This window comes from Oncorhynchus masou, chromosome 14 (genome assembly GCF_036934945.1).
Source record: "Oncorhynchus masou masou isolate Uvic2021 chromosome 14, UVic_Omas_1.1, whole genome shotgun sequence".
Lineage (NCBI taxonomy): Eukaryota > Metazoa > Chordata > Actinopteri > Salmoniformes > Salmonidae > Oncorhynchus > Oncorhynchus masou.
The window spans coordinates 7,935,803-8,224,160 of record NC_088225.1 but is presented as its reverse complement, the minus strand read 5'-3'; the positions used below and the strand labels follow the sequence as shown (position 1 = coordinate 8,224,160).

The 288,358-nt window shown below is 40.9% G+C and overlaps 11 protein-coding genes, 5 long non-coding RNA genes, 1 other non-coding gene and 1 pseudogene across 30 annotated transcripts in view; 9 read left to right on the top strand and 9 right to left on the bottom strand.

Annotated features, from left to right (window-relative positions):
• Window positions 1–85,136: 85,136 nt before the first annotated feature.
• On the top strand, window positions 85,137–88,825 carry LOC135554099 (lysine-specific demethylase 8-like). Of its 2 annotated transcripts, none has more exons than XM_064986156.1 (8): window positions 85,137–85,216; window positions 85,691–86,152; window positions 86,351–86,523; window positions 86,626–86,758; window positions 86,852–86,899; window positions 87,595–87,744; window positions 87,866–87,958; window positions 88,116–88,825. In XM_064986156.1, exons 1-8 carry the CDS (start codon window positions 85,175–85,177, stop codon window positions 88,278–88,280), a joined length of 1,266 nt encoding a protein of 421 aa, XP_064842228.1. In that variant the 5' UTR covers window positions 85,137–85,174; the 3' UTR covers window positions 88,281–88,825. The 2 variants fall into 2 exon arrangements, with proteins under 2 accessions (XP_064842228.1, XP_064842229.1); XM_064986157.1 differs by having other exon boundaries at window positions 85,206–85,589.
• Window positions 88,826–88,912: 87 nt separating this feature from the next.
• Window positions 88,913–94,436, bottom strand: LOC135554100 (non-structural maintenance of chromosomes element 1 homolog). 3 transcript variants are annotated; one of them, XM_064986161.1, is made up of 8 exons: window positions 94,238–94,436; window positions 91,009–91,229; window positions 90,686–90,807; window positions 90,512–90,589; window positions 90,266–90,412; window positions 90,041–90,157; window positions 89,582–89,708; window positions 88,913–89,395 (listed from the first exon to the last, which is right to left on the bottom strand). In XM_064986161.1, exons 2-8 carry the CDS (start codon window positions 91,124–91,126, stop codon window positions 89,286–89,288), a joined length of 819 nt encoding a protein of 272 aa, XP_064842233.1. In that variant the 5' UTR covers window positions 91,127–91,229; window positions 94,238–94,436; the 3' UTR covers window positions 88,913–89,285. The 3 variants fall into 3 exon arrangements, with proteins under 3 accessions (XP_064842233.1, XP_064842232.1, XP_064842230.1); XM_064986160.1 differs by having other exon boundaries at window positions 91,009–91,156; window positions 94,238–94,435; XM_064986158.1 differs by having other exon boundaries at window positions 91,009–91,141; window positions 94,238–94,430.
• Window positions 94,437–94,474: 38 nt separating this feature from the next.
• LOC135554101 (uncharacterized) lies at window positions 94,475–99,539 on the top strand (annotated as a pseudogene).
• A 4,805-nt stretch (window positions 99,540–104,344) lies between these two features.
• LOC135553698 (uncharacterized) lies at window positions 104,345–109,678 on the bottom strand. The gene is made up of 3 exons (XR_010457620.1): window positions 109,592–109,678; window positions 108,891–109,169; window positions 104,345–104,436 (listed from the first exon to the last, which is right to left on the bottom strand). It is a non-coding gene; the product is annotated as an uncharacterized LOC135553698 (long non-coding RNA).
• A 334-nt stretch (window positions 109,679–110,012) lies between these two features.
• LOC135554097 (uncharacterized) lies at window positions 110,013–117,963 on the top strand. 3 transcript variants are annotated; one of them, XM_064986155.1, is made up of 11 exons: window positions 110,013–110,037; window positions 110,201–110,241; window positions 110,481–110,578; window positions 110,677–110,803; window positions 110,905–111,071; window positions 111,200–111,351; window positions 111,457–111,601; window positions 111,697–111,790; window positions 114,418–114,496; window positions 114,846–114,922; window positions 115,062–117,963. In XM_064986155.1, the coding sequence occupies exons 3-11, from the start codon at window positions 110,524–110,526 to the stop codon at window positions 116,113–116,115; spliced, it is 1,950 nt and encodes a 649-aa protein (XP_064842227.1). In that variant the 5' UTR covers window positions 110,013–110,037; window positions 110,201–110,241; window positions 110,481–110,523; the 3' UTR covers window positions 116,116–117,963. The 3 variants fall into 3 exon arrangements, with proteins under 3 accessions (XP_064842227.1, XP_064842226.1, XP_064842225.1); XM_064986154.1 differs by having other exon boundaries at window positions 110,034–110,065; XM_064986153.1 differs by lacking the exon at window positions 110,013–110,037 and having other exon boundaries at window positions 110,082–110,241.
• Window positions 117,964–125,269: 7,306 nt separating this feature from the next.
• LOC135554096 (uncharacterized) lies at window positions 125,270–127,801 on the bottom strand. The gene is made up of 4 exons (XR_010457653.1): window positions 127,703–127,801; window positions 127,479–127,558; window positions 125,443–125,539; window positions 125,270–125,331 (listed from the first exon to the last, which is right to left on the bottom strand). It is a non-coding gene; the product is annotated as an uncharacterized LOC135554096 (long non-coding RNA).
• A 2,195-nt stretch (window positions 127,802–129,996) lies between these two features.
• On the top strand, window positions 129,997–135,497 carry LOC135554095 (ubiquitin domain-containing protein UBFD1-like). 2 transcript variants are annotated; one of them, XM_064986151.1, is made up of 7 exons: window positions 129,997–130,099; window positions 130,863–131,150; window positions 133,562–133,770; window positions 133,900–133,965; window positions 134,702–134,807; window positions 134,896–134,978; window positions 135,132–135,497. In XM_064986151.1, the coding sequence occupies exons 1-7, from the start codon at window positions 130,084–130,086 to the stop codon at window positions 135,240–135,242; spliced, it is 879 nt and encodes a 292-aa protein (XP_064842223.1). In that variant the 5' UTR covers window positions 129,997–130,083; the 3' UTR covers window positions 135,243–135,497. The 2 variants fall into 2 exon arrangements, with proteins under 2 accessions (XP_064842223.1, XP_064842224.1); XM_064986152.1 differs by having other exon boundaries at window positions 130,068–130,103.
• Window positions 135,498–141,996: 6,499 nt separating this feature from the next.
• mslna (mesothelin a) lies at window positions 141,997–161,374 on the top strand. The gene is made up of 55 exons (XM_064986145.1): window positions 141,997–142,019; window positions 142,912–142,996; window positions 143,179–143,204; window positions 143,469–143,497; window positions 143,612–143,669; window positions 143,784–143,915; window positions 144,049–144,248; window positions 144,351–144,454; window positions 144,576–144,688; window positions 144,825–145,040; window positions 145,490–145,564; window positions 145,661–145,923; window positions 147,764–147,860; window positions 148,682–148,816; window positions 148,918–149,111; window positions 149,260–149,363; window positions 149,484–149,599; window positions 149,746–149,913; window positions 150,009–150,040; window positions 150,143–150,240; window positions 150,342–150,370; window positions 150,517–150,541; window positions 150,635–150,662; window positions 150,744–150,831; window positions 150,982–151,128; window positions 151,428–151,639; window positions 151,730–151,854; window positions 151,999–152,117; window positions 152,216–152,371; window positions 152,466–152,674; window positions 152,820–152,905; window positions 153,453–153,580; window positions 153,678–153,803; window positions 153,942–154,132; window positions 154,253–154,347; window positions 154,585–154,718; window positions 154,813–154,937; window positions 155,146–155,263; window positions 155,438–155,650; window positions 155,795–155,965; window positions 156,146–156,301; window positions 156,434–156,483; window positions 156,663–156,795; window positions 157,075–157,157; window positions 157,321–157,450; window positions 157,537–157,727; window positions 157,860–157,950; window positions 158,798–158,921; window positions 159,029–159,222; window positions 159,335–159,490; window positions 159,616–159,749; window positions 159,973–160,142; window positions 160,304–160,398; window positions 160,507–160,720; window positions 160,973–161,374. The coding sequence occupies exons 2-55, from the start codon at window positions 142,927–142,929 to the stop codon at window positions 161,044–161,046; spliced, it is 6,750 nt and encodes a 2,249-aa protein (XP_064842217.1). The 5' UTR covers window positions 141,997–142,019; window positions 142,912–142,926; the 3' UTR covers window positions 161,047–161,374.
• A 2,480-nt stretch (window positions 161,375–163,854) lies between these two features.
• Window positions 163,855–167,119, bottom strand: litaf (lipopolysaccharide-induced TNF factor). 2 transcript variants are annotated; one of them, XM_064986146.1, is made up of 4 exons: window positions 167,018–167,119; window positions 165,438–165,642; window positions 164,957–165,113; window positions 163,855–164,834 (listed from the first exon to the last, which is right to left on the bottom strand). In XM_064986146.1, the coding sequence occupies exons 2-4, from the start codon at window positions 165,634–165,636 to the stop codon at window positions 164,726–164,728; spliced, it is 465 nt and encodes a 154-aa protein (XP_064842218.1). In that variant the 5' UTR covers window positions 165,637–165,642; window positions 167,018–167,119; the 3' UTR covers window positions 163,855–164,725. The 2 variants fall into 2 exon arrangements, with proteins under 2 accessions (XP_064842218.1, XP_064842220.1); XM_064986148.1 differs by having other exon boundaries at window positions 165,438–165,638.
• On the top strand, window positions 167,088–169,593 carry snn (stannin). 2 transcript variants are annotated; one of them, XM_064986150.1, is made up of 2 exons: window positions 167,088–167,183; window positions 168,058–169,593. In XM_064986150.1, exon 2 carries the CDS (start codon window positions 168,169–168,171, stop codon window positions 168,430–168,432), a length of 264 nt encoding a protein of 87 aa, XP_064842222.1. In that variant the 5' UTR covers window positions 167,088–167,183; window positions 168,058–168,168; the 3' UTR covers window positions 168,433–169,593. The 2 variants fall into 2 exon arrangements, with proteins under 2 accessions (XP_064842222.1, XP_064842221.1); XM_064986149.1 differs by lacking the exon at window positions 167,088–167,183 and adding an exon at window positions 167,202–167,591.
• A 4,718-nt stretch (window positions 169,594–174,311) lies between these two features.
• On the bottom strand, window positions 174,312–184,398 carry LOC135554089 (zinc finger CCCH domain-containing protein 7A-like). The gene is given in 24 exon segments (XM_064986143.1): window positions 174,312–175,084; window positions 175,197–175,360; window positions 175,472–175,605; window positions 175,732–175,840; window positions 175,990–176,095; window positions 176,187–176,323; window positions 176,452–176,525; window positions 176,871–177,052; window positions 177,432–177,532; window positions 178,286–178,491; window positions 178,613–178,771; window positions 179,093–179,237; window positions 179,346–179,371; window positions 179,781–180,027; window positions 180,200–180,425; window positions 180,427–180,538; window positions 182,496–182,532; window positions 182,650–182,703; window positions 182,796–182,876; window positions 182,989–183,147; window positions 183,250–183,453; window positions 183,558–183,597; window positions 183,961–184,056; window positions 184,293–184,398. Coding segments are annotated over 24 exon segments (3,048 nt in total). The 5' UTR covers window positions 184,352–184,398; the 3' UTR covers window positions 174,312–174,894.
• A 98-nt stretch (window positions 184,399–184,496) lies between these two features.
• On the top strand, window positions 184,497–188,825 carry LOC135554091 (phospholipase A2-like). The gene is made up of 5 exons (XM_064986144.1): window positions 184,497–184,658; window positions 185,714–185,806; window positions 187,143–187,311; window positions 188,028–188,134; window positions 188,648–188,825. The coding sequence occupies exons 2-5, from the start codon at window positions 185,770–185,772 to the stop codon at window positions 188,794–188,796; spliced, it is 462 nt and encodes a 153-aa protein (XP_064842216.1). The 5' UTR covers window positions 184,497–184,658; window positions 185,714–185,769; the 3' UTR covers window positions 188,797–188,825.
• Window positions 188,826–194,361: 5,536 nt separating this feature from the next.
• On the bottom strand, window positions 194,362–198,783 carry LOC135553697 (uncharacterized). Its single transcript, XR_010457619.1, has 3 exons — window positions 198,586–198,783; window positions 195,763–195,891; window positions 194,362–195,487 (listed from the first exon to the last, which is right to left on the bottom strand). It is a non-coding gene; the product is annotated as an uncharacterized LOC135553697 (long non-coding RNA).
• A 22,250-nt stretch (window positions 198,784–221,033) lies between these two features.
• Window positions 221,034–221,105, bottom strand: trnat-cgu (transfer RNA threonine (anticodon CGU)). Its single transcript has one exon. It is a non-coding gene; the product is annotated as a tRNA-Thr (tRNA).
• A 4,285-nt stretch (window positions 221,106–225,390) lies between these two features.
• Window positions 225,391–235,814, top strand: LOC135553696 (uncharacterized). Its single transcript, XR_010457618.1, has 3 exons — window positions 225,391–225,450; window positions 225,627–225,855; window positions 235,622–235,814. It is a non-coding gene; the product is annotated as an uncharacterized LOC135553696 (long non-coding RNA).
• Window positions 228,776–232,462, bottom strand: LOC135553695 (uncharacterized). Its single transcript, XR_010457617.1, has 2 exons — window positions 232,121–232,462; window positions 228,776–229,253 (listed from the first exon to the last, which is right to left on the bottom strand). It is a non-coding gene; the product is annotated as an uncharacterized LOC135553695 (long non-coding RNA).
• Window positions 235,815–243,039: 7,225 nt separating the features above from the next.
• LOC135554088 (axin-1-like) lies at window positions 243,040–268,753 on the top strand. 5 transcript variants are annotated; one of them, XM_064986142.1, is made up of 11 exons: window positions 243,040–243,223; window positions 246,368–247,342; window positions 254,638–254,784; window positions 256,049–256,145; window positions 259,735–259,872; window positions 262,422–262,978; window positions 263,121–263,279; window positions 263,424–263,675; window positions 264,110–264,235; window positions 265,594–265,743; window positions 266,002–268,753. In XM_064986142.1, the coding sequence occupies exons 2-11, from the start codon at window positions 246,447–246,449 to the stop codon at window positions 266,120–266,122; spliced, it is 2,643 nt and encodes an 880-aa protein (XP_064842214.1). In that variant the 5' UTR covers window positions 243,040–243,223; window positions 246,368–246,446; the 3' UTR covers window positions 266,123–268,753. The 5 variants fall into 5 exon arrangements, with proteins under 5 accessions (XP_064842214.1, XP_064842212.1, XP_064842211.1 ...); XM_064986140.1 differs by lacking the exon at window positions 264,110–264,235 and having other exon boundaries at window positions 243,040–243,205; XM_064986139.1 differs by lacking the exon at window positions 264,110–264,235 and having other exon boundaries at window positions 243,040–243,209.
• Window positions 268,754–286,588: 17,835 nt separating this feature from the next.
• The window catches only part of LOC135553693 (galanin receptor 2b-like), a 7,290-nt gene continuing 5,520 nt past the window's right edge, over window positions 286,589–288,358 (bottom strand). For both annotated transcript variants that reach the window (XM_064985649.1, XM_064985650.1), the window contains exon 3: window positions 286,589–287,502. In XM_064985649.1, the coding sequence (XP_064841721.1) occupies window positions 286,749–287,502 (754 nt within the window). In that variant the 3' untranslated portion in view covers window positions 286,589–286,748. The remainder of the gene's footprint in view (window positions 287,503–288,358) is intronic.

The following is a 288,358-nucleotide window of genomic DNA, read 5'->3' as shown; positions in this document are numbered from 1 at the left end:
GTATGAGTCCAACTACAATTAATCATCAGCCTGATAAATGTTTTAGAAAAACCTTTTGTCCAAAGAAAATGTCAGACTTTGTGCGCTCTGAGTCTCTATGTATTACACTTAACACTGGCTTGTCTCCACACCTTGTAGATGCCTCAAGAAGAAGACTGCATTGGATATACAGGGAGGAGAGGCTGAAGTTGTGACTATTTATGACATCTTTCTTGGCGCATTATCTTCACACTAAATCTCCTTGGGGTAGATGGAGTGTGTAGGGCAAGTACTTCCACCCACTAACTCCTAACATGTAACCAGACATTGCTTTTTGGGGCCGGCTGTTAACAGGGTTGACAATACTCTTTTATGGCCTTCAAATTGAATATTCCCAGAGTCCGCCTCAGCGCAGGCCACGTCTTTACAGCTGATGGCTCCAGTATCCACTGAGAGAGAGAGGCACAAGTACTTTTTTATGTGTTATTTTTCCCTGTATTTTATGGCTCTGGCTGTCATGTTCTGACCTTTATTACTTTGTTTTGTCTTTATTTACTAAAAAAGGAAATAATTTGAAAGACATTTACAATAAGGGGAAAAAAACTGTAGCTCTTGACAAATACTAAATAAAGAGCATATGAGAAAACACTTTTCCATGAGTTGGGGTGGGCAGTCTATGTTAGTTTTTCTATATTTTCTATTTCTGTGTTTGGCCTGCTATGGTTCTCAATTAGAGGCAGCTGTCTATCGTTGTCCCTGATTAAGAACCATATTTAGGTTGACTATTTTCCTTTGTGTTTTGTAGGTGGTTATTTTCAGTCTTTGTGTGTCTGCACCAGACAGAACTGTTTCGTTGTTATTTTGTTATTCAGTGTTCAGTTTTGATTATTATTAAAAATCATGAACACTTACCACGCTGCACCTTGGTCCTCACCTTCTTACACCTCTGAATGCCGTTACACTGGCTTTCGCTGTTTAACGAATGCTTTTCATATGAAGGCAGTACTGTACTTAACCTCTTCAGCATAATACAATTTTTTTTCAATGTTTTTGCCTAAAATGACACCCTCATCTAACTGCCTGTGGCTCAGGAGCTGAAGCAAGGATATGCATTTTAAAGGAAACACTTTGAACTTTGTGGAAATGTGAAATGAATGTAGGAGAATATAACAGGTTAGATCTGGTAAAAGATGCGTTTAAAAAAAATGTTATCATATTTGAAATGCAAGAGTAAGGCCATATAATCAGATAGGAGTTTGGGCGCAATTTAGATCTTGACCACCAAATGGCAGCAGTGTGTGTGCAAGGTTTTAGACTTATTCAGTGTAGCATTCTATTACTGCACTATATTTTGTATCTAGTCTGCCAGGAGTTTTTCCAAATGAGCCAAATTGGTCAATTGATACATTTTCAAGTACATAACTATAGAGAACATTTCAAATAAAAAAAATTACATTTACACACTCCCAAGATAGTCATACATGATGGATAATTAGCTTCCCTACAGAAAAGACACTAACTTTCACACATCTAGATGGCCAGGCGGGGTCGGTGTAGGGCCAGAGACAGCAGGGGTTCAAACTGTAAAACCCAGTTCATACATTTGAATATAAAAATTGATTTGATCAAATAAAACTATGCTGCCTTTTATCACTGGGACACTCAGGATGACAAATCAGAGCAAGATTACTGAATGTAAGTACATTATTTACCTTCAGAGGTGAATATATCAAACCAGCTGCTGTGATAAAAGTGTTTTGTTGTTGTGCACTCTCCCCAAATAAAGGCATGGTATTTTTCAACTGTAATAGCTGCTGTAAATTGGATGGTGCAGTTAGATTAACAGCTGTACTAAAGTTGTTGTCCAGGTTCTGAGAAACGTAGTCACGTTTCAACAGAAAGTACGTAAACAAAATCATTTCCTATGGAAATGTAGTTAAACGGTGCTTAAGCATGTGAACAGTTTCAGTTTTATACGCCTGAGGGAAAAATACTTTTTGAATGTCTTTGATGAAAATGAAAACATACATTTACAGTTCCAATTACAATAGTATTACTATAGATTCTAATTGTAACATAATCACGATGTATATAGCATATTTAGTCAATTTAAACCCACTTACCAGTAATTGTACATACAGTATTTTACTGCACTTATTATTCATCACCAACAATCTTGCAATCAATGTTGAGTTCATGACATAGTCCTACTACTTATACATTCCTACTACTTTTCCCATTTTAAAAGATCTGAAAAGACATGTTAATTAAAGCAGGGGCTAATATAGGTGTTTCTTTCTATCTTAACGTAGAAAAGGTAAGAATTGCAATTGAGTGGCTGATGGCTGAGGCCATACAATTTGCAATGTTATGCCAATTCCATGAGTACACAGAAAGTTCATGTGAACAATTGCAACATATTATGATATATTGAAATAGGTTATTGAACCCCCTAGAGTTGATTGATGCACTTGTGAGTAAAAAAACAAGCAAATCCCCTTGGAAATCTGTCACGCCCTGACCATAGAGAGCCCTCGGGTTTCTCTATGGTGTTTTAGGTCAGGGTGTGACGAGGGGGTGCTCTAGTATTGTTATTTCTATGTTGGTGTATTTTGTATGGTTCCCAATTAGAGGCAGCTGATTATCGTTGTCTCTAATTGGGGATCATACTTAAGTTGTCCTTTGTTCCCACCTGCGTTGTGGAATATTGTTGGTTAGTCAACCCACGCTGCGCCTTGGCACGTTCCGATCGACGATCATGACAGAATATCCCACCACACAAGGACCAAGCAACGTGCTATGGAGGCAAAAGTGAGCTGGACATGGGAGGAAATAATGGGTGGATGCGAGACCCTTCCTTGGCGGGAGTCACGAAGGAGTATAGGAGTACAGCAAAGACACCGGGGTCCGTGGCCACAGAAACTCCAGGACATGGGGCTGTCGGTCGAGCTGAAGAGAGAGCCGGAGACTGTCGGGGAGTTGATGGAGTTGTTGGAGGAGAGAACTGAGAGATGTGTTGGTGTATTCTGCATGGCATTCGCCCTGAAGAGCGTGTCACCAGTCTGGTGAAACCTGTGCCGGCTCCACGCACCAGGTCTCCAGTGCGCCTCCCCAGACTGGTAACGTCCTGTGCCGGCTCCCCGCACTCGCCCTGAAGAGCATGTCACCAGTCCAGTGCCACCTGTGCCGGCTCCACACACCAGGCTTCCAGTGCTCCTTCCCAGCCCGGTACGTCCTGTGCCGGCTCCCCGCACTCATCCACCAGTGCGTGTGTACAGTCTGGAGTCTCCAGCGACGGTCTACAGCCCTGAAGCTCCAGCGACGGTTCACAGTCCAGAGCTTCCATCGACGGTTCAGTCCAGAGCTTCCGGCGGCGGTCCACGGTCCGGAGCTTCCGGCGACGGTCCACGGCCCGGAGCTTCCGGCGACGGTCCACGGCCCGGAGCTTCCGGCGACGGTCCACGGCCCGGAGCTTCCGGCGACGGTCCACGGCCCGGAGCTTCCTGCGACGGTCCACGGCCCGGAGCTTCCGGCGACGGTCCACGGCCCGGAGCCTCTGGCGACGGTCCACGGCCCGGAGCCTCCGGCGACGGTCCACGGCCCGGAGCCTCCGGCGACGGTCCACGGCCCGGAGCCACCGGCGACGGTCCACGGCCCGGAGCCACCGGCGACGGTCCACGGCCCGGAGACCCCGGCGACGGTCAACGGCCCGGAGACCCCGGCGACGGTCAACGGCCCGGAGACTCCGGCGACGGTGCCCAGTCCAGGCACGGCGTCCAGGCTCGGTGTCCAGTCCTGCTCCATGGCCGGAGCCTTCCTCTGCGCCGGTGCTCAGTCCAGGCACGGCGTCCGGTCCCGCTCCATGGCCGGAGCCTTCGTCTGCTCCATTGCCCAGTCCGGGCACAGCGTTCAGCTCAGCTCCATGGCCGGATCCACAGGTTGAGTGGGTGCTACGTCCCGCACCGGAGCCGCCACCGACACTAAGTGCCCACCCTAACCGTCCCCATCCAGGTTCAGGTTTTTGCGGTCGGAGTCCGCACCTTTTGGGGTAGGGGGGGTACTGTCTCTCATAGAGAGCCCTCAGGGTTAGGGTGGGTCAGTTTTAGGTCAGGGTGTGACTAGGGTGTTCTAGTATTGTTATTTCTATGTTGGTGTATTTGGTATGGTTCCCAATTAGAGGCAGCTGATTATTGTTGTCCCTAATTGGGGATCATACTTAAGTTGTCCTTTGTTTCCATCTGCATTGTGGGATATTGTTTGTGTTAGTTATTTGTGCACTACGGCGTTCACGTTCACGTTATTTTTATTGTTTTTGTAGTTTCACGTTGTAAAGTACGTGGAACTCTACCCACGCTGCGCCTTGGTCCATTCCTATCGACGATCGTGACAGAAATCAGTCTTTTTAAGCTGAAGATGTCTGTTTGTTTTTGTATGGGCTTCACTCAATCCACCACATCTGCCTGTCGGCTTTCCACATCTGCAGACTGCGGTGGAAAGTGGCAGAGCTACAGCGCTGTTTGTCAGACCAGGAAACTAATATGACCCCTCTATGGAAAGATGAGACTCTCATGAACATGGTGGTGTTTTCCTTGTCACGGAACTCATCTGAAGGTGTACCGGTTTTAAAAAATGAATGGATGTACAGTATGTATGGCCAGTCTTAGTCTTGTCCTTCATTGCTATAAAGGTTTTACAAAAGGTCCGATATGTGTATTTTCATGAAGTGGGCAAAACAAATTAATTTGAAATCTGACAGTTTGAAGAATAGCAGTAGGCAGTGACCTTAAAATAGCTAATGTTCAGCTCTTGTATTGATTCCAGGTTATCTGCACGGAATGTTTAATTGGCTTAACACATTCTATACACAGTCTTTGTTGTATCAAGTACTGAGAAATACTTTTTTTAAATAATTTTGTAGTGTCTGTCCTATATCTAGGGGATATAAGAAAGCTTAAGGTTTTTCTTTATTTTTTAAAATATTTTATACATTGTAGAATAATAGTGAAGACATGTGAAGACATCAAAACTCTGAAATAACACATATGAATAATGTAGTAATCAAAGTGTTAAAAAATATCCCTGTTGGTAAAAGTCAAATTTATGGCAAGAACAGCTATAATAAGCAAAGAGAAATGACAGTTCATCATTACTTAAAACATGAAGGTCAGTCAATCGGGAACATTTCAAGAACCTGAACGTTTCTTACCTCTAGCGTCGAGCAATCCCGTATCCGGGAGCGTAATCATAGCCTCAAGCTCATTACCATAACGCAAAGTTTCCTATTCATGAAAATCGCAAATGAAATGAAATAAATATATTCAAACACAAGCTTAGCCTTTTGTTAACAACACTGTCATCTCAGATTTTCAAAATATGCCAGACAAAAGTCCTGACGAAAAGTCCAAAAAGTAATATTACAGTTCGTAGAAACATGTCAAACGATGTATAGAATCAATCTTTAGGATGTTTTTAACATAAATATTCAATAATGTATCAACCGGACAATTCCTTTGTCTTTAGAAATGCAATGGAACACAGGTCACTCTCACAGCCACGTGCGTGACCAGCTTATGGCCTTCTGCCAGACACCTGATTGAAACAGCTCTTATTCTCTCCCCTTTCACAGTAGAAGCCTGAAACGAAGCCTGAAGGTTCTAAAGACTGTTGACATCTAGTGGGAGCCTTAGGAAGTGCAATATGACCCCATTTACACTGTATATCAGAAAGGCAATGAGTTGAAAAACTACAAACCTCAGATTTCCCACTTCCTGGTTGGAATTTTCTCAGGTTTTCGCCTGCCATATGAGTTCTGTTGTACTCACAGACATCATTCAAACAGTTTTAAAAACTTGTTTTCTATCCAAATCTACTAATAATATGCATATATTAGCTTCTGGGCCTGAGTAGCAGGAAGTTTACTCTGGGCACGCTTTTCATCCGAATGTGAAAATGCTGCCCTCTATCCCAAACAGGTTAAAATATTTGGCATGGGTCCCCAGATCCTCAAAAAGTTATGCAGCTGCACCATCGAGAGCATCCTGACCATTTGCATCACCACCTGATATGGCAACTGCTCGGCATCTGACTGTAAGGCGCGACAGATGGTAGTGCGTATGGCCTAGTACATCACTGGGGCCAAGCTCCCTGCAATCCATGACCTACAGTATATAATAAATGGTGTCAGAGGAAAGCCCATAAAATTGTCAGAGTCTCCAGTCACCCAAGTCATGTTTTCTCTGCTACCGCATGGCAAGCGGTACCGGAGCGCCAAGTCTAGGACCAAAAAGCTCCTTAACAGCTTCTACCCCCAAGCCATAAGACTGTCGAACAATTAATCAAACATCCAACGGACTATTACATTGACCCCCCCCCATTTGTTACGTACATTGCTGCTACTGGCTGTTCACCCCTACCTAATGACCGCTAACCTGTACCCCCACACTAGTACCCCCTGTATGTAGCCTTGTTACTGTAATTTTATTGTGTTACTTTTTATACTTTATTTTATTTATTTATTTTATTTGGTAAATAATTCCTTAACTCTTCTTGAACTGCACTGTTGGTTAAGGGCTTGTAAGTAAGCATTTCAATGTAAGGTCTACATTTGTTCTATTCGGCGCGTGAGACAAATAAAGTTTGATTTGATTTGACTGCCACAGGAAAGGAAGATCTAGAGTTACCTCTGCTGCAGAGGATAAGTTCATTAGAGTTACCAGCCTCAGAAATTGCAGCCCAAATAAATTGCAGCCCAAATAAATGCTCATCAGAGTTCAAGTAACAGATACATCTCAACATCAACTGTTCAGAGGAGACTGCGTGAATCAGGCCTTCACGGTTGAATTGCTGCAAAGAAACCACTACTAAAGGACACCAATAATAATAAGAGACTTGCTTGGGCCAAGCAACACGACCAATGGACATTAGACCGGTAGAAACCTGTCCAAATCAGAGATTTTTGGTTCCAACCACTGTGTCTTTGTGAGTGAACATATGATCTCTGCGTGAGTGGTTCCCACTGTGAAACATGGAAGAGGAGGTGTGATGGTGCTCTGTCAGTGATTTATTTCAAATTCAAGGCACACTTAACCAGCAAGGCTACCACAGCATTCTGCAGCGATACGCCATCCCATCTGGTTTGCGCTTAGTGGGACTATATTTCTTTTTTAAACAGGACAATGACCCAACACAACTCCAGGCTGTGTAAGGGCTATTTGACCAAGAAGGAGAGTAATGGAGTACTGCATCAGATGCCCTGGCCTCGAACGATCACCCGACCTCAACCAAATTGTGGTTGGTTTGGGATTAGTTGGACCGCAGAATGAAGGAAAAGCAGCCAACAAGTGCTCAGCATATGTGGGATCTCCTTCACTGTTGGAAAAGCATTCCAGGTGAAGCTGGTTGAGAGAATGTCAAGGCAAAGGGTGGCTAATTTGACCAATCAAATGTCAAATATATTTTGATTGTTTAACACTTTTTTGGTTACTACATAATTCCATATGTTTTATTTCATAGTTTTGATGTCTTCACTATTTTTCTACAAAGTATAAAATAATAATTAAAAAAATAAAAACCTGGAATGAGTAGGTGTGTCCAACCTTTTGACTGATACTGTATACATACACTCCCATTCAAAAGTTTGGGGTCACTTAGAAATGTCCTTGTTTTTTTAAGAAAAGCTCATTTTCTTGTCCATTAAAATAACATCAAATTGATCAGAAATACAGTGTAAACATTGTTATTGTTGTAAATTACTATTGTACCTGGAAACTGCTTATTTTTTATGGAATATCTACATAGGCATACAGGGGCCCATTATCAGCAACCATCACTCCTGTGTTCCAATGGCTCGTTGTGTTAGCTAATTCAAGTTTAGAATTTTAAAAGGCTAATTGATTATTAGAAAACCATTTTGTAATTATGTTAGCACAGCTGACAACTGTTGATCTGATTAAAGAAGCAATAAAATTGGCCTTCTTTACACTAGTTGAGTATCTGGAGCATCAGCATTTGTGGGTTCGATTACAGGCTCAAAATCGCCAGAAACAAAGAACTTTGTTCTGAAACTCGTCAGTCTATTCTTGTTCTGAGAAATGAAGGCTATTCCATGCAAGAAATTGCCAAAGCCTGAAATCTTGTACAACTCTGCATACTACTTCCTTCACAGAACAGCGCAAACTGTCTCTAACTAGAATAGAATGAGGAGTGGGAGGCCCCGGTGCACAACTGAGCAAGAAGACAAGTACATTAGAGTGTCTAGTTTGAGAAACAGGAACAGGTTATTGGGAACATTGCTCTAGTACTGTTGTATTGCGGTGACTGTCTTCACAAGGTTCTAGTAATGGCTATTAAAATCCATAAAGTTTGTCAAGCCCTTTCTCTTCAAGGTTATTGAAAATATATTGATTAGTCATAGATATTTTATTTATTTAACTAGGCAAGTCTGGTAAGAACACATTCTTATTTTCAATGACGGCCTATGAGTTAACTGCCTGTTCAGGGGCAGAATGACAGATTTGTACCTTGTCAGCTCAGGCGTTTGAACTTGCAACCTTCCGGTTATTAGTCCAACCACTAGGCTACCCTGCCGCAAGGTTGTAGAACAATATACGGTTAAAGATGCACGTATGAAAGATTTCAGACGTCATCTACTGCATGTTTAAGTCTGTCTTGTTTTTCCTGTGAATTTCACTAGGAGGGAATTAGGATTCATAGCAATATTCCATGGGATCACAGAGAAGGGGTGCCATACGTGAGGAAATGAGGAGGCTATAATTGTAGCTGATGTCAAGTGCTCTCCTGTGTACTCTTCAGGAGTATACTGTGAAAGCATTTTAATAGGATGCTTTACAAGAATCATTACATGTATTAATTGGTTAGTTAAAAGAACCAATTAGAAAGATAAGATAATTAAAACTAGCTGTGTTAATTTCCCCATAGATAATATAACTTTACATTTACACAATCTTGTTCAATTTCTATTTCTAATTACTTGAAAATAAGATCAGTATGCTTTTACTGCTATCATTTGTCAAACCATTCAGTCAAACCTGTTCAGTATGACTAGTCACTTGAAAAAGCCAAACTGAAGAATTTAGCAGAGATACAGGTACAATATATATTCCAGTATATATATATATATATCAAACCAACATACACTATTTTTTATGCATCCATGAGTGCATTTTAACCCAAGGAGAATATAAGATAGCAGGGCCCGGTTTCCCAAAAGCATTTTAAGGCTAAGTTCATAGGATACTATTGTGAACGATGAACTTAGCCTTAAGATGTTTTGGGAAACCGGGCCCAGGATTCCATTTCTCAGCTTAGCTATATTCTTTACAGGTACATCTGTTTGGGTTTCAACAAGTAGAAAAGCCCTAACGAACACAACAGAGATCCAATGCATAACCTCTTGTTTGTCTCCTCTCATTGATGGTGGAGCGGACCGCTTGGGATAACGTAGCATTGAATTATTGACCACATATTTCAGGAAACAACTTCATATGAAATAATCTTCAGCATTATTCCCATAGACATCCATAAATAATAAACAGTATTGATTTGATACGTGCCAGAACCAAGAGGGGGACAAAGAGACTGTAGGCTACAATGCACATTTTCTAATCAAATTATGATACCGGGAATGTTATGAAATGCACAAGAATGAGGGGTTGTGGGATAAGCACAAGAGAAAAGCTGAAACAAGTTGAGTACTTCAACCCCTCTGCTGCCCCTAGGTTGTCGTAGCCTTAGCAGACGTCTTTGGAAAGGGCCGGTTAAAAGTTATGCAGACGTGATCTGCACCCGGACTAGACAAAGCTGTGCTCACCATACCACAATCTTGATGATTTGCATTTGTGGCCCAGCAACAAATGTCACACTTAGCATCGCTAATGTGTTTATGGTTACATACTGATGTTCTTTCTTACCTGCTCCTTGGTCATTTCTTTACAAGATTGAGGGCCACTGTTTCTGCCACAACTCTGAAGTTCAAACAAGCACATGTATAACTAATGCAATATGCCAAACTAAAGCCCATGAGAGACCCCTACAATGTGATTCCTGAAAACAAAAATGTCATTAATGACCCTTTCTTTATGTATATTTGGCCAATAAATGCTGCATTGCTGTCACTCACAACATGTTATTTTAATTGCCATTTCTTTCTCCCACCAGTGTTTTTCCCCATATCTTGCATTCTCACAACATAGCATTTGGTGATTCATTTTAAGTGGCAGCTCACTCTGGTCAATACCCCAATGGCCAGATGTACAGTGTAAGTGTTTACAAAAAAATGTTTTACAGTTGGGGATAAATATAGCTTTAACTATTGTCATTGACCCTTTAAAAAAATATATATATAACATCTTACATTATTCAAGATGTGTTAGTGGATATCATGACAGACTGTAAAATTATAAATGTGATAAATAATTACTGCAAAATGGTGCTGTTATCAAATTTATTTTTTTAGACCTATCATACCTAACGTGCAGTGGACCTCGTTTTACACTACACATCCATAATACCACATTTAACGTTCATGAACCTCGCTCTGTGAATTTGTCTTCTTAATGCTATAGTAGTATAATTATCCTCTACGGGATCGGTGTGCCCCCCAGGGGAAGGTTGAGCTAATGTGCGCTAATGTGATTAGCATGAAATTGTAAGTAAACAAGAACATTTCCCAGGACATAGACATGTATAACCTCTCTCAAGAACCATGAAACCAACATGGGTAACAATATGACAAACAGCACCCATTGTTTTCTCTACACTGTTGTACAATGGAATTCAATAAAGAGGTTCCCACACATACATGTTACCTTGACAGTAGGTGGTAAAAAGATTGCCAGGTTGGTTTCCAAGGGAAAGGAAATGTGATAGGGTAAGGGAAAATGAGGAGGTGTGTCTTCTGATTGATGACTGCATGTTGACTGATTGGGGAAGGATGATTGCCACCTGTGAGGAGGGGAGAAGGAGAGAAAAGAAACACACACACAGGATACACACACAGAATACCTGTATCCGTAACAGTCACACTTGTATACATACTGTACATATGGAACAATGTGGTGGAGAGGCTTCAGACAGTATAATAAAGGCCTACAATGACATTTCAGTAGATACAATACCAGTGGAGACAATGTTAAACCCTGAGTCAAGTCGGTGTTTGTCATTGTGAAACCTTTGTTTTCAGCACATACCATGTCAATCATACGATATTAACGACAGGAATCTGTTTTAGAATGTCACTGTTTAATCATAGAACAAAAAAGTATTATGCTTCCCACACCCACACCTTTGGTATTAAAACCGTATTTTCAAATGCCATTCTCAGACACTTTACCGCTGGGGGTAACGGAGGTATGAGAACATTTGGAAGCGGATGCTGTTTTTGGTTGCCACTGGTGGAATCTGAACACTGAATTCTTTACAAGCAGCACAGGAATTCAGTGCTTGGAGCAAAGTGAATGCCATCCAAGCAATGAGAGCACAATTTTCAACATACACTAGATTACAGGACATGTATTAATCTTGAGTGCCTCTATTTCGACAAACCACACCTGTCAAACTCAACACAAAACAGCAGTGGAAGCATGTTACTGTATTGGCGAGTTCAGAATCTAATTTCATGTGAATATTGCAATACATGACTGTGGGAGTATTGTAAAATAAATAAACAAAGAAATATTGTATTGTACATTGTGGAAGGATACATTACCAGCCAGCCAGCACATTTGGTTCCTTGGAAGTTGTGGGAATGTAAGGTTTCCCTTTGGTTCTGGGAATGAAGCCATATCTTGCCTGACTGGTAAAACAGAACGTTTATTTCACTTTCTGAGAACGGACGTGAAAATGTAGCCTGCTCTGAGAACGTATCATTTTATTGATGTTCTGAGAACGTTTTACTGTGGTTACTTTAAAGTTTTCCTGGGAGGTTTTATTCATTTATGCAGCAGGCTATTTGGAGGTTTTTGAATGACTTCCTCAATAAAAGTTGTAACACTGCTTGCGTATTTTACGTATATTATCCTTTTGTGAACTCCAAGCACATATAGGACACTTAGGCATTAATCATGCAAACACATTTCATTTTTTATTGTAACACAGAGATTTGAACCTGTAATCTTCAGTTCTCTATCCATAGAATTAGTCCACTGCATCACCTGGATGGAGCTACAGAAACATGACATGTTTTTTACTCATACAATGCAGACGATTTTAGTCTATTCAAACAGACCCAATTTCAAAGGAAATAAGCACTGATTAACATCAGCTGAGGCCAATTAATGGGCGCAGCCAACACACCTAAACACACTTACAAAGATAGAGTTTGTATATGTTGTATATGTACAGTTGAAGTCAGAAGTTTACATACACCATAGCCAAATACATTTAAACTCAGTTCTTCACAATTCCTGACATTTAATCCTAGTAAAAATTCCCTGTCTTAGGTCAATTAGGATCACCACTTTATTTGAAGAATGTGAAATGTCAGAATAATAGTAGAGATAGATTTATTTCAGCTTTTATTTCTTTCATCACATTACCAATGGGTCAGAAGTTTACATACACTCAATTAGTATATGGTAGCATTGCCTAAAAATTGTTTAACATGGGTCAAATATTTTGGGAAGCCTTCCACACGCTTCCCACAATAAGTTGGGTGAATTTTGGCCCATTCCTCCTGACACAGCTGGTGTAACTGAGTCAGGTTTGTAGGCCTCCTTGCTCGCACACGCTTTTTCAGTTCTGCCCACAAATGTTCTATAGGATTGAGGTCAGGGCTTTGTGATGGCCACTCCAATACCTTGACTTTTTTGTCCTTAAGTCCTTTTGCCACAACTTTGGAAGTATGCTTGGGGTCATTGTCCATTTGGAAGACCCTGTGACCAAGCTTTAACTTCCTAACTGATGTCTTGAGAAGTTGCTTCAATATATCCCCCAAAAAATCCTACCTCATGATGCCATCTATTTTGTGAAGTGCACCAGTCCCTCCTGCAGCAAAGCACCCCCGCAACATGATGCTGCCACCCCGTGCTTCACGGTTGGGATGGTGTTCTTCAGCTTGCAAGCCTTCCCCTTTCTCCTCCAAACATAACGTTGGTCATTATGGCCAAACAGTTCTATTTTTGTTTCATCAGACCAGAGGACATTTCTCCAAAAGGTTTGATCTTTGTCCCCATGTGCAGTATCCCCAAACCATAGTCTGGCTTTTTCATGGCGGGTTTGGAGCAGTGGCTTATTCCTTGCTGTGCGGCCTTTCAGGTTATGTCGATATAGGACTCGTTTTACTGTTAATTGAGATACTTTTGTACCCGTTTCCTCCAGCATCTTCACAAGGTCATTTGCTGTTGTTCTGGGATTGATTTGCACCTTTCACACCAAAGTACGTTCATCTCTAGGAGACAGAACGCGTCTCCTTCCTGAGCGGTATGACAGCTGCGTGGTCCCATGGTGTTTATACTTACGTACTATTGTTTGTAAAGATGAACATGGTACCTTCATGCGTTTGGGAATTGCACCCAAGGATGAACCAGACTTGTGGAGGTCTACAATTTTTTTCTGAGGTCTTGGCTGATTTCCTTTGATTTTCTCATGATGTCAAGCAAAGAGGCACTGAGTTTGAAGGTAGGCATTGAAATACATCCACAGGTACACCTACAATTGACTCCAATTATGTCAATTAGCCTATCAGAAGATTCTAAAACCATGACATAATTTTCTGGAATTTTCCAAGCTGTTTAAAGGCACAGTCATCTTAGTGTATGCAAACTTCTGACCCACTGGAATTGTGATACGGTGAATTATAAGTGAAATAATCTGTCTGTAAACAATTGTTGGAAAAATTATTTGTGTCATGCACAAAGTAGATGTTCTAACCGACTTGCCAAAACTGTAGTTTGTTAACAATACATTTGTGGAGTGGTTGAAAAACAAGTTTTAATGACTCCAACCTAAGTGTATGTAAACTTCTGACTTCAACTGTATATTTTAAGAATGTTTTTAAATAACATTCTTAAAACGTTCTATGAACGCTACTGAAGTTTTCTTGTGTTTTTTATATAAAGTTTTCTTAACGTTACCGGAAACATTTGAGAACCTGACTTTAAATAGAACTATGAGGAAGCCTGTGTGAAAGTTATGCTGAAATACTAAAATTCTTACAGAAGAACATTGTTTCTTAACGTTCTTGGAACAATTTGAGATCATGGCTTTAAAAAGAACCATGAGGAAACATGTAGGAAACTTTATGCTAAAGTACTAAAATATAAAAAAAGAAATTGGGGGGGGTCAAGTTCCTTAATTTTGCTGTGAATGTTCCCAGAACGCTGTGGGAAAGTTGTATACAAAATAACCATAGGACAACCATGCTCTCGCCAAGCTCTAAGAAGCATATGGTTCTCAGAACATTATGTGCTAGCTGGGGAGCCAATATTCCTTTGTGTCAATGTGCATCATGGCCTCTATAGAAGAGAATACAATAAAATGACAAGTGCTGGTAGATTTAATCAATGGCTTGGGACACAAATGCGGTTTAGCTTCCATTCATTAGAGGTAGAAGAAGGAGGCGATTAATTTGTTTCCCCACAGTAAATGTTTCACCAGTGGAATTAGGTGGAGGGTGCCAAACCAATAGCCAGAGCTGTTTGTCAGCGTTGGTGTGTACTCCGTGTGATATGGAGGCATTGCAGGAAAACAGCAGTCCATCAAAAATGTATCTTGTCAATCCCCTGTGCATTTTCATATCATGCCGAAACGGAGGCCTTCTTTGTATGCAGGTGTTGAATGGGATTAGGCCTGCGCAGGTATTCGTCTCCTCTCCAGCAGGGCTTGGGGAATGGAGAAGTGAAGCACTGAGTTGCCATGGTTTCCAGCTCATCTCTGCCTCTCTAACCAGCACTGCTCTATGGGACTTGTGCATCAGCACATCCTGAGCAAGAGACCTGAGGATATCAGAAAATATTTGTTGATACCATGAGGTGAAATGCTGTCGCAAAACATATTTTTAAGCATCGATCATGGCAGATGCGGTCTTTAACGACAACATAACACTGATCATTCCTTCGTATAGGCCTTTCTTTTGAACTCTGAATTAGCAAACAGACACCCATCGGGACATCACCTGTTATCTGATGTGTTAAGAAGACAGGGTGAGGAGGTAAAAATAACAACATTCTCTCCTCTCTAGAGAGAGAGAGAGTCAATATATTTCAAATGCAACCTTTTGGCTGTAAGTCAGCAAAGATTTGTGCATAATAATAGCATCAAATCAAATGAGAAGCTCTGGGAAATTACTACTCTCATGATGCATAGTTTTATCCCTGTGCCAGTTCTTGGATTCACAAGAGCATTTTAATGTGAACATTAACATTTGAACCCTCTGGGTCATAAACCGATTCTGTGCAGTATGAAGTCATCAAGACATTCAACACTAGGGAGAGCCCTGGCTAGGCTTACATTATTGCAGTTATCTCCAGAATGTTGTCTGAAAGGAGGTCAGAATGTAGGAGGTCAGAATACTGATAGATGGGCAGTTTGTACCAAAATGAGAGGATGGTACCATAAAAAAAAGATGGATTTAGGGACCCATTTAACAATGCAATAACTCCAAGCTTTGCTAAGTCTCACAATTTGCCTGTCATTTCCCCTTGTGGTTTTTCACAAATACACACAAGATGAGCCTTACCGTCTATCAACTCAATGAAGGGAGGAACATAAATGCACAACAATAAAATGCTTTATCTTGTCATCCTTTTGAAAAGCAAGATCGTTAAGTTTGATCATACACACATGGACAGCATGCATGTCAGAAGGTGAGTGTAGCTGGTGCATGAAGTCAGACGCAGGAAAGCAGAATGAGTGAGCAACGTACTTTCCTCAACAAGGCACAAGGTAACAATTACACTTGACCAAAACAAGACGGTAAAGATAACGCACGGGTGAACACAGCACCCGTCAAAAAAAAAAAAAAAAAAAAAAAAAAAAAAAAAAAACATCTATCAAAATAAAACTAACTGAACATGAAATAATCCCGCACATCACCATGGGTGAAACAGAGTGTTTAAATACAAATGATTGTGAAATGGAAAACAGGTGTGTGGAAACAAAGACAAAAGCAAAGGAAAAAGAGAAGTGGATCGGCGATGGCTCGAAGACCGGCGACGCCGACCGCCAAGTGCCGCCGGAACAAGGAGGCGCCGACTTCGGAGGAAGTCGTAACAATGCATCAACTCTTCAGTTTTGAGCAAGAAACAGATTATCACATTCAGAATTGCTGTAGTTTTATAAAAAAAACGGCCTAGTTTTTGGCTAACATTATCAGAACTCTAATAGAGGCAGCATTGACTTAACAATGTTCCTCTCATTTCCACTCATAGTTGATTTCTAATTTGCTGAATGTAAATTGATTCAGAGAAAATGACTTACCATTCTACTATGATTTCCTGTGAGAAAATATGGCATTTTAATTTTTTTGACCAAATGTAATAATAAATACAATTTAACAGGAAAAGAAAACAAAATAGAAGTGGGCCTCCACCCCACTCCCACCCTCACTTCCCTTTTCCCAACCACACCCAGACATAAATAAAGAGGATCTTGACAGTCTCCAGAGGAGCTACAGGAAACATGTCTTAAACTGTGAGTAGAATTGCTTTCCCGTGTCCTCAGTGGCCCTTGTGGAGTTCTGTCTGTTCTCCACTCGCAGGAGAAAAAGAACATGTAAAATGTTCACTGTTGAGTACACAACGACAGGCCAGATTTTGCTCCTAAACAATAGCAAACAATCTTCAAAAGAAAGTATATTGCCTTTATATTTTTCCTTAACATTGGCTGATTTGTCTTGTCATATCTCAGATATGAAGACACTTGGTTTTCCCATGACTCACTTCTGACTTGAGATTTGACAAGGATTGTGCAAATTTCTCCCAAAGATTTTCTCCATATCTAACAATCTTCTGGCAACATTCCCAGAATTAATGCACTTTTATTTTGTTGATGCGTTTATCAATGTCATCCCAACCCTGCATTTGCAATAAGATGAGTAACCCATCAGTAAAGATATATTTGAGATTGTCATCTATTCATTGCAGAGTTCATTCATTTCCACCATCATTCCAAGTTTTTGGACTCATTGAACAGTGCGTGACACCATACAGACCAAAAATAGTGCCACATAAAGTAATAAGACACACAGGAGACATGCCTCCGTCCACTTCTGAGCCTCTGTATCACATGGAGGGGAAGGACATGAAACCTCTAGCTGATGGAGAGACCACGGTTGGGTTGAGGAGCCAGGCTAAGTGTTTGTGTCCCTGCCATAGTCGAGACGGCAGGGGGAGGCACAAAAGCTTTCTATTTGTTAGTATGGTCTCAAGATGGTTTACAGGGAAGCACATCCCACCAGTAATGGAATGAATAAAATGATTTATTTAGTACATGCTTCCAGGATATTTGATATGCTTGGCTACGTTTAGCCCATAGCCTCATCATAATGAAACAGCAAGCAGTCAGACTTGCAGCAGAGGCATTTCAGTGGAAGAGGAGAGAAACTCTGCGCCCCAGGCTCTGTTAAATGATGCTCTTCGTCCACAGTCACTCCCTCATTTCTCTTCTTGTCAATACCCTTCTGAACGCTTGGTCGGATCTTTGTCTGTTCTCGTTCCTCTGTACAGACAAGACAATGGCAATGATAAATTAGATTTAGGTATATATTGGATATTTGGGTATAAATGCATTTGTGTGTCTCCCCTCCACAGCGGTATTCATAGTTTTGGGAAATGCGCAGCGTCTGACTGTCATAAGAATATATTGTATTGTTATTGTTGCCCTGGTGACTTGTTGTGGATACACCTGTAAACCATAGAATGGAATTGTCAAAGCTTGACCTTCTGTCGCCTAACATTTTTTTGTATTCACTGATGCAGTGCAGATTATTGTTGAGATGTGTAGATGCTGCAACAGGATAAAAGAAGGTCTAGGGCTGTTTTTCAGAAATGCCTTGGCTTTTCTCCAGGCTTATTCTTCCCTTGTAAAACATGAATAAATTGGGTCTGTTAGCTGAAACTAATCTATAAGGCATAATTATGGCAATGTTTTAATTAACTGTAATTACTAGCACTGTGTCTAGTTATTTCTCCTAGTACTAACAGAACTGGACACGGTCGCTGTTCAATTAAGGAAGGAAATGCTCACCTAAACAATTAAGGATGAAAATAAGGACACATTCCCCTTGAGCAACAGTGAACTTTCTCTGGGTTCATACTGTGTTTCTTTCTAACAAGAGTCCCCAAATGCATGTGAAGAGGGGGTTTTGTAACATCTAGTAGGAACACATCAATTGCAACGTTTCTACCATTATCATGCTTTCCTTTATTGGCCTTGATCTCAAGACAGTGGGAGGGGCCATATTTGAAGTGGCTCTTTGTTAGTTGTGTTTTTTTTTCCACTGTAATGTAGGAACAAATAACCATTTTTGTGCCATTTTAATCTTTCAAGTTTAGTTAAATATTTCTCTGCCACTATAAAAAGTTGTAGTGAATATGAAATGTGCTTTCCCTTGGTTTCGGTTATATATTATACATGAAGAAAAATATCTGTATCTGAGAGCAAACTAAGGAATAATACATGCTTTGATCAAATATTTGTTTTCTGCCCTGATGTTTTTGCAATAATATGTTGTGTTCTCTTTAAATTTAATGTTGTGTTCTCTTTGCACATTACCCACTGGGCACAGACATCAATTCAACGTCTATTTGGTACAACCTAATTTCATTGAAATTACGTGGAAACAACATTAATTCAACCAGTGTGTGTGCCCAGTGGGTAGGTGCAGTGATTAGGTTGATACATACTGTACTTTAGTTTAGATTTTTTTAGCTTTAAAACGGCAACATTTTCTCTCCAACCCATAGCAAAATATAGAATTTCAGGAAATAAGCTTTAAACCTGCCAAATGTTCTCTCAGACAACAAGAGGAGTCTGAACTGTTTGTGTGTGTGTGTGTGTGTGTGTGTGTGTTTGTGTGTGTGGGGGTCACATGGGTCACGCGGTGGGGGTTTGTTACTACGCCAATAAATGAGAATATCCATCCGGACCTTTGCCTCCTAGGAAATTTCTGTGACTGAACATTCTCAAATTGTATTTGAGTACCACCTGCTGTAAACAGTAGGCCCACTTGAGTGAATGGACTTACGAACAGCCACTGTTAATTTGTCAATATCAGATTTTCTCCAGTGACAGCTTGGTAGCTGGGTGGTGGAACATAATAGAGCTGTGTGTACCTCACAGACTGCCACTTCACAGGGTTCACAGAATACATTTTCAAAGTCGTTGCTTTTATTTACTCAATACAGTGGTTGTAAAGGTATTGGGGTCAGTTGCCCTGTATATTATTTAGTCAGTTAAGAACAAATTCTTATTTTCAATGACGGCCTAGGAACAGTGGGTTAACTGCCTTGTTCAGGGGCAGAACGACAGATTTTTACCTTGTCAGCCAGGGGATTGCGATCTTGCAACCGTCCGAATACTAGTAAAATGCTCTATCCACTAGGCTACCTGCTGTATACATGTATGCCTTCGTAAATCAAGACCTTTCTTGAGTTGGGCTCTGGGATGGTGCTACTGTTGAGAATGTGAGCCTATGGTTGTGTGGGGGGAAAGGGTTGAGTGTGTATGAGTGTGTGGGTGTATGTGCATATCCCACAACTGCTGCGAAGGAGTAAAAGATGTTAGGGACAATAGAGGATGATTCACAACAACTGTTTGCTAATATAATAATTGCTTGTTATAATGTAATTTTGGTAATGGCGTGACTGGTGAGAGGTAAAATCCTATGCATAAATTGCCTACATTACTACAAATATGAATAGTAATTATAGAAAATAAGAAACAGGATTTTTAAAATATATATTTTTTTTTGATGGCTATATATAACACAAATCGAGGTGAGGCAATGGAAATGCATTTGGCAGTTGATCTATTTCTGTTCTGTAAATGGCACTGTGCTCTTTTCGAAGGATGGATCCCAGTCTTTTCAGTGCTATGGGATACAGGGGTCGGGGGTGGTCTGCCGGGCATTGGGATGACAGCCCAACTCGGGATGAGGAGGGCGGAATAGTGGGGACCAATTGGAAGTTTACTTAGTAGCAACGCAAATATCATGGTACAGCTATATAGACACTCGATCATCATGTTACTTTTTAATGGTACATTTACAAACATATATTTTGATAAATAGAATTGAATGTTGTGTCTCATTATAGTAAGTGGTGAAATAAGTATAGCCAGTTAGAATTGTAATGGCCTAGCAGATAATAAGAAAAGACGATCAGTATTTACCTGGCTAAAAGAGAATGAATATAATATCTTTTGTTTACAGGAAACTCATTCAACAATTTTAGATGAAGTTTTGTGGAAAAAAACGACTAGGGGGTCGAAATATATTTCTCCCATGGGCAAAGAAATTCAAAAGGGGTGATGGTTTTAATTAACAGTAATTTTGATCCAAATGTGCAAATTATCCAAACAGATCATAAAGGTAGATGGATTATTTTAAAAATGTAATGGACAATAAACAGATATGGCTAATTAACCTATATGGTCCAAATAAGGATGATCCAAGCTTCTTTGAAAATATATATAATAATTTATCTACTCTACAAGCAACACTAGATTATGTTTTTATGGTGGAAGACTTTAATACGGTCTTAAATACCTATGGACCGGAAAGGAAATCACACTACAAACTATCACCCTCAGGCACTTAAGGAAATCATGAATGTCATGCATATTGGAATTAGTGGATATATGGAGACTTAGATACCCTGACCTAGTGAGATATACAGTTGGGAGAACAAGTATTTGATAACCTGCAAAATTGGCAGTGTTTCCTACTTACAAAGCATATAGAGGTCTGTAATTTTTATCATAGGTACACTTCAACTGTGAGAGATGGAATCTAAAACAAAATCCAGAAAATCACATTGTATGATTTTTAAGTAATTAATTTGCCTTTTATTTCATGACATAAGTATTTGATACATCAGAAAAGCATAACTTAATATTTGGTACAGAAACCTTTGTTTGCAATTACAGAGATCATACGTTTCCTGTAGTTCTTGACCAGGTTTGCACACACTGCAGCAGGGATTTTGGCCCACTCCTCCATACAGACCTTCTCCAGATCCTTCAGGTTTCGGGCTGTCGCTGGGCAATATGGGCTTTCAGCTCCCTCCAAAGATGTTCTATTGGGTTCAGGTCTGGAGACTGGCTAGGCCAACCCAGGACCTTGAGATGCTTCTTACGGAACCACTTCTTAGTTGCCCTGGCTGTGTGTTTCGGGTCGTTGTCATGCTGGAAGACCATAGCCACGACCCATCTTCAATGCTCTTCCTGAGGGATCTCGCAATACATGGCCCCATCCATCCTCCCCTCAATACGGTGCAGTCGTCCTGTTCCTTTTGCAGAAAAGCATCCCCAGCGAAGGATGTTTCGACCTCCATGCTTCATGGTTGGGATGGTGTTCTTGGGGTTGTACTCATCCTTCTTCTTCCTCCAAACACGGCGAGTGGAGTTTAGACCAAAAATCTCTATTTGTCTCATCAGACCACATGATATTCTCCCATTCCTCCTCTGGATCATCCAGATGATCATTGGCAAACTTCAGACGGGCCTGGACATGCGCTGGCTTGAGCAAATCAAATCAAATTTTATTTGTCACATACACATGGTTAGCAGATGTTAATGCGAGTGCAGCGAAATGCTTGTGCTTCTAGTTCCGACAATGCAGTAATAACCAACAAGTAATCTAACTAACAATTCCAAAATGAATTTCTTATACACAGTGTAAGGGGATAAAGAATATGTACATAAAGATATGAATGAGTGATGGTGCAGAGCGGCATAGGCAAGATACAGTAGATGGTATCGAGTACAGTATATACATATGAGATGAGTATGTAAACAAAGTGGCATAGTTAAAGTGGCTAGTGATACATGTATTACATAAGGATGCAGTAGATGATATAGAGTACAGTATATACGTATACATATGAAATGAATAATGTAGGGTATGTAAACATTATATTAGGTAGCATTGTTTAAAGTGGCTAGTGATATATTTTACATCATTTCCCATCAATTCCCATTATTGAAGTGGCTGGAGTTGAGTCAGTGTGTTGGCAGCAGCCACTCAATGTTAGTGGTTGCTGTTTAACAGTCTGATGGCCTGGAGATAGAAGCTGTTTTTCAGTCTCTCGGTCCCAGCTTTGATGCACCTGTACTGACCTCGCCTTCTGGATGATAGCGAGGTGAACAGGCAGTGGCTCGGGTGGGTGTTGTCCTTGATGATCTTTATGGCCTTCCTGTAACGTCGGGTGGTGTAGGTGTCCTGGAGGGCAGGTAGTTTGCCCCCGGTGATGCGTTGTGCAGACCTCACTACCCTCTGGAGAGCCTTACTGTTGTGGGCGGAGCAGTTGCCGTACCAGGCGGTGATACAGCCCGCCAGGATGCTCTCGATTGTGCATCTGTAGAAGTTTGTGAGTGCTTTTGGTGACAAGCCGAATTTCTTCAGCCTCCTGAGGTTGAAGAGGCGCTGCTGCGCCTTCTTCACGATGCTGTCTGTGTGAGTGGACCAATTCAGTTTGTCTGTGATGTGTATGCCGAGGAACTTAAAACTTACTACCCTCTCCACTACTGTTCCATCGATGTGGATAGGGGAGTGTTCCCTCTGCTGTTTCCTGAAGTCCACAATCATCTCCTTAGTTTTGTTGACGTTGAGTGTGAGGTTATTGTCCTGACACCACACTCCGAGGGCCCTCACCTCCTCCCTGTAGGCCGTCTCGTCGTCGAGCTGGGACCTTGCGTGTGCTGCAGGATTTTAATCCATGACGGTGTAGTGTGTTACTAATGGTTTTCTTTGAGACTGTGGTCCCAGCTCTCTTCAGGTCATTGACCAGATCCTGCTGTGTAGTTCTAGGCTGATCCCTCACCTTTCTCATGATCATTGATCGCCCACAAGGTGAGATCTTGCATGGAGCCCCATACTGAGGGTGATTGACCGTATTGTCCTGTAGCCCATCCCAGCCTTGTGCAGGTCTACACCTTTATCCCTGATGTCCTTACACAGCTCTCTGGTCTTGGCCATTGTGGAGAGGTTGGAGTCTGTTTGATTGAGTGTGTGGACAGGTGTCTTTTATACAGGTAACGAGTTCAAACAGATGCAGTTAATACAGGTAATGAGTGGAGAACAGGAGGGCTTCTTAAAGAAAAACTAACAGGTCTGTGAGAGCCGGACTCCAATTGGGGGAAGGGTGGTAGTATTTTCAGGAAATAAAGGTATATTCTTTAACAAGTATGTATATCTATGTAGATATGTGTATGTATATACGTTGTGGCAAAGAAGGGGGTCGAGTGATAAATGGCAGATATGTGAGAGCAGAACTAATAAACGGGCTCTTCCCAATCACTAAAATGGCCATGCCGATCAGAACTACAGATCACAAAATGGCCGACCGCCAAAACTACAAGTCCCAGAAGCAAGGGGAACCCTCAGAAGGTGGAGCTGACCCAAAGATAAATGGTCAAGAAAAACCAGGAAGAGAGAGAGGGGGCTGGAAGGATCTATGAACAATAGAGAAAGAGACAATAGAGATTGGCTGGATTTACCGTATATGAGCTGGACTGTTTTGGACTTACCTGTTGGCGTTTGGACCTGGACCTACCGAGAACCCGATTCGTGTGCCGAACCCTGCTATCGTTGACCTTGCCTACGGCCTGGGTGGACCAGGACGGAGAAACAAACACACAGGTACTGTCCTGTTCGAAATAACTCTCATTCTTGGGTGATTTGGTGAGTTTCTCACTTAATTTGTGACAAACACTCCTAACCTTGAAGAGGTTTGCCACAATGTGTATATGTATGCATACGTGTATGTATATGGATGTAACGTTCATCGTTAAGGGCATGTTACGGAGTCGAGTTGATAGGTATTCGACTACCCGGACTGTTCCCTGGACTCCACGTGTAGGGATTTGTACAATGCATAACAAGGCTATTGAACTTGACATTGGTGTCTGTCTTTATTCCTTTATCCAACATATCATACTGAAACATGGTATCAGAAGTGGCTCGGAAAACACGTTTGTTATTTTTGTAGCTAAGTACAGTATAGGTGCAGTTACGTTCCATATGCGAACACACGCCGTTTCCTACTCACAACTCTCATCAACTCGTTGTTAGCTGGCTAGCTAAGGCAAAGAAATCTCCTATTCCATGGCAGCGAACATTCCGCCACCAAATCCCATGGTTCTCACATGGGACTGGGGCGACAACTTCAGGGATGAATTCGAGGACTATGCGCTGGCGCCCGGGCTACATGAGAAACCCAACGAGGTACAAGCAGCAACTCTGAGGAGTTTAATGGACAGCGAATGCAGGCATATCTACCGGCACAATCTCACCCTCGCAGCACGACAACAGTGTGATGCAAAGGCTATATTGGATGCATTGGAGAATTAATTCAAACACTCCAGAAACGTAATTTACAAGCGGTTCATTTCAGAAGCTGCAAACAGGAAGAGGGTGAGTCAGTACACAACTTTGTAACCAGTTTGAGAGAGAAATCCGCCGCTTGTGAATACGGGGGATTGAAAAATGAATTGATTCGTGACAAAAATAGTACTCGGAATTGCAGATGAGGATACGCGCCGGTGTCTACTGAGAGAGAGAGGCTTAACATTAGTAACTGCCATGGAAATATGCCGCACTGTTGAAGTCACTGATATGAGAATGAGAGCAATGGAAATCGAAACCCCACGCTCCGACGACGTTGATACTGTTCACGCTGTTACTAGGCAGACATTCAGACAAAACCAATCAAGGCCGAGTAATTCACCACGAACGGTGAACACAGAGAGCCCCGTAGCGTGGGAATACACACACACGTGGCAAAGAGCACTGCCCTGCCTACGGAAAACCACGCAGAGCTTGTAGAACTAATAATCACTTTGAAAAAGTGTGTCTCAAAAGCAAAAGAAGGGTGAGTGCAAGATTCACTGTGTTGATCATGTCACCCAATGTTCAGAGCTGAGTGAAAGTCAAATTTACATGCATGAATCCATTGGGCCTGTACACTCAAGAGGGAAGAAATGGTTTGTGACACTACGATTACACAACAAGCAACAACAATGTCAACTGGATTGCGGTGCTACACGCAACGTAATGAGCTACAAAGACAACAAAAAAAACCTGGCACCTGACACACATCTATTGCCCAGCGATACTAGAATAAAGCTGTACTCAGGACAAATAATGAGCTCCATGGGCACATAGAATGTGTTATTCGGGGATGCAAACACAAACTGGAGTTTGAGATTGTGAAAACCAGTCAACATCCTCTCCTCTCAGGCTCTACATGCGAACGCCTGGGACTGATGCATTTCACTGTACCAAATGACCTGCACATTGTGGATCATGTCCAGCATGAACCCCTGTTCAAAGAACAACTACTCAGCAGATATGACAATGTATTCAACATGCCCGTTGAATCAGTGCCTGGGGAGGTACACTTTGAAGTCGATGAGAGCATCACTCCAGTCCAGTGTGCTCCTCGCAATGTGCCCATTGCAATGAAAGTGGCTGTGAAGGCCCAGCTGGACAAGTATGAGGCTGATGGCCAAATTACATCTGTGACTGAACCAACTGACTGGATCAGCAATATGGTCACAGTGAAAAAACCAGAGAAGCTGAGGGTCTGCATCGACCCAAAGCATCTAAACCAAGCACTGAAACGATCCCACTACATCATGCCGACACTAGAGTATGTCCTCTCTAAGCTTCCCAAGGCCAGGATTTTTTCCCCTTGGTGGATGCCCGAGATGCATTCCTTCAATGTATGCTGGACGAAGAAAGCAGCTTCATGACTACCTTCTGGACCCCCTGGGGTCGGAAACGCTGGCTCAAGCTCCCGTTTGGTGTCTGAGTGGCGCCTGAGGTATACCAACGCAAGCAGCACGAGTTACTGGCTGGGCTCAAGGGCATTGAACCCATCGCCGATGATGTCCTGATCGTAGGCTGTGGTGACACAGACGAAGAAGCAGAACGTGATCAGTTAAGCCTCGTCTTGGCCTGAAGAAGCTGCAGTTCAAGGTGAAAGACGTCCACTTCCATGGCCACATTCTCTCGGCAAAAGGCCTGAAGCCGGACCCAGTCCGAGCGATCCTCGACATGCCAAACCCGTCTGATGCAAAAGGAGTACAGCGTCTCATCGGTTTTGCAAACTATCTTGCAAAGTTCATGCCACACCTATGAGTAGTCTGTGAGCCTCTGCACCGGTTGCTGGACAAAGACACACCATGGCACTGGCTACCCAAGCACGAGGCCGCAGTGCAGGAGATGAAATCTCTGGCTTCATCCATGCCAGTGTTGCGCTACTACGTGGTCATGAAGCCTGTCACAATCCAGAGCGACTCTAGCCAAAGTAGACGTGGATGCTGCCTTATGCAGGAAGGCCAGTCCGTTGCGTTTGCCTCAAGCGCTCACCCCCACTGAACAAAACTATGCACAAATTGAGAAAGAGTGCCTCAGCATCGTCTTCTCTTGCCAGCGATTCCATCACTACTTGTGGTCCAGAGCTGGTCACCGCTGAAACTGACCAAATCAAATGTATTTATATAGCCCTTCGTACATCAGCTGATATCTCAAAGTGCTGTACAGAAACCCAGCCTGAAACCCCAAACAGCAAGCAATGCAGGTGTTGAAGCACATTGGAAAAACTCCCTTGAAAGGTCATTGTTAGGACGTTGGCTAGGACCACAAACCACTCATTGCCATATTGAGTAAACCTCTCCTCAATGCGCCCAAGAGGACTCTGCAAAACTACAGCCCGAAGGTCATTTACAAGCCAGAACCAGAGATGTACATCAGCGACACACTGAGCAGGGCAACAGCACAATGTACAGGCAGAGGCACTGTCTATCAGTGGCAGGCCATCTGTTCACTACAACAGGAACAACAAGATGTTCAACAAATCAATCAGGCAGACTCCTTAAATGTCACAGATCACCGCCGAGCCCAGATCAGGCAACACACTGACAAGGACGAACACCTACAGTCACTGAAGTCCATGGTTCTCCCAGGTTGGCCATACCTGAAAGAGGAGACACCTTTCACAGTGAGAGAATACTGGACCTTTTTAGATGAAATTGGCGTAAAAATGGCGTCTTGTTCAGAGGTCAGAAGGTCATTATTCCCAAATCACTACGTCCAGAGATGCTTACCCGCATACACTCCAGTCACGTTGGAGGTGACACATGCTACCGCCAGGCTCGTGAAACATTATACTGGCCAAACGTGCAAGCAGAAATGAAAGACTTTGTCAGCAACTGTACCACATAAAACGAGTACGCTCATGAACAGCAAAAGGAAACCATGATGTCACACGAACTACCCACAAGGGCCTGGCAAATCGTCAGCATGGACTTATTCAGCCACAGACAAAAGGACTATCTTCTCATCGTTGATCACTACTCTGACTTTTGGGAAATTGAACTGATCCCTAACTTGTCTGCACAGTGGTTCATAAAGCGCTGCAAGGCGCAGTTTGGTAATCACAGACAATGGCCCACAATTCACTGCACAGTTCAAGCGTTTTGCCTCAGAATGGGAGTTTGACCACGTGACCTCCTCTCCAAGACACCCAAAAGCAAATGGCAAGGTAGAATCAGCAGTCAAGATTGCAAAAAACCTGTTAAGCCGGGCCTTGCGTGACAGCAACGACTCATGGAAAGCGATCTTACAGTGGAGGAACACACCCACCGAAAACATGGACAGCAGCCCAGCACAACGCCTTCTGTCCAGACATCTGAAGACTACCATCCCCGTAGCTAACAAGCTACTTTAGCCCTGCGTCATGGTTGGCATCACGGACAAACTGCGTCACAGAAAGCAGCTCGCTAAGTGCTTCTACGACCGGACTGCTCGAGACCTACCAGAGCTGGAGGTGGGTGAAACAATAAGGATGAAATCGCTGCTGGGAGACCGCACAGGACAGAGAGTTGCACCACGTTCTTACCTGGTGGATGTTGGTGGCTCCCTCTATCGTCGCAATTGGGTAGATCTGCGCGTAGCAGAGCAGACAAACCAGAACACGCCATACACTCACTGAGCTGGATCACAGTCCAGGCCTAAAGATAATGGGCGCAGAATTGAGACATGAGCCAACTGAAGGTGAGGCTTCTACCCCACCAAGCTCTACAGCTCGTGGCCCTAATCCTACCCCTGTCAGAGCCAATACTTACTCATGGGTGGGTCGGCTGTGCATGCCACCGGACAGGCTTACTCTGTAAGCAAGAGACTGTTAACTTGTCGTCTGTTAATTAAAAAAAAAGGAAGATGACAACTGAAGAAAAAAAGGAAAATGTCATGCTTTTACAATTGCTATGACTTGACTGTTAAGAACTTAATGTTATGCCATTATGTTTGCACTTTCTATTGAAAAGGATGATGTTACAGAGTCTAGCTGATAGGTATTCGACTACCCGGACTGTTCCCCGGACTCCACGTGTAGAGATTTGTACAATGCATAACAAGGCTATTGAACTTGACATTGGTGTCTGTCTTTATTCCTTTAGCCAACATATCATACTGAAACAGAGTAGACCAAGGCACAGCGTGATTTGGGTTCATCATATTTTATTAAAATGTGAACCAGCAAAAAAAACAATAAACAATACAACGAACGAAAAGCTTTGTCGTGCAAAATACATGCAACCAAGACAAGATCCCACAACAGAAGGTGGGGAAAAGGGCTGCCTAAGTATGATCCCCAATCAGAGACAACAAGAGACAGCTGCCTCTGATTGGGAACCATATTAGGCCAACAAAGAAAAAGAAAACATAGATATACAAAAACTAGAGTACCCACCTGTTACGATAACTAGGAGTGGTGGGTGGAATCAGGCGCAGAGAGCAGGGTTCAGTCGTTTTGTCAAGTTTATTCCCCAGCGCAACAAAAACGGTTACGCCAACACACAGGGCGTATATAAGTTGCCAGTCCAAACAATAGGACAGAAATAGTCCGGCGAATAAAGATATGAACAAAAAAATAACACCATTCAACACAGAGTAACAAAGAACAAGCCCGCACAAATACCCAGCGGATGCCCTAGTGCCCTTAAATACCCTACAAACAAACCCTAATACAAAACAGGTGTACCCAATTAACCAATAACCAAAAACAAAAGGAAAGGGAATCGATGGCAGCTAATAGGCCGGAGACGACGACCGCCGAGCCCCGCCCGAACAGGAAGAGGCACCATCCTCGGCGAGATTCGTGACACCACCCTAATCACACCCTGACCTAACCAAAATAAAGAATAAACAGGGGTCTCTAAGGTCAGGGCAGACAATTACATTGGAAACAACAATCTTTCTGCAATATTAAGCTGATCCACCCCTTAAAAAAAATAAAAAGCATTAAAAAATGCTCTTTATTAAAGCGACAAAATACCAATTTTACATATTTTAAAAAAAAAACATATGCAGTGGTTTTCAATACAGATATGCTAATCAGGGGTGTGAGTTACAGTACACTAGTATTATTGGCTCAACATGTTAGTATGATCAGTACCTAGATAACATACTGGAGTAGGTAATAGCTGTTCTTGGTGGGAGTGCAAAGCTTGTGATTCCTCTGTTCATTAGGAAAGAAAAACAGAATATACATCAACTTGACACCAAACAGAAGTCTTGCGTTCTGGCATAATGAATCACACTCTGGCATAGTTTCACATTTAATGAGAAATCTAAAATTGGTAACAGCTGATCATGAACATGTGTCTTAAATATACATTCTGCATAAGGGTATCATGAATGTCACATTTGTATAAACATTTTCAACAACTGATAAATAAAATCTTTACCTTACAGTTATACAGACAATGTGAATAAACCTCCGGGAAAAGCTACTAAAACAATTGTAAGTATTGTAAATAATGTGGGAAATATTAGCGTTACAGTACAAGTGGAGGTGGGGGCACAGGATTGTGAATGAATGGTAGGATTGTCAAGGCCGTCTTCCTGGAAGGAATTAGTGGACCAAAGTGTAGCGTGGTAAGCGTACATTTCTCTTTTTATTTGAAATGTCGCCAACAAAACAAGAAACAAAAAAACAACCTTGAAGCTTACAGGGCTAAGTGCCACTAACAAAGTTAACTACCCACACTGAAAGGAGGGAAAAAGGGCTACCTAAGAATGATTCCCAATCAGAGACAACGATAGACAGCTGTCCCTGATTGAGAACCATACCCGGCCAAAACATAGAAATAAAGAAACATAGAATGCCCACCCTACCTCACACCCTGACCTAACCAAATAGAGAAACAAAACGGCTCTCTAAGGTCAGGGCGTGACAAGGATATGAATAGTACAATTGGTCAGATAAAGAATGCTACCTCCGGAAGAGGTAGCAGTAGTTACAAGGTGGAACAACTTATGAAAAAACTTAAATACTACTATAGAAAACTATAACTTCAGCAATGACAGACAGTGATTGTCCAGGTTATGAGAAAGGCTATTAACCCCCCTGCTGTGTTCCGGTTGAATTGGACCGATTTACAAGTTTTCTCTCTAAAATGTAGTTCATTTAATCTGATTGTTATAAGGTTCCGTGACTTTGTCCACACAGGGCATCTGAACACACAAAATACATTTAGATGATTTTCATGAAATTTTGGGTGTTTTATTTAACTTTTGTGCAGCTGTGGTGTTCCCGGGCAAAAATGACTGGTCATTAGAAATTAATGGGTGAGACTACAATTAATGTAATAAATTGAGTTCAGGCACATGCCCATTCATCAGATGGACACACTTCCTCTCCCAGACCTCCACATGCATGTGTGTTTGAGCACACACACACATACATACATACACACACACACACCTCACTTCCCTTCTTGGCTTCCATGGTAACCCCCACGGGAACCTTTCCCCAATAGAATTTTTACCCCAAGAGAACCACACCTGTTGGCATTCTCACAAACAATCGCAACATTGTTTCAATAATATCTATAACTTTTTCTCGTAGCTCTGGTATATAAAGTTGTTTTAAGGCCTTGCTCACAATTCATTCTGTGGCAGCACAATGACCAAACTATATACTGTATGTGAGGCTCTTGATCATATATTTGATCATGACACTGGTGAGGAGGAGAGTCCTTCTTAAACTTTGACACAAAGTAGTCTGTGATAAATAGTACAATATGTTTCATCTGAGTATTTTTTTATTACCAAAATAATCCTTACATTATGCTTGTTTTACTCAAAAATGAGTTGTATGAGCTCAGGTCAATGATGCCTACGTCAATGATGCCTACAGGCCATAAATAGCAAATAGAAGTTCAAAACTTGTAATGTTCACAAGAACAAGATTGATAAAAAGATCTGACACATCATTAGGAGATAATATATGTATTATTATGGATTTATAATCAGCTATAATGGGGCGGACATTTTGGACCGGGACCACAGAATTAATTACCATGAAACGAACACAACAGGATGGTTAAGAGTGGCTGTACTCAGAGGCCGAAATTATTCACAAATTAAGAAATGTAAATATTTATACTGGTTACAATATCAAGTTTCAGTTGACAACTCTATATTAACCTTTCCAACAGGAGACCAGATATACTGTAACTGATACTATATGTCACGTTCAGACCTTATTTCCTTTGTTATGTCTTTGTTTTAGTTTGGTCAGGGCGTGAGTTGGGGTGGGTAGTCTATGTTGTGGTTTTGTGTTTGGCCTGGTATGGTTCTCAATCAGAGGCAGGTGTCGTCCGTTGTCTCTAATTGAGAATCATACTTAGGTAGCCTTTTCCCACCTGTGTTTTGTGGGTGATTATTTCCTGTTTAGTGTTTTTTCCATTCACCTTACAGGACTGTTCGTTTGTCGCTTATTGTTTTGTTCAGTGTTCAGTTATTTGATAAAAAATATGAACACTTACCACGCTGCGCTTTGGTCCTCACCTTCTTCCACCACAGACGATCGTTACACTATAATTGTATTTTGTTCAACATATATATAAGTGTGTGTGTGTGTGTGTGTATATATATATATATATATATATCATAGCAGGTCTTTGACATAATACGTGTAGGGAAAATGTATCTAAATTACTTACAATTAAGAGTCCTAACAAGACAATATCCTGGTGATTAGCTATTGATTTGTTGCAAAACGTAATTAGTACACACTTGTCAGGCATTTCAGAGATTAGAAAATACAGTATGACAGATCCCACTGAATGTCAGTGAGTTCTCTGTCTAATTCTTTTGGGCTACTCAAATACCAATACATTTTTTTTGAACTAAAGAATAACAATGACAAGTTGGTGAAACGAGGGACTCAAACGATGATCTCAAAGTCATGATGCTTCAGGCGTAAATGGCAAACTCACTCAGACAGTACTATGTATCTCAAGAGGATGTTACATTCGGAAAAGGGGGCAGTAGTCATTGCAGTTAAAGGCCTAAGATTGACTGCTGAGTCATATGGCCAAATAAGAATCCTGTTTTGGCAAGCAGAATACAGTCACACAATCTTATGGTCTTTGTCTAGCAGCTCTAGGTGTAGTTAGTGTAGGGGCAGGGCACCTCCAAAGATTCAACATACACCCCCTTTCAACAAATTGTATAGATGTCTCTCTCTTAGGTCAAATAAACCATAATATTGTAGTTACAGGACAGGTGTCTTATAAGAAAGGATCCCTATCAAATGAGATGTTAAAGAAAATGTCCTGGTGCATTGTGATCATTAATAATCCCATTCCACATAGGAGGTATCTGAGCCCATGAAGAAAGTCCACTCTTTGTATTATTAGCTGTATAAATCATTGCTGCTGCCAAGCGTGCAAAGCAACCAGCCGTGTAAGAGTTTTCTAATGCAAAAGTAGTGGACCTGTGTCTGAATTTACTATGCGTACTATCCAGGCTCTAGGATTTCACTATGCTAAAATGGGTCGAGAGTTAGAATACAAATATTGTAATATGAAATAATCCATCTGAACACCAAAACAACGGCTGTCAAACTTCCGTGTGTCTGTCAAATATTTTACTACACGGTTGAGAGACACGGTGTTTATGCTTGGCCACATGGATGGAGCATTTTAGCCAGGGAAATTCAAGTTGCTTGTGTGCCAATGGGGGAGCCTCTGGTGCAAATACTGTATATCCCAATATCACTGTACAGAGCTAGGAGACACTGCTTTAGCTTTCAAAATGTACCGAAATGCGGTCATGATTGTGTTTCAGCGGAGGAAAGAGGATTTTGTGTTGCATTAAAAAAATCGAAACAGTTCTTTGTGCAAAGCAGGGAAAAAATTAAATAAAGACATTTATTAGGCCCCGACATGACAAATCCAACCACTCAAATTTAGCAACAATAAATGACAAGCAAAAAATAGGCACAAACCAAAATGAACAGAGACAAGACACAGCAGCATTGAGAACAGAGCTCAGAGAAGCAAAGCCATGGACTGCCCCTCCCTCCAGATATGCCAATGACAGCCTCAACGTCTCCAAGACTCAGTGAGAGGGAACAAAAACATCTTGGATGGCGACCACAATAAGGGGACGGAGGGGGCGAGATACTGGGCACAAAAAGAGGTTGAGCCACCCTGGAGCTTTCAGCACTGCATGGAGAGCAACAGACCGTGTGCATGAAACTTGGAGAAAACAGAGCATTTGGCAGGAAACGTTACCCTGGGAGCATTGCTGGACTCAAAATACCTTGGAGGAAAATGGAGGAAGAATCTGGTGGGAAGAAAACGGTGGAGAATTTTCAGGCATGCTGACGTAAGAGAATCTGAAATCAGCATTAAACCAACAGGTTGAACCCAACATCTATTCACAATCTGTTCACAGCTCTCGAAATGAGAGAATCTCCTCCCCCAACAGTGGGTATCAGTGACCGAGTGGGACAAGCAAATTACGGTATATCACTTATGTCATGTAGGAATTATTATATTGCTGTATTAGAATTGTTATTTATTAGGAATGAAGTCAGCTAGCTTGCCATATAACTGTCCATTTAGAACTAGTGGTGGAAAAAGTATCCAATTATCGTACTGAAGTACCTTAATAGCAAATGACACATATAAAAGTGAAAGTCACCCAGTAAAATACTACTTGAGTAAAAGTCTAAAAGTATTTGGTTTTACATATACTTAAGTATCAAAAGTAAATGTAATTGCCTCCCGGGTGGCTCAGTGGTTAAGGGCGCTGTACCGCGCCCAGGCTCTGTTGTAACCGGCCGCAACCGGGAGGTCCGTGGGGCAATGCACAATTGCCCTAGCGTCGTCCGGGTTAGGGAGGGTTTGGCGGTAGGGATATACTTGTCTCATCGCGCACCAGCGACTCCTGTGGCGGGCCGGGCGCAGTGCATGCTAACCAAGGTTGCCAGGTGCACGGTGTTTCCTCCGACACATTGGTGTGGCTGGCTTCTGGGTAGGATGCGCACTGTGTTAATAAGCAGTGTGGCTTGGTTGGGTTGTGTATCGGAGGACACATGACATGTCAACTGTCGTCTCTCCCGAGCCTGTACGGGAGTTGTAGCGATGAGACAAGATAGTAGCTACTAAAAAAACAATTGGAAACCACGAAATTGGGGAGAAAAAGGGGTAAATTTCAACAACAACAAAAAAGTACATGTTATTGCTCAAATATACTTATCTATCAAAAGTAAAAGTATATATCATTTAAAATTCCTCATCATAAGCAAACCAGACGGTACCATTTTCTTGTTTTTTATTTATGGATAGCCAGAGGCATGCTCAAACACTCAGAAATAATTTACAAATGAAGCATGTGTTTAGTGAGTACGCCAGATTAGAGGCAGTAGGGATGACCAGGGATGTTCTCTTGATAAGTGTGTGAATGAGACCATTTTCTCGTGCTAGGCATTCGAAATGTAACAAGCACTTTTGGGTGTCAGGAAAATGTATGGAGTAAAATGTACATAATTTTCTTTAGGATTCCAGTGAAGTAAAAGTTGTCAAAAATAGTAAAGCAAAGTACAGATACTCCAAAAAGTAGTACCTTCAAGTATTTTTACACCACTGTTTAGAACAATATGCCTCCCATAGATTTTTTACTTCTGGTGCTATGCCTGCCCTCAGTCCTCAAAACAGTTTTGGGATGGCACTGTGGCCGGGACGGCAGGTAGCCTAGCGGTTAAGAGCATTGGGCCAGTAACCGAAAAAATCTTCTGATCTGCCCTTGAGCAACGCAGTTAAACAACAACTGATCCCCGGGCTCCGATGATGTTGATTAAGGCAGCCCCCCCCACACCCCTCTGATTCAGAGGGGTTGGGTTAAATGTGGAAAGACACATTTCGGTTGAATGCATTCAGTTGTGCAACTGACTAGGTATCTACTTTTGGACTTGAATTTTACCATAAATGGATAGTTTGGGATTTTGTCAATGAAGCCCTTTACAGTATTTACTTCCCCAGAGTCAGATGAACTTGTAGATACCATTTGTATGTCTATGTGTCTAATATGAAGAAAGGTATGCACATATCCATCTGCCTCTGGGGAAGTGGATTTAATAGCCAAAACAGAAAACACAGGGAAATATTAATTAGAATGTACCAGATATTATGTGTATTAATGAATATGCCTGACTGAAGTAGTTTTTAATGAGTCACCTTCCTAACCTGGTGGAGGAATGCATTCAGAAAGAAAACATTTCTAATGCACAAACACAAACCAAGACGAACAGAGCAAGAGAGAAATTGTAATTGTTCATTCATGACACTTGACTTCTGCTGCTCTACCAAAGCCATCATCTGCTATATGCGTTTAGTTTTGAAACTGTGGTTGCCTTACTTTCATATTTGGTGTTTTGTCAATTGATGTCAGAGAAGGCCGCTTGTCTGAAAATAAGTTATGCAAATGAGAGAAGACCACACATTGATACAGGGGCACTACAGTTGAAGCAATAAAGCCTCAGTGACAAATAGATGGATCAATTTCTACCGGCTTGTTGTGCTCGGCTGACATTCAGTAGCACAAGGCCTTGATGGAAGGGAGAATTAGAGTAAATTATCACGCACTGACTCTTGTTTCTCCCCTAAAGATGGTAATCTACTGTAAATCAATAGGCCCCATACCATCTGCATGCCTGCCCGCTGACACGGCTTAATTACCAGCTAGTCTGTGCCTTAAATCACACCAATGAGATCAAATAAATAACCACCAGTTAAAGTGCTGCTGTCCAAGTGCTTCCGTCAAAATCGGCAAGCGCAAATAAACTGCACATTTATGGAAATGCAACAGTCTCAGGAGGAACGTCCTGCATTTTGGGTGACAAATTGAAAGAGGGGGAATACCCAGGAACCTTCTGCCTCACTGCTAAGTGAGACAGTTAATATCTACAGAGTCCTGGGTCGCTTAACTCTAACTGAAATGCCGGCCACTTTTCTTCTCCCACCTACCTCTCTTTTTTAGTTTCATTTGGAGTACATTGATGGTAGCAATTATGACAGAACTTTATTTGCTATTCCTCTGCAGGCTGGTAGCTTAAAGTCCTCAGGCAAGGAAAGGAATCAGTATGAAAGGGGGGATATATGCTCTGTTACATAGATGCCTGAATATCATAGAGTCCTGGCTGTGAACAAGTCTAAATAGAGAGATAACCACCTGATGAGTAGATTTCTGCTTCTTCTTCCTCCTCCTCCTACATAGTCTGGTGTGTATTTGTGGTGATTAGACTGCATTTACTGCAAAACTCCAAGATCACATTTGCTGCTCTTGAGAACCAGTTGACAGCATGATTTAGCTTAGTTGGTGCAATGGATCCTGAGCTTGAAGTTTTTCAACTGGGCTGCAAACTCAATTTGCAGAACTACATTGATTTTTTTCCCCCCTCCTTTCACACATTGCAAAATGATTCGTGAGGACTTGCATCCCTTTTTAAAAGTGGGTCAGATATTGTTCTTCAAGTTGCTGCAGGATGTTTCTGCAGCTGACAGGTTTATTGTGTCACTGTGGTATTTTACGCTAAACTCTCCTGTGCTGGTTTGCGCAATACATGTTCTGCCGAGGTAGGTACTGCTCCTGTAATAAAACATTGTTTCTGCCTTGTCTTTCGGACAGCCAGTTGCAAACATGACACACTGCAGCTGGCTCTGAATTAGCCTCAGCAATCCACATGATTTACTAAACACTACTGAACCAGTAGGGTCAAGAAATACATACAATGGTGTAAAGTCAAATACTTTAAAGTTCTCCTTAAGTAGTTTTGGGGGTTATCTGTACTTGACTTTATATTTTTGACAATGTTTACTTTTACTCCACTACATTTTCCCTGACACCAAAAAGCACACATTTACATTTCGAATGCTCAGGCATGACAGAATTATTGTCCAATTCACGCACCTATTAATATAACACGTTGTCATCCCTACTGCCTCTGATCTGGCAGACTCACAAACACAAATACTGCATTTGTAAATGATGTCTGAGTGTTGGAGTGTGCCCGTCAGTCAAAAAAAGAAGGAAAAAGAAAAAGAAAGGAGTGCCCTCTGGTTTGCTTAATATAAGGAATTTGATGTATAACATTTACTTTTTACTCAAGTATGACAATCAAGTACTTTTACCAGCACTGTACTTAAGTACATTTAAAACTAGAGACTTTTAGACTTTTACTCAAGTAGTATTTTATTCTGTGACTTTTACTTTTACTTGAGTAATTTTCTGTTAAGGTATCTTCACTTTTATTCAAGTATGACAATGTAATACTGTTTGCACCACTGTACTTAAGTACATTTAAAACTAAATACTTTTAGACTTCTACTCAAGTAGTATTTTATTGGGTGACCTCTGCTTTTACATTAGTAATTTTCTATTAATATCTTTCCTCAAGTATGACAATTGAGTACTTTTTCCACCACTGCAGACATATACCACTGGGCACACACTGGTTGAGTCATTGTTTCAACGTCATTTATCAACCTATTGTGAAATGAAATCTACATGGAAAACCCATAGTCATTTACCAGTACTGTTTTCATCTCATTTCAACCAATGTTGTAAACATTGAAATGACTTAATTACACTTAAATTAAATGACAACCTGACTAACAGGTTCTTACATGCATTTAATTTCAACATACCCTTCAAAATTATTGCGTTGAAAACTAACTGCATTCAAAATTCCACAAAGAAATATTCATATTTTTCACCCCAATTTAAATATACAGGTAACTGCCAAAATAAAGGAAACACTTGAGTAGATGAGGGATACAAAGTATATTGAAAGCAGATGCTTCCACACAGGTGTGTTTTTTTGAGTTAAATGAACAATTAACATCCCATGATGCTTAGGGCCATGCATCAAAATGCCCAGTTGCCGATTTCATTTGGTTACCAGGCCTAAGGAAGAGATTGCAGGGATATTGAAAGAGGGGCCTCATGGCAGCATATGGTGGGTGGGTGGTTGTGTGTGTGTATGTGAACTATCATGTCAACACATTTAGTCATTGATCAGCTTCCATCAGTGTTGGGGATTAGTGAACTACATGTAGGCCAACTTGATTCGAGCTTCTACTTCTAAAAATTCACCTTTCCAGAAACAAGTCTCTCACTGTTGCCGCTTGCTATAGACCTCCTTCTGCCCCCAGCTGTGCTCTCGATACCATATGTGAATTGATTGTCCCCCATCTATCTTCTGAGCTCGTGCTACTAGGTGACCTAAACGGGGACATGCTTAGCACCCCAGCCATCCTACAATTCAAGCTTGATGCCCTCAATCTCACACAAATTATCAATGAACCTACCAGGTACAACTCCAAATCCGTAAACACGGGCACCCTCATAGTTGTCATCCTAATTAACTCACCCTCCAAATACACCTCTGCTGTTTTCAATCAAGATCTCAGCGATCACAGCCTCATTGCCTGCATCCGTAATGGGTCTGCGACCAAACGACCTCCACTCATCACTGTCAAACGCTCCCTAAAACAATTCTGCGAGCAGGCTTTTCTAATTGACCTGGCTGGGGTATCCTGGAATGACATTAACCTTATCCCGTCAGTAGATGATGCCTGGCTATTCTTTAAAAGTGCCTTCCTCACCATCTTAAATAAGAATGCCCCATTCAAAAATGTTAGAACTAGGAATAGATATAGTCCTTGGTTCACTTCAAACCTGTCTGCCCTTGACCAGCACAATAAGCATTTCTCTACGGCTGGCCATGCTTTCCACCTGGCTACCCCTACCCCGGTCAACTGCCCAGCACCCTCCACAGCAACCCGCCAAAGCCCCCACCATTTCTCCTTTATCCAAATCCAGATAGCTGATGTTCTGAAAGAGCTGCAAAATCTGGACCCCTACAAATCAGCCTGGCTAGACAATCTGGATGTCACACCCTGGTCAAAGTATTTTGTGTTTATCTTCATTTATTTGGTCAGGCCAGGGTGTGGCATGGGTTTTTGTATGTGGTGTGTTTGTATTGGGATTGTAGCTTAGTGGGGTGTTCTAGTTAAGTCTAAGGCTGTCTGAAGTGGTTCTCAATCAGAGGCAGGTGTTTATCGTTGTCTCTGATTGGGAACCATATTTAGGCAGCCATATTCTTTGAGTGTTTCGTGGGTGATTGTCCTTAGTGTTCTAATGTCCTTGTTCTGTGTTTATTTGCACCAGTATTAGGCTGTTTCGGTTTTCGTTACGTTTATTGTTTTGTAGTGTTGTATTTAGATCCGTGTTGCTTCAGTTTAATAAACATGGATCGCAATCTACACGCCGCATTTTGGTCCGACTCTCCTTCACACCTTGAAAGCCGTAACACTGGACCCTTTCTTTCTAAAATTATCTGCCGAAATTGTTGCAACCCCTATTACTAGCCTGTTCAACCTCTCTTTCGTATCGTCTGAAATTCCCAAAGATTGGAAAGCTGTCATCCCCCTCTTCAAAAGTGGTGACAGTCTAGACGCAAACTGCTACAGACCTATATCTATCATACTCTGTCTTTCTAAGGTCTTCGAAAGCCAAGTTAACAAACAGATTACCGACCATTTCGAATCCTACCGTACCTTCTCCGCTATGCAATCTGGTTTCAGAGCTGGTCATGGGTGCACCTCAGCCACGCTCAAGGTCCTAAACGACATCATAACCGCCATCGATGAGAGACATTACTGTGCAGCCATATTCATCGACCTGGCTAAGGCTTTCGACTCTGTCAATCACCACATTCTTATTGGCAGACTCGACAGCCTTGGTTTCTTAAATTATTGCCTCACCTAGTTTACCAACTACTTCTCTGATAGAGTTCAGTGTGTCAAATCGGAGGGCCTGTTGTCCAGACCTATTGCAGTCTCTATGGGGGTTCAATCCTCGGGCCGACTCTCTCCTCTGTATACATCAAGGATGTTGCTTTTGCTGCTGGTGATTCTCTGGTACACCTCTACGCAGACGACACCTTTCTGTATACTTCTGTCCCCTCTTTGGACACTGTTAACTTACCTCCAGACGAGCTTCAATGCCATACAACTCTCCTTCCCTGGCCTCCAACTGCTCTTAAATGCAAGTTTTAAAAATGCATGCTATTCAACCTATCACTGCCCGCACGTGCTCGCCCAACCAGCATCACTACTCTGGACGGCTCTGACTTAGAATACGTGGACAACTACAAATACCTAGGTGTCTGGTTAGACTGTAAACTCCTTCCAGACTCACATTAAGCGTCTCCAATCCAAAATTAAATCTAGTATTGGCTTCCTATATCACTCATGCTGCCAACCATACCCTCGTAAAACTGACCCTCCTTCCGATACTCGACTTTGGTGATGTCATCTATAAAATAGCCTCCAACACTCTACTCAAACAACTGGATGCACAGTGCCATCCATTTTGTCACCAAAGCCCCATACACTACCCACCATTGCGACCTGTACGCTCTCGTTGGTTGGCCCTCGCTTCATACTCGTCGCCAAACCCACTGGCTACAGGTTATCTACAAGTCTCTACTAGGTAAAGCCCCGCCTTATCTCAGCTCACTGGTCACCATAGCAGCACCCTCTCGTAGCACGCGCTCCAGCAGGTATATCTCACTGGTCACCCCAAAAGCCAATTCCTCATTTGGTCATCTTTCCTTCCAGTTCTCTGCTGCCCATGACTGGAACGAACTGCAAAAATCTCTGAAGCTGGAGACTCATATCTCCCTCACTAGCTTTAAGCACCAGCTGTCAGAGCAGCTCACAGATCACTGCACCTGTACATAGTCCATCTGTAAACAGCCCATCTATCTATCTACCTACCTCATCCCCATACAGTATTTATTTATTTATCTTGCTCCTTTGCACCCCTGTATCTCTATTTACACATTCATCTTCTGCACATCCTACCATTCCAGTGTTTAATTGCAATATTGTAATTACTTCGCCACCATGGCCTATTTATTGCCTTATTACCTCTCTTATCTTACCTCATTTGCACTCACTGTATATAGACTTTTTGTTTTCTTTTGTTCTGCTGTATTATTGACTATGTTTTGTTTATTCCATGTGTAACTCTGTGTTGTTGTATGTGTCGAATTGCTACACTTTATCTTGGCCAGGTTGCAAATGAGAACTTGCTCTCAACTAGCCTGACTGGTTAAATAAAGGTGATATAAATTCTAAAAATGTACTACTTAAACAACAGTGCATTACCCCTCATACCAGTAGGAGTCACTGTTCAGCCAGGAATCGTTGGACTGTGGCTTCACATTTTATTTCAATATACCTCTTTATTTAAGTTGTTGGCATGACATTGAAACTATGACATTGATTCAAACATTCCATTTTACTGTCAGCATTGAAACAAGGTCAAATAAAATATGTCTATTCAAACATATGAAATTTGTCATTATTCAACCACCAATATACTGTATATTGAATTTAGGATGAAAAGCTTTTAACGTTTGTTAGTATAATTTTTTTTACACAATTTCAATGTATACATAGTTCTGGTGATTATGTTGAAATTAAACTGATGTAACAATCTTTGAGTCAGGTTAAGTCAATGTATTTTTATTTTTGTTAAGTTTTACCCTAATTTCAATGTTTACAACGCTGGTTGAAATTAGATGAAAACAGTATTGGTCGATTACTTTTTGAATATCCAAATGGGTTTTCAACATCGATTCCACGTCACAATAGCTTGACAAACGACGTTGAAACAACATTGATTCAACCATTGTGTGCCCAGTGGGATTTTACTCTAAGTATCATTAAGAATAAATTCTCAAAACATCTGGGCTGGGAAAATTATTTCTGGAACCCAAAGTGACAGAATAAACATGTTGAGGTGCTCATCCATCTTCCTCATGAAGACAGAAGACGCGAACAGCTGTTTCCTCTCAGGAAGCCTGAGTAACAAGCCACAGACCTCAGTGTGTTGGGTAGAAAAGAGACACAAAGGTTTTCTGTAGACTCTAAGTCTCTAATCACGTTGCCACAGGACCCAGCAATCAACTAGTCCGGGACAAATGGCCATGACCGTGGAGAGGTGCAATTACACACGACGCCGCGTAATTTTTACATCGTTGACCGTAATTGAATGTTTCTGCGGTGCTTCTGTGACTCCCTATGCTTCCCTATGACTGCTCTCATGAGCCAAGCCACACAATGCACATTAGAGGGCCACACAGTGAGACAGTGCTATGTTGGCTGTTATCCAGTGGTAACAAAATAAAGTGGAGAGCAGAAGCACCCTTTCATCTACCCTGTGGGTCATTAAAAGCGCCCTAGGAAATGCCTCTGCCGTGCCCTCATTTATCCATTAATCCCCTGTAATTAATGATCTTTCATTTACCTTGGTTAGAAGAAATCAATACCACAGGTTTCACTTAATTTGACAAATGTTCTTTCTCTTAACCCCTTGGTGACTTATAGGATTTGTGAGAGTTTGAGTGTGTGCTTTTTTAAAGTGTTCCATGCTTAATGACTTAGGCCATCAATGTAACAGGCCACAAATTCCCTAAATCTACCTTTTTTGTTGCCGTGGATCATTTTTTGCGCAAGACCTAAACTGCTGACCCCTCCTATTGTGTACTCCCTCAAAAGAGAGGACAGTATGGGTAGCATCAGCATACCGCACTATGCCACTGTGTGAGGCACTCTGCCATTTGCTAACGCCTGCCGTTTGCCAAGTCCTGGCTGCTGCCTCAAAGTTCCTTATTGCATTGGATGAACACATTTTACCTTCAGAACTTTGAGAGAACTGTCACTGTGAGAGTAACTGAAGTGGAGGCAGTCTTCCTAAAGCTAATTGGTCATCCATATCATGTTTTCCAAATTATGACATTCATGGAAGAGAATATTTAACACATGAACCATTGAATAATTAGTCATGTTGTATTATGCAATGTTAAACATACATAACACATAATAAATAAATAAATAAACAGTACTAAAGATACTCTTACGTATACCTCTCATTGGTGAATTAAAGACAGAATCCAGCCATATCCAATAAGAAGTGAAAAGTATTGTTTCTGATAGTTGGTATATTCCTGACAGGGGAAGGGGAGAGGTTGTAAAGTATTGTTTCTGATAGTTGGTATATTCCTGACAGGGGAAGGGGAGAGGTTGTAAAGTATTGTTTCTGATAGTTGGTATATTCCTGACAAGGGAAGGGGAGAGGTTGTCTCTTGGCCTCCTCTGCTACATTGTTTTCAACCAAGAAGATGGACTCTTTCCTAACATTTACATGCTTTTTCTCAAAGCTCAAAAAGTCAGTCCCAAAGGTTTCAATTAGAAACATCTGAAGCATTGTAGTGTATTCACTTTAATAGTAGAGACTGATCTCCTGAGTGTTGTGGAAGGGTATTGCTAGAAGTGTTGTTCTGCCTCTAACTAATTGGTGTCCTTTCAGCTTTAGCCAAAAAGAGCACAGAGGAAAAGGAAGAATCCTCTCATTGTGGGTTGGAATTGTTAGCCAAGTGTGGAATTTAAATGTATATTTTGTCAGTTCAGGATACAAGCCTCTAATATTCCACAAACGATGGAAATAGTGTCACATACTTAACTCTGGGAAGAGAGCAGGGCTTTTGAAGAGCTCTCTGACCTCTTCTGACTTCATTATTTCTCTGTGTATGTAGACAGGAGAGACTGCTAAGCCATGCATAGATCCCTTGGGAGTTTGTTGAAGTTTTGTAACCAAGGAAAGGAAAGCATTTCTAAAAGTTGCCACAATGAGATGAAAAGGGCCATTTTCCTATGTTTCAAGGAAATGGTGAATAACATAACCTCAGAGGGCCTGGACACATCAATATTTATTTTACCTTTATTTTACCAGGCAAGTCAAGTTAAGAACAAATTCTTATTTTCAATGACAACCTAGGAACAGTGGGTTAACTGCCTTGTTCAGGGGCAGAACGACATATTTTTACCTTGTCAGCTCAGGGATTCAATCTTGCAACATTTCAGTTACTAGTCCAATGCTCTAACCACTAGGCTACCTGCCGCCCAATCATCTATCCCACTCCAGAGAACATCTACTGTCAACAAGACAATACTACAGAGATGTGCTGCAAGTGTATCCCCAACTGATCTACAACTACAGTGACGTTTCTCAGACCTCACAGTACAGGCAGTCCAGGTGAATAGCAATTTGGGGAAAACTTTTCCTATTTCACCTCTCACATTCAAGTTCAGTCAAGCATGTGACAACTTTAATTTATCATCATCATAGCTCCAGTGCCAAAAAATGGAATGCTTTCACAATGGGCCCGACAATCAGGAAATGTTTGGCAAAAATATAAAATGACAGACTATTTCATACAGATTAATACAATATTATATAACAGTATGTCTTCATGTTCAATTTTGTTTAAAGAGTGTCTTCCGAAAGTATTCACACCCCTTGACTTTTTCCACATTTTGTTGTGTTACAAAGTGAGATTAAATTGGATTTAACTGACATTGTTTGTCAACGATCTACACAAAATACTCTGTAATGTCAAAGTGGAAGAAAAATTATAACATTTGTAAAATAAAGTCATGAATAATAAAACACTAATATATCTTGATTAGATAAATATTCAACCTCCTGAGTCAACACATACAGTATTAGAATCCCCTTTAGCAGCGATTACAGCTGTGAGCCATTCCGGGTGAGACTCCAAGAACTTTGCACACCTGGATTGTGCAATATTTGCCCATTATTATTTTCTAAATTCTTCAAGTTCTGTCAAATTGGTTGTTGATCATTGTTAGACAACCATTTGCAGGTCTTGCCATAGATTTTCAAGCAGATTTAAGCCAAAACTGTAACTCGGCCACTCAAGAACTTTCACTGTCTTGGTATGCAACTCCAATGTAGATTTGGCCTTGTGTGTTAGGTTATTATCCTGCTGAAAGGTGGATTCATCTCCCAGTGTCTGGTGGAAAGCAGACAGAACCAGGTTTTCCTCTAGGATTTTGCCTTTGCTTAGCTCTTTTTTTCCCTTAAACTCCCCAGTCCTTAATGATTACAAGCATACCCATAACATGATGCTTCTACCACTATGCTTGACAATATGGAGAGTGGTACTCAGTAATGTGTTGTACTTGATTTGCTCCAAAAATAACACTTTGAATTCAGGACAAACTGTTAATTGCTTTGCCACATTTTTTGCAGAATTACTTTAGTGCATTGTTGCAAACAGGATGCATGTTTTGGAATATTTTTAATTCTGTACAGGCTTCCTTCTTTTCACTCTGTCAATTAAATCAAATCAAATGTTATTTGTCACATACACATGGTTAGCAGTGTAGCGAGTGTAGCGAAATGCTTGTGCTTCTAGTTACAACAATGCAGTAATATCCAACGAGTAATCTAACCTAACAATTTCACAACACTTACCTTATACACGAGTGTAAAGGAATGAATAAGAATATGTACATAAAAAAATATATGAATGAATGATGGTATAGAACAGCATAGGCAAGATGCAGTGGATGGTATAGAGTACAGTATATACAGTGGGGCAAAAAAATATTTAGTCAGCCACCAATTGTGCAAGTTCTCCCAATACAAAAGATGAGAGAGGCCTGTAATTTTCATCATAGGTACACTTCAACTATGACAGACAAAATGAGAAAAAAAATCCAGAAAATCACATTGTAGGATTTTTAATGAATTTATTTGCAAGTGTACATATGAGATGAGTAATGTAGGGTATGTAAGCATTATATGAAGTGGCATTGTTTAAAGTGGCTAGTGCTACATTTATTACATACATTTTTCCAGTGACTGGAGTTGAGTCAGTATGTTGGCAGCAGCCATTCAATGTTAGTGATGGCTGTTTAACAGTCTGATGGCCTCGAGATAGAAGCTGTTTTTCAGTCTCTCTGTCCCTGCTTTGATTAGGTTAGTATTGTGGAGTAACTACAATGTTGTTAATCCATCCTCAGTTTTCTCCTATCACAGTCATTAAACTCTGTAAATGTCACAATTGGCCTCATGGTGAAATCCCTGAGAGGTTTCCTTCCTCTCCAGCAACTGAGTTAGGAAGGACGCCTGAATCTTTGTAGTGACTGGGTGTATTGATGCACCATCCAAAGTGTAATTAATAACTTCACCATGCTCAAAGGGAAAGTCAATGTCTGCTTTATTATCCCTGGTCTTTGTAGCTGAATCTGTTTTCGAAATTCACTGCTTGACTGAGGGACCTTACAGATAATTGTATGTGTGGGGTACAGGGATGAGGTAGTCATTAAAAAATCATGTTAAACACTATTATTGAACACAGAGTCCATGCAACTTATTATGTGACTTGTTAAGCAAAATATTTACTCCTGAACTTATTTAGGCTATCCATAACAAAGGAGTTGAATACCTATTGACTCAAGACATTTCAGCTTTTCATTTTTAATTAATTTGTAAAAATTTCGTAACACATAATTCCGCTTTGACATTGTGTGTAGGCCAGTAAAAAAAAAATCTAAACGTTGATTACATTTTAAATTCAGGCTGTAAAACAACAAAATGTTGAAAAAGTTAAGGGGAGTGAATACTTTCTGAAGGCACAACCGAAAGACAAGTAATTGCTTTTCCTGTCCTGACAGTATTCATTTATCTTAGTAATTAAGCGGATGATCATTTAAGTGGATCATACTCAAATTATTTTAGTTATACAGTTGCTTTAATCATTTCATGCGTTGCAATGTAATGACTTCCAAGGCCAAAATGTAAATGGAAATATTGAACTGACTACACTATTGAACTTGAAGTTACCCACCAAAATGAGCAGGATGTTTTGTGGGTCTGGTTCAACCATAAAGGATAGGGTCATGTCGAGGAGCATCCACAGCTGCATGATGTAAGGTATTAATACCCAGTATGGTGGAATAGGAATATGTTTATTTAAAAGAAGTACTTCACAATGGGGAAATCAGTAAACCTCTCACAAGAGATCCTCTGTTAAATAGGGGGATCAGCTTGCTGTGGACTTCAGTTGATGGGGACTGCATTGGTTTGAAATTGCTATATGCAGCACATGATAGAAGCTATTAGACTGGTAAATAGGGCTCACACTAACGTTCAATCAGAAATCCCCCCATGGAAGTCTATTCAACCTCCATCCCCCTCTCAGCATCTGCCTTCAATCAATATATGTGGAGTAATACATATAATGGAACTGGAACTGATATAGGCGCATCTACACAGCAGGAATGAAGGATTCCATTCAAAGGCTTGCTAATTACAGGAATGTACAGCATTCCTCATGAAACATCAGTGGCAAAATAGAGACTGGAGCGACACTGCCAGAGACTTCCCATGGAGCAATAAAACCACATGGGCAGAACTGAAGACTGATGATAAAAAATGAATCGGTGGGAGGGACTTCACATGTTTTCTGCTATCCTATTGACATATTATTTCATGGATCGCAGCATACAAAATGTGGCTCGCTTACCCAGAGCCTGGAATTACTTGAACTTCCCATTCTTTAATATGTTCTTTTGATTAGTATGAGGCTGAGGCTGTTAAAGGTTTTCGTCAGGAAGTGGGGGTATGGGAATGCTCCAGTCTGACTTACTGCAGTTGCCAAAAGTAGGCAGGCAGAGAGGGAGAGGCACATAATCTAAGTCATTATCAGACATAAATGGACAGAATGTGCAACCATCTCAAACGAACAAAGTGATTTCACAGATCGCTGATGCCCTTTTTTGAAGATGGCAAATGAATGGCTACACTATATATGTTTTCCTCCTCGGCTGTGTAAGTTCTCCTGAGTGCAGTTGTAAAGGAGTGCAATTACCCCCAATCATGGTGTTGGAATTGTTGTGTGCCCTGAAAAAAGAGTGATAGTAAGCTGTATGGAGAAATTAATTTCTGTCAGCTGACGTTGAGGGATATTGGTCAGGAAATGAATTAAATCAATAGTAATGTGTCATTAGTTAAACTAGTCAATGCAAATATGGTTATTGGTCTTGAATTGGATGAATGTTCATACTATCTGTGTATTCCAATGAAGAGAGAAATCCTTCACAACAAAATACTGCTCAAACAAATTGGAATATGTTAATTTTGTATTCTCTTCAATTTGACAGTACTTTGTAAGAGAGAAATCTTGCACAACAAAATGCCAGACCCATCATCGCCTGGTCGCTGACCTGCTTGTCTAATTCAGGCCTGGTTTATTCAGCCAACTAAATGAGAATCAACACCAGTCTGCATTATATTGATACATTATATATATGCGACATAGTTTCTCAATCTCCTCTCTCACACTTCCCAATACAATGGCAAGTTCTTATCCATATGATTATGTAATTACATATATGCATGCCAATAACTACAAATCTAATTTACCTCTATATCACACTGAATCTGATTAACGAGATTCGAATATGAAATTAGCAGAGAGCGGCACCCCAGGGAAATGAAATCGTAACTGAATTTGGTAAAAGTACTGATGTGTCAACTTATTTTTGAAGTAACAAAAGGTTTTCCTGATCATCACTAAACAGGGTCAGTGGATGGCATCTTGACCTTGCATCTTTTAATATGCATACTTCAAAGGATGTTTGCTATGGCAACTGATGTTTGACAGTCAGTTACCATAGCTTCATTCAATTGATAAATGTTTATACTTTGTAAAAAAATATATATTTTTGCAGTTGCTCTGCTTCTTCTAAGATCTGAACCGATACTTAGAGGCTAATTTGTCTTAGATCTTGAATGCGTCTCACTGCCTTTCTGTTAAATTGTCAGATACTTTGAACTCTTCGCTGGATCAAGTGGACTTCAGCTTCATCTGTTGGCGTGATGATGGATGAAAAGTTGAAACGTCACAATGATGTCATTTTGGGTTTCCCGAATAAGAAAATCTAACTATATATGGCTATTCTATTGTAATTCAACTCAATGAAAATACATAATAACCCATGCCGAGTTCATATCCATGTGGTTAAAAGGTAATGAAGACTTAACAAAGGCAATGGAAAACATTTCAGATTTGAATGAAATAGACAAGGTGATAAGAGTTGGTATTATTAAGGGGGAAATGGTTTCTCCCTTTACAAAGAATCTTCTGTGTATTTTGGCAGAATGCTGATTCATTCTGTAAAATACCTTGTTGTGAAGAGATCAGACTCCAAGGTTGAAAAACAACTCTTTAATCATCTTTCTTCACTTCCTTTGAGAAACAAAACAAAGATGTGATCTTCTTAATCGGCAGAGACCCCAGAGTCCAGTGAATATGGTAACCTTTGTATGACAACTAGATACACTTCTACTCACTAGACAGCGATAAATAGACTACTTCCTGAATCACAATAAAGACAAAGAATTGTCACACTGCCTCAAATAACTTCTTAGAAGTAAGAAAATGGTCTCTTTGTCTTATGACAGGTGGTGTCACTCCTATGCTGCACTAGTCCTTAGACTGGTGGGATCATACTATCTGAGTAACACAACGCATACAACACCTTTGATTGCCTAGTCAACCTCGTGAGAAGACTTTAGAGACTATGCTGTACATGAGACATGAGCATATTCATCCTCATTTATCAAATGAATGTTGTCACATCGACTGAGAGTGCAAATTTGATATGCATTTCCAACGGAAGAAGTTAGAAATGTATGCAAATGTTTTTGAGCAAATTATGACAAACTTTTAACTCTTTCATACAAGGGTGACACATTATTAAATTAAAGACATCAAACACTTTCCTTTAGCTATTTTTCCACAACATGTGAAGTCCTCCTTCTTGGGTTTAGTGTATTTCTCAGATCCCCAATTTCTACACCCTTTACTGGAAATGATTGGATTAGCCTTACACATTTCATGATCAGCATGCTCAAATTCCACCACAATTATTCATGTTGAACAGACAGGGGGGAAACTTAAGCCACCATGCCACAGTCATCGAAGACGCCCATATCACCCCATTCACACCAGTTACAGCTACAGAGCTAGGGGTCCTTCTAAGCTCCACACGAACGGAAGACAAAAAAAGTTTTAGCTGTCATGACAATTAGAAGGAGACTGAGCTGAGTTGGGCTTTAGTTAATAGCTAACGGTAATTACGTTTGCATTATTCTCTCCCGACACCAATATGGCTTCCTCTGTCCTCTGTCATTGCAGATAGGGTGTATAGTACTCTGGCTGCCAGAGATGCACGGAAGCTGACCCTTTTCTTCCTAGGATATGTTGAGGAACAATGTGTCAGAGAGGAGGGTCTGAATGAAATTATGATTTAGAAGCAGGCAATGAAGGACGATGATGAGGAAAAAACTTCTACTTCAAATTCTAAGAAAAGTCCAAGTTTAAGGTGGTGAAGAATATGTTCACATCCTCCACTTGTGACATGCCAAACTATGTTGCAACGCAGGGCAGGTTAGAGTGATGCGTGGTGAACAAATGAGTTTCCTATTGTCATGTACCTTCAATCAAATTACGTATGATGTGTGTATATCATTTTGTGCATGTGTGTGTGTGTTCTGTTTAAACCATTGTGTACGTAATTCACACGTTTTTAGTTATATTGACGGCCTACCAAAATTCCTTGTGATGTGTGTTTTGTCATATAATATATATATATATATATATATATTATGACAAAACACACATCACAACAAGAGAGACAACACAACACTACATAAAGAGAGACCTAAGACATCAACATAGTAAGGCAGCAACACATGACAACAACATGGTAGCAGCACAATATGGTAGCAACACAAAACATGGTACAAACATTATTGGGCACAGACAACCGTGCAAAGGGCAAGAATGTAGAGACAACAATACATCACGCAAAGCAGCCACAACTGCCAGTGAGAGTGTCCATGATTGAGTCTTTGAATGAAGAGATTGAGATAAAACTGTCCAGTTTGAGTGTTTGTTGCAGTGAACTGAAAAGACAAGCGACCCAGGGACGCGTGTGCTTTGTGGACCTTTAACAGAATGTGACTGGCAGTATGGTACAATGGGGGAAATAAAAGCTTTGATGTGCACCTATCACGCCCTGGCCTTAGTTATCTTTGTTTTCTTTATTATTTTGGTTAGGTCAGGATGTGACATGGGGGATTTATGTGTTTTGACTTGTCTAGGGGTTTGTATGTTTATGGGGCTGTTTCCTGTCTAGGTAAATTGTATGTCTATGGTTGCCTAGATTGGTTCTCAATTAGAGGCAGCTGTCTATCATTGTCTGATTGGGAACCATATTTAGGCAGCCATATTCTTTGGGTATTTTGTGGGTGATTGTTTCCTGTGTCAGTGTTTGTGCCACACGGGACTGTTTTGGTTAGTTCACGTTTATTGTTTTTTGTATTTGTGTTCATGTTGAGTTTTTCGTATTAAAAACCATGGAGACCTACCACGCTGCGTATTGGTCCGATCCTTGTTTCACCTCTTCAGAGGAAGAGGAGGAAATCTGCCGTGACAGAATCACCCACCAAAACAGGACCAGGCAGCGTGGTGACAGGCAGCGACAGGAGGAGCAGCGCAATCAGGACTTTTGGACGTGGGAGGAACCCTGGACGGTAAAGGACCCTGAGCAGAGCTGGAGGCAGAGAAGGCGGAGAGGCGGCATTAGGAGGAGCAGGAAGGCGGCGATGTCAGGATTTTTGGACTTGGGAGCAGAATCTGGACTATACGACTTGGGAAGAGAGAGACAGGTGGGTGGTCGACCCAGGGAGAGTGCCAGAGCCCGCCTGGGATTCGCTGGAGCAGTGCGAGGAGGGTTATAGGAGAATGGAGTTGGAGAAACGAGCAAGGCGGCGCGGTAGGAAGCCCGAGAGTCAGCCCCTAAAATTTCTTGGGGGAGACACACAGGAAGTATGGCGAAGCCAGGTAGGAGACCTGCGCCAACTTCCTGTGCTTACCGGAGAGTGAGAGAGACCGGGTAGGCACCGTGTTATGCTGTGGAGCGCAGTGTCTCCAGTGCGGGTGCATATCCCTGTGCGGTACATTCCAGCTCCTCGGATCGGCCGGGCTAGAGTGGGCATCGAGCCAGGTAAGGTTGGGCAGGCTCGGTGCTCAAGAGCTCCAGTGCGCCTGCACGGTCCGGTCTATCCAGTGCCACCTACATGCACCAGACCTCCGGTGGCAGCCCCCCGCACCAGGCTTCCTGTGCGTGTCCAGAGCCCAGTACTCCCTGTTCCTGTCCTGTTCGTGTCCTGGCCCAGTACCACCAGCGCCGGCATCACGTACCAAGCCTACAGTGCACCCTGCCTCTCCAGAGCTGCTAGAGTCTCTAGCCTGTCCAGAGCTGCTAGAGTCTCCAGCCTGTCCAGAGCCGCTAGAGTCTCCCGCCTGTCCGGAGCCGCTAGAGTCTCCCGCCTGTCCGAAGCCGCCAGAGTCTCCCGCCAGTCCGCAAGGAGCCGCCAGAGTCTCCCGCCAGTCCGCAAGGAGCCGCCAGAGTCTCCCGCCAGTCCGCAAGGAGCCGCCAGAGTCTCCCGCCAGTCCGCAAGGAGCCGCCAGAGTCTCCCGCCAGTCCGCAAGGAGCCGCCAGAGTCTCCCGCCAGTCCGCAAGGAGCCGCCAGAGTCAGCCGCCAACCAGCCTGAGCTGTCTCTCGGTCCCGAGCTACCCCTCGGTCTCGAGTTACCCCTCGGTCTCGAGTTACCCCTCAGTCTCGAGTTACCCCTCGGTCCTGAGCTACCCCTCGGTCCCGAGCTGCCCCTCAGTCCGGAGCTGCCCCTCAGTCCAGTGGGGCCATTTAGTAGTGTTGCCAATCCTAGGTTGGCGGAGAGGGTCGCCGTTCCTAGGATGCCACAAAAGCGGACTAAGACTATGCTGGAGTGGGGTCCACATCCCGCGCCAGAGCCGCCACCGTGGACAGACGCCCACCCAGACCCTCCCCTATGGGTGTAGATGTGCGGCCGGGAGTCCGCACCTTTGAGGGGGGGTACTGTCACGCCCTGGCCTTAGTTATCTTTGTTTTCTTTATTATTTTGGTTAGGTCAGGGTGTGACATGGGGGATTTATGTGTTTTGTTTTGTCTAGGGGTTTGCATGTTTATGGGGCTGTACCCTGTCTAGGTAAATTGTATGTTTATGGTTGCCTAGATTGGTTCTCAATTAGAGGCAGCTGTCTATCGTTCTCTCTGATTGGGAACCATATTTAGGCAGCAATATTCTTTGGGTATTTTGTGGGTGATTGTTTCCTGTGTCAGTGTTTGTGCCACACGGGACTGTTTCGGTTAGTTCACGTTTATTGTTTTTTGTATTTGTGTTCATGTTGAGTTTTTCGTATTAAAAACCATGGACACCTACCACGCTGCGTATTGGTCCGATCCTTGTTTCACCTCTTCAGATGAAGAGGAGGAAATCTGCCGTGCCAGCACCGTTAATGTTCCAACCTACAAATAACATACTCCAATGTATTCTATGTGAAACTACAGCAGTTTTGTATTCTGCTTCATATGTTTTCCAAATAAGTATATAAAATAGCAACGAAAACTTGGGGAGAACATGGCAGAACATGGCATTATCAAATGTAATTAGCTTATTTTCATCATGTTCCGCTCTCTTTGTTTTTCCTGGTAATGTTGCTCTGACTGTTCTCTCCCATCCCGAATCACTTAAAACAAAAGCACTGCATCATGTTCTCAAGGACAATGGGTTTCTGAGAAGCAGCACTTGTCTGCGGGCTTCATTACATCAGGCATCTCCAAGGTCTCTCCTCCTCCCCCCCAAGCAGCTGCTTACAGAGGTTGGAAAGAGTACTCCGTGCTCTTACATTCTGAAGACGCACAGGGACTCAGGCTGGAGAGGCTTACCAATCACTGAGAGACGACAGCCTCAGGTAGAGTCGAGCAGAGCTGTGCAGCTGAAGAGCAGTGAGACGCAGTGCCCAGAACATACTAATGCAATGCTCTGCTATGTCTGCCTCTCCATTAGACACAAAGGTGGAATGCCAATATCATTTGACAGCAGTATGTGAGATTTATGATGCATTCATTATGTTTGTAAAAATGACTTTTTACACTCATGAACATTAATGCGATGGGATTATTGGTAATACCTGTAACATTCACATATGGTATATCTTTCTGGTAATTTATGTACATTCTAGGTGTAGTCATGGAGTATATGCCGTTGTGTTAAAATGATTTACATACGGCTGAGTGAGTGACAGCTTTTTATATTGCACATTTTGAATACATGTGTATCTAATGAATGCACGTACAGTTGTGTACTGTAATTTGGATTTGCTTAGTGACCCTCGTCATAACTCCGGTGTTAATCACAGACTAATGTGAAGCTTTGAAGTCCCCCAGATGGTGTTCTGTGTCATTATTCATGTTGACTGTTAGGGCTCCGTGACCTGTAGCTAATGCGCCAACCTGGGCTGGCCTGAATGTCAATAATAATAAACATGTGGGCATCATTGCTTTTGAAACTTCAAAGGGTGTCACAGTTTCAGAACCAAAAGCTGACTGATATCCCCTCCCAAAATAATGAACTTTAATTTATCTGCCTCTCACTTTAATATAATCATGACACCAAAGGTACAGGCATGGTATATGTTTTGCTTTACAACAACATCGATAATATCTGCCTGGAATAAATTCATATTAAAACGTGAGGCATCAATGTTATTGTAGGGTAGCATAAACAACAGACTGTTCCGGGGAGGTTTAAGTCACGGTGGTTCTGTTACGGGTTTTATACTGCAGTAATTAGAAAGTGCTCTGATGCACTTTGGGGACTCTCCTGAGTCCAACCCTCCTAATGCACTCTGGGTAGGCCCTGCAGCTGTAAAGAGAAGACACCATTGGGTCAAGGACCATACTTGAAGACATAAATCCAGCTGCAGCCTCCCTAGGAAAATTCTTCCAATTTAAAGGGCCATTTTTCATTGCTTCTGACTGTGGTTTATCTGCCATTCACATGCTGTTCCTATTGTTTTGAATAGTTTCTCAGCTCCAGTCCGAGGCATAATAGCTTTCCCCTAGCAATTGTGACACTGGCAAGCCCTGCTTATAGAGGTCTGACACATAATAAATTCCACTTTCACTGACACACATTGACTAGGGAAAATCAACCCCTCATTGGTGGAAACTCTAAACAGCACACAAATACACACTCATACACGCACACATACCCACACACACACACACAGTAAAGTGAAGGTGACAGTGAACCCCAGTCCCTTAATCTCTGCCCAGCTAATGCATAACGTTCTGAGAACCATTTGTTTCTTAGAGCTTGCTGAGAGTCTGGTTGTCCTATGGTTATTTGCATACAACCATCCCACAACTTTCTGGGAATGGTACAGGATAGTTGCTTGGCTTTGGAACATTCTCAGCACATTTTAGGAAATGGTTTTTCTTCATATTTCATTACTTTAATAAAACGTTTCCTAAAAGTTCAAACATGGTTAAATTTCATTTGCATTTTGGTGATGTTCTAGGAAGGTTCTATAACTGGTTTGATATTGGGAATGTTCTCAAATAGTTAATTGAGCATTTAAAAAAAAACATTCTTCTGTGGGAATTTCGGGACTTTAGCGTAACATTTCCAAAAGGTTCCCTCACGGTTCTATATAAAGTTAAGTTCAACAGTGAAGAGGCGACTCCCTGATGTTGGCCTTTTAGGCAGAGCTGCAAAGACAAATAAAATAATAAAAATGTAGTTATTCTTTGGGCATTTAGTGTAAATAGTTTTTTTACTTGTTGTGTATGCAATGTTGCTGCTCCGTCATATGACCAAAAAGAACTTCTGGACATCAGAAAAGCGATTACTCACCGCGGATTGGAAGAAACTTTTCCCTTTGACGAGTCCGACGAGAAGGATATCATGCTTTCACTGGAACAGGCCCAGATCCACGCTTTGCCTTTTGTGAGTAAACTCCCTCTGCCTTTCATTCTTCTCGTTATCGTGCAATCATTGGACAATAAAATGGATGACCTACGATTAAGATTATCCTACCAACGGGACATTAAAAACTGTAACATCTTATGTTTCACCGAGACGTGGCTGAACGAAGATAAGGACAATATAGAGCTAGCGGGATTTTCCATGCACCGGCAGAACATAGACGCTGCCTCAGGTAAGACGAGGGGTGGGGGTATGTGTCTTTTTTGTCAATTATAGCTGGTGCGCGATGTCTAATATTACAGAAGTCTCAAGGTATTGCTCACCTGAAGTAGAGTACCTTATAATAAGCTGTAGACCGCATCTACCAAGAGAATTCTCATCTGTACTATTCATAGCCGTCTATTTACCACCACAAAACGAAGCTGGCACTAATGCCGCTATCAACCAACTCTATAAGGCCATAAGCAAAGAAGAAAATGCTCAGCCAAGGGTGTAGCTCCTAGTGGCCGGGGACATTAATGTATGCATCTCTGTGTGATGTATGCATCTCTGTGTATGGAGTAAAGGTGGTCTTGTCTTTCTTTTCCCCTGGCCGGGATTTAAATCAGTTTTACCAAATCTTTACCAGCATGTCACATGTGCAACCAGGGGGAAAGAAATACAAGACCACCTTTACTCCACACACAGAGATGTCCTTACCTCCATTTGGCAAACCTGACCATTATTCCATCCTCCTGATTCCTGCTTACAAGCAAAAACTAAAGCAGGAAGTACCAGTGACTCGCTCAATACGGAAGTGGTCAGATGACGTGGATGCTACACTACAGTACTGTTTTGCTAGCACAGAATGGAATATGTTCCAGAATTCATCCAATGGCATTGATGAATACACCACCTCAGTCATCGACTTCATCAATAAGTGCATTGATGACGTCATCCCCACAGTGACTGTACGTACAGTTGAAGTCGGAAGTTTACATACACCTTAGGCAAATACAATTTAACGACATTTTTCACAATTCCTGACTTTAAGCCTCGTAAAAATTCCCTGTCTTAGGGCGGTTAGGATCACCACTTTATTTTAAGAATGTGAAATGTCAGAACAATATTAGAGAGAATGATTTATTTCAGATTTCATTTCTTTCATCACATCCCCAGTGGGTCAGAAGTTTACATGCACTCAATTCGTTTTTGGTAGCATTGCCTTTAAATTATTTAACTTGGGTCAAACATTTCGGGTAGCCTTCCACAAGCTTCCCACAATAAGTTTGGGTGAATTTTGGCCCATTCCTCCTGACAGAGCTGGTGTAACTGAGTTAGGTTTGTGGGCCTCCTTGCTCGCACACACTTTTTCAGTTCTGCCCACAAATGTTCTATGGGATTGAGGTTGGGGCTTTGTGATGGCCACTCCAATTCCTTGACTTTGTTGTCCTTAAGCCATTTTTCCACAATTTTGGAAGTATGCTTGGGGTCAATGTCCATTTCGAATTTTCCTTCTCGTGATGCCATCTATTTTGTGAAGAGCACCAGACCCTCCTGGTCTACATTCCTTTTTTTGAGGTCTTGGCTGATTTCTTTTGATTTTCCCATGATGTCAAGCAAAGAGGCACTGAGTTTGAAGGTAGGCCTTGAAATACATCCACAGGTACACCTCCAATTGACTCAAATTATGTCAATTAGCCTATCAGAAGATTCTAAAGCCATGACATACTTTTCTGGAATGTTCCAAGCTGTTTAAAGGCACAGTCAACTTAGTGTATGCAAACTTCTGATCCACTGGAATTGTGATGCATTGAATTATAAGTGAAATAATCTGTCTGTAAAACAATTGTTGGAAAAATTACTTGTGTCATGCACAAAGTAAATGTCCTAACCGACTTGCCAAAACTATAGTTGTTAACAAGAAATTTGTGAGGTGGTTGAAAAACAAGTTTTAATGACTCCAACCTAAGTGTATGTAAACTTCCGACTTTAACTGTATATAATAGGTGGTGTCAGAGGAAAGCCCATAAAATTGTCAGAGACTCCAGTCACCCAAGTTATAGACTGTTTTCTCTGCTACCGCACGGCAAGCAGTACCGGAGCACCAAGTCTAGGACCAAAAGGCTCCTCAACAACTTCTACCCCCTGCACACTGACTCGGTACTGGTGCCCCCTGAATATAGCCTCGTTATTCTTATTGTATTACTTTTATTATTACTTTTTATTTTAGTCTACTTGGTAAATATTTTCTTCTTCTTGAACTGCATTGTTGGTTAAGGGCTTGTAAGTAAGCATTTCACAGTAAAGTCTACACTTGTTGTATTCGGCGCATTGATTTGCTTTGATTTGATAGAAGGAGAGCATCCTGGAGTCGCCTCTTCACTGTTGACTTTGAGACTGGTGTTTTGCGAAGCTACCAGTTGAGGACTTGTGAGATATCTGTTTCTCAAACTAGACACTCTAATGTTCCTCTTGCTCAGTTATGCACCAGGGCCTCCCAATCCTCTTTCTATTCTGATTAGGGCCAGTTTGCTCTGTTCTGTGAAGGGAGTAATACACAGCGTTGTACAAGATCTTCAGTTTCTTGGCAATTTCTCATATGGAATAGCCTTCATTTCCCAGAACAAGAATAGACTGACGAGTTCCATTTTGAGCCTCAACTAGTCTAAACAATGCCAGTTTTATTGCTTATTTAATCAGAACAACAGTTTTCAGCTGTGCTAACATAATTGCAAAAGGGTTTTCTAATGATCAATTAGCCTTTTAAAATGATAAACCTGGATTAGCTAACACAACGTGCCATTGGAACACAGGAGTGATGGTTGCTGATAACGGGCCTCTGTACTCCTATGTAGATATTGCATTAAAATCTGCCGTTTCCAGGTACAATAGTCATTTACGACAATAACAAAGTATACACTGTATTTCTGATCAATTTGATGTTATTTTAATGGGCAAAAAATGTGCTTTTCTTTCAAAAACAAGGACATTTCTAAGTGATCCCAAACTTTTGAACGGTAGTGTATGTGGTCTACAGTATCTGTGTCTGGAGTTTAAAAAAAAAGAGAACCCCAAATAATCTAGCAGTGTTATTAAAGGCCTTTATGAAACATTCAGTGAAAGTGTTATGGAAGTTATTCAGAAACGTCCAAATAAGCTTTCATTTTTGCTCTCAAAGCATTAATAAAACCTCCCGAGTAAAATGTTTTCAGACCTCCCTAGAACCTAAAAATAAACGTTTCCAGAACTGTCTAAATTTGTGCATCTGTTTTACCGGGCAGGAAACATATGGCTTCGTTCCCACAAGCAACGTGAAACCAAAAACATGCGTTCCCACAACTTCCAAGTAACCAAATGTGCTCGCTGGGTGCTTACCCTTGACGATGGGGAACATTTTGTTAACACTAATGAAACGGTGATCTGGAGGGTCACGTTGGGTGAACCAATCACCTCCACTCCGTTGCAATGTGTCACCTTTTATAAGGGAATGTCATAACTTATTGTGCTGCGTCAGCCATTGTCTTATGATAACTGGAAATGGTTATATCTTGGCCAAAGCCGATGAGTAGTACCTTTTCCCTTTTCAGAAGTTATCTGGGGGAAAGGTTAAATATCCAATTTCATTTAGTTGGTTATTCTGGCAGAAGGTGATTTTGCTGAGTGAAATTCATCTGGACATAAAACTGTGTGTGTTGCAGAAAATATGGTTGTTTCAGTTGGACAAAGAATTTAGGGCAGCGATATTCATGTTCTCTAAAATATTGAATGAACTCCGGGACATTTTTGATGATGGGCTAGCTACTGTTAGCCTTTCTCTGCTATCAGATAAAGAATGATGCATGCACTAGTAAATTGTTTTGTAACATTTACATTATGACACAGTATTCATGACCCTTTTGTTGAATTTTAGAGACAAGACTATGTTTGCACAGCTGGGTGAAACAGGCTCTATGATTTGAAAAGTGATTGATAACAGTGAATGTACACTACAGACATACTGATTAATCTGGGCACTGACAGGGTAGCCTAGTGGTTGGGCGTTGGGCTATTAACCGAAAGGTTGCAAGTTCGAATCCCTGAGCTGACAAGGTACAAATGTGTTATTCTGCCCCTGAAAAAGGCAGTTAACCCACTGTTCATAGGCTGTCATTGAAAATAAGAATTTGCTCTTAACTGACTTGGGTAAAATAAAACTGATGAGATGAGCTAGATTATGAAACACAAACACTCATCTCTTCACGACTGCTACTTCCTTTGTGTATCATAATTGACAGCTCAGCCCACTATGGATCAGGGAATTTCATTAATATCACAAAGGAGTCAATCTGCCAACTCCACTTCTCCACTGTTGTCTCCAGATATCTCTGCCAATAGTCATGGCTTAAGACTACAATGGTCTGCTCCCACTCTCCTCCCCCTCTACAGCTAAGATTCAAATCTGTCTATGTGTCCTTTCTTTTTACAGCCATTGTCATTCATGATACATGTGAGGGATGAATATTTCAGCACATTACATTAACGTGATTGCTCTTTGACTGATCTGAGGATAAATTATAATATTGAACCACACAAAATAAGGAATCGTCGACTCCTGTCAAGGAAGACTAACTTCCAATTCCCACATTACTTTGAAAAGTTTTGCAAAAAAGTAGACAAAGAATTAGAGGCCATCTCACATCCTTACTATGTACTGCTCTAATAAAAATGTTATATTTCCTCTATTACTCTCCCAAATTGGTCTAAGAAACAGGCATTACTGCATAATGAATTTCAACAAGATTACAACAATATAGCACTCATAACAATCTAGCCAATAGCTTGGCCTAAAACCCAAACTCTCACAGCCCTCTAAGGAGACTAAGGTGTTTATCCTAGTCTCAGGCTTGGTAATTCTCCAGGACATTGGGGGAGGGTTTTTCTCTACGGGGTGCACTAGATAAGTAGCCTTGCCATAGCTTCTTGTCATGGGGGTAAGTGTGAGTGATGACCAGTGAAGCACACCTCTTTGGTACATCTCCTTCACCCCTGCCACTGTCCTTAATGCTGCTTAGCGCTGCCTGGCACAGAGAGCTGGTGCCCTACTTGTTTTTTTTTGCACACAGTGTCACATTGTCTTGGTGGCACATAGCCATCCATAGCAGTCTCTACATTTGCTCAGTAGTTGCATGTCTGTAATCTATATTGTCACGCTGTACCACTGCATCACAGCTCCTCAGTAGCTCTGGAGGTCCTATTACGAGATATGGGAAATATCTAAATAATTACTGGCTATGTCATTTGATCCAATTAAATGGATTTGATGAGGCGCTGTCCTCCCGCTGTCATTGATGGCGGGATATAGGGCATAGATTTCTGTTCATTCATTGCTCATGGTAATTCTGGGTGAATATTATGATGGCCTTGTCTTTGAGGTAGTAAAGTCTGGGTGAATAGCATTTACCACAAATTGCAGTGAAGTCCCTTCAGAGAGACAAATAACAATCAAAGACCTTAAATACAGATGGATTATTTTCACAACATGAGCACACCTCTTTTCAGCTGTGCACTTCAAACGAGACCCACGACACTAATCCCTCCCTCTGAGGACGTGACTCCTCCAACAAAGCATGTCTAATTTGGAGAAGAAAAAGAAAGAAAAGGGGTTTAAATGAGCCAGAAAATGTCATGCATCTGCCCCAGCCAGCTTTGATGGGAAACCATCCACTTTGATTTTAATGTGAGGATGTATGTGGCTGTTTATGTATGCTGCTTTCCAGTCGAGAGAGCATGGCCCTGCTCTATTACATGGGTTAAGACTCCTGTAGAGATCACCTGAGACCTGTTTCAGACTCCCCCCCTCTCCTCCTTCTCTCTCACACGTCGCCGCTCTACTGCTGGACTGAGTGCCTGTCAAGCATGTGACAGTAAAATCAAATATATAAGACTAAGCAAATCACACAGGCTTAGAAATGGCTGATGTAGGTTATGACTCATTATGCTCTTAGGACATCTCCTGCTTTAAGACTTTACTCTAGATTATAAAGACCAGACCAACAGTTTGGACTATATTTCTCTTAGCTATTAGATTAAAAGTGCAATAGAATTCGGGAGAAATCTTTCAACATAGCGTAATAATGTGACAGCTATTCAAAAGTGAGTTCAGTGAGTTCTATGGTCAGTAAAACCAGGATATTAAATATTATAACATGTCAGCACAATATGGTCGTAATTTAACCTTACTGGGCTTTTCATAAAAAAAGACTGATGTAATTGTAGCAAAGCAAAAATGCAATTCTACAGTTTACTTGAAATCGTGTCAAGTTCGATGTTTCACACACACTGTCCTCCTGAGTCTAGATGATAGATGGTATTGCCATATACTGTAAATCCTATTTGCGGAATAATTAACACCTTTTACCCTGCACTTGTTGTCTACGAGAAAAGGCTATCAACACCATCACAAACCATTGACCAATAAGTCCACATTACAAAAGCATATCTGAAAGTCATGTGAGGCAATCAGTACCACTAATATACAGGTACATTTAAATGCTAGGTGCTCACTGTAAATCACATTAAAACTAGGAGGTGAGAGAGCACAGAGATGGTGTCAGCGCAAATATATCTGAATAAGAGAAGCAGACAATCTTCTGGAAGTGTTGGCAAGTGAAGATGTCAACGTGCGACCAACCAGGTACAGCAGGGAGCATGTGGTGCCGGAGCAGAGGTTGGAGCCTCCTCAGACAACAGGTCTGACGCCACACTGTTCACTAATGGATCTGGGGGAAAAGGAGAACATCTTGCATGGGGTTATGACTCCAAACACATAAACAGCCCTAAGCCTCAGCAGTTCCAGGTTGAGGGAACAGATTGCTCCAATTACAGTAAGCCTCACGCACTACAGTCCCCCCTGACGCATGCATCGGTGTGCTTGGAGTGGGCTCCGGGAAGCTGCACGCTGCTGCGGAGCACTGGGGCCAAACACAAGCATCCTTATACCAATCAGTATTCAGCTTGAACGAAGGAAAGACATCTCCATTTCGCCCCCTCCGCTTCGGTTTCAAATTCTGTTCAGAAACCTGGTATCTATAGTCGCCAATTCAGGTGAATGGCACCCACTCTCTGAATTTATAAAAAAAAATGTATTCTCCAACAGCATTCCTGAGCACATAAATCTGAGAGAGATGCTTTCCCAACCACCACCTTCACAGGTGCTGCAGGTTTCAGATGAATCCGATGACAAAGCAACCCCATATCGGATCTGAGTCCTAGTGTCTGCCTGATCCTTTAATTGGCAGCATCAAGTAATGCACAACATGTTAGGAACTAGCAGCATTGGGAATCGCATGCATTAATTGTGGGCCGCAGTTGAACAATTGACTAATTGATCAAGGCCTTTACAAAGGTAGATAATTCATGGCGGCAACACCAGGAGGGAGGAGCCTTGTCAACGATGATTCATGTGTCTCTTGGAGGAGAGCCGGTCTACGTCGGCTCTTTTGTTCGGTGAGCCTGGTGTGAAGGGTTGTATCATCAGCACCTCCACACAACTCCTCACTTCTCCCTCTAAATCAGAACTAAAAAGGTGAGCCCAGTGTTAACAGGTTGCCACAAATGATACCGTGTGTATGTCTGTATGCTCTCCTGGATGGAGGCTGGCTGCACTCCCTGTACACCACCACGACACAGGGAAGATGCATGGCTGTGCTTTAATGAAAGGAACCTACACCACAGAGGAAATGTCTCTATCGCACAGGTACTGCAGTAATCATGCCCTCGTGTACGTGGTAGCGAATGAAAAGTTTGACAACATTGTGAGGCCTGAGGAGGTTGCGGAGGATAGGGAGGAGAGGCTGAGGGAGACTGCTATTGCTGCTGCCTGGTGCTGTGAGCTACAGCAACCAACTCCACCGGTAGCACTGTCGCAATGGGACTACTGAACGGGAACATTTGGCTCCAGGGATCTCTTTATTAGTCGTATTAGAATAAGGTGAGGAAGACTGTGAGTTATGGTTAAAGCTGTGTTACGTAAAGGTTGAGCAGTTGAACAGTCCTATTACGTGTCATAAATTGTGTAAGTAACAGCAGTAATGGTAATGATTAGTAGTAGTTTTTACTGGTAGGCTTGGAGATGGAGTCTTTTATCTTTCAATTTTGTCCAACATTAATTATTTTAATCCTAGTAGTCTCAGTGCCTGCTCCGTCCCTTTCACAGCCATTCGAAGAGTGACTTTGCCTTTGATAAGATGATCTGACATGTTGGAGACAGAATAGAGACTTGTTTCTTGTTGAGGTGTGCTGTCACAGTGGTTTAAAGACAGTGGTCTGTGGCACATACTGAGATGAGCCCTGCAGATTGTTCAGATACGGGAACTGTTCAAGTCATGCATTGTATATCAAAGTTGTTTTTTTCCCCCTCTTGCCTGTGTCCGGAAGAAAATACAATGACTGCATTGAAAAATAGCTTGACGGGTACGACTTTAATTATTTGTGTAATTTCACACAGGCTCCTTTCTGCCAGCGGTGACCCGCCCATTCGGGCATTGGGGGAGGCGCCTGACTTGTGATTGTTTAAAAAAATCCAAATCCAAATATTATATAATTCATATATTATGTTTTAAATGCTCATAAAAGTGCAGGACATGTGTACATTTTCCTGTTTCAAAAATATATTGTTCCAAACATGCTGATCAGTGACTGCCATGGAAGCATAGGCCATGGGAACAATGCTTGGATTGTTTAACCAGCTATTTTCTATGAGTGGTAAATGCAGCATAAAATATAACAGCACAAAGTAAATGGACAGTCCTGGGGCACTCAAATGTGCGTAATGGTCCAAATTCCTGGGTCTGTTTTAGTTTCCCTCCCCCAATGAGTCTCTCGATCACATCAGAAGTCTAAATTCCACGTGAGACTAGATCTGCTCTATCAGGTACAAATGGCGCTAAAGCAAATAGCTAATTGTAATGAACTTGTAAATACACAATCATAACAGTCATGGAAGCCTGGCACCTGATAAACTGGATGGCTATATCCAACAAGAGTCTAAGGACTGAAGGATACAGTAGCTAGAACATTCTCGTCACGGATCTGGTAGGACAAAAAGCACGGCCATATTCTTCACACCCATGTTGTTCATCAGGTTCTACTGGTGGCAGGGTGACATCAAATCAAATCAAACGTTATTTGTCACATACACGTGTTTAGCAGCTATTATTGCTGGTGTACCTAAATGCTTGTGTTTCTAGCTACGACAGTGCAGTATTATCTAACGCGTAATGTCTAACAATTTCACAACAATACACACAATACACACAAATCTAGTAAAGTAAAGTTTATTTGGGTGAGCAGTGTCAGAGCAGCATAGACTAAGATACAGCAGAATATGATAGAATACAGTATATACATATGAGATGAGTAATGCAAAATATGTAAACGTTATTAAAGTGACACGCGTTCCATTATTAAAGTGGCCAGTGATTTCATGTCTATGTATATAGGGCAGTAGCCCCTAATGTGCTAGTGATGGCTGTTTAACAGTCTGATGGCCTTGAGATAGAAGCTGTTTTTCAGTCTCTCGATCCCAGCTTTGATGCACCTGTACTGACCTCTCCTTCTGGATGATAGCGGGGTGAACAGGCAGTGGCTCGGGTGGTTGTTGTCCTTGATGATCTTTTTTGCCTTCCTGTGACATCGGATGCTGTAGGGGTCCTGGAGGGCAGGTTGTTTGCCCCGGTGATGCGTTGGGCAGACCGCACCACCCTCTGGAGTGCCCTGCGGTTGCGGGCTCTCCAGATGTTTTTATTCGTCTGTGCTGGTGAAGTTGCAGTACCAGGCAATGATACAGCCCGACAGGATGCCCTCAATTGTGCATCTGTAAAAGTTTGTGAGGGTTTTAGGTGGCAAGTCAAATTTATTCAGCCTCCTGAGGTTGAAGAGGCGTTGTAGCTCATTCTTCACCACACTTTTTTTGTGAGTGGACCATTTCGGTTTGGCAGTGATGTGTACACCGAGGAACTTGAAGCTTTCCACCTTCTCCACTGCTGTCCCTTCTATGTGGATAGGGGGTGTTTCCTTTGCTGTTTCCTAAAGTCCATGATCAGCTCAGTTGTTTTGTTGGGTGAGAGGTTATTTTACTGGCACCACAATCCCATGGCCCTCACCTCCTCCCTGTAGGCTGTCCTCTCATTGTTGGTAATCAGGCCTACTACTGTTGTATCGTCTGCTTAATGATAAGATTGGAGGGTACTATGGTGTTGAATGCTGAGCTATAGTCAATGAACAACATTCTTACATAGGTGTTCCTCTTGTCCAGATGGGATAGGGCAGTGTGCAGTGTGATGGCGATTGCATCGTCTGTGGATCTATTGGGGCGGTAAGCAAATTGAAGTGGGTCTAGGGTGTCAGGTAAGGTAGAGGTGATATGATCCTTGACTAGTATTTGATTGTGAGGTATTCTAGGTCAGGTGAACAAAAGGACTTGAGGACCTGTATGTTATCACAATCCCACCATGAGTAGTTAATCATAAAACATATACCCCCACCTTTCTTCTTCCCAGAGAGATATTTATTCCTGTCTGTGCGATGAACTGAGAACCCAACTGACTGTACGGACTCATATATGTATGACTCATATATATATATATATATATCCTATGTACGTATATCCTGAGAGAGCCATGTTTCCGTGAAACAGAGTATGTTACAATCCATGATGTCTCTCTGGAAGCAAATCCTCGCCCTGAGCTCATCAACTTTATTATCCAGAGACTGAACATTAGTGAGTAATGTACTCGGAAGCGGTGGGTGGTGTGCGCGCCTCCTGAGTCGGACTGGAAGTCCATTCCGAGTACCTCTCCTCCTCCAGTTGTGTTTTGGGTCAGGCTCTGGAATCAGTTCACTTGCCCTGGGGGATACGAACAAAGGTCCAAAAAAAATAGATGCACTTAGGATACAAGTAAGGTTTAATGAATGACAACTGTTCTGTAATCAGTACAGTGTTACATAACAACTCCTAATGCTTTATAGAACCCTTTGTGTGAGAATGAAGCTGTTTCCATTGGTGAACCAGTTACATCACCAATGTCAAAATACAATCTCAACTAAATGTTTCAATGGACAGACAGCCTTGCCGTGTGACTGCCCGAGGCTACTCTCCACTAAAGTAGACAGAAGAAAATAATGAAATGGTTTGGGCTTTGATTTCAGAGGAAGTGTAAGAAGCTTTTGGGCAACTGCAGTTCTTCAGCCAGTTCAATTATGTGTCTTCACCATCATTTACCTCTTTTTCCAGAGATGGTCTAAAATGTGCACAATATTTGTTGCATAATTAGCCATGTAGGCTAATATGACAAAGCATGTTCTTTCGTCTCCACTTTTTAAAATAATGGACTGGTTGTTTATATGGACTGGTGAAACATATGGTCTTGCAGATAGATCTAGGAGGGAACATCCAATGTTTTGTCGTTTTTGGTAAAAGGTAGGGGGAAGGAAAGCAAAAGCAGGAAGTTGTTAGTCTGACTGATTCATTATTACTTTCCAAATGCCATTTTTTCATAACAGGAAATGATCATAATCTACAATATGGAAGACTCGATTTAAAACCATTTTCATAACACCTTCAGTTTCCAAGGATACGACAGAGGCAGCTCTATTATTTAAAGTCCTGTGGGGACACCATTTGTGTGACAGAGGAAAATCCACACGTGATGTAAGAGAATTTGTGCGTTTTTACATTTTGGTCTTTACTTTAAAAACATGATTTGCTTTGTCATTTGTTTGTATCGTGTTAAGATGGAGTCATCCAGAACGCAATATTCAGAGAACAAGTGAAATCAGGGGATAATAAAAGGATCCTTATGCAAACATCTGACTGTAATGTGAAGATCAAAGGCCTCATGAAGTCAGAGGGCCTGAGCAAAATATTTTATGTTCAATGCCATCTCATGGGCACTCACTGATCAAGGAAGTATGGGGGAGAGAGATTAAAGAAATTTGAAATAAATGACTACTCTGTTTTGTCCAATGCACGTTAAAGCACCTCTCTCTGCCAAAGAAGAATAACGAAAGTGGCTTTTTATGAAAATTAGTTAAATAATGATCTAGTGGCATGACAGGTGGATGGAAATTATTTATTGTAATAAAATGGATGCAAATTATGTTCTTAAAGTCAGGAAGCGTCACTGTCCAACAGGCTTAAGTGAGCAGAGTGGCAATGAGGGGGAGGCTCATTGCTAAGCGAGGATAGAGTAGAAATCATCAAGCTACTCCTTAGATCTCCTAAATCAATAGCAAGCGATGGCATACACTTGTCGGGGTTCTGCACAGCCTTGAACGGTGGAAGTGCAGCACCTACAGTACCGCACACGGTTCCAACTGAAAGCTAGACACTCTTCTGCCACTATGTATCCTCCACTTTCCCCTCTGAAATGACCTGGCAGTTGGTGGTGGCAGAAACAGAGGCAGGTCACAGGTGCCAGAGAAATTATCAATCTCCTACTCCCATAGAAAACAAGTGTGAACGTTTACCCTCCCACGAGTGCAGAGAGGACTGTGTGTATGCATCCACCCAGGGCATTAGATTGTACTGGTACTGGAGCGAAGAATAGACTCCTCTAGACAAGCAAAGGTGACTGCTGACCTAGTTTGAGACTAAGTCTCAAGGTCACACTTCCTCCCACACATCCTGAAGGTTTTGTTTGTTCACAAGCTGCCCAAAGCCATTCTTATACTCAGGTGAACACAAGGAAGTGTGTTTTTCTATACACTCTAGGATCATTCTATATAGATAACAGCAACACCTACAGACTACTTTCGGTTTCTGTTGTGGTAGTCATCTTGAGAAGAATGTACTGCAGTCAAAGAAGCTCTCAGAATTGAAAAGGGAGCTTCTATTTGTCTGTGCGGACATCTTATCACCTCAAATAATCAGTTAAATTCTGAATGGACCCCAGGACAATTATCTTTCCGACCTCGTATTCAAAATTGAATAAATCCGCTTATCAATGTGAACATTCACTTTGTGTTGCTTTCAAAATAGCTGCTCAGAATCCTGAAAGGATATCCTTTTGATGCCAAATACAGTCACAACAATGTGCTGGGAACTTATATAAAGAGCATGTTTTCTCCATATAGCATGTGACATAGTTAATCAACACAAAGAGCGATCTAAACATGATTTAAAAAACTTTCTTTGTTTTTTTCTTACTAGTGCGCTTAGCAGTAATAATACAGTAGACAGACACACATGGGTTGACAAGCAGTTTGCTGCCACACTACTGCCCTCTACTGGAAAATAAGCTTTTTACAGTGTGAAATACCATTTGGAAATGGTGGGAAATTACTTGAAAGTATTTGTTTAAAAAAAATGCTGGTACTGAGAAATTTGAGATAAAACCTTGAGGTTTCTTTGAAACAAACTGACAGAATAACACTCCAGATTTAATGCAGAGTGTGCCTTATTCCATCTGGTGTATGGGGTATTCTACATCCACATGATCAACCATATAAATGCTTTATCATCCCAACACACCAACGCAACGGTAGGGAGGGAATCTGAACATGTGTCACCATAATCCTCACACAGGAGGTCTCTACCATTCTGAGGTCTATAAAACAAGAGGATCCTCATTTTAATGAAAGCGTCTCCACGAACGGGAGTCAATTTGTATCCCTGGTTGAGTGCACATTCCATAATCGAATCATTACCTCATTAATTAAGATGTAATAAAGGATATCTAATTGTAACTGCTACCCACAGTCCATTATTCTGATATATGATGAGAGAGAGACACCATCTCATCAATGTCATCGACTTTATTCAAATTTTACTGTTGGCTGGATCTAGGTCTCGATTTCATTGTCCTTTGGTTTCGGTTTTAGGGTTTTGGTTGTCTCTTTCCAGAGGAACGATGGCTTAAGAGTGCACTGGTGACCCACTTTGCATTTACAAAAACAGAACTAAATCTGTGGATTCCACATTACAAAATGTTTTCGTTTGCATACTTATGTCACATTCTCTTTTTTTCTCTCTGTCTAAAAACCAAAGAAAATCAGAATGCTGGATGGTGCCCACTCTTCATATATACTATGACTATTATATGAGTAACATCAAAGCCAGCTTAAACTTTCCCTACCACTCACCACTAACTGTCCCTTGTGGATATGTCCTGCTGTTAGAATGAGTAGGTGAATCCTGCCACTACTTCCATTTCCGTCCCTTCAGGCCTCACTTGCCAATTGCCAGGAGGGCCATGCCCACTTTTCCCCCACACAGACAGCTGTCTAAAAACATTCATCATATCCAGTAAGACAAGTGGCCACAAAAACATCATGTTCTATCTCTCAATACAACCCTGTTAGAAAGAGAAATACATTTCTCTTTGGCAGAAATATTGAATACACTAAATAATCCTATTGACAAGAACTAACCTGCAATACCGCCCCATTGGCTTTCGTGTCATTAGCTCATTGGCTTTTTGCATCTCTAACACCATCAGCGACATACAGATGCCACCTATACTTGATCATTCAAACCACTGATTCAGGCTGTAGAGAGACATGGGACAATTGCCCCCTCTGTCTACCCTGAAACAGCTGTTTTAGCTCTAATTAAAGGAAAGTAGCAGGTGTCACCTGAGCCCCTACTGTGGGGCCACACCTGGTTACATTAATTTGATCCAAAGTGGTTTAGACGGACTGCCTGCACTGTGGCGTCTCACATTAGGCCACGGGAACTGAGCACCTGCCTGGATTGAGCTGAGCAACAGCTCTACAGCTCTGCTCTACAGTGTAGAGGCATGCCAAACTGGCGGAAGTGTGTCTCTTCAATGACCTCAGGGACGGTTCCGTCATTTCTGCCACCGCAGCTGAGAAGTGGCAGCATCTGTAAATTAACAAGCTTTTGATGCGGACCTGTGGTCACTTTGAGATAAGGGCTGGCTGTACCCAAGATAATTGCTTTGTGTTCGGAAAGCGCCTGAGGCTGAACTACCTGCTTGTTGTAGGCCTTCTTATGATTTCACAGGACATTTAACTTTATACCTCTCATTTGTTACATCTTCAAGGCATTTACAAATGTCCATTAAGAGTATCCGTGAAGCGTAGAAGGAACCCTTAACCTCAAACGGCTTGATGGATGCATAAATTGTCTTTGTGATGCTCAGAGATACTGCAGTGGTCAGTAGTTATATTGACATGGCAGCTAGGGAGTAGAACACAGCCCCCTGGGAAGTTGCTTCACTGAGCCAATACATGTTTGTACTGCATGTGCATTACACGAGCCGTAAAGAAATATAAACTACAAACTAGCCCACAGTTTTCAATTTTGCCAGGATCAGACTTATCAATGCTATATTGTATTGTCTCTTTGACAACCCAATCTGCGACGTACAATTTGACATTTACATCATCCAGGTATGCTCCCATGTCAGTTTGATTGGCTGCTGCCTCAGGTAACACTGTGCTTTCTGTTGTACCCGTTTATTTTTAGCAAAACAATACATTCATTTCATGAGTCAACAGGCTAAGACTGGCAGCTTGTTTAGAGCTAAACAGTGTTTAATTGGATTCTGATCCACGGCAACACCACCGCAGGGTTATTTCATTCCATTATTTTTTTTCAGAGAACCAGGAGTGTAATGGGGGGGGGGGGGTGATTTCATCCCTGCAATGGGGCCTTGGTGGTTTAGTGTTGCAGGCCCCTGGGAATGTTCTGTTGACAGTCACGCTCCACGCTGCCCTGATGCCCTGGCTGGCTGGGGTCCTGGCATCCCTCATAATGTCACCAGCAGCGCTTATGCTGCTAATGCTGCTGCTGCAATGGAGAGACAAGCCTAGTGTTGCAGGGATTAACCCACAGTGAGTCCAGCAATTGTCCGTAATACTTTCCGGCTCTATGGTGACATCTAACACGCTAAAGGGACTGTTGATTACAAAGTCAATGTATGGGATTTGAAATGGAGTGCTATAGTGCTAGTAGCAAGATCACTTGGTTGACTGTAATCTTGAGGATTATGATGATAATAATCTATGACAAGATTATGTAAATGTAATTACAGTTTAGCTTTTCTGGAGGGTCTTTTTCTATCCCAAGTTGTTTTCCACAGCTGGTAGAGAGACACTAGAGGTAACTATAAATGATGGTTTTACTCTACTACGGAGTGTCCTAACTGCCACTAAAAGTTGGAGCAATATTCTGTACCAACCCAAGTTAGTCCAAGAGAGCCAATTGTCAATCCCACCAATAGATTCAAAGGAAAATCACCACAACAAAAGGACACCCTGAAACACATTGCCACTTTCATTTACCATCAGAGTTAGTGCTATTGGTCAGGGTTCAAACTAATATTGCATTAGAGATCGGAGGTTGTTTATCAAAATGTGTTGATCCAGAATAGATAAGCAGTGTATGTTGTTGTGTGACACCAGCTAGTGAGTCCCTGGGCATAACAGACACGCTGTGATCTCTCAGCCTCTCTCTACTGCATGAACCAGGAGAAGGTCAGAGACCCCTGCCGATTAGGGCCTGGGAAAACGGCCAGCAGGTGATGTCAGAGTTGACAGACCAGGGAGAAATAGCATTGCTGGGCCTCTGGCACCCCCCCCCCGCACACACACACACACACACACACACACACACACACACACACACACACACATGCAGTACACACCCCTCACCCCCACAGAGTGATACACATCTGAATAATACATTGTTCTCTCCTGCAGCGACACCCACTCCTCGGACAGACTCCGAGATAAACAAACATGGCATCTACATCACAGTGTGAGCAATGTCTCTCCCACAGCACCTCATGCAAGAATACACACACACACTCTCACTGCATGCCCAGCTGAGGCCAAGTGTATGTTTCCTCATCATGTTCTAATGATGTAGGGACTCACACAGGGACTTTGACCGTGCTACCCCAGCACATTATCAGCCTGAAAACGTCATGGCACATTTTTGCAAAAAAAGTCAAATGTCACCGTAGCTTATGTTTTTCTCAATAAATTGCAGTCAATTGGAAAAAATGAGACTCAGAGGGTTGGCGTTTATCTCAATACATTGGGTTCAATGGGAAAAGATGAGTGTCACCAATTGAATCGTATGTCAATAAATTGCAGTCAATGGGAAAAGATGAGTGTCACAGTGTTGACACTTATGTCAATAAGAAAAGATGAGTGTCACAAGATTGATGTTTATGTCAATACATTGCAGTCAATGGGAAAAGATGATTGTCACAGTGTTGATGACTAATTTAATACATTGCATTCAATGGGGCAAGATTAGTATCACAATATGGAGAAATGTATCACAGAGATGACATCCTTCTCTCTCATTTTCTCCCTCCCTCCCTCCTTCCCTCCCTCCCTCCCTCCCTCCCTCCCTCCCTCCCTCCCTCCCTCCCTCACCTCCATCCCTCCCTCCCTCACCTCCATCCCTTCTTCACAGAAACTAAGAGCCTTGTTATGAATTCTTCAATGAATTCTGAAGAGGATATTGGTCCCCCAAAAATGTATTGACTTGAAACTGTCTGTCTGCCTATATGCCTGCCTAACTGTCTGCCTGTCTGTGTCTGCCTGTATGTCTGTCTGTTTACAGGAAGTGACTTAATTGGGGGTCATAAGGGTGGTTTCGGAGAGTAAAAAAGGTTTAATCTTCCAACATTTTACATATTTACATACATATATTTGTGACCGGGGGACTGTCATGCTCCGGCATATAAAATTTTAAGTCAATCGACCCAAATGCATAAAAAAAGCAGTTATAGAAACTAAGAGCCTGTCTGTCTGTGTCTGTTTGTCTGTCTGTGTCTGCCTGTCCATCTGTCGCCTTGTCTGTGGGAGAGAGGAGGGAGAGGGAGGGAGTGAGAGAGAGAGAGAGAGAGAGAGAGATGAGAAGAGAAGAGAAGAGAAGAGAAGGGGGGGCAGGGAAAGAAGGAGGGACAGAAAATGGAGGGGTAGGAGAGAAATAAAAGGGGGAGAGTGAGAGAAGGGAGGGGAAGGAGAGAGAGAGGTTGTAGGGGGAGGGAGGGAAAGAAAGAAAGAGGGAGAGAGAATGAGGGGGAGGAGAGAGCGAGAGAAAGGGGATTGTAAGGGAGGGGGAGAGAGGGGACAGACAGAGAGAGAGGGTGAAGGGGGGAGAGAGAGAGGAGGGAGGGAAGAGAGTCAACAGACAGACAGAGGTGGGAGAGAGGAGGAAGATGAGAAGAGCAGTAGGGAGGGAAATAAGGAGGGAGAGAGAATGAAGGGGGAGAGGATGAGAGAAAAGGGGGAGAATGAGGGAGGGAGAGACAGAGAGACAGAGAGGGTGTGAGAGGGTGGATGGGGATAAAGAGGTGGTAGAGAGAGAGAGAGAGATGAGATAAACAAGAAAAGCATCAATCCTGTGACACTCATCTTTTCCCATTGACTGCAATGTACTGAGAAAAACGTCCCCTACTGTGACAGACAAATTACCTTTTGAAAAAAACTTGCCAGTACGACATTTTCATATGATATCATGTTGGCTACCCAGCAGCTGATAGCAGCTGATATCTGAGATCAGACTTTCACATCTTTGGAAATAAAAGGTGGGAAATGTGGAAGGGTATGGGAAATATATTGATTTGTTGAGAATAGAATGTAGTCTATAACTCAGAAGAAGTCATTATTTTATGGAATAATTTTCAAACAAACCTGTGGTGCATTGGAATGCCCCCACAAAATTCTGGAGAGCGGGGAAACGCAGAGAGCAAAAAGCATTTATGGGGTACTAAAATCTTGCTTCCACTCCAGTAGGTGAACAATGGAGTGAGCTCCCAGAATTCAGACTGTTTACATAGCGAGCTAGTGAATAGAAATGCGTGAAACATTTTACAATCCCTTGTGATTTCTTAGAAGAACTCGCTGCCTTGTTTTCCATCTGCTTTACATACGGGAACAGCTCCACGGTTTGCTCTGAGATTATTTGAATTTCATGGGGTGTCTGACAGGTAACAATAGTGCTGTGTCTATAGATTATTTTGAGGTCTGTGACAGGAGATTTCCACTTGTGTTTGTTCAGGTTTCCCCAAAACCATATTATAATGGGATCTGAGAACTCAAATATCCTTGGATCAGATCAAAGAGACATGCCTATAATTATTTTGTAGCTTTTTTTCATTAGCCGAAAGAACACATACAAAGATACCAATCAAATATCAATCTGACTCATCTACTGTACACTTCATGACCAAATGTATGTGGACCTCTGCTTGTCGAACATCTCATTCCAAAATCAGGCATTAATAGGGAGTTGGTCACCCCTTTGCTGCTATAACAGCCTCCACTCATCATGGAAGGATTTCCACTAGAATTAGTGAGGTCGGACACTGATGTTGGGTGATTAGGCCTGGCTCGCATTTGGCATTCCAATTCATCCCGAAGGTGTTTTATGGGGTTGAGGTCAAGGCGCTGTACAGGCCAGTCAAGTTCTTGCACACCAATCTCTGTATGGATCTGATTTTGTGCACGGGGTCATTGTCATGCTGAAACAGGAAAGCGCCTTCCCCAAACTGCACAGAATTGCCTAGAATGTCATTGTTTGCTATAGCGTTAAGATTTATCTTCACTGGAACTAAGGGGCCAAGCCCGAACCATGAAAAACAGCCCCAGACCATTATTCCTCCTCCACCAAACTTTATAGTTGGCACTATGCATTCGGGCAGGTAGTGTTCTCCTGGCATCTCCGCCAAACCCAGATTCGTCCGTCAGACTGCCAGATGGTGAGGCTTGATTCATCACTCCAGAGAATGCATTTCCACTGCTCCAGAGTCGAGCTTTACACCACTGCAGCCGAAGCTTGGCATTGTGCATGGTGATCTTAGGCTTGTGTGCGGCTGCTCGGCCATGGAAACCCATTTCATGAAGGTCCTGACAAACAGTTACTGTGTTGATGTTGCTTCCAGAGGCAGTTTGGAACTCGGTAGTGAGTGTTGCAACCGAGGACAGACGATTTCTACTCGCTACGCGCCTCAGCACTCGGTGGTCCTGTTCTGTGAACTTGTGTGGTCTACCACCTCGCGCCCGAGCCATTGTCGCTCTTAGATGTTTCCACTTCACAATAACAGCCCTTACAGTTAACCCGGGGTAGCTCTAGCAGAGCAGAAATTTGACGGACTGACTTGTTGGAAAGGTGGCATCCTATGACGGCACCACATTGAAGGTCACTGAGCTCTTCAGTAAGGCCATTCTACTGCCAATGTTTGTCTATGGTGATTGCATGGCTGTGTGCTCGATTTTATAAACCTGTCAGCAACGGGTGTGGCTGAAATAGCCAAATTCACTCATTTGAAGGGGTGTCCACATACTTTTGTATATATAGTGTATATTTATGTTTATGTTTATGTTGGAGCACCTGCTGGGATGATTCCCCCCATTTGGTATAATACCTTGTGTTGTTCTCTACCATGAATTATTTTATACATATTATAATAATCAGAGCATGAAAGAAATCAGGTCTGAGGAAAATTGATGCAAAAATATGCATTGCCATTGCATCCAAATAGGTATTGTTGTATTTATCTTCAGCCTATGTTTAGCAAGCAATTGTAATGAAAGAGTGATAGAGGGAAGCGAAAACAAATTGTTCAACGTTTCACGTACTAATGACTTCACCGTCAATTTCCATGGGTGAGACTTTCCTCCAGCATGTCAAACCAACGAGATGATTCTGTGGATGAAATCACGCTGTGCAACACACACCCTGAAGCACAAGCTTCCCTTTCAAAGACACACAGCGCCATGGAGAAGGACTTTTAACACACAGGTTGAAGGTGTTCTGTATCTCTACAATTCTGCCTACAGCTACAGGCCCCATAGAGTTGCCAGGATAGAGCTTACAGCTACAGGCCCCATAGAGTTGCCAGGATAGAGCTTACAGCTACAGGCCCCATTGAGTTGCCAGGATAGAGCTTACAGCTACAGGCCCCATAGAGTTGCCAGGATAGAGCTTACAGCTACAGGCCCCATAGAGTTGCCAGGATAGAGCTTACAGCTACAGGCCCCATAGAGTTGCCAGGATAGAGCTTACAGCTACAGGCCCCATTGAGTTGCCAGGATAGAGCTTACAGCTACAGGCCCCATTGAGTTGCCAGGATAGAGCTTACAGCTACAGGCCCCATAGAGTTGCCAGGATAGAGCTTACAGCTACAGGCCCCATAGAGTTGCCAGGATAGAGCTTACAGCTACAGGCCCCATTGAGTTGCCAGGATAGAGCTTACAGCTACAGGCCCCATAGAGTTGCCAGGATAGAGCTTACAGCTACAGGCCCCATAGAGTTGCCAGGATAGAGCTTACAGCTACAGGCCCCATTGAGTTGCCAGGATAGAGCTTACAGCTACAGGCCCCATAGAGTTGCCAGGATAGAGCTTACAGCTACAGGCCCCATAGAGTTGCCAGGATAGAGCTTACAGCTACAGGCACCATAGAGTTGCCAGGATAGAGCTTACAGCTACAGGCCCCATAGAGTTGCCAGGATAGAGCTTACAGCTACAGGCCCCATAGAGTTGCCAGGATAGAGCTTACAGCTACAGGCCCCATAGAGTTGCCAGGATAGAGCTTACAGCTACAGGCCCCATTGAGTTTCCAGGATAGAGCTTACAGCTACAGGCCCCATATAGTTGCCAGGATAGAGCTTACAGCTACAGGCCCCATTGAGTTGCCAGGATAGAGCTTACAGCTACAGGCCCCATAGAGTTGCCAGGATAGAGCTTACAGCTACAGGCCCCATAGAGTTGCCAGGATAGAGCTTACAGCTACAGGCCCCATAGAGTTGCCAGGATAGAGCTTACAGCTACAGGCCCCATTGAGTTGCCAGGATAGAGCTTACAGCTACAGGCCCCATAGAGTTGCCAGGATAGAGCTTACAGCTACAGGCCCCATAGAGTTGCCAGGATAGAGCTTACAGCTACAGGCCCCATTGAGTTGCCAGGATAGAGCTTACAGCTACAGGCCCCATAGAGTTGCCAGGATAGAGCTTACAGCTACAGGCCCCATAGAGTTGCCAGGATAGAGCTTACAGCTACAGACCCCATAGAGTTGTCAGGATAGAGCTTACAGCTACAGGCCCCATAGAGTTGTCAGGATAGAGCTTACAGCTACAGGCCCCATAGAGTTGCCAGGATAGAGCTTACAGCTACAGGCCCCATAGAGTTGCCAGGATAGAGCTTACAGCTACAGGCCCCATAGAGTTGCCAGGATAGAGCTTACAGCTACAGGCCCCATAGAGTTGCCAGGATAGAGCTTACAGCTACAGGCCCCATATAGTTGCCAGGATAGAGCTTACAGCTACAGGCCCCATAGAGTTGCCAGGATAGAGCTTACAGCTACAGGCCCCATATAGTTGCCAGGATAGCTGTATGTTCTGTTTGTCAGTGTGTCCAAAATCCTTGATGGAGTGTCTTGTCCTTTCAATATTGATAAACACGTTTATCATTATGATTGACTCAATCGCTGTGCTTTTGAAACGACAGGACTTTGGCACATATATAGATCAAGGTCATCTCAGCAGGTGTGTTGAAGTTCAGCTTGAGGATAAAGGGGGGGTGGGGGGGTCTCTCTGACACACATTTTTTCTGCAATGTGCGTCACAACATTAGAGCTTTTACTCTATTAATTATCTATTATCTCTTAATATTCGATTCTTTGATTTTCTTGTCATCTGGTGCCCTTTCCACCATAATGAGACCCCACTCTCATTTAGCATGTTTATTCAATAGAGCTACGAAACTATCCTCCTGGCCTCCTCACACACACACAATCCTTCACAGATCATCTAACTGCATTCCCATCGCCAGTCTCAGGCAGCTGGCCCATTTCCATCTAATAGTCAGACTAATCGCCAAGGGAGGAATTACCACTAAATTAAGGACTAAACAAATGTTCTAATTTATAGAAGGCTGTAAATGGGATGAGCCAAGCTGAGGCTATCTTCCATATTGTGTTGTCAATGTTTGTTGAATTTTGCGCTGCTCCATACCACTTAAATGAGACTTTATGGGCATTGATCGAGGGAGTCTGATGAAATAGCATATTCTGAGGAAATACACTGTGCTTAAAGTCATCCTCCATTTTAATTTTCACCTCATTTAATACCTGATTTACTTAACAAAAGGTTGTCCAAGTATGACATAACACAGCTGGGGGGGGGGTCACATTTTTTCTCTATTGCTCCTGTATTGTTCCTTAAGGAAGGGGTGAGGCCGATGACATCACATCAGACTTTTAAACCAATTCTTTGAATGCCCTACTCCCAGGCATTTGCAGTTCTGTCTAAAAAGCATTGTTTTTCTCATTGTTTTTACCCTCTATGTGTGTACTTTAGTGTATACTTGGGATATCGCTTTTCAACAGAAAATCGCTGGGGGACATCTTTAAGCATGGGTCTGTTGACTTAGTCTCTGATGTTAATTGGAAAATAGTAGCAGTGGGTTAGAGGGGAATTGATCTAATCTGCATCATATTTTTCTGTGTTGTCTTATCGTGTACTTTGTACTTGAAGCATTTATGCACATCATTAGATCAAAACAATATTGTGTATTTGTCTCAAACTTCCCTTGTGAATAGAGTATGACGTCAACATTTATCTAATCTGCAGATCATTAGCCATCACAAACAATGAAGACATGAACCACACAAAGTTCTATTCATTTTATTTTTGGAAATTGTATAGCAATTTCCGGGTGCAGTAAAGTAGAGCATGTATTAAATAAACACTGACAATGGTTCTATTTTGGTAGCAGGTCATATAACCTGGGCACAGGAGGTTGGTGGCACCTTAATTGGAGAGGACAGGGTTGTGGTAATGGCTGGAGCGGAAGAGATGGAATGGTATCAAATACATGGTTTTCATGTGTTTGATGCCATTTCATTTGCCCCATTCCAGCCATTATTAAAAACCGTCCTCCCTTCAGCAGCCTCCTGTGGACTTGGGCAATGCCATGACTGGCGTTTCCCCTAAACCAGTCACCCATGCAATCTTGGGCTCTTCATTTCCTAAACAGTCTGGTAAAGCCAGACAATGTATAATCAATTATCTAACAAAAGTGTTTACGGTGTTAAACTATTTTCAATTTGCTTCAGTCCACTGAGCGTGCTACAGTTTGTGCAGGCTATCCAGTCAAATCAAGCCTGGCTGCAACAGTCCAAATAAAATTGATGCGACATTGATAGATTGATCTTGTGAGGCTACAGCTCTGGGAGGTCGTGAGCAGATGTGACTGGGTAAGAGAGCCATGGGTTGGCTGGGTTTACACAGTGTGGGTGTACTGTGACAAGATGTCACCAACAGGACATTTCTTTCATGAAGTTCAGTTTTTGTAAAGGGCAAACCTTCAATTTTTCACTGTCATCCTCACTTTTATTTGCAAACTATGACACTTGAAATGAAGGATTATTAATATACAATTATATTACTATTGCATGGAATTAAATGGCATGTAAAATGGATTCAATTTAAGATCCCAAATGAAATCCCATTCGCGGATGCTCCTCGTCTTTAGGAAACACTTGGTCAAAAAAGCAACCAAATAACTAGGGCTTTACAATGATGGCAAAATTGAGAGAAAGTTTGGGATTAAATGTGTTAAAATCTTCCTAGAAGTAATGGGTTGAAGGAGGGACGTGTCAGAATGCTTCATTTCGGCACTTTAGCAAGCCTTTATTCATAGAAATAATGTAATATAACACATGCATTGAAAATTATATGTTGGTGCACAATTTCTACCTAAAATATCAAAGGGACACAAAAGGCACTCTTTCTGTGAAATGACCCTGCTTGCTTTTTAAAAACGTCATAATTTTTTTTCCTATGTAGAACATAAGGCTTCCCACAAGAGCCTTGTCTGCCTTTTTTTGGGGATGGTTTTCCATGACATGCCACAGTCCTTCATCTCCTTCTCCACAGTTCATTGTCAGGTATCCTTTGCTTCAGAAGAAAAATATGATTTCAACCTGTGTCAAATCAAATCAAATGTATTTATAAAGCCCTTCTTACATCAGCTGATATATCAAAGTGCTGTACAGACACCCAGCCTAAAACCCCAAACAGCAAGCAATGCAGGTGTAGAAGCACGGTGGCAAGGAAAAACTCTCTAGAAAGGCCAAAACCTAGGAAGAAACCTAGAGAGGAACCAGGGCTATGATGGGTGGGCAGTCCTCTTCTGGCTGTGCCGGGTGGAGATTATAACAGAACATGTCCAAAATGTTCAAATGTTCATAAATGACCAGCATGGTCAAATAATATTAATCACAGTGAACAGGTCAGGGTTCCATAGCCGCAGGCAGAACAGTTGGAACTGGAGCAGCAGCACGGTCAGTTGGACTGGGGACAACAAGGAGTCATCATGCCAGGTAGTCCTGAGGCTTGGTCCTAGGGCTCAGGTCCTCCGAGGGAGAGAAAGAAAGAAAGAGAGAAAGAAAGAAAGAATTAGAGAGAGCACTTAAATTCACACAGGACACCGGATAAGACAGGAGAAATACTCCAGATATAACAGACTGACCCTAGCCCCCCGACACATAAACTACTGCCGCATAAATACTGGAGGCTGAGACAGGAGGGGTCAGGAGACATGTGTCATAAATTGCATATTGTCATCAATGAAATTGCCTAAATATTCAGAGTTTTAATACTCATTAAATACTCAGAGATGCTGATGTTGTTGGATGGGGTGACAAGATAAAAATCAAGATGCCTTCTGACCTGTCACTAGTCCTGCTGCTGCCAGACAGTGCTATTATTCCTTACGTCTTTTGGCATTTGCCTATGGCCACTCTCCACTGGGTTTAAAAAACTAATGTTTCTGGGTTTAAGCGATTAGTCATGCACAGGTCAGCTGTTTGTTCACCCACAATTGCTAATAACCCCCCTGCAACTGCCTGACTATGTATGATAGTGAAAATCTGAAGCCCGCACCAGACCCAAACCCGCAAATATAAAAAATGCTCTGTAGCTTTCAGCCAGAGATTTTAGAAAGATTTTTTGACAAGAGGGTGTGTGGGGTAAACAGGGGTGTAAAGTACTTTAAAGTACTACTTACTTCGTTTTTTGCAGTATCTGTACTTTACTTCGCTATTTACTACTTTTACTTTACTACATTCCTAAAGAAAATAATATACTTTTTACTCCATACATTTTTCCTGACACCCAAAAGTTCTTGTTACATTTTGAAAGGAAAATGGCACTTATCAATAGAACATCCCTGGTCATCCCTACTGCGGACTACCGAAAAACAAATGCTCCATTTGTAAATTAATGTACGAGTGTTGGAGTGTGCCCCTGGCTATTCGTAAATAAAATAAAAATATATACAAATTGTGCCGTCTGGTTTGCATAATATAAGGAATTTTAAATTATTAATACTTTTACTTTTGATACTTAAGTATATTATTGCAATTCCATTTACTTTTGATATGTAAGTATATTTAAAACCAAACACTTTTAGACTTTTACTCTAGTATTTTACTGGGTGACTTTAACTTTTACTTGAGTAATTTTCTGTTAAGGTATCTTTACTTTTAATCAAGTATGACATTTGACTACTTTTTCCACAAAATGTTGGACACACCTACTTATTCAAGGGGTTTTCTTTATGTTTACTATTTTCTACATTGTAGAATAATAGTGAAGACATCAAACTTATGAAATATCACATATGTAATCATGTAGTAACCAAAAAACCTTGTCACAACACAACTGATTGGCTCAAATGCATTAAAAAGGAAAGACATTACACAAATTAATGTTTAACAAGGTACACCTGTTAATTTAAATGCATTCCAGGTGACTACCTCATGAGGCTGGTTGAGAAAATGCCAAGAGTGTGCAAAGCTGTCATTAAGGCAAAGGGTGGCTACTTTGAAGAATCTCAAATAAAATATATATTTTGATTTAACACCTTTTCAGTTACTACATATGTGTTATTTCATAGTTTTGATGTCTTCACTATTATTCTTCAATGTAGAAAATAGTACAAAATTAAGAAAAACCCTTGAAGGAGAATCCTTTGAATGTGTCCAAACTTTTGACTGCTACTGTATTTTTATTAACTAATTTATACTGAATATAAATGTAACACATGTTGGTGGCATGTTTCATGAGCTGAAATAAAATATCTGAGAAATTTTCCATATGTACAAAAAGCTTTTGTGCCCAAATGTGTTTACTTCCATGTAGTGAGCAATTCTCCTTTGCCAATATAATCCATCCACCTGACAGGTGTGACATATCAAGAAGCTGATGAAACATTACACAGGTGCACTTTGTGCTGGGGACAGTAAAATGCTACTCTAAAATGTGTAGTTTTGTCACACAACACAGTGCCACAGATGTCTCAAGTTTTGAGGGAGCATGCAATTGGCATGCTGACCACAGGAATGTCCACCAGAGCTGTTGCCAGAGAATGTAATGTTAATTTCTCTACCATAAAACACTTCCAATGTCGTATTGGATACGTTGTTTTAGAACATTTGGCAGTACGTCCTAATTGGCCTCACAACCGCAGACCACAACATATTGGTAGGCTATTTGTTAATAAACTTGTCTATAATTAGATGCAGCTTCTCTTCTGTCATTACTTGTTGCCCGCCCTAGAAGACTAAATAAACCCTTGCTCATCAGGTACTACGTTAGATACCATGCCACATCGATAGAATGAATCAGTGGGCATATAATACGAACATCTAGCAACCCAAAGGTTTCGAGTTCAAATGTCATCAACGCAAACGTCTAGCAACCCAATGGTTTCAAATTCCAATCTCATCACAGACAACTTTAGCTAATTAGCAACTTTGCAAGTACTTACTACTTTTTAGCTACTTTGCAAATGTGTAACATATAATACGATTTGTAATTCTTAAGAGGATAACATATCATACGAAATGGATGATGGACATCCACAAATTAATACATACAATTCGAAACATAACATGTCATACTAATTGGAATGTGTCAGATTTACGTACAGAATGATACAAAATAATCTGAGACAAGGTTGCTTCTGTCTGCTGAATTTGTATATGGCCTCACAATCATCACACATATCATTGTTCTGGCACGCCCGTCTCTTTATTTTAAATTCTCCATTTTGTAGTTTTCCTCTTATTGAATTAAACTCCGTAAGGGGAGAAAAAATGAAAGCCCTAGATATGAATTGCACAAGAAGGGTACATTTCTGGATTTTTTTTTTTTTTTTGCATTGCTTTCTCTTTGTACAACCCGCACGTGCATCACCACCAGGGATACAGTCAAATATATTTAAGCAATAAGGTTGTATATGGCAAATATACCACGACTAAGGGTTGTTTTTAGGCACGTTCTTAGCCGTGGTATATTGGCCGTATACCACAAAACCCAGAGGTGCCTTATTGCTATTATAAACTGGTTACCAATGTAATTAGAGCAGTAAAAATAAATGTTCTGTCATACCCATTGTCATACCCATGGTATACTGTCTGATATACCACAGTTGTCAGCCAATCAGCATTCAGGGCTCGAACCACCCAGTTTATAATTATAACTAACCATTGTTTTATCGTGATGGGAGAATCTGGGGTAAGTTACAGTACAGTATTTTCAACCTAAATTTCGTTTCTCCGTAAAAACGAATGTGGGGACATGCGTCTTTTTAGGTATTTTTTAAACCTGCTAAATTAGGTTAGCCAATGGCAAATGACAAATACATAAAGAATAATAGCGCCATTTCCCGGCTGCAGAGCTAATATGTCACTCGTCAGCACAGCTGGAGAATACAAATTGTCCACTCTTCAGACCGGAGCTGGCAGGAAAGATGTATTTTGCTTAATAACGTTGTTGTTTTTTTTACGAAAAAATGTGCTTCATGTGCAAAATAATGTGATATTACTGTTTGCATGATCGAACCCTAACATCACGTCGACAAGGAACATAAATAATGTATTCGTTTTCTACACGGAGCTCTTTTATTGCAACACCGGTAACTAAAAGTGTTTTGTGCAATATCCAAATTACTAGACCGTTTACTATTTCTTTGTCCACATTTTACAATCTCATTCTCGGGGTATTAAAGAGGACATATCCCCAGTGATTATACGTTTGCTTGGGGAAGAGCCAAACAGTATTTCATTAGATATCTGATCCATTGTAACAATATTTGGGGATAGGGCTTTTTTTCTTGCTCTTACCGGACCGGTGCAGGGGTCTCGCTCCCTGAAAATCTCTGTCTCTTCATCTTCAAATTTAATTCAGTGACATCATGTCACGCTTGAGGAAGGATATGGAAAATTGTGGTTTTAATAGAAGTCTTGTGTATTCTTGATTATAGTTAACAGGTAGCAAAGGTTTTGCAGGTAGGCAGCCCCAAGCTAGCTAAGTTATTAGTGGTTTTCAGACCAGATTGATTGTGCACTGTACCTTTTGATTGGGTCTAACAGTTCTCTCTATTACACAGCACGAGTCTATGGCAGAACTGTGGTCAGCTATCTCTGCTGCTTTGCCTGTGACGGAGGCAGAATTTCCACTTGACTTCAGTGAAAAAGTTGAGCCTTCTGTGGTGGATGTGCTGAAACGTTGCAGGCAGCAGCTGTACACCAGGAGCGGTCGATGGAGGCAAAACGCTCAGATAATCTTGGACCTTTCCTGGGAGAAGCTCAACACAGGAACGTGGCGTGATGTGGACAAGGAGTGGAGGTGTTTGTATTCATATGGCTGCCTGTTCAAAGTAGCTGCCCTATGCTGTGATGATGCCTCACCAGCTACAGTGCAGGAGGCCATACGGACATGTGACTTGGGCCTGCTCATGGGGGCAGCCATCATGGACAATATTTTACAAACCATTGTAAGAATCCTGCAAAATGAAATTGGGAAGAGGCACTCCAATGAGGAGGATCCTAGTGATGGAGTTAGTGCCAAGGTTGATTTCATATCTTATACTGTGTATGTTGTGGCCTTTTGCTTTCTAACCAGTCTGTGAGCCTGTGTCATATCCCTTTTGTTTTTTCTCATAATTTTCTTAAAGGCTGGTAGGCTATTTTAGTTTGCTTTGCATATTGCTTATTCTCCAAGTCAAACTATGTGTTAGTTTATGCTATGTTTAAATTCTTCTCAACAGAAAATGAAGGTTGACTGTGTGTCAGTGCCTGTGGTCAAGCAGGCTCTGGCAGTACCAAGGATACACTGTCCATCATTGGAGAGCTTCAAGAAAGACTACTTGGATCCCCAAAAGTCAGTCATATTAGAGGGTATCATAGATCACTGGCCAGCCTTCAAAAACCACCCTTGGAGGTACCTTTTGTCTATATTTTGTGTCCTTCTCTAGTCCCTTTCCCTTACCTTCTCATAGTCCCCTAGACACCTCTGTTGATTTTGTTTTCTCCCTTTGCAAAGCATAGAATACCTGCAAACTGTTGCTGGTTGTCGGACTGTACCTGTTGAAGTAGGCTCAAGATATACCGATGAGGAATGGTCACAGACACTCCTTACGGTCAATGAATTCATCGATCGCTATATTGTTGTGAAAGTAAGTACTTCCTCGTGAAAAATATTGCCCCAAGAATAAGCCAAGGATAGACTCTTTTCACTCAATGCCTAATCCTGCTCTCTCTCACATTAGGACGCATCAAGTTTGGGATATCTTGCTCAGCACCAGCTATTTGATCAGGTTGGTTATTGCCCTGTCCTGTTTTTTACATAACACATTTGGGTGAGGATGTCAGTGTTGATTATATACTTAACTAAAATATAAACACATGTAAATTAATGGTTTCATGACCTGAAATAAAATAACCCAGAAATGTTTCCTCTCAAATGTTGTGCAGCAATTTATTTACATCCCTTAGTGAGCATTCCTCCTTTGCCAAGATAATCTATCGACCTGACAGGTGTGGCATATCAAGAAACTGATTAAACAGCATGATCAATACAGGTGTACCTTGTGCTGGGGACAAAGAATCACTGTAAAATGTGCCGTTTTGTCACACAACACAATGCCACAGATGTCTCAAGTTCTGGGGGAACGTGCAATTGGCATTGCTCTCCAGTGGGTGGGCCTATGCCCTCCCAGGCCCACCCATGGCTGCACCCCTGCCCAGTCATGTGAAATCCATATTAGGGCCTAATGAATTTATTTAAATTGACTTATTTCCTATATGATCTGTAACTTAGTGAAATTGTTGCATGTCGCAGTTATATTTTTGTTCACTATAAAACTAAAATACTACAAATGTACATTTTACTGGAAATGTAGGATACAGGCTTCTGTAATCCTTGCCTCCATTTTTGTTTTGTACAAAATACATTTAAAGCATACAAGTTTCAGTTACAAAAACAGTTTTATTCAATGTACTCTTCTCCAAGGTCCCTGAGCTGAAAGATGACATCTGTATCCCTGACTACTGTTGTCTTGGTGAGGGAGATGAAGATGACATCACAATCAATGCTTGGTTTGGGCCAGGAGGTACAGTGTCCCCTCTTCATCAGGATCCTCAACAGAACTTCCTGGCTCAGGTGAGTCCAACACATCCAGCGAGTAGGATCAGACTCACAGCAATTTGGACCCTGCCAGAGATGTGATCCTGTATTTTTGCCAATCATAATTTGGTGACATGGTTTCCTTATTGTGTAACAGGTGGTTGGGAGAAAGTACATTCGTCTGTATTCCCCTGAGGACACTGAGAAACTCTACCCTCACCAATTGCAGCTCCTACACAACACTAGTCAGGTTAAAATTACATTTAATCTCTTCATGCACCAGATCTATGATCTTAAAATCAATCTAGCATATAAGTGCTCTACCTAAACTGTTAGTGCTGCATACTTTGAATGGGAGAAATTAGTAAAGTGTTTGCCATTTAAACACAAAGCTTTCTTTAATGCAGGTGGAGGTGGAGAGCCCAGACGTGGTGCGATTCCCAGAGTTTGTGAAGGCTCCCTACCTAGAGTGTGTGTTGCAACCTGGGGAGGTCTTGTTCATCCCAGTCAAGCACTGGCATTACGTGCGTTCTTTGGAACTCAGCTTTTCTGTGAGCTTCTGGTGGTCATGACCCATGAGGGATCCAGATTCAGATTGTTTTTAGTCAGAATTTTAGTTATTGCTGTGGTCTTGTAAAATGCAAGTCCTGTGCTCACGCATGTTGTGACTTAAGTCTGAATGTTATTTTCGTAAACAATCATTAACATGTCTGTCCTTTCATTGCTTCAGCACTGAGCCTCGTCCACCAAATGGCTTTAAAAACACCTGATTCTAGAAACAAATTCATGGTTGTCAAATGGTAATTCAAAAAGGAATAAGGTTGGAAACAAGTCTCAATTTCCATAGTTCGCAACTTAAAGGCAATTCATATTGAAGAATTATGGGAAATCTGCTCAACTCAATTAACTTAAGTAGAGGAAAATAGCCTATCACTTAATTAAAAGTATCCCACCTCATATCCATGACAAAGGAAAGCCAGTTGTATTCAATCTGTCAACACTTGAATGTGATTATGGCACACATTGAATGCCAAGCCACCTGCATGATCGGCGCTTGCTTCCACTCATTACCACATTAAATGAAGGAGCAGTTGATGTATGCTCATTTCCTACTGCATATAAAATATGGAGTTGTTACCCATTTAATTTGATAGGGTATGCTTTTTCAAATTGGCATATTTAATTGTTCCCGCAGATACTCAGATTAGGTCATTTCCATAATTTATTCAAATAAGGCAGTACTATTCTAATTTAACAACCTAATGAACCACAGGCACAAATGATGTAAACACAGCTTTCCATTTAAACTGCCTGAAAGAATGATTGTAGTTGCCACACTTCCCAGAATTGCTCCCCTAGAAAGTAACTTAATAAAAATTAAGATAATCAAGTTAAGAGGAGCTCACGGGAGACCATTGACAATTCAATGAAAGATGTTCTCCTGAAAGTATCTAACATTTGATATACAATTATAAAAACGTTTTCAACTTTCAAACTTAACTAGATTGATTTGTACATTTGAATGAAGGCAAAACATTGTACTGAAAGTTCTGACAGCTATACATGCATCCGTGAGGTTATGACCTCCTGGTCCTCCGGATCTGAGCTGTAGACCGAGGAGTGGGGACCGTATTCTCTTTGGCTGCTGACTGAGTCTCGCTCTGAGAGGACGGAGATCTATACACATCTATAGGGAAGAGAAGGGGAAATTAAATCATATGAATGACTAGATAAGGTAGGTAAATATGTTTATTCTTTGTCTTGAGTCGAAACAGATGAAAGTGATATGTATACACAGACCTTTATACAAACTATTATAGACTATCATGGTACAACTTGTGTTGCAATTCTTTGATCAGTGTAACATTATTACCTGGAATCTCATGTGGCCAGAAGTCCTCACAGGCAGGGCATCGTGGATCAGTCCTTCCTTTGAAGTATCTGGCGACACAAGGGGTGTGGATTTTGATGCCACATGTAGGATTTTCACACATCTGGCACTGAGAGGTAAAAGAGACCAGATTATTACAAAAATGATGAATGAAACCAAATGCTTTGCCTAGAAAGCCAGGCTATATCAGTGGTGTCAATCATTTTAAATTCAGTCAACATATTTTGAGTAGCAACTACACCATTCATGAGAAGCATATCCAACGCAACATTAAACATTCATATCTACCTTTGAGCAGAGGATTGAGAAAAGTGAGTTTGGGAATCTGACAAATCAGATGTTCCACCAATTTGGATTTGACACGGGGTCCAATTTAGCTAGCAGGAGGAATATATTAGATGCAACTTATTTACTGTCATTTAAATTGAAGTATCACTTTACCTGCAAGGCCACATTGTGACAGATGTGGCAGACCTTGACCTGGTCTTGATACAACATCCGAATATATTGCTCCATCTCCATTATACATCGAGTGGAGAGAGAGTAGTCACCATTTTTCTGAAGAAAAGATAAAACACAGATTGCAAGTCAATCAGTGGCACAAGAACGTGAGTGCCCACAAGAAGCAATAACTGCATGCATAGAATGGGTCTTCAGAGACGGCACCTCATTCAGCCACTTATCCTGAACAAGCCTGTTCAGTACATGTTCCGTTTCTCTTTTCTTTAGCTTCTTTGTCTGGAGGCTGTCGGCACAGTTAAGAATGTCTGTGGAAGAGGCGGTTCCATTGTCAGAGTCCACAATCAGGTCCATCTAAGAAAAATAATAAGAACATGCCAGTTATTACAGAGATATTCAAATGTTATTTAAGTCTTGTCAGTCATTAGCATTTACGAAAAACAGCCTACTCACTGTTTTTCGGAATAATTCCAACTCGTTGTCTGCATAATCAGTTGACATCCTGGTCACATCAGTTTCAGCCATGTTCACCTGGACGGGAGAAGATGTCAACAGGAAAAATAAGAGCAGTTCTTGATGGTTGTAGTAGTAAAAGAACTTTGAATTAATTGTTTTAGTGTCACTGACCAAAGCATGGTACTGAAGACCATCCTCCTCAGACATCCCTTTCCTGATCTGCATGAACATGGGCTGTAGCTGGGCATTGATAACCTCAATGAATTCATCAAGTTTATCATGAGCATAGTGTGCTGTATAAAAAGGGGTACATGTGAGTGAGTGGCCCTCAACAAAAACAGACCAGGATTAAGCCTATTCCTGGCACTTTCAATAGAGAATCTCTTATTGTGTCTAGAAAACTGGACCTTTGAGTTTAAGGGTTTACCATGCTGACACAAAGTAAACAAACAGAGGACCCGGGGCAAAATAGTATGCAGCCATGCTGTTCTTACCACCGTGTGTCTCACAGCAATGCCGGTGAAGAGCCCTTGCCTTGGCACCATCAATGATCCCATTGACCATCATAGTTTGCAGGAACCTTTTATGGCTTTCTCCCAGTGGTCGAGCCATGGTGCAAGGAAAGCCCTAGAAAACATTCAACTATTTGCAGCATTTGAGGGTGTGAGATTCCATTAAACCTCACACAATGTGGTTGACCAAGAATTGCTAGTGCCTGGGCACACACAAGGACAAGGTTAGAAGAATTAGCGTAGCAGGTTAGGAGACGGAGGTTGATGTTAGGAAAAGATCTGCTATGAAAATAACTATCAACGTGGGCTGAAAAGATATGTATATAAAGACAAATTACTGGTCCGTTTCTTTACCGTTTTTCACACTGTGTATTCATATACTGTATTCTTCACATTGCTCATTCTACTATTTTTATTTAACTAGGCAAGTCGGTTAAGAACAAATTACTAAATTCCAAAACCCTAACGACGCTTGGCCAATTGCGTGCCACCCTATAGGACTCCCAATCACGGCCGGTTGTGATACAGCCTGAAATCGAACCAGGGTCTGTAGTGACGCCACTAGCACTGAGATGCAGTGCCTTAGACTGCTGTGCCACTCGGGAGCCCCATAATATACTGTATCTACCACTGTACATTGCATTTTGTTAGCAACACTTTATTTAGACACTGGATTCTTGAAATAGGTCACTGTAATATGTCTAATGCTGTATATGACACATTATTTGGAAATATATTTTTGGTGTGCCCTCAAAGTATTCAGACCCCTTGACTTTCAAATGTTATTTGTCACGTGCCAAATACAACAGATGTAGACCTTACAGTTAAATGCTTACTTACAAGCCATTAACCAACAATGCAGTTTTAAGAAAATAAGTGTTAAGAGTCTTCTTGGGTATGACACTACAAGCTTGGCACACCTGTATTTCTGAAGTTATTCCCATTCTTCTCTGCAGATCCTTTCAAGCTCCGTCAGGTTGGATGGGGAGTGTTGCTGCACAGCTATTTTCAGGTCTTTCCAGAGATGTTTGATCGGGTTCAAGTCCGGGCTCTGGCTGGGCCACTTAAGGACATTCAGAAACTTGTCCCGAAGCCACTTCTGCATTGTCTTGGCTGTGTGCTTAGGGTTGTTGTCCTGTTGGAAGGTGAACCTTTGCCCCAGGCTGAGGTCCTGAGCGCTCTGGAGCAGGTTTTCATTAAGGATCTCTCTGTACTTTGCTCCTTTCATCTTTGCCTCGATCCTGACTAGTCTCCTAGTCCCTGCCGCTGAAAAACATCCCAACAGCATGATGCTGCCACCACGCTTCCTCCAGGTTTCCTCCAGACTTGAAGCCTGGAATTCAGGCCAAAGAGTTCTCTTGGTTTCATCAGCCCAGAGAATCTTGTTTCTCATGGTCTGAGTGCCTTTTTGCAAACTCCAAGCAGGCTGTCATGTGCCTTTTACTGAGGAGTGGCTTCTGTCTGGCCAATCTACCATAATGGCCGGATCGGTGGAGTGCTGCAGCGATGGTTGTCCTTCTGGAAGGTTCTCCCATCTCCACAGAGAAACTCTAGAGCTCGGGTTCTTGGTCACCTCCCTGAAGTTGTGGAAACATGTCAAGGGTGCTTCACCCACCACCTGCCAACCCCTCTTTTACACTACTGCTACTCTGTTCATCATATATGCATAGTCACTTTAACCATATCTACATGTACATACTACCTCAATCAGCCTGACTAACCGGTGTCTGTATGTAGCCTCGCTACTGTATATAGTCTGTCTTTTTACTGTTGTTTTATTTATTTACTTACCTATTGTTCACCTAACACCCTTTTTGCACTATTGGTTAGAGCCTGTAAGTAAGCATTTCTGTAAGGTCTACACTTGTTGTATTTGGCGCACTTGACAAATAAACGTTGATTTGATGATCAATGGAAACAGGATGCACAAACTCTAATTTAGAGTCTCACAGCAAAGGGTCTAAATACTTGTGTAAATAAGGTATCTGTTTAATTTTAATACATTTGCAAAAATTTCTAAAAAACTTGTTACTTTGCCATTTTGAAGTATTGTGTGTAGATTACTGAGGATATGTATTTATTTAACCCATTGTATAATAAGCCTTCAATGTAACAAAATGTGGAAAAAGTCAAGGGGTCTGAATACTTTCCCTTGGCACTGTATGCAGATTGCATATTGATTACGATGACCATGTTACATGCACTCCTAATCTCCCATTATTACACAGGATACTCAAGTACTCTGTTTTTGAGTTGACGCATATAAACATCATATCCTGTTTACAATAAACCCAAAAAACGTATATTGCAATTATGGCAAACCGATAACATGCCTGTGATATGCTTATGTTAGACTGGATACTGTGGCATGTAAACATCTTATCCCGTTTACTGTAGATTTTTGAGCAGGCTCAGTTTTACATATCATGGGTGCTGTTATGTGTTGTATTTTTATCTGATTGTTAAATAAATCAGTTCAAAAAGTACGCTACCTGTGCAGTTCGATCCGCCATAATAATTCATTTTAAGCTGATACATTGAAATACTGTCTACCTGCATAAGTGTCGAAGATATCACATTACACATGCATTGCTATTTTCTCAAGAGATTAAATAAATTATTTGTCCACTCCTGTTCGAGACTAAATTAACATTTGTTGTACCATTAAGAAGTGCATAATTCTGCCTGAGTTATAATATATTAATATATAATACATGTTAGAGGTTAAAGGCCTACAGTCAGTGTCCATATCAGTTACTATTCCATTTCATCCTTAAGAATTTAAAGGAGCAATATATTGAGCGGGATATCAGGTGTAACGTTATGTAAACAACTTATCCTGAATAATACTAGGATATGAGCTACTATCCCGAATAATGATAAACGTGGTTATATAGGGGTTGTTAGCAAACTGTCTGGAGATGTTCTGACAGTATTTCTTGTTTTTTATTATGTGTAGTTGTTTGACATTTTTGCTTCACTGTTAGGAGCTAGTAGCACAAGCATATCGCTGCATCCGCCATAACTGCTACTGTGTACGGCAACGCGACCAATAAACTTTGATTTGGCTAGTCAGTTAACATTATTAACCAACGAAAGCTAACCAACAGTAACAACAGGTCAGCAAATGTTCCGGACAAAATAGACCAGCACCAGCATATATCAAAAAACAAATAGATGAAAACTTTAACACAACAGCATCTCCACTCACCAGGCAAGTCAGTCCTTGCTCTATTTTGGTTCTTCTCCTTCTGTCAAAAGTTAGCTAGCTAGCTTTGTTTACGCGGGATGAACATGAGACTTGAAAGGGCCTACCTCTTCCCTTGCAGATACGTTAACGGTGTTTCTGGAAAACCACCTTGAAGCCAAAGTGCTACCGCCCCCAAGCGGACTGGTAGACCAAACTTAGTACATTAGCTGTGGTTTAGATTGGAAACTCAGTGGCTCAGTGTTCCATGTCTTTATCTGCAACCGGACTTCCCGGCAATAGATCAAGTTGCAAAAATATTTCTAAATTATTAAGATGTCATTGTTGGAATTTGAAGTTGGTAATCAACCATAAAACTAAAACAAAGCGTGCGTGCGATATGATCATAGGAGGGGGGACGACCAAAAGACCTTCCCATGAAAGGTGTGTCCTGTTGGAACTGTAATTTCCAGTAAGCAATTCGTAGTTGTCAAAACCGCAGCTATTTCTATTTGTGTAAAGCGACAAATGATTGTTATTACTGTAGATCGTATTGAAGACTATATACTGTATTATAGATTCATTGTTTTTTGTTGGTTCTTTTAAAGGAATGAGTACGTCCTCAAAACTATAATATATCATTGTGTGGGTGAGTGACGTTCTATATCTCTAAGTAATCAAGGAAATCCAGTGAGAAAGTTAAGTCTATTAACAAAAGCAACAACTGTAGACCCACAAAAACCGTATTACTGTATTAATAATCACTTCTTCACATGTAGCCTATTTTAATGTGCAGGAATTTAAACACTAACAGGAAACATTTTCTCTTTCTGATTTCAGATTGAATCATACTGTGTGGTTTACTCTCAAGTATTCAGCAACAATGTTTCTATTGCTTATTATAGTCACAAACCTTGGGACTTTGATAGCTGATGATGGTATGCAATCTTTTTTATATAGCCTATAAACATGTAAGTAGATTTAACCACAGTATTTTTGCCTGATCATGATGAACATTTGACACGCTTTTTGTTTGTTAATTACTTGTAGCAATGAGTGACGGAAATCTTCAATGCTTCAACGACTATGACAAAAGTATGGTTTGTCATTTTACAGTGTGCTGAATACAGCATGACATTGAAACAATTGGACGCACAAAATGGGTAAGTTTATTATTGTTTAAGGTTTTCTATTGTCGATGTTAATCTCACCAAGAAGTCATATTTCATTTCAAAACTGCATAATTATTCAACTTATTTCCCAGAGGCAAGAATGATTGTACTTTCAAGGAAAAGGAGAGGTCCAATGATGTTTCCAAATGTGGATGCTCTATTGATCCAATGCACCTTATTATTGGGGAGTAGTTTAATGCAACACTTTGGAATTCTGGGAAGCGCTTAAATTCCAAAGTCCTCATTATCAAATCCACCAGTGAGTTGCATCTACATATGCAAATTGCTATTTGAAAATGAATTACTGTTATAATGAATATTGCATGAAACTAAACCATGTTTTAATTGATTGATATGTCAAACCATCCCTATCGTTGCCCTGTACAGAAAAACCCCAAAAAAAACACCGTCCAAGAGGTGAAACCAACAGAAAATGGGAATTTCCTGGTCAAATGGAAGACAAACTATCCTGATAATGAAGAGTTTTCTAAGAACTTGATTGCCGAATTGAGCTACAGAAAGGAGAAACAGATGAGGTAAAGGAGGGGGATATAATAAATCCCTCATATTACATCATTCCCCTGTTTGCTATCACATTACCAAGACAACTTTCCCTCTGGCCCTTTCCTTTGTTCCTACAGGGTCCAAAAATGAATCAAAAACTTCCTATGAATTACTTGGCAGAGACATGGAGCCAAACACCATTTATGCTCTGAAGGTCAGAACCTATGCTGACTGGAGCGGCCGTTTCAGTGACTGGAGTGAAGAGTTGGAATTCACTAACCGTAAGTGATTAAATGAGATTTATCATCCATGGGTTTTCAAACCTTAATTCCACTTTCACCTTGTAGCTCATTGTATATTCTTCTCTGCTCCACAGCTGCATCATTTCGGAAAGTGCTCCAGATTGTCATTGTTTTCAGCTGCATTGCTGTTATCATAATCACAAGTGCTTTGTTTTGTTGCAGTGTTAGGTAAGTTGTCCTGACATGTCTGTAGGTGACAGTATGTCTGTTTCCACAAACATATTTTATCATACAGCTTCATATTGGCCCTATAGACTTTAAAATCCTCCTATTTTCCCCCTCTGCAGATTTAAAACTAAGTTGTGGGATAATATTCCTAAATGTTCAAACCCAGACCTTTTGTACAGTGGGGCAAAAAAGTATTTAGTCAGCCACCAATTGGGCAAGTTCTCCCACTTAAAAAGATGAGAGAGGCCTGTAATTTTCATCATAGGTACACTTCAACTATGACAGACAAAATGATGAAAATCCAGAAAATCACATTGTAGGATTTTTAATGAATTTATTTGAAAATTATGGTGGAAAATAAGTATTTGGTCACCTACAAACAAGCAAGATTTCTGGCTCTCACAGACATGTACCTTCTTCTTTAAGAGGCTCCTCTGTCCTCCACTCGTTACCTGTATTAATGGCACCTGTTTGAACTTGTTATCAGTATAAAAGACACCTGTCCACAACCTCAAACAGTCACACTCCAAACTCCACTATGGCCAAGACCAAAGAGCTGTCAAAGGACACCAGAAACAAAATTGTAGACCTGCACCAGACTGGGAAGACTGAATCTGCAATAGGTAAAGCAGCTTGGTTTCGAGAAATCAACTGTGGGAGCAATTATTAGGAAATGGAAGACATACAAGACCATTAATAATCTCCCTCGATCTGGGGCTCCACGCAATATATCACCCCGTGGGTCAAAATGATCTCAAGAACGGTGAGCAAAAATCCCAGAACCACACGGGGGGACCTAGTGAATGACCTGCAGAGAGCTGGGACCAAAGTAACAAAGCCTACCATCAGCAAGGGCATTGAAGATGAAATGTGGCTGGATCTTTCAGCATGACAATGATCCCAAACACACCGCCCGGGCAACGAAGGAGTGGCTTCGTAAGAAGCATTTCAAGGTCCTGGAGTGGCCTAGCCAGTCTCCAGATCTCAACCCCATAGAAAATCTTTGGAGGGAGTTGAACGTCTGTGTTGCCCAGCAACTGCTCTAGAGGAGATCTGCATGGAGGAATGGGCCAAAATACCAGCAACAGTGTGTGAAAACCTTGTGAAGACTTACAGAAAACGTTTGACCTCAGTCATTGCCAACAAAAGGTATATAACAAAGTATTGAGATAAACTTTTGTTATTGACCAAATACTTATTTTCCACCATAATTTGCAAATAAATTCATAAAAAAATCCTACAATGTGATTTTCTGGAGAAAAAAAATCTCATTGTCTGTCATAGTTGAAGTGTACCTATGATGACAATTACAGGCCTCTCATCTTTTTAAGTGGGAGAACTTGCACAATTGGTGGCTGACTAAATACTTTTTTGCCCCACTGTATATGGTTCCATGAGTACCTAAGGTGAGGCTCTATCTCCAATTATAAACTGGGTGGTTTGAGCCCTGAATGCTGATTGTCTGAAGGCCGTGATATATCAGACCGTATACCACAGGTATGACAACAAAAATAATTTTACTGTTCTAATTACGTTGGTAACCAGTTTATAATAGCAATAAGGCACCTCAGTGGTTTGTGCTGTATGGCCAATATACCACAACTAAGGGCTGTGTACACGAACTCCACGTTGCGTTGTGCATAAGAACAGCCCTTAGCCGTGGCATATTGGCCATATACCACACCTCCTCAGACCTTCCTGCTGAAATATTCTGTTGAAATAAACTGTAAACCTTCATTACTTTCCTACTGTAATTCCTTCCATTTGTGTATTTGCATTTAGTGATGTTTGTTTTCCACCACAGGTATTGTCTCCTCCCAAAATACTTTTATCCTCCATCTATGTTGATTCTTCAAAAATAGACACTGAAGGAAAAACATGGTGAGCATATTGATTCAATATAAACATAGCAAAATTAAAAAGGTGTTTTCGTGTTGTCCTATTCGCGTCAGCATTCAAGTCCTTGCAATGAAAATACTCTTTAATTCACTGTAACTTTCCCACTGGTCTTTTCCCTACAGGACAAACCCCTCGACAGTAGATGGGAGCAGTGGAAGAGGCCGTGGCTCAGAGCTTGACTCATCATCTTCCCTGGGTCAAGCCACCACATGTTCCACGAGCCCGGAGCCTAGTAATGTGCAGATCATTAGCCATCTTCAAGAGGCCCTGAGCAAAGTCTTTCCCAGGAATTTTGATGGGAATCCTCAGTCATTGCTCTTAGTCCCTCCTATGACAGATGATGGTACACAAATGAACTGCCCTGAGTCAAATCGAGACATTGGTTTGTGTTCATCTGACTACAATCCTCGTAATTTCATGACTGAGTCTGGAGGCTCTTGTTACAACAATATTACCTACTCCCCCTCAGTACCCCTCAACTCCCTTCAAGAGTTAACAAGCAAGACGTCCTCATTTCCTACGCGGCCTCTGCTCTTTTGTAACTCCTCCTACTATTCTGGTGAGGCTGATGTGTTGAAAAATGGCCATCATAGGACACCAGTCTGATCTACGGTTCTAACGTGTCCGATGTTATCAGTGTCGTTGCTGGATATCAGAGCTTCAGTGAGGCGGTTGGTATGGACAGTGAGAGAGGAACTGATGCCTTCATAGATGTGCCACTGCCACTTAAGGGTTTCCAGGATGTGGACAGAGAGCCTCTGATTTACGATGTGGATCCATGTTACCACAGCCTGCCTGACGCTGGATGCAGCCTCCCCCCGAGTGATGGCAATTATCAGGCTTTACAGAGCCTGGGACAAAATTGCCCAGATCAGTGGGTTTCAGACAAACTGCTGAACAAGTGTCTGGAGACTGATCCCTCAAAGCTCCATGGGGAACATGCCTCTAAATGTCATACCCAACTCACAGGGAGGACAATGTCAGATACCTGGAAGTCCCTTTCTTACTGTTTCTGTTCAGACCAAGCCATGCAAATAGACAATGACAGCTCTTATCATTGTGTGTGATTATACGGTAGACACTTTTGCACTTCACAATTTATTTCATTTTGGGGACTTGAGCTCATATATATATGTTTTTCTATATTATACAAACAGTTTGAATACCATTCTGCCATGCAAATGCTGTAGTCTCAAGTTCAGAAATGTTCCACTTTTTGGATGTACTGCTTCTGTAAATAAACATTTGTGTGTGGGAAACTGCAACAGTTAAATTGTTGAAGAGATACAACATGACTTGTCTCATCTGTCTGAAACATGTTGTTCATCATCTGGGATGGAAAAAAATAAGGATGTGTACTTCAGTTGAAATACTGTGCAATAACATCTAGATTACACATCAAGGTCGTCAAACTAGTCTCCAGCCTCTAAAAGTTACTTCTCTTCTAATGGCTTCCCAAAATAGTCAAATAGTCAGACAGTTTCATTGCATCTGATGCTTGATAGGCAAAATAGTGTTAACAGTACAACCCTCAAGCATGAGGTTGAATTTCTGAAGAAAAAAGTGGTAGGCCTAGTTCCTTATTGCATTGTTTCTTGAAACAAGTACATTGCAGCTTCCATGGAAATACACGCCCACAAACTAGAGCCAGCCTCTGATGTCATAGATGTGTTGCGAATCAGGTTAAACAAAAAAATTGGCTTTGTTTAGGGTTATTTTCTGAGGATGAAGTTCATGTTTTGTAGTGTTTATTGTAGAAAACATAAACACTTTTTTCCCTTCAAAGCTCTTCGCTTAACTGGTGAAGCTTGAATAAAGACTACCTGACTAGTGACACACATAGCGATGGTTTATCATGCAGAAAATGGTGAGGCGTTTGCCAGTTTAACCATCAATAATATTATACGGTTGCAATGAGAGGCATTCAGCATCATTTCTTTCACAGTATTGTGATGGTTTTGTGACAGGATGTTTTTGAACGAAGGCCAACATAGAAGTGTGGAGACACAGGAGGGGATTGTGTAAGGCAATTTTCACAGAGCCACAGGTCTGCTATGCCAACTTGTCATGCTTATATTGAGCAAGCATACAGGAATGCATGGTGCCATTCACAGCTATGTCATACTTCAAATGCTTTGGACAGGCAATGCAAGTGATGGAATTTACTTTTCACAGGCCTCCTTGCTAAATTTAATTTTGTTGAGGACAAAAAGGCAGCTCAAAGGTCGTCTTGAAAATGTGAATTTATTGAGTTATTCTGTCATGGGCACCACTTTCTGTCATGGCCATTTAATAGCTCAAATACCTACAGTTGAAGTCATAAGTTTACATACACCTTAGCCAAATACACTTAAACACAGTTTTTCACAATTCCTGACATTTAATCAGAGTAAAAATTCCATGTCGTAGGTCAGTTAGGATCACCGCTTTATTTTAAGAATGTGAAATGTCAGAATAATAGCAGAGAGAATTATTTATTTTAGCTTTTATTTATTTTATCACATTCCTAGTGGGTCAGACGTTGACATACAATCAATTAGTATTTGGTAGCATTGCCTTTAAATTGTTTAACTTGGGTCAAACGTTCCGGGTAGCCTTCCACAAGCTTCCCACAATAAATTGGGTGAATTCTGGCCCATTTCTCCTGACAGAGCTGGTGTAACTGAGTCAGGTTTGTTGGCCTCCTTGCTCACACACGCTTTTTCAGTTCTGCCCAAAATAATTCTATAGGATTGAGGTCAGGGCCTTGTGATTTCCACTCCAATACCTTGACTTTGTTGCCCTTAACTGGAGGTCGACCGATTAAACGGAATGGTCGATTAATTAGGGCAGATTTCAAGTTTTCATAACAATCGGAAATCTGTATTTTTGGGCGCGGATTTACGATTATTATTATTTTTCTGATACCTTTTATTTAACTAGGCAAGTCAGTTAAGAACACATTCTTATTTTCAATGACTGCCTAGGAACTGTGGCTTAACTGGCTTGTTCAGGAGCAGAACGACAGATTTTCACCGTGTCAGCTCAGGGGATCCAATCTTGCAACCGCACAGTTAACTAGTCCAACGCACAGTTAACTAGTCCAACGCACAGTTAACTAGTCCAACGCTCTAACCATTGCACTCCACGAGTAGCCTGCCTGTTACGCGAATGCAGTAGAAGCCAGGGTAAATTGCTAGCATGAAACTTGTCTTATAAAAAACAATCAATCATAATCACTAGTTATAACTACTAATCCAGTTTAGCAGGCAATATTAACCAGGTGAAATTGTGTCATTTCTCTTGCATTCATTGCACGCAGAGTCAGGGTATATACAACAGTTTGGGCTGCATGTCTCATTGCGAACTAATTTGCCAGAATTTTACGTAATTATGACATACATTGAAGGTTGTGCAATGTAATAAGAATATTTAGACTTAGGGGTGCCACCCGTTAGATAAAATCCCGAACGGTTCCGTATTGTTTTCGAAATTATAGTTTCCGGATTCGATCATATTAATGACCAAAGGCTCGTATTTCTGTGTGTTATTATGTTATAATTAAGTCTGATTTGATAGAGCAGTCTGACTGAGCAGCAGCAGGCCCGTAATCATTCATTCAAACAGCACTTTCATGCGTTTTACCAGCAGCTCTTCGCAAGCACAGCTCTGTTTATGACTTCAAGCCTATCAGCCTAATGGCTGGTGTAACCAATGTGACCATTTATATACCATTTATACCATTTGTATTTCATATACCTTTGACTATTGGATGCTCTTATAGGCACTATAGTATGGCCAGTGTAACAGTATAGCTTCAGTCCCTCTCCTCACCCCTACCTGGGCTCGAACCAGGAACACATCGACAACAGCCACCCTCGAAGCATCGTTACCCATGCAGAGCAAGGGGAACAACTACTCAAAGTCTCAGAGTGAGTGACATTTGAAACGCTATTAGCGCTCACCCCGCTAACTTGCTAGCCATTTCACATCGGTTACACCAGCCTAATCTCGGGAGTTGATAGGCTTGAAGTCATAAACAGCGCAACGCTTGAAGCTTTGCAAAGAGCTGCTGGCAAAACGCACGAAAGTGCTGTTTGAATGAATGCTTACGAGCCTGCTGCTACCTACCACCGCTCAGTCAGACTGCTCTATCAAATATCAAATCATAGACTTAATAATAACACACAGAAATACGAGCCTTTGGTCATTAATATGGTCGAATCCGGAAACTATCATTTCAAAAACAAAACGTTTATTCCTTCAGTGGAATACCTGAACCGTTCCGTATTTTATCTAACGGGTGGCATCCATAAGTCTAAATATTGCTGTTACATTGTACAACCTTCAATGTTATGTCATAATTACTTAAAATTCTGGCAAATTAGTTCGTAACAAGCCAGGCGGCCCAAACTGTTGCATATACCCTGACTCTGCGTGCAATGAAGGCAAGAGAAGTGACACAATTTCACCTGGTTAATATTGCCTGCTAACCTGGATTTCTTTTAGCTAAATGTTCAGGTTTAAAAATATATACTTCTGTGTATTGATTTTAAGAAAGGCATTGATGTTTATGGTTAGGTACAGTCGTCCAACGATTGTGCTTTTTTCACAAATGCGCTTTTGTTAAATCATTCCCCGTTTGGCGAAGTTGGCTGTCTTTGTTAGGAAGAAATGGTCTTCACACAGTTCACAACGAGCCAGGCGGCCCAAACTGCTGCATATGTAAGTGACACAATTAACTTAGTTAAAATAAATTCATGTTAGCAGGCAATATTAACTAAATATGCAGGTTTTAAAATATATACTTGTGTATTGATTTTAAAGAAAGGCATTGATGTTTATGGTTAGGTACACATTGGAGCAACGACAGTCCTTTTTCGCGAATGCGCACCGCATCAATTATATGCAACGCAGGACACGCTAGTTAAACTAGTGATATCATCAACCATGTGTAGTTAACTAGTGATTATGATTGATTGTTTTTTTATAAGATAAGTTTAATGCTGATATACTGATTTCCGATAGTTAGGAAAACTTGAAATCGGCCCTAATTAAATCGGCCATTCCGATTAATCGGTTGACCTCTACTCCAAAAAGTACGATCTTTGTCTCCGCGTGCAGTTGCAAACCGTAATCTGGCTTTTTGATAGCGGTTTTGGAGCAGTGGCTTCTTCCTTGCTGAGCCGCCTTTCAGGTTATGTCGATATAGGATATAGATACTTTTGTACCAGTTTCCTCCAGCATCTTCACAAGGTCCTTTGCTGTTGTTCTGGGTTTGATTTGCACTTTACGCACCAAAGTACGTTCATCTCTAGGAAACAGAACACATCTCATTGCGGAGTGGTATGACGGCTGTGTGGTCCAATGGTGTTTATATTTGCGTGCTATTGTTTGTACAGATGAATATGGTACCTTCAGGCATTTGGAAATTGCTCCCAAGGATGAACCAGACTTGTGGCCTTGGCTGATTTCCCCATGATGTCAAGCAAAGAGGCACTGAGTTTGAAGGTAGACCCTTGAAATACATCCACAGGTACACCTCCAATTGACTCAAATTATGTCAATTAGTCAATCAGAAGATTTTAAAGCCATGACATCATTTTCTGGAATTTTCCAAGCTGTTTAAAGGCACAGTCAACTTAGTGGATGTAAACTTATTTGACCCACTGGAATTGGGATACAGTGAATTGGAAGTGAAATAATCTGTCCGTAAACAATTGTTGGAAAAAATACTTGTGTCATGCACAAAGTAGATGTCCTAACAGACTTGTCAAAACTATAGTTTGTTCATTAACAAGACATTTTTGGAGTGGTTGAAAAATGAGTTTAATTGACTCCAACCTAAGTGTATGTAAACTTCCGACTTCAACTGTATATATTTCTCTGTGTTGCAGGTATGTTAAGCTTCGGTCCAGTTAGTTTTAGAAATACCAGGAGAGCACCTGTAGATTCGAATAGGTAATGTACATTTCAGGACTTATACCCAACATTCTTCTTTATGTTTGTATGCAAAGGATTAAGTTGCACAATTGACTAGAAAATAGCACAAAGGAAGAACACTTTAGGATTCTGATTATAATGCAATCAATATTCAATTACCTGTGAAGTACTGTGGGACCTCTGGTGCCCTCACTGGTCCCGCGCTTCTCTAAGGCTCCTCATCCACCTCTTTGATTTATGGGCCCTGCTCTTGAACCTTGCTTGGAAAACAAATGAACTGTAGTGATGTCACATCATCCTGCCAGTGAGCAACATTAAAATGTCCTTTTTAGAGGGAGAAAAAATATATATATATATATATATATATATATATATATATATATATATATATATATATATATATATATATATATATATATATATATATACACATCACTTTTATGGAGTACTAACAATTAAATCACATTTATCCAGTTCTTTTTAGCTTTCTATCTAAATTGTTGCAAGTGTAATAAAACGTTTGACATAGATGCATTTTAAGGTGAGCATTTGTAATGAAAATATTTTAGGCTGAAAGTCTGCATCACCTTTAGCAATATGTACCCAGTGGTGTAAAGTACTTAAGTAAAAATACTTTAAAGTAGTTTGAGGTATCTGTAGTTTACTTTACTATTTATATTTTTGTCAACTTTTACTCCACTACATTCTTAAAGAAAATAATGTACCCTATATACTCCATACATTTTCCCTGACATGGTGTAATTCACGCACTTAGAGAAAATCCCTGGTCATCCCCCCTGGTCATCCCTGGTCATCTGATCTGGCGGACTCAATAAACACAAATGCTTTGTTTGTAAATTATGTCAGTGTTGGAGTGTGCCCATGGCTATCCGTAAAATTTAAAAAGCAAGGAAATTGTGCCGTGTGATTTGCTTAATATAAGGAATTTGAAATGGTTTATACTTTTACTTTTGATACCTAAATATATTTTAGAAATTACATTTACTTTTGATACTTAAGTATATTTAAAACCAAAAACCTTTTTTACTTTTACTCGAGTAGGATTTTACTTTCACTTGAGTAAAAGTAAAGATTCCTTCATATAAAATTACTCAAGTATGACATTTAGGTACTTTTCCCACCACTGTATGTACCACACCTTTACTATGACGTACAGGACCAGAAAGGACTTGCAATAGAAAACAGCACACGCAACCGATTGCCATGGTAGGAAAAAACGAGAAGTGCATTATCATGAGGATGTATATGTCTCTGCTTGGACTGAGTTACCATATCTGTTTCCTGCATCTAAGAAAAGGAGAACCGTAACAGTATAGGTGCTACCTGACAGTCTTTAGAAAGGAATAGTTGAAATAGTAGTTGAATTAGAGTACTTTTATTGTATGATCAACATTACTGTTTCCTTCATTCTAATCTAAACTGGGGCCTACAGTGGTATTTTAGCACCATCTCCTGAGCATAATGTGTATTGAATGTCGTTGTCTCACACAATAACCTCTGATATTGAATGTGCAATCGAGAACTTCAATTCCCAGTAAAAAATCTAGTGTTGCACTTGCCCAGTGATGTCTACCAACACTTTGGAAGACACAAACTGAAGAAGAGGTACATTGTAAGTGCACTAGTTGGCTTAAATTAAAATAAATAAATATTAGGTATAAGTAACCTATTTGCAATAGGAGTTATTGTCCTCTGTGGCAACGTGAAGGTACAAACACAATCAGATTATTTTTAAATTTACAATAGACATTCGCTTTATTTATAACAGATACAAACCACCAAATCATTAACAGGCACTTAAGTATGCATGACAGACAACATATGGAATTGTAGAGCCAGTGACACATCAACTCATTGATTGGGTTAAGACGAACCGTTACTCCAAAACTAGTGGACTCATTGTCTACGCTTCCTTCTAAACCCCGCCCTTCACGGAAAAAAATTATGCCAAAACTCGAATTGAAAAGACTGGCAGTGAAAGCAAAGAAACAGACATCGAAAGCAAAGATACGAGTAACGTAACCACAAGGTAGTAAATGCAGGCAAGAGCGTAGGCAAAATGTATTCAATAGGATTGGTTTCTGGGAAAGTTTAACCGGAAACTATTTTTGCATTCGTATTCAAATATGTTTTTTAATAATTTGTCATAGAGTTGTGCTCTCGCTTTAAAGCATTCTCTACTTTATTTTTCATGTTCATGATTTATTTCCTTTTGAATTCAATACATATGGCGTGACATTGACCCCGTAGTTGTGTGATGTTTTCATCTGATTGTCAAACAAATCACTTCAAAAAGTACACTACCCGCACAGTTCGATCCACCATAATTCCATAATAATTAATTTAGCTGACACATTGAAATACTGTCTGCTTGCATAACAGTGTCAAAGATATCACATTACACATGCATTGCTATTTTCTCAAGAGATGCTTCAAGAAATAAATAATTTGTCCACTCCTGTTCCCGAGACAAAATGAACATTTGTTGTACCATTAAGAAATGCATAATTCTGCCCGAGTTATATTATATTAAGCTATAGTACATGTTAGAGGTTAAAGGCCTACAATCAGTGTCCATATCAGTTACTATTCCATTTAATCCTTAAGAATTTAAAGTAGGAATATTCATGGTTACAGGGATACTCTTAAGCGGGATATCAAAGGTGCATGTAAAGAGCTTATCCAGAATAATACTGGGATATGAGCTACTATCCGGAATACTGATAAACGTGGTTATATAGGGGTTGTTAGTAGGCATGCGTGATATATCAGTGAACATATAGGAATCGGCCGATATTAGCTAAAAATGGCAACTTCGGTATCGGCCCGATGTCTAGCTCAACGCGGATGTAAAAAAAACGATGTCAAAGCTGACGTGCATACCTATATAAACGTAGGTACATGACGTAATGACGCCATGTAAAATTTTGCGCTACACGTGCAACACAGCATTCCTAACCTAGCCCACAATGCCTCCTGTGTGGATCGAGCAGTCAACAAGTCGAGCAGTCATTTGAAAGAGTAAGAAAATTCCCGCAAGACAACTCAAAGGCGAAATCCATTCTCTGACGTGGGTGATGTTGGCTTTCGCCAACTGGTCGAGCACCAGTACACACTACCAAGTGCACTATTTTTCAGATTTTGCCGTACCGGTGTTACACAGTAATGGCGTCACTGCTATTAGCTTCACAACATACATACTATGGAACGCCGTTTGGGTCTTTACGTGTCAAAAAAGGCACAGTAGCACTGTCAAAGCTGTGCAAACACACCAGCCTCATCTCGGGAGTTGATAGGCTTGAAGTCATAAACAGTGCAGTGCTTGACGCACAACAAAGAGCTGCTGGCAAAACGCACGAAAGTGCTGTTTGAATTAATGTTTACGCGCCCGCTTCTGCCTACCACCGCTCAGTCAGATACTTGTATACTCAGTCAGATTATATGCAACGCAGGACACGCTAGATAATATCTAGTAATATCATCAACCATGTGTAGTTAACTAGTGATTATGATTGATTGTTTTTTATAAGATAAGTTTAATGCTAGCTAGCAACTTACCTTGGCTTACTGCATTCGCGTAAAACAGGCAGTGTCCTCGTGGAGTGCAACGAGAGGCAGGTGGTTAGCGTTGGACTAGTTAACTGTAAGGTTTGCAAGATTGGATCCCCCGAGCTGACAAGATGAAAATCTGCCGTTCCGCCCCTGAACATGCAGTTAACCCACCGTTCCTAGGCCGTTATTGAAAATAAGAATGTGTTCTTAACTGACTTGCCTGGTTAAATAAAAGGTATAAAAAATAATAATAATAATAAATAAAACAATTGGGAAATCGGCACCCAAAAATACTGATTTCTGATTGTTATGAAAACTTGAAATCGGCCCTAATTAATCGGCCATTCCGATTAATCGGTCGACCTCTAATCTATACCTTATGTAATGCCTTATTGGAACGGATTTATTGATAATATCTGTTGGGAAAAAGTTTGGATGTTGCCACACACATACCTACTTGTTTAAAAAAATTAAGGAAGTTTCCTTTATAATATTTATGAATATTATCCTGCCAACCACTATATGAAGAAGTTTAAAGAAAACATCAACTCAAATTTTTCCTTTTGTAATGACCACCCAAAAACAGTGTTGCATCTTTTTTGGCATTGTATTCATGTAAGAAAACTGCGGCAAGACATCAGTAGATTTATAATTGAACACGTTTATGAAGATCTTACACTATTGTGGAGAGATGTACTGCTTGGATTCTTAACCTACGATAGAAATAAGCGTAACACTTTTATGTAATTAATTTCATTATTATTTTGGCCAAATTTCATATTCACAAATGTAAATTTACAAACGAAACACCACATTGTCTTACCTTACAAAAATAAATTTTAAATAAAATCTGCTAGAATAATAAGTGTATGTATGTCCCTTACACAGAACCCAAACCCTTGTCGACATTGTGCATACATTTATTTTGTCCCCCTACACCAAATGCGATCACGACACGCAGGTTAAAATATCAAAACAAGCTCTAAACCAATGACATTAATTTGAGGACAGGTCAAAAAGCAAAAAGCATTTATAGCAATTTAGCTAGTTAGCTTGCTAGTTAATTTGTCCTATTTAGCTAGCTTGCTGTTGCTAGCTAATTTGTCCTGGGACATAAACATTAGGTTGTTATTTTACCTGAAATGCACAAGGTCCTCTACCCCGACAATTAATCCACACATAAAATGGTCAACCGAATCGTTTCTAGTCATCTCTCCTCCTTCCAGGCTTTTTCATCTTTGAACTTATATGGTGAAGGGCATTTAAACTTTCACAGTATTACCACGACAACCTGCAACACAGTTCATCTTTCAATCACCCACGTGGGTATAACCAATGCAGAGATGGCACGTGGGTATCTGCTTCTATAAACCAATGAGGAGATGGGAGAGGCAGGACTTGCAGCTTGATCTGAGTCTGAAATAGAAAGGAGTTCTATTTTTAGCATTGCAGACCTACACGAGCAGTGTCGGTGCAATAATTGAATAACATAGATTCCTAATTTTATTTTACAACGCGAGCGGTGTAGTCAGGGTATTATGGTCCTTGTGTAGTGTGATATTGTACTTTGTATATTAGTTATATATACTTATGTTCCCACATGTACTTCCTATATTGATTTGTTGTTAAATAAATTTTTAAAAATTGCAAACAGAAAAAATATATAAAATATGCTTCTGTGTAAGGCAACGCAACCAATAAACAATTTAAACCATTAAACTAACCTTAGCCAACCAGCAGTGACAACAGCAAATGTTCCGGACAAAATAGACCAGCGTATAGCAAAAACAAATATATATATTTTTTTTTTTACTTCAAACAACAGCAACCTCACTCACCCGGCAAATCATTCGTTGCTATGTTTTGTTCATACTGGTTCCTTCTCCTTCTGTCAAAAGTTAGCTAGCGAGCTTTGTTTACGCGGGTTGAACATGAGACTTGAAAGGGCCTACCTCTTCCCTAGCAGTTACGTTAACGGTGTTTCTGGAAAACCACCTTGAAGCCAAGGTGCTACCGCCCCCAAGCGGACTGGTAAACCAAACTTAGTACATTAGCTCTGGTTTAGATTGGAAACTCAGTGGTTCAGTGTTCCATGTCTTTATCTGCAACCGGACTTCCCGGCAATAGATCAAGTTGCAAAAATATTGCAATATTATTAAGATGTCATTGTTGGAATTCGAAGGTTGTAATCAACCATAAAACAAAAACAAAGCGTACGTGCGTGCGTGCGTGCGTGCGATATGGTCATAGGAGGGGGGACGACCAAAAGACCTTCCCATGAAAGGTGTGTCCTGTTGGAACTGTAATTTCCAGTAAGCAATTCGTAGTTGTCAAACCCGCAGCTATTTCTATTTGTGTAAAGTGACAAATGATTGTTATCACTGTATATCGTATGAAGACTATATACTGTATTATTGATTCATTGTTTTTTGTTTGTTCTTTTAAAGGAATGAGTACGTCCTCAAAACTATAATATATCATTGTGTGGGTGAGTGACTTTCTATTTTCTATATCTCTGTGTAATCAAGGGAATCCAGTGGGAAAGTTAGGTCTATTAACACAAGCAACAACTTTTGACCCACAAAAACCGTATTACTATAAAAAATAACGTATTAAGGTAAAAAAAAAACGTATTACTGTATTAATAATCACTGTTTCACATGTAGCCTATTTTAATGTGCAGGAATTTAAACACTAACAGGAAACATTTTCTCTTTCTGATTTCAGATTGAATCATACTGTGTGGTTTACTTTCAAGTATTCAGCAACAATGTTTCTATTGCTTATTATAGTCACAACCCTTGGCACTTTGATAGCTGATGATGGTAAGCAGTCTTTTTAACATGTAAGTAGATTTAACCACGGTATTTTTGCCTGATCATGATTAATATTTGACACGCTTTTTGTTGTTAATTACTTGTAGCAATGAGTGATGGAAATCTTCAATGCTTCAACGACTATGACAAAACTATGGTTTGTCATTTTACAACTGACAAGTCTAAGTGTGCTGAATACAGCATGACATTGAAAAAATTGGACGCACAAAATGGGTAAGTTTATTATTGTTTAAGTTTTTCTGTTGTCGATGTTAATCTCACCAAGAAGTCATATTTCATTTAAAAACTGCATAATTATTCAACTTATTTCCCAGAGGCAAGAATGATTGTACTTTCAAGGAAAAGGAGAGGTCCAATGATGTTTCCAAATGTGGATGCTCTATTGATCCAATGCACCTTATTATTGGGGAGGAGTTTAATGCAACACTTTGGAATTCTGGGAAGCGCTTAAATTCCGAAGTCCTCATTATCAAATCCACCAGTGAGTTGCATCTACATATGCAAATTGCTATTTGAAAATGAATTACTGTTATAATGAATATTGCATGAAATTAAACCATGCTTTAATTGATTGATATGTCAAACCATCCCTATCGTTGCCCTGTACAGTAAAACCCAAAACCCCCACCATCCAAGATGTGAAACCAACTGAAAATGGGAATTTCCTGATCAAATGGAAGACAAACTACACTAATAATAAAGAGTTTTCTAAGAACTTGATTGCCGAATTGAGGTACAGAAAGAAAGGAGAAACAGATGAGGTAAAGGAGGGGGATATAATAAATCCCTCATATTACATCATTCCCCTGTTTGCTATCACATCACCAAGACAACTTTCCCTCTGACCCTTTCCTTTGTTCCAACAGGTGTCCAAAAATGAATCAACAACTTCCTATGAATTACTTGGCAGAGACTTGGAGCCAAACACCATTTATGCTCTGAAGGTCAGAACCTATACTGACCTGGGCGGCCGTTTCAGTGACTGGAGTGAAGAGTTGGAATTCACTAACCGTAAGTGATTAAATGAGATTTATCATCCATGGGTTTTCAAACCTTAATTCCACTTTCACCTTGTAGCTCATTGTATATTATTCTCTGCTCCACAGCTGCATCATCTCGGAAAGTGCTCCAGATTGTCATTGTTTTCAGCTGCATTGCTGTTATCATCATCACAAGTGCTTTGTTTTGGTGCAGTGTTAGGTAAGTTGTCCTGACATGTCTGTAGGTGACAGTATGTCTGTTTCCACAAACATATTTTATTTATTTATTTTTATCTCACCTTTATTTAACCAGGTAGGAAAGTTGAGAACAAGTTCTCATTTACAATTGCGACCTGGCCAAGATAAAGCAAAGCAGTTCGACACATACAACAACACAGAGTTACACATTAAGTAAAACAAACATACAATCAATAATACAGTAGAAAAATACATCTATATACAATGTGAGCTAATGAGGTGGGATAAGGGAGGTAAAGACAAAAAAAAGGCCATGGTGGCAAAGTAAATACAATATAGCAAGTAAAACACTGGAATGGTAGATTTGCGGTGGAAGTATGTACAAAGTAGAAATAGAAATAATGGGGTGCAAAGGAGCAAAATAAATAAATACAGTAGGAGAAGAGGTAGTTGTTTGGGCTAAATTATAGATGGGCTATGTACAGGTGCAAAAATATGTGAGCTGCTCTGACAGCTGGTGCTTAAAGCTAGTGAGGGAGATAAGTGTTTCCAGTTTCAGAGATTTCTGTAGTTCGTTCCAGTCATTGGCAGCAGAGAACTGGAAGGAGAGGCGGCCAAAGGAGGAATTGGTTTTGGGGATGACCAGAGAGATATACCTCCTAGAGTGTGTGCTACAGGTGGGTGCTGCTATGATGATCAGCGAGCTGAGATAAGGGGGGACGTTACCTAGCAGGGTCTTGTAGATGACCTGGAGCCAGTGGGTTTGGCGACGAGTATGAAGCGAGGGCCAGCCAACGAGAGCGTACAGGTCGCAGTGGTGGGTAGTATATGGGGCTTTGGTGACAAAACAGATGGCACTGTGATAGACTGCATCCAACTTATTGAGTAGGGTATTGGAGGCTATTTTTAAATGACATTGCCTAAGGTCGAGGATTGGTAGGATGGTCAGATTTACGAGGGTATGATTGGCAGCATGAGTGAAGGATGCTTTGTTGCGAAATAGGAAGCCAATTCTAGATTTAACTTTGGATTGGAGATGTTTGATGTGAGTCTGGAAGGAGAGTTTACAGTCTAACCAGACACCTAGGTATTTGTAGTTGTCCACATATTCTAAGTCTGAACCGTCCAGAGTAGTGATGCTGGACTGGCAGGCAGGTGCAGGTAGGGATCGTTGAAAAGCATGCATTTGGTTTTACTTGCGTTTAAGAGCAGTTGGAGGCCACGGAAGGAGAGTTGTATGGCATTGAAGCTCGTCTGGAGGTTTGTTAACACAGTGTCCAAAGAAGGGCCAGAAGTATACAGAATGGTGTCGTCTGCGTAGAGGTGGATCAGAGACTCACCAGCAGCAAGAGCGACATCATTGATGTATACAGAGAAGAGAGTCAGCCCAAGAATTGAACCCTGTGGCACCCCCATAGAGACTACCAGAGGTCCGGACAACAGGCCCTCCGATTTGACACACCGAACTCTATCAGAGAAGTAGTTGGTGAACCAGGCGAGGCAATCATTTGAGAAACCAAGGCTATTGAGTCTGCCGATGAGGATGTGGTGATTGACAGAGTCGAAAGCCTTGGCCAGGTCAATGAATATGGCTGCACAGTATTGGTGGTTAAGATATTGTTTAGGACCTTGAGCGTGGCTGAGGTGCACCCATGACCAGTTCTGAAACCAGATTGCATAGCGGAGAAGGTTGCTGTGGGATTCGAAATGGTCGGTAATCTGTTTGTTGGCGTGGCTTTCGAAGACCTTAGAAAGGCAGGGTAGGATAAATATAGGTCTGTAGCAGTTTGGGTCAAGAGTGTCCCCCCCTTTGAAGAAGGGGATGATCGCAGCTGCTTTCCAATCTTTGGGAATCTCAGACGACACGAAAGAGAGGTTGAACAAGCTAGTGATATTGCAACAATTTCGGCAGATAGTTTTAGTAAGAAGGGAGAAGGAGAAATGGGGAAGGCTTGGGCGAGTTGCTGTGGGGGGTGCAGTGCTGTTGACCGGGGTAGGGTTAGCCAGGTGGAAAGCATGGCCAGCCGTAGAAAAATGCTTCTTGAAATTCTCAATCATAGTGGATTTATCGGTGGTGACAAAGTTTCCTATCCTCAGTGCAGTGGGCAGCTGGGAGGAGGTGTTCTTATTCTCCATGGACTTTATAGTGTCCCAGAACTTTTTTGAGTTTGTGTTGCATGAAGCAAATTTCTGCTTGAAAAAGCTAGCCTTGGCTTTTCTAACTGCCTGTGTATATTGGTTTCTAACTTCCCTGAAAAGTTGCATATCACGGGGGCTTTTCGATGCAAATGCAGAACGCCATAGGATGTTTTTGTGTTGGTTAAGGGCAGTCAGTCTGGAGAGAACCAAGGGCTATATCTGTTCCTGGTTCTAAATTTCTTGAATGGGGCATGCTTATTTAAGATGGTGAGGAAGGCATTTAAAAAAAAAAAACAGGCATCCTCTACTGACGGGATGAGGTCAATATCCTTCCAGGATACCCGGGCCAGGTCGATTAGAAAGGCCTGCTCACTGAAGTGTTTCAGGGAGCGTTTGACAGCGATGCGTGGAGGTCGTTTGACCGCTGCCCATTATTATTATGATATGTTATCATACAGCTTCATATTGGCCCTATAGGCTTTCAAATCCTCCTATTTTCCCCCTCTGCAGACTCAAAACCAAGTGGTGGGATAATATTCCTAAATGTTCAAACCCAGACCTTTTGTATATGGTTCCAGCAGTACCTAAGGTGAGGCTCTATCTCTACTTATAAACTGGGTGGTTTGAGCCCAGACCATATACCATGGGTAAGACATTTTTTTTTACTATTCTAATTACATTTGTAAACAGTTTAGAATAGAAATAAGGCACCTCAGCGGTTTGTGCTGTATGGCCAATATACCACAGCTCAGGGCTGTGTCCAAGCACTCCGCGTTGCGTCGTGCCTAAGAAGAGCCCTTTACCATGGTATATTGACCATTTACCACACCTCCTCAGGCCTTACTGCTGCAATATTTAATGTAAACCTTCATTACTTTCCTACTGTAATTGCTTCCATTTGTGTATTTGCATTGAGTGATGTTTGTTCTCCACCACAGGTATTGTCTCCTCCCAAAATACTTTTATCCTCCATCTATGTTGATTCTTCAAAAATGGACACAGAAGAAAAAACATGGTGAGCATATTGGTGCAATATAAACATAGAAAAATTAAAAGGTGTTTTCGTGTTGTCCTATTCGCGTCAGCATTCAAGTCCTTGCAATGAAAATACTCTTTAATTCACTGTAACTTTCCCACTGGTCTTTTCCCTACAGGACAAACCCCTCGACAGTAGATGGGAGCAGTGGAAGAGGCCGTGGCTCAGAGCTTGACTCATCGTCTTCCCTGGGTCATGCCCACACATGTCCCACGAGCCCGGAGCCTAGTAATGTGCAGATCATTAGCCATCTTCAAGAGGCCCTGAGCAAAGTCTTTCCCAGCCTTGTTCCTTTGGATGGGAATCCTCAGTCATTGCTCTTAGCCCCTCCTATGACAGATGATGGTACACAAATGAACTGCCCTGAGTCAAATCGAGACATTGGTGTGTGTTCACCTGACTACAATCCTCGTCATTTCATGAGTGAGTCTGGAGGCTCTTGTTACAACAATATTACCTACTCCCCCTCAGTACCCCTCAACTCCCTTCAAGAGTTAACAAGCAAGACGTCCTCATTTCCTACGCGGCCTCTGCTCTTTTGTAACTCCTCCTACTATTCTGGTGAGGCTGAAGTGTTGAGAAATGGCCATCCACAGCTGTTTCTTGGTACTGGTCAACAAGACCTTAACTTGTCCACTAACTGTGAACCCCTCTTGCAAACCGACAATTCATTTCACCCGTGTGATGGCGCCAGTGATGATTCAGAGACTACCAGGTCATCAGAGGACACCAGTCTGATCTACGGTTCTAACGTGTCCGATGTTATCAGTGTCGTTGCTGGATATCAGAGCTTCAGTGAGGCGGTTGGTAAGGACAGTGAGAGAGGAACTGATGCCTTCATAGATGTGCCACTGCCACTTAAGGGTTTCCAGGATGTGGACAGAGAGCCTCTGATTTACGATGTGGATCCATGTTACCACAGCCTGCCTGATGCTGGATGCAGCCTCCCCCCGAGTGATGGCAATTATCAGGCTTTACAGAGCCTGGGACAAAATTGCCCAGATCAGTGGGTTTCAGACAAACTGCTGAACAAGTGTCTGGAGACTGAGATCCCTCAAAGCTCCATGGGGAACATGCCTCTAAATGTCATACCCAACTCACAGGGAGGACAATGTCAGATACCTGAAAGTCCTTTTCTTACTGTTTCTGTTCAGACCAAGCCATGCAAATAGACAATGACAGCTCTTATCATTGTGTGTGATTATACGGTAGACACTTTTGCACTTCACAATTTCTTTTATTTTGGGGACTTGAGCTCATATATATATATGTTTTTCTATATTATACAAACAGTTTGAATACCATTCTGCCATGAAAATGCTGTAGTCTCAAGTTCAGAAATGTTCCATTGCATCTGATGCTTGATAGACAAAATAGTGTTAACAGTACAACCCTCAAGCATGAGGTTGAATTTCTGAAGAAAAAAGTGGCCTAGTTCCTTATTGCATTGTTTCTTGAAACAAGTACATTGCGGCTTCCATGGAAATACACGCCCACAAACTAGAGCCAGCCTCTGATGTCATAGATGTGTTGCGAATAAGGTTAAACAAAAAAATTGGCTTTGTTTAGGGTTATATTCTGAGGATGAAGTTCATGTTTTGTATTGTTTATTGTAGAAAACATAAACACTTTTTTCCCTTCAAAGCTCTTTGCTTAACTGGCGAAGCTTGAATAAAGACTACCTGACTAGTGATGCACATAGCGATGGTTTATCATGCAGAAAATAGTGAGGCGTTTGCCAGTTTAACCATCAATAATATTATACGGTTAGAATGACTGAGGCATTCAGCATCATTTCTTTCACTGTATTGTGGCGGTTTTGTGACAGGATGTTTTTGAACAAAGGCCAAGATAGAAGTGTGGAGACATCGGAGGGGATTGTGTAAGGCCATTTCCACAGAGCCACAGGTCTGCTATGCCAACTTGTCATATATTGAGCAAGCATACAGGAATGCATGGTGGCATTCACAGCTATGTCATTCTTCGAATGCTTTGGACAGGCAATGCAAGTGATGGAAATTACTTTTCACAGGCTTCATTGCTAAATTGAATTTTGTTGAGGATAAAAAGGCAGCTCAAAGGTTTTCTTGAAAATGTGTCATGGGCACCACTTTCTGTCAATAGCTCAAATACCTATGTACTTCTCTGTGTTGCAGGTCTGTTAAGCTTCGGTCCAGTTAGTTTTAGAAATACCAGGTGAGCACCTGTAGATTCGAATAGGTAATGTACATTTCAGGACTTATACCCAACATTCTTCTTTATGTTTGTATGCAAAGGATCAAGTTGCACAATTGACTAGAAAATAGCACAAAGGAAGAACACTTTAGGATTCTGATTATAATGCAATCAATATTCAATTACCTGTGAAGTACTGTGGGACCTCTGGTGCCCTCACTGGTCCCGCGCTTCTCTAAGGCTCCTCATCCACCTCTTTGATTTATGGGCCCTGCTCTTGAACCTTGCTTGGAAAACAAATGAACTGTAGTGATGTCACATCTTCCTGCCAGTGAGCAACATTAAAATGTCCTTTTTAGAGGGAGAAAATATACATCACTTTTATAGAGTACTAACAATTAAATCACTTTTATCTGGTTCTTTTTAGCTTTCTAGCTAAATTGTTGCAAGTGTAATAAAATGTTTGGCAAAGAAGCATTTTAAGGTGAGCATTTGTAATGGAAATATTTTAGGCTGAAAGTCTGCATCACCTTTAGCAATATGTACCCAGTGGTGTAAAGTACTTAAGTAAAAATACTTTAAAGTAGTTTGAGGTATCTGTAGTTTACTTTACTATTTATATTTTTGTCAACTTTTACTTTTACTCCATCACAATCCTAAAGAAAATCATGTACTTTCTACTCCATACATTTTCCCTGACACCCAAAAGTACTCAATACATTTTGAATGCTTAGCAGGACAGGAAAATGGTCTAATTCACACACATAAAGAGAAAATCCCTGGTCATCCCTGCTGCATCTGATCTGGTGGACTCAATAAACACAAATGCTTTGTTTTGTAAATTATATCTGTGTTGGAGTGTGCCCCTGGTTAACTGTAAATTTCAAAAGCAAGAAAGTCGTGCCGTCTGGTTTCCTTCATATAAGGAATTTGAAATGGTTTATACTTTTACTTTTGATACCTAAATATATTTTAGCAATTACATTTACTTTGATACATTTACTTCTGGTGACTTTCACTTGAGTTATTTTATATGAAGGAATCTTTACTTTTACTCAAGTATAACAATTAGGTAACTTTTACTCCACTACATTCTTAAAGAAAATAATGTACCCTATATACTCCATACATTTTCCCTGACATGGTGTAATTCACGCACTTAGAGAAAATCCCTGGTCATCCCCCCTGGTCATCCCTGGTCATCTGATCTGGCGGACTCAATAAACACAAATGCTTTGTTTGTAAATTATGTCAGTGTTGGAGTGTGCCCATGGCTATCCGTAAATTTAAAAAGCAAGAAAATTGTGCCGTCTGATTTGCTTAATATAAGGAATTTGAAATGGTTTATACTTTTACTTTTGATACCTAAATATATTTTAGAAATTACATTTACTTTTGATACTTAAGTATATTTAAAACCAAAAACCTTTTTTACTTTTACTCGAGTAGGATTTTACTTTCACTTGAGTAAAAGTAAAGATTCCTTCATATAAAATGACTCAAGTATGACATTTAGGTACTTTTCCCACCACTGTATGTACCACACCTTTACTATGACGTACAGGACCAGAAAGGACTTGCAATAGAAAACAGCACACGCAACCGATTGCCATGGTAGGAAAAAACGAGAAGTGCATTATCATGAGGATGTATATGTCTCTGCTTGGACTGAGTTACCATATCCGTTTCCTGCATCTAAGAAAAGGAGAACCGTAACAGTATAGGTGCTACCTGACAGTCTTTAGAAAGGAATAGTTGAAATAGTAGTTGAATTAGAGTACTTTTTATTGTATGATCAACATTACAGTTTCCTTCATTCTAATCTAAACTGGGGCCTACAGTGGTATTTTAGCATCTTCTGAGCATAATGTGTATTGCATGTCGTTGTCCCACACAATAACCTCTGATATTGAATGTGCAATCTAGAACTTCAATTCCCAGTAAAAAAAAATCAAGTGTTGCACTTGCCCAGTGACAAATACCAACACTTTGGAAGACACAAACTGAAGAAGAGGTACAAGTAAGCGCACTAGTTGGTTTAAATTGAAAAAATCTGATTGTGTTTGTACCTTCTCGTTACCACAGAGGGCAGGAACTCATTGCAAATAGGTTACTTATACCTAATATACACTGCTTAAAAAAAAATAAAGGGAACACTTAAACAACACAATGTAACTCCAAGTCAATCACACTTCTGTGAAATCAAACTGTCCACTTCGGAAGCAACACTGATTAACAATAAATTTCACATGCTGTTGTGCAAATGGAATAGACAACAGGTGGAAATTATAGGCAATTAGCAAGACACCCCCAATAAAGGAGTGGTTCTGCAGGTGGTGAGCACAGACCACTTCTCAGTTCCTACGCTTCCTGGCTGATGTTTTGGTCACTTTTGAATGCTGGCGGTGCTTTCACTCTAGTGGTAGCATGAGACGGAGTCTACAACCCACACAAGTGGCTCAGGTTGTGCAGCTCATCCAGGATGGCACATCAATGCGAGCTGTGGCAAGAAGGTTTGCTGTGTCTGTCAGCGTAGCGTCCAGAGCATGGAGGCACTATCAGGAGACAGGCCAGTACATCAGGAGACGTGGAGGAGGCCGTAGAAGGGCAACAACCCAGCAGCAGGACCGCTACCTCCGCCTTTGTGAAAGCAGGAGCAGGAGGAGCACTGCCAGAGCCCTGCAAAATGACCTCTAGCAGGCCACAAATGTGCATGTGTCTGCTCAAATGGTCAGAAACAGACTCCATGAGGGTGGTATGAGGGCCTGACGTCCACAGGTGGGAGTTGTGCTTACAGCCCAACACCGTGCAGGACGTTTGGCATTTGCCAGAGAACACCAAGATTGGCAAATTCGCCACTGGCGCCCTGTGCTCTTCACAGATGAAAGCAGGTTCACACTGAGCACGTGACAGACGTGACAGAGTCTGGAGACGCCGTGGAGAACGTTCTGCCGCCTGCAACCACCTCCAGCATGACCGGTTTGGCGGTGGGTCAGTCATGGTGTGGGGTGGCATTTCTTTGGGGGGGCCGCACCATATGCTGGTGCGGTTGGCCCTGGGTTCCTCCTAATGCAAGACAATGCTAGACCTCATGTGGCTGGAGTGTGTCAGCAGTTCCTGCAAGAGGAAGGCATTGATGCTATGGACTGGCCCGCCCGTTCCCCAGACCTGAATCCAATTGAGCACATCTGGGACATCATGTCTCGCTCCATCCACCAACGCTACGTTGCACCACAGACTATCCAGGAGTTGGCGGATGCTTTAGTCCAGGTTTGGGAGGAGATCCCTCAGGAGACCATCCGCCACCTCACCAGGAGCATGCCCAGGCGTTCAGGGAGGTCATACAGGCACGTGGAGGCCACACACACTACTGAGCCTCATTTTGACTTATTTTAAGGACATTACATCAAAGTTGGATCAGCTTGTAGTGTGGTTTTCCACTTTAATTTTGAGTGTGACTCCAAATCCAGACCTCCATGGGTTGATAAATTTGATTTCCATTGATCATTTTTGTGTGATTTTGTTGTCAGCACATTCAACTATGTAAAGAAAAAAGTATTTAATAAGAATATTTCATTCATTCAGATCTAGGATGTGTTATTTTAGTGTTCCCTTTAATTTTTTGAGCAGTGTATATATATTTTTTCAAGTTTACAATAGACATTTGCTTTATTTATAACAAATACAAATCACCAAAACATTAACAGGCACTTAGTATGTATGACTGACAACATATTGATATGTAAAATATAAAAAATGGAAGTAAAAAGATACCATAAATGTTAATGCATATGGATGTATTTTTTAACTACTCTACTACATGCTATGGGCACTGAAAATAAGTTGTACAGTAATTGTATTATTACAAGGCAATTTTGGTTTTTTAAAATCACTGGATAGCTCTTGTAAGCTTTGGCATGGTGGATGTGGAGAATTGTCATAGATTGGGTTTGAACAATTTTGTCTGTCTATACACATTTCAACACAGCATTAAATTGGCAGCTATACATCAATATCTTTTCCCATACATAGCTAGCATTGTCACTAATAACATATTTTCTCAAACTGTAAGGTCATTTGATAAGTCTCAATATTAACATTTCTTCTGTTTCGCATCTTAAATTCTAACAAACATCTAAAAACAATTCCATCAAGTTATGAAATGTATGACGTATTATAACACTAGCGCAGAATTGAATTTTAAACAATGACACTATCTTAAATAACAACCCTGAGAGCAATGCATAAAGACAGCTAATACATCAGGTGAGTGGTTACGACTTATGCTACACATACACAATCCGATTGGAAAAGTAAAAAAATGACATTTAATCATGATATATTTAGTGTGTTGTGCAAGATGAGTTATAGCTAAGACATTGAAGGTGCAAAGTATTTTTCCTGTTAAAAAAAACCAGAAATGTAAGTCTGACATACATGACTGTGCCAGTGTTGAAATGATAGTCTTGTTGTAGGTCTACAGAAAAGATCTGTATTCTTTCCACCATGAAGAAGCAGAGTGTTCCAGTGAAACCCAGGGTGACCATAATGAGCAGTTGCCATGTCAACAGCAAGTAGCCACCGTAGAAGAAGGCAACTGCTGCAAAAATGGACTGGCAAAGGAAAGAAGAAAATAAAAACTTGTTGAAAGTAATACAAAGAGTTGACTTTGTGTTACTTCTCTGTCACAGTAATGTATGAATTGTATCTTAGATTGTGAGTTCTTACAGAATTCTAATGTAATAAACTAATGCATGTTGGTGTGGCTAAATAGACCGACACAAGAAGGCCTTCAATCGTCCTTCCCTCTAGTTATTCTTACAGTATAACCACACAAGGGATACACTACGGGTCAAAAGTTTTAGAAACCCTACTCATTCAAGGGTTTATCTTTATTTTTACTGTTTTATATATTGTAGAATAATAGTGAAGACATCAAAACTATGAAAGAACACATATGGAATCTTGTAGTTACCAAAAAAATGTTAAACAAATCTAAATATATTTTATATATGAGATTCTTCAAATAGCCACCCTTTTCCTTGATGACAGCTTTGCACACTCTTGGCATTCTCTCAACCAGCTCACATGGAATAGTTTTCCAACAGTCTTGAAGGAGTTCCCACATATGCTGAGAGCTTGTTGGCTGCTTTTCCTTCACTCTGCGGGTTGGCCATCTGAATTGGATTGAGGTCAGGGGACTGTGGAGGTCAGGTCATCTGATGTAGCACTCCATCACTCTCCTTTTTGGTAGACTAGCACTTACACAGCCTGGAGATGTGTTGGGTCATTGTCCTGTTGAAAAACCAATGACAGTCCCACTAAGCCCAAACCAGATGGGATGGCGTACTGCTGCGTACTGCTGCAGAATGCTGTGGTAGACATGCTGGTTAAGTGTACCTTGAATTCTAAATAAATCACAGACAGTGTCACCAGCAAAGCACCCCCACACCATAACACTTTCTCATCCATACTTTACAATGGGAAATACACATGTGGAGATCATGTGGAGATGTTGGAACCAAAGGACACATTTCCACCGGTCTAATGTCCATTGCTCATGTTTCTTGGCCCAATCAAGTCTCTTCTTCTTATTGGTGTCCATTAGTAGTGGTTTATTTGCAGCAATTCGACCATGAAGGCCTGATTCACTCAGTCTCCTCTGAACTGTTGATGCTGAGGTGTCTGTTACTTGTACTCTGTGAAGAATTGATTTGGGCTGCCATTTCTGAGGCTGGTAACTCTAATGAAATTATCCTCTGCAAAAGAGGTAACTCTGGGTCTTCCATTCCTGTGGCGGTCCTCATGAGAGCCAGTTTCATCATAGCACTTGATGGTTTTTGCAACTGCAGTTTAAGCAACTTTCAAAGTACTTGAAATGTTCCATATTGACTGAACTTCATGTCTTCAAATAATGATGGACAGTCGTTTCTCTTTTGAGCTGTTCTTGCCATAATATGGACTTGGGTCTTTTTTACTTTTTATTTATAAAAAATGTATTTCACCTTTATTTAACTTGGTTGAGAACAAGTTCACAGAACAAGTTATCTTTTACCAAATAGGGCTATCTTCTGTATACCCCCTTACCTTGTCACAACACAATTGATTGGCCCAAACACATTAAGGAAATCAATTCCACACATAACTTTTAAGAAGGCAAACCTGTTAATTGAAATGCATTCCAGGTGACTACCTTATGAAGCTGGTTTAGGGAATGCTAAGTGTGTGCAAAACTGTCATTGCAAAGGATGGCTATTTGAAGAATCTCAAATATGAAATATATATTTTCATTTGTTTCACACTTTTTTGGTTACTACATGATTCCATTTGTGTTATTTCATAGTTTTGATGTCTTCACTATTATTCTACAATGTGGAAAATAGTAAAAATAAAGAAAAAACCCTTGAATGAGAAGTTGTTCTAAAACTTTTGACCGGTAGTGTACATCAGCCTACGTATACCTAAACATCCATAAGTTATTAATTAACTAAACTGCAACGAACTACACCCAGCTCACCAAAGAATCAGTTGCTGGTACACATGTTTTAGTAAACGATCAGCTGTATCAAACTTTCTCGGGGGTTGCCTGGATGAATTTGAAGATGGCAAAAGCAGGCGCGCTTTGCTCAGCATAAACACGCCCCAAGATGCTGTACAGTTGAGTATTGAAACAGCTGTCACCGAGTCCAAGCAGGAAACTACACAGCAATGCGATGGAGATACTAGGAAACAGATAGGAGACGCTCAACTGTGAGGGGGTGACAACAGGTCGTTTTCAACTGACATGATTTCTGATTAATATTAAAACAATATACAGCCCTGCTTTTATTTTTTATTTTTTAAATATTAAAACAATACCTTGGTGTCAGATATGGCTTGTTCAGTGTGCTCGTTTTTAAAACCACAGGGGCATCATCTGGGATGTTGAGGTAGATCAGTAGAAAGCGACAAAATGGACGACCATCCCCAGGAAGACCACAGATGTCCGTCTGAAGCGGTTATTCTTACATACTAGTCCAAAGACGCCTCCACCTGACAAATCACATCAGATTACTGTCAAACTAGTTCCTTGTTAGATTGTAACACCAACATAAGAGTGATGGGTAAACATTACACTGGGCAACACAAACCTACCAACTATCTCTCCAATCCCCACCACGATTCCGGAGATCCCAATCAAGCCTTTAGCTGCCACTCCAAACTCTGTTGTTGCCCCGATACATGTCCCATACACACCACTGTAGAAAGATAGCTCCAGACCTACGATGACAACACACTGGTAAAAACACTATTCCTCTGAGGGAAATGTCTGGACTTTTGGTTGTGCAGTACAATCTACTTAACACTGTATGCCATGCAACAGCTCAGGAGCAATATGGTTTTGGTTTTGAGCAGTTGCAGGATTGTCTCTGAAGAGAAGGAGACACACAAGGAATGACGTTGGATGACTAACAGGATAGTAAACGGTGAAACACCATAAACCAGGTAACAGAGGTGTCCTTTAACCAAAATAAATTGTTTAGTGATGGATTGTATAATAACAAATGTGCCTGTGATGCTACATTAACTTAATGAATTCTGACTTTGCATCTTGTACTGCAGAGTTGGCTCTTTGCTTATACCTGCCAAACATTAAGATGGAAAATGATCAAATTAGCAAGACAAATACATTATTTATTTTCAATACTGTGATATTCAAATTCATAGCAGAATGAATAAGCACCATTTAAACAGAAAACCAACGCAGTGCCTTGGATTCCCATTTGAATAAGGGTACAGTGAGAGAGTACTGTCAATTAATTAGGAAACTAACATTGTGCGAGATGAGAGCAAAGGCTGGCCTTCCTCCTCATTGAGCATCTCCTCCTCATTTGGAAGAGTCTTTCTCAGAGCCAGGAAGCTGAGTGTTCCCAGCACTGAGGTAACCAGAAGACCTATAAAGATAGTATTTCTGCTCCTATCTGAGAGGGACATCAAGAACAAAGGAAACAGTGTCAAACAGAGAACACACACCATTACTAAGTAGGGCAACAATATTGGAAGGACATATGAGTCATATCCTAAATGAAAACAAAAATGCAATTGCAAGTTTTCATTAATCTTAGCTCTATTTTCTCTATATTTTCCCATTGGATGAGCTTCACATGCACATACCTGATATTTCTATCCTTCCATTCCAATCAAAATAAATGTACAGATTGCCAAATAACATGCTGAAAAAGAAAACAATGTGTTGCAATTACACATTCTGCTCTAGGCCACCAAATAATGGAAATAACTGCCATTAGTATATAGCCTACCATTAATATATGCCATTAATATACCTGCACTGTAAAAGGGCCCAAAACATCCCTGTGTTCCTATTGATGGTGGAAGCATCAGAGTTCTCCACAAGGAAGTGTCCTTGGGCTGTCCAAAGCACTGATGAAAGGGATACAAAGAGTGCGTGAGAGATGCTGATTAGGAACTGCAGATGTAATGAATAGAGATGGTTGCTATTTAATGACATTTGAATAGATCAAAATGCATTATCGGGGAACAATTCAGGGAAAATGTGTACATTTTATTTAGAACAAACTAACATTATCGAACAATTCGTTTCATCTGCCCTAAGAATTCTCATTTAGCTCTCCCATTTGTAAAATATTTGCTTTGCTTGCAATCAGAGATAATGAACATAACCCAAGCATTTCCCTTTTATGTAAATCATTAACAAGCTCCATTTCAGACTTCATAACCATGGTAACCTTTGTCCAATGCTCAACAACTGACAAGACAGACTCGATACTCTTTACCATGCATACAGGACATATGATCCTTCTTGATTTGATCTTCCGTACCCATATTGATAACTGTTTATAATACTGTGTAATTACTATGGCATTTGATCTACTTACAAATCATTATTCCAACAGCAAAAAAATGGGTTAACTCGGTTTACAAATTTGTTAGGAAAGAATAGCATGCGTAAGAGAATAGCAAACTCCAGAGGCATGTAGAGAATTTTGGATTGGATTAGGCATATGCACAGAGGTGAAACATACACTACGTGACCAAAAGTATGTGGACACCTTCTCGTTGAACATTTCATTCCAAAATCATGGGCATTAACACAGAGTTGGTCCTTCCTTTGCTACTATAACAGCCTCCACTCATCTGGGAAGGCTTTCCACTAGATGTTGAGACATTGCTGCGGGGACTTACTTCCATTCAGCCACAAGAGCATTAGTGAGGTTGGCGCGATTAGGCCTGGCTAACAGTCAGCATTCCAATTCCTTCCAAAGGTGTTCGTTGCGGTTGAGGTCAGGGCTCTGTGCAGGCCAGTCAAGTTCTTCCACACCGATCTCAACAAACAATTTCTGTATGGACCTCGCTTTGTGCACAGAGGCATTGTCATGCTGAATTAGGAAAGTACCTTCCCCAAACTGTTGCCACAAAGTTGGAAGCACAGAATTGTCTAGAATGTAATTGTATGATGTAGCGTTACGATTTCTCTTCAAGTAAAAAAAACAGCCCCAGACCATTATTACTCCTCCACCAAACTTTGCACTATGCATTCGGGCAGGTAGTTCTCCCGGCATCCGCCAAACCCAGATTCGTCCGTAAGACTGACATATGGTGATGCGTGATTAATCACTCCAGAGAACTATTTTCCACTGCTCCAGAGTCCAATGGCAGTGAGCTTTACACCACTCCAGTCGACACTTGGCATTGCACATGGTGATCTTAGGCTTGTGTGCAGCTGATTGGCCATGGAAACCCATTTCATGAAGCTCCTGAAAGAACAGTTCTTGTGCTGATGTTGCTGCCAGAGTTTGGAACTCTGTCGTGAGTGTTGCAAGCAAGGATGATTTTTACACACTACATGCTTCAGCACTCGGCAGTCCCATTCCGTGAGCTTGTGTGCCCTCCCACTTCGCGCCTGAGCCATTGTTTCTCCTAGACGTTTTCACTTCACAATAACAGCACTTACAGGGCAGAAATTTGAAGAACTAACTTGTTGGAAAGGTGGCATCCTTTGACGGTGCCACGTTGAATGTCACTGAGCTCTTTAGTAATGTGATTCTATTGACAATGTTTGTCTATGGAGACTGCATGGCTGTGTGCTCGATTTTATACACTTTTCAGCAACGGTTGTGGCTGAAATAGACAGATCTACTCATTTGAAGGGGTTTCCACATACAAGTCCTTTGTATATATAGTGTCTATGACTTTATACCAAACTGTCATGTAAATCATGAGAGTTCAATGTAAAAACATATTTGTACCAATATGTAATAATGTGAATGATTCTGGAGTCGGGGAATGTTAACCAGATGCCAGGGGGAACAAAGGAGAGATCCCATGAAACCGGACTTACTGGCTGCTCCTATGCCGATTAGTACTGAGGTGAAGTAAAAGGACCATGTTGATGGGGTGAGGAATACAGCTACGTAACCACTATGGAAAAGAATGGAACCATAACAAACAGCCATGACCTTGCTATAACTACTTCAGACAGAAATATCAACTACTGATCTACAAATAGAAAATGAATGGGGGGGGGGGGGGGGGGGTAATTCCTTTAGAATTCTTGATACTCACCTGTAAAGAATTCCACTGAAAAACATTGTAAACTGTGGTCCAATTATTGCAACAACAGTTGGAGCTAACAAATTTGAAAATGAAAAAAATCCATAGATGATACCAAGGCTGTTGTACAAAGACATAAAGAAAACAGTACAGTAGGAAAAGGTTTAGTGTCTGGTATAAGGGTCAATGATTCTGAAAGACGCACCTTATCTCCCCCACTCCTTTCGCTGGGATAATGTGGTTTTCAAATATTTAGCCTATGGTAACACCATCCAACTCACCTGTGATAACCACTTCCAGTGAAGGTATCATTGTCCAGGCTTTTAACTATGGTTTGCTATAAAAGATAGATATTAATGTGAGCATATGAACACAGAAAATATGTTCTCAAATATTGCTGCCACTACTACCAATGTGCCCTGTGGATATTGACCTTTACATGTATTCATTTGAGTAATTCCTTTGGCATCTATTGACTGATGAAGAAATTGGAAACACAAGATGCGCCTGACCCAGGACTCCTCCAACAATGCACCACTGACAAGGCTGCTAAGGACATCATGTGAGCTGGAAGATGCACAGAAAATAAACTTGAAAATAGACTTGAAAAAAGCAAAGCATAACTGCAAAATGACAACAATTCCAATCAAATTTTATTGGTCGCATTCCCATATTTAGCAGATGTTATTGCGGGTGTAGCGAAATGCTTGCGTTCCTAGCTCCAGCAGTGCAGTAATATCTAAAAATTCACAACAATACACACAGATCTAAAAGTAAAAGAATGGAATTAAGAAATATATAAATATTGATGTACCATGAATGATAAACAATTATGACATGTCTAATGTAACCCGTTTTAAGATATCAAACAGCTACCAACTTTAGATATCAGTTATCAATGGGTAACTGCCCATTGTCTCAAGTTAATTGGACTATTTAGCAAACAAAACAACTGATCAGTCAATATATTACAAACATGTCAAATGACAACAGATATTATATTTCTGATAAATTAAGAGTATGTGGCCCACATGACATGTAATTTGAAGGGGAGAGGTCAAACAGCTGTCAATTTCAGATACATTAGCTAGCTCGGAAGTTGCTAGTATCTGAAATATTATTGAGTAGGCATGAATTTTCTCCAGTGATATTGACTCTAGCAAACAAAACAAATTACCAGTCAATATAGTTTGCATGGGTAACGACTTCAGCTAAGGTCACACAAGTGAAAGTGTGTTCTTTGACTTACAGTGCCTTGCGAAAGTATTCGGCCCCCTTGAACTTTGCGACCTTTTGCCACATTTCAGGCTTCAAACATAAAGATATAAAACTGTATTTTTTTGTGAAGAATCAACAACAAGTGGGACACAATCATGAAGTGGAACGACATTTATTGGATATTTCAAACTTTTTTAACAAATCAAAAACTGAAAAATTGGGCGTGCAAAATTATTCAGCCCCTTAAGTTAATACTTTGTAGCGCCACCTTTTGCTGCGATTACAGCTGTAAGTCGCTTGGGGTATGTCTCTATCAGTTTTGCACATCGAGAGACTGAAATTTTTTCCCATTCCTCCTTGCAAAACAGCTCGAGCTCAGTGAGGTTGGATGGAGAGCATTTGTGAACAGCAGTTCAGTTCTTTCCACAGATTCTCGATTGGATTCAGGTCTGGACTTTGACTTTGCCATTCTAACACCTGGATATGTTTATTTTTGAACCATTCCATTGTAGATTTTTGCTTTATGTTTGAAGCCTGAAATGTGGCAAAAGGTCGCAAAGTTCAAGGGGGCCGAATACTTTCGCAAGGCACTGTACTTCAATGTTTCCAAAAGGTGGTGAAAGCAGTGAAAATGAACAGAAATCCTAGTCCCAGATTGACAACGATGTAAATCCTGAGGTCTGCCATGATTATATTATTCTTGCACCACCTCTTGGTAGATGTCCCAGGTCGCTACACAGTGCAATGAGATAAGATTATACCAACAGTTACACTTCTTGCGCCGACCAGACATTTCTAAGACAGCTAAGCAAATACAAAAAGCATAGGATATAGCTAGAGACCCCCACGCCTTTGATGGACAAGCACGTTTCGGCTACTCTTCTTCAAAAGTCCATATGGTAACTTTTCTTCCGCACGCTCTCTCTGTCAATAAGTTATCAGCACGAGCCAATTCAGCATAACCCTACCATTAGCACATTTGGTAGGTTTTTGTAGTTAGTAGGCTATGTATCTAATAGCTAGCTAGCGAAGTTTCTCGTGATGACTTTCATTAGAAACCAAGCATACAGTTGAGATTTATCAAACGCTTTACAGTCAATGGAAGCCCCGTAGGACCAATACACGTCAGCGCGTCCGTTTCCCAGCAGTCTCACTTCATATTGTACACAATCATCATGGCGACCCAGGATGGTAGGTATTGAAAAATATATAATGTTATGCTTTCCCACATATCTATGCGGTGCAATTTAGCCATTTTCAATTCATTAATTTAGGCATTTATTTGTATTTCTGGCGTTGGTGCAAATTCAACATGTCAATGGGATTTAAAAGCATATTTTCTTCATAATCCAATGTTCGCCCTGTTATCCTGGTCACTGGCTAGCTGCTAGCCAACCATATTTAGCTAGCTAACGTTAGCTCTTTCGATTTTGTTACATAGCCAAATAACTAGAGCTACTGTTACATAAGTTGTAATTTGATTCCAGAAACCTAGGGCAAATGTAATACTTGTAGCCAACACTATGTTATTTTGTAGCTATCAACATTAGCTATATTAGGCATTTATAAGCTAGCAAGTTATATTAAATAGCTAGCAAACTCTTATCTGACTGCAAATGTAGCTTGGATGTGTCAGCTAACTTAGCTAGCATGACTAGGTAGCTAGCAAGTTAGCGCTATTTGCAAATAAGCTTCAGTAGCTCGCTAACAGCCACGTGAGATGTCAGACTTAGCTAACGTGGCTAAACGACCCACAGAATATCAAATAGGTCAACCAGCCAGTTGCTTGCAGCTGCTTTGTCATAACAAACTAACTGCATGAAGCCATACTTGGTAGTTATTATTTGGCTGAGGATACTTAATGTGACAAACTATTCCCAGACATTGAGTTTTGACATACTCTATGGAGCTGAGAATTCTCAGCTAAGCTATGCCTTTCATAATCCTTTCATAGGAAGTGAAGAAGTCGTAATGGAAACTGAAGCCACGTTGAAAGAGCCACAACCACTGTGTGAAATTGTTGGCAAAGGGAATGCTGAAGTATTGGAATCTGTGTCTCGGACAGATAATGCCGGGGAAAGCTCTTCAACTCAGGACCCTACTGTCAGCAATGGAGATGACAGTGATGAAGGAAAGGAGATGGTGGATCTAAAGATTATTTGGAACAAGAATAAGTATGATCTCAAAATTCCTTTAGATGGCACTGGAGCCAAACTGAAAGAGCGAATCCATTCACTCACTGGTAAGTAGTTGTTTAGGCTTGCATACTAACTACTTGGATATGTTTAACAGTCACAGTTTTTTTGTGTTTTTTTTAAAGGGGTGGATCAGCTAAATATTGAGGAAAGAATATTGGTTCCATCAATGTAATTGTCTGCATCATTTCCAATCCCCCATATATTTTTTGGGTAATAATATATATCCATACACACATGCATACATATATACATACACATACCTATATAGACATACATACTTTTCTAAAGAATATACCTTTATTATTATTCCCCCGCAAACCCTACCACCGATCCCCCAATTGGAGTAAACTAATCAACACTTCTGCTTCTACCTTCAATTTATACATCTTAATACACATTTTACATTCACAGTCTATTTTACAATAGTTATTTTTTGTTTGTTTTTAGTCCTTCCTCTATTTCTGATGTCCATCCAGTTTGATTTCTATTTGTAACTGTGCTATTTCACAAACGTTCTGAACATATATGCATTTTACAGACCCTGTATGTTCTTCATGTATTATCTTGCTATTAGTCCCACCCTTCAGCTCCATTCAACCTTTCCCATCTATCTCTCAACATCATCCATTTTGGATTTCTATTTGCCATATATTTTTCAACTGTGCTGTGATGCTTCACAAACGACTTGAACCTTTCTATTCTCATAGCTTCTACACATTGTAAATTAAAAATAAACATTTTTGCTAAAATAATTACTATATTATTGATTGATTGACTATGGTTTTTCAAATCACCCAGTATTGCTGTCTGCCGCGTTAGTTCTAGGCAAATGTTGCAATTCTTCAGCCATTCCTGGACCTGTGACCAGAAACGAGCTACAAATGGACAATACCAAAATAAATGATCTAATGACTCTGCCTCCTCACAGCAGAATCTGCAGAGCTGGGAAGATTGTATCCCCCATATATATAACATTCTATTAGTTGCAAGGATTTTGTATAGAAATGTAAATTGAAAAATTTGAAGTTTTGCATCCGGCGTTTTGCATATCAATTCATAAACCATGTGCCATGGAATGGGTACATTGAAAATCTCTTCCCAACTATTTTGCAATTTATATGGCACAGCTGTCAGTTTTTTGGTCCTTAAATTAAATTGGTGTTTGTTTTTATTTATCACACTTTTCTTTAACAATTTATGTTCTTTAATACAGGGCCGACATACAAGTTTCTTACTTTTTTCCCCTTCTACTTGCTTCTTCCATTTTTGTGGTAATGCTGCAATTAATTGGGTGTAATTTTGGGTAGAGCAGACATTTCCATATGTCTGTGTTAGCTGCATGTGTGAAATAACTCCACCAGTCCTATTTATGATATCATCCACAAAAATTATACCTTTTTTTTTTTTTACATTTCTTTGAAAAATACTTTTTTTTATCAATAAGTGTATTTGAATTTAACCACAATATTTGTTGTATTATTTGTTCTGTCTTTTCAGGTGGATTAAACTGAAATTGCAACCAACTTTCTAAGGCTTGTTTAAAAAATAAAGATATTTTGGAGATTATTTCCTTTTCAAACAATCGAAAGTGGGCCGGTGTAATCTGAATAAAGGGAAAAAGGCCCTTCTTGAACATAGGATGAGACATTCGTACCAATTTATAGAGAACCCGTTTGGATTTAAGTATAACTTTTGTATGACTGATGCCTTTGGTGAGAGGTCTAATGCTTTAATATTTAATAATTTCTGCCCTCCGAATTCATATTCATTATATAAATAGACCCTTTTAATTTTATCTGGCTTGCCGTTCCAAAAAAAATGGAATATTTTATGTTCATATAATTTAAAAAGCAGGTCACTAGGTGTAGGCAAAACCATAAGCAAATAGGTAAACTGTGATATGACTAAAGAGTTAATCGGGGGGATTTTTCCACAAATAGACAGGTATTTTCCTTTCCATGGTAGCAAGATCTTATCTATTTTTGCTAACTTTCTATAAAAATGTATTGGAGTGAGATCATTTCTTTCTTTTGGGATTTGCATACAGAGTATGTCCACATCTCCGTCAGTCCATTTTATTGGTAAACTACATGGTAATGTAAAATTTGCAATTTTTTAGTGATCCAATACGTAATATTATGATTATCATAATTTGGTTTTAATCCAGAGAGAATAGCAAAAGTATCCAGATCCTCTATGAGGCCGTGGAGAGACTCTAATTGTGGTTTTAAAAGAAAACATGAATCATCAGCGTACAATGACACCTTAGTTTTTAAGCCACGGATTTCTAATCCCTTAATATTTTTGTTTGATCTAATCTTAACAGCTAACATTTCGATGGCAAGAATAAATAGATATGCCGATAGTGGACAACCTTGTTTTACTCCTCTAGACAGTCACAGTGTTGATTAATGTCTCTCAACCACCCTTTCTTTTTCTCTCTCTGTTTTAATAGGTCTTCCACCTGCTATGCAGAAAGTGATGTACAAAGGCCTGCTACCAGAAGATAAGACGCTACGTGAAATTAAAGTTACAAATGGTGCAAAAATAATGGTGGTTGGATCTACAATAAATGATGTACTAGCTGTAAATACTCCCAAAGAGGTTATTCAGCAGGAAGTTAAAGCTGAAGAAAACAAAAAGGAACCTTTGTGTCGGCAAAAAGTAGGACTTTTCAACGTCTTTTGAGTTCCATATTTTTAAATTAACAACTTTTTTGCCCAAGGTATAGTCACAGGTTATGATATTTTGTATTCAACTGTGAATTTAAAATAATAATGTATTGAATTTCAGCAACACAGAAAGGTGTTGGACAAAGGCAAACCAGAAGACATAATGCCATCTGTTAAAGGAACAAAGGTGAGTATTTTCAACAAAACCCGAATGATGGTTGGGAAAGTATGCTTTTAATGGTTGTTTTACACTGAGTATACCAAGCATTAGGAACACCTTCCTAATATTTTTGTAGCCCCCATCCCTTTGCCCCCATAACAGCCTCAATTCCTTGGGGAATGGACTCTCAAGGTGTCCACAGGGATGCTGGCCCATGTTGACTCCAATGATTCCCACAGTTGTGTCAAATTGGCTAGATGTCCTTTGGGTAGTGGAATATTCTTGATACACACGGGAAACTGAGTGTGAAAAAGCCAGCAGCGTTGCAGTTCTTTACACAATCCGGTGCTCCTGGCACCTACTACCATACCCCATTCAAAGGCACTTCAATCTTTTGTCTTGCCTGTTCACCCCCTGAATGGCACAGATACACAATACATTTCTCAATTGTCTCAAGGCATAACAATCCTTCTGTAACCTTTCCTCCCTTTCATCTACACTGAATTTAAGTGGATTTAACAAGTGACATCATTAAGGGATCTTAGCTTTCACCTGGATTCACCTGGTCATTCTGTCATGGAAAAAATCAGGTGTTCCTAATATTTTGTATACTCAGTGTATATTGCCCTGTTTATGTATTTTTCTCACAGATATTTCCACTGGAACATTGTATCACGTTCAGGAGCTTGGAGATGGTTCGTTGTGAATTACTTCCTTGTTCTTCCACTAATGACCAGCAAGTGATCTCTCATTTGTTACATAGGAACGCTTACCAACAGTGCCTTTAGCCGGAATGTACAACAAATCTGGTGGAAAAGTTCGTCTCACCTTCAAACTGGAACAAGATCAACTGTGGATTGGAACTAAAGGTGAGATGACCCCCTGGTTTGGTTGGATTGTGTATAAGGAAAAGGTGCTATGGCACTCACCCTTATCTGTGTATATTATCTCCTACAGAGAGAACAGAGAAAATCCCAATGGGCTCCATCAAACATGTGGTGACTGAACCCATTGAAGGCCATGAGGATTATCACATGATGGTAACACGTTTCCTTACTACAAACTGCACAAGCCAGAATGACAGTTGATGTAATGTATGTTTTTTTTCCATAAACACATACATTAATTTGTCAAAAGTAGATATCTTACTGTCATTTATTGTGCAATTAATTTTCTGTCATTCACTTTCCTAGGCGTTTCAGTTGGGTCCAACAGAAGCCTCTCAGTATTGGGTCTACTGGGTGCCAATTCAGTTTGTTGATGCAATCAAAGACACAGTCCTTGGAAAGTGGCAGTATTTCTAATGTGCCTCTATTATTGACATTGAAGAACTGTGATCTAGAACAGGAACATGTGAAAATGGGGATCTGGAGACAACAAGGAGTCCTAAGGAACTTAACATTGAAGCATATTAGAGAAGCAAACTGAAGGATGCCTAAGGACTAACCATATTATTTGGGGTTTCAAGTGCACTATGAGGCAGCATCATATTCCTCAGCCCAGTTCACCATTTTTTTGCGCAAACCCAAGGGAAAACAATAAAACTAAATGTACAGAGATTGCTGATGCATTTCTCAGTTATTCTTAAAGTAATAAAATATATTTAAGAAAAAAAACAAAAAAGCTGCAATAGTATGGTAGCCTATGTTTATTTATTCTATGGATCAACACAAGCAAACTTGCCAAAGTTGAATACGGTTTCTAATGGTCTCAATATATTGGTTTACCTGGAGTCATGATAAATGTTCATGTTAATAGAAATGATTGAAACATCTAATGGAATTTATGAAGATTCCCCCAGAAGAAATATATCACTATATAACTTAAAGTAGTAAGCGACTTACTCATGTAAGTTTTGATATTTACAATCATCATTTATAGCTGAGGGGGGATTTCTGTTTATTATTTAAGGGTGGGTGCTGTGGTATGGTGTGGAATAGTCTCACAGATGATTTAGAACATGTTTCTATTCAGCATCAGGCCAGACATTGAGCATTACTGCAATCCAGTGTCATGCTATCATGAGACCTCTGGCACATGCAAAGGGAACAAGTGTAATCACATGGTTTAGATCAGGGAGGGGGCCACAAAAAATCTGAACTCATGAGGGGCTGCAGTTGCTCGTGAGTCCCCCCCATCACCACATTAGCAGCCTCCCTCTTGACAGCGGCTATGTGATTTTGCTTTAGAGTTTATTTAGTACAATTCTACACATTTTGCAATAGGGTATAGAGAAAGTTTTGCTGTTTTAAAGCAAGTTTGCTTCAATTCTACACATTTTGTCATGTTTCAGAGAGAAGATCTTGCAATTATATAACACATTTGTATATAGTTCTACACATTTTGCCCTGGGGCAAAGAGGAAAAGTTGCTGTAATTTGACACATTTTGCCATAGGGTGGACAGAGGTAAATGTTTTTAAAATTATATCTGAGTAAGACTGACTAACAAAATCAATGGGGGCCTCCCGGACGGTAAATTGACCATGATTACTAAGTTTAGATACTGTAGCTGGCTACTAGACTAATTTAACAATCTAAAAATGTTTAACTGAAATGGGCTATGGGAGTGACTGTATCAGTGACTGACATAACAAGAGGAAAACTGCTAATGCTCAACCAAATTTTGAAATTGCACTTTGTGTATTCTACTATTCTAGCTTGCAACAGTAACTGAGACACCCACTGAATAAAAAATACATTTGATCCGAGGGCCCATCCCTGGGTTAGATGCACTATGCTGTTCCTACAGGAGAGGGCCACAATGTCACACTTTTACATTTCTTGTTCATAGTAATATCATCTGCCGTGGATATAATTTCTCAGAAATGCAAAGGCCTTAATGTATTTATATACAGATATGAACTAGTAACTGCAACGTTCATATACATTGCTTTATTTAATTTAAATTATTTAATAAGTATTCAAACACTAAAAAGCATACAAAGTCCAAGTTTGCTTTGCATTTGCCAATGTCCATACATATTTCCAAAGCCTAAAAATGTTTTGTTTTTTTTTATTTGCCAAAAATGTACAAACACTTTAAAAGCAAGTAACTGAAATAAGTTGTTTGGGACTGGCATTGTAGTGATATTAACTGGTTATACCTTTGCCAGTAATAAGGTTATCAACTGAGCAGATATTGAACTAAATGTCAATTAAACATCTAGCTTATAAGAACATATCAAGTGTTGTCTGGCATTAAAAAATATATATATATTGCAACCATCTCTTGGAGTTGTCAGAGAACCGTCAATTTAAACATCGACCTTGACATGCTTACAACTATGATGCTTATTAATATTATAATGGTTACAGTTGTTATAATAATACATCAGTTTCCAGTCTATGAATATAAAGTAATTTTTATCGACATGGCTAGAGAAAAACCTGACCCTTTAACCCAGGTGGCTCCAAGTTTCCAGTAAAGATCATCACCCTTTGGTATACTCTGTAATTTTAGTGACATTTTGCTGGCCTCAACTGGTTATTAGTCATCCTTGGTTGTATCTCCTCAGATCTTATTAATATAAAAAATGCACCTAAGTGGTCAACAAATGCAGTCCAGTAGTCTTACACATTTTCATAATAATGGTTAGATCTGATTGCGCAAACAGCCCTCTCTTGTCAGTATATCTGTGACATCATACACCCTTGTTTAATGGCTCTTTCAAACTACCAAACATTGTAATGTAGAATCTCTGAAAAATGGTCAATGATGTTTTGTTATATTAGCTATACAGTAGTGAATAAATAATACTGAAAAATATATAAACGCAACATGCAACAATTTCAAAGATTTTACTGAGTTACATACAGGTCATATATTGAAATAAATTCATAGATTTCACATGACTGGGGAATACAGATATGCATCTGTTGGATACCTTAAAGGCATGACTAAGGGCCTCAGGATCTCGTCACAGTATCTCTGTGCATTCAAATTGCCATCAATAGAATGAAATTTTGTTTGTTGTCTGTAGCTTGTGCCTGCCCATACCATAACCCCACCATCACCATGGGGCACTCTGTTCCCAACATTGACATCCGCAAACCGCTCGCCAACACGACACCATACACATTGTCTGCAGTTCTGAGGCCGGTTGGATGTATTGCAAAATTCTCTAAAACAATGTTGGAGGCGTCTTATGGTAGAGAAATGAACATACAATTCTCTGGCAACAGCTCTGGTAGACATTTCTGCAGTCAGCATGCCAATTGCACCCTCCCTCAAGACGTGTGGCATTGTGCTGTGTGACAAAACTGCACATTTTACAGTGGGTTTTTAATGGCCCCAGCACAAGGTGCACTTATGTAATGATCCTGCTGTTTAAACAGCTTCTTGATATGCCACACCTGTCAGGTGGATTGATTATCCTGTCAACAGAGAAATGCTTACTAACAGGGATGTAAACAAATAAATGCACAACATTTGAGAGAAATAATCTTTTTGTGTGTATGGAACATTTCGGAGATCTTTTATTTCAGCCCATGAAACATGGGACCAACACTTTACATGTTGCGCTTATATTTTTGTTCAGTGTAGTTTAAAAAAATGGCCCCTAACCACTACAGGCAGCAGTGTTAGCAGCACTTATACGACAGTAAATTGTCGCCTAACTAGTGTGTACCATAATCCATTATCAACAGTCTCCCTCATATAAAGTTCCAGAGCTCAAACAAAAGGTAGATATGAGTGTTGGACATAATTCTTTTTACAGGCCAAAGAGTACCATCCAATATACCACGTACAAACCTCATATGTTGCCTAAGTGAGAGACTGTACCAGGTTTTTGTAAATGTGTTATGAGGAAAAAGCTAAAACAATATTGAGCATGTTGATTTTCCTCAGGTAAACCAATATTTTTTTTTTACAAAGGAAATGTACTTCTGTTTATGTGATTCATTTATGGTTACTACTTAAAGTATGTTGATTGAGCTTCACTGCTTGAAATGTAAAGGAATAAAAATGATAATTGTTTACATTTATGATGATGTTTTGTAATTCTTAGTATAAAAATGGTCTAAGTGGGATGCCATAGGCTAGGGGCATTTCTAATGCCATGTCCTCTAGAGATCATGCACACTAAAAGGTGATCAAATCAGTAGTTAAAAAAGTTTATTGTAAGACTTTCACCACAAAGATACGCTTGTTCAGGTTCATTCGAGACAGTAGAGCAGTGGACTTTTAACAGGTAACGTCCAGACATAAAATGTTAAAAAGTTTAACATTAAATGCAACGTCTTTTATAACACGTGTTTTTGTTTGTCACTGGTTTCCACCCTAAAGAAGAATGTTGTTACAGGATGAGGTCGGGTCAGGAAGTGACCTCATGAAACCTTTCAATCTCGTTACCTGACAGGACACACCCTTGTTTCATTTTCTTAACCAAAAATAATGAAGATTTGGTTTGATGATATGATCGACTACTGTAGCTCTACATCTGGCTTGACCAGTTTGAAAGGCACTATTGTAGCCCAAATGGAAAGCTCGTGTTTATTTTACATCACTCTTATCAGACCACATACTTTTCACATGATAAATGGAAACCAGCCAGCCCAATGTCTGTTTTGTATATAACTATGTTTCAGCATGAGTTGTTTTTTTACCATGGCACATTTTATTATGGAGACTGCACATACTCAATGATAGTTACAGTATCATAGAAAATATCCACCCTTCTTGCACAGTTGTCACATGTTCAGTGGCTTACAGCCTGGGCTTTCAATGCATTTCAATCATGTACATTTCCCACGGAACCACTCAACCTAGAAATTATTGAAAATGTGTTGTTTTTTTAAACACGCTTGCATGGTTGTGGTTCATTCAGATTTTTACTTAATCATCACATTCACTAGTCTCATTACAATTTGTAAATGTTTTTTTGTGTGTTTAATTTAATTAATTAATCTTTATCGTTTCGTTTATTGTTTCTAAGGAGACAGTAATGCATAACAACTATTTTGTTTGCATGACCTTAACTATCAGTGAGACAGTCTTGCATTTCTCATGAAGATTGTTATGAGATTATCACAATGTCCTAGACCTACACCAAGTAGCATGACCTCTCCTCCTAGATGCACATTTTCTGATAGCTTCATCAGAGACACGTTACCTAACCGACTTTTTGTCTAAGGACGTAATCCTTCTGAACCCACAAACATACAACAGTAGCCTATTGTATTTTGTGAATGTTTGTGAATGTTGTTTTGGAACTGCCACCTTGACAGAATACACTTTTACTAATGTCTAGGTCCCTAAACTGATGTGTTGCGCATAACTTGAAATTCCAACAGTTAAAAACATTGGAAGATGTTTGAAGCACGATATTGTGTAACCAAAGCATGTCCTATTCATGCTCCATTGGTCCTAAATCATGTTCTCTGGTACATGTTCTCACAACCTGCATGGTGTTGTTCATAGTTTTATTCTTGTGTGACGTTCACAACCTGCATGGTGTTGTTCATAGTTTTATAAAGTACAAGAACTTGGTAATCTGTAATCGCTTACTTAACAATCCTCATACAAATAGGGTCTTGCAATGCATTGTTTTCTCTCACCAAGGAGAATGCATTGTTTGATTGTTTCCTGATCCAGTTTGTCCAAGTTTATACCTATAATTGTCATTCACAATCACATTGTTTTCATTTCAAGTACCTACTGGAACTTAGTGTACTGTACACATTACCTGCACATTACTTTGGATTGACATAGTTTTCTATTTACTTATAAGTTCCCAGTATATTTGTCACAGAATGCCCCTTGAAACCGCCCAAGTTAACCTACTAAACCACCTTCGGCAAAAGAAGGCAAAGAAGATTAGTGGGAAAATGACATGTCAATAATGAGCAGTAAAGCAGTGTCAATTCAAAGTGATGTTGGCTCTGTATTTATTATGTAGAGTAGAAGCTGAAGATGAACACTCAACAAATGTTAATGAGGTACATATTAACAGATCATCAACTTAGAAAAATGTTCAGAAGTAACACAATCTACAATATTCCTAGATGTTCTGTCTATTACATAACTGAGCCACTGTTTTGGCACAGAGTGGCTTAGGCAGTGTCATAAAGGTTCAGTCATACAAGTAAATAAAAACTAGGCTTCATAGAGTGCAAATTTCTTTATTTTTGCCCTTGTGTTTGTTTCATATAAATATACCCTAGCCTAGAGAGAAAAGAGATGCTGTGTTGTTGGATCAATATTTACATAATTTTATTTACATATTACAAATTCATTATCATTTTATTGTAGTATGCTGTATTCACAGAGTGTACAAAACATTAGGAACACCTTCCTAATATTAAGTTGCACCCCCTTTTCCCCTCAGAACAGCCTCAATTTGTCGGGGCATGGGCTATACAAGGTGTTGAAAGTATTCCACAGGGATGCTGGCCCATTTTGACTCCAATGCTTCCCACAGTTGTGTCAAGTTAGCTGGATGTCCTTTTGGTGGTGGACCATTCTTGAAACACACCAGAAACATTTGAGCATGAAAAACCCAGCAGTGTTGCAATTGACACACTCAAACCGGTGCCTGGCACCTACTACCATACCCCATTCAAAGACACTTAAATATTTTGTCTTGCCCATTCACCCTCTGAATGGCACACATACATAATCTCAATTGTCTCAAGGCTTCAAAATACTTCCTTAACATGTCTCTTCCCCTTCATCTACACTGATCGAAATGTATTTAACAAGTGACATCAATAAGGGATCATAGCTTTCACCTGGATTCACCTGGTCAGTCTGTCATGGAAAAAGCAGGTGTTCCTAATGTTTTTTACACTCAGTGTACATGTATGCAAAAACATGTACTGGAAGAATTACTTTTTGAATCCTTTTGTTAGTTTATTTATTCAGATTTTTATAACTTTATGTTGGTATAGCTTGTTTGTCAACCTTGGTTGTCCTTAAATCCAAGTGAAATCTCATCTTAATCTGTGTTTTATGTTGGGTTGCTTTTTGTTCACACCCTTCCCCACCCTTTTTGAGAAATGTTCCCTGTGGGTGTCTCATATGTCACCACTTGTCCATTCTCGCTCAGTGGTACCTCACATCGTCAGCCAGTTAGGTCAGGTGAGCGCTTCAATTGTCTTTTTACTATTGTGAATATGATCAAATGTTTATTAAAAACTTAAAGGATTCAGTTTTCACTTTGCAAATGATGAATAGATGGATGAACGTAGGGATTTATTCTTGAAAGAGATTTGTTTTGCCAAATTATTGTATGTCAATTATTTTGACAGATTTTCCATACCTATGATAGTGTTTCATATTAGCTGTCAAAGGCTTTTCCCCTCGATATGATTCATTAGAATACATGCCTGGGGATAGATGGAGTTGCCCTGTCTTTACATTGAACTCTTATTACTGTCATCTTTATATAGGAATACTTCAAATCATTTTTGGTCTCAGGAAATTGTCTTTGAATTATTAAATAACTTTTAGACAAAGTTTTGGTTACTTATTTGTAACACAAATATATACACATATATATATATATATATATATATATATATATATATATATATATATATATATATATATATATATATATATATATATACATATATACACACAAATATATGCACACTATACACACTAGATGCCCTTGAAAACTGTTTTAGAGGCTGCATGGGTGGCATTGTACCGTTATCACAACAGGTGACCAAACTATCGCTAAGTGGGTGAAAAAGGACAAAAAGACAATGAGAATAGAAATAGCTAACAAACCCTCTTTTCAGTGACTTGCACAAATCAAGAGATTCTCATGTAAAATCTATGTCAATACTCAGCATCGGTACAACAATTTAACATGAATATGATCTCTGTCAGGTGTCCGTTTTGTTACTGCTTTTTGAGTCTCTCTGCCCATCTGTCATTGGTTGTGTAGTATGGGAAGAAACACGGTGGATTAGGTGTGAATCTGTTGTGATTTCATCGTGACTGTCGTTTGACATAAAGGTAGTTCTTGGATGAACCAATGACTTGTGGTGGCAAAATGAGACATCGTGGGTATTGTCTTGCCCTCACCTTAGCTGTCCTGGGATCAGGTGGGTTAACATCCTTCTCCTCCATTGTTCACTTTGTTCTTAATTGATCTAAAACATGCATAGGAGACCTTTTCTGACACCCTTAATGTCCAAATAAATGGCTGGCACTCAGTATTACACTTAAAACTGAGCCATGTTGCCTACTGTTTCATGCTTTCATTTGAATGTTCTGTTTATTTTAGGTTTCTTCGCCGTTGGGTCAGCCCAGGTAACATACATTATTTTCGAGACTTAGTATCAGGATCTTCAAGATCTTAAAAATACACAAGCTCTTGTTCCTAAAAAATAAAACAGGTTTTGCTTAAGAGCCTCTCAATTGATGAATGGTGGGATCAGTTGTCGAGAATATGACTATTGTGGTGTACTTAGTCATCGAAAACCGGTTTGATTGTAACATTTTGATTAAATCCATGTGATAATGTCAATATGTTTCAAGCCATGCTAATATCACAATGCCTTTTTTTTACTCAAGTGTATTACATTGTGCGATGGGGGAAATAGGTAAGTTAAATCAAATTGGGTATGTTTCTTGTTTCATTGCCACTGTGGTCATGTAACACTGATTAGACAGGGGGCTAAGAGATTGATTTAACTTGCTATCTATGTAATCACTAGCACCCATGGAAACTCCACCGGTGGAATGTGTAGCAGGACTGAGGGTTCGTGTGCTCCCGTGAGTTTCCCCTCTAAATGTTACACTTCAATATAAATCCCCAAATACCTCAATGAAAATTGCTAAACAAGAGATTCATATTTGCATCTCTGTATGTATCTATATATTTTTTAGTTTTCAAATGCTACATTTGACAGCTTCCTAAGCTGTGCTGGGCTGAGGAGGATTAACGACACCCAGGAGCACATTAACAGGCTCAAAGAAATTATGGACGTGGCCTTTCAATTCTACTCAGACTCCTTCATGGTACAGTACAACAAGAGAGAGACATTTGATCAACAGTTTCAGGGGGGGAATTGATAAAATACATTGAATGTGTTATGAAAGCATGAAGTAAACTTTGTGCTTTATGCTGACATCACTGTTATTTTCCATACAGAGTTTGAGCAGGGATCTGCAGCCCATCCTGGAGCTGATCAAGGGACTCAGCTTCAATGCCTCAAAGCCCAGGTTCCACGACGTCAACTTCACCAGAGTGTGGTTCCGGCTCAAGCTCAGGCCACGCCTGGCCTCTGTCACCGAAAGCCTCCTCGCCTGTCTCAGCACCAGCGACCTCACCTGCCAGACCTACCAGGCTCTGTGAGTTTCCCATTTTTCATCCCAGTGATTCTTCTGTTGTGTTTCCGATACTAACCACCATTATGGAGGATAGTGATTTGTTGTTGTTTTGATCATTTTTAGTGTGAATGAATTGGATATGAATATCCTGAGTATGGACCCTCAACGCCAAAGGATAGTCTACATGTCCTTCATGCGCAGGTTTCTCGAGAGAAATGATACAGCAGGTAGACTATTCATTTAATTATGAATGGATATTGTCACTCAATATATTGGAATTGTTGACATGTTGATTAATGTGGTAATCTGTAGGATGTGATTGAGAGTTCTGTTTGTGTTCTGAAAAAGGATGCTCCATCCATGGGAACAACAGTGAGCAGTGGCTGATGCGGAACTTTGGATCCTTCTCTACCTTGGTTGACTATGAAGACTTCTTTGCACTGAACATTCATTTCAGTGGTGTAAGTGTTTAACTCTATGCTGGCCCTTAATAAAGCAGTGAGTCTAATGTCGGGAAGATACAAGATGCCATTAAGATGTTATAGGATGCCACGGGAAGTTCATGACCAATCAAGACCAATGTTCTCTCTCCCACAGCTATCAGTCCTGGCACTGCTGAGCCCGGAACAGAAGGCAGAGTTGGTTCTTCACCCCGGAAATGGAGACCTGGACAATGGCACTATCAGCCTGGTCTTCCAGAGTCTGCTTGGGCCTCTAATAAACAATGCTCACTTGAATCAGTCGATGTACAATGCAACAATGATGTCCAACATGACTGCTGGCAATGCCACAGGACCACATGAACTTGACATAGTGCGTTATGTTTTTAATCTTTTAATTTTTTTTTACTTGGATTCCCATTAGCTTTAGCAGAAGCAACAGCTACCCTCCCAGGGGTCCACAAAAAAACACAAAACATGACAAGTAACAAAACACTGATAGACAAGGACAGTCACACAAATTTCAAATACAAGGATATAGAAACAATACAACTAAAAATATATATATTTAATGTGTGTGTTAGTGAGTCTGTGTGCTTGCGTGTGTTTATCGGTCTCTTTTCTGGGGTGGCAGGTAGCCTAGCGGTTAAGTGGGACTAATTAAACAATCTGCCGATGTGCCTTTGAGCAAGGCACTTAACCCTAATTGCTCTGGATAAGAGCGTCTGTTAAATGTTAATGTCAAACAAGGCTATTTCTTTTGCTGTCATCAACTCCATGTACATTATGAGCCAACTAATGATTACAAATCTGTGGTTGCAGACTCTAAATGACTTCCTGTCATTCCTGAGGCCCTTGGGTAGTTTCATCAAGACTTTGGTGGGCAGCATTCAAGTGGTATGTGTTGTCTTTTACAATCTCACAAGTATGAACAAATGATTTCCTTTTCCTTTTCCAATCTGAAACCATGTACTATGTACTGTCTCCCCACAGAGGAATGTGAGCTCTGAGAGACAGCATGTTCTGGCCCAGGCAGTAGTGAACTGGATCCTGGCAGAGCTGGCTGGACACATCTCCCCCAACTTCACACTGACAAATGAGACCATCCCCAGCCAGACTCCCTCTCTCAGCAACTTCAACATCACCAGCCTTAAGGACTGGTTCCAGCATGTGGTCCTCCCTGCCCTGAACCGCTTCCAGCTCAACAACCAGACTCAGATCCCACACAACCTTACTGCTGTCTTCAACCAAGTCTTGTGAGTTGAATAAATATTTTACGTTATTAGCCTTGTGGACTTTGTAGACTTTGTCTAGTTCACAAAGTCCCCCAGGGGTATGCACAATGCTGTTGGGGGTACGCCAAATAAAAATGTGATTCACCTTTAAAAAATATATATATATTTTCCAACGGGGCTATACATTTGGGTGAGTTTTTTTCTCTCGCCTGAGTAGCCTCGTTTCACTGCCGAAAATAAAATACATTTTTTGATTAAATTAGTGTTCAGCGAAATATCAACACAATGATTAATACAGGTAGCCTAGTCAAATAATTAACATCCAATCACATTAACCGTTACTCTCTTGCGGGAATTCCATTAACGGTCCATATGTAGCCAAACGTAGCTGATGTTCATGTTGGTATCTGTACTGATGGTGCAAAAGCCATGACAGGGAGACATAGAGGAGTGGTAACGCGTGTGCAAGCAGTTGCTCCCTACACTACTTGGGTACACTGCAGCATCCACCGAGAGGCTCTTGCTGCCAAGGGAATGCCTGACAGCTTGAAAGATGTTTTGGACACGACAGTGAAAATGGTCAACTTTGTTAAAGCAAGACCCCTGAACACTAGTGTATTTTCTGCACTATGCAACGATATGGGCAGCGACCATGTAAGACTTTTACAACATACAGAAGTGCGCTGGTTATCAAGGGGCAAAGTATTGACACGTTTTTTTGAATTGAGAGACGAGCTTAAAGTTTTCTTTACTGACCATCATTTTCACTTGTCTGACCGCTTGCATGATGACGAGTTTCTCACACGACTGGCCTGTCTGGGTGATGTTTTTTCTCCTCTGAATGATCTGAATCTAGGATTACAGGGACTCTCTCTCCTCAACTATTTTCAATGTGTGGGACAGAATTGAAGCTATGATTAAGAAGTTGTCTGCATTAAAAAGGACAACACACAGGTCTTTCCATCATTGTATGATTTTTATTGTGCAAATGAACTCAAGCTTACGGACAATGTTAAATGTGATATAGTGAAGCACCCGAGTGAGTTGGGTGCGCAATTACGCAGGCACTTTCCCGAAACAGATGACACAAACAACTATATTCGTTATCCCTTTCATGCCCTGCCTCCAGTCCACTTACCGACATCTGAACAAGAGAGCCTCATCGAAATTGCAACAAGTGGTTCTGTGAAAATGTATTTTAATCAGAAGGCAATACCAGATATCTGGATTGGGCTGCGCTCAGAGTATCCTGCCTTGGCAAATCACGCTGTTAAGACACTGATGCCCTTTGCAACCATGTACCTAAGTGAGAGTGGATTCTCGGCCCTCACTAGCATGAATACTAAATACAGGCACAGACTGTGTGTGGAAAGACTGAGACTCTCTCCAATACATCCCAACATTGTAGAGTTATGTGCATCTTTTCAAGCACACCCTTCTCATTAACCTGTGGTGAGTTATTCACAATTGTCGATAAACTTATAAGGTTTTATATGTAAGATGGTTAAATAAAGAGCAAAATGATTGATTATAATTATATTATTATTTGTGCCCTGGTCCTATAAGAGCTCTTTGTCACTTCCCATGAGCCGGGTTGTGACAAAAACTCAAACTCATTCTTATGTTTAATAAATGTATCGTATAGTTTGTGTGTGGCAGGCTTACAATGATGGCAAAAAACAACATTTGAGAGTGCACTGACCCTGGTGCTAGAGGGGGTACGCAGCTGGAGGTTGAATGTTTGAAGGGGTACGGGACTATAAAATGTTTGGGAACCACTGGTCTAGTTGATTCTGATCATTTGAATATGATAATTTGTAATATTTTGAACTAAATGTTATGCCTCTATATTATTTTTCAGCTCATTAAATCCTCCAATGGGTTCTAACTCTTCCATGTATTCAATGGTTGGTCCCATGGATGTCTGTCACATTGGCAACAATGATGATACGTGCTCGGTGAGTTTTATTTGCCACTATGTTCACCTTGGTTAAGTCCTCATGATCTCTTATTCAGTATGGGATCACTATCTAGAGAAGGCTTTGTGGTTCATAGCCAAAGTATTTCAACAATCTAGATTGTTCCGACAAAATCATTTCAACCAAATACACTGACGTCAAGTGGGCCACTCCTAGTTGATAAGCATCATTTTTCCTAATGCTACGGTTATGGGTGTTTGTTCCTTCATTGTTGCTTGTTATCTTAAAGGTAGACTTAGCGATATGACATAGGTGAACAAATTAAACAGCATAGACTCTTCAAAAAAAGGTGCTATCTAGAACCTAATAGGGTTCTGCTGTGGTCCCCATAGGATAACCCTTTGAAGAACCATTTTTGGTTCCAGGTAGAAAGCTTTTAGTTCCATGTAGAACCCTTATGGGTTCAATGTTGAACCCTTTCTACAGAACCCAAAATACTTCTACCTGGAACCAAAAAAGAGCTATCCTATGGGGAGAGCCAAAGAACCCATTTGGAACCCTTTTTTTCTAAGAGTGTAGTAGGTCCATTTGCTCAACACCTAAGGGTGTTGAAGAGCAAAGCTAAACTCCCCACATGTTTTGGTCCCGTACCTATGGGGCTCTAACAGCGTGACACTGTGTGTGACTGTGTAGGAGCGAAGTCTTTGCATCTCTCTCATCATCTGCAGAGCTGCTCGTGGCAACATCATTTTGCTGAGTTTACCTTTAACTTAAAAAAAATTCTTGCACAGGTGACTTCCAATTCCAAAATCCTTTTAAATTGTATTGACTTTATGATGACATGTCTTCTTCTGTCACAGGTGTCCCATGCAGCAGAAAACCTGGCTGTGGTCCTGAGATGTGTGCCTCATTCTAACCTGAGCCTCACTGGAGAAAATCTGAAACTATTGGTCACAGAGCTATCCAAGACACTGACAGGACCACACACAATGATGGTAAGAATACTTTATTTTCAATCATCAGAGATTCAATTAAAGTCAAGACAAATGTCATGTTACTGTGACATTTGACCCATTGTGAAATCCTTCCCTTTTAGAATGACAGTTCGGGTTGGCCCAACCTCACAGACCAGCTTCCGACAGATGGATTCAGTGCTGAGAACCTTGGTGATGAGAACTTCATCCGCTTCTGGTTCCTGATCAGACTGCGGCCCTTCCTACCTTCAGTGTCAGAGGAGTACCTATCCTGCCTCAGCACTAGAGACTTCAGCTGTCAAGCCTACCAAGCCCTGTACGAACAACACAAAGACAACCACAAATACATTTTTCAGTTCATAGACATATTTGTTTCATCATTTTCTTCAATATCAATGTTACATATCCTATTGATAATACCAAAAGTGTGAATTCTGAGATCCTGATTTTCTCATTACTTACAGTGTCATGGGGCTGAGTGATCACATCTGGTCGATGGATGAGATGAGACAGAAACTGGTCTACACACGCTTCATTCACCCATTCCTCTCACGACACCGATATTCAGGTATTTACTTTGATATAGCGATTTGTTTAATTTAGGACTGATTTTGTATGTCTTTTTTTCAAATAGTGCATTGAACTGAGTGAACAAGCTAATACGACACATTGCATACTTTTCTTTCAGATATGATGGGATGCCCTTCAAATGGGAGTTTGGATTCAATTAAGAGACATTTTGGGAGATTTTCAATTTTCGCACCGCTACAGCACTTCTTTGATGTGCAAAGAAACTTTTCTGCAGTAAGCATTTACATGACATTCTGCCAAATCAGAACATTTCTAGAACTGGACGTCTTTAAGGGATCAGGAACTGCTACGTGATCAGGTCTTTGTAGCACAATATTCATCAGTATTACAATGATGTGTGTGTCTCCTCTCTCTATCAGCTGGAGGCCCTGCCAGCTCTCTCTCCAAAGCAGTTAGCAGAACTGGTGCTGATGCCTCACACTCCAACTCCACAGAGAGATGACATCATCAACAGAGTCTTTGACCACCTCCACAATGACACCAGACTCCGAGACTTCCTCCATGAGCTGCAGATGCTAATAAGAGGGGTACTGTCGCTACATTAAGCACACTTTATATGATATATTTGTTTGGGCATATTTACGTTTTACTAAACTCCTTCTGATTTATTTTCTTCTCACAGGCTAACCTTGAGTGTGAGTCTTTCACAAGCATGTAAGTATCAGGAATGTTTGTGGGGGACTAAATAACACCCACAATGTCCAAGTTTGTATGTTAGCAGAGTTAATTACATCTGTTTTTATTGCTCATCCAAAGATTCAACAGGCTGGACAGGGCTGCTACATCGGCCCCATCTGATTTGGGACCAGTCATCAGAGACACACAGGACTCCGTAATGGATGCTGCCCCTCCGGGTGAGTCAGAATTTAGATATGATCATGTGACTATGAGCTGTGACTCAATGGAGTATTTTTCCATGTCCTGACATCTATTGTTGGTGTTGTCTTTACATCAGGTTGCAACGTCGTTCCCTTTAAGTTTGGGGTGAGAAATGTCAACAATGTCATTATATTATCATTATGTTTCAATGAAATCATTTGTATTCTTCAACAATAAATGTACTATGGTCCAAATGAAATATACATAATTGAATTGTATGAGATTGACATTATTCCTGTTCTTTCCACCAGTGCTCTATGACCCCCCCAGTCAATGGTGAGGCAGTGTTTTGAACACCATATCAGATTTTATTTGATTAACTTGTAACTCAGAACGTTGATAGTAATTCATATTCATCTCCTATTGCAGAGAGCCACATCTGTGCTGGAGTGAATACGTGAGTGCTTACCCTGTAGAATAGCCATAACAAATTTAAAGACACAGTTTATTCATGCAAGTCGTGTTTCCCTTTTCACAGAACTAATCTGGAAAACTACATTGCTGGCACGAATATGACCCTTATGCTCTGCAACTTTACCATCCAACATTATGCTTGCCTGCCTCAGGTTTGACACTCGTCTACGTTGTGTGTATTCATGAAACCCACATTCTACATGCAACATGCTTGATTTGATTGATTACATTTTTGAGGTGGTGATTGAATTGATTTCCAAAAATGAATGTCCTAATGTATGTGTTTCTTTGTGCCCTCTCAGCGTACCCAGCTAAAACCAGAGCAACTCTCTGAGATCCTGCAATGCAAACTGTCAGGCAACCTGACCTATCCCCAAAAAATGTGGAAGTTGTTCTTCACCAAATATTCTGCAATTCTTGATGAGGCTCTTCACAGGTTTTCAAACATGGTAAAAAAAAAATCAAAAAGAAAGGAGGACCAAGGCACTCTTCATAGACTTAATTAAAATGCCTTTATATGTATCCATGTGCATTGGAAACAAAGTTTTAAAACTGATGTGTTTTGGCTGCATGACCTTTGTCAGGGAGTACAAAGATATGATAATACTTTTGAACAACTCCTTTTGAAACATATTCTTTAAGAGTTTCTTGAATGTGTACTCTTATATAAAAAAATATATAATGTCAGAAGATTGTGGGTAAAAGTCTTGATCCAAGAGAACATCTTCTGAGTTGTCTTTGTGTTCAGTCTTACCAGCCCAGCGGCCCATCCATCTCCCTGGCGCTAGATGTATTTGGGGAGGTAGTTATTGACCAGTTTAGTCAACATGACCTGAGAAGCCCAAACCACACCCGCAAGTGGTTTCTGACGAATCTTCGACCCTTCCTCCCGCAAGCCTCCAGAGAGTTCCTGTCCTGTCTTAGCACCAAGAACTTCACTTGTGGGACCTACCAGATTTTGTATGTGAAAACATACATTTTATTTCAGTGTGGTTGACTATTTGCCCTCTCTTGATCTAGTACTTCAATGTGGTGTCTTTGCCTTCACAGAGTGGAAGCTCTAGGTCGTCAACCAGCTAACCCTAACCCAGCTAACTCAGCTATGGACAGACAAAGACAGCTTTTGATCTACACTGATTTCATTGAGCCCTTCTTGAAGCGCAATGACACCGAAGGTACATTGAAATAATTCTGTAACGTCAATGATCCCTGAAAATTTTATTTTACTAAGCATGGTGAAGACAAAGGAATTGTATTCAGTTAGGATAGAAAGACTGATATTTTTCTCCAACCTTTGAAAATATTTTTTATTGTTTCAGACCCCAACTGTGTCAACAACTCAAACAACAGCACTGACTGGCTTAAAAAGTACTTTGGGCGGTTTGTTGGTTTTGCACCCCTAGAAGAACTCAAACGACTGCATGGAAACTTCTCAGTGGTTGGTACTAGTTCATGATCTTGACCTTTTGAACTTACGGATTCATCCAAGAGTCATTTGTAACCCGTTTGAATCCATGTTTTTATTCCACTGTGTAGGTGGATGTCCTGCCTATGCTGAGCCCCGTGCAGCTGGGGGAGGTGGCCTCCACCCCTGGTCAGCTCAGAAACCCTGGAGATGTCCACATGATACTGATTCATGTGCTCCGCAGAGATCTGGGCGAGTTCTTTGACATTGTTTCTCCAGCTGTTGAGGTATGGATGAGTGATGGTCAATTCTTATACCACTGTCTTATTCCCTATATATACCTTTGCTTAGTACAATCCCCTCATTTGCTTCTGTCTTCAGGGACTTCACCTTCCGGTGGATGTGCGTCAGGTGCTCCTCCAGCAGGTGTTTGACAATGCCAACCTATCAGATCCCTCCATCAAAGACCCTGAGGTGCTGGTGTGGTTGGGCCAGAGACTCCGCCCACTTTTACCCAACCTGACAGAGGAGCATGTGGCCCCCCTCTTCAACATCGTCAGACACAGAGGCTGCAACATCAGCCAAGAAACGTAAGATCAGCACAGTGTATTATAGAAACACTAATAATTTCCAATAATGTGATGCATGTTTGCAACTGACCTTCGTGTACAGTACATTACTGCTCTTAGTTGTGCTTGACAATGCATATCAATGGGTGGTTTCTGTCACCTACAGAGTGGCGTTGCTGAACTCTATCCTACCATCGCTGTCCAACGGCACACAGGCTGCTGTCCAGCATCAAATAATCATGTCTCTCAGAGGTATTCACCTAGTCATCATCTCCAGTAGTGTAAAGTACATTAAGTAAAAATACTTGAAAGTACTACTTGGGTCGTTTTGGGGGGTAACTGTACTTTACTTTTACTTCATTATATTTCTCAATAACTTTTTTTTGTTGTACTTTTTTTTATGTCATCATATCATGCAAAACTCGTCATGTTTGCCTGCTTGAACGGCAATAGCTCAGATGCACACAAAAACATGAAATGACCCCGGGAATCAATAAACAAAGTTCAAGAGATGCAAAAAAATGATGTAACATTTAAAATGGGTGAATCTCTCCAGACAGCTGGGTGATACAACAACATATTACAATCGTAGCAAGTACATCTTTCCTCAACAAAGTGCGAGTTACCACTAACAGTACTAGTATCTCACTTTACTTCTCATGATCCTTCTCTATAATTCTAAATACATGATCATATAGAATAATGGGGTTTATATACTATGGTCTGAGGCCTGCAGTTTTGGGCTTAGTGCTGGACCAAATGAGGAACAAGTTAATTTACAGTATCTCATTGTTTGCAGAATCAACTCCACTACGTTGCTATAGGAACAACAGCTTCTTCATGTTCCTGACACAATCCTTCCTCAACTTTACATTCCCAAAGTTGACCAACTTCCTCTCCCTTATTCCACCACAGCGGGAATCTGAGGTACAGTACATTGAACTTGTTTCAGCTGCACTTCAACTTTTGGAAAGTGTGTACTGGCCTAGAGTCACTGTGTATCCTATGCTATCTGTGTTTCCAGCTGCTCAACACCATACATCCCTCAGAGCTCGGCACCTTCCTCAGGAAGCCAGAGGTGGTGGACAACAAGACTAAGCTCTGCACAATCTTCCGAAACTACAAGAAAACTCCTGAGTTCTTGGAAACCGTAAGGACACACTGCTGATTGTGGTTACCATTTTCAAGCACTCACTGAGTATCCCTTTCTTAGGATTTACTGAAAGAAAAAAACTCTTAAATGGTGCGTTCTCTCAGTCCTTTGACTTTGATCATTATCTGTCTGTAGGAGAATCTTCCGGATGATGTGAAGGGTCCAGTCCTGCCCTGCGTCTGGCCTTTGGCTCTGGCCACTGATGACAAGGCTGAGGTTGACCGCTGGTTTGACAACAGACTGAGTAACTACCTGAAGTTCCTCAACAGAGCCCTGCTCCAGTCCTCTGACACACTCAACGCCTCCTGCTTACCCTTCAGGAGACTGTAAGCTACCACACTGGAAATACCTTACATTTGCTGATGCTATTACACAGAAATATCTACATCATTAAATGTGAATAAAAGGAAGAAAAGTTTGATGACTGTCTGCTGTGGTTTTCACAGTGTGTCTCTACTGGGATTCAATCTCACTTTCAATGGCTCAGCCATAACTCAAGATGATGCGTACAGCACCATAAAGACCTACCTTAACACGGGAAGTGAGTGTTTTCGTACTTACTACTGATTACTCCAGTTTACATTATGCATATATTTATTATTGCACTTTACTTTGCATGAATGGACATTTTCAACATAAGGTCTGTTACCAAAGAATATGCATAAATTCTGTTGCATGGCAGATATTCCTCAAGGATGTATGCCTTTTATTAAAGCGGCATAAATGATTTCTCACATCAAGTACATTAAACACATATTTATTGATTTCTGACTTGTAGGTTCAGCAGCACCCAAGTGTTATAGTCCCACTGACCCAAATCTCAACTCCACTGCCTGGTTCCTTAACTACATTGGTGTGTTCATCACTTTTGTGACCGTTGAAGACTTCGACACGTTTGGCTCAGAGTCAACGGTAAGCCCATGCACCTGTCTGTTTTGATGAAGGGGCATCATATATTACCAAAAATATATAACCAATGGTTTATCTTATTGTTTGTTTTTTACAGCTACAACTATTTGCCGTGAACCCTGTCAACATTAAGTTGTTCAATTTCGCTGGAGCTCCTCAAAATCTGACTAAACGCTTTACTGAGCTTATCTTCCTGCAGAACTCCAACTTCCTACCACTGCAGTGAGTTTTGAACAGTAGCCACTAAAATCATTGGTTTTATGTTACTAACTTACTTTATTTCTTGCATTTATGTCAAGTGTATGATAACAGACAACAGTCTACATTGAATCTGAATGACGCTATGGGGAAATCGGGTATGACATTCTAATCCAAGATAGTGTTACTAAGTGTTTTATTTCATATTTTTGTTTTGTTCCCATATCTTTAGGCTTCCACCACACTTACAATGTTTTGTACCAGCATCAGCTTACTCTAAACTCAATGAGTCAGAGAGTGTGGTTGTCCTGGGCAACCTGAACCAATCCTGTACTAACGTGGACTCAGATGTGAGCACCATCAGGATCTATCTCCATTTTTGTTACACCTTAACCTTAGACCTGTGTTTTGAACACATGGAAATGAAATGTTACAGTATGAGCCATTATTTCCATGTGATCACAATCCATTGATTGGTTAAATGATACTGTTACCTAATCTTCGCTGATGTCATTTCCTTCCAGATTTCTTCCGCACTGGCATCGAATATCCAAATTGTCAATCCGGCATCAATCACGGCCTTGGGCCCACAGGTCACAAGTCTGACCACTGGACAGATCACTAGAGCCCCGCCCAGTGTGATTTTACAATCCCTGAGTAATCTGAGCAGTGTTTCTGGATGGAACTTGGGACAGTCCTTGTTCATCATACAGATTCTCATCACCCAAAACTACCAGGTGATTTACTTCTTAATAGGTTTATTGGTGGTGGCCTATTGGTTGTGAGCATCATTCACAACCATGATTCATTCTTTAAACCATTCCATCCTCTCTACTTCCAATGTAGAGGATATTTCATCATTTAATGTTCTCTTTCTTCAGATAAGCAATAGCGACAGTTTAATAAACCTGGGCTCTTTAGTGGGAGGTCTTCCTACCCAAACACTCATCGCAATACCTGCGCAGCAGGTTCTAACAACATCCGCCAACCCCAAATTTGTTACCAACATGCTGACTGCTCCAACAATTGTGCAACAGATCTATGTTAATAAGGTTTGTACTTGGCTAGCTAACAGCAGCTAGACTAACTGATGTGAAGTAGGCCTTATGAATTTCCCTCACAATATTTCTACATGCCTCATTTAAATGTGTTATGAAAAAAATCAAGGGTAATCAATCATAATGACAGTGTTCATTTTGAAATGTTGACATGTTTTTGTATTACTTATTCAGATCATCACAGTCGACATGAGACCAACGGAGCTGATAGTCAATGTCCCAGATGAAATGGCAACCGAAATTCCCAGGAATCTACTGAATTTCCCAACAACTGGAAATCAAACACTCACTGCTCTGAACATCAACAAGAAGAAATGGAAACCTCAGCAGGTAACTGAGGGGTTTGTAGTATTCAAAAGCTGTGTAGACCTTCAATATTTACACGATTATACAGTGGTGAACATGTGTATTATACGTCTATACATGTTTCTGCACCTCTGTTTCTCTCGGTTTCATTTATAGGCTGTGCTGTTCTTTGATACAGTAGCAAATGGATTGAATGAGCCTGATGAGTAAGTGTAACAGTGTTTAGAGAATGTTGGTCCTGACCAATAGCTGAGCAGAAATCATACATGTATTATTTTCACATGGGGATACATTTTTATTATGTACTTGAACAAAAAGTGGTTATGATGACATTTATAGTTCATGTACTAACTCTAATGAATGTACTGCATTGATTTCTTTGTAGCCTTTCTGAGTATGTGCTTCAAGGATTCACTTGCTCTCGTGTCCAGACTTTCAACAAAATAAAAATTCAACGTCTCATCAGAGCTTGCAGACGTAGGTCCGGTCGAAGAAAGGTGGTTCTCAAGGAGACACAGGTGAATATTAAAAATATAACTTTTTCTACATAAACTAAAGGGCCCTACTCAATCAAAACCGGTAGCCAGGCCTCCAGATTACATTGTTAATGTGCCTGTATGAATTATGACTGTTTTTATGTATTTTTCAGGGCTACATGAATCCAAGCTTGTATTCTCTAAGCACAAGAATGACAATAGTTACTGGAAACCTAGTAACATGTTTTGTTTGAATATGTTTCTCTGTTTTCAAGGAGCTTATTTTACAGACATATGAGGAAGTAACATTTTGTTTTACAGCTTACTTGCATGTGGAACAACATCAAAGGTGAAAGTCCTCAAGATTTTGTCAACTATCCATCAGATATGTTGCTGTATTACAGGTAAGTTGGTCATGTCACTGACATTGTAAAATACATTGTAAATGACGGTAACTAATGTTAGATTAACTATTTACTGTAATTTTTTTTTACGCTGACATAACCAAATGAAAATGCATATAAATGAACCACAAATACAATGTAAACTGTGTGTATCTTTCTCCAGCTACACTAGCATACAACAGACCAACTGCAGATCCTACTTCATTGAAACAGGACGAGCAGACTTCTCCGTCCTGTCCAGCACGTTGGATGGAAGAAAGGTTGATCTACTGAACAATGCCAAAAAGTGCCTGGTGAGTTATGTATTCAAGACGAAAGACACACGTTTCCGACTGAGTATTTAAAAGCAGTGAATATGACGAGTTTTGATTTATTCCAGAACATCACAGGGACACAGCTCAGTCGAGATAATCTCGAGGTCCTGGGCAACATGGCATGTACTCTGGATGAGAACTACATTCAGAGCTCTGACTCTTACATCCTGGAGAAACTGAAGAACTGCAATGACTTCTCCGATCAGCAGATTACAGCTATGGAGACAGTTATCTGCAGTGGCAACACCACATATGGGTATGTCACAATGCTGACATTGGAGCTGTGCTGATTTGTATTCGTGTAGAATACACAAAAAAATGAAAAGTCAATGCATTTTTGTCTATGGATTTTTTCTTAATCAGTCTGTATGTATTCTTATCTGTTCAGAAACCCAAGCACATGGACTGAAAAAACTCTAGAGCAGCTTGACATTCTTCCACTGTACTTAACAGAGAACTTCTGGAAACACATCAGCACGGTATACTATACATGACAATTGCGTAGCACTTTGACAATATGTTGTATTCAAATCAAATTGTATTTGTCACAAGCGCCGAATAAAAAATCAATCACATTTATTTATAAAGCCCTTCTTACATCAGTTGATGTCACAAAGTGCTGTAAAGAAACCCAGCGTAAAACCCCAAACAGCAAGCAATGTAGGTGTAGAAGCACGGTGGCTAGGAAAAACTCCCTAGAATACAATAGGTGTAGACCTTACCGTGAAATGCTTACTTACAAGCTCTTAACCAATAATGCAGTTTTAAGAAAATAGAGTTAAGAAAATGTTTATTAAATAACTAAAGAAAAAAAGAAAAGAAAAGTAACACAAAAGAACAATACTGAATATACATGAGGTAACAGTACCGAGTCAATGTGCGGGGGTATAGATTAGTCGAGGTAATTTGTACATGTAGATATATGTAGATGTAGGGTAAAGTGACTATAAATAGATAATAAACAGCAAGTAGCCGCAGTGTAGTCAGGGTGGCCATTTGATTAATTGTTCAGCTGTCTTATGGCTTGGGGGTAGACGCTGGTAAGGAGCCTTTTGGACCTAGACTTGGCTCTCCAGTACCGCTTGCCGTGCGGTAGCAGAGAGAACAGTCTATAACTTGGGTGACTGGAGTCATTGACACTTTTTTGGGCCTTCATCTGACACCGCCTAGTATATAGGCCCTGGATGGCAGGAAGCCCCCCTATCTTTTAAATGACATCATTTGAGTGACATCATTTGAGATTGTTACCCATCAAAATTTGAAAAGCTCTCATTTACCTTATATGCGTCTCTTATTTCTTAATGTGTTCTCTTTTGACTGAAACAGCGGAACAAAAGTACGTTCCTGAAGAAATTCATGAAAAGACTACGTACAAACAAGACAATGAAGAGGAAACTGAAGAAGCTGTTCAAAGAATGCACCATGTCTTTGAGATCCAAACGAAGCACTGGTAGGTTTAAATAATACCAGGTCAATATAGCTGTTCTATGATTTTAATAGCGGAGGCTCCTTTATGACATGAGTGATCACATTTCTTTCCAATACTTGTCTATTTAGTAAATGCATGTCCAGACTCCCTTGGCAACATTACTCAAGTGACCATAAGTAATGACGCATTCCCCTTTGGGTATGACAACACCACGTTCAACCACTGTCTGAGTGCCCAAGTAGTAACGGACAATCTGGCCAGCCTGACTGAGAAGGTAGATGATGATGACATGCAAAAGGTCATTTTGGAGAAGCTACACCAGGTATAAAACTTTACTGAAACAAAACAGGAAATGACAACAGATTTCAAACTAACAGGTTGCCAAGAGGTGGTCATTCCGTAACAGCTCTTTATGGTGTGGTCTTGTCCACTAGGCGTACCCCAAAGGTCTCTCAGACCAGCAGGTTCAGGTGCTTGGGTCGGTGTCTCGCGTGGCTTCCATGGAGCAGATTAACAAGTGGAACATCACTACACTGGACACGCTAGCAGCACTGATGGACAATGGCAATGGAGAATGGGACTCCGCCAAAGTAGGGATGTTTAACTTTACATCAACAATGTCTTTAAATTGTGATTTTTTTTAAACATGATAAACATTTTGCTTCTAAAAGGTGTGCATTTAAATGTATCTTTCATCTTCCTTTTTCCATTTCAGGCCAAAGTTATTTTCACCAAGTTCTTAAGTGCTGGCAATTCGCTTGGTGCCTCTGCACTGAATTCAATTGGAGGGCCTAACCTGTGCGCACTGGACCTCAGTGTGTTGCAAGGCATCAGAAATGACAGTCTCCGGTAAGATCATCTACAAATCTTGCTGTCTGAGAGAGTTACCTTGTGGTCGAGTCATGCAAGTCACTCCACTTCACATGTATCTTTGTTGTGCTCTTGCAGTGGTTGACTTCAACAGAGTATCCAGGCCTAAACGCTCCATAATTGATGTTTGAACATTTTTATATACTTTTTTTGTTCGCGTGTTCATAGTTTGTGTTTTTCTTGTGCCTTCTGAACACAACAGAGATGCAGATGCTCTGGAAATCACTAGCTGTTCCTCAGCGCATAAGAAGGCCTTCTTTGCAGTAGCTGAGACCGCCTTTCCTATCAACTTCGCCTTTCCTATCAACTTCGCCCAAACCCGTGCCACTGCAGATCAGCTAACATCCTACCAGCTTATTCAGACATACCTGGGTAAGGGTTCCATTTTCTGCATACATACAGAAAAACAATGGTTTCTTGGATATCCTGTAATAAATGTGATTTAAAAGATTTAGTTCACTCGGGCTGTGACATTAGAGAACACTTGTGCCACCCCAGTCCTCATTCTCACCATGTTTGTTGCCCTTTTTTAGGAGGTGCCAATATCACCTACATACGGAGTCTGTCTAGGGTCAATATTAGCATGGACATCAACACTTTCATTGGTTTGGATTCAGCTGTCGTCCAGGTATGTGCTCATTCCCGTAACTATACCATTCATCAATGACCTGTGATGGCAGTGACTCATATTCATTGTCATCTATCAATTTTTCTGTAATTATCTGCCTCTAAATAGGCTCTTAGTGTGAGTGAAGTGTCTGGACTCCTCGGCTCCAACCTAAATGACCTGAAAACCTTTGAGAATAACACTGTAGTGCAGAACTGGGTCTCAAAGCAGTTACAGTCTGAGCTTGACAAGCTGGGTATCGGTCTGACTGGAGGAAAGGTGGATTCAAACACCACCCCCATGATAACAAATACTGCCACCACCATCCCCAATACAACTTCCGGTAAGGTGTCAAATGTTGCATTAATGGTTAGCATGCTTTGCCAGTGCTAAATCCATTTAAAAATGTGATTCCATTAGAATGTGTACAAATCATTTGGTTGCAAGGAGGGAAATGAGTTATCTGTAATGTACCGTAAACATAATTTTACTTATAATGTATAGGAATGTATTTGGGAACAGACAGTAACAGTAATGACAGAAGACATGTAGATCTTAACCTTGTTTTTCTGTTCTCTCTCTCCTTATCTTTTAGGCCAGAGCAGAGGCACATATCCAGTTCCTCTGCTTTTCCTGTTTGGTCTCTTGTTCATTGTCGTGCAAATGTAGATTCTAACATTGCAATAGAAGCATTATAATTTAGGCCAGGTTACAAAATCATTTCACGTTATAATATTACATCTATTTTTGTCATCTATTTTTAAAGAAGAAATTAAAGCTGACATTATATTTGACAGCCAAATGAGTGCAGTATGCAATAAATATGCCATATAATATAGTGTTTTATCAACTACATTGCTCCAATTGTATTTTCTATTGGTTAATCATTAATATTAATATATCTACTGTAGGCTTTTATTTTTATATATATATGATTTTTGTTTATTTCATTTTGTATGTTGGGAATGGGAAAGAAATACACATTAATATGAGGGTGTTCTGTTTTTTACATTTATTTCACCTTTATTTAACCAGGTTGGCCAGTTGAAAACAAGTTCTCATTTACAACTGTGACCTGGCCAAGATAAAGCAAAGCAGTGCGACACAAACAACAACACAGTGTTACACATGGAATAAACAAACATACGGTCAATAACACAGTAGAAAAAGTCTATAGACAGTGTGTGCAAATGGCGTAAGGAGGTAAGGCAATAAATAGGCCACAGTAGCGAAGTGTGTTTTACTAAGAAGGGCCACTTTAACCTGCCAGAAATGTTCTCAAAGAAAGGGAGAAAGATGTGACTTTTCAATTAAAATGAAAAGGTGTCCAATTTGATTTTCTAGTTTTATATTTACTCGTCAATGCCATTATTATTTACGGACCATGGTTTTACAATAGTTGACAATAGTGATAGGCCTAAGAAACTGAATGGGTCAATCAGGATCAAAGAATTCAAATGCATTTGACAAAACGTATATCCCCTAAGCCCATCATCAGCAAGTGAAAATACCAGAGAAAAAGAGACCCAACTCGGCGGAAAATCTTTCTCCCTGCAGCTGGTGGCGTTTTTTCGTTGTTTCGCCCACCATGCAAGGAGTTTTGGTAGAAAATAAATAAATAAAAATAAATAATGAGATGGTCGAATTGGTTCATCAACAAAAAATAATGGCTTATTTTCTACGTGAGGTTTATTTGGTCGAATATAACTTTTTTAAATTGTTACGAGTGTACTGATATAATTAGGACACGTGACATCCCGGCAACTTTGAGAAAATACACTTTATATAGGAGATATCTTGAGATGGCTATGCATATTCATTGTATTAGGCTAGTAGCAGTCTCTCCAATGAATACAGGAGGTTTACATCAACAATCCTCATGGAAATGTATCCACCAATCCAAAGAAAGGATAGGCGGGAGCTAGACAGCCCTCGGTGCCGCTTTGTGAAAAACGACCCCCATTGTCATGCATAATTAAGCAATAATGCACGAGGAGGTGTGGCATATGGCCAATATACCACGGCTAAGGGCTGTTCTCAACACGATGCAACGCGGAGTGCCTGGACACAGCCCTTTAAGTGCGCACAGGTTAGGCCCTCCAATATATCACAAACCCATGAGGAGCCTTATTGTTATTAGAAACTGGTTACCAACCTAATTAGAGCAGTAAAACTACATGTTTTGTCATACCAGTGGTATACAGAGCACCCAGTTTATAATCTTTGATAATATCCACTGTTAGCACGACGTGTGCTTTTATTTTGAAATGTTAAAATATTTTATTGTATTTTTATTACTAACGACAAATCGATATAAAAAGTACATGTCGGAACACAAGTCTATATATAAACAATAAACAAAAGACAAACGTTGAAATCAACATCCCGGATATTGGTCACAATTACGTCAAAGGTCACACGAAATAAAACATTTTTATAACGAATTCGTTTGAAACTGTTCACTCGCAGATGGCATGGACCCCGGACAAATTTCAGTAGAAAATAAGAAAGTCCTCCTATCAAAGTTCCTTCCAGCAAACTCCGAGAGGGAATAGATAACCGATTGAATGACAAGCTCGAATTTAATATAAAAATACTGGGACAATGGAAAAACACTGCACTTGTAGTCTTTGTGGTTTGGATGCAAGGGACAATAATGGAAGTTCGGTTGGATCCCAACACGGTGCTTCTTTTGGACGAGACGGGGACATTCGTTGTCAATGGCGTCAACAACATTCCTAAGGGAAACCTATGCCTACTTCAGGGTGATTCACTTTAATTTTCCTTCTAGCTGCAGCTAAAATATGTACAACATTTAACAAAACCCTTGATTTGTTACCCCGATTTTATGCATGTAATGGTGATGATCCAGGCCCTCTCTCCAGAACCTGTCCTGTGCGCGGTAAAGATGGCAGACCTCTGAACGCGCTGCGGTTCACAGAAGAATGTGGAAGTTGGAGGTGGAAGGCCTTCAGCAAACGCTCACGTAGAAAGAAGCATAAGCAGTATGTTGCTATCAATGCCTGTTTGTTTTCATTCATTATTTTTAGCAAAATGTAAATACTGCTACTGGTTTTGAGCAGTTTCTGGCCTGTCTGATATTTCATTGCCAAAGGTAATGGATCATAGCATAGAAGTAAGTGCCCAACACAGTTTATGATAGAAAGTGCGTTATATGCATATATTATAGCCTAAGGTTTATGATAGGCTATAATTAAGCAATAAGGCACGAGGGGGTGTGGTATATGGCCAATATACCATGGCTAAGGGCTGTTTTGTCATTCCGGTGGTATACTGTCAGCCAATCAGCATTCAGGGCTCGAACAACCCAGTTTATAATATATGCATATAATACACTAAACATGTCAGAAGTGCTGGGAGAGGGGGTATGATGGGGGGGAAAGCTAGTCTGGGCAAGAAAGCACAAACTCAAACAAAACACAAATAATTTACTTTAAAGAATGAACAATGATCACATTTGGTGGTAAAATTATCTAATTTATTTGTGCTTATGTCATGCATACACATTGAAAAAGTGCCATTAAGTGAATTCTACAGACGCACACAATTGTATGTGATGAATGAAAATAAACAAATAGGGCCTATACAATCAATGACAACCTTGTGAATCCATGGACTTGGGAATGCTCAAAGGTGCCTGAAGTCCACAGCATAATTTACAGCAAAACCACTCCTTCATTCAAACTAAAGGCATTTAGGCCTAAGACAACAAGTGGATCTACTTAGGGCAGTTTGTACGATGAGCTTGCTTACTTACCAGTAATCATCACAATAAGACTGTATTAAAAGGTAGTCTTAACAGGTAGTCATATTGCAGTTTGACTACATATAGATCCTATGAAAATGTACAATCACAATATCAACCAGTCTTACCTCTAACCCCACCAACATTGTGTGCACATTACTATTCAAACTGACATATATACAATTATATAATAAAATCCATTTGAAAGTGCAATATTGACAAGTTATCTAGTGGACAAAGCTCTTAATAAAGGTAATACATTTATATAGATTACTCAACTCTTCTCTTCAAAGACAGTTCCATTGCATTTTCTTGAAATGGTTCCCCTCTAATCAGGGACTGATTTAGACCTGGGACACCAGGTGTGCAATTCATTATCAGGTAGAACAGAACCAGCAGGCTCGAACCTCAGAGTAAAGAGTTGAGTACCCCTGATATAGACTACATGATGACCATCATCAAAATATGCATGTTTAACATGATTGTTTAGCCTCTGACAGTATTTGTAATTAGACAATTCAAGATAGAGACAGGCTGCAAGGTTGCATGCTCAATAGAGACTACTCTTTTCAAAAGACATAATCAAAGCCGTTTGTGTTCTCCAAGGACGTTGTTGCAGTTCGGACATCGATGTGTCACATCCTTCAAACCATCCACACAAAAAGGAAGCAGGCAACAGCCATAGATGCAACTACAAAAAAACAAAAGATCAGATAATGCATTATGCAGCCCATACAAAATGGGACTTTTCAGGACTATGAACAACAATACACTGCAAGCACTACAGGGGGACTCTTGATAAATGAATCTTACCCGAAAATGAACAGGCCAGCACATGTTAACCAGGCCATTGTTCCAGAGGTGTGCTCCAGCCGAGTGATCACCATCTGGGCACATGCAGGGCAATGAGTCTGCACTGGAAGATCCCCAAACACCACACCCGGCTGGACGTAAATGGTCTGAACTGACACTGAAGAACAAAGAATGTTAAACACCAAACAGGAAATTAAAAGCTAACGTTCATTACGTAGCCTTCTAGGGATTAGCTAGGTCCCTTGCACAGGACGCTTAATCCATCAAGACCTATCAGATTCCAAAACTATTATGTTAAGAGTGCAAAGCAAACCAATAATCTAAAATAGGGAATAGGCTACTTGAGATGGTTTGAAACCAAAAGAATGCATTCTGGATGGACCAGTTTGAGCTGTCTTAAACCAAGTGTGTCAAGAGAGTTCAACCTATGAGGGAACAGCATAGTGAAAAGTGAAAACAATGTGATGAAGATTTTAATTACCTATTGGACTGGTAGTACTGTGAGCCGTTGGTTGATATATTTGATTATACGGCTGTGTTGGGTATGGATACTGTGCAGATTTGGTGTAGGCAGGAGGAAGCACCGTCCCCTGGTACTGAGGACCCACTGATTCTTCATAGGAAGGTGGTTGAGGGAGCCCCACAAATCCACCTGTCTCCATTGGTGGTGCACTTGCCATGTCTTTCTTATTAATTATCAACAACAACAACAAAAAAATCATAATTTACATTTATATTGCAATGACTGGAGGTCTATAGATTAATAGCATATTTTGTAAATAAAATCAGATAGCCAGGTCTACATGGCTTCAGTCACAGCTGTAACAGGCTGTAAGGTTAGCTAATAATACCTTAATCGTATTACATGGCTCTTTTAAAACCAACGTTATACAACAGGTATACAAGAGTCATGGAACATGATAACATCTCTAACCCTTGTGCTCTGCTGAAAAAAAAAAAGTGCATCCATTGAGGTATGGGTCAGATTGACCCGCACAGTTTAAAACACACTCTAGACGGTCAAAGAATCAAGTAAAAAAAGCTCAAACTTTATTTTGTCTTGTCAGACCTTTCAGAAAGAAGAAAAACAATAACATTTGATTTCAAAACTTCTATATTTAGAGCTATTTTGTTAAACATATTTCCTTTCTCTAAAACAAGCATTTTCTGTTTGGAGCTCATTTTTGAGTGTCTGTGTCAGAGATCTGCTGCACTCGCGTTGAGAATAAACTTGGGAAAGCTCATTTTCACCCCAAAATAATTACAGAAGTGCCACCAGAACCAGTCAAAACAAAATACACAGAAGACATTTGTTTATTTTGGACCTGTGCAAATATCTATACACATGAAAGCGTCTGGGTCAAAATGACCCACAACATCATGTTTGTATACGAAATCTACTCAATACATTCCACAACACACCAGTGCCCACATTTTTAAGTTAGGTTCATGACCCTAAATGAGGAAAAGTAATTTAATGGAGAAAAAGAGGTTAACTAGTATTTTAAAGAACTCAAAAGTGGAAATGGGTCAAATTGAACCGCAACATAATAGGAGGGTTAATGACATGAACTATTATGTTAGTCAGGTAACGTTAGTTGGATTAAGGGTACAGTTAACGTTAGTCATGTAACGTTAACTCAAGACTCCAGTCAAACTAGTCTAGATTATAGCTAGCTAATCTAGCTAGTACCATAGGAAACTCATTTAGCTAGCTAATTTAGCTACAATACTAAACAAATTTATCAGGACAAGACCGAACTTCGAAAGCTAGTCAGTGGCACCTGTGAGAAACACTATTACGTTAGGCCCACGGGCCCATGTTAATGCAATTAATCAACTGGCTTGCTAGCTAGGCAAATAACAGTAGCGACAACTCGGTTATCTAACTAAATGACCATTAGTCAAGACGAGACAGAAGCGTCGTCGATGGCTGTCTAAAAACCTAACGGCTTGCTCGCTAACGTTAATCCTCATATTTACGGGAGCTCAAGGCTTCAGTGTACTGTAGTTACATACTTTTTAGAAGACAAACACTTCAACTAACTAGCTTTTCCTTACCTAGCGACAGTAAAGTTGGCTGATTAACTTGCTTCTTTGACGTCCAAACAAAATGCTACTTTACAGTAGCTCGAGCCAATTTCCAGGAACAAGCAGCCTGTATGTATCACGTGATATTTTGGTGTCTGGAGGGGTCTACCAGTATGACTGATATGAGACCGAGAAGGTAACACATTAGCGAATCTATGAGCTACTATAACTATTTAACCGTTCAAAAGTATGTCCATAGACAAACATGAAGTGATATATATTTTTCAAATGTACATGTTGTCAGTGAAGATAATCTAGCTACTACTGTTGCTTTAAAATAGAGATTGACAGCACAAATAACATTTGTTTCGATATATTGTGCATCACATGGTCTCATTTCCTGCACTGATACAAGGGGCCTTGAAGTTCGTTTTTTTGCGTGGGTGGCTACTAGTGTATTTAATGCACTGCATGAGCAAATTTTACGAATGAAATCGGTTCAATTAGGAAGAGCCATGGATCTTATGTATTGATACAGGCAGGGCTGTTGCTGCATAGCACATTGATGAAGATACGCGATCGCGTCGTCTGTTTCAATGGAACGGTAAGGTGTCTCATCTAGTGCGTCTTGATTCTCGTTAGGACCCGATGTATCAAGCATGTACATACATAAATGCGTATTAATGTGCAATGATTCGGCGTGCACAGTTAAAACATATGCGTTAGCTTTGATGGCATAAAGGCGTTCCGTTCATAGTTCATTATTGCATACGCTATTATGCAGAATATAACGTATAGATAATATATGAATACCTACCACAGGGTGGTAGGCTATCAACTTAATTTTTAATCAATACATTATTTCAAGCCTTTTGCTTATTTGGGTAATTTGGAGGTTAGATTCTGTGTTGAGTCCTATTACATAGGCCTATGGTTGAGTCAGCAGATGTCTGCCGAAAATGTATTGTAAACAGATTCAGATTGGCAGATACAAGCACTGACCACAGGGTTTATTTTGTTATTTTTTGTTAGTTAAATATTCAACATTATTTGCTTTTTGTGACCCCCAGGTCTCCCAAGCAGAACCGTAAGACACCAAAGTCAGCAAGGGATCATACCACGCAGTCCTTGTCAAGTACCCTGTTCTGTGACAATGCTCTGAGTCCCCTTCCTGTTGCAACATGTACATCACAGACCACAGCCCCACTACTGGGGTGGTGACAATCATAGTGATCCTCATCGCTGTTGCTGCCCTCGGTGTTCTCATCTGCGGATGTTGGTGCTACCTGCTCCTGCAGCGGATTGGCCAGTCTGAAGATGAGGAGAGTATTGTAGGAGAGGGCGAGACCAAGGAGCCCTTCCTGATGGTACCGTACTCCACCAGGGGCCCCCACGTCGAGCACAAAACCAAGCTCACCCACAACGGCACTGAGAATCACACTTAACTGAGTCATTAAGAAACCGTGGTCACCACCTAATATTAACCAAGAGGATCTCCTCATTCACATTTCATCATATTTCATCACGCCATTGAAGGATGATAAACCGACTGCAGCTCAATGTCAATGTCTTGGGAAATGTGATATTTTTGTTTGTGGATCTCAGTCAGGATGTGAGCTTGTGAACAGTTCATTGTTATGTTTCTTAAGTGTACATATTTTGAACACAAAAATGTACATCTAATTGATATTTATAGTTTTTGTTAACTCAGCAATCCACTACTGAATTTTGACAATAGACACAAGACAGCGCTCTGACGAAATGAGTGGGCCAAACCTTCTTCAGAGCTTGTTGGAAGAATGTATGGCAAATTGATGACAAAACAATTTACTTAATATCAAGTTGCTCAAATTATTTGAAATTAGCTTAATTTGTTTGTTTATTTTGCATAGTTGAACTTGGCTTTGTTTTCTCCTGTGGTTGCACAGGCTACCACTCAACTAAAACCAGTCATTGAAAGGGCAATTCTCCTTTGATAAACCATCATATTTCACACAGCACAACAGGGTCTGAGGTTTAGTGAGGTCCGCAATCTAAAATACTATTTGGAGAACAGTGAAAATTTGGCCATGATTGCTACACCTTTAGATAGCTGGCTAGACTAATTTAACAATCTAAAAAAATGTAATTGACATGGGCTACTTGAGTGACAGTCAGTGAGTGACATATAAGAAGAGGGAAACTGCTGATGCACAACCAAGTTCGAAATTGCACCTTGTGTATTCTACTATTCCAACTCTCAACAGTAAATTGAGACCCCAACTGTTCCTTAAAAAATATATAGATTATTATATATTTTTATAATGTTGGCAAGGTCCATACCTCGGTGTCCTCATATGTAGCTACAACACAGTAGCTGTTACAACTGACATGGGTTGAGAAGTCCTACCAAGAAGCTACCAAGAGCCAATTACATATTTTCTATATTCAGTTGCAACATAGGAAAGATAGGAAAGATTCTATGGTAGCTGAGCAGGTTGATATTTGATGAAACAATGTTATAAAGTATTATGAAATGTAAATAACATTATGAAGACTATTGTTCTCTTTGTCAATTGATGTACCATTGTATCATTTCCAAATAAACTTTAAATGTTATATCGGTCCATAGGCCTTATGATTACTTTTAGATTAAATCCTAACAGATGTATGTATTGTTGATAGTTATTCTTATGGCTTTTTATAAGATGGCAAAATATCAAACTAATATGACAATTTGGAGATTTTTATATGATTACACAAATGGTAGTAGTATTGGTTCCAATAAGTTTGCTTTCAAACTTGAGATGACTGTTACCATACTGTACTTCTGTCTTGTGAGTTCAGCAGCTTGTGAAATACAGTATACATTTAAAAGTACTACTAAAAGTATGACCACCTGTATAAGTAATATGCATTATGCATAGACTTAATTGGAAGGCTCAACGCCTACAGTGTCATACCGGTGCAACTCCAGAATAGGTATTTTACATTTCAGCGAACGACATCATATGTTATAGCAATCTGCCAGTCGATGACACAGTCGATGACACAGTCGATGAAGTGGCACGAAACCATTGGTTGATGCATGCAACGTCTGAGCAGGAGTACGCAACCTGCTACAGTGCCTATAGAAAGTCTACACCCCATTGAACTTTTTTCAAAGGTTGATTGAATTGTAATTGGTCATTAATCTACATAAAATAATCCCTAATGTCAGTGAAAATAAAATTCTACACATTTTTACAAAAATAAATAACTGAAATAGAGTAATTGCATAAGTATTCACCCCCTTTGTTTAGGCAAGCCTAAATTAGTTCAAAGTAAAATGTGGCTTAACAAATCACATAACTTATATTGACCCACATTACAGGGTTTGACATGATTTTTGAATGACTAACCCTTCCTCTGTCCCCGATACAAACATCTGTAATGTCCCACAGGCAAGTATTGAATTTCAAGCACAGATTCAACGACAAAGACCAGGGAGCCTTTCAAAAGACACATAAAGAAGGCCGGTGATTGGTAGATGGATAACAATAACAAATCAGACATTGAATATATATATTTAAGCATGGTCAAGTTAATAATTGTACTGTGGATGATGTACTAAACCACCCAGACACATCAAAGATGCAGTTGTCCTTCAGAACTGAGCTGCAGGACAGGAAGGATGTCACCATGAGGCCATTAGTGATTTTAAAACAACTACAGCAAACTGGTCTCAGACTAGACGTAACGTAGTACATGTACATCTGGGACACTCAAATTAGTATAATATGTTATGTTTGGCATAGTAACATAATATAGGTTACTTTAAGGCGAACACGAAAGGAGTGTGGTTGTGTACCACACGTCTAGCAACGAAAAGGCTGCGTGTCCGAATCTCATCATGGACAATTTTAACTAATTAGAATCTTTGCAACTACTTACTACTTTTGAGCTACTTTGCAATTACTTAGCATGTTATCTCACCATTCCCCTAACCTTAACCCTTTAACCTAACCTTAAGCCTTTAACCTAACCTTAACCCTAACTCCTAGCTAATGTTAGCCATCGAGCTAAGAGGTGTTTATAAAATGTATTGACTAAGGGTGGTGAATATTTACAGTGCATTTGAAAAGTATTCAGACCCCTTGACGTTTACCACATTTTGTTACGTTACAGCCTTATTCTAAAATCGAATAAAACCTAATTTACATAAGTATTCAGACACTTTGCTATTGAGCTCAGGTGCATCCTGTTTCTATTGACCATCCTTGAGATGTTTCTACAAATTGATTGGAGTCTACCTGTGCTAAATTCAATTGATTGGACATGATTTTGAAGGGCACACACCTGTCTATATAAGGTCCCACAGTGGAAAGTGCATGTCAGAGATGATCTGTATTGAATAGTTTATCATCTGGTAAATCTAACAGGAGTGACCTACTATTGGAGGTATTAATGTTATTATGGAGAATTGAGAGAATGGGTATATTAGTAAGATTCTGCTGGGTCCCAGCACATTCCCATTCAAGTGTGGAAGGGGATGGAATTGTAGACCAGTTAGCTAAAAGAGCTTTTAAATGAGAAATAATTGATATTAATGTGCCACTGGGTAGAGGTGAGGCAAAATGTAAGATCAGAGCCATTTTGATAGATGTGTGTCAGAAGAGATGGGACTCTGAGCACAAGGGCCAGCATTTATATGCCCTCCAAAAAAAGGTCGGTGGACCAAGGTTCAAAGGTCAGATTAGGACGGAAGGTGGTGTTTGCTCGATTGCACTTAAGACATTGAACTCGTCATTACATCTGGTTGGCAAGCATATGAATGGTTTGTGTCTGGAGTGTATGGTCGATGAAACAGTGGCGCATGTGTTGTTATATTGTTGTAAGTACAGTGCCTTGCGAAAGTATTCGGCCCCCTTGAACTTTGCGACCTTTTGCCACATTTCAGGCTTCAAACATAAAGATATAAAATTGTATTTTTTTGTGAAGAATCAACAACAAGTGGGACACAATCATGAAGTGGAACGACATTTATTGGATATTTCAAACTTTTTTAACAAATCAAAAACTGAAAAATTGGGTGTGCAAAATTATTCAGCCCCTTTACTTTCAGTGCAGCAAACTCTCTCCAGAAGTTCAGTGAGGATCTCTGAATGATCCAATGTTGACCTAAATGACTAATGATGATAAATACAATCCACCTGTGTGTAATCAAGTCTCCGTATAAATGCACCTGCACTGTGATAGTCTCAGAGGTCCGTTAAAAGCGCAGAGAGCATCATGAAGAACAAGGAACACACCAGGCAGGTCCGAGATACTGTTGTGAAGAAGTTTAAAGCCGGATTTGGATACAAAAAGATTTCCCAAGCTTTAAACATCCCAAGGAGCACTGTGCAAGAGATAATATTGAAATGGAAGGAGTATCAGACCACTGCAAATCTACCAAGACCTGGCCGTCCCTCTAAACTTTCAGCTCATACAAGGAGAAGACTGATCAGAGATGCAGCCAAGAGGCCCATGATCACTCTGGATGAACTGCAGAGATCTACAGCTGAGGTGGGAGACTCTGTCCATAGGACAACAATCAGTCGTATATTGCACAAATCTGGCCTTCATGGAAGAGTGGCAAGAAGAAAGCCATTTCTTAAAGATAACATTTTTTGTGCTTTTTTTTCAAAAACAAGGACATTTCTAAGTGACCCCAAACTTTTGAACGGTAGTGTATATTTGTTTTTTATTTTTCATCTGTAAATGTTATAATTTGTCTTACACATTATTTTATGTAGAGAATAGGCAAAAAAACAAATCCATTTTAATCCCACTTTTTAATACAATTAATGTGAAGAAATCCAAGGAGGGTGTAGAGACTTTCTATAGGCACTGTATATCACAAGGGTTGCATTCCCCTGCTCAGATATGGCATGCATCAACCAATGGTGTTGATTGACAGATTGCTGCAACATACACTACATGACCAAAAGTATGTGCACACCTGCTCGTCGAACATCTCATTCCAAAATCATGGGCATTAATATGGAGTTGGTCCCCCCATTAGCTGCTATAACAGCCTCTTCTCTTCTGTGAAGGCTTTCCACTAGATGTTGGAACATTGCTGGGGGGGACTTGCTTCCATTCAGCCACAAGTGTATTAGTGAGGTCGGGCACTGAGGTTGGGAGGTGTTTGATGGGGTTGAGGTCAGGGCTCTGTTCAGGTCAGTCAAGTTCTTTCACACCTATCTCGACAAACCATGGACCTCGCTTTGTGCACGGGGCAATGTCATGCTGAAACAGGGAAGGGCCTTCCCCAAACTGTTGCCACAACGTCAGAAGCAAAGAATCGCCTAGAATGTCATTGTATGCTTTAGCGTTAAGATTTTCCTTCACTAGAACTAAGGGGCCTAACCTTAACCATGAAAACAGCCACAGACAATTATTCCTCCTTCACCAAGATTTACAGTTGGCACTATGTATTCGGCCAGTTAGTGTTCTCCTGGGATCCACCAAGCCCAGATTTGTCAGTCGGACTCTTAGGTGGTGAAGAGTGATTCATCACTCCAGAGAACGCGTTTCCACTGCTCCAGAGTCCAATGGCAGCGAGCTTTACACCACTCCAACCGACGCTTGGCATCGTGCATAGTGATCTTAGGCTTGTGTGCGGCTGCTCGGACATGGAAACCCATTTCATAAAGCTCCCGGCGAACATTTCTTGTGCTGACGTTGCTTCCAGAGGCAGTTTGGAACTTGGTAGTGAGCGTTGCAGGCCAGGATAGATTATTTGTTACACGCTATGTGCTTCAGCACTCGTTTGGGGCTGAGCTGTTGTTGCTCCTAGATGTTTCCACTTCACAATAACAGCACTTACAGTTGACCGGGGCAGCTCGAGCAGGGCAGAAATTTGACTAACTGACTTGCTGGGAAGGTGGCAGCCTATAACCGTGCCACGTTGACAGTCACTGAGCTCTTCAGTAAGGCCATTCTACTGTCAATGTTTACCTAAGTAGATTACATGGCTGTGTGCTCGATTTTACACACCTGTCAGCAACGGGTGTGGCTGAAATAGTCAAATACACTAATTTGAAGGCGTGTCCAAACTTTTGTGTATATATAGGGTGTGGTTAGCTGATACGTAAAATACCTATGCAGGAATTGTAAGATCTGGCATCTGCAATGTAGTCAGGCAGGAACTCGACTATTCGTCATCCCACAAACCATGGTATTCTTCATACCACATGCAACCACTGATGAAACTTTGAAAGTTCTTCCATTTTAGACGTCATGACAACTAAGCACATTGCATAGAATGTCAACCTACATTTTTTTAGGCTGCTACATTAATGAACAAGTACAAAATCAATTCTTGCAACAAATCAAGATTTTATTTTGGTTGGTCAGCATCTTCCAAAACCAACAGGCATAAATGCAACAAATTATGGAAATAATGAAAAAGACCTACATGGACATAATTTGTGAATGGACACAGAATTCCATTTCAAACATTCCAATCTTCAGACGTAAGAATCGTACAAAACAAAAAGGAGACGTCATAAGAACCTTTCTTAAAAACTCCTACAAAACAAGCCTTTTAAGTCACCTTTTGACATCAGAGCTAGTCTGATAGTGTCTACCCATGCTTTGGCTTCTCTGAACAGGTCATCAATCCATTTCATGACAAGCAATCTTTGTGACGCGTCACAATGATTGCTACATTTACGTAAAAGGCAATGGTGCATCTCTTTATCTGTGATAAAAGGAACACAGCTCTGATCATTTGGAACACATGGCCAACTTTGTACTTTCCATTAAAATCAAGCTGTGATCTGCATCTCTCCTCTTAATGGTAGACTAGAGCCTCCCAAAAGGCTAACCTGAACCTTTATCTCTTTTACTTAACACTGTAAAATATATTGCATCCCAACATAATCATGGTCATCAAATCATTACTTTATGTCTTTAAGCAGAAAACTATATTTGCCAAAGTCATTGTCATTTGGGGCTATAAGATGGTCTTTTCTTGCTTTGGCCAGTTTCATCAAAAGGAACTCTCTGCGCTCCGTCCATTCCTTTAGTTCCTCGTTTCCATGAGCCAGTTTACACAACTCCTCCTCTGTGCAAGTGCCTTTAAGGTATCTGTGGAAATGGATGCAGTATCAGAAATGTCAGTCACCAATAACACCATTTCCAGTAACCAAATTAGGCACCAGTGACCTAAATAAACATTGAATTAGCATAGAAACCTTACCTCTCGCAAACTCTGAAGGTGCCAGTGGGGAAGCGATACTGCCAGCAGTTCTGATCGTCTTCAGAGTTAAACACTTTCTCTCTGTGTTTTTCTGAGGTGATGTGCTGCTGCCACTGCCGGTCACTGTTGCAGTTCTTACCACAAAGCCAACAGTGGTTGCCAGCCTAGCATAACAGATATCATCAAGATGATATTAGCATGTTGGTTTGTGGTCACTTACAGCATGTTGATGGTCATACAACCATCTGGGCGTGGTTAAAACAGAGATTGCTTACCACCTCCTCAGCATAGTCTGTGGGCATGTGGATCTGCTTCCCGTTCTCCTTGATGGCGCTGTTGGAGGCCTCCTCGCTCCAGCCAGGCTTCTGAGACTGCAGCCAGTGCTCATACAGCTGCTCCATGTCAGGAACTAAATGGACACACACAGTTTAGTACCTGATTAAGTTTGTATTACTAATCATAATAAATGTATTGTACATCACACAGGCATGAACTGCTGTACAAATACTACAGTCCATCTGTAACATGAACTCACTGTTGTTCTCTTTCATGTATGTCCACAGGTCCCTTTCTTCTGTGCTGTGTGCAAATGTGCAGTTTCCGATGTACTGGCACTTTTTGCCAGTAGACACGTGCATACAAATCTGTAAGTAAAACACACGCACACACACAAAACATAAGCACTTTACACGAGGACAAAACATGATCCTCTCTGGGAGACTCCCATACGAGTCAGCTGAGTATGTGGTCAGACCAGTTGCTGAGGGAGCATTTGCAACCCTCCTAGTCCTACCTCAAACTGAGACGGGATGGGCTTCTTTGTTGGGAGAGGGCGGATCGTTGTCCACTTCTTGCGTTCGATGGAACTCACCAGCACCACTCGTTTGTCTTTTGACCACCTGCAACACAGGTCAGATGAAATTCACTATGCTGACCAGGCTTCATTATTCAAATTGTCCTGAAATGGTTTCAGGGGAGAGAACTACTCACGAATGCCTGGCTTTGGCAGTGCAGTACTTCTTGTTCTTGTCTGCCTCACTAACTTGGCCATTTCGCCAACACTGCCCACACACAAACTGCATCTTCAGATTTGGGGGTCCAAACCTCTTCAGTGATGTGGTGAATTGCTGGAATGACACAAAATAAATGGTTTGTGTCAGGTCATGTGGAAAATCTGCAGTCAAATGAACATTAGAAATACATTTAGGAAATAAAGCATGTTCTGAATATAGTGTTGTGTACAATGACTGTTTACCAGGGATCCTTGGGAGCCTGCCTCCATGTTCCAAAACCTACTGGCCTCATGGACTATATTTTCAGGAGTGATGCCTATATGATCATAAACAGATTGCAAAGAGTTTTAAGAGGGATGTTCACTTATAAAACCCACAAAAGTTACAAGAAGGTCCTTAATTATTATTATTTATTTATTTATTTTACTCTTTCCGGCTGTATGTAATAACACAAAAAAAATGTTCTGGGCTAATAATGTAAGAAATAACACACACAAAAACAAAATACTAAAAAGTTGCTTAGGAGCTAGAAGCAGAGCTGCCATGTCCATGAGCTACGGCACCATCTTACAACTGGGAAAAGTCATCTTGATGAATTACCAATAACATTCTTTGATTAGATGCTATTTGAAGGCACCTTTAATAGGCGATAACAGCTTACCTAGCTGGTGCTGCATCATCCACACCTTCAGCTCGATCAGGCTGTGGGCATAGAAGCACTCGTCTTCCCGCACGCAGCCGTAGCGCACCTCATGCCGACAGATGTCCATCTGGTTCTGCGGACTGTACGGACGGATTTTGGAGTAGCGCACAGTGTTCTCCCTCAGAATGTGGACCAGGCACCTGAAAAGCACAACAACTTATATCAAGTTCACAACCCCACTGTGCAGAGCATAGAATCATGTTACAATATACACTAGTGGACTTAACGCAACAAAAAAACTGTAGTTGTCAAAACTCAAAAAACACACCTACATTCTTCACAAAATTAAGATTCAGAGAAAATGTCTGTTTGAATTCACATGCAGTTATGCCACAAAACTATACACAATGTTTAGTCGAATGTGTGTTTCCAAAATGAACATTCTTACAGTATAGTTTTTAATTACTAAAGGAACCAGAGCAGTCAGCCACAAACCATCCCTTACAAGGTAGACCGCTGCTTAATGCACTTAAAAACCTCTGCATCTCTCAGCATGTGTACACAAGTGAAATGGCTTACTTCTGATCTTCAAAGGCATGTTTTGTCACAGGGTGAGAGCAAAGAGATGGGTTGTCCTTATTGGTTTTGCTGATTATTCTGGGTTTGTGATCAAAACACACCTGGAGATCAGACCAGATACATTAGAGGGATGAACAACTCTTACAGGACACTACACACAGTACATGTTTTAATAAAGGGCACAGCTCCCACTCATAAAACTGATGCTGAAGGTTATACCAGAGGCAGTAATGTGACAGTCAATGTTAGTGTTGTATTAGGGTTATTCCACGGTAACAGAATGACCGCAAAAACAACAAACCGTAATTCTGTTACCAAACTTTGTATCTGCACTGCTCTTCAAGTAAGTGGAAATTGGTAAAAAGTTGTTCTAGTGCATAGATTTGTATGGTTTAACTTGGCAATGATTTTTTTTTTTTTGGCATACGTTTAAAAACAGAGGAAAATCGTAGTCTCAGCATCATTGTTACTGTGGAATTCTATTGCTCGTGAGAAGAATGAGGATACAAGATGTGGTTAAAGTCAGGTTATATCAGTGGAACTTCAAGTCAAGCATTCTCTCTATAACACAGTGGTGCTCCACTCCAGTCAGATGTCCTCAGTCCTGCTGGTTTTCATTTCTCCCTGACACTTAATATAATTGATTGTCTAGAGTCCACACACTATTATTCTGGGCTGATTAAAAGGCAAAACCAAGCATCTACTGCAGCACTCAAGAACCAGAGTTGTGCACCCTTGCTGCTCTAGCACATCAATGGCAATGCAATAAGACAGACGTATCAATGAAGACACCCCATTACAGAAGGAACATATCACCCCCCCCCTCCCCCCTCCCATTAAAAGGCCCAACTTACCCCGCAGAGGAACATGAATATCCCGTGATGCTCCTGTAGGATCTTCGGGACAGTCAGATTGATCTTACTGGTGGGCCCAAATGGATCAAAGAGAAAGTCTCTGCAGATGAAGCCTTTGCGCTCCAGGGACCAAACATCAATCTCCTCTTGGCAGTAGGCAAATGTGCAGTGACCAGGGTACCTGCACCCCTCTCCAATGGCAACATCTACAAGGTCATCGTTTTAGTTAATAATCCCCATAGGCAGCTGAACACTGGCACAGACGGACCGTGAAGCACATTGGAGTAGTAGTAGTATTATTATAGTAATAGTATTTTCAAGGCTTACCTTTGCAGATGTAGTATGGTCCAACATACTGGGATTTTGTCGGTCTGGGTCTGATCAGCTTCCATGACTTGTCTTGTTGATTTTTTACCCTTCCAAGTAATATGTCCTTCTTGCATTTGTGCTCTTCGGTATAGAGTGTGAAATCCAACACTCCAAGTCCTAGTGATAGGATATCAACATGAGCTTTCACATACAATAATTATCATGTCCCATACATCAACCCAGTTTCATACTCTTAGATGTCGCACAATAAGCAACATAGATTTATTCATATACAGTGAAAAAAAATATAAAAAGCAACATGTAAAACATCCTATGTTTCATGAGCTGAAATAAACCCCTGCCCAGTCATGTGAAATCCAGAGATTAGGGCCTAAATCATTTATTTACATTGACTGATTTCCTTGAATGAACTGTAACTCAGTAAAATCTTTGAAATTGTTGCATGTTACGTTTATATTACATAAAGCATGTTCTTACCAGTTTTGACATAGCAGTTTGAGCATGCCTGTTTGAATTCATGAGTATCAGCCAGGGGATTTTTGGCCAGATCCACAACTGCAGGGAGGGGGGTTACATCTGGCATCCCCAGGGCCATTCCCATTGGCTTATCATGGTCAGTCAACTGGAGGGGAAACAAATGTCAATATCAATATCAATAAACGACATATGAACGCAAGGTACTGTTGTGAAAATATCAGTGGGACATGAAAACTAGACAAGTTAGACTCACCTGCATGAATGGATGCTGACTATATCCTAGATTTCAGGGAGAGGGGAAATACAATCAGAGACAACATTGACAAAAAGTTTATGAAAAGTAAAATAACGAAAAAAATCAAATTTCAGTTGATTGGTTTGTCAAAATCCAAATTTGTCAGCCATTGAGATTCCACTATCCAATAAGAAATTATTTACATTTTAATCATTTAGCACACTCTTATCCAGAGCGACTTACAGGAGCAATTATGGTTAAGTGCCTTGCTCAAGGGCATATGGACAGATTTTTCACCTAGTCATCTTGGGATTCGAACCAGCTTACTGGTTACTGGCTCTCAAGAGCTAGGCTACGTGCCGCCCCAAATATAAGATATAAGGATAGTAACAAATGTTCAACACATTCGAGAGGTATTACTGTTAAACTGGCTGTATGCAACTCCTTGCATACCTGTCTGAGGTTCTGACATGGAGAGACTATCCAGTGAATCCAATGGAGAGGAGACCCCGAAGGTGTCCAGACCTAAAGAGTACCCGCTGGCTTGTGGCTTGTGGTAGGGAGGAGGCAGAGTCACTGTGCACTGTGATGCCACATGCATAAAGGGGTTCATGTGAGACGGCATAAGGAAAGGACTAGACATGGAATTTGAAGGGGCACTGGTTGGAAAAGGGATAGGGCCCTTCATGGTGGGAATGATCTAGAGGAGAGAGAACAATACACTCTACATTAGATATTGCTTTAACATGATAGTGAAAAGGCCAAATTTAAAACAAAAACAGATAAAGAACTATAATTGAATGTGCAAAAAAAAACAACAACCCAAAAAACAACATTTTTCCTACAATAGCAGCAATCTCCCATGAACCTACCATGGGAGATTCTGTGGGCCCGGGGCCAGCTTGGTCAAGCAGATCATCCAGGTCATCTCCAATAATTTCCGCATCGAAGTCCGGGCGAGACTTTTGCATTGGCAAATGGTAAGACTGGGTAGGGCTGGCTCTGGCACCATTGACCAACGTAGGCATAGGCATGGAAATGGGCTCTGGGGTGTGAACCTCAACAGGCGAGACCGAAGGGATGATGCTGACAGGGGGACTCAGCTTCTATTCTCTCATTCCGAGGGGGGTGCACCTTCATGGCGGCCAATGGGTCTAGGGTCGGGGGTGCTGGGTCTGGACCATCAGATTCCTGAGGGGGCTGATTCACTTCTACAACACAGATGGGAATTTGGAAAGTGCAAACATATTATTTTTTTGCAACAAGACCTTCCCCCTTTAAAAAGGTCCAATGCAGCCGTTTTTCTCTCATCAAATAATTTCTGGGTAACAACTAAGTAACTTACTGTGATTGTTTTCAATTAAAATAACTTCTTCGCAAACAGCAATTTCTCAACTAAGAATTTTGCTAGGAATGTCTGGGAGTGGTGTGAGTGGGGAGTGGAAATGTGAAAGAAAATAAAGCTGTTATTGGCAGAGGTTTGGAAATCTCTCTTATGGATGGATTGGTTGTTAATCAACAAAACTGATGCGTGTGCAACTATGAGGCAAAACAGACAGGGTTGGCTTATTTTGACACAAAATGTTAATTGAAAACAAATACATTTGCACAAGGAGCAATTGTCTCAAATACACTGAACAAATATATAAAATGCAACATGTAAAGTGTTGGTCCCATGTTTCATGAGCTGAAATAAAAAAATCCCAGAAATGTTCTATATGCACAAAAAGCTTCTCTCACAAATTTGTTTACATACTTGTTAGTGAGCATTCCTTCTTTGCCAAGATAATCCATCCACCTGACAGGTGGCATATCAAGAAGCTGATTAAACAGCATGATCATTATACAGGTGCACCTTGTGCTGGGGACAATAAAAGGCCATGTTGTGTCACACAACACATATGTCTCAAGTTGAGGGAGTGTGCAATTGGCATGCTGACTGCATTAATGTCCACAGGGGGAGGGAGGGGCTGAGGAGTATTTCTGTCTGTGTTAAAACCCTTTTGTGGGTAAAAGATTCACTCATTGGCTGGGTCTGGCTCCCCAGTGGGTGGTTCTAGTGGGCATAGGCCCTCCCAGACCCAACCATGGCCGCACCCCTGGCCAGTCATGTGAAATCCATAGATTAGGGCCCAATTTATTTATTTCAATTGACTGATTTCCTTTATATGAACTGTAACTCCGTAAAATCTTTGAAATTGTTGTACGATGAGTTTATATTTTTGTTCAGTATACATTGTTACAGTTGTTGGTTAGCTAGCTAGGACATTTTTGCCATATCAACATAGACATGACAGTCAAAACAAGACATGGTATCCATAACAATATACAGCGAGTTTAAGTGAGCTTACTACAATTCCACACATGGCAGCTTCTTGTCATTGTTACTAGCCATCAGACCGTTCAGAATCATAACAATGCACCCCTTCCAGCCACGTCAATGCACGTGATGTCAGCCAACCCATCTATTGGTCTATTAACTAATTTAGCAAGGCAGTCCAAAATTCCATCCCACCAAAACAGCCTGAAATTTCAGGCAGCCTTTTCAAACAGCTCTTACACTAAAAGGGCATTAAAATTTTCACAAATAATTTTAGTATTATTCCAACCTCATGGTAGAAATATACACCGAGTAAACCAAACATTTGGAAAACCTTCCTAATATGGAGTTGCGCACCTCCCCTTTTGTCTTTAGAACAGACTCAAATCGTTAGGCCATGGACTCTAAACGGTGTCGAAAGCATTCCACAGGGATGCTGGGCCATGTTGACTCCAAGGCGTCCCACAGTTGTGTCAAGTTGGCTGAATGTCCTTTGGGTGGTGGACCATTCTTGATACACATGGGAAACTATTGAGCGTGAAAGATCCAGCAGCGTTGCAGTTCTTCACACAAACCGGTGAGCCTGGCACCTACTACCATACCCTGTTCAAAAGGACTTAAATATTTGGTCTTTTCCATTCACCCTTTGAATGTACACATTCACAATCCATGTCTCAATCACCTCAAGGCTTAAAAACAGTGGCGGCGGCTGAGGGGAGGACGGCTCATAATGGCTGGAAAGGCGCTAATGGAATGGGATCAAACATATCAAACATGGTTTCTACCATTCCACTCAGTGTATACAAAACACAAGTACATTACTCAAACTAAATCACAGAATGTCTTACCAATTTCTATATCTTCCACAGATGTAGATCCATGAGACTGAAACAGATAAAAATAATTATCTTAACACCTTTACTTGCTGGTACACCACGTTCACTTGGTGCAAGTAATCTGTCTTGTGTGGGAATTCCCACAAAGACATGGAACTCCCTTTACCTTGTCATTGGATGCACCAGAATAGCTCGATCCAGGCAAAACATTTAAGGCAGGCTGTTGAAAGAAATGTCTCAAGGTTAGATACTAAGCCACATACTGAAGTAGCCCATGTGCCATAATTCATACTCCACACAGTACACCCTCACCTTACTCCTGACATAGGCTTTACGGATTTTCAATCCCAACATTTTCGCCAGGTCCTGAGTCAATCGTATGACATTGGGATCCTGAAAAAAAAAAATCAATCACATATTGACAATAAGGATTATGAACTTAGGACAATAAAAGGAACAATCTACGAAAAAAAATGTACGTGGTGTATTTTCTCTGCGGTCTCACCTGAGGCACTGCAAGGGAGCACTTCGCTACAGCCTCATAGGCCTCTTTATGCCTGCCCAGCTCTTTCAAGGCTCTGGCTTTCCTATAAAGAGCTCTATGGTTTCCCTCATTCAATTGAAGAGCTTTCTCACAGTCTACTAGTGCTTCATCATGCAGACCCTGAAATAAAATTCCCAAATCATACCACTTTTTGATGAGAATAAATAATACTACATTCATAAATGTAAGACAAAACACACCACTTTCTTAAACCTGACTTACCGGTACTATGTTCAAGTAAGCAGCAGCTCGATTGGCATACAGCTTTTCCAACGTTCCAGTAGGTACACTGATGTCTTCCGAATCTGCATATTCTGCTATGCTCAAGGCCTCAGTGTACATTTCTATAGACCGCATCCATTCCCCTTCATTGAACACGTCATTTCCTTCACCAAACAGATTCCTCACAAGGTCCTGAATGAACACCTGAAAAAACAAATTCAACTTCTAAATATCAAAATAAGAGGTGCATTCTGAGCTTCATATGTCATTAATGTAGGTGCTGCCATTTGGGTTGATTGCATAATCACCTCATATCGTTCCTGAGTTCCAGGATAGGGCAGAGTTGACCTAGAAACAAACAAGTTCAAACTTAGAGCTCCTTCCGTTGACACTGAAAACATTCAAGTGTTACACCATTCAAGGACATCATAGAGTAATCTTTTCCAAAATAATACAATGTCAATAGTACTCACATTGAGGCACAAGATCCAGAAATAGCTCAACAACATCTGACTTATTGTACAGTTCCAGGCAGGTACCACTATACAAACACTTAGGCTGGCTACTGCGAAAATTAATTGTTATTCTCTTCCCCCAAGACCAGCCCTTGGTGGCTGACAACAGCTCTGTAGCCTGATTTCCCTCTGCTCTCAACCAATCAGCATTCCCTAGGTACACTGACTAGGACTGGGGAGTCCTGATCATACTCACTGGATGAACTGCAGCCCATTCTCAATATCCTGCCAGCGACTGCTTCGGTCCTGACACAGGGTTGACATGTTCACCTGTTTCTTTAGGTCCTGGTCTCTGTCAACACAATATGTCATTTTAAAAGTTAGTTGGCTTGCTTACTTAACATGTTTAGGCCTACTCGGGGGTATAATTGTATCATTGTCAAAAACGTTTTTAGTCGTAGGCCTTGCATACAGTAAGAAAATGAACATGTATGTTTGGACGTTAAGTTACTCACTCATTAACTACTCAAATAAAGACGAGACAATTCACATCGTGAATTTGTATAACGTTAAACAGGTGAAAATTACTTTTCAGGCTTCATGTGCTCCCGACTCAACAAAGCATGCGAAAGCCTCGAAAACCCCATGGCTTTAAAATTCGTCGTGCCTTGAACTTCCTGTATGTCGTCTTCACGAGCTAGTTAGTTCAAAGTAATCGGTCAATATTTCGAGAATATAAAAATCTAACTAACTAAAGTGAGTCTGCTTACGACTGACAACGAGTCTGGCTATACAAATCTACAGTACAGTAGTTGGGAGAGTTGATCCTGGACGAACGTTATAAAGTGTACATTATCACAAGTTAGCCCCATAACGTCAGAGGAAATGTTCGATACCCACTGACATATGTAGCTAGCTAGTTAGCGTCTAGGTCGAACAAATACCTCAACCTAGGTAGGCTATCTTAACTAAATTAGGCTAACCGATCTGGCACGAGAAAGATATTGATATTCTAAACACAAACAGTATGCAATGTGATTGCTAGGTAGCCATGGCTATAGAGTTTACAGTTACATGCTTGTCAAAGACGTTCACTAGTAAGAGTACCTGTACATTTTTCTACAGTAACGTTAGCTAGCTTCCTAGCAAGCTAGTTATCAATATGTCGGGCGGGAGATGCAAGAGAGCTAGCTACAGTACACGACTGTTAGCGGTGTAGCTAGCAGCTAGATAGCAAACTAGCTAGTTAGCCATCTTACAAATAATGACATTTAAAATATGCTCACCCTTAAGAAATGTGTATATGTAAAAAAAATAAAAAAAGTCCACACCTAAATGAGTACAGCTTAAGATGTATGACTTGTTCCCTGGCCAGCAACAGTGATTTCTTGAGTGTTGGGGACACGAATCATGATGTGGCCTGATCCCTGGCCTGACGTTTTTCATGTTTGCTAGATTCCATACTTATTCGAGGAAACAGGGCCCCCTGTTGACCACAAACTGTGTTCTGACTTTTTACTTTAGTAAACTATGAAATTACAGTGCTATCTATGTACATGATGAGATCTTGAAATGTCAACAAATAAATATAATTCACATTCATTATTAACGGAAATATAGCATTACATACAACCTTTTGACACAGTTGACTTGCTGGGTCTTTATGATCATGCTTTCTGTGAGGAATTGCATGCAATGACCACAGACATTAATTCATTGATCAATTAGACCTACTTCTAGTATTCTATATGGCACATATTCTACATGAACAAAAGTAAACTGAAGTCCTTGGTCTTTCAGAATCTGAACAAAAGTCATTTAGCAATTGGCTTTAAGTAATACTAAATTATGGACTCTGGGGTGATTCTAACAGAGAGGGAACTCTAACCAAGTTCAGATAAGTGTTCAGGGATTAGTTTACAGCAGATTATTCCGAGAGGAGGAGGGAATGATGCTCAGGAGATTATTCAAACCAGACTCTTAAAAAAAACTCTCCACTGCACTGAAAGCCTGTGTCCACCAGTGTAAATAAGCAGCAGTGCATGCAGACTCCCTCTTGCACACCATGCCTGCGCTTTATCGGATACTTCTACTGTTCTCTGGTAAATTGCTGCTTGAATTTCTTTACCTTTTTTAACACATTTTGCAGGGAATGATTAAGAGGGATTGAGAGGGAGTGAAGTCATGTTAAAGGACAATGTTATGAGTGTCTTCAGAGATCTAACATGAAAGGAACTCAGGGTCTGTTATAGTCTGATGATTCAACTCCTTAATTTCACACAACAATACAACTGTATTATCTTGAAATGGTTGAATCTTTTATTTCAATAATCTTGTGATCTTTATATAAAGCACATTTTATGGTTAAATTTGTACTTTAATACATGTTTAATGATTTAACAAGTCACTACCAATGTCAATTACTATGTCTGGTATGTTGACAACCAATATGCACATTACAAATTAATGTTAATCTGATCTGGGAAAAGATGTTAAAGAACTAGACCAGAGTATAAGAGTGTAAAGGGAATTTCCAGCTGAACAAAAAGGAGAGCAGTGCCATAAAACGTGTGAAGTTGTTTTGTATTGTATTAATTTCATAAGCTATGGTTGTCTAAAAATATCAGTGTCAGAGAAATTATAGTCAATCATTAACACATTTGGTTTAATACAAGTTGCAAAAAGGAGACACCCCAGCATAGAAACATAGAAAACATAGGCCTCTGCGAAGATACTGACAAATGTTCTCTGAACATCAGCCTGAGAGGCTTCTACGAAATCAAACAAAAGACAGTAACTTTGCCAGCTGCTACAGAATCACGGTGCTCCAAATGTCATTGTGACCTCAGTCCTTGTACCTTCAGTAGCTCTGGCGTCAATCACTATCAAACGATATGAGAACAATCCATAACATTCAGTGACAAGTCTAGTGACCATCAACCCGTACACAAATGAGTGTCACAAATAGAACACTAGAAATCATGTGTCTAACAGAAAGGGAAAGCATAAACATTTGCTAAGCATTGTGTTAATTACTCTTAACTGAATATGAACTTCATTCGTCTTAAATATTCCCCCATTACAAAGAGCATCTTTCTTGGAAAATGTGAGCGACTTGCAATTGCAATATTAGGTTGTCACTTCATAAAGTGATAATAATACAGCATGTCCATCCATACACTTTGAACACTTACAGACATTCAGAATCATTTTCATATGAGAGACTAATCACAGAGCTACACTTCTCAATATTCACTTGATGACAGGACATATGACTAAAGAGATAGTATGAAGCAAATGGCACATACTAAGCAAGGCTGCTACATCCATACAAGTATAAGCAAGTGCACATTTTGAACAAGATGTGTGCACACGTGATTGGTGTACCTGTGTTGCGCTGAGATTCATGTTCTTCTTCTGTTGTTGTTGTTGTTGCAGTGGTAATAGCCTCTATGGCACTGCAGAGGCCTCCACGAACTAAGAGAGGGCTACTGGAGCTGGCAGGAGTCATCAAGTGCAGCACAGGCAGATCAGCCCTGGCTTATATGATGTATGGCTGCTACTGTGGACTGGGGGGTCAGGGCTGGCCCAGGGATAAAGCAGACTGGTGAGGCAGTAGGACAGAGGCACGATGAGATGTTCTAGCAAGTAAAAGTCTGGCAAGTTATGTGAAGCTGATGATGTATTACTGAGCTATATAGTTGTAATGATGTGTTATAAACATGTTATAAACTTTGTTGGGGGGGGGGGGGGAGTGCCATTTCATAACAAACTCAGATCATTTAGAGTACCACTGAATTAAAAAACCCTCAATCAACTGTTCAGTCTGGTAGGCCACAATAACAACCTGCATTATGCGATGCAGTTCAAACTGCAAAGTGTATCATTTTGGGTTTTCTTTTGAGGTTTTGCCCTCTTGTCAATTGGATATTTGGAAATAGACATGCACAACCAGCACTTCCTTCTGTCCACTAATCACAGACATGAATGCCCACAACACCGTTAAACTACACAACCTCCAGCCTCCAGATCTCTCATATGCCTGCCTACTAACAATAGTTGAGCCCATCCTCTTTCATTTCCTTTTGTGTTAAATAGAGCTGATGTTGGTCCAAGCTACATTAATAAGGAAAAACGCCCAGTCTCTGCCTTTTCAGTTAATAGTTTCTCAAACATTATTTACACAATAATAATTTTAATTGGGTATTTTTTAAACTAGAAAACGGGACTGTATTACTTATGTAGTGCATCACTTAGACAGCAAATAGTTCTTATAATGCTCTGTTTTAAGTGTTACAGAAGTGTATTTTTTCCTTCATTAAGGTGCTGTCACAAACATGACTGTTGCTACGGAGATGCAGAAATTGCTGGTTGCCAAACCAAGACAAGAAGGTATCAATGGACATGTGAAGACAGGACAGCAGAATGTGGTATGCCATCTCAGTTTTATGCACATGAGTGAGACATAATGATTAAATCAAGCTGAGTAAGCCTATCCCTCCCCTTACAGAGGTGTGGTCGTTTAGAGAAAGAAAATACTACATGCTATGACTGTCATTTTTGTATAGTTTTGCTGTTGAAAATGAATGGGTCTTTTCAGTAAATGGAAAATAACAGATGTGTCATCAACAAACATCTGAGTAGTTTACAAACACTGCAGACGTTATAGGGGACAGGAGGGCTAGGAGGGAATGGGCACGAAAGGAATAATTTCTCACCCACATTTTCAGGTATTTTAAGCTCTTACCATAATTGCTAATCGCAAAAGCACATAGGACAAGCAACACAGTTCAGGATGTTTACGGAGTTTATTTGAGCATCAGACATTTTCTAACATTTCTAAACCTCAGAGTGTTTCCTTCATATCCTCCGCAGACCACTCCTTTCACATCAGCTGTCATTTAAGGAAACTACTCACCCACTTAACCCTCTTTTCAATCCAGATGATCTCAAGGACAAATGTGAGAAGATTCTCTGCAAATGTGACAGGGAGGCAGCCAAATGCTTGAGAAAGGCACCTTTCATACGGAAATATGCTATGTGGCCAGACTTTCTCTGTGGGTGTACACTGCCAACATGTAATATCTACTGATTCAATAAATGTACACTTGTTGATTTTTACATTTGCTGTGTGTCTATTTATGTTAATAGAATATCATATGTATCTCCTTCACAACATTATAATGACATGTAACTGCAGTAATACTTCAGGGCATTTTGTATGGATATCTCCTTTTTTCCATTTATATGAAAAGGAGAAACACTATCACCGTGTGACTATGTCATTAGATAAACAAACTGTGTGATGAGGCTCTCCAAATTGAGCATAATGACCAGAAATTACAAACACAGGTAACAAACTAGTGTACAAAACAGAGAGAGCTCAGTAGTGGTTACATAACATCCCAGGGTTTATTCTTAGGGGGTGAAATGTTGCAGCCAAGGTGAGATCAGGTAGCCTAAGTACTTACAATAGTGTACTTATCCCCCGGGTGTGTTGTGCCTTACGTTATACTCCCTGAGGCTCTGCCGAGGTCTCTTTTCCACTGCTCTAATCCTCTCTAACTAACCCAGCATGATATTTCACCTCTTAAAAGGATTCTAAAAGCATCCTGATGTTTTCACCGGATTTACATTTTCAACTTAATGTTTACTTTGCTGGAGCTCAGTAGCCGTAAATTATAATATACAGCATGTGACCAACAGATGGCAATGTTGAATGTTTACTGCAAAGCTAAGATGCATGTTCATGTTACAGTTTACAGTAAAGATGCAAACACGTTCATACACTATTAGTAGCATACTGTATACTTACATCTAGCCTAATGAATTCTATCTAAAGCAGACCTGGGTGCAAATACTATTTAGGGTATTTCAATTTCTCACGCCCAGACCTTAGTATTCTTATATTCGTTTTCTTTATTATTTTGGTTTGGTCAGTGTGTGACGAGGGTGATATATGTGTTGTCTCTGTCTAGGGTTTTTGTATGTTTATGGGGATGTTTCTAGTCTAGGTGTTTTTATATCTATGGTTGCCTAGATTGGTTCTCAATCAACGATGTTTATCGTTGTCTCTGATTGGGGACCATATTTAGGTAGCCATATTCCTTGGGTTATTGTCTGTGTAGTTGCCTGTGTCAGCAATCGGTTTATATAGCGTCACGTTCGTTTTGTAAGTTTGTTTAGTGTTTCTTCGTTTAATTAAAGAGTATGTATTCGTATCACGCTGCGCCTTGGTCTTCTTATGACTAACGTGACACAATTACTTACAAAAACACTTGAAGTGAGTATTTTGATATTTTTTATTTGAAAATACAAGTAGTTGAATATTGCAATGTACTTGGAAATACACTTTAAAAGTACTGGCATGTACTTAAATACACAGAAGTTTATTTTCGAATACAAATATTAAAATACTCTTTGCATTTGTCCATTTGGTCCTAGGGGTATTTGAAGTAACTGAGAATGGCTATTAATATAATTATTTAAAAATACTTAAAATTAAAGGAGTTGATTTGGTGAAATAATTTGAAAATACACAGATATGCATGTATTGAACCCAGGTCTGCTCTGAGGTAGATACATTTCTTGTCTACATTTGTGACATATGACCAGCATAGGGAAGGTCAAATTTGAGGCAACTGAAGTCTGTCTTATACTTTATTTGGGCATGTTTGTCCTGCGCCGCTGCATCAGAAATTGCATTCCTACCTTCAAAAGATTAAGCTGTTTAGAATGTTTTGGTATTTCTGTTTTTGGGCATGGCTCTTTGAAATGATTAATGACAACAATAGCCTTAAAGAGAGACATTTCATTAGAAACCCAAACTCCTGTAATAAGCTGGATATATCATACAGATGCTATGACTATAAGTAGTCTGTATAGAAGTCCTGCTTTAGTCTAATCTACAGCGGTATGTGTTTGTATTCTGGGAATGTTGGGCATTCTCCTTCAGCAGTGCAGATGCAGCTCTACAGATGCTCATGAAAGGAATCTGGCTCCCCCTATGGGCACAGGAAACACAGGCTGCAGGAAGAAGGCCCTCCTTCAATACAATCATTGGTATGATGCTTTTTCCCACCTCACTCTCACATGGACCAACAGTGAATTCCTTACAGAGATGGCCTCAGTTTCCAGACCTGAGTTTGAGGACACAAGGTTAGGAAGTAAATCTGTTTGTGTGTTAGTGGTGTGGTGGTGGAAGATCTTCCCCCTGCTGAATGGTTTCCTTGTTTCATAACCTGCTGTAGGTAGTGTCAGCGAGTACTCAGCACCAGTAGGTGGTGTCATACACATAGTTAACTCGACCTGAAGGGAGAAGGATCAAGACAACACAGATGTTTGTGTCTGAATCATATTTCAATTCAATTGATAAGAAATAAATAGTTGTACTTTAGTTTGGCTGAACATTGTGTCTACTGTTGTACCTCATGTAATGCACAAGGACCCACAATTAATTAAAATAGTTTTCCAATAAGTGTGAGCAGTAGGGTCAAGAGATAATTATGTCTGACTCCTATTTTGAACCCCAAATATATTGCACATAAATTCATTCCCACTTATATGACCCGATGATCTCTGTTGCTATATACTGTATTACACTACTGACCAGTAAACTCAGAAGTACAACGGTCTTCATCATGAGAACTAATGTAAACAACCATATTAGTGTAATCTGATTACTTCAGTAAGTGCATCCACTTTTCACAGAGCACAGTGAAGTAGCTAAGCCTGTGTCCCATTTTCGAGCTCACACGGGACACACTCCATACGAGGAAAAACATTTTTAGCTACATTTTGGGGTATATACGTGAAATATTTGAAATTAGCCCCCAAATATTTTATAACTTTTAAATACATTCCGTAATATATGTTGTAATGTATGTAAACATTTGCATCAATGTTTAATGTATTTCAAAATACATTCTGAAACACATTAAAAGAGTATTTATTGACGTACTTGGTAAATATATATTTTTTTTTTTGGGGGGGGGGGGGGGGAATGTTTTGTAAAATATATTCCAACATGTATTTACATGTATTTGTATACATTCTTAAATTAAAATGTATGGCAAATATTTAAAAAAAATGGCCATATCATATTGTAATGAAATGGTGAGTGTCTTAACAATTAAACTTTAGTAGGCTCTTTAGTATCACATGCACTTTTGTCAGTGTCATTAAGACTGTAGAACTAGCACTGTACAAGCTTAACCTTTTTGGTATTATGGCGGTCAGCAAACAAATGTTACAGGTGCATGCCGCCACCAACTGTATTGGCTCTAAATAAGCCTAATATTCTGTAGTACAAATTCATTGCACATGGTGAAGAAATTGCCCTACCAACTAACCCTACAACCATTAATGTATGTATATATTCCACTACTTTGGCCCTATCTGATCCTACACCAGGCCAACAGCCTATGAGGACATGACACCATCATTCAGCTTTCTGATGTAAAATCTTGTACACCCAAGTATTTCTCTACAGCTGCAACCACAACATCTTCTGTTATTTCCGTTTCATTCCTAAGGTACAGGTGACAACCATGGCCATGAACGCCAAGAAAACAACCTTACTGAAGCATGTTATTCCTATCACTCGTTATTGATCTCTGCCATATTCACAGGGATCCTCTTAGGATCCCTCACCCTGGACCCATCATCGACTACTCTCTTCACTGCTTCAGCATATGACACCTTCTGCTCTACTCTGATCCTGGCAACCTAAACCTGCCTTTCTCTCACCTGACACAAAGCAATGTGTACCCCTACCATGGGTACCCCTACAGTTTACACACACACTTTTCCCGACGACACTAAGCATTCCTCCTGCACACTTCTCACTTCTATGAATCTCCCTCATACTCACAGCTGCCACATGACCATAACTTGACTTTATCTGGTAAAAACTCTGCATCAAAACTCAGTATTACAGAGAATGTCTTCTCCGTTTCAACACGCTCTCCACCGGGTCTGCATCGCACCAAACGGCAGGTGTCACAGACACCAGGAATCTTCAACTCCACTTATCACTCCTTTCAACGGCGTCCTGCAATGGAGAGGAAAGCAAGTCTCAGTTCTTGTCCTTCTGGATGGCAGAAACGAAAAAAAAAAAAATCCACATGGAGTCACTTTCACCGACCCAACATTCTCCAACCTCTTCTCCACTCAACCCGAAACCATATGTGGATCAGCCAGAAGTCAAGGACACATTCTCTCCAACTCACACTTAGCAAAAAAAAATAATTATCCTCATCGGACGAGGCTCAAACTCGGCGGTTTTCCCAACACCTGCCAACGCAGTTAATTAATCCTCAGTCTCGTCATGTTCAATTTCATTCTCCAGCACTCTACTTACTCTTAATATGTTCCACTTTATTCATTTTTTCCCTACCCACTTCAATGGGTTCCCAAGACCGACAACCATTTAGGTGTAACCCTTCATCTTGCGACTCCCCAGCAGTTTAACCTTTACAGAACACAATTTAACACATTAACTGGCATGACAAACCGTCTCATGGGAGACGACACTCCCAACAAGCCACGCCTCCAAGTCTTCTAATAGGCTGCCGCCAGTTATTTTACTTGACACATACCAAAAGCACTAAGGAGCATTTAAATTACTACATAAATGACTACACACGATACATTATCAGTCATGTAGTGACCGTGTGTGACAAAAACTTAACGAGAGCATTGCAACCAACGTCCAACTTAACGTGTACTGGGTTGCTTTTGCATTCAATTGGCCCTCCCTGTTGCACAAAACAAGCTTCCATTCCCCCTGTCATGGCAGATTTAACTAGTAATTACCAATCATTTATAGATGCACTAGATGACTGATAGGGGGCGCTGTGTTGAAGCCACCGTGTCTCCATCTTGGCAATCCCCCAATGTTGTAAAAAATATTGAGGAGTGCATTGCAACCAACTTCCAACTGGCAGAATTTAACATGTACTGGGTTGTTCCACGAAATTAGTGCCTTTTAAAATGCATTTGACATGTTAAATTGAAATGATGCAGGAATATTGCATTTTAAAAGGCTGTTATATGAAATGAATTGCCCTTTAATATAGGTCACATTCAAATCAGATTTTCAACATAAAGACTCGCTAAAGTGCAAATACTGTGACTTCAAGTAACATTTTAACCCACTAACCCCAGAAAATACATCAAAATGACATAATACGGAACAGTAATAGACAAGAACAGCTCAAGGACAGAACTACATTATGTATGGTGAAACTAGTTATTTAAAAAAAATATTTCTTTCACAAATTTTTGCATTCAATTGGAACTCCCTGTTGCACAAAACAAGCTTCCATTCCCGTTACAACGGGGATTCATGGCTGATTTAACTAGTAATTACCAATCATTTATATTCAGTGCCTTCAGAAAGTATTCACACCCCTTTACCTTTTCCTCGTTTTGTTGTGTTACAGCCTTAATTTAAAATCTATTAAAATGTAGATTTCTTTGTCATTGGCCAACACATAGTACTCCATAATGTGGAATTGTGTTTTTCGAAACGTTTACAAATGATTTAAAGCCGAAAAGAACTGTCTATTCAATGCCTTTGTTATGGCAAGCCTAAATAAGTTCAGGAGTGAAAATGTGCTCAACAAGTCATGTACTAAGTTGCATGGACTCACTCTGTGTACAATAAGAGTCTTTAATATGAATTTTTTATGACTACCTCATCCCTGTACCCCACACATACAATCATCTGTAAGATCCCTCAGTCAAGCAGTGAATTTCCAGCACAGATTCAACCAGTGACATTTTCAAATGCCTCGCAAAGGGCACCTATTGGTAGATGGGTACAACAAAAACTAAAATATATTGAATATCCCTTTGAGCATGGTGAAGTTATTAATTACACTTTGGTGGGTGTATCGGTACAACCAGTCACTATACAAAGGTACAGGCGTCACCATACAAAGGTGCAGGCGTCCTTCCTAACTAAACCACTCAGGGATTTCACCACGAGGCCAATGGTGACTTTAAAAGAGTTAAAGTTTAATGGCTGTGATAGGAGAAAACTGAGGATGGATCAACAGCATTGTAGTTACTCCACAATACTAAGCTAATTGATAGAGTGAAAAGGAGGAAGCCTGTACAACAAACAAAAAATACCCCAAAACATGCATCCTGTTTGCAACAAGGCACTAAAGTAATACTGCAAAACTATACAGTGTTATGGTTTGGTCAAATCCAATACAACACATTACTGAGGACCACTCTCCTTATTTTCAAGCATAGTGGGGACTGCATCATGTTCAAATCAAATTTATTTATATAGCCCTTCTTACATTAGCTGATATCTCAAAGTGCTGTACAGAAACCCAGCCTAAAACCCCAAACAGCAAGCAATGCAGGTGTAGAAGCACGGTGACTGGGTGGCCAGTCCTCTTCTGGCTGTGCCGGGAGGAAATTATAACAGAACATGGCCAAGATGTTCAAATGTTCATAAATTACCACCATGGTCAAATAATAGTCACAGTAGTTGTCGAGGGGGCAGCAAGTCAGCACCTCAGGAGTAAATGTCAGTTGGTTTTTCATAGCCCGATCATTAAGAGTATCTCTACCGCTCCTGCTGTCTCTAGAGAGTTGAAAACAGCAGGTCTGGGACAGGTAGCACGTCCGGTGAACAGGTCAGGGTTCCATAGCCACAGGCAGAACAGTTGAAACTGGAGCAGCAGCACGGCCAGGTGGACTGGGGACAGCAAGGAGTCATCATGCCAGGTAGTCCTGAGGCATGGTCCTAGGGCTCAGGTGCTCTGAGAGAGAATTAGAGAGAGCATACTTAAATTCACACAGGACACCGGAGAAGACAGGAGAACTACTCCAGATATAACAAACTGACCCTAGCCACCCGATACATAAACTACTGCAGCATAAATACTAGAGGCTGAGACAGGATCGGTCAGGAGACACTGTGGCCCCATCCGATGATACCCCTGGACAGGGCCAAACAGAAAGGATATAACCCCACCCACTTTGCCAAATCACAGCCCCCACACCACTAGAAGGATATCTTCAACCACCAACTTACCATCCTGAGACAAGGCCGAGTATAGCCCACAAAGATCTCCGCCATGGCACAACCCAAGGGGGGGGGGGGCACCAACCCAGACAGGAAGATCACGTCAGTGACTCAACCCACTCAAGTGACGCACTCCTCCTAGGGACAGCATGGAAGAGCACCAGTAAGCCAATGACTCAGCCACTGTAATAGAGTCAGTGGCAGAGAATCCCAGTGGAGAGAGGGGAACCGGCCAGGCAGAGACAGCAAGGGCGGTTCGTTGCTCCAGAGCCTTTGCGTTCACCTTCACACTCCTGGGCCAGACTACACTCAATCATATGATCCACTGAAGAGATGAGTCTTTAGTAAAGACTTAAGGTCGAGACAGAGTCTGCGTCTCTCACATAGGTAGGCAGAACATTCCATGTTATGGGTTGAGACCGAGTCTGTGTCTCTCACATAGGTAGGCTGACCATACCCATGTTATGGGTATGCTTGTAATTGTTAAGGACTGAGGAGTTTTTCAGGATAACAAAAATTAGCTGAAGCTAAGCACTGGCAAAATCCTAGAGGAAAACCTGCTTCACCTTTCAGCAGGACAATAAACTAAAACACAAGGCCAAATATACACGGGAGTTGCTTACCAAGACAGTGAATGTTCTGAGTTACAGGATTGACTTGCTTAAAAATCTATGGCAAGACCTGCAAATGGTTGTTTAGCAATGCTCAACAACCAATTTGACAGATTGTGAAGTATTTTGACAACAATAACGGGCAAATGTTGCACAATTCTGGTGTGGAAAGCTCTTAGAGACTTACCCAGAAAGACTCACAGCTGCATTCACTGCCAAAGGTGATTCTAACATGTGTTGACTCAGGGGGTTGAATACTTACCTAGTCAAGATATTAGTATTTTATTTTTTATAAAAAAAATGTAGAGTATTTTGTGTCGATCAGTGACACAAAATGCCAATTAAAACCATTTATCCCACTTTGTTACACAACAAAATGTGTAGAAAGTCGAGGGGTGTGAATACTTTCTGAAGGCACTGTATACACTAGGTGACAGATAGGGGGAGCTGTGTTGAAGCCACTGTGGCTCAATCTTGCAACTCCCCCACTGTAGAAAATATTTTAGAAACTATAGAAATGCATTTATTAATGTCTACATTCGGGTTTGCCGACTGTATTATAGACAACTTGATGCATAGTTTTACAGTATACTATGTGAGCTAAACATAAAAATACATAACATTTTCCCTAAGTATAAATTATAGATGTTACTGTCCCCACGACAAAAACACATGTTATTGTCCTTAAAACATTTAATCGAAACACTGTAGAATTACATTAATTAATATGGAGGAGTGCTCCGACGAGCCAATATGGACGACTGGTGGCTTCAAAGCCTCCCAATGGCCAATACATGTCATCAACAATCCAGAGTTTGTGTACATCATTGGTAATTACCAGTTGAAGGGCTGTACAAGTGTTTTTTCCCCAGATATGGTAAATGATATCACTGCCAAAGTTTTGGCTTGGTGGCCCCAAAAAAATTAGGAACCACTTTGGCCATCCTTAAGACTAGATGTCATAGCCATGCATTTCTGGAATATTGTCAGGCATTACATGCATTTGAGCAAAGATGCAAATGCATCTATATGTATTTGAAATACGTACATTTTGCATGACATTAAATATATTAATGTATTTGTTTCCTGGGTATGGGTCATCATGTAAAGCCCCTTGCAGCCTGCAGACAGTGTGACCAGTGGCGAATTGGCCTGAAATGGTAGTGGATGCTTCTGTACAGTGGCCAGATAGAGCTGAGGACTGGGAGAAACAAGTATCTAGGGCATGACCCAAACAACACTCACTCAATTGTGTCCAGCCCTTTACGGGGTAATGAGCGATGAAATTATGGAAGTCATATGCTGTGGTCGTCACATGGCAAGGCAGGAGGAGAGAGGGTGCTTTTAATTCCTCCTTTTCATGTTGGCCTTACTTACTGACTTTATTTTGTTGCAGTGTCATGTACACATGTAAATACAAAACAAAATTGACAATATAACTTTCATAACAGTTACGCACCAATAATAGTAAAGAAATAAGAAATAAAACATTAAATAAAAATAAAAAGACTCGCCTGCTGGCCTTACGGAGTCAATGGGAACAGTCGCCCGAGCTATTTAGGAGGGATGTCACACCTGGCACAAATGATTGTCTCGTTCTGTTTTTCCTGCTGAGGGGTGCCCTATACCTGTGCCCAGAGGGGGGTAATTCAAAGTCCAGGTACAGGGGCCTGTTGAGCTTCTAAAAGGAAGTTCTCACTTTAATTTGACTAAGAGGACATAATCTGGTGCATCATTTAACTCTATCCTTTTGCTTTACAACCCAAATGTTGAGTTTACTGCTACAATTTCTCCATTACATTATACAATATGTATATTCATAGTACTGTCACGGCCGTTGAAAGAGGACCAAGGTGCAGCATGGTTAGTGTACATTCTTTTTATTAGGAAAAAGACACCAAACAAAACAATAAACACTACCAAACAAACCGTGAAGCTAAAGGCTATGTGCCATAAACAAAGTCACCTTCCCACAAAGACAGGTGGGAAAAAAGGGCTACCTAAGTATGGTTCTCAAGCAGAGACAATGATAGACAGCTGTACCTGATTGAGAATCCTACCGGCCAAAACATAGAAATACAAATAATAGGACATAGAATACCCACCCCAAATCACACCCTGACCAAACCAAATAGAGACATAAAAAGGATCTCTAAGGTCAGGGCGTGACAATTACATACAATATGTCAAATAACATTATAAGCTATAAAATCTCTCTTACCTGTAATTCAAGGAGGCACTGGTTCGTAAGACATTTTAACAAGACAAGAGCAAGTATGAGGATCGACAGTAGTTAAAATCTAGTAGATTTTCTAAGTCGGCTGCTGCCTTGTGGGCCTCCTGTTCTACCATTTCCCACCTAACAGGCCAAGCCAAGAAAAGAGCCTCTGACTGCCAAGGAGTTCAATTCTTGGAGCGAAGCAGCCCTTTGTGGGAAATGTGGTGTTGCATCACAACACCTATTGTCACATGACCAAAGACAGGCTGAACTGGAAAACATTTCTCATGTGCTTCAATGTTTTGAATATTACTGTAACTGTTTGGCAGGCTCTGCTGTTTCTCATAAAAGTGAACACAACAATGTTTCACGGTCTTGAAAAGCTGTTTCCATCTGACATTTTTTCAAACGAAAGCTTACCTGGACTTGGAAGAGTTCCAGTGTTGGATAGCCAGCTAGCTAACATAGCATCCCTCTCTGTCAATGTACCCAGAGGAAGATGGAAACTCGATATCCTCAGGCTACACCATGGTGCTGCCCTACAGAGTGCTGTTGAGGCTACTGTAGACCTTCATTGCAAAACAGTGTGTTTTAATCAATTATTTGGTGACATGAATAAATTTAGTATAGGTTTATCTAAAAACAATAACTTTTTTAAACGTTTAACTATTTTTATTTTTAAGGATGGTCCTCCCCTTCCTCCTTTGAGGAGATTCCACTGATGTAGACATGATGAGGAACAGCTGTGATCATTAATGCTACCATCACCCAACAAACCTACCACTCAGGTCCACTCAGCCTGCTGAGTCACCATGTTGACCATCATTCACATGGCAACTTACACCTGTAATCAACCGATGACTGGAGTGTGTGTAATCTGATAATGAAATTAGAGGGATCTGTCTCCTCTCTGTCATAACTTGGTGAGGAAGAAGCTCTCTTGTAGATACCTATACAATGATTCTGAAAATCATTCAGTAAACTGTATTTCTAATCACCAGCGGGTCAAACCGAATGAGGGATATGAAGGACTTTTATCTTCACTTCTTTTCTGAGAAAAGACAAAGGGGAATGTGTGATGATTCACAAGGAAATGTCCTGACTTGCAGCAGAAGAAGGTGAAAACGCTTTATAGCAACTGAGGGTTTTGCTATGTGCAGTGAAACATGTATTAACCTGTCTTGTGGGATATGACTTTAGTTAAATAGGAGCGAAATGTAAGTTGTCTGTATTTTATTTCTCATTAAAATACAGAGGGATTGAGCCATGCAATTCAGCTCAGTATAACCTGTATGTGTGTAACGGATGTGAAACGGCTAGTTTAGTTAGCGGTGCGCGCTAAATAGCGTTTCAATCGGTGACGTCACTTGCTCTGAGACCTTGAAGTAGTAGTTCCCCTTGCGCTGCAAGGGCCGCGGCTTTTGTGGAGCGATGGGTAACGATGCTTCAAGGGTGACTGTTGTTGATGTGTGCAGAGGGTCCCTGGTTCGGGCCCGGGTATGGGCGAGGGGACGGTTTAAAATTATACTGTTACATGTGGATACAGGGGCGTCGTGCACCCATTATTTTAGAGGGTTCACAAAGTACGTGATGATGGAGGGGGGGGATTGGGACCCTATCTAGCTGGCTAGCTAAAGCGGAGCTATAGCTAAACTCAGCAAAAACAGAAATATCGCTTTTTCAGGACCCTGTCTTTCAAAGATAATTCATTAAAAAAAAACAAATAACACTGTTTCACATGCTTGTTCAATGAACCATAAACAATTAATGAACATGCAGCAGTGGAACGGTTGTTAAGACAGCTTACAGACGGTAGGCAATTAAGGTCACAGTTATGAAAACTTAGGACACTGAAGAGGCCTTTCTACTGACTCTGAAAAACACCAGAAGAAAGATGCCCAGCGTCCCTGTTCATCTGCGTAAACGTGCCTTAGGCATTCTGCAAGGAGACATGAGGACTGCAGAAGTGGCCAGGGCGCCTAAGACAGCGCTACAGGGAGACAGGACGGACAGCTGATCATTCTCACAGTGGCAGACCACGCGTAACAACACCTGCACAGGATCGGTACATCCGAACATCACACCTGCGGGACAGGGACAGGATGGCAACAACAACTGCCCGAGTTACACCAGGAATGCACAATCACTCCATCAGTGCTCAGATTGTCCACAATAGGCTGAGGGAGGCTGGACGGAGGGCTTGTAGGCCTGTTGTAAGGCAGGTCCTCACCAGACATCACCGGCAACAACGTCGCCTATTGGCACAAACCCACCGTCGCCGGACCAGACAGGGCTGGCAAAAAGTGCTCTTCACTGACGAGTCGCAGTTTCGTCTCACCAAGGGTGATGGTCAGATTCACATTTATCATCGAAGGAATGAGCGTTACACCGAGGCCTGTACTCTGTAGCAGGATCAATTTGGAGGTGAAGGGTCCGTCATGGTCTGGAGTGGTGTGTCACAGCATCATCGGACTTGGCTTGTTGTCATCAGCATAATAATAAAATGTTTAGTAATTATTTGAACAAAAACAGGAAAAATATGAGGTCCCCTTGTGGCACCTATGGCCATGACACCTCTAAGTGGATATAGCATCCTTTTTTATCATGGGTTCACCATGAGAATGTATTTTGGCTCTATTTTATTGCACTTTTAATTAGAGACACTATAGATGCAAACATAGACGGCCCAAACAGATTCTGCCAAACGAGAGGCCATGCAACAAAGTTGTTTGTCTAAACATTTTCTCTGTTCTGTCCCTGTCCTCTACTTGTCTCATAATAGACATTCATTCATTTGGTTTGGCTGCAAAAGGCCTGCATGTGCTTCTGGTTAGAGGCTGTGCTGCACTGCATTAATCAGCAGAGGAGGCGTGGTTCAGCTCAGCCCGACCTATCTCCCCATCCCTCTTCCTTGACCCCATGACTCGTGAAAATTAGGAGCATGGTTCTGTGTGGACTAGCAATGATCTTCTCTCAATCAGGCAATACTAAAACAAAGAATGCAGACGACTAGGTCGCCACGCAATTATCCTATAACAGAAAAAGAGGGAGCGAGAGAAAAAAACACTTGGCTATGGTTCATGAAATGCCCACTGGGCACAAATCAAATCAAATCAAATTGTATTTGTCACATACACATATTTAGCAGATGTTATTGCAGGTGTAATGAAATTCATGTGTTTCTAGAACCAACAGTGCAGTAATATCTAAAAATTCACAACAATAAACACAAATCTAAATTAAAAGAATGGAGTTAAGAAATGTATAAATATGTGTGAAATGTATAAATATGTGTTACGGATACAGGTATCCTGTGGGTGTGTGTGTGTATGTATCCTGTGTTCTTTTCTCTTCTTCTCCCCTCACAGGTGAAAATCATCACTCCCCAATCAGTCACCAATCAATCATCAATAAGAAGACACACCTCCTCCTGTTTCCTACCAAATCACAGTTCCTTTACCTTGGTTTATAATCCCTGTCAGTTGTATGCTCTAGAGCTTAATCTCTCTGTAAATGCCATATGTCTGTAGATCGCTCTGGTTCACACTGTCCTACTATGTCTCTCTATCGCTCTTTATGTATTGAGCTATCTTTTGTTTGAGCAGCTCCATATCACTTTGTCCTCACCTATGAGTATTGTTTTTGGTTATGGTGTTTGTGTTTGCTGGTGGGAAAGGGGGAACCACGACAAGTCGCCCATGGGCATACACAACCTGTAGGTAAACTTTGTTAAAATCACTAGTTAGAACTGGGCAGACCACCCACTGTATTTTTTTGGTAGTTATTTAGCTATTGTTGAAATAGTCTGTGTGGTTATTTCGTTCTCACTTTTACTTTTTCACTATTATAATTTGCATGAGTTGTTACGGGTCTCGTTACCAGCTCCCCTAGACTGTCGGGCCAAAAGGGACTCGTAACACAATGTCTGAGTGGCATTTACTAAAATACAGTAGAATAGAATACTGTATATACATATGAAATGAGTAAAGCAGCATGTAAACATTATTAAAGTGACCATGTCTATGTATTTAGGGCAGCAGCCTCTAAGATGCAGGGTTGTGTAATTGGGTGGTATCTGGCTAGTGATGGATATTTAACAGTCTGATGGCCTTGAGAGAAGTTGTTTTTCAGTCTCTCAGTGCCAGCTTTGATGTACCTGTACTGACCTTGCCTCCTGGATGGTAGCGGGGTGAACAGGCCGTGGCTCGGGTGTCCATGCTCAGCCTCCTCCTGTACTCCCTGTTCACCCATGACTGCGTGGCCATGCACACCTACAACTCAATCATCAAGTTTGCAGATGACACAACAGTAGTGGGCTTGATTACCAACAACGACGAGACAGCCTACAGGGAGGAGGTGAGAGCACTCGCAGTGTGGTGTCAGGAAAACAACCTCTCACTCAACATCAACAAAACAAAGGAGATGATCGTGGACTTCAGGAAACAGCAGAGGGAGCACCCCCCTATCCACAACGAAGTGACCACAGTGGAGAAGGTGGAAAGTTAAGTTTCTCGGCATACACATCACTGACAAACTGAAATGGTCCACCCACACAGACAGACAGTGTCGTGAAGAAGGCGCAACAGCACCTCTTCATCCACCAGGAGGCTGAAGAAGCTTGGCTTGTCACCTATAAACCTGACAAACTTTCACAGATGCACAACCGAGAGTATCCTGTCGGGCTGTATCACAGCCTGGTACGGCAACTGCACCGCCCTCAACCACAAGGCTCTCCAGAGGGTGGTGCAGTTTGCACAACGCATCACCTAGGGCAAACTACCTGCCCTCAATGACACCTACAGCCCCCGATGTCACAGGAAGGCCAAAAAGACGTTCAAAGGACAACAACCACCCGAGCCACTGCCGGTTCACGCTTCTACCATCCAGATGGCGAGGTCAGTAGAGGTGCGTCAAAACTGGGACCGAGAGACAGAAGCTGTTTTTCAATCTCAGGGCCATCAGACTACTAAACAGCCATCACTAACTCAGAGAGGCTGCTTCCTACTTTGAGACTAATCACTGGCCACTTTAATAAATGGCTCGCCAGTCATTTTAAACAATGCACCTTTAAATAATGCCTCTATAAAAATGTTTACATATCTTACATTCCTCATATATGTATATACTGTATTTTATAACATCTATTGCACTTTGCCTGTGCTGCTCATCCATATATTTGTATGTACATATTCTCATTCTCCCCTTTAGATGTGTGTGTATAAGGTATTTTTGGGGGAATTGTTAGATTACTTGTTAGATATCACTGCATTGTCAGAACTAGAAGCACAAGCATTTCGCTACACTCACATTAACATCTGCTAACCATGTGTATGTGACAAATAACATTTGATGATTTGATATGTTTGGCCTTCCTGTGACAGTGGGTGCTGAAGGTGTCCTGGTGGGCAGGCAGTGTACCCCCTGTGATGCGTTGGGCAGACCACACCACCCTCTGGAGAGCCCTGCAGTTGCGGGCAGTGCAGCGGTGATGCAGCCCAACCGGATGCTCTCAATTGTGCATCTGTAAAAGTTTGAGGGTCTTGGGAGCCAAGCTGGATTTCTTCAGCCTCCTGAGGTTGAAGAGACGCTGTTGCACCTTCTTCACCACACTGTCTGTGTGGCTGGACGATTTTAGATCGTCAGTGATGTGTACACAGAGGAATTGGCCTGCTGAGGAGTGACGGACTCCATCCTAGCTGGAGGGGTGCTCATCTTATTTACCAACATAGACAGGGATCTAACTCCTCTAGCTCCACAATGAAATAGGGTGCAGGCCAGGCAGCAGGCTGTTAGCCAGCCTGACAGCTTAGTGGAGTCTGCCACTAGCACAGTCAGTGTAGTCAGCTCAGCTATCGCCATTGAGACTGTCTGTGCCTCGACCTGGGTTGGGCAAAACTAAACATGGCGGTGTTCGCCTAAGTACACTCACTAGGATAAAGACCACCTCAATTCCTGCCATTATTGAAAGAGATTGTGATACCTCACATCTCAAAATAGGGCTACTTAATGTTGGATCCTTTACTTCAAAGGCAGTTAGTCAATGAACTAATCACTGATCATAATCTTGATGTGATTGGCCTGACTGAAACACGGCTTAAGCCTGATGAATTTACTGTGTTAAATGAGGCCTCACCTCCTGGTTACACTAGTGACCATATCCCCTGTGCATCCCGCAAAGGCGGAGGTGTTGCTAACATTTACGATAGCAAATTTCAATTTACCTAAAATTACGTTTTCGTCTTTTGAGCTTCCAGTCATGAAATCTATGCAGCCTACTCAATCACTTTTTATAGCTACTGTTTACAGGCCTCCTGGGCCATATACAGCGTTCCTCATTGAGTTCCCTGAATTCCTATCGGACCTTGTAGTCATAGCAGATAATATTCTAATTTTTGGTGACTTTAATAATCACATGGAGAAGTCCACAGACTCACTCCAAAAGGCTTTCGGGGCCATCATCGACTCAGTGGGATTTGTCCAACATGTCTCTGGACCTACTCACTGTCACAGTCATACTCTGGACCTAGTTTTGTCCCATGGAATAAATTCTGTGGATCTTAATGTTTTTCCTCATAATCCTGGACTATCGGACCACAATTTTATTACGTTTGCAATTGCAACAAATAATATGCTCAGACCCCAACCAAGGAGCATCAAAAGCCATGCTATAAATTCACAGACAACACAAAGATTCCTTGATGCCCTTCCAGACTCCCTCTGCCTACCCAAGGACGTCAGAGGACAAAAATCAGTTAACCACCTAACTGAGGAACTCAATTTAACCTTGCGCAATGCCCTAGATGCAGTTGCACCCCTAAAAACATTTCTCATAAGAAACTAGCTCCCTGGTATACAGAAAATACCCGAGCTCTGAAGCAAGCTTCCAGAAAATTGGAACGGAAATGGCGCCACACCAAACTGGAAGTCTTCCGACTAGCTTGGAAAGTCCGTACCGTGCAGTATCGAAGAGCCCTCACTGCCCTCAATCATCCTATTTTTCCAACTTAATTGAGGAAAATAAGAACAATCCGAAATGTATTTTTGATACTGTCGCAAAGCTAACTAAAAAGTAGCATACCCCAAGTGAGGATGGCTTTCCCTTCAGCAGTAATAAATGAATGAACTTCTTTGAGGAAAATATCATGATTATTAGAAAGCAAATTACGGACTCCTCTTTAAATTAGCGTATTCCTTCAATGCTCAGTTGTCCTGAGTCTGCACAACTCTGCCAGGACCTAGGATCAAGAGAGACACTCAAGTGTTTTAGTACTATATCTCTTGACACAATGATGAAAATAATCATGGTCAATAAACCTTCAAGCTTCATACTGGATCCTATTCCAACTAAACTACTGAAAGAGCTGCTTCCTGTGCTTGGCCCTCCTATGTTGAACATAATAAACGGCTCTCTATCCACCGGCTATGTACCAAACTCACTAAAAGTAGTAGTAATAAAGCCACTCTTGAAAAAGCCAAACCTTGACCCAGAAAATATAAAAAGCTATCGGCCTATATTGAATCTTCCATTCCTCTCAAAAAATTTAGAAAAGGCTGTTGTGCAGCAACTCACTGCCTTCCTGAAGACCAACAATGTAAACGAAATGCTTCAGTCTGGTTTTAGACCCCATCATAGCACTGTGACTGCACTTGTGAAGGTGGTAAATTACCTTTTAATGGCATCAGACCGAGGCTCTGCATCTCATCCTCGTGCTCCTAGACTTTAGTGCTGCTTTTGATACCATCTATCACCACATTCTTTTGGAGAGATTGGAAACCCAAATTGGTCTACACGGACAAGTTCTGGCCTGGTTTAGATCTTATTTGTCGGAAAGATATCAGTTTGTCTCTGTGAATGGCTTGTCCTCTGACAAATCAACTGTATATTTCGGTGTTCCGTTTTAGGACCACTATTGTTTTCACTATATATTTTACTTCTTTGGGATGTCATTCAAAAACATAATGTTATCTTTCACTGCTATGCGGATGACACACAGCTGTACATTTCAATGATGCATGGTGAAGCCCCAAAATTGCCCTCGCTAGAAGTCTGTGTTTCAGACATAAGGAAGTGGATGGCTGCAAACTTTCTACTTTTAAACTCTTACAAAACAGAGATGCTTGTTCTAGGTCCCAAGAAACAAAGATTTTCTGTTGAATCTGACAATCTTAATGGTTGTACAGTCGTCTCAAATAAAACTTTGAAGGACCTCGGCTTTACTCTGGACCCTGATCTCTCTTTTGACGAACATATTAAGACTGTTTCAAGGACAGCTTTTTTCCATCTACGTAACATTGCAATGCTCTATTTTTCCGGCTACCTGGATAAAACACTAAATAAACTTCAGTTAGTGCTAAATACAGCTGCTAGAATCCTGACTAGAACCAAAAAATTGGATCATATTACTACAGTGCTAGCCTCCCTACACTGGCTTCCTGTTAAGGCAAGAGCTGAGATCAAGGTTTTACTGCTAACCTACAAAGCATTACATGGGCTTGCTCATACCTATCTCTCTGCTTTGGTCCTGCCGTACATACCTACACGTACGCTACGGTCACAAGACGCAGGCCTCCTAATTGTCCCTAGAATTTCTAAGCAAACAGCTGGAGGCAGGGCATTCTCCTATAGAGCTCCATTTTTATGGAATGGTCTGCCTACCCATGTGAGAGACGCAGACTCTGTCTCGACCTTAAGTATTTACTGAAGACTCCTCTCTTCAGTGGATCATATGATTGAGTGCAGTCTGGCCCAGGAGTGTGAAGGTGAGCGGAAAGGCTCTGGAGCAATGAACCGCCCTTGCTGTCTCTGCCTGGCCGGTTCCCCTCTCTCCACTAGGATTCTCTGCCTCTAACCCTATTACAGGGGCTGAGTCACTGGCTTACTGGTGCCCTTTCATGCCGTCCCTGGGAGGGGTGCGTCACTTGAGTGGGTTGAGTCACTGATGTGATCTTCCTGTCTGGGTTGGCGCCCCCCCTTGGGTTGTGCCGTGGTGGAGATCTTTGTGGGCTATACTCGGCCTTGTCTCAGGATGGTAAGTTGGTGGTTGAAGATATCCCTCTAGTGGTGTGGGGGCTGTGCTTTGGCAAAGTAGGTGGGGTTATATCCTTCCTGTTTGGCCCTGCCTGGGGTATCATCGGATGGGGCCACAGTGTCTCCTGACCCCTCCTGTCTCAGCCTCCAGTATTTATGCTGCAGTAGTTTGTGTCGGGGGGCTAGGGTCAGTTTGTTATATCTGGAGTACTTCTCCTGTCTTATCCTGTGTCCTGTGTGAATTTAAGCATGCTCTCTCTTTCTCTCTCTCGGAGGACCTGAGCCCTAGGACCATGCCACAGGACAACCTGGCATGAGGACTCCTTGCTGTCCACCTGGCCGTGCTGCTGCTCCAGTTTCAACTGTTCAGCACCTGAACAGGTGCTGACTTGCTGCACCCTCGACAACTACTGTGATTATTATTATTTGACCATGCTGGTCATTTATGAACATTTGAACATCTTGGCCATGTTCTGTTATAATCTCCACCCGGCAAAGCCAGAAGAGGACTGGCCACCCCTCATAGCCTGGTTCCTCTCTAGGTTTCTTCCTAGGTTTTGGCCTTTCTAGGGAGTTTTTCCGAGCCACCGTGCTTCTACACCTACATTGCTTGCTGTTTGGGGTTTTAGGCTGGGTTTCTGTACAGCACTTTGAGACATCAGCTGATGTACGAAGGGCTATATAAATCGATTTGAATTTGAAGCTTTCAATTGAACGTCTGTGCCACGTTGATTCAAAGTAATTTCATTGAAATGATGTGGAAACAACGTTGATTCAACCAGTGTGTCCCCGCTCAGTGGAGTAGGTCTTGCACGACATTCTGTGTAAGTTGTGCCAGTCAGGATTTAAAATGCTATTTGATCTTTTCAACTGGGAGGAGAGAACGCACTCCATATGGTTTTATATTCAACTTACAGTAACATTTCCCTTAGACAAAAGGCCTCGCAAGGAGTAAGGTAAGAAACATGATCATTTGCAATGATGGATTGAACAAAGGGAGTTTGTTTGTCACCATTTGATGTAAGAAAAAAGTCGAATAAGCCCCATTGTGCCGAGTTAGGGCAAGTCGACAAAGCATAGATCCTGGTGAAAATGGAGCATGTCTGTCATGTGAATAGTCGTCATTTTTCAGAACCCTGTCAAAACAGCATCCTTGAAACACTAAGGGGTTTGTTGACATTTTGCCGGAGGCCCGAAGCATAGAGACATTACCTGCCTCTTTTCCACAATGTTCAGACTATGGTGGACTCATAATAGCTGGCAGTGCAGCTTGTCATTGACCCACAACCACATGGCTACAACCCAAATTCATAACCCAACCAGCCAAAATGTCTCTGAGTGATTTCTTAACCACTGAATCAACAGGAGGATCTTATTTTGCCTGTGTTTTTACCTGCCTATTTAAAGACAATAACAACATTACCTGCATTTATTTTCTGGCAGCTTTGCCTAATGTAGTTTTATCTTTAGGTACCGTACATGTCTATTGTGGTTGTTAATTAAGCTCTTACTCCTGGGTCTGCATGCTAGAGAGCACTGGGCCAGAATGCAGTCAGCAGGGCCTGATACTGATTAATTTGGGGGCTTCTCTCCAAGGCCTGGCAGTCATATGAGGAAGCTGAGCTCTACTGCACAGAGCTGGTCTCCAGGGATGCCTGTCAAGGATTCTGGATTTAACAAGAATCATAGATTCAGTTAATGTAAATCCTACTTATTGCTCAGTGAGGAAAATGTGCTATGCTGTGAATTGGGACTTTTAAACCGCCCCCACTTTTGTTTGGGAATTGTACATGCACTTAGATTTTTAATAACCTTGTCCAATTGTGTGGTTTGTCCATGCACTTGTGTGGTTAAAAACCGTGCTTAGCAGCATGACAGTGAAATAAAGCAGTCCACATCCCCATATGTCTAGTGAACACATCAAAAGTGGACCAATTACATCAGTCACAGGACAACGTTCAAGTATGGTTTATAGATGTGATTACTACAATGAATGTTGTCCAAATATGCTCAATGCTAAACACATTTTGCCTTCACAAAGCAGTCTTGGAAAACGAGACATGTGAGATGAGTCATATGATCCGCACTCCCCAAAGGCATATTCAGTGGTGTAAAGTACTTAAGTAAAGTCGTTTTTTTGAGGTATCTGTACTTCACTTTACTATTTATATTTTTGACAACTTTTACACAGCCTTCACTACATTCCTGAAGAAAATTATGTACTTCTTACTCCACACCAATCCAATTCGTAGACTTATCAAGAGAACATCCTTGGTCATCCCTACTGCCTCTGATCTGGCGGACTCACTAAACACAAATGCTTTGTTTGTAAATTACGTCTAAGTGTTGGAGTGTGACCCTGGCTATCCATAAATTAAAAAATTGTGCTGTCTGGTTTGCTTAATATAAGTAATTTTCTATTATTCATACTTTTACATTTGATTCCTAAGTGTATTTGAAAACCAAATACTTGTAGACTTTTACTCAAGTGTAATTTTACTGGGTGACTTTCACTTTTACTTGAGTCATTTTATATTAAGGTATCTTTACTTTTACTCAAGTATGAGAATTGAGTACTTTTTCCAACACTGGACATATTATAATTTCTCGTGATTCAAATGGGAACTCGGCACAGTAGTTACACAAATGTATATTGTTACAAACCCAATAACAAGCCTACTGAAGCTACTTGTTAGATATTACTGCATGGTTGGAACTAGAAGCACAAGCATTTCACTACACTCGCATTAACATCTGCTAACCATGTGTATGTGACCATTAACATTTGATTTGACTAATATTGTTTCACTTGCTTTATCTATGGGTTCTAGGCATAGTTACATGGTCTGTAACCTGAATCAATGTGTGCATTTATGTGAGAAATCAGCGTTTGATGACAGTGTTGGATGCACATGTGCCCATGAGACAGCTACTTACCGAGTTCAGAGCCAGCTCCATATTGACATATTGGACGGCCATATATTAGTTTTGTTTAAGTGAGAGCGACAACTTGTAATATTTGGCTGGACAAATTTCTATTGTCATTATTACATTTTCATACCAAGAGAGCACAGCCTACATTCATTAATCTTACTGTGCTAATCATGTTTGGTGTCTGATTCGGGCATAAGAATCAAGAGAATCATCTAAATTCCTTCCCATTTAGCTTCAAATGCATCATGATGTCCTCTGTTCGCCATTTCGACTGAAGCTCTAAATATAACTGCTGAGGCAGAAAGGGTAAATGTATCCCCCTCACTGTGTGAGGGTGGCTTGTCATGTGAGATTTTTCAATATACTTTACCCTGCAGAGTTCCCCTGCAAGGTCTCTGTGTGTCCCTCTCTGTCTAAGTAGTCCTGCTTCAAAATGGGACTTCAACAGTGTGTGCAGCTCAGTGTGAATGTCAAAGGAATCTGACATCAGCAACTGTAGAGCACTCAATATGGACATATCTACAATAGGATTAGATGTGGGTGGGAGTCTTGGCTGTAAGGGTTTCATACCGTGCCTATTGCTTCACACATGTCTTGATTTTTTTGGACAAGGAAATATCTATTTTTCCTCACTAACATTGTTATAAAGCATTCCCAAATGGAACAATTTCAAACTTTTTTATCATCAGACACTTAACATTGTAAGTGTTGGTATGACATAGTTGTATTTAGGGTCAGGATGACTGTAATTACTGTAATTACAATACTTATTGTATTACTTACACGTAAGATCAGCATCTGAAGTATGCTGAAAGACTGAAACTAAATGTGTCATCCCATCTTGTGGTCCTGTTTAAATATTATGTGCATTGACAAGAAAAGGCACATTTCATCTTGCTATGCCACCTGGTATTTTGTTTTAAAGCTCTCTCTCTCTCTCTCTGTGTGTGTGTGTGTGTGTGTGTGTGTGTGTGTGTGTGTGTGTGTGTGTGTGTGTGTGTGTGTGTGTGTGTGTGTGTGTGTGTGTGTGTGTGTGTGTGTGTGTGTGTGCTCTTGGCCTGCTAACTCTCACACCCTCAGCTTGTTGTATCTGGCAGGCTGTCAGTGTGGAGACCTGCGAGCATAGATTATTAAACAGTAAACTGGGGTTGTGTGTCCTTCTCACTCTGCTCTGCCTTGTCTGAAGACCACTAAATATCACTAGCAAGACTCATGTGCATGAGCGTAGTGAAAGAATACATGCCACCATCTTCTATTCACTCATACATACAGATCCATTCACTCCATGATGAGTAGAGGGAAGGTTCTTGACGACAGACACATACACTGAGTGTACAAAACATTAAGAACACCCTCTGAATGGCACACATACACAAGCATGTCTCAATTGTCTCAAGGCTTAAAAATCTGTCTTTAACCTGTCTCCTCCCCTTCATCTACACTGATTGAAGTGGCATCAGCATCAATAAGGTATCATAGCTTTCACTTAGATTCACCTGGTCAGTCTATGTCATGGAAAGAGCTGGCATTCTTAATGTTTTGTATACTCAGTGTGGTAGAGTACTATACGTTGATGTAGAGGAAGCCTCTATAGAGGAAGGTTATACAATTGGAAAAACAACAGTCTAAGGACTGCAAGGACCAGGAAATATTGGTCACATCTGGAATCTTAAAGGTGGTTGTGACGATCAAAACCATTTTGTAGGTCATTGTGAATGTACTTTGCTAATTCAACAAAAAATGATGTTCTCCAGTGCATTCCTCTCCTCTGACGTCAGCTTGTCATAGCAAGAGGCTTTTGGGGATTCATTTTTGCAAAGTTTACTAGTTTATCACAGAATCTAATCAACATAGTTTTGGTTTATGCACAGCAATGCGTCAGAAAACATTCTACGTCGTTAGGATTTGAGGTCATCATTTAATAGAGATTACTCAAAGGATTACATCCATTGTAAAAAGTCAAACACGCTTATGCTATTGTCTCATAATATTGAACATCAAATGTCTCAGATGAATATCTTGCAGTCCCTTAATAGATATCTCTATTAGAGGTCTACCGATTAATCAGAATGGCCGATTAATTAGGGCCAGTTTCAACGATTAATTAGGGCCGGTTTCAAGTTTTCATAACAATTGGAAATCTGTATTTTTGGGCGCCGATTTTGCAGATGTAAAAAAAAAATTCTACCTTTTAACTAGGCAAGTCAGTTAAGAACAATTTCTTATTTTCAATGACGGCCTAGGAACGGTGGGTTAACTGCCCTGTTCAGGGGCAGAACGACAGATTTTCACTTTGTCAGCTCGGGGGATCCAATCTTGCAACATTACAATTAACAAGTCCAACGCTATAACCACCTGCCTCTCGTTGCACTCCACAAGGAGACTGCCTGTTACGCGAATGCAGTAGAAGCCAAGGTAAATTGCTAGCTAGCATTAAACTTATCTTATAAAAAACAATCAATCAATCATAATGACTAGTTATAACAACACATGGTTGATTATATTACTAGTTTATCTAGCGAGTCCTGCGTTGCATATCATCGATGCAACGCTGGGGGATGATTTAACAAAAGCGCATTTGCGAAAAAAAAGCACAATCGTTGGACGACTGTACCTAACCATAAACATCCATGCCTTTCTTAAAATCAATACACAGAAGTATATATTTTAAAACCTGCATATTTAGCTAAAAGAAATCTAGGTTAGCAGGCAATATTAACCAGGTGAAATTGTGTCACTTCTCTTGCGTTCATTGCACGCATAGTCAGGGTATATGCAACAGTTTGGCCAGCCTTGCTCATTGCGAACTAATTTGCCAGAATTTTACGTAATTATGACAACATTGAAAGTTGTGCAATGTAACAAGAATATTTAGACTTAGGGATGCCACCCATTAGATAAAATACCGAACGATTCCGTATTTCACTGAAATAATAAACGTTTTGTTTTCGAAATGATAGTTTCCGGATTCGGCCATATTAATGACCAAAGGCTCGTATTTCTGTGTGTTATTATGTTATAATTAAGTCTATGATTTGATAGAGCAGTCTGACTGAGCGATGGTAGGTAGCAGCAGGCTCGTAAGCATTCATTCAAACAGCACTTTTGTGCGTTTTGCAAGCAGCTCTTCGCAAGCACAGCGCTGTTTATGACTTCAAGCCTACCAGCCTAATGGCTGGTGTAACCATGTGAAATGGCTAGCTAGTTATATATAGCGTTTCAAACGTCACTTGCTCTGAGACTTGGAGTAGTTGTTCCCCTTGCTCTGCATGGGTAACAGCTGCTTCGAGTGTGGCTGTTGTCGATGTTCCTGGTTCGAGCCCAGGTAGGGGTGAGGAGAGGGACGGAAGCTATACTGTTACATTGGCAATACTATAGTGCCTATAAGAACATCCAATAGTCAAAGGTATATGTAATACAAATGGTATCGAGAGAAATAGTCATATAAATACTATATTAACTACAACCTGAAACCTCTTACCTTGGAATATTGAAGTCTCATGTTAAAAGGAACCACCAACTTTCATATGTTCTCATTTTCTGAGCAAAGAACTCAAACTTTAGCTTTTTTACATGGCACATATTGCACTTTTACCTCTCCAACACTTTGTTTTTGCATTATTTAAACCAAGTTGAACATGTTTCATTATTTATTTGAGGCTAAATGTATTTTTATTGATGTATTATATAAAATAAGTTATAAAATAAGTGTTCATTCAGTATTGTTGTAATTGTTATTATTACAAATCAATTTTTTAAAATCGTCCGATTAATCGGTATCTGCTTCTTTTGGTCCTCCAATAATCGGTATCGGTATTGAAGAATCATAATCGGCCGACCTTTAATCTCAACTATGACAGTCATTCACTACTCATCTACAAGTCCATGCTAGGTAAAGCTCCGCCTTATCTCAGTTCACTGGTCACGATGGCAACACCCATCCGTAGCACGCGCTCCAGCAGGTGTATCTCACTGATCATCCCTAAAGCCAACACCTCATTTGGCCGCCTTTTGTTCCAGTACTCTGCTGCCTGTGACTGGAACGAATTGCAAAAATCCCTGAAGTTGGAGACATTTATCTCCCTCACCAACTTCAAACATCTGCTATCTGAGCAGCTAACCGATCGCTGCAGCTGTACATAGTCTATTGGTAAATAGCCCACCCATTTTCACCTACCTCATCCCCATACTGTTTTTATTTATTTACTTTTCTGCTCTTTTGCACACCAATAACTCTACCTGTACATGACCATCTGATCATTTATCACTCCAGTGTTAATCTGCAAAATTGTAATTATTCGCCTACCTCCTCATGCCTTTTGCACACAATGTATAGAGACTCTCTTTTTTTCTACTGTGTTATTGACTTGTTAATTGTTTACTCCATGTGTAACTCTGTGTTGTCTGTTCACACTGCTATGCTTTATCTTGGCCAGGTCGCAGTTGCAAATGAGAACTTGTTCTCAACTAGCCTACCTGGTTAAATAAAGGTGAAATAAAAATAAATAAAATACTTTCTGACGCACCAGGACCCACATGATGCAGAAATTATACCAACAATTAGAATTTCTACAATCATTATTAATCAGTTTATTAATAGTCTATTAATAGTTTATCTGTTGTTTTCTCGTCTTGTCATTCACAGTTTAATATTTTAAATACTCATATTGCAATATTCATATTTCAATATTATTACCATAGGCATTCGCTGTGATGTTTTATTTAAAATCAATGAAGGCACAGATGCTTTCTGCCATGTCATTTAGACTGGAACGTTCCGTTGAAGGTATAGGGTGTCAATAATGACTTCCCCAGCTGTAACTGCCTCCCTCACGATAAGCAAAGACAAACCTGTCTGGAAAGCCAGCAAATGCTCTGTGATTCAACACAGCCTGACCATATTCTTCACACACAGCGCCTTCACAGCAAGGGAAGGTGTTTACGACTCCACCATCACGTCTCACGATGCAAATTATTACAGTTTTGATTCCATATGTCCATGGCTAGGATATGTTTACAATGATATAGATGTGTTTTATGCACTGATATTTTGAGAGATTATTTAGATGGGCTTAGTTGAAGAGGATTTTACCTCCACTGATATTCTTCTATGAATGCAAATACAACAATGAAATCCAAAATACTTTTGTTTCATGACCCATTCTGTCAAGATCATTCTGATTCTGTCATCAATTACAAGGTAAAGGTGAAGAGAGCTAAATATCTATTCTGCTCACTCACAGTATATCCCACATAGAAGGAAGTGCTCTCCTGATAGCAGTAGCTACAGGCTTGTGGACATTGATGTGTGTGAATGACCACTAATCACCTGTTTTACGTCTTAGCCCGCTTGCTGTGCAGCATATTTCATGAAGATGAGCAGAATTGCAAATGGCCTACTGAAAGTGTTCTTTTAATCAAAATTCCTTTGGTCTTCATCTGTTCACCCTCATCTAATTTGCAAAACATTTTGGTAATCGAACTAAACCATCGGGTTGTTATTTCAATTAGTTGATCATGAATCCACAGCTGCTGTGACTGCACTACACTGTAAAAAAAATATTCAGGGGCTTAGTAAATACTATCCCCAAAAATATATGATTTTCACATACAAATTCAGGTTTCGGGTTTTACTTCAATATTTGTAATACCTTACTTCATTTGTATGTTTTCAAAAAGCATTACATTTGAAAATGTCAATTCAATTTAATATACAGTGTATAATTTACTATATTTTCATAATATTTACTCTTAGCTTAATATATATATTTTTTTCAACCACTTGCCATGTGGCCTCATTTTTAGAGGATTGTGGGTAATTCAAAATGGTTTGACTTTATGATACTTTTACACAACTTTGTATGCATGTTTCTGTATCAGTATTAAGCAGCTTGTTGTGCTATGAGTTATAATGGATAATGATGAACTGATATGAAAAGCATCGGGCAAATTGACGTTCAACGATGAGATTCCCACCATCAACAAGGTTACACAACCCTTAATGCTAGAGACATGCAGCATCTTACAATGCCTGCAGTTATACGTCCATTGACTGCTAGTGGAACTGTTTTGGAATTGTATATTATACATGTTGGAAATACTCAAAAAGCTGAGGCAAACAGTTCATTTTTAAAAAGTAGAACCAGCACATTTTTTTTTTTTTACAGTGTATAGTAATTCAGTGATCCCAGTCAGCTGGAATTTAACAGGAACGTGATACACACACAGGGGTTGTGAGCGGATCTTGGTGCAAAACAACTTAATTGTGCACTCAAGGCCATCTGTGAGAAGCACAAATTGTAGGCATGACATTATGTGAACTCCCTACCAAAGGGCTTGTTCAAGCCAAGGAGATACATTGGCAATGTTAACACAAACAAATATTGAGCAGTGGCTTGTGTTTGTGTCACATGCTGAGCACTGAAAGAGTGTGTTCTGGCCTTTGCCTCAGGACTAGGATGGAACAATCTGGGCTTTGAAAGAAGACACGGCTCCTTTCTTTACAGGGCAATTCTAAGAAGTCCCCTGCGTTAATATTTTGAGGAACATGAACACCTCCTTACATGTTGTAATTGACGCAAACCTCTCACAATTGATATAAAGCCAATAACCATACTGAATTATGATTTATGCAATGCAATCATTATTTATTCATCATTAGAAGTGAGATAACAATCTATAAAAGTATAAATGGTCTCCTACCTACAGTACATTACAAACATTACACCGTGGACCTATTTGCATATATGACCAATAAACAAAATACAGGTATAACCTTTTCTTTATCCTTAGACATGAAATTAACAATTTGACAGAGATGTACACTACCGTTCAAAAGTTTGGGGTCATTTAGAAATTTCATTGATTTTGAAAGAAAAGCACATTTTTTTGTCCATTAAAATAACATCAAATTGATCAGAAATACAGTGTAGACATTGTTAATGTTGTAAATTACAATTGTAGCTGGAAAAGGCTGATTTTAAATGGAATTTCTACATAGGAGGACAGAGGCCCATTATCAGCAAGCCACGTTTATCATTTTAAAAGGCAAATTGATCATTAGAAAACCATTTTGCAATTATGTTAGCACCGCTGAAAACTGTTGTTCTGTTTAAATAAGCAATAAAACAGGCCTTCTTTAGACTAGTTGAGCATCTGGAGCATCAGCATTTGTGGATTTGATTAGAGCCTCAAAATGGTCAGAAACAAAGAACTTTCTTCTGAAACTCATCGGTCTATTCTTGTTCTAAGAAATTATGGCTACTCCATGCGAGAAATTGTCAAGAAACTGAAGATCTCATACAACGCTGTGTACTACTCCCTTCACAGAACAGCCCAAACTGGCTCTAACCAGAATAGAAAGAGGAGTGGTAAGCCCCAGTGCACAACTGAGCAAGAGGACAAGTACATTAGAGTGTCTAGTTTGAGAAACAGAAGCCTCACAAGTCCTCAACTGGCAGCTTCATTAAATAGTACCCGCAAAACACCAGTCTCAACATCAACAGTGAAGAGGCAACTCCGGGATGCTGGCCTTCTAGGCAGAGTTCCTCTGTCCAGTGTCTGTGTTCTTTTACCCATCTTAATATTTTATTTTTATTGGCCAGTCTGAGATATGGCTTTTTCTTTGCAACTCTGCCTAGAAGGCCAGCATCCCGGAGTTGCTTTTCTTTCAAAATCAAGGACATTTGACCCCAAACTTTTTGAACGGTGGTCTACATTAGTTCATGTTTCAACTCTATTTGTCCCAGAAGGCAATTGGTTTTGCAGCAAGGAGCACATAAGACGTAGAAACATAAAAAAAACACATATGAATCACAAAGATACTGAATGCAAAGGTAGTACATACAATGCTAATGCATTAGTCATGGGTGGGCAGCCATTAATATAAATATATCAACATTAATGATCAACATTTGCACCACTAATAGTACAAAGTAAAACCTAGATAGAAGTTAAGTACCTTATCAAATACATCAAGTCAACATCATCATCATCAAAAATATGCTGAACTGACTAAACATAAAAATGATGATTACATTATCATCATCATCAACATCAGCCCATGTAATGGAATCCAATACAATAAAGCTAGTTGGGACATTAATCCAAGGGCACTCTGAAATGTATAGAGGGGAAAGAGTTGGGTTAGTTTAATCTGATATATATTTTAGTTTAATCTGATATGTATTTTGGTTTAATCTGATATATATATGAGTTTAATCTGATATGTATTTTATACACCCCCATAAACACAGCGATAGGAGATCAGTGCAAGAGCAATAAGGATTTTTAGGGGCATTATGATGGTGAAACTGAAACACAAGTGCCCCCAAAAGCCCCTCATTCTCCCTGCGGCGTTACATTTGAACTTCACTGGGCACCACCGCCTGCCACTAGTTTGACTATTTATTCTGTCCCAACATAACCACAGTATCACACAAACACACATAAAGTTGGGCTAATTGGTTAAGATGAGAGGGTGAGTCGCAGAAGCGGGACTTTGCGGGCCAGTTGGATTCTAATCAAACTCATCTCGCCCACAAGATCCCGTGACTGAGACCACACTAAGGCCACCTGACATTCTCATACACATTACAATTACTTGGATACAATATTACATCATCCTAAGCTTTTATCCTCAACTCATTTTCAAAGAGTGCAGTTTGTGTGTAGGCTATTGCATAACTGACATTGGGTTATGGTCTAGGTATGGGGTTTTGTCTGGCTATAAAATAGATAACACACTTCCACTCACTGTTATTGAGAATGTGTCAGTGTCAGCCTGCTATAATAATTAGTTAATCTAGCTACATCCTACATGACCTACAATAAGGCTGGATTTATAAGAACAACGGCTTTACAGTAGCCTGTGTATCTTATACAAATGATGTGATTACTGATTATGCAATCCTCATGATTTGAATCACTGTGCAATCCTTGAACATATCATTTCATAAACTACACACTTGATTAGCATCAAGCTGACATTTCCTGTACAACAACTGGATTATAACAGTGCACATTAATATCATATTGCTGCAATATGTCCCTCTGTATAGAATGTAAAACAACATGTTTTAATATACAGGTCTTGTGTGCATTTAGTGAATTCAGTGGGCGTTAGTCGAGTCCCAGACATTGTCTGGTGGTCCCTAGAGAGTTCAGGTACTCTCAGACACAATCTGTCTGCTACTCTGAGAGACCACCCCGTGAAAAAAAACAGCACATTTAATACGACAACTAATCATGCATACCTAATGTCAAAACAATAGCATTATCTAAACATTCACAGACAAGTTTAGCATTCATTGTGCTATTCAAAATGATCAATAACATAGGCCTATAATTATTAGATAATCGGAGTGACAGCAATAAGAATCCCCTCACACCTGCTGGCCCTCCCAGCCCTAGTAGACAGACGACATGACAGCCGCTCCGAACTCTCAAGCAAAACATCTTCCGTGTATCATGGATATAACGTCGCTTTAAACTTACCATGATAATATCAGACCAGTCAGCAGGATAGGAAGGAACGAGTGTCTGATTTTATGTGTTGTTGTTTCTTTAAGTATCCGTGCTCCTAGTGGTGAGCTCAGCAGTGTCTGGCGGATTTGACTCAATGCAATAAAATAAAATCTCGATACATTGCCTCTAACATTGCTTCATGGTCACGCCATGAGGTAAGAGAGGCCGTGAAGGGGGTGATGCAGTCTCAAAAACAGACAACAGCAATATAGCATTTATCCAAATAATTTTTTTGTTGATGTTAATTATAGGCTGTTGAAATTCAGAGAATCATTCTAGGGGGGGGTCGTAATCAGAGTCAGATATGGCGTTGTCCTGCGTTGTTTTCTGCAGCTATTGGGGGGAAAGTTTGGCATATGCTAGGCCTACTGTAAATGGAAGTATGAGTTTTATTTTCCTAGAAGTATTATACAAATATTGAAGCTGGGAAATGGATTCATCGAAATCCATGGAGCGTCATACTGTTTTGTGCGTTTATGGTGCCCAGAACAGGGTTCCGCGCGCCAAAAGGAATTCACAATAAGACTTGGTGACAGGGTTTGAAAATGCAGATGAAATGGGATCTAAGAAAAACAAAACATTGCGTTCTTTTGTAAAATTCTTACAAAAGTCCCCATGTCTCTTTTAAAATATGAATATATTGCGCAATTTAGCACACTAATTTAGTCAGTTGTTGCCTATATGTCACGTTTCACTCTAAGGTAGCTACAATGTTATGTACTCATTAATTGCAAAGGAAAGATTGTATGGACGCATTAAAAACATGAGTGTTTGCTGCCCCCTATTGATGGTAAAGTAGTCCCACACAATGTTTCAAAAGTCAGGTATGCAGTCGAAGTGAAAATCAACACAAATATGACTGTTGTTGTGGCTGATCACGATTACTATTATAAATGATATTTCGATTACGGAAATGGTACATCGATTTTTGATTTAACAGAAATGTTATTGATAATCTCTTAAAAGGCACGGACGGGGTTCGAACCCGCGATCTTCGGTTTACGAGACCGACGCCTTACCACTTGGCCACCGCGCCTGCGCTGGCTAGCGCATGAAAGAGTGTTGCATATCTCATGTAGACGAAGTAGTATGTGTTACACAGCTACCTCGTGGCGGCCCAAAATGCAGTTAAAATGACCCTGAAATGTTTTTTTTTCATGGCTTATGCCGTGTGCATGTATTTATATAGGAAATAGGTGATGTTTTGTTTAAGACAGAAGTAACACCATTTTAGTTGAAAGGGAGTAGCTAGTAGGGACCCCACCAATGCATGTAAAATATAATGTATTTTAGCATTAGGCCTATTTAAATGAACTGTCACTTTGGAAGTGACATTTGGTGTGAGTAATAAAAAAAGAATGAGAAAAATAAAAATGTTTTGCATGAACCACAGGGAGGGGCTATTACACTGCACTGTCTTTCAAAACTTCACAAGACTAGCTAGCACACACACACACACAATTTATGCAATATACAGAACAATTAAAATTATTATTCAAACAGCTTTTTACATTTAAATGACCCTTCAAAAATGTGAGGTTTTCATTGTTGCAGACATGGGACACATTTGTAACAACATTTTAAGAATGACCAAGCTAGTAATGTAAAATGAATGTCAACCATTTATATATTTTTTAGGTGCAGTGAAATATGTTGTTTTACAAGGTCAGCCATAGTATTACGGCGCCCTTGAATGTCTTGTTCAAGGGCACATTGACAGATGTTTCACCTCGTCGGCTCTGGTATTCAAACCAGCGACCTTCCGGGTTACTGGCCCAACGTTAACACGTCTGTAATTTTCGTCCATCCAAACTGTGCTCAAAATTCTTATTGAGGCCGAAACAGGAATGCAGAAACGACAAGATGCCTAAGCAGAAATGCAATATAATCTGTGAAAAAAATGTTTTGTTAACGGGATCTGTGGGGTAAAAAATGATTTGTTAACGGCAGTGGGTGTTCTATGCTGTTTCCGGTGTGTTCTTAGAGGCACCAATGGTTTGGTCAACAGAGTTACACCAGTTGTACTGGGTCCTTTATTCTTCTCTGTCGGTGGTTTCTTTGACATTGGGAGTGGGCTTCAGTCCTACAGCCGGGAGGGGGGAATAAACCAACACCTTTGGGAGAGAGGAGAGAGAAAGAAAGAGAGAGAGAGAGAGAGAGAGAGAGAGAGAGAGAGAGAAAGGAGACAGACTGCTAGTGATGGGGGAGGGGAGAGAGGAGAAGGAGAGTCATGAGACAGGAAATGTAAACCTGAGATGGATCCTTTTTTTCAGACTGTTAATTGCAGAACACTGGGAACAGAAGGACTAACATTCAAATTGAATTGCCTTTTCTAGGGGGGGGGGGGGGGGGTGTTACATTGTTACTGAGGGTGTATGGTTATAGAAGTACAAATCTGTATTTTATAATACTGCAGATATATGTATGTGTTATTTCTGAGTCTACTGGGAAAATGCACCCCAGAAAAGGAAACTGGAGTTGAACTGCTCTACGGTATTGATATGGATAGTCAGTACATTTGTATTGCCTCTACATTTTGTGATACAATATGCATGAGTCTGGTGGAGCTCTCACTATTTTCTTCTTCCCCAAAACCTCAGAGAGAAATGCTTGCCTTAGGGCTATCATTTGATCAGATATCCTAGGGATTGTTTCAAAGGCTTTCCAAAATGAACAAGACTCATTACCATTGGGAATGAGTCAGTGTTGAAAACCAACAGATGTTGTGGATGAAACCTTGACCTGCTTATCCCTAATAATCAGTACCCAGAGACGAACAAAAGCTTGCTCTGTTTTATGTTAAACTATTCTTGAGGTTTGCTGGTGCTAACAATGTCTTTATTAAACTAGTGTTACCTTTTATGCTTTGTAAGTATAGCAAGCGACTATACTGAGCCATATTTAAAACAAACATTTTAAAATTTAAATCAAAAATGTCAATCTAAAAGCACTCAATGAAAAAGATGAGTTGTGTTTAGTTTGTCTTTGCTTGCTACATCACAGCACAGGCATGGCCAACATAAATGGAACAGCCATCACAGCTAATGTAGTCCCAAATAGTTGTAATTGTTTCAGAAGTAACATGAGCAGAGTGATTTGAGAAAGACAATGGAAATGCAATATGTCATGATGCAATGTTCAGGACACAAATGGTTTGAATGAGCTCCGCTCCTGCCGTAGTGTCTTTGACATACAGAATGTGTCAGTCAAGATTAGTTGTGGAGGGTGTCTATTGTTTTTTTCCGTGCTCATTGTTTTGTTTGTGACTGAATTGTAGGTTGAGATTTAAAAGTGACTGCAGCTGCTGGCTGCTACTTTGTCCTCTGTTGATCTTTGTTGGAATTTCATTGTGTGCGGTTTATCTCAGGGTTCCATGTTCTGTAGTCTGGGGATGCTGATCGGTGCAGGGCTGCCCAGTTAGTGAAATGAGGTGAAAACAACACCAATAGTAGGAGATTATTTGTTAGTTCACAATAATTATGAAATCCATAAATACAGGGTATTACAGTGAAGCGTGGAAAGTTATGGAATTTGTGGATTACAATATTCATCAACCACAACCCAAATCATTTCTATGAGGCCTAAATGATGATCCTTGAGCTAAAAAAAACGATTGTTAAAACAATAAAAATTGGTAACAAATCTGTAGCTCACTAAGCAAATTCGGTATAGTCACTAGGATGGATATTACAGTATTCAGTAGTGACTACCCACAGATGTCAATACATTTGAGTCATTCTTATCCAGAGTGACTGCACACATTTTTGTACTGGTCCCCTATGGGAATCAAACCCACAACCCGGGCCTTACAAGCGCTGTGCCCTACCAACTGAGCCACACAGGGCCCTCAGTCAACATCTATTCCATGTTGGTTCAACGTAATTTCATTGAAATGACACGGAATCAACATTGATTCAACCAGTGTGTGCCCAGTACCTAGAATCAACAAACACAGCAACACACAAGTTGGGTTATTCTTACTTTTCTGCTCTGCCAGGCCCGTATTATAAATGCCAAGCACATACACCTGCCTATAACATCCATAATATATCACACTCTCCAGTAGCCAGAGCTCAAGGTTCTGTCCAGAGCTCAGTTGGTACAGAAAATGAGTCTTTGGCCTTGGACATCCTGATCCACACATGAGGACATTCATCCTAGCAGTCATTACCAGCCATATCCATCTAGGCACTTCTGTTGATAGGATTTTGTTCAGTGACTTTAACTAGGCTTTACTGCACATTATGGATGAAGAACAAAGGCCGCAGAACATCTAGGCTTTATAGTAAAGAACAGGTATCTGAGGCATGGAGAATGAAGGGGAACATTTGAAATGAGACTGAAACAATGGTGTCTGCTCCCGTGTTTGAATCTTTATGAAAAGAACTTGTATCCCTGAAACTAAAATAGTATGTAGTTTGTAATGTCATACAGCATTGATTTTGTGCTCAGAACAACTCCCGCAAATCCGTAAACAGAATCGTAAATCAATTCAGTTGTAAACCCTGAGAGCTATTTCTTAGCCTGAAATTACATCATTATGAGGCATTTCTATTCATGTGGTGAAACACCAAGAAACTCACTTTCTCCCTCCGAGAATAAGACAACTATTTCATGTAGCTATCTTTTTAATAATGCATTGCTCCTTGTTATAGACACACTGGCCAAACTTCTCTTTTATAAGCAGCGCTTGTTTTTCTGTTCATGAGTGGAAATATGGGAGTGAGTGTGTCCATGAAAAGACAGTCGGCTTCAAATGAGAAATCCACCACTATGGAATATTACCTGATACACGTACAGAGTACAATATAAAACACTTGTGCGGCCAGAGGTCTTAGCACTTGTAGTTTATTTTGTCCAAACTGAGGTCTTTGAGTGTTTGTCTCTGTGGTCAGACAATGTCGATGTCTTCATTTGCGTACGTGGCGGGGTAATGTTTGCTTTGTATTTTTGCCATAGTGGATCTGTTTGACGAGTCTCTCTGATGTAGTGAGGACGTGATAGTCATAGAATGTGCAGGGAATGCTGGAAGGTGGCAATACGAACAAAATCAAACACAATATAGAGAGGACAATATGTTCCTAACACACCCATGCACACACAGACTATTTTGTAAAAATGTGCATCTACTATAATGGTCACTTCCACCAAATGAAAGATTTGTAGACTGTACTTTGGCTCTAGATTTTTTTTCTTCTCTAATCCATCTGTTCAGGTAAAAATACAAAAAAATGTCAGGTGAAACTTTTGATCAATTTTCCTCTCTGTAGGTCTGCGTTCCCCTGGGGGAGCGTCAGAGAGAATCTGCAGGATAAGAAGAGAAAAAAGACAAAATCCTTGTGTCCATGACAACTTACAACTCATCTTCGATGAAGAGCGAGGTAAATAAAATCTTTCTCCCCAAGCCAGGACTTGACTGCTCCAACATTTCACCCCTCCCGAACATTAATCCTGGCTCTCCTTGATACCACTGGCCAGCTGTTTGTCCTGTGATGCTCTCTTCTTTTTAAGAGTTACATGTCTTTGAGTGTTGTAGCTTATCTTGTTTCTATAACAGATGCTGGCCAATGTGCCCGAAGGAGCGAAAAGAGAACCACTGAAATCAAGCGAAAATCTGAAAGTAAAATTTGTGTTACTGTGGCGCAATCAAGGCAAATGCAAGTGGCAGGCGACACCATGGATGTTCGTTGGGGTAGTGTGAATGGAAAATCGGTCATTGTGGGAAGGGTTTGCTAAATCTGACCCTGGCTGCTACAAGACAAGCAAGTGTGAAATTCATATGAAAGGTAAGCAGCTGATAACGCTATACAACAAAGGCAATATCATCTCTCCCCCTTTTTCCCAATGTTCTTTTCACTACTCTCATTTGCTTATACCTCTTCTCAGTGGCTGTTGTGTGTTTTGTGGCATTTCGCAATCTTCACTATCCATTAAACACATGCTAGCTTTGATCTAAAAAGAACCAAACTTCAGGTCTTTATAACAAAGCACAGCTATTTCCACCACTCTCCATGGCTAGAGAGTTTATTTTTTAACCAGACTGGATAAAACCAGACTGGATTGCGGAAGAGGACTCCGTTCAGCTTTGTTTGTTCAAAGCCCCTTTCATTTTTGTAATTGTCACCCCGAAGTCTCGTCACAATCTGTGATCATATCCGCTAATAGTAAGTGGGCTATTTCTAATGTTTACCCAGCAATTAGGAGCAAGTCACTCATGCCTGTGGGGTCTGTTGCTATAGTTACAATAGGATTCTGCAGACTATCATCTGGTCCTCGCATCCTCCAATGGGGTTGCAGTGAAGAAGCTGCAACATGAAGTAAAGATGCACATCTTTCAGCAATCCACTAGTAAGAAACAGAAACAGGTTCATGAGTATAAGAAAGTAATCTTGAGTGGCAAGCAGGCGACTGCGCCCAGTCATGGCGGACCAGAGAAATCAGAACCGACGACACACTCAGCAGGACAGCCAGGTGAGAGCATCGACCATTTTGAGTCTTAACTGGTTATTGCACGAAAAAAGTACTTTACGGAACAAACAAAAAACTGTGATTAGCCTTCAAATCGAGTCTCCGACCATAAAAGGGGGAAACGAGTCATGTCAGTGGGGTGTCAGACTGGATGAAGAGCATCGTCGGGATGAAAGCAACAAAAACATAGTCAAAGGCCTCTCAGAATTGTTTTGGTTTCAAATGGCGCGATCATAGAACTCCAGCTGAGCCCTTGTTTACTTACGATATGTTTTTTTTGTACATCGGAAGAGCGGAAGAACAACAAAGTCGGATTGGTTGGATCAAGTGCTTGTGTCTCTAATACCTTTGTTATCCGTAAAATATGTGACTAAGACAGTACGGGTGACAACAAATTGGCCTAGATCAATCAAAGTCCTCTAAATCTCATTACTCGGAACATCTGACAGAAAGATGTATTCAATAGACTCTATTGAGGAGCTTTGAATTTGTCCTTCCACACATCAAAGGCCTCAGTGCTGAGATGAATTATTGTTTGGAATCGCTATTTTTTGGAGAAAAACTAGAAATGTGGTCAGTGAATGTGCGGCGAGGTAAAGGAGAGCGGCCAATGCTGCTTGTTTTGAGCTGCCCCCCTACTAGGCAGCACATGAGCCTGTCGATATGGCGGTTTGATGTCAGTCAGAAAAGAAGAACCCCCACAACAATCGCAGAGGGGGCCGGGACGGAGAGACAAGAACAGAGTGAGAGAGGGGAGAAAGGAAAGAACCATCGACAGATGAACTCAGTTGTGATTAAAGATGGCGGCTCTGCATACCGCAGACTGCGCAGCGCGGGACGTGATCCACAGCAAGACAATCGGAGCCGTCTGCATTTCAGCAGAACAAAAACAAGCATCGCGTAACAAGGTAAATTCAAATGGAGGTGGTAGTTATGCTGTCTGCACAGCGTTGAAGCTTTGAGAGCGATGGCTGCTTTTGCATTGTTTATCGATCCATTTCTTTGTCATTTCGAAACCATTTACGGTTTTTTCTGTCCCAGATGATCTTGCTACTGTCACGGGCCTCCTTGTTTGCCAAGGCAGAGCACATCAATTGTTTTGACTGCTTGAAGTGCATCCCCAGCCCAAAATACTGGGCATAATGACAAGCTTTCATGCCTAATTTCATGTGAATTTGTCCAACCCAACAGATCTTCTATGATCAGAGGACTTTCGCCATTGGGTGCACGGCCACCGCTGCATGTCTCTTCAGGGTTCCTTCCATTCCATAACAAAAAAAAGCAGCCTGAATATGTAGTTATATTATATGCATGTTTCGAAGAGTAGAAACTATAAGTAGTAATATAAACTCAAGGCGGCAACTCGTTTAATCCTATGTGCCTAATCCACTCTTGGGTTTGTTAGTCACGATATATTCAGCAATGACAAAGAACATCAGCAGGACTCCAGAATACATTTTCGGACAGTCTTTTGGGGTATTGCTCTTTTAAGACATTCAAACACTAAAAAGAGCAGCATATCAATACACCAAAGAGACACTCTTTCTTTTAAGTCCCTTCTATTCAAGTAACTTAATTATTCTTAACCAAAGCTTGCACTGTGGTTCACAGTATCCGCAGCTGGAGAAAAAAAACTCAGCCGCTGAAAACATTTGTGCATGTCTTATTTCATTGCGTCTTGTTCCATACTTTTTTAATGAGAACCTTGAGACATACATATTTTTTTATCGCTTTTGTTCTTATGCAAACTTCATTTTTTGTGAGTGACTTGAAAACTACTGGTTTTGAAACATGATACCACCTTGTGTGTGTACAGAGAAATAGAGCGTTCATTTTAATGTATAGATGGGCTATTGTCAAGTGAAGAGGCCTCTCCAGAGATAAGCCTATTTCAAGCAAGGCCTACAAAGGGAGTGAAAATCCACATTGGCAGCTGGAACAAAAGGAAATAGAAAAGAAGAACTGGGGATGTATTAAGCTGTTAAGATTATTCTATGAAAGGAAGCTTGCATCATTCAATTAGATGATTGCCGATTTTTGTTGTTGTTGATTGCCATCATCTTTTATCCCGTCACAAAGGAGAGGAAACACAAAACATTCTGATGAAGGTGATTTTTAGTTCTTCGTCATTCGTTTTCATTGTCTGTATTTTAACCTCAAAACCCCATCATTTATCTTGGTTATCCTGATTCAGTCCGATGATAATGCAAACAAATTAATAACGTCAAGTGACAAATGTGAAATTAAGGATTTATTCATGTTTAGTAAGAAAAAGAATGACTGTGTATCCATTGTATGTATGCCTCGTCCATCCATCTCTACATCTTAAAACTGTTCCTAGTGCAGCTAGAATGGTGGCAATTACTATTTTACAGTAGTATTGAGTCGATGCCTATTTCGAAAGATCCCTCTACAGCCAACAGCGGTTCTCCAGAGCAGTGTGAAAGGAAGTCAAAGGAACATCTGCAGGTCGCATTCTGTTCCCTCTCAATCTCAATCGGCCGTTATGGCTGTCATTGCCTGTTTATTGAAAAGCTTGATCCGCATATCATTCAGTCACAGCCACTGAAATAGTTGGAACAGAACTTGAGCATTTTGAATGGGTACATGAATTCGTGACATACAGCTGAGAGATCGGAATGTCTTTTGTCTTCGTTCCTGCTGATTAGGATGTTGGAGTGATTGTCCAGCATGTCCTCAACGGAAGTAAGAAACTCTGAAAAAAATAAAAAGCAATGAATCAATCAAAGTAGGCATAAGTGTAAAGTACATGTGTACAGTATCGTCGTAAATATGCCAAACACAAAATAGGAGTTTATGTGTCTGGACTTTTGACAAAGTGGTATATAGCATGTTGGGTTGGCAAGCATCATGTAAGTTCAGATCCTATTCTCAGTACTATCCACGTTTCTACAGCAGTGAATAATGTGTGACATGCTGAAGTCATTTCGAGAAATAACTCTGCAGTCAGTAAATTATCCCAAAAAGGAGTGAAATTGCAAAAGAAAGGCATGCCCATTGTTGCTTCATTACATTTCATGAGCTGTTATTCTGGGATGTGACCTTTAACATAGTCACTGTCAAACTTGCACATTGGTCGTTTTTCCCCTCACCAAGGAGACTTTACTGTCTTTAAGCAAACACAGCTCTCAGATGTGCAAATTAGATAAAATGGGCAGGACCGTGAGAGAGCCCTGAGATTTATTTTGGATTTACAGGAAATGTGTCTGGAAAATGAGAAGCTAAGCAATCTTAAGGAGAGGAGGTGAGGAGGAGGAGACGAAATTGAAATACCACTTGCTCTGCAGAAAGCTCATTTAATTTAATCACAGTCTAAGACCGTGCATGAATTCCCTGCGTGGCCCAGGCTCCATTCTTGTGTGATATAACTCACTGGAGGGATCCATGTAGAAGCATTTTCATCTGCTGTAGGTGAGCAGATGGCTGGGTCACAGACAATGGAGAACGTGAAAGACACCTAGAGGCTTGGTTTAGGTTACCTTATCATCTTCTGCAGTTGTGAATTGCAGCACAGGAAATCAAGTGCGCCATAGCCCATAGGTGGCAAATGTTTAAGCTGCTGTTAATTCAGATATGAACATTTTGACTCCTGGTTGATGAGACATAAATAAAGATGCAGTATTCCATTATGTGTGCCTGTTCGTTCTATTCACTTGTAACAATGGATCTTAGTTCAGTGAATATCTGACAATGGGCTCAATTCAATCAAGCTCACATTGCAGTAACATGAACATGCTTTTCCACATTAGCCCCCCCTCCCCCCCATACAGGTAAATGGTCGAGAAAAAAACGATGCAATTCAATGTCCGGTCTGATTGAGTCCCAAGTTTTACTTGGACTTTTCCACTAATGCTAAAAGTCCCCATGTTAAATTATAACTCAATTCATAACACGTACTATGTTGACAGTAAAGCAGTAGGATGATTATTTGTCCATGAATATTCTCTTGCAATAAAGCAGTATGGTATTTTGCATGCACAGCACAGCAACTTTGTAAACCTTGCACTTTCCACACCGCATGCATACAATATGTTGATAGTGTACCAACAGATAATACATATTACTTGGACCGTTACAATGGATTGGAGGAATCATCCATGCGTATAATATAAACATTGCATTATTGTACCCAAGGGTTTGTCTCCTGATAATTCAGAGAGGAAGACAAATTAAAGCATAGCTGAAACCAAGATATATTCCTCTGTATTGCATCACTTTGCATCGTTTCATGTGTACAGAAAAATCGTCAACATTTGAGACATCATTGAACAAAGGGATTCAAAAGGAAATCCTTCTCATGAACAGTACATGTCCCTGTTTTAGGAGCTAACTACCACCATGATGTAATGATGTCAGGTTAATGTGTAATGTAGAGGGTTTGATAGCGTTGGGATTACCACCCTGAACATTGTATCTGATGTCCTGACCTCCTTACTCATGATATGCTCTAGCTCTGCTACATGCAATGATAGGATATTTGACGATTTAACTTGTTTGTTGATCTTAAAGTGATTATATTACAAGCACCAAAAGGATAACTTTTTCCAATTATACTTATGAGAATAATGTGTAATATTGTTATGTGAAGTTATGTGAATACTTATAAAGGAAATGACATCATTAGTTACAAGTAGAGATAGTTGGATGGCATGGTGTCAATAAGAAAGAGAGAGCAAGTGCTTGGTTAATGAATGTTTTTTTTGGGTTAGATAATAATACACTGCAGTGGATGACATCATTGTACACGATGGGATCTATTTTGACAAACTAACCTCTAACATAAATCTAAGCGCACTCAAGTTGTGTGTGTGTCAGAAATATTTTTGAGTTTTTTTGACAGTGGGAATTATGGGCGCATGTTGTAGGTGTTATGGGGGCTTGACCACTCACTGGCCAATGAAAAACTGCTCCAAAGCCTTTTGTGGTTGCTTTAAGTTGTGTATTTACGGTGTTTGGTGTTCTGTTGTCATAAACTCCGGCGGGAGAAAATGGATGTTCGTCCTATCCGTGAAAGATAGCGCTACAAGTTTATTAAATAGCATAGAGTATAAATAACATACAGTAGTAACCCTATAATAGTCCTAGTTATAACACATGTTTATGTATCCAAATTTTCATATGCCTTTTAAAAAAGGTAATATCCTTCAACGTGGGAATGTTGCATTCAAATTTCGGTAGCCTATAGCCCAAATTGCATTGCAAATCCGAACAAGAGACATTGCCTACCAAATGTTATAATAAGATTAGCCTACCTTCGCAGTGATATGGCCTGTATGGTGACTTTGCCATGTGAATAATTTTACAGGTAATCAAACAAACAGTCAAATATTAGCCTCCCTATAGGCAGCGGGGTTGGTTGCCTCCTAGGGTCGGGGTTACCAGACTGCAAATATTAATACAATAGCGGATTCAGCAACACGGACATTTGACATCAGCAGAGGACAGTGGAAGATTCATTTCTCAACAAAATGATAAACGAGAAACAAGCAGACTTTTTAACTACTTGATGTTTCTAAATAGGCTTCCTACACATAACAACTTGATGTTTCTAAATAGGCTTACCTACATCTTTCATTCAATGGGCATCGCATGTGTCTAAAGTTGTTTTTACAGGAGCTGGACATAAATATTATCGAAAAACTGCTCCCAAAAGTGATATTTTAATATACCATTGGCGATATGCTATTCTATTGATTAGGATACCGGGTGCCTCCGCAGGCTAAATCCATGCCATAGACAACAGCCCTACTGCTAAGACCAGCTTTTGTTCTGTCTCTAATATCACCCTGGCGCAATGCTTTGAAAAGAGCAGAGTGCCTGCTTTAAGAGGTTGAAATGGCAAAATATTGTGCATTTGAGAATTGCGCTGGGTTAACTACAGCCGAAAATAGAGCCCTACACCATTACGAGGCTGTCATCGTGACATGTGCTGTGTCACGTACCATTCTGTTCCTTAGCTGAGTTTATGGTCAGGGATGCCCTTGAAAGCTAGTTAATACCACTTGAGACAGATTGACTGTGACATGGTGTCATGATTTTAAAGGTCAAGGAGAGACCTTTAAACTCCCTAAGTACAGTGGGGAGAACAAGTATTTCATACACTGCCGATTTTGCAGGTTTTCCTACTTACAAAGCATGTAGAGGTCTGTAATTTTTATCATAGGTACACTTCAACTGTGAGAGACGGAATCTAAATCAAAAATCCAGAAAATATCATTGTATGATTTTTAAGTAATTCATTTTATTGCACGACATAAGTATTTGATACATCAGAAAAGCAGAACTTAATATTTGGTACAGAAACCTTTGTTTGCAATTACAGAGATCATATGTTTCCTGTATTTCTTGACCAGGTTTGCACACACTGCAGCAGGGATTTTGGCCCACTCCTCCATACAGACCTTCTCCAGATCCTTCAGGTTTCGGGGCTGTCGCTGGGCAATATGGGCTTTCAGCTCCCTCCAAAGATTTTCTATTGGGTTCAGGTCTGGAGACTGGCTAGGCCATTCCAGGACCTTGAGATGCTTCTTACGGAGCCACTCCTTAGTTGCCCTGGCTGTGTGTTTCGGGTCGTTGTCATGCTGGAAGACCCAGCCACGACCCATCTTCAATGCTCTTACTAAGGGAAGGAGGTTGTTGGCCAAGATTTCGCAATACATGGCCCCATCCATCCTCCCCTCAATACGGTACAGTCGTCCTGTCCCCTTTGCAGAAAAGCATCCCCAAAGAATGATGTTTCCACCTCCATGCTTCATGGTGTTCTTGGGGTTGTACTCATTCTTCTTCTTCCTCCAAACACGGCGAGTGGAGTTGAGACAAAAATAGAGCTTTTTGGTCTAATCAGACCACATGACCTTCTCCCATTCCTCCTCTGAATCATCCAGATAGTCATTGGCAAACTTCAGACAGGCCTGGACATGCGCTGGCTTGAGCAAGGGGACCTTGCGTGCGCTGCAGGATTTTAATCCATGACGGCATAGTGTGTTACTAATGGTTTTCTTTGAGACTGCGGTCCCAGCTCTCTTCAGGTCATTGACCAGGTCCTGCCGTGTAGTTCTGGGCTGATCCCTCACCTTCCTCATGATCATTGATGCCCCACGAGGTGAGATCTTGCATGGAGCCCCAGACCGAGGGTGATTGACCGTCATCTTGAACTTCTTCCATTTTCTAATAATTGCGCCAACAGTTGTTGCCTTCTCACCAAGCTGCTTGCCTATTGTCCTGTAGCCCATCTCAGCCTTGTGCAGGTCTACATTTTATCCCTGAAGTCCTTACACCCTCTTTGGTCTTGGCCATTGTGGAGAGGTTGGAGTCTGTTTGATTGAGTGTGTGGACAGGTGTCTTTTATACAGGTAACGAGTTCAAACAGGTTAATACAGGTAATGAGTGGAGAACAGGAGGGCTTCTTAAAGAAAAACTAACAGGTCTGTGAGAGCCGGAATTCTTACTGGTTGGTAGGTGATCAAATACTTATGTCATGCAATAAAATGTAAATTAATTACTTAAAAATCATACAATGTGATTGTCTGGATTTTTGCTTTAGATTCCGTCTCTCACAGTTGAAGTGTACCTATGATAACAATTACAGACCTCTACATGCTTTGTAAGTAGGATAACCTGCAGAATTGCAGTGTATCAAATACTTGTTCTCCCCACTGTACATGGTAGTGGTGGTACGTAAAGATCTTTTGCCACCCCAAACTTGATGTGTACCCCATCTTTATTTTTGTTACTGCACTGTGCTTTCCCTTGCATATCAACTGTATATTCCAACCAAACCTTGTAAGGCAGATGACAAGATTTGCCATACCTGCAAAGCAAATGTGATTTCGTATAACACAATGGTTTGTTGGACCTTCACTGTACCTTTGCTGCTGAGGAATTGGCATTGGTCAGAAAAGTTAGACTGATGCCGGTTACACTTGCGATTTCAAACTCAGTGGAGTTTTCCTTATTCAAACTTTTTCTGAGGGCAGCTCTGCCTTGAGGGCGGGACAGAAGACGGCCCTTACTGTCAATAATACACCCACCCCTCACTAGCTTGTCAGCTGCCTTGTAGAGGGGGCAGGTACTAGCAGCCTGCACCTGTCATGTCATTTGTCAATCAGTCCCAAGGCCAATCAACAGGTAGCTGATTGGCATCTACAGCTGCTAGTCGCAATCCCTACACATCATAGTAGAGGAAAACTGCCAAACACAGCTGTCAAATGATTCTAATAGTTTGCTCTATGGGGGGTGTCACATGATGTCCATATGTTATGTGCAGACATCGATATAATGTCAAATGAACGTGGCCAGAAGCCAAATAAAATTCATGTAAGGGTTAACGATTATTCGAAGGCAGCTTCAATGGCTTTATGTAATACTTTATGCAAGACTGTGCAGAATTGCAAAGGTTAGTTCCTCAATCTGTGTAAATCGTATCCATTCATTTGGCACTACGCCCAAACTTCTCGTTTTTTTTTCTCTTGCTGGTGAGCTGGTGTTGAGCTGAATTGGTATTCCCTGGAATCCCGGAGGCCTGGGGTTTGTTCGCTGTGGGGGGCCCAGCGATCAAAGCCAGGGCTCAGGAAGGCCAGGGAGAGGGCTGTATATGCAGCTGCTGGTGGCATCTGATGGGAGATCTGCTCTGCCGTTTCCATTCAATTGGGGAACACTGCTACAGACCTTGTGTTATTATTCACCAGGTAATGTTGAAATAGCTCCTTATCTGGATGACAGTGCTACATAGCTGAGAAATATTGAAATAAACACAGTCTTGAGTTTTATAAAAAGGGTAGGGGGCTTCTGCACAGCAGTACATCTCCTTCAATGTGCTGTTTCTGGCAGGTTTTAGATATTATTTTGAGATGCTGGTTTATTCTCTAAATAATGGCATAAATTCATGTGATGTTGATGCATTTCTTCAATTTCTATTTGAGTGAGGTGTCAAAACTTTGAAAAATAAAAGCACAAGTAAACTTTTACTTGGCATTTCACATCCTCAGAGCATTGTTGACAAATTGAAAATATTTTATATTTGGTGATAATGCAACCAAATGTTTTCTTGTTCCTCTGTTTCAGAACCGAATGGATAACAAATACATCCTGGTATGGCAAGATTCTCCATGGGCAGGCACCTTCATTTTGCTAGTATTGAGAGAGATGTTGTCTTTACTGGTACCTGATATATCCAATGAGATTGCAATGGGAGCCTCAGCAAATGGGTGTCAAATTGGAGGAGAGAAATCCATTAAACAATGGAGTAACGTTTTACTGAAGGTAAGGCATGTTGCTTTACATAATTAAGACATATATTTTCTTATTTTATTTCAGAACTCGTGGCATTTTTCAATATCGAGCCTATTCATCATGTTATGTCTTCAGTCACATGGGCCTGCAGCCTAAGACTTGAGCTCTTATTTATAATGAGACACAGATGTCAGGCAGATACAGTATGTCTGTGAGCAGTGCTGCATGTCCTCCACTCTATAGAATAGTCCATGGTTTAGGTGTGGTCTTTCAAATGGTTTTCTTCACCGAGAGAATAGAGCATTCTATTACTAGCACACCACTCTGCTGCTGTTTCTGTATCTCTTCTGAACATATTTCTTGGAAATGTTACACACACCACACACTGCTTGCTGTGCAGTCATGTGTAGACAATCCATGTAGACACTCCATGTAGACACTCCATGTAGACACTCCATGTAGACACTCCATGTAGACACTCCATGTAGACACTCCATGTAGACACTCCATGTAGACACTCCATGTAGACACTCCAGATAATAACTGCTTATACCATGGCAACGTTTGAATACTCATTTCTGATTGGCTTGCAGGGCATTCCAGGGTGCGCATTATTTCCCTATCATTTAACATTTACATTTAAGTCATTTAGCAGACGCTCTTATCCAGAGCGACTTACAAATTGGGCGCGAGGTAGAATTTTGAAAACAAAAGTGAATTGAAAACATGAATGGCATTGTTGAATTTGATTTTCATAATAGAAAGCTAGGACCGATGGTTTGGTTAGCTAAACTAAGAATACTGTTTGGTTACCATCTGGTAGACTTGCTAGCTACTTCCGTGGATGTTAAACACATTTCTAGCAGCAAATGAACACGTCTGCGGGAAATGTCTTAAATTACAGCCATGGTATAGAAGGGACAATCAACTCATTGCTCTATGCGTTCTCTGGAAAATAATGCAACTCCGTGGAAGGTCAGTTCCACTCCGCCAGTGTGTCGTTCATTCGTTTCCATAGAGTGCATAGCCTCCTACCCCTTACATAATGAATACATGTACATGTGTCATAGAGGAGGTGTGATTAGCGCAGGGGCACTGCACTCCAAGTCACTCTATGTTGACAGACAATTCCTCTAGTCAGACATTCTGTGTCATTTGAGACCTCTGGCATGCTGTGTGCCCTTGTGGCTACAACGATTGAATAATAGTACACTTGAATGAAACTGCAAGGGCTTCGTCAGGAAATGTTCACAGAGGCAATTCTCTATAGGAGGAGAGAGAAAGTTCTGACTTTAAGAAATGTATGTCACTATAGTTTACAACTTGTCCTCATTGTTCATGGCTGGTTCCAGCATGATGGAAATTACATTTGCATGAAAAATCAACAACTTTAATGTCTCAAAGAAGGGACAAACAAAATATAAATGAAACGTTTCATGTGTGTGTGTGTATAGTACCCCTTGGGGTGAGCGTACATCCTCTAAAAGTGGACTTCTAAATATTGGCATGTGGGAGAAATAAAGATAATAAGAAGTGTTATGGATGTTAAATGAAATGGACACACTTTTTGGGGAGACTGATGCTGCGCATCCTGAGTGGCACAGTGGTCTAAGGCACTGCATCGCAGTGCTAGCTGTGTCACTACAGATCCTGGCTCGATCCCAGGCTGTGTCGCAGCCGGCTGCGACTAGGAGACCAATGAGGTGGCTGACAATTGGCCCAGCATTGTCCAGGTTAGGCCGGCTTGTCCTTGTCCCATCGCACTCTAGCGACTCATGTGGTGGGCCGGGCCCAATGCAAGCTGACATGGTCACCAGCTGTACGGTGTGGCTGGCTTCCGGGTTAAGCGAGCATTGTGTCAAGAAGCAGTGCGGCAATTGGATATCACAAAAAGGGGTAAAAATATAACAAAAATAATAATAAAAAACAAACATAACTACAGGCAGCCTGAATAGAATACAAGGCCAGGCACCACTTTTATTTAATTTTTTAAATCTTTAAACATACATTTACATTTACATTTAAGTCATTTAGCAGACGCTCTTATCCAGAGCGACTTACAAATTGGTGAATTCACCTTCTGACATCATATACAGCTTTCCTTCAGTGTTAGTTATGAAGATGAGATGTTAATGAAGCAATATAGACCCGTTGAATGTCGACACAAATATAAGATGTTTTTGTATTAAAAAAAAGAAAGAAATATTGTAACAAAATATGCACATGAAACAATATTCCATTTGAAAAAGACAAAAAAATTGTTGATACACTCTTCTCATCTTTCTATCTAAAAAAAACAGGACTGCATTGTATGAGAAATCAGAATTTATTTTCCAAGACAATCTTATCTAGAACACGTCATTTTCAAGATATCAACAATCAAGTCTGAAGAACAATTCTCAGAACAAGCAGACAAAATGTGGTGAATTCACAAGCTTCTGAAGCTAAGGCTGTGAACATCAATATCTATCACATCCACAACCGTTATAGATGCTAAGGATATCATTGTGCTGAAAAAGGATACTCCTAATGAAATGTAAGAACCCAATTCTAGACCATATGAAACCTTGTTGAAAGTTGGCTTTACAGGGGAAGTTTCAAGATGATCCAATGTATGGTGCATGTTTTACAAAAAAATAAAATCCTGGATAGATGTTACATTGCCTGTCCCAGTCACCCCACTATCTTTATAAGATAGTAAAGCATAAAATAAAACGTTGGTCTGTATTGCTTCATTAACATCTTCATAACTAACACTGGAGGACATCTGTGAGTGGAAAAAAATAAGCTCTGTGAGCCCTTTCTGAAAAGCCTTTTTTGAGACTTGGCAACCTACTCTGTAATGATCCAAATTCAGGCAATTTCCTTCATAAACTGATCAAATAAAGCTTGAACTCCAACATATAGAATAATTATCAACGTGGTTTCATTTGGAAATGACTAACTTTATTTGTACGCGCTCAGGTTGACCTTCCCATAGAATCACCCTTATCTTATTTGTCTTGCACAGTGGTGTATTTTGAAGCACACCATTGTTCCATAAAATCTACATTTCAAAGACAAGACTCAAAAGAATATAACAAGAATTGAGCCTTCATACAACGTATTTCTCAGAGTCTTTCGTATTTGTCCATCTTACTTTTTTTTTTAAACAATAAAAAATGAATTGACCTGTTAAGAAAAGTCAAAGAAAAAAAAAAGATGAGGTCACTGAATTCTCAGAAGAAGATGGCTCCAGGCCAATCATATAAAGTAGATCATTTACAGTACATGACCCACACCTTACTGTTACATTTTTTTTGCCAATGGAGGTGAACGAGTTTATGAACAAGAAAAGATAACTTGAGAAATACCAGCAAATAGCTTGAGCAAGGTCAAAGCACGTTTGTATTTTGTAAGTGCACACAAAATTCAGCCAGATGAGCAATTATTTTGAAACATTATTTTTTTCCAAATGATTATTTTTGGTTGACAAATGTGTCATTAATTGAATAGAAATGACAGTTGAAGTCGGACGTTTACATACACTCATTGTTTTTCAACCACTCCACAAATTTCTTGTTAACAAACTATAGTTTTGGCAAGTCGGTTAGGACATCTACTTTGTGTACGACACAAATAATTTTTCCAACAATTGTTTACAGACAGATTATTTCACTTATAATTCACTGTATCACAATTCCAGTGGGTGAGAAGTTTACATACACTAAGTTGACTGTGCATTTAAACAGATTGGAAAATTCTGAAGATAAAATAAAGTGGTGATCCTAACTGATCTAAGACAGGGAATTTTTACTAGGATTAAATGTCAGAAATTGTTAGTTAGTTTAAATGTATTTGGCTAATGTGTATGTAAACTTCCGACTTCAACTGTACACCTTAGCCAAATATATTTAAACACCGTTTTTCACAATTCCTGACATTTAATCAGAGTAAAAATTCCCTGTTTTAGGTCAGTTAGGATCACCACTTTATTTTAAGAATGTGAAATGTCAGAATAATAGTAGAGAATGATTTATTTCAACTTTTATTTCTCTCATCACATTGCCAGTGGGTCAGAAGTTTACATACACAATTAGTATTTGGTACTATTGCCTTTAAATTGTTTACCTTGGGTCAAACGTTTCGGGTAGCTTTCCACAAGCGTCACACAATAAGTTGGGTGAATTTTGGACCATTCCTCCTGACAGAGCTGGTGTAACTGAGTCAGGTTTGTAGGCCTCCTTGCTCACACACACTTTTTCAGTTCTGCCCACACATATTCTATAAGATTGAGGTCAGGGCTTTGTGATGGCCACTCCAATACCTTGACTGTGTTGTCTTTAAGCCATTTTGCCACAACTTTGGAAGTATGCTGGGGGTCATTGTCCATCTGGAAGATCCATTTGTGACCAAGCTTTAACTTCCTGATTAATGTCTTGAGATGTTGCTTCAATATATCCACATAATTTTCCTACCTCATGATGCCATCTATTTTGTGAAGTGCACCAGTCCCTCCTGCAGCAAAGCACCCCACAACATGATGCTTCCACCCCCGTACTTCACGGTTTGGATGGTGTTCTTTGACTTGCAAGCTTCCCCCGTTTTCCTCCAAACATAATGATGGTCATTATGGCCATAGTTCTATTTTTGTTTCAACAGACAAGAAGACATTTTTCCAAAAAGTACGATCTTTGTCCGCCATGTGCAGTTGCAAACTGTAGTCTGACTTTTTTATGGCGGTTTTGGAGCAGTGGCTTCTTCCTTGCTGAGCGGCCTAGCAGGTTATATCGACATAGGACTCATTTTACTGTGGATACAGATACTTTTGTACCTGTTTCCTCCAGCATCTTCACAAGGTCCTTTGCTGTTGTTCTGGGATTGATTTGCACTTTTCACACCAAAGTACGTTCATCTCTAGGAGACAGAACGCGTCTCCTTCCTGAGCAGTATGACGGCTGCATAGTCCCATGGTGTTTATACTTGTGTACTATTGTTTGCACAGATGAGTGTAGAACCTTTTGGCGTTTGGAAATTGCTCCCAAGGGTGAGCCAGACTTGTGGAGGTCTACAATTTATTTTTCTGAGGTATTGGCTGATTTATTTTGATTTTCCCATGATGTCAAGCAAAGAGACACTGAGTTTGAAGGTTGGCCTTGAAATACATCCACAGACCCACCTCCAATTGACTCAAATGATGTCAATTAGCCTATCAGAAGCTTCTAAAGCCATGACATCCTTTTCTGGAATTTTCCAAGTTATTTAAAGGCACAGTCAAATTAGACTTCTGACCCACTGGAATTGTGATACAGTGACTTATAAGTGAAATAATCTGTCTGTAAACAAATGTTGGAAAAATTACTTGTGTCATGCACAAAGTAGATGTCCTAACCGAGCTGCCAAAACTATAGTTTGTTAACAAGAAATGTGTGGAGTGGTTGAAAAACGAGTTTTAATGACTCCAACAGTGCATGTGAACTTCTGACTTCAACTGCACATTTCCCTCATAATGGGCCAGCCCACTACCAATTGGAGTTCTAGCCAATGAGCTCTAGCCCCTTGCATTTGAGTGACAGCTAGGAAGAGGCCTGCCCAGCATTACCCAATGAGATTGCAGGGCATGCCCAACGGCTCAGTGGACACAGGAGAGAGAGAGAGCAATTACTTGGTGCACATATCTGCACATATGTGACATAGTACGCAATTTTCGGGGACCACTTTTGGCTCCTGAGTGATACTTTCAGAACTACTGGCTAGAAAGTATACAAAAGTACACAGAGAATCTCCGTACTAAAATGTGTCTTGAAGCACATACAGTCATATCTAACCTCAACCAGGTTACAACAACACTGGGTGTAACTAAGTATACCTCAAGATGTTGTTTACTCTGATCATTTTACACAACACCAGGACCTCCAAATCTTGAAGGGCTGCACATATGCCAGATTTGTGTTGGCTCATTCTGTTGCAGTGCAGGTGTCAAATCCCCTCTAAAATATAATGTAGTTGAAAAATATGAACAGTCATTCTCTGTACTTTTTGAACGATCTAATCTAATCAAACCATCAAGACCAGTAATGGCTTTCTGCATTCCAATGGCCTTTGATCTCAGTAGAGTAAAGCCTTGAGATTACAGACCTGATTGTTTGCAGGAATGTGCAGCTAGTTTGCAGGTCTAGATCAACACACCGCGTGTGATACACAGTCAAAACACACATTGCCCTTGCAAAATATACATTCCAGTAAAAATACATGTTAATTCTTACTCCCTTGTGCATTTCTTAAAGGGGGCTAAAGATTCGAATAGCAAGTTGAAAGGCACCTGCGTGAACTTTTGTCTAAGCATTTTCTCTCCTTTGGTTCAGGTGGAGGAATACAATCACAGGCATACCTTTGATCTTTATCTCTTTACAAGCTGTGAGAATGGAGCTGGAAGAGTTAAAGAGTGCCATCATACCACCCTGCATTTCTCTTTGGTAAACTCCGACAGAGCTGATAGAATTAAATGATAAGATACAATAATTCATTGCCTGTTGTAATGTAGTGGACGTATGGTGATAATAAACCTCTCTCTGGCTCTCTTCTTGTGTGACCTTCAAGGTAGATAAGCTGCACTCCACGTTCATATTCCCCGTGTGTTGATATTGATGTTTCACGGACATCTTCAACGTGAACTAACCACAGCACAGTGGCAGCAGGCAAACACAATAACTCCATTCTTCATTATTCTGTGCCAACCGTATACATAAAAGAACAGGGGCAAAGGACAACCACATTAAATTATTACTTGCCTTTTTGAATCTATATTCTCAAAACAGTTCCTTGGCAACAGTTCTTGTGAAAATATTGTAAATAGCATTCGTATAGAGACAGGTGGTCGACTGTCTCCTATTGCCACATCATCTGCTTTTACATGCAGCATTGTTCCTCTCCTCACAAATGTTCTGTTTATCTCTGTAAGAATATCGCTTATACCCCCCCCCCCCCCCCCCTGATACGAGCCTTTTCATTCGACCCTTTTCTGCCAAAGGATTTCCAAATAACGGTATAGATGTAGCATTATCATTCTAGGCTTTTGATTTGTTTAGGTGGTTTGATCAGGTTGTCTTTATTATCATCAACACGTGTGATAACATATATTGTCGTCTGGGTAGAGAAAGCCTAGCTACACTATAGAATATTTGAAGAGAATGCACATCATCCCTCTCCCTCCAGTTCAGGTCCCCCCCATTTCTTCTACACCGCGGCAGTATGTTTTTTGAACGCTCGTGGCGCTGTACATCTTCTGAACCACCACACAGACAGGAGTGAGAGACAGCCATGGAGAGGTGGAGAGCGGACTGTTTTCTTTGTTATTTTTAAACTCTTCCCATTCGCATCTATGACACGATTCAAAGTGAGCTGTACAAGCAAAGATTCCCGATGCACTCGAAAACGGCAAGTAGGTTTTCACAGGTGAAGTAGAGTACTTTTTTTCAGCTCATGGTTTGGGATTGCGGTAGCCGGAGATGATATGTGCCTTCGCTTTGCTGTGTGTGTGTGTGTGTGTGCGCGCGCTAGTCAATTCCGAGATCGAGTGTTCTATCTCGGCTGCGTCTTTTATCGATTCTGAATAATGGTGGGGTGTTGGTCGTGAACAACTCTGAACATTCATTACCTAAGATACTTCCATTTTAGTAGGCAAATAGTGTTGCAAAGTTGTGTACTAGTCGGTCGGCTGCGGAAGGGCCTGGCTGTGTGTACGGAGTTTGTTTCTGACTCCCCTCCCCCATCCGTTTCTGCTGCTGTGCTGCTCATACTCAGAGGCCAAGACATGAATGCAATGAATGTGGTGATCACTTCAAAGCATTAGGGATGGTAGGGAATGGGTGTAGTAATACAGTTATAGTAGCGACAGATTACACTCTTTGGAAATGTACGTGTATATTACGAAACTGAAGACTGCAACACAGTATTTGTCAATGTGCGCATGATAATACTTGCACGGTCTACGTGCTCACAGTTGGAATCATATCACAGCCTGTTCTTGATAATGTGATCTTGCTATTTTGGTAAATGTGCTACTACGTAGGCTACATTGTGGTTTTAATAGAATGTCAGCATCAATATTGTTACTTTTATTTTGTTCCAGTATAACGTCAGCTTCCCAACGTGTTTGTTACGTTGTTGCTGGAAGGCTATGTTGCTAAGTTAATTGATTCCAACTGTGTTGTTTTGGTATTGTACACAGTGAAAGTTGAGAATGAAAAACGAATCCCATCACAAATTCACATCTAAGCTTTTCCCCCTGAATTTTAAATTGAGCCGTTTAATTGATGCATTAAAGAGGGGAACTTAGATTTAGGGTTTGATAATGACATGACCGATTGCATATAATGTTGATGATTACACAAATCATTCTGAGCAGTTGGCTGAACTAATGCCCAGTGGTCAAAGCAGTTGCCATTAGCTAACGTCCACGCCTACTGTGTCTATAAAGATCAAATTCTTATTTTACAATAAGACCTCTCAGGTAGCAGGCGCAGCACGTATAACACACAAATAGGTGAAACAATATCATAGATAGAACAGTCAAAAGTACACACAATGCCCAGTCAGCAAGAGATTGAGTAATGTGCAGCATTTAATTAAGAGGCACTGGGAAAACACATGCAGTTATCAGTTAAAATCTCAGACAGTTTGTTTTTAAAAGTACCAGTTGGCTCAAAATAGCATAGCTTTAGTGTTTTGTTTTGTAGCATGGTCCAGTCTCTAGCAGCAGGTAATTGAACAGCATTTTCACCAAAGATACTGAGTGTCTTGGGGATTGCCAGGTTGATGTAATTGCTGGATCTCAGGTTGTTGTATGTGGTGTGGAGTCTTAGTATAGTGAGCTGAGATAAAGGGAGTTCTTGCCGAGGAGGGATTTGTATATGAATGTGAGCCAGTGAGTTTTATGTCATACATGTAGTTAATGAATGACTATAAGTCACAGTGATGGGTTTGGAATGGGGCACTAGTGACAAAGCTTATGGCAAAGTGGTAAAGTACGTCCAGTTTATTGAGGGTGGACTTTGGGGCCATATTGTAAATGACATCACCACTATCCAGGATGGGAGTATTGTCATTTGGACCATGGTGTGTTTAGCACTGTGTGTGAATTAAGATTTGTTCTGGTAGAGAAAGCCCAGTCTGGACTTGACCTTTGCTTGAAGATTATTGATGTTTGTGTGTGGAACAATAGTGCCAGATACCCAGGTATTTGTATGAGCTGACATTCTAGGTCAGTTGGTGTCTAGATAGATGAGGACATTCTAAAGATATTGAGATCCTTGAAATGTAACATTTAAAGAGAAGTACTACTCCTGCTACTAGAATTGAGCATATCCCATTTTTGTGTAGATTCATCATCTCCATCAACGTGAAAAGGAGAGATTAAGTATAGTTAGTGTTTCCTTGCACTGTGATGTGTAAAATACACTGTCTGTCCACTCCATAGTTCCCGGACAGCCACAGGGGAGGGCCACTTCCTCCAGGTCTCCAGCAGGGACTGAAAATATTTGACTCAAGGTCGTCCTCTGATATGATCAGTCGGAGTGCCTGCCTGGCTGCATTCACCACACACAGCAGCCATGGTCACAGTCACGGCAGATTGGGCTCTGCCTGCACCCCGCAGTTCCTCTTTTAACCTCCAGAACGCTCTGCCCTTGTCGCTCTATTTCATGCTCAGGGTTGGCTCCTGTAGGACACTGCTCGGATCTGTGTCTGTCATCAGTGGCCTCAAGTGGAGTTTTTGTTCTTTGTATCCTTCACATGACACATGTCAAACATGCATGTTTATTTTCAACAGTGAAGAGGGGTCGATGTGCACATCTGTCTCTACTTACAGAAAAACAAAATAAGAACCCTGACAGTATTAAAGAATGAAAGGAAGAGGCACCCTACTACTCGGTGTCCATAACCCTTTTCCGTTCAATTATTTTCAGCCAACCATCCCAAGTCAGAAATACATTCAATAGGATTGTGATGAAGCAGTTAGGCTATATCTGAAATAGTGTTCTTTATTTTCGCTACCGCTGTATTTTATAGAATAGATTTCATTCACACTAACGTATAGCCTAGCTGCAGTTCAGAAACCCAACAATAAAAATATATTCTAGAATCTTCTGATGTTAAGGTATTGCTGTAGGGAGTCATTCATGGAACGTGCTAATCTGTGTGAACACATGACACACAGATCACTTTTTTTCGTGAGTATCGATTTCTTCAATGCCCTTTGCTTTAGGGGATATTGAATTTTATTTCTTAGTAGTCAAAATATTTTTTCAACCTTTTAAATGGGTGCTATCGATGTGAGCAATGAAATAATTTATGGCATCTCTGTTTTGGCAGGATTTCTTTTTGAAATATTAGACTTGTGTGAATTCTATGCTTAGACATAGATATTCAGTCTGCTTTTATTTTCTCAGTATTGAATGGATTTCCAATTTGTCTCAAACGTTTGTTCTTTTTTACTAAGTTGACAAAAATGAGATAAACGTCTGAGTCATTGCCTGTGGATACATTTAAACGTGTGTTTAAAGCTTCCACTCATTGTTTATTTTTGTATTTTTCTTACAGGAGAAATTCGTTCACGGTGGCATAAGTAGAGGGGTGGATCTGATCGTTCTGCACTGTGGGCTGTACTGGGACGGGGTGTATGGACGCTGTGAACATGAGCGTGGGCGACAAGTTGGGGGGTTACCTGGTGGATCTGGGGGGCAGCTTCACTGAGGATGCCCCCAGACCCCCGGTCCCTGGGGAGGAAGGAGAGCTGGTATCCAGCGATGGACGGCCCTACAGCCACGGCTTCTATTCCTTCAAGAGCCTCAAGAACGAGGCCTCCACGGCCACGCCCAGACGACCTGACCTGGACCTGGGCTATGAGCCGGAGGGCAGCGCCTCCCCCACGCCGCCCTACCTTAAGTGGGCAGAGTCCCTGCACTCTCTGCTGGACGACCAGGATGGTATCCACCTGTTCAGGACGTTCCTCAAGCAGGAGGAATGTGCCGACATGTTGGACTTCTGGTTCGCCTGCACTGGCTTCCGGAAGCTTGAGGCCAACGAGGGCCAGGGCGGGGAGAAGAAGCTGAAACTGGCGAAAGCCATTTATAAAAAGTACATCCTGGACAACAATGGAATAGTCTCGAGACAGATCAAACCGGCCACCAAGAGCTTCATCAAGGACTGTGTGATGAGGCTGCACATTGACCCGGCCATGTTTGACCAGGCTCAGACTGAGATTCAATCTATGATGGAGGAGAACACCTACCCGCTGTTCCTCAAGTCAGATATCTATCTGGAATACACCAGGACTGGGGGGGAGAGCCCTAAGCTCTACAGCGACCAGAGCTCTGTCTCTGGGAGTGGGAAGGTTTTACCAGGGTATTTGCCCACGCTGAACGAGGACGAGGAGTGGAGATGTGACCACGAGTTGGAGGAGCAGCAGGAGAGTGATCCCACTCCCAGCAACCGGCTCACTCAGAAGCTGCTTCAGGAGACAGCTTCCCAACGCGTCACCAGCACCAAGAGATTCCAGGACAGTCACGAGTACAGGTAAATCCTCTCTCTCTCCAGTCTCTATAACTATCTAGCTTCTCTGTGCAAGTGCTGAATTAGAAATAAACTTGTCCTCCCCTCTCTGTCCGAGTGCTTGTCCTCCCCCCTCTGTCCGAGTGCTGCCTGAAGTTGGACATGAAAAGTGGCTCTGAGTTTAGCACAGTGGACAGCTTAAGGTGAGAGGAATGCAGTGCAGGCAGAGGCCTTTAAGTACCTGTGATGGCGAGGCAGGGGTCGAAGGGAGAGCATTTGCTGGTTGTTAGAAGGTGGAGGCAGACGCTCTTTGTGTTCCCCACGCAGGTGTCCCGTGAATGGCAGGCTTTTCTAGTGGAAGAAAGGTTCTCTCAGAGAAAAGCTCAACATGATTTCTCTTTTGACTGTGGAAAATGGAGAAGTCTGGTTTAACTGCAGCCGAAAGTCAAAGGAAGCACTCCCGATATTTCTCTTCTGGATGACTAAAATAGGATTGTAAAAGTATGGTCTTGTTTATCTGTCTTCCATTCTTTAATCAATAGTAATATGATGCTTATGTTATATTTGACAGAAACCTTTGTGTCACAGCCTTGTGTCATTTCATTTGCGCAGAATGGGATTGTGCGATGTGACTGACTACTTATAACTCTAATCCTCGTCCTGTTGGAACAGAAACAGCGCCTCTGGGCTTTTTAGCCCACTATGCAAAGGATTAGGCCTCCAAATGTTCCTGCCAAAGTCTGCGAATTAAATATCAATCTCTTTTTTTTTAAAGACATATTCACACATCTCTGAATTTGTTCCATATTGGTCACTAAGCAAAGCTGCTATCATCACCAGTTGTGAGAAGGATACGCGGAGGGATTTTCCAGATTTATTTAGCCTTGCTCTGAAATATGTAAGAACACAGCATTTTTACTTTTCAGATGTGCTTAAGGATATTCACTGTCGGCATTGTCTGGTGCAGAGATTGAAGATTGCAGAATTCTATCCCTAGAAGTTGACCCACTTTTCTATCAACAGTCTTCGACAAACCTTGACATGTGCAGAAGATGCAGTAGCACTCTGCAGAGAATGTGTTGAGGAGTTGTGGTTGCGGGGCTTGAAGGACTTGAAATCCGTCTTCAATTAGCCTGACTAAAAAAAGTCACGTTTCCAAGTCTTTGTTTTAGTTTAAGACTAGTGTTGTGATTTTGGAAATGGGTCTACTCAGAAATAGCACATTGTTTAGACTATTGGCCTATGCTAAGGAATATTGTTTTGTCTGACTTCAGTCTATTTGGATGCTCTGAACAGTGTTTTTAGTATAGTTATAGTGTATAGGCCTTTATGCTGCCTTTTCTCATTTCCAGCTGGCCTATAAATGTGACAAAATGAAAGACTAGGCTATTTTAAAACCACAAACACTCCCCACTCCACCCTGCTTCTGATTGTGTATTCTATGGCCCCTGGATATGATTTGCTTTAATTAGTGAGAGCAGTGCATTTTTTGAGGTTGTTTTCAAATGACTATTTCATTAGGTCTAGTATTTGGCGGAAATTACAAAAATATTACCCTCCATTTTTAAATAGCCTTTTAGCATCACCCTTCGGGGTTTTGTGCAACTAAATTTTGCAGCAGTCAGATGTCTTTTAATGTGTGAAGACCAGAAGCCAGGGAATTAAAAGGGAGCAGCTCTGCAAGTGAAGATGAATATGGAGAAAAACAACATATTTTTTTCACAGTTGTGTAGTAATGCACAAAACAAATGTTGCGGGATATTTTGTGCGTTGTTCTCAGACAAGCAGGTGATGGCCTCATCCAGTCACTGTTCTTGTAGAGACAAAGCTCTCTGAATATGTGTACGTGCTATGATGAGCATGAATACACATTTTATATGAACCTGAATATTCTGAAAGACTCATTTCAACCTGTCTGTCAACTCGTTCAATTCACCCCTGACTCATTTTCCACCGGGAACCTTTCTCCTGGTGCCCCTCCTCTCTCCAGGTCTTCCTCGGAAAGTAGTTTAGATTGTTTACCTCAATGACAATTTCTGGTATGAACAGGTTAGATATATAACCTCCATTTTTATAGAACCATATCATCTTCATAGTAATTGTAGAGAGAATGTAATGAGTAACTTAGCTGTTAGCAGGTTTGATTCCTTCACCTACAGTCAGAAGTTTACGTACACCTTCGCCAAATACATTTAAACTCAGTTTTTCACAATTCCTGAGATTTAATCCTAGTAAAAAAAATCCCTGTCTTAGGTTAGTTGGGATCACCACTTTATTTTAAGAATGTGAAATGTCAGAATAATAGTAGAGTGATTATTTTCAGCTTTTATTTCTTTCATCACATTCCCATTGTGTCAGAAGTTTACATACACTCAATTAGTATTTGGTAGCATTGCCTTTTAAATGTTTTAACTTAGGTCAAACGTTTCGGGTAGCCTTCCACAAGCTTCCCACAATAAGTTGGGTGAATTTTGTCCCATTCCTCCTGACAGAGCTGGTGTAACTGAGTCAGGTTTATAGGCCTCCTCGCTCACACACACTTTTTCAGTTCTACCCACAAATGTTCTATAGGATTGAGGTCAGGGCTTTGTGATGGCCACTCCAATACCTTGACTTTGTTGTCTTTAAGCCATTTTTCCACAACTTTGAAAGTATGCTTGGGATCATTGCCCATTTGGAAGACCCATTGGCGACCAAGCTTTAACTTCCTGACTGATGTCTTGAGATGTTGCTTCAATATATCCACATAATTTTCCTGATGCCATCTATTTTTGTGAAGTGCACCAGTTCCTCCTGCAGCAAAGCACCGCCATGATGCTGCCACCCCCGTGCTTCACGGTTGGGATGGTATTCTTCAGCTTGCAAGCCTCCCCCTTTTTCCTCCAAACATGACAATGGTCATTATGGCCAAACTGTTCTGTTTTTGTTTCATTAGACCAGAGGACATTTCTCCAAAAAGTACAATCTTTGTCCCCATGTGCAGTTGCAAGTCTGGCTTTTTGATGGCGGTTTTGGAGCAGTGGCTTCTTCCCTGCTGAGCAGCCTTTGAAGTTATATTGATATAGGACTCGTTTTACTGTGGATATAGATACTTTTGTACCTGTTTTCTCCAGCTTCTTCACAAGGTCCTTTGCTGTTGTTCTGGGATTGATTTGCACTTTTCACACCAAAGTACGTTCATCTCTAGGAGACAGCGCGTCTTCTTTCTGAGCAGTATGATGGCTGCGTTGTCCCATGGTGTTTATACTTGTGTACTATTGTTTGTACAGATGAACATGGTACCTTCAGGCATTTGGAAATTGCTCCCAAGAATGACTTAAGGAGGTCTACAATTTTTTTTCTGAGATCTTGCTTGATTTCTTTTGATTGTCAAGCAAAGAGACACTGAGTTTGAAAGATTGCCTTGAAATACATCCACAGGTACACCTCCTATGGACTCAAATGATGTCAATTAGCCTATCAGAAGGTTCTAAAGCCATGACATAATTTTCTGGAAATTTCCAAGCTGTTTAAAGGCACAGTCAACTTAGTGTATGTAAACTTTTGACCCACTGGAATTGGGATACAGTGAATTATAAGTGAAATAATCTGTCCGTAAACAATTGTTGGAAAAATTACTTGTCATGCTCAAAGTAGATGTCCTTATCTACTTGCCAAAACCTATAGTTTGTTAACAAGAAATTTGTGGAGTGGTTGAAAAACGAGTTTTAATGACTCAAACCTAAGTGTATGTAAACTTCCGACTTCAACTGTATGTTGCTGTGTATGGGCAGGGCTTTGATAAACCAATCGGTGGTGATCCAGGGGTGGCTGCACTCCAATGTAAAGGGGAGTGACAAAGGACCAGTAATTATTCTCTCAGTCCAAAGAAATGCCCAAGTCATTGGAACAACAAAAGGCCCTACATCTAATGATTTGGCATTGAGCTTCGATCACTGTGCATCAGGAGGACATTTTCATTAAGTTTTTCAGGCCAAGGGTATTCAATGATGATGTTTTGATGGGCTTTCTGAGAGGTATGAGTAATGTTTTGGCCAGTGCTGCTGTTGCACTCGGGTATTTCCTCATGTTCATCGAAGGTCATCTGGCCTACTCGTCAGCCGTAAGAAACGTGATGAATCCATTTGATCCATTTACAGCTGTGCACCCACACTGTCATAGCTCAACAGCAGCAAAAAAAAATCAACCATGATGAAACCAGTGTTGGTTTGAAAGCATCTCTCACCTCCGGCTCCATCTCTTTGCTCTCTCTCTCTGTGATTCTGTGAACATTGGCATCATGGCTGCTGCTTCAATCATGAGAAGATTCTAGATCATGGGCTTGAGTGCTGCCTGGGAATAATCATCAGAGGCTGCAGTAATCCGAGAGCTGCTCGGCTCATAAACCGATGCCTCACTGCCAGTCAGTAGGATGGATGGCCATGGTTCAGGTTCTGGTAGGAGGCTGCCATTTTCCACGTGGTGCCCTGAAGAGAGAACACAGACGGGTTTTAGAATTGGAAGCCCTGGTTTCTAGGAGGCAGCAGGGGAAGCAGGCTTCCAGGTCAAGGGGAAACCCTGGTAGAAAGGAGGCTTCCTGCTTGGCGCGCTCCCGTGCCGTGCACACTCCTTAAAACACTGTGGCCTCCTGCAGCTGCCCCTTTCAGTTGCATTTCCTCTCGTAACGCTCCTTCCTGTAAATTTAATCCCACTCATTTGAAACCATGGCCATGTAACGTTGTCGTTATCTACAACCACGTTGCACCGCAGCCACAAAATGTACATTTCTATGCATTGACGGCTCGTATTGGTTGGACTTGTTTTTGTTTGATAAATGTAACACGAGGGATGCCGTCATGGTGTGGGTTTTGTTCCTCAAAGCAGTTTTTTTTAGAGCATCCGGAGCAAAGAAGTTTTCTCCTCAGAGCCTCTGTTTTGAGAAGTGAATCGATTTTTACTACTCAACTTTTTTTTATTTTTTTTATATGGAGTCATTTTTGACTTCAATGGAAACTCACTTTTTTTTGCAAAATTGCTGACTATTCCAAATGAAGTACTTATCTGAGCTCTTTCCCTTCTATTCTTAGTTGTTCACGTTATGACATTTCATGTTTTTGTTAGATTTGGCTTGTAAGCTGAAAGCAAATGTCATGCATGTTCGCCATGGGTAATTCAGTAGACTTCCTTTGAAGGGCAGATTATGTAATGGCTTACTGCTGACAGTGCTTATGGACCGAAAATGCAAAAAGGCCATAAGCATCATTTTAATGACTAGAGTGCTTTAGTATTAAACTTTAATCTCTTTTCCAGTGATAAAAGCTGATAGGACTTATAATTGATGGACAGGACTCTGTTCAGAAAGCATGACTGTACACCTGTTCTTTACGAAGATTAGACCTGTATTTATTTCCATGTTATGTTGAATAGGAAGTGAGGCACGTTTCTGTCTTGTTTTTTTTTTTTTTCTCTGGGGGAAATCTGCCTCCGGGATTGTCGAGAAATAGTCTCTTTCTTTTATTGCTCTTTGCCGAATAGTTGAACACCACCTTGATATGATCCTGTCTGAATGTGACGGCAGAACCACTAGCCTCGGTCCTGTCATTTATAGCCAATAACAACGTTTCCATCCATACAGTGTATGTGAGTAAAGTCATACAGTATAAAAAAAATCAAATAACAGCTGTGATGGAAACAGGAAGTTTCAGTACAATTTTCTAAACGCTGACAGATAAGTTGTTAGTTTGACATGCTGGGATCTTTTTGTTTCGGTAAAATGTTATGTGAGAAATGGTGGTGGAAATGCCTATGCGCAAATATGTAATAGCCATCATATCGAAGTAAACTTGGAGTCACTCGATCACGTGTGTGTGTGTGTGTGTGTGTGTGTGTGTGTGTGTGTGTGGTCCCACTACGACTCAGGAAACAACACACTTTTTATTAGGCTACAGAGGAAATAAGTTACGATGAACTTCACAGGGCGGTGAAAGTGCATGGTGATCTTGATGCTCCTTTCCAATAAATGTTGAGGGCCTTATTCTGGTGACTTTGATTGATCAATGCTTGACTGCCGTTTGACAAAAAAGAATATAAAAATATTCTCTGTGATATCATCATGTAGACTAGCCTACCGCAGAGCCTACTCAATCTGTGTCTGTGAGCTGTTGGCTAAAGCATCAAGACCAGACTAGTCACATTTAGCTATTTAACGCAAAATGTTTTTGTGGCGAAACTGTCGGTAGGGTTGAAAATGCGATGGGAACCACGTTAAACATTCACATTTTATTCGGAAAGCCAAAAATTGATTTTATTTGTGTGTGTGCACTACGTCATCATGCGCTGATTTAAAAATATATATATCCGTGACAATTCAGCTTGGTGGAAACACCACTGGTGGGAAAATGCGCGTGTTCACTTTGTGGATTTAGGAATATTCACATGGAAATCTAGTTTATATCGTCATTTTATTCGATAGATTGGCAGTCTAGTTATGACACATATGCCATCTTCCGCCACGACTGCCATTGCTTCTCAAAGAGAACCAATTGCAATTTGTCATCTCTAGACATATTAGAATCTCATCCCTTTACTTACATAATGTAGAACTAAAAGACATTCTTCAACCACTCTCCATTCTTCTCTTAATCCAAACTGATATACCACTTCGCAAAAGATTTTCTTTCTCTTTGTTTGGCTAGAATATGGGCTGACTGATAGCCAGTCAGAAGTAGCCTGGGTTTGGTTTGGTCTCTGGTAAGACTGAGAGCTTCAGAGTTCCCAGGGAGAGAGCACGCACGGACCACTTTAGGGATCTTTTTCAGTTTAAAGATGAAGAGAACATAGGCCTACCCAGATCTATAATGCATGTGAAGGGAGCAGTTGAGGGAGGTTGAGTCAACGATGGAGGCTGTGGTGATGCGATGCCTCCAATAAGAGGTAAATCAGCATCTCTACTGTACCTACCCTTAGAAACCCCCTGAAGGATATTCATTATGTCAATGTGGGTGGTTTGGTGTGAAAGGCGTGTATTACTACAGAGATACTACAGTAGTCTTATTTGGAAATGTTCCTTTTGTTTTATATCTAAATGACATTTACATTGTCACTCAGTTCTTATCGGCTCTTATCCAGAATAACTAACAACGTCCTTCCCTTTTAATGCTACGATAATACAGTGCAATAATCTTCATGAAATGTACATGCGTGTGTCTCGTGTGAACCTCACTCTATTGTTTAATGGAGCTAATACACTCTGACATCATTGATTGTGTTATATCACGTGCTATGTATTGTTAATGACTTTGCCTTAATGCTATCTCTCTGAATGTTGGCGTTTCTTCCAGACGCGTGCCGTGGCGGGAGCCTGTCAACCCATACTATGTCAACACGGGCTACGCCATGGCCCCTGCCACCAGCGCCAACGACAGCGAGCAGCAGAGCATGTCCAGTGCCAGCGACGTAGACACACTCTCCCTGACCGACAGCAGTGTGTACGTACTCACACAGCCTCCGCATCACCTCCCACTCACACACACATACACACACACAATCGGTCAAACTGTAATAGTACATACCAGAAGTAAGGGCAGAATGCCTTCGAGAATGAAGGTTAGCTTCCCCGTTCCTTGCTTTTCAGCATGAGGACCGTCACAAACAATTTTCTGACATGTGAGTGTGTGGGTATAGAAAACAATAGTGGGAGTGTGTTATTTTCAATTTCACCCATGCCCAGTATATCTGAGCTCTACCTGGGTCGTATTCATTAGGGCACACAGTAGCAAAACGTTTTGGCACAGAAAACAGAAACAGGTTTCTCATTGAACAAGTTCAGGTAGTCCCTCTTTTTGAGTATGTTTTCTTCCGTTTGGTGCCGAATGAATAGGGCCCTAGTCTGACTGTAGTGCCTCCTGCTGCACGCAGACTGGTGCCATTTCCCCCTGTCTGTCTGTCACTGGGAGCAGCAACACATCTCTCTCTGCTCCTCTCCTCAGAGAACAGCCGTCTGTTCATTACCCACGCGAATGTTCGCTGCTAAATGTCATTACTTATGCTAATTATAGAGCTATAAACTGGGAGGTACGACAGGGCCAAAGTATGTCATTTGAAGGCATGGACCTGTTACCCTTTTAAATCAAGTTTCCCGAAATTCTGAGGAAATGGTGGAGAATTGACGGTGAAAGGTTGAGTAGATTTTGACAGGCTCTCATAATTGTGTAAAAGGAGTCGGTCCACAATGAATAAAAAATCAAATGTTATAAGCCTACATCTTATATGACACCACATTGCCTGACAACAGTTTGTTTCAGGGTAAATGTATAAGCAGCACCTTTGGAGGATCCCATGTTGGACACAAGCTGTTATTTAGTTCAGCAATCCTCTTTGTTCCGCCTTAGCGGGAAGCAGACTGTTTCCTTTTAGAGTAAATCGAGCTAGGATGTGTTGGCAGAGGGAAGCCAGAAGACCGGAACAGGTGCTGTAAGTTCAGAGATGGCACGGGGGAACGCATGTTAAAGAATCATCAAAGGCTGCTCAGCAGGACAAAAACATGTGTCTGAAGCAGGTTAGATTAGAGGCCATTATCTGCTGTTTGTTCCACAGCTCCTGGAACAGACGAGACAAACCCAGCAGGGCCGCTGAGACTTGGGATAAAACAGTTCTTCGTGTTGGTGTCAGCGACCACACCAGCTTCAAAGTAACCTATGAGTTTTCTAATTTTGAATATGTGTGAAATTGTCCTTTTTGTTTTTGTTCCAGAGATGGGGTTCCACCATACAAATATCGCAAACAGCATCGACGAGAGATGCACGAAAGTGCCAAAGCAAATGGCCGTGTGCCACTACCTCATATTCCTGTAAGTTAACCTTGGTTTAGCTGAACACACACACCCCCCTACACAAACAAGTACGCACACATACCTGCAAGAACCCCACTCGCTCATCAAATACTGCGGACTTGGCTGTAACCTGGTATTCTAGAACCATCAGTCTCTCTCAAATGTTCCCATCTCTCCACCTTCCTGCATTTGTAAGATGCCTGACTGCATCTCTCTCTGGGCCCGTGTAGGTTGTGTGAATAGCTCATAGTGAGGCTTGTGCCTAGTGCTGTCCCCCGCCCTCAGCTGTCTGTCTATGTTGAAGCCCATCAGACAGCAGTGTTTCTCCACTGTGGCAGTCCCGCCTCCCTGCGTGCCTCTGCAGCTCCCTACAGGAGAACTCCCATCCTAATTGGGCCTTGGAGTCAAGAGTCATGTTTAACAAGACTCTCTCCTTCACATTAGGATGCATGTATGCTTTTGTGTAAAATATTTTTATTTTTTTCATCGACTTCTGTTTTTTGGTACACAGAATACAGAATAATAAAGAAACAAGCTATGCATATCAGAATAATGGAAACGCTGGCTGTCTTGTCCTTGATTTATTCCATTTTTGTCTAATGGATTAGTCCCTGACACATACTGCAGTGGTAATGAAGAGACGTACCAGTATTCAGACAGTCCACATGTTGTTACGTTACAGGCATGTTCTAAAATGGATTAAATAAAAAAATTATCCTCATCAATCTACATAATAATGACATTTTTGCAAATGTATTAAAAATCAAAAACGAAAATACTTTTATTTACATAAGTGTTCAGGCCCTTTGCTATGGGACTTGAAATTGAGCACAGGTGCATCCTGTTTCCATTGATCATCCTTGAGATGATTCTACAACTTGATTGGAGTCCACCTGTGGTAAATTCAATTGATTGGACATGATTTGGAAAGGCACACACCTGTCTAAATGAGGTCCCACAGTTGAAAGTGCTTGTCAGAGTGAAAAACAAGCCATGAAATCGAAGGAATTGTCCGTAAAGCTCCGAGACAGGATAGTGTCGAGGCACAGATCTGGGGAAGGGTACCAAAATATCTTGGTAGAATAGAAGGTCCCCAAGAACACAGTGGCCTCCATCATTCTTAAATGGAAGACGTTTGGAACCACCAAGACTCTTCCGAGAGCTGGCGACCTGTCCAAACTGAGCATTTGGGGGAGAAGGGACTTGGTCAGGGAGGTGACCAAGAACCCGATGGCCACTGACAGAGCTCCAGAGTACCTCTGGAGATGGGAGAACCTTCCAGAAGGACAACCATCCCTGCAGCACTCCACTAATCAGGCCTTATGGTAGAGTGGCCAGACGGAAGCCACTCCTCAGTAAAAGGCATATGACGGCCTACTTGGAGTTTGCCAAAAAGGCACCTAAAGGACCCTCAAACCATGATAAACAAGACTGATGAAACTAAGATTGAACTCTTTGGCCTAAATGCCAAGCGCCACATCTGGAGGAAACCTGGCTCCATCCTTACTGTGAAGCATGGTGGTTGCAGCATCATGTGGGGATGTTTTTCAGCGGCAGGGACTGGGAAACTAGTCAGGAATGAGGGAAAGATGAACGGAGCAAAGTACAGAGAGATCCTTGATGAAAACCTGCTCCAGAGCGTTCAGGGCCTCAGACTTGGACGAAGGTTTACCTTCCAACAGGACAATGACCCTAAGCACACAGCCAAGACAACGCCGGAGTGGCTTTGGGACAAGTCTCTGAATGTCCTAATTGCTGCCAAAGGTGCTTCAACAAAGTACTGAGTAAAGGTTCTGAATACTTATGTAACTGTGATATTTCCGTTTTTAAAATAAAAAATAAATAAAATAATAAATTCTGAAAACCTGTTTTTGCTTTGTCATTATGGGGTATTGTGAGTAGATTGATGAGAAAAATGTAATGCATTTTATAACAACTCTGTAACGTATCAAAATGTGGAGAAAGTAAGGGGTCTGAATACTTTCTGAATGCACTGCATACACTGAGTGTACAAAACATTAGAAACACCTACTCTTTCCATGACAGAATGACCAGGTGAATCCAGGTGAAAGCGATCAGCCCTTGTTCATGTCATTGTTAAACCCACTTCAATCAGTGTAGATGAAGGTGACTATAGATTATGTGGATTGTGTATATGTGCCACTTCAGAGGGTGACTGGGCAAGACAAATATTGAATTGCCTTTGAACAGGGTACGGTCATAGGTGCCAGGCACACCAGTTTGTTCAGGAACTGCAACCCTGCTGGGTTTTTCACGCTTAACAGTTTCCTCTGTGTATCAAGAATGGTCCTCCACCCAAAGGACATCCAGCCAACTTGACACAACTGTGGGAAGCTTTGGGGTCAACATGGGCCAGCATCCCTGTGGAACTCTTTAACACCTAGAGTCCATGCCCTGATGAATTGAGGCTGTTCTGAGGGCAAAAGGGGGTGCAACTCAACATTAGGACAGTAATTCCTAATGTTTTGTACGCTCTGTGTACACTCATCACTTATAGAGGGTAATAGCCACAGTAGAGAAATAATTTCTACAGTCAGGTCTTCTAATGGCCATAAAGGTACTCTGGGCTGTTTGTGTGTAAAGCTTTGTCTGTGTTGGGTAAAATTAATATGAATCCAACTGAAACCAAATTCAAAGAGAAAATAGCAGTCAGAGCTGGAGAAATATCCGGCTTTGTAATCAGCATGTGGACGTATCCTGTGTGCTTCAGTGGGGCCCTGAGTAAAACGGCCCTCTACAATATTTAGGCTATACCCAGAATGTACTTTAATCTCTGTTTGCTGGATTACTACAACAATGCACCTTACAGTCTTGAGTTGTGTTGGGAATACCAGCTAAGAGCTGCATATTCCCATCATCTTCCTTTTGATGAAAATGTGCTTCACTCTGCTGCCTGTGATTAAACATGAAATGATGGGGATTATTTTGAATGGACAATCACCTTTTTAGAGTTGAAGTCTGGTCTGTGGTTTCACTGTGTTTTTCCAGACGTGGCGTGTAGCTCGGACACTGTTAACCTTTATTTATCTGGGCAAGTGGGGCACAGTGTCACGCTGCGACGGGTCGATCTGGAGATTGATTTCGGTGTTTTCTTTTTTTTTTAAGCGGCTATTATAAAAGTCACTGACCAACAAAAGTTGTTTATGGCTGATATTTGACTATCTTGTGCTTTTTCTCTACCTTTGGAAGTACCCTATGTTGAATGCCTGCAGCTCACATCATACATTCTGCGTAGCAGGCTATATCAGCCTATTCAAAGCCTTAAACCATGTCAAATCAGACCTTTGTAGGTACCACATTAGCTGCTAAGCAGTAGTCTTCTTGACTTTGGTTTAAGGTTGTTGTTTTGGCATGTTCATTTCCATTACAGGTCCCCTGTTAGCGTTTCCCTGATAAACTGTAGACGTGTCTTTCCTACCGTTTTTCATTTTCTCCCTTCTGTTCTATCAACAGAAGTGAACAGCATAGTGGCCACGGGTTTGACCTTCTTTTTTTTTCAGGAGAAAACGGCTACAATGTTATCGGCAAATGGCTACCGGTACAATTTGAAATGAACTGGAAATTGTGTGTTTTCCCCCTCTGTTAGCGCACCAACCGGATACCAAAGGACATTCACGTGGAGCCGGAGAAGTTTGCGGCAGATCTGATCAGCCGGCTGGAGGGAGTGCTGAGGGAGAGGGAGGCCAAGGAGAAACTGGAGGAACGGCTGAAGAGGGTCCGACTGGTACGTTGTTGTCCACAGAAGTACCACCATGCTTGTCGGTGTGAACCCTCTCCCTGGTGGGGCACTATACTACTCATCCTCTTAACAACCTCTTACCATGTTCTCTACAGCTGTTTGTCTGGCTGTCTATCAGAAGGTACACTGTAATATCTCTGTTGTTTGAAAGGACCGGGTTGATTAATTCAAAGGAAACCGACATTATTCCATTATGAATCATTGATAGAAGTGTGGCTCTGGCCTATCGGGGATCCATCCCACTGTTATCCTGGATCCCTTTTGTCTCTGGCATCAGATGGAACACCTGTAGACAGCCTGAGCCACTTGTGAGCCTGGCGCACTGTAATGACTTTGTTTGAAGTCAGTTGGAGCGTGAAGAAATGCCTGCGCTCACCGCAAATGGAATCTCTTTCGGTACACAGAGCCAGGTCTTAAGTCTCACGGCAGATATTTTATGTCGTTTGGCCCATATGTAAGAGGAGCCGCCATCATGGAACAGTAGGTTTCTCTTTATTGAGAGCTGGTGGCAGACGGGAGTGACAAATAGTGACTCTATTAACTGATATTCTTACCTAAATCAAAGGTAAGCTAGTACCCCCCCTTCCCCTTCCATTCCTCTCCACTGCTCTCTTACCTGGTATTCATCCAGACTTACACCCTGATCTCACTGAATGTGGCCTCAATCCAATGTTGATTGATGGAGAGGTCACATGCGGTCTAGGCTTACTCCCTCAGTAGTGTCTGAAAGGAACGGGTCAATATAGCAGGATAGCCTGTCATATTGCTGTTGACTGATGAAATAATTAGTCGTAAATTATACAGAACCTTTAGGATCAATGCATTGTTGCCACTGAGAGAGAAATAACTTAATAGGCGTTTTTCACTTTACTTTTCAACGCTCTGAATATTGGCCCACCTAATGTATAATTTACATGTTCAATAGCAGCAGTACGTTCCACTTCCCTGAGGTGAGAGTGAGTGAGAGAGACTCAGTACCTCACATTCATTAGCAGATGCCTTTTAGCAGGATGGGCTCAGCAGGTCTGGATCTGGCCTCATTTTGGCACGAACAGGGTAACTGAGAGTGCAGAGCAATGGCCTGCACAGCTGCTCTGAGCCAGAGACCGAGAGCCAGGCCAGTATCTGCTCGTGCCAGTCAGACCCTCATCAAAAAGTCCTTAGCTCCCGCCCAGGATTCCTCTACCTGGAGTGAGCATCAAAGCCTCCACCACATAAATTGCCCACTGTTATTTGCCAATGATTCCCATGTTGAAATGCCATCAAAGGCGCGTGGGAAGGGTGATGCGGTGAGGAGCCAATGGGGGCTGATGTGTTTTAGTTAGGGAAGTGGAAGACCGAGTCCACAAATCCTTAGCAATTCAGTTAGTTGCAGAGACAGAGACAGACCTGGTGAAATGGCTGTAGGTGTCATACAGTTAGTTACTATGGCTGTGCGTGCCATACAGTTAGTTACTATGGCTGTGCGTGCCATACAGTTAGTTACTATGGCTGTGCGTGCCATACAGTTAGTTACTATGGCTGTGCGTGCCATACAGTTAGTTACTATGGCTGTGCGTGCCATACAGTTAGTTACTATGGCTGTGCGTGCCATACAGTTAGTTACTATGGCTGTGCGTGCCATACAGTTAGTTACTATGGCTGTGCGTGCCATACAGTTAGTTACTATGGCTGTGCGTGCCATACAGTTAGTTACTATGGCTGTGCTTGTCATACAGTTAGTTACTATGGCTGTGCGTGTCATACAGTTAGTTACTATGGCTGTGCGTGCCATACAGTTAGTTACTATGGCTGTGCGTGCCATACAGTTAGTTACTATGGCTGTGCGTGCCATACAGTTAGTTACTATGGCTGTACTTGTCATACAGTTAGTGACTATGGCTGTACTTGTCATACAGTTAGTTACTATGGCTGTACTTGTCATACAGTTAGTGACTATGGCTGTACTTGTCATACAGTTAGTGACTATGGCTGTACGCATCATACACTTAGTGACTATGGCTGTACTTGTCATACAGTTAGTTACTATGGCCGTACGCATCATACACTTAGTTACTATGGCTGACTGCACCTTTGTTTAGGAACTAGTACATAGCAATATAATAGCTTGAAATACATTGAGCTATTTAATTGTAGTAAAAATCAAGGGTCTATTGAGAGGTAAGATTATGCTGGCAGACATGATGTAGAGCGAAATAGCTTTGCACCACACAGGGTCTCGTGGAAGTGTGCCATCTGCTGGTGTGACTGATTGGAACAAATTGCCTTTTGAAATTACTTTAGCAGTTGTTCTTTCACAATGTGGTGAGTTGGGGCTCCATTTATTTTCTTGGAAAATGACCAGACACTGAAGCTCATACATGTGGGTTGTAATTGAGATATGTCTCAATGTACAGCACAAATTAATGTGTAGGATATATTTGTGTATTATATACTGACGTGATCTCTGATATGTCAACTTGTAGTATTGCTGTTGAGTTGGGTAGTAACCATCTGCAGTATATTTAATGATTGTTTATTTTTCTTTCTGGAAGGAGGAAGAGGGTGAGGATGCAGACATCTCCACAGCCACCTCGTTCTCCAGTCACAGACTGCCCCCTGGTGCCCACCCACAGCACTACAACAACCCCCGCTACTCTGACATTGGCTACAACGGCCTGGCGCTGCGTCCTGACGCCCACGAGGAGAACCCCGAGAGCATCCTGGACGACCACGTCCAGCGAGTCATGAAGACCCCCGGCTGCCAGTCCCCGGGCACCGGCCGCCACTCTCCCAAGTCCCGCTCACCCGACGGCTTCCCTGCAGGTGGCAAGGTGCCCGGATCTGGGATGCCACTGCCCACAGGCCCGGGCAAACACCCAGCTCGGCAGGGGCCCAAGGGGGAAGCTGCCAGCCAGCAATACCACCACAAACACATGCACCACATCCACCACCCGGCCGGAGGGAAGCCCAAAGAGCAGGTGGAGGCTGACGCAGCCACGAGAGTCAATGGTAACTTCCACTGGGGGATGGAGCAGCACAACTATGGGTCCAAGTCTCGCAACTATGCTGACGGCATGGGCCCCAGCCCGATGGATCCTATGGGCTACAGGTACACACAGAAACACACAGCCTCTTCATGTCTCTTTGAATTATGTTTTTAGTTCTTCCATGTCTCCAATGTTTTTTTTTTGTGTTTTTTTTTTACACTTGCCATTAACGTCATTGTCATTTTTATCACGCAATTTCCGTAGTAGCAAAGGTAGCACGCTATCGAAGCGGCCATTTAAGAAAGCTGAGGAGGTGCGGACCTTTGAGGTGCCCGTGCCTCCGGAGGACGTGGAGAGGAACCAGAAGATCCTCCAGTGGATGATGGAGGGAGAGGCGGTCCGTAACAAGAAGAGCCCCTACGGGTGAGTTCCGGCTTTATGGGTCTTTCCCACGTAGGGAATCAGTAACGTACAACCACAGTGATGCAAGTCATTTGAATTAACACTGATCTGTATTATGGGGGTATGTGTACATTTGGGTCAAACAATGACAAGGATGTCTCCCAGGAGCACCACAGGGTCCAAGAAAACCCCGTCGAGCCACGAAGTGTCGCGGCCCAGCTCTGTGGAGCGTCCCGGGGCAGTGCATCCGTGGGTCAGCGCCCAGCTGCGGAACAATGTACAGCCCTCACACCCCTTCATCCAGGACCCCACCATGCCCCCCAACCCGGCCCCCAATCCCCTCACCCAGCTGGAGGAGGCTAGGAGGAGACTGGAGGAGGAGAAGAAGAAGACGGGGACCTTACAGACCAAACAGAGGTGAGTCGGCGTTACCTGGGGAGGAAGGGAGATGTTTCTGTCACAGCCTGGTTCTTCATGTCATGTCTATCCATCCGTTGTATTGTTGTAGTGATTGTGGCAGCCATGTGACTGAATCACCAAACATCCTTTTGATAATACAGCAAAAAATGAATAATGTTATCGAAAAGTAATGTTTGTGCTGAAACAGCAAATGTTGGGGTGAGCTGAGGCATGACAGGGTCTCAGACCTCTAAAGAATGAAATATTCTTCCCTTTTTTTCCCCTTCACATTTCTCACTGATCAAACCCCATTTTGAGTAGCATGATGCACTGACCAACCTGGTTTGACGTTTTCATTGCACATCTGTGCATGATCCCTGGTGTGTGTATCCTGGTTGGTGTGGCCCTGTGGCTGATCGGTGTCTAACTCCCAGGGTTGTTGGGTCCTTCAGGTATGTGACGGAAGTGATCCAGCGGGGGCGCGCTGCCGCCAGGCCCGTACTGTTCCCACCGCTCGGCGTGGTGCCTGCCGTCTCTGACACGGAGCTGTCCGAGTACGTCCACTCTGGTTTACCCCAGTAGCCCTTAACAGCCACCCCATTGGTCACAGCAGCACTCAAACCCCCCTTCCTATTGGCCACAGCAGCACCCCACCTCACCACCTCTTTCCATGTCTATCACCAGCAGCATCCAGACCCGACTGCTCTGTATCTGCACAGCCAAGCAAGAGGCCTGTCTGTATGACTAGACTCCATAGAGATTAATAGAGGCGTATATGTTTGATTACTGGCATTAATACTTATATCCCCATAATCTAGTAGTAGTTTCCTGTACAATAACATATGTGTGTAGTTTAGTTTTTTGTCATTTAGAAATTCATATTTGATCTGATTATTTGCTTATGTTTGGGAGGGGATTAGAAAAGTCAGTCTCACCTCTTCAGCCATTTCTTCGTCAGACAGTAATCCATAGCTGCAGGGTGAGGGCTAAAACAGTGGATGACCGTGAGAATGATCATACCTTTGGCTTCACACTGGTGGGATGAGAGGGATTAGAATGACATTAAGTGGAGAGAGATGGGGAAGATAGAACTGGAAGACAGGGAGGGAGGTAGTAGGAGGCAGCAGCTAGGGAGAGGCGCGTACCGTAAGCTGCGTTGGGCGAGAACGCACAGCTTTGATGTTCTCTGTGTGAAGCTGCTGTTTGTTTGATGTCCCGTGGCTTCTTCTTCCGATGGACAGTTTTTAGTGATGTAGGGGGACAGGATAGGCTGCAGTAAGGAGCAGATGAAAGCCGGGCTATCCTGGCATAGCCCCTGGGCTTCTACAACCCCATCCTATCACTGGGCCTCCACCACCTCACCCCACACCATCAAACCCAACAACAGGCCCAGGGGCATGCAGTTGGAACACTACTTACTGTGGTAGCCTGCTCCCTGCTGGTAGCATTTGGGCATAACACCTCTCACCTCTTCACCTCAATTTGATAGCATTTTAGAGGAAATCAATGGTGTAAAGTCTCACATTGTGGCTCATGAAGTATTCCAATCATGAAACCGATTATTTGAATTTGTTTGTCAAACAAATTTTTGCATTTATTGGTTGTCTCCTTTTTGGCAGACTTCTGGAAATCAAACTAAGGTCTTCCACTCGGGGTCCCCGGCCCCCTGGTTGATTATGCTTCGCCTCCTAAACAGTCATTCACTGCATAGCAACTCTGGTGGCGCTCACAGCCAAAACATTTCTACGTTGTAAAGAGGGAGGATGAGTGACTTGAAATCTTGTTTTCGTACATCAGATTCTGACTGAGAGGAAATTATACCTCAAATGATCAGAGCTTGGAGTTCTGCTGAGGTCTTTGAAACATCTCATGCACAAGATGAAAGGAAAACTTGACTTGACAAATTGAATGAGCCTCTTGCTTTGTTTGTTTGCAGACATAAAGTGACGAAGAAGCCCGCGTGTGAGAACATTACAGTGGCCTACTACTTCTGTGGGGAGCCCATCCCGTACAGGACGTCGGTCAAAGGTCGCATGGTCATGCTGGGCCAGTTCAAAGAGCTGCTGACTAAGAAAGGAAGCTACAGGTGAGGTCACTACTCTACCTGGTGAGGCACAGGGAACTAGATTTACAGGATGATGTTATGTAACATTTTAGTCTATTAAACTCTGAATTCCTTGAAATTGAATATCACGTTTTTGTTGTGTTTATGGTCATCTGGAAAAGGATGAACCACATTCCAAAGTCAATTTTTTTGTCTTGTGTAAATTTGGTGAATAATAAATCAAGCTTTTTCAATGAACTTGAACTAACAACCAACTGTTCTCTATCCAACCGACTCTAGGTATTTTTTCAAGAAGGTAAGCAATGACTTTGGGGTGGTGTTTGAAGAGGTACGCGAAGATGACGCCGTCCTGCCCATCTTTGAGGAGAAGATCATTGGGAAAGTGGAAAAGATTGATTGACATGGAGGTGGAGAGGAAGGAGACGTTCACAAAGTCGGCCTGCGATGGCCCTATCGACGGATGAGCTGTTCACTTGAGAGAGACGGAGAGAAAGTGTTTGATTAGAGGGAGGATTGGCAGGGGAAGAAAATGTACGGTGTAAGTCGCTACAGGAGGGAATGGATGAAGGGATGAGAGAATGAGGAGACGAGTGCATAGTGGTCACTGTGGTAGACCCTTATGACTCCAAGGCTTTCATATCTGCTCAGTGCCACTGCATTGTGCAGGCAGAGTAGGAAAGCATTGGACAACAACAAAAAAAAGCTGACATTCTCTCCTTCAGTGTCTTTCTGAGTGTAATGTAATGTAGCATTGTACAATTTGACGAGATGGAAAATGCTATGAATCTGCTTACTAAAGCAGCATATTATTTTTGATATGACGTATCAGAAGGTATCCTTTCTAATGTAAGCGTGTCATTTTTATATGTGTTGGTACCAGATGTGTACAGATTGTCTGTTTTAAAACATAACGATAAAGTTTTATATTATCTATTTAAATATTTGAAAAAGCGGTCGTTTTAATCCTATTAAAGCAGTGGCGCTGTTCCAATTCGACGAGATCCAAGTGTTTTGACAGGGCTGTTTTTCAAGTATTGTAGGAACTATTACACAGCCCCATGTTCTACCAAGTGCTTTTAACAGGAACACTCAACCTTGCCAGTCCTCTAAAGTTAAGTGGCATTGAGTTGTCGTGCTGCACTTATCACTGTATTATGCATTAGTGTCAATGGTGCAAAATGAAAAAGGAATGCCTTCTTGATTCTGCCTTCATGTTTTGCGTTTTTCAATTAGGAAGGGACATCCCCAGCAGTAGCTCGATCTGTGTCCAATGTACTGTACTCTGCGGTCTCTTAACTTTCCCCATAGTGTACGTATGTATGCACATTAAATACATTTATTATTCCCATACCTGCAGACATCTGCCAACTTAAATTGATCCCCACTATGTTCAGTAACTCAGATTTTGCTACATTTCAGTCTTAATTGTAGCAGATTAGGGCAGAAAATAACATCTTTGTTCAGAGATAATCACAACCATTTGTGTACATGCTACTGACAGTTCAGATCCAAATTCTATTTACAGCCTAGAGCTTTTGTTAGGCATTTAAGACCATAGTAAAAGTCTCCTGAAGGTTCATACACGGGTGTCTGTGTAGAGAAAGGGTCTGTGTGCGGAAGTTTGTCACCAAGTAACTACCGCACTCAATAGAGCGTTGATCGTCTAATGTGTGTTCACATGCATCCAGAAAGGCTCCTGACCCCATGGTTTCACACTGGACAATGAAAGGACATAGTATATGCTTACCTAGTAAATATATCACAAATACAGCTGAATAATGACTTGTAGCCTTTCATAGCTCTATAGAGCTGAATTTGGTGCCTGGCAGAAATTGTCTCTAGAAATAACTTTAGTATGAAATGATCTACTTTTTTTTGATAGGTCACAATACACCAAAGAGAACAGTAGAAGTCGATATGTTTGTCATCCCCTTTTCTCTTCTTTATTTACCCTCATTCACATGGGTACTCTTTGATTATTCTCCAAATCCCTGTGTTGAAGTGGAATTCTCTTGTACAATTTTCTAGGGCAGGGCTCTCCGAACCCTGTTCCTGGAGAGCTACCCTCCATGTAGGTTTCCACTCCAACCCCAGCTGTAACTAATCTGATTCAGTTCATCAATCAGCAAATGACTACAATCGTTTGCGCTAGATTAGGGTTGGAGGGAACCTGCAGGACGGTAGCTGTCCAGGAACAGGGTTGAAGAGCCCTGTTCTAGGGCGTTGTGCCGGGGGTCAGTGCAAGGCGGAATGTGCTAACCGTTGTGAATTAGGATGGTAAGGACCTTTTTCATCAGTGCTGTATTGCTGGGTGTTGTTCTGTATCAACACCACATATAAGAGGACGATCTCCTTTTCTGAGATGCTGTTTTTGTATTTATTTAGATGGATATTTTTAAAGAATCTGTATAAAGTTAACATACGTAGTGGACAACCCTCTATTGTTTCTGTTTAAAGATTTGAATAACCGTACTTTATGTTTTTATAGCGAGAGGCATTTACTCCATGATCTTTGACAATATTGGTACTCAGCCATCATCTGTCACGCTACAATGTAGAATTTGGCTCACTTGTTATAATTATTATTAGATGTTCACTGTCTGTATGTATTACCAATGGAGGGCAGTGATCCTTACTGTGAAAGCCCCAAAGTGAACTTCCCCCCCCCCCCCCCCCACACTTCTGGTCAATGAAATGTATATAACGACCATCACAGAGTGCCTTTTATTGCCATCCTCTCATGTCATCCGCTATGTGATTCTCAAGTGTTACCAAGGCCTTGCTTTTATATTTTTATTTAGCGTCTTACAAAGGATGTTCTGTTCAACTGTTTCCTATGTCACACCTCACTTTGGATAGAAACGTTTTGTGTAAATATGTAAAAAAAAAAAAAATGTACATGTCAACATCCAGCAATTCACTTAGGAGATATTCAATACCCCGGACCTGTTTCTTCGTGCCGAGTTGTGCGGTTATCATTTAAAGGTACTTCAACAATGAATACATGTAATAAACCTGAACTTCTCCATTACCTGTAGTCATTCAAATGTGTTAACTGATTTTAAAACTAACACTTGTGGGTAACACTATAAACTACTAAAAATACTTAATATCCTATTAAACTATACTTCACTATAATGTGTTACCCACAAAGTAGAGTTACAATAAATAAAAAATCATCAGTGTTTGACTGGCACAGCTTCAACTGAAGATGGCAGTCTTGATCCGCTGGCATTGTGAGCGTTGCTTGAAGTGGGCTGGTTCTCACCCGTACTGGTTCCTGTACCTCAAGTGTTCTACTGCTTGACCACTGGGAACCTCTTATAGAATATTGGCTCTAGAATAGGACACCTAAATCAGTACTGTAGCCTATGGCAGTCCATGGCCAGCAGAGTGAGAGAAGCATTTGCTCGTGTGAGGAGTAGATTCTCAAACCTGGCTGAGATAACAGCAGTTTCAGACAAAGCCTTTGATAATGGTTCTGGAGGTGAACTTTGGAGAGTGTGGCTGTTGTCTGAATAACGGTTCAGGCTTCCAGATTGAGGTGATTCATTGGAACATTGCTACAGAATCAAATCTTTAGAATAAGAAACAAACTCTTGATTGACTCTTGTTGTGGATTGTATTAGAACAGCTTTGCATTTTTTTGTTAATGAGTTTGAATCAAGTTTGAAGTATTTCAAGTCTAACTACAAAGGAAGATGTTGCAGTTCATTCTTGTCAGTTAACAATCATTAACTGTCTATTGACACCCGCGAGTCAATCTAAGTAACATAATTTAAAAAATCCCCATCAAAATCCGTAAAATTAAGCTCGAGGTAAGTTTGCATGGGCTGAATCTCAATCCACTGATTGTGCCTGTGTCGGCGTTCCGCATCTGCGGTGGAATGTAGTTGAGTTACGGTTTGGCCTACAAACTATGACCCCCACAAGTGTCACGGGACTAGTCTGTAGATAACCCATACAAATGAATGGAAGTATGGAGGTAGATTTGTGTCCCAAAAATATGGGGTTAATTATGTGAGAAGAAAAACAATCAGGAGCTTTCTTATATCTCCTAGATACAGGACAGGCACTTCAAAGCCTTATTCCTTATGACTACTTTAAAAAAAATATATTTATGATTGTGCCATTCAATGCACTTCTACGGGCTATAGTATATATTTTGGGGGGATACCTAAAGGGGTCCTAAAATTCCAAATCAAATAGCTAAATGATCTATGGTATGACCATCTTAAAACAATTGCATATTCTAGCTTTGTACCCCAACGACCTTTAGAGGTTAACCTGGCCCATTACTGGCTACGTCAGAAATAGCTGCGCATACAGACACAAGTCAGACGTAAGCGGTAACATTTACCGAATGACAGACTTGATTGATTCACTTTGATGTAGACTTACGAAGGGATCATGTTGTGATAAGAGTCAGATTCAAGTATTTGCAAGATGGGTGTATGTGAATAAATGTTATTAGGTTAAGATGGTTTGTGGAAATGCTGGACGTTTGTATAAAGCAGAAGCAACGTTACATTTAAAACAAGTGTTCTCAGAAATGACAGGGTTTTAAGATCAAAACTGATTAGTGCATTTTGTAGGACATTCTCCATTAACCTTCAATGACACTCTTCAAGTCTCTCTGCCGTGTGGGTGATTATGCGTCGAGAGCTCTTCATATATCTGCACATTAGCTACTGTTACTGCTCAGAAATATCTTCCTTTGTCTTCCAATCCCTAGTTTGAGGCTTAGTCCCAGACAAGTGTTAAAAACACTGCTGCTAGCACACTGTTGGTTAATTGTGTTCTCGCTCACTTCTTTCCAATCCAATAGCAGTACCGTGAGGCCCCTGCTGTTTCATCCCAACAGGCCCCCAGCTCATATAGACTTGTAATTAATTCTGGAACACAATGTTGGGCTCCATTTAGAGAAGCAAGCAGCTTAATTGAAAAAGTAAGATCATTAGTGTGTTCTCCAGCAGTGCCTAAAACTAGCCAGACCAAATCAAAAGAAATAGGCCTTCATTAGTGGTTGCCACAGCTCCAATATATACAGTGCCTTGCGAAAGTATTCTGCCCCCTTGAACTTTGCAAACTTTTGCCACATTTCAGGCTTCAAACATAAAGATATAAAACTGTATTTTTTTGTGAAGAATCAACAACAAGTGGGACACGATCATGAAGTGGAATGACATTTATTGGATATTTCAAACTTTTTTAACAAATCAAAAACTGAAAAATTGGGCGTGCAAAATTATTCAGCCCCTTTACTTTCAGTGCAGCAAACTCTCTCCAGAAGTTCAGTGAGGATCTCTGAATGATCTAATGTTGACCTAAATGACTAATGATGATAAATACAATCCACCTGTGTGTAATCAAGTCTCCGTATAAATGCACCTGCACTGTGATAGTCTCAGAGGTCCGTTAAAAGCGCAGAGAGCATCATGAAGAACAAGGAACACACCAGGCAGGTCTGAGATACTGTTGTGAAGAAGTTTAAAGCCGGATTTGGATACAAAAAGATTTCCCAAGCTTTAAACATCCCAAGGAGCACTGTGCAAGCGATAATATTGAAAAGGAAGGAGTATCAGACCACTGCAAATCTACCAAGACCTGGCCGTCCCTCTAAACTTTCAGCTCATACAAGGAGAAGACTGATCAGAGATGCAGCCAAGAGGCCCATGATCACTCTGGATGAACAGCAGAGATCTACAGCTGAGGTGGGAGACTCTGTCCATAGGACAACAATCAGTCGTATATTGCACAAATCTGGCCTTTATGGAAGAGTGGCAAGAAGAAAGCCATTTCTTAAAGATATCCATAAAAAGTGTTGTTTAAAGTTTGCCACAAGCCACCTGGGAGACACACCAAACATGTGGAAGAAGGTGCTCTGGTCAGATGAAACCAAAATTGAACTTTTTGGCAACAATGCAAAACGTTATGTTTGGAGTAAAAGCAACACAGCTCATCACCCTGAACACACCATACCCACTGTCAAACATGGTGGTGGCAGCATCATGGTTTGGGCCTGCTTTTCTTCAGCAGGGACAGGGAAGATGGTTAAAATTGATGGGAAGATGGATGGAGCCAAATACAGGACCATTCTGGAAGAAAACCTGATGGAGTCTGCAAAAGACCTGAGACTGGGACGGAGATTTGTCTTCCAACAAGACAATGATCCAAAACATAAAGCAAAATCTACAATGGAATGGTTCAAAAATAAACATATGCAGGTGTTAGAATGGCCAAGTCAGAGTCCAGACCTGAATCCAATCGAGAATCTGTAGAAAGAACTGAAAACTGCTGTTCACAAATGCTCTCCATCCAACCTCACTGAGCTCGAGCTGTTTTGCAAGGAGGAATGGGAAAAATTTTCAGTCTCTCGATGTGCAAAACTGATAGAGACATACCCCAAGCGACTTACAGCTGTAATCGCAGCAAAAGGTGGCGCTACAAAGTATTAACTTAAGGGGGCTGAATAATTTTGCACGCCCAATTTTTCAGTTTTTGATTTTTTTAAAAAGTTTGAAATTTACAATAAATGTCGTTCCACTTCATGATTGTGTCCCACTTGTTGTTGATTCTTCACAAAAAAAATAGTTTTATATCGTTATACCTTGAAATGTGGCAAAAGGTCGCAAAGTTCAAGGGGGCCGAATATTTTCGCAAGGCACTGTATATAAATATACTGTTGTTTTTGCAAGGCACTGTATATAAATATACTGTTGTTTTTGCAAAAACTTTGCTCTTCGCACCCTTTTGCAATGAACATCATTTCGAGGTTGTCTGTAATGATCAGACGTGTGCTTTTCTTCTCACTTCTGATGGAGACTCTGTGTACCTCCCAAACCGGTTTGATCTCTCTTCACACCATACCAGTGAATGACTCGCTTTGTATGATGGTGTTATGTCCTTTTCCGGCATCCTCGGTTCTTTAACATGCACTAGTGTAAGTCTGCTGCGTTTTGTCAGACCATAGTGTTCTTCATTGTCTTGACACATGCAAACAAGCAGCAGGATGCACCTGCTTAAAGCATGAACATGCACTGACATGCACTTCCTGTACTCAAAGAAAGGCCACACTGAAGCGTTGGCTAGGCTGGTGAATTCATATACAGCTATATCAGTACGTCATTGTACATGCTGTTCTTAGTATGGAGACCTGCATTGGACTGTACATCAAAAGTCAGAAATGAATGTCAGCCTGTCAGGTCACTATTGTCCAATGTTCCAGGCTAGCGGAAGTAAATGCCAGTCCAACCTCCTTTCATGCATAACCTTCCACACAATACCACACTGCCTCACGTACTTTACAGGGTCATAGACCTATAAATGGAACATATCCTTTGTGTGTAACACCCAAGTAGGCAATGTTCTGACGGTGAAACCTGTATTGACTGGGAGCAGTGTGTGAAAAACAGAGGGAGGAGGGAGGGATAATATATTTTATTTGCATGCAGTCCTTGTATTGCTGACTAATTTATACATGTTTTAGATTGCAGCACAGCAGTCAATAAATCCCACTGAACCTGAGTCTGAAATCCCCATGGTAACCAAATCTAAACACTCATATTTTATTTAATCCCGATGCATCCTTTAGAGGTAAACGTCAATATGGCCTCCATCAAGATACCAGGGTGAAGATATGCTCCCCTTGAATCAATTATTGCTTTTCGTTAGACTGTGCCAGGACTCCCATTCTACATTCAGACAGTTATACAGTCGCTGTTGCTGTGTGTGGGGGTGTATCCAGTGTTGAGAATCACTGGCGTCTGAAGCACACATAAAAAGCAGCTGGGCACGTTACTCCCACCCAACAGAAACAGTATGCCTAATTAGACTCAGTCAATTTATCGTGCATGGCCGAGAGGAATGCGCAGCCAGCAGCACATACAGGATGTCCCCTCGTGTAGAAAATGCACAATTACAGTACTTGTTGTTTATGACATATTCTGCTTAACGTTTGTGGGCAGCTAAATAGAACCATGCAAATGATGTAGGTAGGATCATCATCATATAGGTGTCAATAAAACTGTCAACTGTCTACGAACTGTGTTCCATGTACCATGAATATGACAAAAGAAAAGTGGGCAAAGGAATCAAGAAATGTCAGTCAGGTTCTGTGCTGGTGTGAAAAACAGCGTTGATGAAACCACAATGTAAACAGGCAGACCGTGAGCCCACTTCCATGTGGTCAAACCAGTCAATAACACAATGGATGTGTCAAACTAATTGCAACATGCATCTTTTCTAACTAGGCCATAGTAACAGTAGGTTCAGTTGAGCTATTTTCTGCTGTATATTTTCCCACTGCATGGGGTTGTGTTAATTGTTGTGAAAGACGTCTTCATGTGACTCAGCTCAGCCCCTTCATTTCCTCCCCATTTACGAGACTTGTAACATGAATTGTTGTATGTGTGTTTATTGTGGATTCCAAGGGTCCAGCAACATTAAGGCAGTTATATACAATAAGAAATATTACATGACACTACATGTCATAACACTTTTCACAATACATGAAGTGTGTGCCCTCAGGCACTGGTCCAGGTGCGACAAAACTAGGGCCTGTAGGACCTGCCTTGATGAAAATTAATCCTAAATCAAATAGTATGAACATGTAAAGATTTTGTTGTATATTCATTCGACCAGGTGCATTTATTAATAAGTGTTTTGAGGTGTGCGTATGACAACTTCCTGTTTTTGAAGATGACTTTCTCTCAAGTCATTTTCAGAACACTCAGTTCAGGATACTCTGTTCAAAGTGCAGCACTCCAGCAGATCACACATTTCTCACAGCTTGAGAAATGTCAAATCAATTAAAAACACCACTGGTGTCCGGGATACATCATGAAGGTAGGGGGCAGCATTTGGAATTTTGGATGAAAAGCGTGCCCAAATTAAACGGCCTTCTACTCAGGCCCAGAAGATAGGATATGCATATAATTAGATCTGGATAGAAAACACCCTAAAGTTTCCAAAACTGTTAAAATAATGTCTGTGAGTATAACATAACTGATTTGGCAGGCCGAAAACCTGAGAAAATTTAGGAAGTAGGATTTTTTGGTTTGTTGTAGTTTTCTATTCAATGCCATTACAGTATCCATTGACTTAGGACTGAAATTGCAGTTCCTATGCCTTCCACTAGATGTCAACAGTCTTTAGAAATTGTTTCAGGCCTGTATTCTGAAAAATTAGGGAGTAAGAGCAGTCTGAATGAGTGGACCCTGCCGTGTCACAGAGCTTTTTCATGCGCGCGACCGAGAGAGTTGCTTTCTTGTTTACCTTTTATATTGAAGACGTTATTGTCCGGTTGAAATATTATTGATTATTTAGGCTAAAAACAACCTAAGCATTGAATATAAACATCGTTTGACATGTTTCTAAAAACTTTACGGATGCCATTGGGATTTTTTGTCTGCCTGTTGTGACTGCGTTTGAGCCAGTGGATTACTAAAGAAAACGTGCAAACAAAACGGAGGTTTTCAGATATAAAGAGAGACTTTATTGAAAAAATGACTATTTATTGAATAAATTAATGTCTTCTGAGTGCAACCATATGAAGATCATCAAAGGTAAGTGATTAATTTGATCTCTATTTCTGACTTGTGTAACTCTTCTACTTGGCTGGTTACTGTTTGTAATGATTTGTCTGCTGGGCTATGTTCTCAAATAATTGTAAGGTATGCTTCCGCCCTAAAGCATTTTTTAAATCTGACACCGTGGTTGGATTCACAAGAAGTTAATCTTTAAACCTATGTAAATTAGTTGTATATTTTCTGAATTTTTATAAGGAGTATTTCTGTATTTGAATTTGGCGCTTTGCAATCTCACTGGATGTTGGCCAGGTGGGACGCTAGCGTCCCACATACCCTAGAGAGGTTTTAATAAAGAAAGCAATTTGTGGAAGGTCTGTATCAGTGTTTCCCAACCCTGGTCATCGAGTACCCCCAACAGTATACAGTTTTGTTGTAGCCCTTGGAAACACTGGTCTATGAAATCAGGTCCCTCGTAATATCGGGGATCGGATCGAAGTTGAGTCGGATATTCTCAGGGATCCATCAATTCTTAGAGAGGTCATGTAAAACATTTATAATTATGTTATAAACCAACATATCACATCAAAAGGGCTTTAGTCACTGGATGTCATTAGTGATGGAAGTGATGGCTGTGACTGACATTTCACCTCCACTATGTTTTTCATACAGTGATTGCCATCACTTTGTTTCAGACTCTTTGGTTTTCTGATCACTCCTGCAGTCATAGCTGCTGCTGTATCAGTCTTAGCTGCTGCAGGCTATTGAAGCGATACAGAATCAAGACTACTCCTTTGCTTTCATCCAGACTACAGCATCTAAACCACAGGTGTGTTTGAGTGCTCTTCAAGGGTTGTGAGTGCTAAGAATGTTGCCCTCTTCGTTCCACATTATCTTTCGCACTGATGTTGCCATATTTGGATGTTTAGGGGTAATGTTTGTAATCTGATGAAGTGTCACATCCGGCCTCTTACACCTTTTGCTTTGTTTCATTTTTTTGCTGTTCTTTTTTTAGTGTGCATGGTATCCCTTTTCAATCTAATCATCTTCCTAAACCACAGTAGAATATTGATTGAGCTGTTATCACTCTCTCTCTCGCCCTCGCTCTCACTCCCACTCTCTCTCTCCTTCTCTTTCTCTCTCACTCTCTTTCTCGCTCTTGCTCTCGCTCCCTCTCCCTCTGCCTCTCTCTCTTCAATCCCTCAGCACTTGAGCTGCAGTATTCCAATGCTCTCCATGCTTCATTTCCACTCCATCTCAGCCCTCACCACACTTTTCTGCTTCAGAATACTGAACTTCAAGAGCTATCTTCTTTTACCCCATCTATCTTCTCTCATTTTCATTTCTTCCTTGGCCTTGGGATATTCCCATGTGGCACACAGAATGTCTTCAACATTTTTACTCTCAAAGCTCTGGTTTTCAGTCTTGCTCCTTAATGTGTAGCCAGTGTTTCTATAGATATAGAGATGCTTTCTGTTCTTATATCATAGTCTGTCTTGAATATACTTGTCATGGATCCCTCCGGGAACTTTCATCACGCACACCTGTCCCCTATTCACACTGATTAGTATTTGTATAAAAAGTGCCCTTTGTTCATCATGGTGCTATCGATTATCGTTACAATGTCCGTTGGTGCGTGTGAGTAGCTGTGCTGTGTTTTGGGCTTTCCTGCCCTTGTGGATTGCGTAGATGATTACGGGTCTCGTCCTCTGTGATAATCATTGTGCGCTTGTGTTATTCATTTGAGCTACTCCTCCTGTACTGTCACAGATCCCTCCGGAATTTTCATCACGCACACCTGTCCCCTATTCCCACTGATTCATATTTGTATATATGTGCCCTTTGGTTTCCATGGTCTTGTCGATTATTTTACAATGTCCGTTGGTGCATGTGAGTAGCTGTGCTGTGTGTTTTGGGCTTTCGTACCCTTGTGGATTGCGCAGATGATTACGGGTCTGTGTGTTAATCATCGTGTGCGTGTGTTATTTATTCAAGGTACTCCTTGCTCTTTTGTTTGGGTTTCAACCCTGTGTTTTTGTTACGTGTTTGTTTTAGACCAAACAATACTCTCGGAATCATATGGAGATCAATTATACTACACAGCCTTTATATGCTGTATACTGCATGTGGCCTTCATATGTAAATAGCGGCGTTATGGTAAAGCATACTAATGCATACTTTTCAGATTTTATTTTGTGTGGATCCCCACTGAGGCCTTTCCTCGCGTTCATCCGAAATGTATAGATATGGCTTCCAGCCTGTTGTCTGCAGAATGCATTCATTCATTTTGCGTGTGTGTGTGTGTGTGTGTGTGTGTGTGTGTGTGTGTGTGTGTGTGTGTGTGTGTGTGTGTATGCACGTGTGTGTGTATTTTCCTCACCATGCCGCTGCCTTTGATTTTCACAGTGCTAGATATCCAGACAGAAAGCAATCAAGGGCTTTGGGATGTCACAGCCATGTCTATGCGAAAAATGTACAGTAAAAAAATGTAAAGTGGAGAATTGGGAAAAGTGAACATTATCCAAAAATATGCTTGTCTAAAACATTGATACTCCAGCCGTAAACTACATTCATCTGGGTTTCTTTGCAAATGTTGAGGTTTAAGTCTATATCAAATGTAACACCTGCTCAAAATTCTAATCTGTGACTAGATTTTTATCAGCCCATTTGTTGTCCTGCGTATACAGTAATCCTACACTGTTATCTTGTTCAGAGGTGAAAGGGAAAGACCACATGCAGCATAACAAATGCATAATCATTGATATGTTGACCTGTAAGTAACTCGTACTCCCTGTGAAGACTGCAGCCTTCACCATATAAAATATAGAAAATACAGCTACTAAAGCAACTCTTTTCAATTCTCTTTAAACAAGAATACGTTTCAATGCTCATCAAACAGCGACGGCAGGATCATGCCGAGAAGAATCCAAAGCCTTGTACAACGGAGAGCTGTCAATATTGTACCTACTGTTGTTATTTTTGAAGAATGTTTTAAAAACATATTTGGGGGGTGGTTGATAACCTTGAGCTACAATATCTGGTGTTAACCCATGGATTTACAGGATAGACTATGGCATGTCTGTTTACTTAGCTATAGCTAGCTAACAGTAGCTGGCTAATCTAAATTTCAATGATGCACCGGCATCACCTGCCCAGGTTTCTGGAAGGACTGTGAGGGGATGGCAGAGGCTCGCCTTGTGGGAGACTGTTGCTGATTACTGCTGACGTGTGGTGGTCTCTAAGGCGCTTATAGCTGACGAAGCATCACCCAGGTGGGTGCTACACTTTTCAGTGGTGAATCTGTTCCGACCGCGGAGGAGGAGTCGCTGTGAACTTCAGAGACAAAGGTGCCTGATGAATAGCTCCTGCCCTGGCTGTCTGAATAATCTTACTGCCTAGCTGGCCCATCGACACCAGCTTGACTCAAGCTTCTCCTGTACAAAACTGCATCATCATCCAGCTGTGGAAGACCAGCTCCCTGACATCTTTTTTTTGTGTGTGACTGAGAATCTGTACGAAAAGTGCTATTATTATTATAAAGATCCGATTACATTACTAGAGGCGCTATGTTATAAAAGTTCCAGAATGGTATGAAAATGGCAGCCATTGCGGTCAGGCAGAAATCCAAATCAGTCTAATTGGAATGAATGGCAGTCGAGGCATAGGTGATGCATTCCTTCTCTTACTGATGCAGGGAAATAAAAGCAAGGCATGTGCAGGGGTGTCATTTCAGCTAAACCTAGGGTATGGCAGGGGGTGGGGTTTATAAAGTTCAAGCTCATTTACTACATTTCTACACAATTCAAAACTCTAAAATGCATTTTGGAGAACAAAAAAAAAACCAAATTTACTCCAGCCATTATCACCTTGGCTACTGTAACTACATTCACCTCAGTCGACAGGAGACTTAACATTCTACAAACCCGTCATACAGCAATTCTCTGCTATGCGCACTAAGCTCAGCACCGGGATCAAAAACTCTAATTTCATGTCAAGTCAAACAGCAGTTGTCTAGCCATCTAGAGACATCTTCCAGATCTGCACTGTTTTGAGAGAAAAGTTCACTCACTGCAGAGCTGTGTCAATGCGCTGTCCATAGGCCTAAAGCCAGCGAGCCGGCCAAACAACCTTCCCGTCCTGCTCTGAGTTATCCGCATGGTCCTTAAACCAGCCCACTATTACTGCTAAACTGCATTTGCCTTTCAATCGGGATTGGAATGATTTTAGTAGCCTATTTTAAATTATTGGTGCTGAGCTAGGGTAAGGCGACTGCCATACTCTGCCATGCCGAAGTGACACCCCTGGGCATGCGATGTATCAGAAATTGTGCAACAGAATTATTGTCAAGCAAGAATATTACCATATCATTATACGTACAGTTTACACCAGTTTTATACCAATGTTTGCTATAAATAGCCTGTAAAATATATGTAAACAGACCATAAATGTCTCAATGTTTGTATTCTTGAAAAGCTGTGTGGTATACTATGATACAATATTGATACTTGTTGCATTTACAAGTTTTCTAAATCCTGTCAACTAATTCCAGCAGTGTGTGGCTGTGGATTGACTCCATTGTTTGTATGGAATGTAGGTCATTAGATGTTTTTGGGGGGGAATCATTCCACTTAAACCTTCTGGCTAGCTAGCAAATAAACACAAGTTGTTTTACATAGTATCTTATTACAGCACTGGCTGACCAATGGCTTCACAACTCCCTTACCAAAATGTCTGACCTTTTATATCATCATAAGGAGGTTCATGACCTAGTATTCTAATTTCTAATTCTAAACTAATTCCTCACGTTCCTTAGATTAACCTGTGCTTTGTCAATCTCAAACTATATATCCAAATCCCTGGCATTACCCTCTCTTGACCCAACCATTGATTTCCCTTTAATAGCTGATCTGTCCATGCTAACCTTGCCTATTAGTGTTTTCAATATTCTAGATATTTGATAGTCAAGAGGGACTCACAGCACCACTATCAGCAAGTAGGGGTTAAGTATACTGTATTTCCTTTAAGGGTCCGTAAGGCACACTTGGCAGCATTTTAAGCCTAAGCACATTCTTCAAGCTCCGTCCTTCAGCCAGCCATGTAGTTCTTGTTGGATTGTTGTTGGATGTTTCCACAGTCCCTGTTTGATTTCACATATTGGGTTGAACAAGCACTCTTGCCCAGAGAAACCTAATAATTTGTAAATGTTTCCTACCATTTATATGCCTGGTGCCTTTCTAATTAGGCCTACATTTGTTGCAGTAGGACAAGGCTTCCTTTGCAGGGAGTGAGGATGATAATAAATGTAATCCGTGGGTGTGGATTACATCCCCTATGCAGACACCAGCCCTGAGCTGGAATTACTAATGAACAGACACAACCAGAGTGGAAATATTAGGCCCTGTGTTGGAAACTGTTGGAACACCTGCTCATATAACCATTACGCGCAGGACACGCAGTGGTCATAGACATAATTACAGTGACCTATTTCAAAAAACAACTTGCAAACCTCTAATAATTTGATATCAATGAGACAGACAGATGTAGTAGTGTAACGGTTCTCTTCTTCCTCCTCTGAGGAGGATGTGTAGCAAGGATCGGACCAAAATGCGGCGTAGTTGGTGTTCATGTTCTTTAATAAAGAAAAAACTCAAACATGAACATAATACAAAACAATAAACGTGAAAAACCAAAACAGTCCTCTCTGGTGCAACAAACACAAAGACAGGAACAATCACCCACAAAAGACCTAAAGATATGGGTGCCTAAATATGGTTCCCAATCAGAGACAATGATAAACACCTGTCTCTGATTGAGAACCACTCTAGGCAACCATAGACTTACCTAGAATACTACTCTAACCACAATCCCATAACTACAAACAACCCCAGACAAAACAAACCACATAAATCCCCAACACACACCCTGGCCTAACCAAAATAATACAGAAAACACAGAATACTAAGGCCAGGGCGTGACAAGTAGTCACAGAAAATCGAATGTATACATGTGTACAAAATGACCAAGTGGAGACCGCTATAAACTGTCATATACCAGATATAGGATATATCAAAAGCAGAGATGGAGCTTGCTAACTGCATGCTGAGTGTTGGAAATGATGAAGTCCCTTATTTTAGAGAATTAAAGTGTGTGTGTGTCCGTGCATGCGTGTGTGTAGTCTGTTCTGCCTGACTTTCTTAGATCCATGTCAAGCAAAAGGGCTTTAAAAAGAACAGTCTATATCGTGCTAAGAAGTAACTGGGGTGAGTTTTTTTCAAACGTCTATTTATGTTCCAAATTGTTATTAGAGTTAATTCTACCCTGAGTCATAGCAACCGGAGGCTGAAGTGTCATAGATCACGTTTACTGCTGCTTGACACCCACAGGTTTTGGGAACGGAGGGGTTTAAACAGCATCAAGGCCATGACTAAAGCACTCCACTCCTCTAGACTTTCTGCTCTGCTATGATCATCTTCACAGGAAGTGTCTACACAACAGATGGGTTCTGGGTGAAATGGAGGTTATGGTTTGTCCACTCACCTCTATGACTTTTCCTTGGATCGTCAGTAATTACAACACATTACTATGTATTTCACGTCTTCTTTCAAGAGATAATCATGGCACATTCAATGCCATCTAATCTAACAGCATATTCCCTATATACACTTAGGGTATGTTTGTAATCCACCCAGTTGGCCCACACTTTATCACCCAAGCTAAATAAAGTCCGTAATGCTCATGAGAAAGGAGAGACAGTTACACAAGAACAGATTCAATTCAGTACAAGCCTGAAACCATACAAATGAAACTATGAATCACTAACCACTAAATTGTTCTTCAAGCAAAAAGTGTCTGAGGCTTAAAGCAATAAGGGTAGCCTGATATAAAAACATTAAGTGTCTTAAATCAGGGTCTTGAGGAGTTAGTAACTCTCTGTGGTGAGAGACAAGGACATGTTTTTCAATTAAAAAGACAATTAGATGGAGTATTGACCTGCTGGAAGATAAAACAGTTCATAAAATTAAAGACCAGACATTTTGCCAGTTTGTCGGAACACATTTAATTTGTTTGTCACAAATGTTTCATTATCCTGCTTCTAGTTTGGTAATATTGAAGGATAATGGACATTGTAGGCTACCATTGCAGTTGTATCATCTGCCCACAGATTGAAGTTTGACAATGTCAAACAGTAAGGCACTTGATTCTTGACTCAGCTGGTGCGTGGATATGGATTTGAATCTCTGTCTTTTTTCAAAATACAAAATCCAGGACATTGTGTCCGAGCTGCGTCATTCTGGGATGGAGGAAGTCTCCCGCACAATAGAGTTATCCCAACAATGAGTCAGGGAACACATCTCAGGGACGAATTCGTAGAGACAAACCACCCTCTATTTAACTTCACATCTTGTACCACCACTGCACAATGGGCAGATGTTCATCAATTACCGTGTGCCAAAATAAAAGCTTTCATCCCAGTCTTAATTGCTTGCTTTGAGTTTTGGGTGTGACAAGTTACATTTCCGATTGAAATGCCTTACAGCGTGATTACATTAAGGAATGCACTCCCACCATGATGATGATACACTGATGAGTCAAAATCATGCTGTTTATGCATAACGTTGCTTTTGTGTAGCACACATTGGCCAGAGTCATTCTGTAATGTCTATGCATGAAAATTACATTTGACTTTCTTCTTTACAAGCTTTATTCTTTAATCAGGAGCTCCTTCAAAGTGAAGCAGAGGCAACTCCTGCATGCAAATGCTGCCTGCTCCCAGGTCAAATTCCAGAGATACAAGGATCTCTGGGGGCTCCCTCTTTCTCCCCTTTCTTGCTCTCTCACTCTCTCTTGCTGCTTTCCTTGATATTCTACTACAGTATGAGTTACTTCCTAGAGGAAAAGGAACAATCTGCCAGGAACAGGTAGGCCTAAATCAGTGGAGGCTGCTGAGGGGAGGACGGCTCATAATAATGGCTAGAGGGGAGTCAATGGAATGGTATCAGACGTGGTTTCCATGTGGTTGATACCATTCCATTGACTCCATTCCAGCCTTTACTATGAGCCATCCTCCCCTCAGCAGCCTCCACTGGCTTTAATGGAGAAAAATAATCCTCTTTTGTGTGCACGCACAGCACTGTGTGCTCTATCTTCATACAGTTTCATATTTATTCAATGTACAAACGTGGTCCGATGCATTCAAGGATGTAACGCTACAAGGTGTGAAACAGATGAGGGTAAGCGCTCTGATGACAAGGGAGGCTGCAGGCTTATTGATTAGTTGCCACGACAATTCAGAAACAAGTACTGAGCCTTATAGAGCGTCGTTGAAAAATCCTCAAAACAAATCACACGACAAACAATGCCTTTCTATAATCATATCAGTGCAAACAGAGAGCCTGTAGTTCAATAATTATATTTACTGTCTGTACTCATTGTAATGACAGTGAATGAAACATGGGAAATGATTGCCTGCCACCGGAAGAATAGGATCAATGGAGTAGGTGGATGTATCGAACCACCATTTGGAGAGACAATTATAAAATGTGTAGGATGGTGAGCCAGACTGGAAAGGTCTTAGAAAACGCTTCATAAGAATTGGGTGAGACTGAACCTGTGACTGTTACTATGATAATAGTCATTTTATTAGACATATAGCATACCTGAAATGGGATTTAGCTAATTGAGGCTCCTCACGTCTTGCAATGTAAATTAGTTCTACTCTTGGCATGATAATAGTTGCTGTCTTCTATTGAGATCGGATTAGCTCATTATATTTACCAACCTTCAGAATACATGATGTGTGATACTGACTACTTTAGAGCATTGTTGTCCCTCTACCTTTTTACCAATGAAGGTTCTCAAAACGAACACACAAAGCGTTTCTAATGTGAAGTGTGTGTCATGTGTATCCTACTATTATTAATGGGTGAACAAGAAAAGGATACATACTCCATCCTGACTTTTAGATGGGTAGTGTGCATGTTGCCAAACCTAGCATAGCAAAGAACACAATGAGCTGTGATGAGACTGTTACAACTCCTTATTCCTTTTCTAAACATCTCAGTAGTGTACTTATGAATACTGATGTAGGGACTGAAATCCCATATAGGGATAAAAAGCAATTCCCATGAAAGCAATTGTTATTCCCCTAGGCGGAATTTGCTTTTAATTAGTCATACTGAGAAGTTAGAGACGTTGAAAATCAACAGCATATGGGCTAAGATACCCATGAGGTGGTAAGCTATTTGTTTCATGTTAATAAGATGAACCAATTGAGCTTTTAAAGCATGGTCTGTTAGAGCTTGAATGTTTAGAACACACAATATTTGTTCGTCTTCGTTTAAATGCATTGCTTATGAATAGCTACATTACACAAACGTACCTTTCATAAAAAACTACATAGGGATATGTCTAGGTTTAGGGTTGAACCCAGGGTTGTGCACATGAAGCTAGGATTAGGGTTTGATATGTTACCAATAATAGCATTAAATACTGTGACAAAAAAAAACATTTTATTTGATAATTGATATTTACATCCACTTCTAAAATGTTTAGCCAATATTTAACCAAATACATAATCTCATCCAATACACATAAACAAGTTAGAGAAGTACATAAAGTACAGACATAAGGAAGTGTCACAAAAAAGGCGAAAACAAATAATACAGAAAGCACATTGCATTTTGACAAAGTTGCCGGGTATGAAGGAGAGTTCAAAATATAAAATATATACTTTTCTGTTCTGGCCTTTTGCAGGAAAATCAGTCCTGCTGGTGGAAAATTGCATTTCTTGGAATTTCTAAATGAGAGGGAGGGTAAGAACATGAGAGGCAGGGTAGTTTAACACAGCAGTGAGGTAGTATACAAGCTTTTAAGGAGACTCGACTAGAAAAGGGGAAACTAGGAAAGTGAAGAAAGCAAACAGAGAAAAGAGAAATTTGACTTCATAGAGTTTAACAGACAGATTAGATAATACAAGTGAATAGAGGCCATAAATGATAATATAGTTAGCAGCATGGAATTTACAACAGCAACACAACTCTTAAGTGACTGAGTTCAGTAAACATCAGAGAGAATCATGCGAAAAATACAAATATGTGCAAAGCAAAAAGTTAACACCACCAGCCTAATACATTTGAACCTATAGAGATCCTATTCGTAGGCTACACCTCCATCACTCGGTCGCGTCATGCCATTGTTATGAGCAATCTCAAGCCGCCCTCTTGAGATTAAACGCATTCATTCTGAACGTAGGGAAATGACTGCTTCATCTAAATTACAATGAAGTTGCAAATATTTAGTAGGACACAACTATGCCATCATTATCATTTCATAAAATGTACATTAGACAGAGGGTAATGTTGTCATTAGCTAGCAAAGTTTGTTGAAAATAGCTAGCAATGCTAAACCTAGCTAGCTAAAATCCGGTGATCTCCACTCAATCTTAGCTTGCTAGCTAACATTAATTTCAGTTTGTTATATCTGGAGTACTTCTCCTGTCCAATTCGGTGTCCTGTGTGAATCTAAGTGTGCGTTCTCTAATTCTCTCCTTCTCTCTCTCGGAGGACCTGAGCCCTAGGACCATGCCCCAGGACTACCTGACATGATGACTCCTTGCTGTCCCCAGTCCACCTGGCCGTGCTGCTGCTCCAGTTTCAACTGAACCGCGGCCCTAGGACCATGCCCCAGGACTACTTGACATGATGACTCCTTGCTGTCCCCAGTCCACCTGGCCGTGCTGCTGCTCCAGTTTCAACTGTTCTGCCTTATTATTATTCGACCATGCTGGTCATTTATGAACATTTGAACATCTTGGCCATGTTCTGTTATAATCTCTACCCGGCACAGCCAGAAGAGGACTGGCCACCCCACATAGCCTGGTTCCTCTCTAGGTTTCTTCCTAGGTTTTGGCTTTTCTAGGGAGTTTTTCCTAGCCACCGTGCTTCTACACCTGCATTGCTTGCTGTTTGGGGTTTTAGGCTGGGTTTCTGTACAGCACTTTGAGATATCAGCTGATGTACGAAGGGCTATATAAATAAATTTGATTTGATTTGATTTTAATTCTGCAAGTCCATCTGATGACATCAAAATGATGACAAAAGGTTTTCCTACTAATTAATTGCCTCATTTTGAAATGTAATTGTATTTCCAGGCCATTGTAATGCACTTGATGATATCTTCCTCAGCGCTCATTGATAATGCATAGAGTAGAATGCTCAGTCGGCATCAGTTCTAAAACAAATGTTCAAACCAATATTGTGATGAAACATAGGTGCAACCCATAAATTAAATGACTAGTATTCTAATTTATAATTCTCTATTTGAACCATTCTCATGTTTGTTTTTTTAAGGATCATGCTCTCTTTACCCTCTCATCAAATTCTCAGTTGTCACCATCTCAAAAACCGAGACACTGTCATCATTGAGTTTCCCTTTGAGGTTGGAAAGCAAAGTCTTTGTGATAAGGCAATCTGCACAGTCCTTCACCATAGGCCTCATCATTCAAGGCTGTTTCTGGAAATGGCTTATAGTTGCTTCCCTCGGCTCGGCGATGGGCCGGCTGCTCATCTCACAGTCATTTTGTCGTACATTGTCCTCATTCATTTGTGACACTTCTGTGGACCCTGCCTGGAACCCAGGCACTGTGTTGGCTACATGTACCACATGCACTTTGTTCCTGCCGTTCTTACTGAGAATGCAGCTGAACACCTTCTTGAAACCTTTGCGAAAGTGCTTGGACACCAAGGCGTACACAATGGGGTTGAGGCAGGAGTTGGCGTAGGCCATGCAGTGAGAGAGGATCCTGAATGCGTATGTGGTCTGGTTGAAGGGGAAGTCTCCGTACAGATAGGATAGGATCACCACATGATAGGGCAGCCAGCAGAAGCAGAAGAGCACTGTGACGATGATGATCATTTTGGTGACTTTGCGCTTAGCCCTCTTGGACTCCGACATCCCGTCCAGAGGGTCCACAGCAGTCCACATGTACTTGATGGTTCTGGTGTAGGACAGGCTCACGATGAGCACAGGGATCACATAACCAAACACAAAGGTGCAAGTGTCCAGCACCTTGCGGTTGTACTCCTCCCAACCTGGAACACAAACGTTACTGTTGGCATAGTCTATGAGGTCGTAGTAGCTCAAATACGGTCCTGCGAAGATCAATGATAGTCCCCAGATGACTACCATGGCAACCACGGCATTACAGGGCGTTCTCAACTCTCTAGAGCGAAGAGGGTAGCGAATGGCCAGATACCTAGACCAAACAGAAAGACTTAGTTACAATATACACTGAGTGTGCAAAACATGAAGTAACACCTTTCTAATATTGAGTTTTACCCCACCCACCATTTTGCCCTCAGAATAACCTAAATTCTTCGGGACACGGACTCTACAAGGTTTCGAATGAGTTCCAAAGGGATGCTGGCCCATGTTTACTCCAATCCTCCCCACAGTTGTGCCAAGTTGACTGGATGTCCTTTAGGTGGTGGACCATTCTTGTTACACACGGGAAAATCATGGTCATGAAAAACCCAGAAGCATTGCAGATCTTGACACAAATTCGGTGGACCTGGCACCTACCGCCATATCCCATTCAAAGACACTTAAATATTTTGTTTTGCCCATTCACCCTCTGAATGGCACACACACAGTCCACGTCTCAAGTGTGTCTCAAGGCTTAAAATCCTTCTTTAACCTGCCTCCTCCCCTTCATCTACACTGATTGAAGTGGATTTAACAAGTGACATCAATAAGGGATCATAGCTTCCACTTGGATTCACCTGGTCAGTCTATGTCATGGAAAGAGCAGGTGTTCCTAATGTTTTGTACACTCATTGTATGTTGTTTGCTTTATATGTGTAATTGCAAGTCAACTGGGATTTCATTACACTCCACCTTCTAAATGGAATTAATTGTTTTTACTGTTGTGTTGCTTGCACAAAGACATACAAATATTATGAGCGCTTACTTCTGGGGGTTAATAGACAAGAGGCACATTGGTGCTGCAAATGGAACTAATGAACGGGCAAACAGTGTGTGTGTATATTGCTCATCCCAAGCTGGCAGTGAAATAATTGCTGCTGGGTATTCTAGGTCTCAGCTGAAGCCTG

What these genes read in the sequence shown, in the direction of transcription:
- LOC135554099 (XM_064986156.1), top strand. Translation starts at nt 85,175, where the DNA reads ATGTATTCGTTTTCTACACGGAGCTCTTTTATTGCAACACCG. An exon ending in GTGATGGAGTTAGTGCCAAG is followed by an intron (nt 86,153 to 86,350) that starts GTTGATTTCATA and finishes TCTTCTCAACAG; the next exon opens with AAAATGAAGGTTGACTGTGT. An exon ending in AGCACCAGCTATTTGATCAG is followed by an intron (nt 86,900 to 87,594) that starts GTTGGTTATTGC and finishes CTCTTCTCCAAG; the next exon opens with GTCCCTGAGCTGAAAGATGA.
- LOC135554100 (XM_064986161.1), bottom strand. Translation starts at nt 91,126, where the DNA reads ATGGCTCGACCACTGGGAGAAAGCCATAAAAGGTTCCTGCAAACTATG. An exon ending in GTCTTCAGTACCATGCTTTG is followed by an intron (nt 90,590 to 90,685) that starts GTCAGTGACACT and finishes TCTCCCGTCCAG; the next exon opens with GTGAACATGGCTGAAACTGA. An exon ending in CTGGCCACATGAGATTCCAG is followed by an intron (nt 89,396 to 89,581) that starts GTAATAATGTTA and finishes TCTTCCCTATAG; the next exon opens with ATGTGTATAGATCTCCGTCC.
- LOC135554097 (XM_064986155.1), top strand. Translation starts at nt 110,524, where the DNA reads ATGTTTCTATTGCTTATTATAGTCACAACCCTTGGCACTTTGATAGCT. An exon ending in CCTCATTATCAAATCCACCA is followed by an intron (nt 111,072 to 111,199) that starts GTGAGTTGCATC and finishes TGCCCTGTACAG; the next exon opens with TAAAACCCAAAACCCCCACC. An exon ending in GACACAGAAGAAAAAACATG is followed by an intron (nt 114,923 to 115,061) that starts GTGAGCATATTG and finishes TTTTCCCTACAG; the next exon opens with GACAAACCCCTCGACAGTAG.
- LOC135554095 (XM_064986151.1), top strand. An exon ending in AACCTTTGTGTCGGCAAAAA is followed by an intron (nt 133,771 to 133,899) that starts GTAGGACTTTTC and finishes ATTGAATTTCAG; the next exon opens with CAACACAGAAAGGTGTTGGA. An exon ending in ATGAGGATTATCACATGATG is followed by an intron (nt 134,979 to 135,131) that starts GTAACACGTTTC and finishes TCACTTTCCTAG; the next exon opens with GCGTTTCAGTTGGGTCCAAC.
- mslna (XM_064986145.1), top strand. Translation starts at nt 142,927, where the DNA reads ATGACTTGTGGTGGCAAAATGAGACATCGTGGGTATTGTCTTGCCCTC. An exon ending in GCTGTCTTCAACCAAGTCTT is followed by an intron (nt 145,924 to 147,763) that starts GTGAGTTGAATA and finishes ATTATTTTTCAG; the next exon opens with CTCATTAAATCCTCCAATGG. An exon ending in TGCAGATGCTAATAAGAGGG is followed by an intron (nt 149,914 to 150,008) that starts GTACTGTCGCTA and finishes TTCTTCTCACAG; the next exon opens with GCTAACCTTGAGTGTGAGTC.
- litaf (XM_064986146.1), bottom strand. Translation starts at nt 165,636, where the DNA reads ATGGCAAGTGCACCACCAATGGAGACAGGTGGATTTGTGGGGCTCCCT. An exon ending in CAGTACTACCAGTCCAATAG is followed by an intron (nt 165,114 to 165,437) that starts GTAATTAAAATC and finishes TTTGTTCTTCAG; the next exon opens with TGTCAGTTCAGACCATTTAC. An exon ending in GCTGGCCTGTTCATTTTCGG is followed by an intron (nt 164,835 to 164,956) that starts GTAAGATTCATT and finishes GTTTTTTTGTAG; the next exon opens with TTGCATCTATGGCTGTTGCC.
- snn (XM_064986150.1), top strand. Translation starts at nt 168,169, where the DNA reads ATGTACATCACAGACCACAGCCCCACTACTGGGGTGGTGACAATCATA.
- LOC135554091 (XM_064986144.1), top strand. Translation starts at nt 185,770, where the DNA reads ATGCCTGCGCTTTATCGGATACTTCTACTGTTCTCTG. An exon ending in GATACTTCTACTGTTCTCTG is followed by an intron (nt 185,807 to 187,142) that starts GTAAATTGCTGC and finishes TTGTTGTTGCAG; the next exon opens with TGGTAATAGCCTCTATGGCA. An exon ending in AGACAGGACAGCAGAATGTG is followed by an intron (nt 188,135 to 188,647) that starts GTATGCCATCTC and finishes TTTTCAATCCAG; the next exon opens with ATGATCTCAAGGACAAATGT.
- LOC135554088 (XM_064986142.1), top strand. Translation starts at nt 246,447, where the DNA reads ATGGACGCTGTGAACATGAGCGTGGGCGACAAGTTGGGGGGTTACCTG. An exon ending in CAGGACAGTCACGAGTACAG is followed by an intron (nt 247,343 to 254,637) that starts GTAAATCCTCTC and finishes CGTTTCTTCCAG; the next exon opens with ACGCGTGCCGTGGCGGGAGC. An exon ending in ACCTTACAGACCAAACAGAG is followed by an intron (nt 263,676 to 264,109) that starts GTGAGTCGGCGT and finishes TGGGTCCTTCAG; the next exon opens with GTATGTGACGGAAGTGATCC.